This window comes from Pinus tabuliformis, chromosome 6 (assembly GCF_031772625.1).
Source record: "Pinus tabuliformis cultivar Carrire ecotype Pingquan chromosome 6, CPIR1, whole genome shotgun sequence".
Lineage (NCBI taxonomy): Eukaryota > Viridiplantae > Streptophyta > Pinopsida > Pinales > Pinaceae > Pinus > Pinus tabuliformis.
Genome location: NC_142292.1, coordinates 1,130,742,797 through 1,131,031,154, shown reverse-complemented (window position 1 = coordinate 1,131,031,154; position 288,358 = coordinate 1,130,742,797). Strand labels below are relative to the sequence as shown.

General features: G+C 40.0%; 1 protein-coding gene and 1 pseudogene across 5 annotated transcripts; one reads left to right on the top strand and one right to left on the bottom strand.

Moving 5' to 3' along the window:
* Window positions 1-72,531: 72,531 nt before the first annotated feature.
* Window positions 72,532-232,714, top strand: LOC149262861 (peptidyl-tRNA hydrolase, mitochondrial-like). Of its 5 annotated transcripts, none has more exons than XM_089425339.1 (9): window positions 72,532-72,935; window positions 139,309-139,543; window positions 139,705-139,789; window positions 140,039-140,106; window positions 188,807-188,857; window positions 189,007-189,080; window positions 231,770-231,828; window positions 231,931-232,007; window positions 232,213-232,714. In XM_089425339.1, the coding sequence occupies exons 2-9, from the start codon at window positions 139,334-139,336 to the stop codon at window positions 232,333-232,335; spliced, it is 747 nt and encodes a 248-aa protein (XP_089281465.1). In that variant the 5' UTR covers window positions 72,532-72,935; window positions 139,309-139,333; the 3' UTR covers window positions 232,336-232,714. The 5 variants fall into 5 exon arrangements, with proteins under 5 accessions (XP_089281465.1, XP_089281464.1, XP_089281474.1 ...); XM_089425338.1 differs by having other exon boundaries at window positions 72,536-72,931; XM_089425344.1 differs by lacking the exon at window positions 72,532-72,935 and adding an exon at window positions 73,019-73,155 and having other exon boundaries at window positions 232,194-232,387.
* LOC149262862 (cullin-1 pseudogene) lies at window positions 162,492-164,225 on the bottom strand (annotated as a pseudogene).
* Window positions 232,715-288,358: the final 55,644 nt, after the last annotated feature.

Sequence of the window (288,358 nt, the reverse complement as noted above, 5' to 3'; positions counted from 1 at the left end):
TTAACTTCACTCTCTATAGGATATATATGATCAAATGAAATCATAATTGGGTCAACCATTTTCTTGACTAACGGTTGGTTGGGAACAGACTCATGTGATTCACTTGCAAAGAGAGTGGGATTGATCAGATATGCGTTTTGATCAATCATTTGATAACCTAGTGGAGGATCAGGGGAAAGCTTCCAATAATCAGTCAAAAGATGAGGTTGAGAAGCGGTAAAGTTATCCAACACTTTAGAGGCTTCATGCATATAATGACAAATGTGAATAGGATGATTCCCTTCACATAACCTATAGGGAAATTTAAATTCCCCTTTTTCCCATGGATTTTACTATCACTAGTTGAAGGTTTATCACCAACATGATCTCCAAATGCTGATGACAAAGGTCGATGTGAACCTGTGGACCACACTTCTAATATCTTGGGAATACCAGGACATTATCAAAGAAGGTGGTCACCTACCCAAAGCTCTCAAGGGAATTTCACTCTTCAGAGCTGATCGGAAGATTTTTCAACATCAGTAGCAACGACTGCTTGGTTGGCCTTTTTCTTATTTTTCTTCTTCCTAATCTTCTTTTTCTTCTTCTTCTTATCCACCTAGTTACAAGCTTGTAGGATTTCACCAGACGAAGAGGAAGAAGATCGACATGCAAAGAATCTAAAGGTTCAAATTTAAGATCAACCGGAGGCTAATACTGCTCAGGTGGAGTAGAGCTTGGATGAGGAGCAGTTTGGACATTCGAAACCATAGCAGTCGAAAATAACCAAACTGGCAAACCAATGGTAAACCCAGGAAGGGACAATGTTGCCATATAGGGAGCACCAACATTTCCAAAAGAAGTAAAAGGACTAGGATTCCCATTAGATGGGTTCCCTTGGTTGGTAGACTCGGGAACCATTGCCATTAGTCTCAATCTAAGATCTACTAAGGAGTATTTCCACTGGATATTATTACGCTGTCAATTAATTTTAGAAATTAACAACAAATAAATCAAAAAGGGTTAACTAGGAAAAGGGGTTTACCAGGTATCCGTGAACCTCTATATACACCTTGGCGGAAGCAAGGACTTAACATACAACGGCCAATCTCCATGAATGTTATGTTCGGTGTATCATGTCTACAAGGCACCCGACTCGGTTACCTTTGGCTAAAGGATAGAAACCTAGTGGGGTCTCCCAATATATACATGACGGTACGAGGAGCACAAGTCCATGTTAGCGTTGTCTAATGCGTAACCGTTCGATGAGAGCGTTCCCATATACTTTAGATACGTGGAGCGCCTTCGATATACCCGAAAGTAATGGAGAACAATCCTATATACTTCCATACATGGAATGGGATATCACACCTGAGATCCAACGTTAGTAGATAACGACAGCTTCTAGGTTTAACAACACTCGAACACGTCTCTAACCTAGACCTCTAAATGTTTTTGTTAAGTTTCAAATTATCCTTAGGTTAATTGAGGTCAATTTTAAGTTTATCTTAAATTAAGTTTCAGTTTTAAGGCTCAAAATGATGTCATGTGAACTCCTATGATGCAACTATCATGAGAAAAGGATTCTTTCCATTTCGATGGAAGCTAATCTAGTAAGGGAAGAGATTCAAACAATGATGCAACAATGAAGAATGCAACAAACAAAACTTTCCTAACTATATCTTTCACTTTTACTTTCCAAATGCAATGCCAAAAAGTAAAAATGATTTTCACTTTTCCTAAGATGCACTTATATGAATTATGCTTTTATTTTTGTTTTAAATGATTTAATGCAACTAATGCACCATTTAGTTTTCAATTATTGAAAAAATAATCTATTTCGAATAATTAGTTCCAAAAAATAGCTTTTCATGCGAGTGATCTAACGCAATTTTAACAAAAAGTAAATTTTTAGAAATGAAAACTAATTCAATGCAAAATTGATTCCTTTAATCAATGCAAAAGAGCAATCACTATTTAATTAACAAAACAATCAATAATTATCAAGCACACAAGTAGTAAACAAAGATCTCAATTGACTCAAAACTTGAAAAAACTCAATCAAAATCCTATTTTTTAGCACTTCAAGAAAGAGACAATCTTTTGCATTCCACAAAGAAATCAGAAGCATATAGATAGAGACTTATGTAGATAAAACAAAGAAGAGACCTCAGAGACCATGACACACTAGATTTTTTCGTAGGCGCCCTAAAAATTTTCATATTCAAGGACCAACGCTACTTTATATAGAAAAACCTGCGCTGGCAGGGTCATTAATGCTACTTTGCATAGAAAAACATGTGATGGCAGTACTACTTTTCATAGCAAAACTTGTGCTAGTCATCAGCGCAGGTAGACAGTGGAAGACAATGTCTTCAACGCGAATGTATAAGGAAAAACATGCACTTGTTTAGATAATCTTCGGCAAAATCACATAATCAATCGTTTGTCGACGCGTTTCGAACCAACAAGTGTGGTTCATCGTCAGGACAAGATGAAGATCGAATCAGGCTTAGCTCGATTAAATAGGGTGTGCAGAGACTCCAACGGCTATAGGATAACGGCTAGTTTGACCTAATGAACCTGGTCAAACTACTCAAATAACTAATTAATATTTCAAGAAATAGTTAAAATATGTAAATGAAGGATTTTATTTGTTAATTCAAGGATAATATTAATATTTTAATTCTAATGGTCATTATATAATATATATTCAATATTATTCAATTATTATATAAATAAATTAATTTAAAATTAGATATATTAATAACATTACTAAGAGAATATTATAACGGTCATTATATATATTATTTAATTGCTTTATTACTATTATATTACTAAATAATTATTATTAATAATATATTTATTAATAATAAAAGATATATAATTGAATTCATTTGTTAGTTTAATATTATTTCAATTATCTACATGGTTATTATATAATATTGATTTATTATTATTCAATTTCTATCTAATTATTATGTAATAATGCGCTACTATTTATAATTTAGTTACAATGGATAATTGGTAATAATTTCTTAATGGCCCTTAGTAGGTTAGTTTTTTATTATTTAAATATAATGGTCATTAAACCTATAATAAATGCTTATTGAATAATCTATAACTACTCACTAACTAAACAGTTTCTTATCCTAAGTAACAACCAAAATTAAGGATAAGGTCCAAGAGTATTATTCCTTTAATGGCCAAATAATCCATATTAGTTCAATATTTTCTATTCAAAAATAATTACTTATAGGGTTGAATGATTATTCTTAAGAATATAACTAAAATCATTCATCAATCATAATTTAACCTTAAAATCTAAGGTAAGATTATTAATAGTCAATATTTCGAATAGTGAAATAATTAAGCATAATATGATTATTAACGATAGTGAGGAGAGTAACAAAACGGTAATTGATAGTATTAAGGATAAAAATGAAATGATTAAACATAATATTATTAACTATAGTGAGGAAAGTAACAAAGCGGTTTTATTTGAAAGTAATAAGGATGAAGGCGTTGCGCTTAATTGTATTAAAGTACATAATAATAAGAGGTCTCATAATAGTAATGTATTGGATGGGGCTAATAGCCTCTATTGTAAGGGTGAGATTAAAGGTATGTCGGTGGATAAATCAAGGTCCCGGCCTATGGACAATAAGGTGGTGAATATGTCCAGTTTTTCATTTCCACCTGCGGTTTTTAATCTTCTAGGGAAAGGTCTTAATTTTGCCTTAGCTCCTAGAAAAATCCCGATTGAGGACATCATTTGCGATGTGGAATATGGCATTAAGAACCTTCCTGACAAGATTAAAGACACGATTAGGCAAGATTGTGCCGTTACCCTGAGGAGGGCTAAGCCTCCCCGTAGCAATATCAGCAAGGCTGAATTTGAGGCTCTGAAGAGCCTGAACAGGAATCATGAAGTCGTGGTCTTAAAAGCTGATAAGGGTGGGGCTGCCGTTATCATGGATAGAAAAGATTACAGGGATAAGATGCTTGACCATCTTTGTAACAGTGGTAGTTATAAGAAGCTTTCGAAGAATCCCCTCAAAAAGGTTTCCAGAGCGGTCGCTCTTGCGATCAAGTCGTGCAATTCCACGATTCCTCTAGCTCAGAAACTTATTGAGGGTAACCCCATCACTCCTAGAATTTATGGTCTTCCTAAAATCCATAAGGATGGGGTCCCCCTGAGACCAATTGTCAATACCATCGGTGGTCCGACTTACCTCCTCGCCAAGTTCCTCGCTGCAAAGTTGAGACCCTTGGTTGGGAAGACTGAGTCCTTTGTCAAAGACTCAGCTTCGTTTATTGAGGATCTTAAGAAGATCACTCTTGAGCCCGAGGACATTTTGGTAAGTTTCGACGTGGTCTCTCTTTATACTTGCATTCCTATCAATGAGGCCATAAAGGTAATTAATAAGCTAACTGACCCTGATACGGCTAAGTTAGTTGAACTTTGCCTTACCTCTACCTTTTTCAGCTTCGAGGGAGAATTCTATGAGCAGACTTGCGGTGTTGCCATGGGCTCCCCTTTGTCCCCTGTCGTGGCTAATCTCTTCATGGAAGATTTTGAGTCTAAGGCTTTGGCCTCCTCTCGCCTCTTACCAAAGCTTTGGAGAAGATTCGTTGATGACACTGGTGTGGTCTGGTCTCATGGGCCTGAAGAGCTGGATCGTTTCTTCAGTCACCTCAATAGCCAGTCCGCCGCCATTAAATTCACGATGGAAAAAGAAGATAATGGTTGTCTCCCGTTCTTGGATGTTCTCATCTCTAAGAAGGTGGGTGGTTCCTTTTCTCATCAGGTGTATAGAAAGAAGACGCATACTGAGCAATACTTGCATGCTTCTTCGCATCATTTCCCCGCTCAGAAGATAGGGGTTCTTAGCACGCTTGCCACCCGTGCTGTTAGAATTTCGGATGAAGAGAGCTTGGAGTCGGAGAAGGCTCACCTCCTAGAAGTCTTTGAGAAGAATGGTTACAAGAGGCACCTCGGTCAAAAAGCCTTCCTCAGGGCCAAGAAGGAGCCTTCAATCCGAAAGGCTCCTAGTGATCATTTCTTGGGTGTGAATCTTCCTTACATCCAAGGAACCACGGACAGGATTGCGAGGATTCTGAAGAAGTATAATGTTCCCGCAACTTTCAGACCTCTCAATACTATCCGTGGCTCCCTCAGGTCTGTGAAAGACCCGATTGACCCTAAGGATATGAAGGGCGTCTATGTCATTCCTTGTTCATGTGGGACCCCTTATATTGGTGAGACTGGTCGCTCTATCAATCAACGGATCAGCGAGCATTCGGCGGATTTAAGACATGGTAGGACCAAGTCCTCGGCCCTGGCTGAGCATGCTGGGAAGACTATGCATCATGTATGCATAGAGGAGGCTCAAGTCATTGCCAAAGTTACGCAGTTTCACCATCGAAAATTCAAAGAGGCCCTGGAGATCGAGAAAAGGCCAATTAATCTTAATAGGGATGATGGATGGAAGATCAGCAGTTGCTGGGTCCCAGCCTTATCTTCCTAGCCGCCTCATTCCCCTGTCTTTTGGTTTTAGGTTTCTATCTTCCCCTTCCTTTTATTTTCTTTTAGCAAATTTGGTCCGATCATTTTGGAGTTTTATTAGAGTTAGGAATCGGTCTCGGGCTTGTCAATGTATTAACCTTATCCTAATTATGAAGGCATTTATGATTTATTAATTATACCTTGATAATTATCTCTATGATAAATTCCCCTGTTTTAGTATAGTATTATAACAGAATTAACTTTAATATTTTTGAATAATAAAATTTGAATATTGACTATTAATAATCTTACCTTAGATTTTAAGGTTAAATTATGATTGATGAATGATTTTAGTTATATTCTTAAGAATAATCATTCAACCCTATAAGTAATTATTTTTGAATAGAAAATATTGAACTAATATGGATTATTTGGCCATTAAAGGAATAATACTCTTGGACCTTATCCTTAATTTTGGCTGTTACTTAGGATAAGAAACTGTTTAGTTAGTGAGTAGTTATAGATTATTCAATAAGCATTTATTATAGGTTTAATGACCATTATATTTAAATAATAAAAAACTAACCTACTAAGGGCCATTAAGAAATTATTACCAATTATCCATTGTAACTAAATTATAAATAGTAGCGCATTATTACATAATAATTAGATAGAAATTGAATAATAATAAATCAATATTATATAATAACCATGTAGATAATTGAAATAATATTAAACTAACAAATGAATTCAATTATATATCTTTTATTATTAATAAATATATTATTAATAATAATTATTTAGTAATATAATAGTAATAAAGCAATTAAATAATATATATAATGACCGTTATAATATTCTCTTAGTAATGTTATTAATATATCTAATTTTAAATTAATTTATTTATATAATAATTGAATAATATTGAATATATATTATATAATGACCATTAGAATTAAAATATTAATATTATCCTTGAATTAACAAATAAAATCCTTCATTTACATATTTTAACTATTTCTTGAAATATTAATTAGTTATTTGAGTAGTTTGACCAGGTTCATTAGGTCAAACTAGCCGTTATCCTATAGCCGTTGGAGTCTCTGCACACCCTATTTAATCGAGCTAAGCCTGATTCGATCTTCATCTTGTCCTGACAATGAACCACACTTGTTGGTTCGAAACGCGTCGACAAACGATTGATTATGTGATTTTGCCGAAGATTATCTAAACAAGTTATGGATCACAGAAGTCTAAATTCCTTAAAAGCATGCACTGTCAACATGATTGTCAATGATAAAACATGCGTTGAGTGAGGAAATTTTAGGAAAAACAAGAAAGGCTCAAGAATATAATCTAGACCTGATACCCTAAGACACCAACAATTCAGGGTACAGACTGAAAATTAATAATAATACAAAGGGTTGTTCAATGGTTGGCCAAACTTAACAAGAAGGCAAAAAACAAAAGGAGGATGAAAAGGGTGTAGGCTTCCCCAGCAGATTCGCCAATTTGTTAACCCGACAATCCCTTCTACAGATAGAAGCAATCCCTCTAGCCCAATTTGTGGGTCTAGTAACAACCATGACAAAACAAGCAAACTTACCTAACCTAGGTCAGAATGACAAATGAGAAAGGGAGATGGCCTACCTCTCTCTTATGCGTTCAACCTTTAATGATGATCTCCATCCCTTAGCTCCTAGGCTCGCTCCTCACTATTCGTTGTGTATGAATACCTACAAGATATATAAAAATACAACAACAAGAGAGATCATAGCATATGCATTCCAATGTAAGTTATACGATAGATCAAGGAGTGTTGTACTAAGAAAACTATCATAGACAAGCTTATAGGAAGTAAAACATGCTTTGTATAATGATTAAATCAAAGAGGGAAGCATACAAACGGTGCCTTGATGTTGAACGCATCCTTCGGGATGGTTCTAAGTCCAAGCCAAACTTAACAATCTTTCATTTCCTCTCTCACCAAAATGGCAACATCTAAGCACAATTGAGCAGAAGAATGGGAACCAGCAATGTTCCACCCATTGAGGAAAGTGAAGAATGGATTTATAGTGATGGAGAGGAGGTTAGAGATCTACCAAAGGGGGAAGAAGGTACTTATCCCAAAGGTAATATCCCTAAAGGTAGGATAAAGGGCTCTAAATGGGAGTACTCGGCCATATTTTCATCCAACAACTACCAACTCGTTGTTCTCGAGGCTTCTAGTAAGAGAAGCGTCTGCTCCATTTTTGGAGAAACTGCATGAATAGGACCAATGCGAATTTGTTAATTTTGGTATGTTCTATGTTAGAGCAATTTATTTCAATTTTAGTTATATTTTCTTGATCAGCAATCACATCAACATTAAACTAAACTACAGATAGAACATAAATATAAATCGCAGAAGACAAGCCAAGACAAGAGGACACAAGATGTGGCGCTAGCCAGGGACAAACCCCACAATGTTGGGAAACCATTGATCAATTATTATGTTCTTCAAATTTCAGCAAAGAAAGTGAGAGAGATAGTACATTTACAATAAAAGTCAGTCACTTTGACTTTTGATATCGGCATGAGATCAGTTGAAGACATATTGCTTCAACTGAATCTCTAAGGTGACTCGTTCACCTATCATAGTGCTGCATCTCGTCTATTTGCTACACATTACCGTGTGACACCTTGTTGTACTGTCACATGTGTTGAACCTTGATGATTGAGCTGCTCTCATCTTCATGCTGCTCATCATGCTACATCTTACATGGTCTTATTCATCATCAACCTTCCCATTCTCATGATCTGATTCATCATTATGTTGCCCATGCTCATATCATCATGCATCATTATGTTGCCCATGCTCATATCATCATGCTACTTATTATGCTGCCCATGATCTCATGCATCATGTTGCCTTCCTTCGGAGACAGATGCTTTGGCTGTTTCGGCAGTTCCTGGTAGTTCCGGCTTTTCCGGCAGTTCCGGCATTTCTAGTTTTTCCGTCTTTTCTGTCTTTTCCAGTATTTACGGCTTTTTCGATGTTTTCGGCCTTTCCAGATTTTCTGGCAGTTCCAGCTTTTCCAACAGTTTCAACTTTTTCCGATTTTTTATAGTTCTGGCAGTTCCAGTTTTCCAGCTTTTCTGGCAGTTTCCACTTTTCTGACTTTTCCAGCTTTTCTAGCAGTAACAACTTTTCCAGCTATTCCGGCTATTCCAGCTTTTCCAGTAGTTCCGGATTTTCTGGCTTTTCCGGCAATTCCGGCTTTTCCTTAGGATCTCTCCTCCTACTAAAACCGAAAGACAAGTAGAGAGAGAAAGAGATCCAAGTGTGTGTGTAGAAATGACTTGAAGTCCTCTTCTATTTATACTAAAACGTAGAGATTGAATAGACATGACTGTTGGGCTTCTGAGCCTACATAAGTTGTTGGCCGACTTAACAATTTGTCCATAACATAAATAAATTCATAACTTCGTAACTACTTATCGGAATCGGATGATCTTTAGATCAATCCTACACCTCTCAATGAGAGGGATCTAATAAAAATATCAGCTACCATAAATAATATGAACCACATGGAGTTTGCCCCTAGTTTCCAATTTTAACACTCCCCCTCAACTAGGGAGAACTCCATCTACTGATCCATATGTCCAACTGTACTATCTCTACCATCAGTTCCCTGCATTGCTCTGCTCAACTCTACTAGCTCTACTCAGCTCTGTTGAATCTGCTCTGCTATTCTCAGCTCTGCTGGCTCTGTTATGCTCTACTAGCTCTGCTCTGCTCTACTCAGCTCTGCTCTACTCTACTCATCTCTGCTCTGCTCAGCTCTGTTGGCTCTGATCTGCTCTGCTAGCTCTAATCTGTTCTACTCAACTCTGCTGGCTCTGCTCTGCTCAACTTAGCTCTACTGAACCATGAAGAAGAAGAATTGATCGAGAATGTGTCATACCATTCTCCACTGACCCGAAGTCAGTCTCAGAGTGTGTACCACTGGTCCCAGACCAGTCCTCAACCGACCCGAAGTTAGTGTAATAGTGGGTACAACTCCTACCACCGGTCCCAGACCAATACTCTACTGACTTGAAGTCAGTTTCAGAGTATGTACCACTGGTCCCAAACTAGTCCTCAACTGACCCGAAGTCAGTGTCATAGTGGGTACAACTCCTACCACTGGTCCCAGACCAATATCATTGATCCCAGATCAATGAAGGTCATCCTAGCATAGGGAGTATGGTAGATACAGCGATGCGTCCATCAGTACTACTATGGGCCCTATCCTCATTTCCCTGCTCATTGATCAGATGAAAGGTACTTCCCATGAGTTCCAGACTGCATGGGTAGGATGCCTAAACAGGAGAACTTAATCAATCATGTCCTCAATGGAGAACTAATCATCTTGCTACACAATCGCCATGGAGAACACATCATCCAGACCTCACAGGAGAACTAATCATCCTGCTACACAATTGTCATGGAGAACACATCATCCAAACCTCACAGGAAAACTAATCATCCTGCTACACAATCGTCATGGAGAACACATCATCCAGACCTCACAGGAGAATTAATCATCTTGCTACACAATTGTCATGGAGAACACATCATCCAAACCTCACAGGAGAATTAATCATCCCACTACACAATCATCATGGAGAACACATCATCTAGACCTCACATGAGAATTAATCATCCTTCTACACAATTGTCATGGAGAACACATCATCCAGACCTCACAGGAGAATTAATCATCCTGCTACACAATCGTAGTGGAGAACACATCATCCAACCCTCACAGGAGAATTAATCATCCTACTACAGAATCGTCATGGAAAACACATCATCCAGACCTCACAGGAGAATTAATCATCCTGCTACACAATCTTCATGGAGAACACATCATCCAGACCTCATAGGAGAATTAATCATCCTGCTACACAGGAGAGCGAATCATCCTATCCCACAAGAGAGCGAATCATCTTGTCCCACAAGAGAGCGAATCATCTTGTTCCCAGGAGAGCAAATCATCCTCTCCACATGAGAGCGAATCATCTTGTCCCACAAGAGAGCGAATCATCTTGTCCAGCAAGAGAGCGAATCATCTTGTCCATAGGAGAGTGAATCATCTTGTCCACAGGAGAGCGAATCATCCTGTCCCAGTGTGCACCACCAGGGGAGGGTGAGTCACCCTGTGGTTGTATGTTGCTCCAGTAAGAACCGCAAGCCCCCAAAGCTCCCAGAGCTCAATGTATGCAACATGCAGGACCCTTTTACAAGGGTCTCTCGATGACTCCAAGTCGTTTGAGAAAATCACAAATTTTATCTCTCCCTGGGGCTCTAACAAAGTGTAGCAACCTGTACATCATCTCAGTGCGATGGAGCCTCCTTGCTCATCGACTTACCATATCCCAGATAAGGCAGTACCTGATGTCTATCTGCTGGAGCAATCATTGAATACGGGATTCCTCAATAATCGAATTCCACCTCTGGTTGTCACAGAGAATCACAGTGGTATTCATCATGGGTACTCACTGAAGAGTTTCCATAAGCATGCAACTTCATACGAGGTCATACTCATAGTTATGTATCCGATCTCGGTGGTACTTATAACAACTGATTTTTGCTTCCTACTCATCCATGATATCGAAGTAGAATCCAAAGAGAACAAGCATTGAGAAGTGCTCTAGTGATCCTCCACACTGCCTGCCCAATCAGCATTCGAATAATCATGCAGTTTTCATATTTCCAGCAGTGTATCTCAATCCATGAGAGATTGTGCCCTGAAGATATCTCAGAGGATTCTTGGCACCAATCTAGTGAGGCTCAACAAAATATGAGCTCACCATGCTAACTGCAAAACATATGTTCGGGTGGAAGTTCACTAAGAACATCAACGTGATTAAGTTTATGAAACTCAGAGGCATTTCCCAAATCTAGTCCGACATCACTACCATATAGCTTCTGAAACTTAATATCCTCGAAGTAATCACAGGCTTGCAGCTTATCATTCCACATTCAGAATCCAACTCCCTCTTACTTCTACAAATGAGAGGGTTTGTACCTGTGAGAAATAGGTCGTCCTTATAAGGTTCCAATATGAGAGGTCTATCATCCACAACCTTCGGGTAGCGGTTTGGATCGGTTTCACTCCTAGTAAATCTCAGCTTCATCAAACAGCTATCAATCCTCTCATACTACGTCGGGGGCTTTTTGCTTCAATCCATAGAGGGCTTTCTTCCACTTGTATACATGAGATTCCCGTTCATGAATCTCAAACTCCACAGGTTGTTCCAAACCTGTGGACCTGCTACATGAGGGGAATGGTCCCCTTGTAAGATTTTCCTTCGGTACATCTCAGACATGTACCTTCATGCTCTTTTTGAATTTGGGCATCCCGGTCACCATCTGACTCACAGACCTCCAATGCTGATTCAATGGAAATGGTCCCTAGTGGACTTGATAAAACCCTGAACTCTAAAACATCTTTGAAAAATCTGTTTTCAAACATGTACCTTTCCATCGATGAGTGCCACCCTAAAACCTTAAACTTCCATTTCCAATATGGACACCAGGTTCTTCTTACGATTAGGTACATAAAAGAGATTTTGTATATGAATCGAGTTACCCTTGTTCAATTTAGAGGTAACATTCCCTACACCCTTTTTCGAAATAGGTGGCATCGGCTCCAAGTATAATCCTAGGGATCCTTGCTTTCTCTAAAGAGTCGGCCATTTCCTAGATGACCTGCATTATGTGTCATTCTTTGGATCATGAAGATGTCCCTGTTGTTATCATCATCAAGTGATGTGTCCCTTCCATTCGAACACTCCTTCGCATAATGGCCGAACTAGTTATCTGCCTTTCCTTCCACCTTGAGATCCGGTCTTCCAATGAAGTGATCTTTAGGTAGGCCATATTCTACTGCACCATTCTAATAATATTCTCTACTTCAACTTCACCCTTGGTGAATTTGAAGAGGGATGAGGAATCCATTGATCCTTTTTTCCTTTCCCAACTGTCTTCGGTGATTGCTCTTTTGCTATTGCTTGGGCATTGTCTTCACCTCAGCTCTAATACCATGTTAATTTTGGTATGTTCTATGTTAGAGCAATTTATTTCAATTTTAGTTATCTTTCCTTGATCAGCAATCACATCAGCATTAAACTAAACTGCAGATAGAACATAAATATAAATCGCAGAAGACAAGCCAAGACAAGAGGACACAAGATGTGGCGCTAGCCAGGGACAAACCCCACAATGTGGGGAAACCTTGATCAATTATTCTTTTATGTTCTTCAAATTTCAGTAGAGAAAGTGAGAGAGATAGTACAATTACAATAGAAGTCAATCACTTTGACTTTTGATATCAACATGAGATCAGTTGAAGACATATTGCTTTAATTGATTCTCTAAGGTGACTTGTTCACCTATCATAGTGTTGCATCTCGTCTATTTGCTGCACATTACCGTGTGACACCTTGTTGTACTGTCACATGTGTTGAACCTTAATGATTGAGTTGCTCTCATCTTCATGCTGCTCATCATGCTGCATCTTACATGGTCTTATTCATCATCAAGCTACCCATGCTCATGATCTCATTCATCATTATGTTGCCCATGCTCATATCATCATGTTGGTTATTATGTTGCCCATGATCTCATACATCATGCTACGTGCCTTCGGAGACAAATGCTCCAGTTGTTTCCGTAATTCCTAGCAGTTCCAGCTTTTCCAGTAGTTCCGGCTTTTCCAGCAGTTTCGACAGTTCCAGAATTTCCAACTTTTCCGGCTTTTCCGGTATTTCCGGCTTTTCCGGCAGTTTCGGCTTTTCCGGTAGTTCCGGATTTTCTGGCAGTTCCAGCTTTTCCGGTTTCCGGCAGTTCCAGCTTTTTTGAGTATTTCGACTTTTCCGGCAGTTCCAACTTTTCCGCATTTTCTGGCAGTTTCGGTTTTTCTGGCTTTTTCCGCAGTTCCAGCTTTTCTGGCTATTCTGAATTTTCTGGTAGTTCTGGCTTTCCGGCAGTTCTGGCTTTTCCTTAGGATCTCTCCTCCTACTAAAACCCAAAGACAAGTAGAGAGAGGAAGAGATCCAAGCGTGTGTGCAGAAATGAGTTGAAGTCCTCTTCTATTTATACTAAAACGTAGAGGTTGAATAGACATGACTGTTGGGCCTCTGAGCCTACATAAGTTGTTGGTCGACTTAACAATTTGTCCATAACATAAATAAATTCATAACTTCATAAATACTTATCGGAATCAGATGATCTTTAAATCAATCCTATACCTCTCAATGAGAGGGATCCAATAAAAATATCAGCTACCATAAATAATATGACCCACATGGAGTTTGGCCTAGTTGCCAATTTTAACAGGATTTTCCTATCAAAAGTCACGCTTCCAACACTAGTCACTAGTTAGAAAAAAGGTTTCCAGCACGGATCTTCCTACTAAAAGTAGCTTTGGTCTTGCAAATTAGTGTTTTTCACAAGTTTTTTCCAGAATTGCTTGAATACATTAGTTCTCCATCTCTTCATGGATGTATTGAGCATATAATTCATGGTGAATGAGTTTACATATCTTTGGTTGCTTTATGACATTTGTGACAACAATGGCACAAAGGACGACCCTTCAGGTATAGATTTGGGAATGTGACAAAATATTGCGTAAAAAGGTGCTACAAACCTATTTCTTACTAGACATTGGGGCTCCATTAGTAAATGCCAATTCCATTTGTCTATCTATTTCTATGATTTGATGGCACTTATAACCTACTTGAACATATGGACTATTGTGAGGTGCAATGGATAGTGCAGGGTGTTCCAAATCAATAATGGGTGCATGAATTTGTGAACACCATGGAGCCATTGTTGAAGAACTCATATATATGGATAGTAACGCATTATTAGATGCATAATTGGATAAAACAATGATAAAGTTTCTATGAAACGTTTTTACTCTACATGAGGACATACCATTGATTGAAACAATTCAATGCATTCAACGTTTCATGCAAGTGGACCAACCATAGTATATAAATGTAGCTCCATAAAGGGGTATGTTGTAGAAGCAGTCCTTGCAAATGCAAACCCTATAGATGTAGATCTTGCAAATGTACACCCTATAAAAAAACTCTAATGTATGTTATTAGAAGAAACTATAGGTCATTTCATTGTCTAATATATAAAGGATACTATTCATCTGATGACTATTGTTGGTGTCCGAGTGTGAACAACTATTCAACCCTTTTCCACATTTAATTTGTCAATCCGGGTGCATAAATTATTTCAAGGTAATGCACAAAATATATGCAGGTAGTAATGACACAATCCAATCACCAATATTAGATTCAATAACTGAGTTAACTAAAGAACCATTATGATAGTAAATAAGAATAAATTGCAGAACTATAAAAATCATTCACAACAATTAATTAAAGTATTGTAACAGCGATCGAAATAAACCAACACAAATAAAATAACAACACACAGAAATAACGCAACACCCGATCATAAGAGTGAGCCCAACTCGCTGACTAGGGTTGCGGTGGATTCACAGCTTATGGAGAGAACAATAAAATAACTTGTATTCGATTAATTAAACAATATTATGTTACAATATCAATATCTTGCATGGTCCACCCCGATTCACAGCATTGAAACCCTTCTTATACATACTCAGAGAAAATTGTCTCTCAATGTGGCAGCTAATGTCTATCAATATACAATCATTGAAACGGCCAGCTAGTCGCCGAGAGAAAGACAAGAAAGGTCTGGAATAGGCATAGAATCTGTTATGCCATTGCAGTGCTTGTCGATATGGTGCTGGAAGCTTGGAATCGCTTCTATGATTTTCATCTGTGACCTTTGACCACCAGATCTGCGAAAATGTCAAAATTAGTAACTCGCATAAGTAAAATATCCATGACTATTACTTCATTAATTAAATATGTTATGCTCTTAACCTTCAAAATGATACCCAAATACAGAATATGCAAAGAAAAGATACCCAAAACACAGAATAGCAATGATTTTATTATTCAGAGAGTAATGTTCATTTGCCTCTTCGAGGGGGCAACCTCCAATAGAGCAGAGCTCGACTACAAAATAAGACACGATGCTCCTCGCAGGGAGTCTCTATCCTTTATATATGACTCATACATGCAATACCACGGGCCAATACCGTGGGTTTTATTAATACCATCTATCTAATACTACTCCTAACAGAGTTTTACTCCTTCCTGATCAATACTGCAGTCGCCAAATCCTCAAAATGTCAATGCGGCCAAAAGTCCTACGAAAATTATACCCCGGTATAGGAACCCTTCACAAAAACTCTGATCTGGTGGATCTGAGAGATCTGAATGGTGGATCAGATAGCTCTGGGCGGCGGAACAGACTGCTGCTGCGGATCGGCTGGATCTAATAGATCGGAATGACTGATCTGCGAACTCGAGACTGTGGGACTGATGTCTGCTGCTGCTACTGCACTCCTTTGCACAAGCGGATCTGATATAGATGATGTGTGATCCCCCAATAGAAAAGGGAACTATGGTCTTGAGGAGTGTCAGGTGCTACAGATCGCAATATACATGAGGGTCTGGCAGTAGTACTCGGCCCAATGTTTCAGGGCTCTAACTAAGGAGGATCTACCGTACCCTTAGCCGTTCAACCCGACTACCCTATCGTACGGGCGAGTAATCTTTCCGAATGTTGTTCTCGGTGTACTGTAGCCACAAGACGGCCGACGGTTTATCTATGGCGAGGTTTCAAGGGAGCCTAGGGGGCTTCCGATATACACAGAGGGTACGTGGAAGACAGTCCGTGCGCGGTTCTGTCTAATGCGCTACTACTCGAAGGGGTACCCACAGGGGTTACAAGGGAGTCCAACAGACGTGACCACCTCTTGTATTTATTGCGTGCATGCCTCCCCAAATCCGCAGGTTTATGCGCTCAACGACAGATCCCATGGTTTAAAGACGCCAAAACACCTCTCTAGCCGAAAAAAAAAAAAAAAAAAAAAAAAAAAAAAAAAAAAAAAATTGCTAAGAATTGGAGATCCCACCAGCCCTGGAAAGTGCTCTGATACCACTTTTTATGCTCTTAACCTCCAAAATGATACCCAAATACAGAATATACGAAGAAAAGATACCCATAACACAGAATAGCAATGATTTTATTATTCAGAGAGTAATGTTCACTTGCCTCTTCGAGGGGGCAACCTCCAATAAAGCAGAGCTCGACTACAAAATAAGACACGATGCTCCTCGCAGGGAGTCTCTATCCTTTATATATGACTCATACATGCAATACCACGGGCCAATACCGTGGGTTTTATTAATACCATCTATCTAATACTATGGCCCATTTGCAACTAACTGTGGTTCCATCATTAATTTCGGATTAACCACTTACAATTATTAATATGGGCTTTATTGAATCTTGACTATGACGTGATCCCATTACATAAATAAGGGGGTTAGGGTGGGACCCTAACAAAATATTCCAGGAAGACAATGGAAGAGGGTTTAACTTGTGCGTTTAGAGCGATTAGTGAATATAAATGATACAAAGGAGTGAGAGAGAGAGTGAAAATGGAGGGTAAAAGTATGTAGATTTAACACCCAACAACTACCACGAGCAGTTGCAAACAAAGCAAACTAACATTAGGACAAAGGATGAGGAAAAACTTGATGTTATTAGGGATTACTAGGATGAATATATTATCACAAAGATTTTATCTCTACTTTAGTATTATTTGGAACAACTCCCATACAGATTCATAAAAATGAAGGGTGTAGTAGGATAGCTCATTGAGATGAAAAATGAGTTCAGGGCATGTGCTTGATGATTTGAGAAAAGGTCATTTATCAAATGAATCTACACTATACAGAGTAGGTGAAATAGGAAATTAACAAGATTTTGGATGTTAAGTTGATCTTTCTAGTGGATGAGTCATATTGGATTGGTTTGATTATGATGCAAGGTATGAAAATAGGTAGAATCTAAACTTTTATGGGCTTTGTTAGACTCAAAGAAGCTTGCATACATTACCCCTTTTTTACTTCCTTCAATGATGAGATATTAGAAAAAGTTATGGGAAATGAGGTATATTCTTTTAATAATCAATTTTTGGGTTATCACTAAACTTGGATCACTAAGCTGATAAAAGGAAAACCATGTTAATTTGTTATTGAATAGGGGTCATATTCTTACAATTTAATGCCTTTTAGACTAAGGAGTATGCTTGCAGTATTTTAAGAGTGATGTTTTGTTGCATTTAGAGAGCACATTCATAAGTTCTCCAAGGTATGCTTGGATTACTAGAAAATATACGATTTATTAAAGGATTATTTTGCAGAACCCAAGTAAATCCTAGATACATGTCAATATATGCAATTGTGACTAAGTTTTAAAAGATAAATCTTATGTAGCCGCTTCAATGTTCTAATAAGTCATATGGTAGGAAAGGAGATGATTGTTGGTTGACCTATCAAAGGGATCAATGATTATCAATTTTCTTGTGCTTGGGAATGTATCTATGTTATGATCCACATTTGGACACCAAGGTATTATCTTAAATTTATTAGGGGGTGCACCTTGTTGATACCATAAATGGAAGAATGGTTGTGAAAAGTAGTCACATTTGTATGGATAGGGCCCTGCAAAGGAATGTTCACAGAGTCAATATAGAAGATGATAACAACTTTGATTCTATTTTTTTTTTTGGTGTAACATTTTTCATGTACATGTGGATGCATCTAAAATCACACTAGGAAATGTTTTAGCATAGCATTGGGATAACACATTAGATCTAGTCTACTTGGCCCCTTTCCATGGGGAATTGTCACAAATTGAGCATAATTATGCCACTACATAATGTGAAGGATTGGTTAAGGTGTATGCATTGTAAAAGTTCCACAACTACCTTGTCGATTTCCCTTTAAGTTTTTACAAATCACTATACACTTAATAATTTGGTGAGCAATCTAGTTTTAGAAGGTAGTATCTTGTATTGAACATTGTTGTTCTAAGATTTCGATTTTGAAGGGGTGGTTTAGTCAAGGAAAATGTCAGGCCTAATCATCTCTCACATATCTAAAATGGGGAAATCGTAAGGATAGTCAATGAATAGCTTGATGCCAATATCTTTTGTGTGAAAGTATTGTTTGAATTCTTCACTAAGAATGTAGAATTCCTTAGCTCTTGATTTACATCATAAGATAAAGATTAATGGAAATATAGGAAACTAGTTATGCATATTATGGATTAACAATTTATTGCTAGATGATTGTACAAGCTATACATAGACGTAATTATGTGACAATGCATGTAAGATCATGAATGACAAGCAGTGTGTTAGACACTACAATAAGGCCACTAGATATAAGAAACTTAACACAAGGTTGCAGTGCCTTTTGTAGCTTTTTATATCACTTGTTGCACAAGTGTTTCAAGAAATATAGAAACCTCCTAGAGACAACCTCTGGGTTGATTGTAGACCAGTGCCTAGGACATCTTAAGGGATGAGTGGACATATTAAGACTACCGCTCATGTGGGAGTGGTATTTTGCTTCTTCTGCAAATAGGGAAGAGTGTGCACTCCTGGAATCAGTCTAATAGCTTTAGCAAATTGACGGGTGATGGGATAGACAACGCGGATTTTCTAATACAAAATTTCTTGTTCGGGTCTAGGAGGTGAGGAATAACCAACTTCAGAGTTGCACGTAGGGGAGATGGAGTTCATGTTGTTGCCTTGACCAGATGAATGATAAGTGGGTTTAGTAGCACATTCAGCTATAAATTGTTGGCAACCCTCCTTCTAGCACCAAAAATATTAACGGTGTTGGACCCACCAACATTTAGGGGATCTCCCCGGTATAAAGTCCAACTAGACCTCATATTGTTTGGTGTAGGAGTCCCATCCGGTACGATGGCCCGATTGCCATTATCTTAGAGATTTGCCTTAGCTTTTGTTGTTCAACACGTGAGAGTGTTATGATTGTATCTTTAGAAAGCGAGGTGAGTATTCCTAGTGAGTGCATAATGTAACTTATGTCCAGGTTATCTTATTGTAAAGGGAGAGAGTAAAGTGAGCCTCTAAATGAAAGATAATATTACCACCCAGGGAGAGACACACACAAACCAACAAGGGTTTGTCTAGCATCCAATGGAGTAGTCCACAGTGGATGCAACAGTCGTTAAAACCAAAGTGCAAAGGGAAAACATGTACACCATCCAATAGAGCAGTCCACATGGAGGTGATGGTCATTATAACCAGTAAACAAGAATGGTCTCTCTGATGTCCTGCGGAGTATTCCACAAGGACTAGACAACAGTGATAAATAATACAACACATATTCAACAATGTAAGTACTAAAATAACCAAAGTATTTCAACTATCTTAGTGGAGGTTAAGCAAACATGTATTACAAATGTTTAAAGAGTAGTCTTACAAACATCTAAAAAACATGTTTGAAAAACGTGTTGGCCTTAACAGGCTTTTAATTAAGCAAAACTCCCAAGACATATCTATACACCATACATCACTAGTCCCGGTAGTGTGACATTGGAGCCACTCTTCATTCCTCAAAGAACAAATTGCAAAATCTCAAGGCTATGTGGGAGGAGCCAAGGTGAAAAGTCCTTTCTCATACAATGGGAGGGGTATATATATCCAAGGGTGATGCTTAACCCATGTGACACTTGGACTACCCTTGTGACTATTCAAATTCCCATGAATTTTAAAATGACGTGACTCTTTGACTTCTATGTGCGTCCATAGGACTTTAATTTGCATTACATTCAGTTACAACAGATATGGTCCATAATGGTGATGTGGCCGAGACAGCTCATGACACAACTCGACATGACACTGTTGACATCTATTGGCTGACTTTGATGTCCATGTCAAGCTGTCACGTTGCTAAGTGATGGATGTACTCATGGTGTGCTTTGTCTTCTCCTCCGCATGGCATAGTGCTGCGAGGTCTTCGATGGTCTTGGTCTTCCATGATGGTTCAATGCATGTGTTCCTTTTTCTTGTTGCATCATATGCTTGGTACATTTGCCCAGCTACAAGCAAGTCTTCTAGCATGTGTGCTCCTTCTTCATACCGTTCGTCATCTTGCCATGATCTATCAGTGTACCTGTTCCTACAATTCACTCAAGACAGGACGACATCAAATCCAAAACCTCCTAATCTAGCATGATGCATTGTTCTCATGTTCCGGGTGACAAGGAGGGAGGACAACTCTCTGATACAACGTAGAGCGCAGCTTGGGCTAGAATGAGGATTCCGAGAGGACAACCCACACTATCAAGAAAAACTGTGGAGTGATTATTGGGAGGCAAGATTTCACAGTGAAAGTCACCAGTGTCAGCTGCAAGGTGGGACCTTAAGGGGGGACACCTCTATGCAGTTTCTAGAGGGAGGACAAAGTAGGACTACAGAGGGACTGCTAGGTAGTTTTGCACATTCCAAAGGAAAGACATAGCAGGGATGTAGAGGGACTGTTGGTCATGACTGTGCATTTTCCAGAGGGAAGATGGAGAAGGGCTACATAAGGACTGTTGGGCATGGCTGCGAATTTTTGGGAACAGTGCAGGATAGGCTACAGGGGAACTACTAGACATATATGCACAATTTCTGGAGGCAATGTAGAGTAAGGAAACAAAGGACCAGTAGGGCATGTCTGCGCAGTTTTGGGGAGCAGTGCAGACCCAGGTCTCGGAGTAGTGCAGGCTTCTGGCATGCAAGAAGGAGGGTTGATGATTTTTCTTAAGAAATGTGCAATTCATTTGGACATGGAGGTAGTTTCTACGCAATACTGTGAGGCATACACGCTACTCACCTTCGATATTGTACAGTGCAACTGACTTGGAGGACAACCTCAAGCATTGCACAACTCCAGGAAGTAGAGCAGGGTCACTGAGGGCTGAGACTGCGCAGTGCAGCTCAGTCGGGGTACGATGGAAGAGGGTTGTTCAATCGAGCATATTTTCAGGAAAATGGATTAGTGTTGAAAGCAAGTGAACTTGTGCAGACTGTCATTGTGATCATACACTTAGCATACTTGACGATGGGACAACATAGACCACCATGACAACAAGACAAACACATGCCCTGAGTGATATTGTCTTGGAGTTGAGAGCGATAAGCGCGACACTTGTGATAGGCCTTCGGACAATCATGATGACACTTACGCGACAGTGCTTACAACTTTGTGTGTGACTGTGACATGTATTCACATAGAAAAGACAACCCAAACACATAAAGAAAAACCTTCAAACTCACCAGAACTAGATTGCAAGCATGAAAAAGAAATCAACATGTCAAAAGACGATCACTGTTCAAACAAGCAAAAAGGTGAAAAGACTTAACACGGGCTCATGGGGTGAGCTTGAGTGTTTGTAACCATCAAAGGGAAACCAAGGAAGGATCCAAAATTTGGGTGCAAGCCAAAATTTTGGAGGGTGTTGCAACTGCTATAACGACTTCTTATCGAACAAAGATTTCATCTTCTACTAGTAGCTGATTAACCTGTGGTTTAACTTCTCTTTGTTCTCCTAGAGCTCCACTAGTTGATTAATCCTTCGAGTCAGGGAGTTTGGTTCTTCTTCCACATCTTGTAGCATCTTGGAAACTTACATAGCAATTTGTATAGGGATTATGGTTGCTTTCCCATAGACCAATTCAAAAGGACATTTCCCTATGGATGTTGTTGGAGTGACCATGTTAGCCCATAGGGAAAATTTTAGTTGAGAGTCCCAATTTCTCTGGCTTTTTGCAATTGTTTTCTTCAAGATCCTCACTACCATTTTGTTGGAAGACTTAGCTAGTCCATTTCCCTGGGGATAGTAGGTAGTATAGTGGCCAACTGTAATATCAAATTTCTGCCAAAAGTTGATAAATTTTGCATACTTAAAGGCCTGAGCGTTATCAATCACAATTTTCATAGGACACCCAAAACTGGCCAGGACGTTTTCCTCCAAAACCTTTATGACCACATCATTAGTTGCATTTCGGTTTTGGATTGTTTCTGCCCACTTTTTGAAGTAGTTTGTGGTTGTGAGTATACACTTGTGTTGGTTGTTGGAAGGGGGGTGTATCTCTCCGATAATGTTTAGTCCCCACTGTCTGAAAGGATCTTATACATAAACAAGGATTAAGGGGAGTGGGGCTAATTTATGCTTTTCAGTGAACACTTCACGCTGCTGGCAAGCCCAAACATAAGAGCGAACTTCCTCGAATAGTTTAGGCCAATAGAATCCTACTTTCAATATCTTTTGCATGGTGGTATTCTAGTTAAAGTACCCCCCACAAACGCCACTATGGAAATCATCAATCACCATTTGAGTCTCTGTTTCTACCAAACACAAAAGAATAATTCCCACCGGGTCTTTCCAATATAGTTGCCCATTTGATATAATAAAATCATGGGCTTGTAATCTTAATTCTCTATACTTGGATTTATCCATGTTCACTGGGCCCCTCGAGAATAGCAGATTGTGGATGACATCCTTATACCAAGCAGATGTTTCATACTTCATATGAATCTTTTGGATCGATGTCTTGATCAACGGTTGTTGTGTCCCCTCTTAACCTTATTCTATCAACAGATTAATTCCCAAGGCCCAGAAATTGGGCTATGATAAGATTTTGGCCAATCCCTATCCTTTAATGAGTTTAGTGGGTTTGATATCCATTTCAAACTCTTGGATTTTTGCAATCCATTTACCTGTTTTTCTATTACTGTCCCTTGCACCGGGATGTCATTAACAACAATTGTTGGAACATAAGCCATAATGTTAGAATGTAAAACATACACTCTCAAGGCCTTCAAAGCTTTGACCAGGGCATAACCCTGTTTTTCCAAGATGTTATATTTTAGTTCAGCCTCCCATAACACTTGGCTAAAGAATGCTACAAGTTGCTCGTGACCTTCCTTATTCTTTTGTAATAACACAACGACTATAGTATGAGGGGAGGCAAAAGAAAAGATGTAAAATGGCAGTGAATAATCCAGACTGACTAGCACAAGGGTTTCTGCAAAATCTCTATTAATCCTAGAGAAGGATTCCCGTGAATCTGGGCTCCACTTTACTTCGTTCTCCTTCTTCAACATCTCCATGATGCCTTTCACTATCTCTGCATAATTAGGCATAAATCTTCTCAAGGAATTAATCATTCCCAAGAACATGTGGACCTCCTTTTTATTTCTTCGTGACTGATGGCTTCTACGCAGTTAGGATTGATCTTCACCCCCTCTTATGCTACTATATGCCCCAACAGTTTTTCTTCGCTCAGACCGAACTAGGATTTCTTTAGATTTAAGGAAAACCCATACTTCCTACATTTCTCAAAAATGAGTTTCAAATGTTCAATATGCTTCTCATATGTTTTAGAGAAAACAATGATATCATCCAGGTAGACCACTATGAATTTATCCTGCTCTCCCACGAAAGATATATCCATTGCCCTCTGGAAGGTTGCTCCTTCATTTATAAGGCCAAATGGCATTCTTGCATACATGAAGGTCCCCCAAGGTGTAGTGAATGCAGTTTCTTCTGATCATCAGGATGGATTGCTACTTGATTATATCCTGAAAAGTCATCCATCATGGATATTCAAGCTGACCCAACTACCTTCTGTAATATATATAAGCCATTTTCGGTAATGGGTAATTGTATTTCGATGAAGCTCTGTTGAGGTTTCTGAAATCCACACACAACCTTATCTCTCCATTCTTCTTCCTGGCAAGAACCGGGTTTTCCACCCACTCTGAGTAGCTCAATGGTACAATGATCTTGGATTGAAGCAACTTCCTCACTTCCTTCTCGATGAATGGGAGTAAAAGGGGATTGATTTGTCTGAGTTTCTACTTATAAGGCTTCATACCATTCTTTAAGGGAATCTTGTGTTGCATAACATTAATATCAAAGTATTTAAATCTTCATATGACCAAGCAAATACATCTTTATAAGTTTTAAAGAGATTGAAGTACCTTTGTTTATATTGTTGGGGGATCCCTTTTAACAACTTGATCATCCGAAGTTCATTCTCTGATCCAATGTTGCAATCCTCCACTTGTTCTTCAACTCCCTATTCATCAGGTTTTGAAGCCATGTCGTTGGATTTGAATATCCTCTCCAAAGGAACTAGACCATCGGGTATGGCATTTCCCTTTAGCTGCAGAACTTTGTGCCCTGCGATAGTTTCCTCCCGAGCTGCTGGTTGTTCATGTGTTACTTCTTCTTCTTCTTGGTCACTTATCGAATTCGAGAATTCATCAATGACTTCCATGAAACGCATGATCTACTTATCATCTTCGAACAGCTGCCAATGTTTCACATTGTCAGGTAGTGCGGGTCTGTACCTGCATTCAATTTCATATCTGAGGAGTGGATTTTGCGGTGGCTTGAAATTACTGGCAGCTATAGCCAAGGAATAGACCATTCGATTTCCTTCGTTGAGTAAGAATTAGACATTAAAATCTAGGAAGAAGTTGTCAATTAAATCCAAAACCTCATTTCTATAAGCCTCAGGCAAGGGTGCTTAGTTTGACATTGGTCTTTGATCTACTTCACAACCAATTCTGAGTCTCCAAACACAGTCAGGTATTCAATGTTCAAATTATTTGCTGCTTGTAGGCCTAGTAGCAATGCCTCATACTTTGACACATAATTTGTTGCCTCAAATTCCAATTTGTTATTGAGAAAACTAGTGTCCATTCAGAGCTGCTAGTCCCACTAAGACGGGTAGCTATCTTAGAAACAAAAACCTAAAGTCACTTGTGTTTTCCTTTATGAGAGATAGATGAGAGAGAAGCAGACAGTACCAACCTAAGTCTTTCGCTAGTCTCCTTGTTCGTTTCCTCTCTCCCTTGATAGAGCTTTCACCACTCCTTTCTCACTTGTCCCGCTTCAAAGAACACATGTAGAGTCAAAGCAGCAAAATACCATCAAATCATAGAGATCTATAACCATAAACAATGTAGGATCAGATATACATTAACCATATAAATGCATATACAAATACAAGATTCAGATATATACAAACATATGGAGGAAAACTCAAATAGCTTTATTGATAGAAGTAGTAGAAGAGAGGATTACAACCAAGTTGTCTGATCCAGCATCGTCCTCTCAGCATGAAATCCCTCTTCACCTCATACAAAGCAAGATCACCCAACAATGTCTTCAAAGAGAAACCAACAACACTTCCTTGCAAATTACAAAATTCCAGCCTCTGGATCTCTAGGACGAGGGATCCATATATAGATGTTTACAGGAGAGTGAGTCAGCTTCTGGGATTTTTATTAGTGTCATTTCACTGATAATTCTTGGTTCCACTTGGATATTTCAGATCTCTTACTCATCCCTGGGCGAATTCAGAGAGGCAAGTGTCATATGAGCAGTTTCTAGAAGATTCTTTGGGTTTCGACCTAGCAAACGGCTTCTACCATTTGTCTTCTCTCGCTCGTCGCACCCTACAGAAGGGCTTTCCAGTATGCATCGCACCCCCCGTGTGTAATAGGTGAGATGCATCGTACCCTATGCATGGAACAGTCTGTATGGTCCAGTTTTGACTAGTTCTGAGTAGTTTTTCATGGAGAACTTCTGGGAGATGATGTAAGCAGCTGACCTTGTTCCTTTAGGGTATGAAAAAACACTTTTAGGGGTTTAGAAGCCCTTGGTTTATGGACATATGTGATTGGGGTTGTAGTGCCCAAATATGTCTATAACAGTTGCCCCCTAAAGCATGAGGTCGTAAATCTTTTGATGTTGGGTGAAATGCTTTATAATGAGGATCCGAGGTTTTTCGAGCTGGAAGGTGACCTGTAATAAGATACAATACAATACATTGTCTTCACAAATTTTTCATGATATAGCTGAGGTGGGCATTCCCATGCTCAGCTTTATAAATTCATCTTCATGTACATAAGACAGACAATCGTTTGTGTGGCAGACTTGATGACTCTGGTAGAGCCATCATCCTTTAGTTTGGATGATTATTTGTGCAGTTGTGATGTATATTTGATGTGTTATTTTCCTAAATATATCGCAGCCCGGATGGATGAAACTAGATCCGGGGTCATCAAACTTGTTCAATCTTAGCCGAAAGTACAAGTCGATCCATGTGAAAAGATGTTCTGATGTCGAACATGGAAAGACATCGCCCGATTACGAGCTAATGATGTAAGTTGTTAACAGGCACGAGAGGAATCACCGATAATGATGATGACCCTCAAGGTACTGCAGTACAATTCACGTGGTGTGAATACATGAGTTGATGTCGAACACCAAGTAAAATCTTTCGGTCGAAGGCCATTGATGTAAACCTATCGCCGGAAGTGAGAAACTTGCCATTGAGGCATGCAAGCTTCAAAGTACTGAAAGGGTTGTTCCTAAGTCAACTTCTTGGATAATGAGTTGATGTCGACAAGAAGTGACCCGTCACAGGAGGGCCTTAATGAATCCCACATCTACGACATGGAACAGAGCAAATGATTTTGTGGAGGTGAAAACGATCTGATGATATAAGGTTCAGCGTGGCGGTCATGAAAAAATGGAGAGTGAAGGTATTGTAGCGGATGAGACGTTAGCTAGGTTGGTGAATTCTCTAAGCGACTTCTCTTGAACATATCGGCGACACTGAAATGGATTGGTAGCGTTAACCCCAAAAATGGATGGTACAGTGGACTAATGGTGATATGACCAGTGAATGGAATAACCCAACTCGACTCAATCATGGTGACGAAGTGAAAGTGTCATGTTCAAGAGCAACATGCTACTAATGATGCTATTCAAGTTTTCTTCCCTTTTTCCCCAGTCATTTCTAACCAGTACCTCTTTATTTTTGTCAAGCTTGAGGAGGATAACGTATGCTTTTTCTATAATTTGCCCAAACGCTATGTTTTAACGAGCTTAGCGATAGTGAAACTCATTCTTGTCTGCATGGACAAGTTTTTCGCTATTGTTTTAACGGGTTTAAAGACAAAGATAACTCGGTCCTTTTCAATTTTAGAGAGTCTAAAAGGGACAGAAAGGCAACTCCAGTGGTCCTTTTTCGTAATGTAATACCTTAAGCCCGAAAAATTATAAAATAATATGAAAGGGATGACTTTTTTGATAGGTTTAATGAGCCAAACAAGACAAGCGCTCAATCCTTTTATGTATTAATCCCTCAGGTCCAAAAAGATTAAAATCTAGAGAGGGATGGCACTTCCGATCGCTTTAACGAGCTGGAGAGGCCAATTGCTCGACAATCTTTTCATATTTTACGAGTCAAATGAAAAGAGCTTAAAGGAGACTCGTTTTTTGAGGAACGAGTGATGTTTTCGGATAACAACTAGTTCCAGGTAAGGTTTGGAACTTTTAAATCATGACAATGTAAAGAAGGTGGCTATTAGAATCACTCATCGCAACTGTTCCGCAAAAGGGTAAACGATCAAATGGAGGCGTATGATCGGCTAAAAAAGAGTGGAGGTGCTGGTAAGGGCACGACCAAGGTTCAAAAGCTGATAATTATGCGATTGCAAAGATTATTTACCGAAGGTGGGGTTCATTTTTTAATGAGCTTGAACTCTATGGGAACACTTTCTCATTGCTAGGTTTATTTTTTAACGAGCTTGAACTTCACGTAAAACTGCTCATGGCTAGGTTTATTTTTTAACGAGCTTGAAATTCGCGTAAAACTGCTCATGGCTAGGTTTATTTTTTAACAAGCTTGAACTTCGCGTAAAACTGCTCATGGCTAGGTTATTTTTTAACGAGCTTGAACTTCGCGTAAAACTGCTTGTGATAATGGTCAGAGATGTTGATTTCACCATTAACACTATGTTCTTTTGATGGTCGTACTGCCTATTCAATTACTCCATCAAATTTATTAGAAATGTAAACACATGCTTAAAAAATGAGTTAAACAACAATATTTTACTTGAACTACATGAATAGTAACATAAAAATAGTTTTACCTCTCATTTTTACCATTTCATTCAAATTTGGGATTTTTTGAGCTCTGGAGGCGTTTTCCCCTTTGATTTTCACCAGCTGATTCCGAAGATTCTGTGGACTATTTTCGGCACCATCTGGACCAGGTAGGAGCTAACCCTGAGCTCTTCAATTGCATTCTTTCCTTTTCTGATTTTGAGCATGTGTTTCCTATTCTTCTGGGCCTCTAGGGTTTGAAAAATTCGTTCTCTCCCCATCGCACTTGATGTACACTGAAAGGTGTGATGCATACTGAGCTAGCCATTGGCCAATCAGGATGCATCTCACCTAGTACACAGTTGAGGTGCGATGCGCACAAAAGGGAAATTTTATGCACTATTTTTCAATGGAAATTTTACCAGTTTTTGCCTGAATCAAGATCCTAATTCTTCTCTTATTTGTTTTTCAGAGATTCATTGGATCAAGATGGTCGTTACATGGCATGAACGCGAGCATGAAGAAGAGGACATGGTTGCTTTACATGATCCGAGTACAGTGACTGCATTGCGGAACTGTGGCTTGCTCAAATTCTTCTGCATATCCAGTATGAGGCAACAAATCAATTTGTTGCAATATTTTCTCGATGCATGGGATCCTACCAACCAAGTGTTCCAGATTCAAGGTAAATCCATTCCTTTGACAGTTGACGATATCTACTTCTTGACCAATTTATCGAGGCGTGGTGCCCCTCTCTCACTATCAGGATCTGCCCGTGGAGGTGAATCCGTGAGGGATTATATTCGCAGATTCTGTAGAGATGGATCTTAGCCAAGCAGGGATGGTAAGATTAGTATTTGAGATGTCACTGACCAGTCCTTGAGGACTATTTTATTCACCTTCGCTAGATTGGCTCTTAGTGCGGCTCTTCACTTGGCCAATAGGTCTTATATGCAGTATGCTCTGGAATGCCTTGAACCAAAGGTATTCAACTGGTGTGATGCAGTACTTCCGGTTATAAAAGAAAAACTTACCAAGGTGAAGAACGGAAGATCTAAGAACTTTGGTTATGGTTCTATTCTGATTGCTTTCACCTTGGAGAAGATCCCATTGATGCAGCCACAGTACATTTCACTTGAACCACGAGTACCGATGGAACCATGGATGCAGAGATGGATCGATCTTATGACCAGACATGCTGGTCAGTCGCTGATTTCATTCTTTAATGCCTTCTTTGAGTGGTTCGACCGTTAGGATATGGTCTTAGCTGAGTATCCATATGCTGGGATGGATTTCCTGGGGTGACCTAGATTTGGTGCTGCCGGCTGGCGAGCAGTGGGGTGTTATAGGTAAAAGATCTAACCATATCTATGTTTATTGTTTTTATAATGTTCTTATGTCTTTTAAATGTTATCAAGATTAATCAAACTCATATATTCGTGCAGATATTGGACCAGTGCAACCAACAGTGCGCCCGAGGGTAGCAGCTACCGTTCCAGCAAGAGAGGCTGTAGGGACGGTTGTCCTTCGCGATCTGGACGTAGCCAAGACCCTTGCAGTATTGCAGGATCAGATCGAGGGTCTCACCCTTTGTATCTAGGATGTGAGGATGATGAGTTACCTTTGATATTACAACGCCATACTACTGGCGTGCCGAGTCGATGGACTAGGCTCTTACGTATGATCGCACAAGCGGTGACTTGTTATCACTAGCACCATTAGTCTAGGGTGCTTTTCTGCATTTTTGATTTTTTGGGTCATGTGACCAATTTTGTCTTGGACACAGAACATCTTTGATAAACTATAAACAGCTATATATACTTTTGATTTTCGGAGCTTTATTTTGGTTAAGTTATATGATCCTGATGCAAATGTTGATTGAAATGCTTTCTTTTATAAATGCTGCGAATTTCTATCCAACACATAATTTGCTAATGAATCAGTTAATGTGTTTAAGTTTCTGGAAATGTGTTGATATTGAATAGAATCGAACTGCCTTTCCAAAATCTTGACCCTTAGGAACATACGATAGATAGCTAGATTTTGAACAGAATATATGCCAGAAGATGTAGGATGACAAGTTATGAGTCTAGCCTGACAACAAGTCGGTGTATGCCACGTGTGATGGCATCAGAGAGAAGTTCTATCAACACGCTATACTCAGCGATGTTGTTCATTGATCGACCGATACATACTCCTCTAAAACTCACTAATTCACCGCTTGGATAAAAAATGGCCCAGTTCGCAGAAGATAGGTTCCGCGTACTAAGACTAGCTCCGTCGGCATATCCAACAAATGATTCCAATAGGTTCGACATCTGCAACAAATGTAAAATTGGATTACCTAACCAAAATGATCACTCTTGACGAAAACAAAAATGTAACAAAAGCATATGAAGAGGTTACCACACTTAGTCAAGCATAGTAATGCTTAAGGTACAACCCGTTTCGGGGTTGTGCCAATGGAATTCCATCATAGTCTACTAGCTCGTAGGCTCCTTTTTCTAACACGCGTTGAACAATGTAGGGACCCATCCACAAAGATTGGAACTTACCTGCTCCCAATTTATCAGATTCTTGATCATAAAGCAAGACCAGATCATCTTCTGAGAAGACATGGGGTTTGACATTTTTGTCAAACTGCGCCTTAACTCGTTTCTTATGGGCTTCGTTAGCTAAGGCGGCATCACGATGGGTTTAATCCAATTGGATTAGATCTAAGAAATGAGCCTCTTCCTCTGAAGTTTCGGGGAGAAGGTCGATTGCGAGCTTGAGAGATGAAATCTCACATTGAATTGGTAAGACGGCTTCCAGGCCATACACCAGCTGAAAAGGTGTAAACCCGGTCGCATTTCTTACCAAGGTTCTGTATGCCCACAAGGCTAAGTATAGGATTAGGTTCCAGCTCCATTTGTGGACTCCAATCATCCTTTGTAGCATGCACTTTAAGACTTTGTTGATGGCCTCAACTTATCCGTTAGCTTGCGAATAATACGGAGTAGAACTGTCGTGGGACAATCCTAGTTTGGCAGCCAATTCGACCATCATGTGATTGCGAAAATTCGATCCATGATCCGTGACTATAGCCTGTGGAACACCAAACCTAGAGACTACATGATTGAAAAAGAAAATAGGAGTAGTTTCGCTGTTGTTGTTTAATGTAGGCATCGCCTCGGCCCATTTCGTAAAATAATCAACTGAAACTATGATATACCCATGCCCCCTGGCCAACGTGGGGTTACATGTCATGAAATCTATGCCCCATTTGGTGAATGGCCCAACAAAACCTACTGGTTGCAAAGGTGCAGGTGGTATTTTGGTTTTGCGGTCGAATATTTGACAAGCATGGAAACTTCTGACTGTGGTTATGCAATCTTTGAACATTGTTGGCCATAATTAACCTGCTCGTAAAATCTTTTGTGCTGTAGCGTGCCCCCCACACACACCTGAATGACAATCATTCAGGACTTTTTCGGCCTCCTCATGGGTGAGGCACCCTCGCAGAACTATATCGACACCGTGACGGTAAAGCGTATCACCGACGATCATGTAGTCTTTTGCTTGGTATCGAGTACATCGTTGTTCAGAGCGAGAGGTATTAGGCCTGTATGTTTGGGTTTCGAGATAGATGATTATGTCTCCATACCACGGATCACTTGACGATATCAGAAACAAAGATTCATCCACGATTGTTGCTTTGGATGTTGAATCGTTGGACGACGATGGGAAATCGCATAATAACTCTACGAAAACTAGAGATTTCTTTGATTTGGATTTTACGCATTCTGGATCAAATTCTTGCAAAATAGCTATCCATTTCGAATATTTTCCCCCAAGTAACTGACGCGATAGAATGTAAGTCATAGGGTTGCAATTTGACGAAATGGTAGTTTCGCGAAAGAGGATATAGTGTCGAAATCTCGGTACCGCTTGAACAGTTGCAAGAGCCAGCTTTTCAACATAGAAGTACTTGCTTTCTGTGTCATTTAAGTTTCGACTTAAATAATAGACAGGACGTTCTATTCCATTTTATTCTTGAACTAAAACCATTGCGATGGTTGTATCTGCTATAGCTAGATACAGGTTAAAGTCTTTTTGATAATCAGGAGCGTACATTAATGATGCTTTTATTAGGGATTCCTTTACTTTTATTAGGGATTCCTTTAGAGCATCAAAGCAAGCTTGTGCAACTTGATCCCAGTTGAAGGGTACTTTTTTTTTCAAAAGACGCGTATAACCTTTAGCAAGTTCATCGTAATTTGGAATGAACCTCCTCAGAAAGTTTTCTTTCCCTTGGAGTTTCTGAATCTGAAGCAAATTTGAAGGTGGAGGCATATTGATGATTGCGTGAACCTTACATGGGTCGAGTCAAATTCCGTCCTTAGAAACCACGAAGCCAAGTAAATGACCAGAACCGACACAAAACACAGACTTGTGTGGATTGAGTTGTAGCTTGTAGTGTCGACAACGTAGAAATATAGCTCTCAAATGCTCGGATGATTAGTCCACTTTTGGGAATGAGCGGAAGATCGTCGAGATATGGTTGAACGATGTTCTTGATGTCATGGAAGGCATAATTCATAGCCCTGTTAAATATTTCCCCTGTTTTCTTTAATCTGAAAGGTAATTTGCGGTACACGAATGTGCCCCACGGACATATAAATGCAGTTTTTGACTGGTCTGTGGACGGATATTTATTTGATTATACCTGGAAAATCCATCCATAAATGAAAACATTTCGCATCCAGCGCATTCATCAATTATCTGGTCGATGAAGGGTGTAGGGTAGTTTTCCTTTAGACAAGCTTGATTTACATCCCTGTAATCAACCCACACTCTAATCGTTCCTTGATTTTTCATCACAGGAACAATATTCGATACCCAATCAGTTAGAGGAACTGGGTAAATGAAACCAGCATGTAAAAGTTTTTTCAACTTCTGCATTGATGGCAGCGACTTTCTTCGGGTGCACCTGCCGAAGCCATTGTCATACTGATTTGACATCTGGATACATCTTGATTTTGTGTTCAACAATGCTTGAGTCAATGCCTGGAATTTCTTCATATGACCATGCAAAGACATCTCTGAATTCATGAAAGAGAGCGTAATATATTTCCAGTTCTGAAGAAGAACAAGATTTGCTGACATGAATATTCTCTACAACACCAGGTTTGGTCGAGATATTATGGCAATAGTTTCTTCAATATTGGACAGATTTTGCTCAGAATCCACCGTATTTATCATATTCGATAGAAAATAAAAAACTGAAGGATGATCAAGGTCGTTGGAATAATCTTCGTTGTAATCCAAAAGATGGGAACGATGGTGGTAATCTTCCCATCGTGCCTCTCCTATCATCATCAATTGAATAATTCCTTCGTCTGTAGAATGTACATGTGACCAAGGATCTAAATAGGTGCCATATTCCTTTGACATATCTACCCAAACACTCGATGAGCGTTGATTTGGGTTTGCCACCCAAGCCGAGAAAATTGATTGCTACAAAATCTCTATTGGGTTTGGAGGCAATACCTGTTGATGATCCATGCTAACAAAATGTTCGGAAATCTTCTGAGTGGAAGATATCATATTGCAGGTTCCTACTGTTGCCACTTCCGCCAGATTACTCAGAGGCGGTAGGGCAAAAGTACCCATCAAGGCAGGGTCTTTCAGTAGGCCTACTCCGACATTTTGAAGCGAATGAGAGCTTCCATGGATCATTAGAATGCTTCCTGTAACTTGTGAACTGTTGGGGAGAAAGGTTTGTTGATCAACGATTGCAATTCCTCCTTGGAAAGGAAATTCAATCTTTCTAAAGTAAGTCGATACAATAGCAACCATGGCATAAATCCAGGGCCTTCCTAGTAAGATATTGTAATCGAGGTTTCCATCGATAACTTCGACGTCAATTTCTATTGTCTTTCCCCCCAGTTCAACTTGTAAGTTACTTAAAATCTTGTACGGGGTGTATGTTCGTCCATCGAATGCTTTTGATGTCGTTGATGATCTTGATAAGGGTGGTGATCCTAAAGTTTTCCAGCAATTCATTGACATAATGCAAGTAGATGCCCCCTCATCAATATCGATGAACAGTTTTGTTGAGGGCTTTCACTTGGATGAGGAAAGCGAGTTGTGCTGGTAACTAAGGTTCATATCCTTTATGATTAAAGGCCACAAGATTGGAATCTGCTGGGTCAATCCCACCTATTGCTGATAATAGAGCCTGCTTTTGGGAGGGGCAATTTTGCAGTACTTCAAGTGTCGACATAGCGGACAACGATTGGGCCAGATCCTCTACTACATTATAATTTTGTGTTGCTTGGGCATGAGGATTAAATGTCGATTTGTGTACTACTCCCTTTGGCAGCTTTATCGTTAGCTTAGGAATGATGGGTGGCACAATTTCGGTTGAAGTTGTTGTCGAACTACTAGGTTGATCTGCAGCCTTGTTGTTCGACAGTTGTGGATTCATGTAATCTTTATTCCTTGTCGATATCAAAGCATCATTTTGTTGTTTCAAAATGGACAACATAAGCACTTGGGATGGGGAAGCATTGTCGCTAGCAACTAGATTGGTTTCTGGGTTTGGAAACGGATCAGTCAATACCGCTGAGGTTTTTGAATTTTTAAAAAACTTCTTAACCTCAGCTTTATATGGACAATCTCTCGTCCAATGGTCCTCATCGCATATGAGACATGGTTGATTAGGTTTCTTTTGCCCATAAGGGTTTGCAGAAGATTTTTCAGGAGACGAATCATCATGTTTATTCTTTTTGCTTTTCCCTTTCTTCTTGCCCCCTGGCTGCTTCGGTTCTTTGCCTTTGTCGATCGACACGGCATTAACCTTCGAGGCAAGAAGTTCTTCATTTGCATTTTGACCAGAAACCGTACGAGCTTTCTTAGATGTAGCCTTTGTGGTTTTTGTGCTGGTAGTATCTATCACGCCATCACTGGCATGAGAGTCTTTGTTTGATTTAGGAGGAGGAGGAACGGAAAACTCTAGTCTAGGAGCATCAGGGATTTTATCATAGAGCGTGCCAGACTGAGTATAGATCAAGTCTAGATATTGCGCACGAGCAATGACTTGATCTTCAGTGATGACTCCCCCCTTAGCCACATCTTCTGTAATAGAAGGTAACAATGACTTAATAAACCATTCAGCTAGCAGCTGATCAGGAACATATGTTTTTACCATTCGGCGACGACGTCGCCACTCATGAATATGATCAGATATGTGAGTCGTTGTCGTCTACTTAAAATTAGTTAGAAGCTTTGTTCCTGTTTCGTACCTTATGGGTAACTGGAAATGGGTTAAAAAGGTTGTGGCAAGCGCGCTGAAGTTATCGAATGAAGCTCTAGGAAATTCGATGTACCATTTTGTTGCCGGACCAGTTAACATATGTTGAAAGAGGTGAAGCCTAATTGAATCATCATTGAGAATGTTGGACAAACACCATAGATGAAAGGTCATCACATGATTCGATGGATATTCACCTCGATTTCCATTGAATTTAGGAATATCTGACGGAAGTTATGAGGAATCATCGGCCAACAAGGGGCATAAGCAATTGGATCATTTGTTAGCCGATTCAGATCTGGTAATTCTAAAGTTGCAACGAAAGGCAACTGTTGATTCAGGTTTGGCGAAGCATACCCAGGATAAGATGGGATCGCCTGAGCAGTGGTCTTTTCATACAAGCATAATGTATTTGATGCTGATAACTTTGATAAGGTTGATGGGCATAACCATTATGATATGATTGATGGTGACCGTTTTGAATATACAGCTGCCCATTAGCCCCAAATCTTTGTTGCTCAGGTCCTTGGTAAGCTTGCTGGAATTGTGGTTGTTGATATTGCACTAGCCATGGTTGTGAAGCCATTTGTTGTTGTCCAATACTGGATGTTTGACCAAGATGAGGGGTGATAGTACCCGTTTGAGCCTGAGTCGCTTCAGTTAAGGAGCCACTAATTGGCGATTGTGGTTGAGTTGTTGAGAAAAGAGGCTGTTGTATTATGGCCTAAGAGACTTAAGGTTGACATACAACAGGCAGCGCTTGTACTTGCGACACCGTCACAATAACCGGCATAGTGGGAATATTCGACATAGGTAGATTTGGTTGCATTGAATATACAACTCTTGGCTTTTGAGGCAGTATTGGCACCCAACCACTGGATGTAATTCGAGTTTGACCTGAATTCTGTTGTGAACTCTCGTATGGTTGTTCTCCTGAAGGGAACAATGAAAAGGCATACTACCCTCCATATGGCGGCAATCCAGCGTTCAAAGGGAAATTTGGTCTTTGTAGACTGGACTGCCCAAATTGATATTGTTGTGAAGGATCAATTTGTTGAGAATCAACATAAGAAATTCCAAATATTATTCCGGACGAACAAACGGGAACAAACCATACTGTCGAAACAATCCCTGGGTGGACTTCATCTAGCGGTTGAGAGCTAGTTGGAACAGATGGTATACCACCGAACATTATCGGAGTAGTGGTAGGAGGTTCTGCTACTGTTGTATCGGATGACACAGTCCTAGATGTCGATGGTTGTTTAGACATATTGAGTCTATCCAAAAGACTTCCTAGCGATTCTACAGGAACTTGCGATGAAGGGTGATTAACTTCTGAATTAGAAGGATATAGGTGGATCCCAGTTCCAAAATGTAATGGGGTACAGGATGGAAGATCCTCCACAATCTCTTCTATCGCAATCAATCCAGGTGGAAGAGGCAGACTGTTAGGTCCGTAAAATATTTGTGGTGCCGAAGAAGGTACACACTCTGCAGTGACAGATGTTGGAGGGGTGACACCTTCCGAATCAGTCCTAGATGGAGCTAGTTTAGGAATATATGTGTTTATCATTACACTAGGATCAGTTCTAGTGTCCTCTTGTAATTGTGGAACTTCTTCTGTAGAGGCAGGGATATCAGAAATAGTTGGAGTAACTGGAGTCTCTGAGGATTTTGAAACACAAGTTTCAAACAAACTAGGGGACTTTGACCCAGTTAAACAAGATCGCTTGGCCCGTAATGGTTTCGTTTCCGCAGTCAAAGACGGTTGACTCATTAGTCTCCATGAACGACGGGGTTTTGGTTGACTTTCTTCCACGATTGCGAATTACTTGATCAACTCAAAATAAAAAGGGGGAAAAAGTTATTCCAAATTAAATGAATTTTATGATTCTTTGACAAAGCTTACTTTTTTCAATTTTTAAGAGTCGAGAAAAACCTAAAGATGACTCTAGTCGCCTTCGATTTTTAATGAGCCTGAAGTGACAAGTGCTCAGATGGACCTTTTCTTTTAGGGAGTCTAAAAAGGAACAAAAGTGACTACTCTGGAAATCTAGACAGATGGATTACCAAACCAATCGCAAAACTGCAAAATACTTTTTACGGTACGGCAGTTAATCTTCCCGAATGTTGTGTTCAGTACATTGCGATCGATAGGTGGCAGACATGGCTTCCTAAGGATAAAGGACGTAGCCTATTGTGGTCTCCCAATATATACTCGACGGTACGTGGGAGCACAAGTCTGCACTAGCACTTGTTGTCTCAAGGAGGAGGAATCACCCAACCTATGATGAAAGCGATAGTTACCAGGCTTTACGACACCGGAATACGTCTCTAGCCTAGACTTCTAAATGTTGTGCGTTAGGTTCCAAAGCATTTTTATGTTCATTGAAGTTTATTTTACAGTTGATATTTCTTAAGAAGTTTGCCTTTAAGGTTCACCGCGTGATGTAAATATACCATTCCTAAATGTGCAATCTAAGATGATAAACAGTTGTTTACTTTCTTTTTGCAATGAAAATCCTAGCTACTAAGGAAAGAGAGATGAAATTCTTTCAACATAGAGCAGAGAGCACACACTAGATGCACTTTTCCTAAATCAACTTCAGCATGCAGTCGTAATGCAAATGCACATGCATGTGTTGTTTTTTAGTTTCCTTAATGTGAGAATGACAAAAAGAAAACTAAGTATAGATCTGAACTATCTTCTTTCAAAGTGATAGTACTAACAATTTTATTTTCAAAAAACGAAAGTAAGGCCAAAACGACACTTTGCGATTTCGAATTTAAAATTGCTTTCGTCACTTGAAATACTAATGATTCAAATCAAATACAATGGCAAAAGTGTAATCGACTATCTAAAATAGGAATGCTTTGTAGAAATTTTGAATAATATGACACTTATTCAAAGATATTATCTCGATTATACATTATTGCGGAATACATGCATAATACATAACCTCCTCTACGTTGATCATCAATTTAGTGGAATTAAAAACAATGAAACATCAATCGCATGCACACATTAACACAATATGTAACCCGGGGAAAGCATATAGCTGAAAACCCCACACTATCTGTATATTATAATGATTGAGAACATGTAACAATACATAGTACAATACTCTTCACAAGTACTCAGTACTATCTCCACCTGTTACACACAAACTAGTTCAGATCTGAATCAGTCACAGGTTCAAATCTCCTCCGCTGCTTGCCTGCCTCCACTGCGCAATCCTGCATGAGAATGGATGAGAATGGCTGATCCAAACTCGTATTTCCCTTGGTTGAACCACGCAATCCTCATTGGCAATACTCAATCCATTGATTGTGCAAATCTCATGCACAACTATAGTCACAACTAACAGCTGTCTTGCCCTTTCACTCACCTCTAACACCTGTCTCCACTGAACTGTCCATGCACTGAGTTAACTGATGTATTCTTTAATTTATTTATGAGTGTTACGCAGTAATTTGTCACTGTCTCCCTGTCAGTCTCCCTACTGTCTCATGAAATCAAATGCACCATGCTCATGCTCTCTAAACTGGCCAAATGACCCACTTTTCCAAAGTTTACTGCATCAGCGCGTCTGTTATTAAAATAACCGCGCTGAGGGGAGGCTTATAGTGTTACTGGTGCGCTGCCAGTGCGGAAGCACACGGGTTTCCCACGCTGGTCGAATTTTGTGCGCCAGCGCATCCTATGAAAGTATCAAGCCGCACTGACACAACCTCCACTGTTATTGTGATGCGCTGTCAGCGCGTCAATTCAGTGTTGCACCCGCGTTGATCCAGTTTGGGCGAATTTGTTCCAACAGCCAGCCTTCCAGATGGTTCCAGGCCTGGTTGTTAGCCTTGTGAGTATCGCCCTCCCTTCTATGGCATGTTTGTTCGTCATTTGGAACCACCTTCCTTGAAGATAAGCTTGTCCTCCCACCATTTATGGAGACTCCTTCTCTATTTAAACTTCCACCATTACCATGAGCAGCTAGTTTTTTTAGTTTGGAGTTTGGATAGTGTGGAATTCATAGTGCTTAGCTTGCTACTGCTAGTAGGTAGTTGGTGTGACAAGTGTGGTTTTGTTAGAGGAATCTTAAGGAAGGTTGTGAGTATTGCTTGTGTGAGAGAGAGTTTTTTGTGTTGGGAGAATCCACTTCCAAGGGTGAATGCTTAAGAGACTTGCTGGCTGGACCCTCAAGAGAAGGACTCAGCGTCAGAACATTGGTTGTACCTTTCTCTGTTATTAATTTAATAATAGATGACTACTGTTATGGTTCCATTCTCATTCGTCTTGTAATGGTTAATGTGAATTACATCCTTTCTGACTGATGTATAATTGCTTTTATTAGATTTCACGCTTGTGTTTGTCTGTCTCTTCATGTGTGCAGGTATCTATTCACGGAGATCGTGGAAGATCGTGACCAGCCAGAGCGAAGGATTGAGAGCGGCATCTCTTCATCAAACAATAGCGTTGGAATCCAAGTAGGTGTTCTTTACCTCTACTTTAATTGCAATTAGGAACTTGCACAGTAGCATTGATGGATTGTTGCTAGACCCATTCTGGGCTAGTAGGGATCGCCTCTATCCATAGAGGGGATTTACCTCTCCAACAATTTGGCGACCATACTGGGGAGCTGGCCTTTTTGTCTCTTTTGTCCATCTTTGTGTTTGAATTTTATTGTTCTCTCTTTTTGAAATTGGGGATTAGTTCTCTGCTTTTAGCCCTCCTGGTTCAATCTGGGAAGTGTCTTAATTGTTCTGGCCTTGGTTTGGGAGTTTTTGGCTTGATTTTGCCTCTTTTTTAACCTCAGCGCGATTTATATCAAAATAGTTGCGCTGACAGCACATAGCTGTTTCTTTGAACTTGTTGTCATCGCGTTTGTATGTAAAACAGTCGCGACGGTTCTGAAATCGAACCAGCGCGCTTAATCCGTGTCCTTCCGCGCTGACATCGCCAAGTTGCTACGCGTGACCTTTTGTCAGCGCACAGTTGTTGAGCGCTACCCGCGCTGATCCTGTAAAATTGAATTTGTTTCAATTTTACCTCCTGAGCCTGTTGGTTTCACTATCTCCAGCTTTTTCTACTTGGTTTATGATTTGATATTCATTGCTTGAACTGTTACACACTTGCTTGCGAAGTCTTGTTGGACGGATTTCATTTTTGTGTCCCGTGACCTAGTGCCATCATCTCGTTTTCACTGGATTGACCTTGTTTTGCTCACTTGTTCACAAAAGTTCGTTGCTGCTTGCCTTTGCTATTGCGGAAACCTTCCTCTTTTTGCTTTCTTTGCTTGTTTGCTTGAGGTGATTGTTGTCGGACCAATCCTTCGATTGTTTCACTACCCAGGCACAGATCACAGTTGCTAGGGTTCAATCAGCTCTTTTCACGCTTGTTGTGCTTTTCATTGAGTGATTTTACTTCTTTTTGCTCAGTGTTGTTGTCTCTCAAAATTCATTTTAATGTGCATAGTGCCATTGAAAGGAAAATCAAACTAGCATCTTTTGCATCCAATAGTTAATGAAAAGAAGAGCATCTCATTGATTTGTGTTCTCAAAAGGAAATTTTTATTTCTTTGTCATTAGTTGCATTAGATTGTTTGATTGTTTGAGTTCATTTTGTTTGATTGAAAGCTCTTAACCTTCTCATAGTTAGAATTCATTGAACGAAATGATATTCTTTGGAATGTAGTTTGCATTTAGGTAATTGTGAGAGATCACACGGTAAGGCCTGAAACCGAAACTTAATTCAAGATCAACCATAAAATAAGCTGAATAAACCTAAAAACGCATTGGAACTTAACGCAAACATCTAGAGGTCTAGGTTAGAGACGTGTTCCGGCGTCTTTAAACATAGTCACTATTGTTTCACATTTCTGTTGGGTGATTCCTCCTTCTGTGACTCGATAGTGGTCTAACACGAACTGTGCTCCCACGTACCGTCACGTATATAGGGAGACCCCACTAGGATTTTATCCTTGATCCATAGGAAGCCGAGTCTGCCGCCCTGCGAGCCGTAAAGCACCGAACACAGCATTCGGGAAGATTGACTGCAGTACGGAAATTCCTTGGTTCTCATACGATTGCCAAGGTGTATAAGTAGTTTTACGGATTGCTTGGTAAACCCTTTGCCTAGAATCTCCAGAGCAGTCACTTTTGATCCTTTTCGGACTCCCTAAATGAAAAGGTGCCAGTGAGCTTCTTGTCACTTCGTGCTCATTAAACATTCGAAGGAGACTAGAGTCATCTTTTCGTCCTTTTCTCGACTCTTGAAACATGAAAAGGTCAAGTTCAGTTCCTGTGTCTTAAAAATTTATTCGGCCACGATAACATTACCTAGTTAGATCTTGTGTGCGTTAGTTTGAGTAGGTTTCTTTTCATTTGCAATGGCAAATTTTCCAGGGTTCACTAACCCAGGTTCCCCGCCTGATGGGAATCCCGGTCACTTCCCTCCTCTTGGGAATGTTGGTGCTCCGTATATGGCAACGTTGTCCCTACCAGGGTTAACTGTTAGGTTGCCTGTTTGGTTGTTTTCAACCTCTTTGGTCCCTACCGTATCGGCTGTTAGTCCATCAGTCCCTCCACCTGAACAACGTCATGTTGACCTTAAGGTGGATCTCTCCCCTTCGACGCCTACTTCTACGTCTTCCTCTTGTACTTCACCTAGTGAAACTATCGATGTGAGTAACCAGGTGGCTAAGAAGAAGAAGAAGAAGACCAAGAAGAAGAAGTCCCCTAAGGGAGAGCTTACACGCGCCGTCCCCTCCTGAAATCCAGCTACCCCCTCCACTACATCTGAGATAGGGCCACCTCCTGCTCCTCCGCGGAAGGTTAAGTTTCCTTGCCAATTATGCCAGGAAGACCATCTGCTTCGTGATTGTCCTGGCATTCCCAGGGTTTTAGAGGTCTGGTCCCACGATCCGGCCCGCCCTTCATCGTCCGCTGACAATCATAGCGATGCTACCTCATCAGTTGGGAATAGTAAGGAGAAAGGGAAGCTTCGAATCCCCTGCAAACTTTGTGAAGGCAATCATCCCCTTCACCTTTGTCCACTAATGGATGAAGCTTCTGTTGTCTTGGAAAGTTTTACGGCTCCTTCAAACCAATTTCCCGTTGGTTATCAGTGTCTTTCTACAGTTGTTCATCGCGCCCCTGTTGACAAAGAGACTGCTACAGATTCCTCTCCTATCCAGGCCCCTCTTCCCGAACCTGGCTGTCCCCAGCCTGTTCCAGACCCACCGTTGGTCGGAAAAGGTGTTGAGTCGATTTCACCTCCTCTCGAGCACTCTGTTTCGGAAGACCAAAATTCTCATGTTCTTCTCGTCTCGTCAAATTCTCCGGAGCCTGATAATGGTGTTCCTACCCCAACCTCTCTAGAGGATTCAGAGTCGGTTCTTTCCGAGTGGGGGGGCAACCATATGGTTCCCTCACCAAGTAGTTCGGTCATTTCCTTTGATTGGAGTCGTTTGACTGCCCCTCCCCTTCCATCCCATGTGCCTTTCTGGGTCACCGCCTATGCTTGCAATAAGGCGTTGCCTGGCACTGTGTTAGACGAGGGAGCATCGGTTAGTCTCATGCCCGTTACTACTTGGCGAGCTTTGGGTTCCCCATCACTTGTACCTATCGCACCGCATCTAACCAAGTTTGACGGAGGGACAAGTCAGCCATTAGGAATCCTTCCAAAGTTTCCTATTACTTTGGGGGGCAAGACTGTCTATATAGACGTCTCAGTTACCCAAGGTTCTTTAGACTTCAGTCTTCTCCTTGGTCGCGACTATGTGTATGCCATGGGAGCCCTTGTTTCTTCACTTTTCCATGTGGTTTGCTTTCCACATGATGGAAGAATCGTGACGTTCGATCAATTATCGTTCGTTCGTCCACAAGCCCCTCCGGTGCACTCGTCCTTCCCTCCTGGCTTTCATCCACAAGTTGCATCTGCCTCACCGCAAATCAACTACGTGGCCACCTACCTCGTGCCCGTACCCAGTGATGACACCATCGTGCATCGTGTCCTGGGGGCATTAGGTCCTGATTTCCAAGATGTCTTGGAGGCCTCCACTTCCCGTTCATTATGATGAAGTCTGGATGGAGCACAGTTCCTTGTCTTGTGTCAAGCTCGTTAAAAAATGAAACAAGGCGTTCCGAGGATAGTTTTGATCTTGTGGCGACCTCGTTAAAAAATGAAACAAGGGTTATGAGGATAGTTCTTTTACTGTGTCAACCTCATTAAAAAATGAAACAACCCCTTTTCCCAATTGAGTCTTTGATTAAGATCTCATACAATCCAAGTCGAGTCTTTCCAAGATCTCGAAAGTGAACCTTCATTCCATCCACTGTGTTGAATGCAATGAAGCTTGGGGGACATGTACCTCGTTTTGCGTCATTATGTTGGGGGCATGCGAACTTATAACAAGAATAGTTTTTCGTTTCAAGCTTGTGTAAACATGAAATTGAATCCAAGAAAAGTTCTCCATGGTTCAAGCTTGTGTAAAAATGAACCCATACCCGATTTACATCTCATGATTGCCATTTTTATCCGCTGAATTCTGCTAGATGAGCCTTGGTTGTTTCATTCCATTGCTACCATCTCTTTGGCCGATCATATGCTCTCACTTGGTTGTTTATCCTTTCCTGAGGAACCACAGCGATGAGTGGTTTTATTAGCCCGCCTCTTGACCATTACATGTTTTGAGCAGTTCCACCATTGCCGGAACCAATTGATACCCTTTATACCACTCGTTCCTCGAGGACGAGTCACCTTTAAGCTCTTTTCTGACTCGTAAAATATGAAAAGATTGCCGAGTATTTTTCCCTTTTTGACTCGTTAAAGAGAATAAAAATGGAGGTCTGCTTTCAGCTCTTTTATGACCGTTTAAAGACGAAAAGATAGCCGAGTCTCCCTCTCAACTCATTAAAAAAAGCGAGAGGCGGTCGCCTTTAAAGCTCTTTTTTCGACCGTTTAAACTAAAAATATTGCCGGGTGTTTGTCATTTCGCACTCGTTATTGGCTCCAAAACGATGTACTTCTGACCGCTTTTTTACTTTTTCGGGTCGAGGTCACTATTCACGAAAAGTACTCCTCGATCATACTGGTCGGGCGGTTCTTTCGAGCATTGTTTTATACTTTTTCGGGCTCGAGAGACACAACTTTACGAAAAAGGACCCCCCTGGAGTTTTCTTTTCCGCTGTCTTTTCAGACTCTCTAAACAGGAAAAGTCGTCGAGTTCTTCCTTTGTCAGGCTCGTTAAAACTTAATGACATCGGACATCGTCGAAATGACGCTTCCCAAGCATATGCTATCCCCGTCAAGCTTGTCACCCAAAAATAATCGGGGTACCTGCCAGAAATGGTGGGGAAAATGGAACTGTAATAATGGTCGTGTCGGAAGTATGTCGCTCTTGAACATGGCACTCGTCTGCATTCATGTCTGGGTGGGGATTTCTCATCTTGTTTTACACTAGCCTCCATGGGTTTGGGTTATCCTATTTCACCTATCATCTGCTCATTGCCTTGTCACCATGACCTCTGCTCATTTGATGTCAGATACTGCCAAATCCGCTTTTGTGCCGCCGATATGTTCAAGAGAAGTTGGCCTCTGCAAGATTACCACCTCCCTCTGATGTCTCACACAAAATATTTTATCCTTCTCTGTCTCGTGTCGATGATGTGGGAAACATCATGGCCCACCTTCGATCAAGGTTGCTTCCTGTCGACTTCAGCTCATTATCCAGGAAAGTGACCTAGAGACCCCCTTTCAGGTGCCTTAGAGCCTGCATGCCTCAATGGCAGGTTCTTCGTGTTCGACGTGAGGTTTTCATCATTGGCCTCCGATCGGATGATTCTGCGGGTGTTCGACACCATCTCATTGATTCACACGCCGCGGATTGTACCTATAAGTACCTTGAGGACCATTGTCATTATTGGTGGTACCTCTCGCGTCTGTTAACGGTTTTCATCATTGACTGGTAATCAGATGATGTTCATGCATGTTCGACTTCAACTCATGTATTCACATGCTTGGACTTGTACCTTGTTCGGGTTGGGATGGAGCGCAAGACCCTGGTTTTTGTCTGTTATGAACCAGGCTGCGATTTTGTGGATTGTTATTACATGACTCATTGATGGATGGCTGCGCCCATACCTGAGTCTTTGGGATGGCTGCGACCATACCTTATTATCATCATGGTCTCTTTAGCTGGGTGGATGTGTCCATACCACAGACCTTCTTTATATGTCTTTTGGATGGTTGCGCCCATGCCTAGACTACATGTGATCGAGATATCAGTTGTACATTCATGCAGGTCCTTCTTGGTGGTGTTCCAGTTCAGCAGTTTTGTAAAGCATCTCACCCCTCCCACTCTCTCGGGCTTCATGCTTTAGGGGGCATTTGTTACGCAGTAATTTGTCACTGTCTCAGCACGTCTGCTATTAAAATAACCGCGCTGACGGGCGGCTTATAGTGTTACTGGTGCGCTGCCAGCACGGAAGCACACGGGTTTCCCGCGCTGGTCGAATTTTGTGCGCTAGCGCATCCTATGAAAGTATCAAGCCGCGCTGACATAGCCTCCATTGTTATTGTGATGCGCTGTCAGCGCGTCAATTCAGTGTTGCACCCGCGCTGATCCAGTTTGGGCGAATTTGTTCCAACAGCCAGCCTTCCAGATGGTTCCAGGCCTGGTTGTTAGCCTTGTGAGTATCGCCCTCCCTTCTATGGCATGTCTGTTCGTCATTTGGAACCACCTTCCTTGAAGATAAGCTTGTCCTCCCACCATTTATGGAGACTCCTTCTCTATTTAAACTTCCACCATTACCATGAGCAGCGAGTTTTTTTAGTTTGGAGTTTGGATAGTGTGGAATTCATAGTGCTTAGCTTGCTGCTGCTAGTAGGTAGTTGGTGTGACAAGTGTGGTTTTGTTAGAGGAAGATTAAGGAAGGTTGTGAGTATTGCTTGTGTGAGAGAGAGTTTTTTGTGTTGGGAGAATCCACTTCCAAGGGTGAATGCTTAAGAGACTTGCTGGCTGAACCCTCAAGAGAAGGACTCAGCGTCAGAACATTCGTTGTACCTTTCTCTGTTATTGATTTAATAATAGATGACTACTGTTATGGTTCCATTCTCATTCGTCTTGTAATGGTTAATGTGAATTACATCCTTTCTGACTGATGTATAATTTCTTTTATTAGATTTCACGCTTGTGTTTGTCTGTCTCTTCGTGTGTGCAGGTATCTATTCACGGAGATCGTGGAAGATCGTGACCGGCCAGAGCGAAGGAGTGAGAGCGGCATCTCTTCATCAAACAATAGCGTTGGAATCCAAGTAGGTGTTCTTTACCTCTCCTTTAATTGCAATTAGGAACTTGCACAGTAGCATTGATTGATTGTTGCTAGACCCATCCTGGGCTAGTAGGGATCGCCTCTATCCATAGAGGGGATTTACCTCTCCAACAATGAGTTAATAATTAGTGAATTAATTAATAATTAATTCACATCACTCATCACTAGTGTATTTGGCAGTTAGACTAAATACAGCTAGTTCAACTAAGTCAAACTGAACACAACTCCATCAACTCCTCAATCAACTCCACCAAACTCAACCACTTGAGTTCCAACTGAAGTCCATCATGCAATAGCTCAACTGACCCATAAGAAAAGCGTATTTCCTTCTGAGAGCTGCATGTGCCACATCCGTAGCTCGAACTGAAGTGCTCCAAGAGGATAAGATAATGTTTATAGTCCAAATATTATTAAGAGCTAATAATATTCGACTGTTCTATTTTTAGCCTGGCAGTCTAAAAATAGACTCCGCCCATATGTCTAAAAATAGAAGTCCATCTATTTTTACCAACATGACCAATCATCCACAAATAGCATCCTGCAACTCATAGACCATGATCCATATGTCTAAAAATAGACTTTGCGCCAAAAATAGCCTGCAGGCCCACTTAGTGAAGGTGACTCCTTTCCACTAAGCTCCATCATCTTGTTGCATTTTCAACACTCCCTCTCAACAAGATATGGATTATCTGCAACCCCTATCCTGCAACTCTGGAATGTTCTGCATGCAACACATTTTCCTGGTCCACTTGCTCCAACAACACTTGGAACAAAAACACTCCCAACTGACCACTCTGTTGGGCTAGGAACATACTCTGATGTTGAAGCTCTACCTGCTGCTGACAAGTGCTCCCTCTTTGACATCTGCACTACTGCAACATCTCCATGCATCTCGCACCATTGCACACTTCTCTGTGCCACCTAGCACTGTGAAAAACACTTGTGCCTCTCGCATTGCTGCAGCCTACTAGCTATGCGTTGTCCTGGGATTCCCTACCGTGTCACTCTCTCTGCCGCTCCATCCGCATCTGTCTCTACCCAATCAGTCAGTTCCTGCTACTCCACATCGGGTCTTCTGTAGCAAGGTCTCATCCAAGAGGTTGGGTACCTCAAGGATCCTGCCCCTCCTCCTTGGGACGATCAATCCACATCACCCCACCTCCTACCTGGAGGTATGGCGGCATGTGATCCCTCAACCCACCTGGCTCGAATTTTCCCCCTACTGGAGGTCTTTGCATGAGTAGATGTCTCTACTCGATCTCCTCTCAGCTTCCCTTGTTGTGGCTACTCCACAACCTCCTGAAGCTGTTGCACCAATCGTGGCTCCTCCACAATCGTCTGAGACTTCTTCTAGCTCTGCATGTTGAGAGGTAATATACGCTCCCTCTCAACCACCAAGTCTCCATCAGTTGCCTCACTGCTCAAGGCTTTGCATGCATCTTGAACCTCAAGAGCATACAGGTTCTTGACCCGTGAACCAATCTGCTTCACCTGTCTAGTGATGATGTGTCTAAGCAAAACCTTTCCCTTACTGAAGACTACATAATAGCCTCTGTCTTCCAGCATCGCGATCGACACCAAGTTTCTCTTCAGTCCTGGTACATACTTGACATCAGTCAAGGTAAGGCGAGCTCCATGCTCCCTCTGAAAAATAATCGTGCCTACACCTGATACACTATACTTCTCAACATTACCCATCGCTATGAGTATCTGGAGATATTTCTCCTCCAAAGTACTGAACAAACTCTTGTCACCGGTCATGTGGAAAGAAGCTCCACTGTCAAGAAACCAACCACTTCCCACCATGGATGAAACCATGCATGCGAAGAGTGTGAAATCCAACTCAAACTGTGAAGCAAGTGCCTCACCTCCAGATCCTTCCCCGGATCCCTTCTTGGATTTCTTATTTGGGCAATTAGTAGCATAATGGCCCAACTCATGACAATGAAAGCATCTCACTTTCGATTTGTCAACCTTCTTCCCATCATTGGAAGAACTGGATTCGGAAAAAGAACCCTTCTCCTTCCCCTTCTTTTCTTTGGCAGCCAAAGCGCAATTTTCTTTATCAGATGCCTTTGATGAAGATTCGTCCCTGGTATTCCGCCTAATCTCCTCTTGCACAAGATCAGACCAAAGTCTCTCCCATCCTGGCAATTTCTCCCGACCATTGACAGAGTCCTGATAGGAATGCCAACTCTTTGGAAGACCAAGGAGAGCCAAGCTCACCAAGTCCTCATCATCGACAGTCACCCCCACACTTCCCAGCTCATCCCTGCATTGAGTGAACTTCGTGAGATACCTGGGTATACTGTCTCCATTTTCACACTTAATGTTTCTGAGTTTATTCTTGAGCGCCAACTTCCTCTGGTCGCTCTTGCTTTGGAATAGATCTGTCAACGCTTTCCACATCAAGTATGGAGAAGCCTTTCCATGCAGGCTGGACACAATGTGATCCTTCATGCCCTCGACCAGGATCCTTTGACACTTTGCTCTCTTCTTTTGCCAAACCTCAACGTGAGTAGCATCAGTAGGCTTTGGGACCTCAGCCTCTATGAAATCCTTCAACCCATTGTCATCTAACACCGCCTCCATCTTGTCTTTCCATGCAATATAATTTGAGCTGCCTTCAAGAGCATACTCCAATCGCAAACCCTTGAAAGACATTTCAACTTTGACACCAAGAAAACACTGTTGCAAATTCGAATTCCACCAGCTCAAAACTCAACCGCTTCTGATCTAAAATTCATGAGAACAAAGTATTTCTCGTACAGAGATTGACTGTATGGGATTTTACCGGATATCTCACCTTCCAAAAGAAGGATGAATCCGGAGGCTACCTGGCCCGATTACAGACTTTGCCTAAAGAAATAAAACGTGATCACTTTCTGAATAATAGATCTGATGATCAACTCTGCTATGATACCATGTAGAAATTTTGAATAATATGACACTTATTCACAAATATTATCCCGATTATACACTATTGTAGAATACATGCATAATACGTAACCTCCTCTACGTTGATCATCAATTTAGCGGAATTAAAAACAATGAAACATCAATCACATGCACACATTAACACAATATGTAACCCGGGGAAAGCATACAGCTGAAAACCCCACACTATCTGTATATTATAATGATTGAGAACATGTAAGAATACATAGTACAATACTCCTCACAAGTACTCAGTACTATCTCCACCTGTTACACACAAACTAGCTCAGATCTGAATCAATCACAGGTTCAAATCTCCTTCGCTGCTTGCCTGCCTCCACTGTGCAATCCTGCATGAGAATGGATGAGAATGGCTGATCCAAACTCGTATTTTCCTTGGCTAAACCACGAAATCCTCATTGGCAATACTCAATCCATTGATTGTGCAAATCTCATGCACAACTATAGTCACAACTAACAACTGTCTTGCCCTTTCACTCACCTCTAACACCTGTCTCCACTGAATTGTCCATGCACTGAGTTAATTGATGTATTCTTTAGTTGATTTATGAGTTAATAAATAGTGAATTAATTAATAATTAATTCACATCACTCATCACTAGTGTATTTGGTAGTTAGACTAAATACAACTAGTTCAACTAAGTCAAACTAAACACAACTCCATCAACTCCTCAATCAACTCCACCAAACTCAACCACTTGAGTTCTAACTGAAGTCCATCATGCAATAGCTCAACTGACCCATAAGAAAAGCGTATTTCCTTCTAACAGCTGCATGTGCCACATCCGTAGCTCAAACTGAAGTGCTCCAAGAGGATAAGATAATGTTTATAGTGCAAATATTATTAAGAGCTAATAATATTCGACTGTTCTATTTTTAGCCTGGCAGTCTAAAAATAGAATCCGCCCATATGTCTAAAAATAGAAGTCCATCTATTTTTACCAACATGACCAATCATCCACAAATAACATCCTGCAACTCATAGACCATGATCCATATGTCTAAAAATAGACATAGTCTAAAAATAGACTTTGCGCCAAAAATAGCCTGCGGGCTCACTTAGTGAAGGCGACTCCTTTCCACTAAGCTCCATCATCTTGTTGCATTTTCAACATGCTTTGTGACACTCTTTTTCTTGACTAAAAATGACACTTGCGACACTTTCAAATCAAAGGACGACAGTTCGATTAAGCTACTATTTGCAAAGGAGAATTGTAAATGATGAAAAATACATTAAAAAAACATTCACAATTCCTTCTGATGTAGGCTGAATAATGCAAAGGAAGATGGTTTCAACAGAGATATACTGATCATGGACAGAAAAACTATTGAATAAAGCTGAAGACAACGAAGAAAAAACCAAAATCTGGCAGCAAAAACAATCTTAGACAATCATCGCACCTGTAACACAGGGAAACAAGGATGCATCTCACCTGCAACAAACGAGAGGTGCGATGCATCCAGATTGCTAAGAAGAGACAGTGCGATGGTCCAGGGATGAGACTGAGCTTGGTTTTCACTCACAGTTTGCAGCTAAGTTCAGGGATTTAGGCTGAGCTAATGATTGTCAGTAAACACAAAGTATAGGGGCTGATCTAATGAGGTTATTTGAGCTACCACCAGGGCACTTAAGATGTTTGCAAGCTAGATGTTCAGTTCATAAACCAACCCGGATATTGACTGAAGCAACATTGATATACTTTGCAATTTCATAGCAAAAGCAGTTCGAAGGCTAGCTGGCTTAACTTCAGGCTCCGTCTGTGGTTTATAAAGCAAACAACAGTAACAAAACAAACAAACTATTCGTTCCCCAGCGGAGTCGCCATTTTGTTATCGGGAAAACTAGTGTCCATTCAGAGCTGCTAGTCCCACTAAAACGGGTAGCTATCTTAGAAACAAACAAACTAAAGTCACTTGTGTTTTCCTTTATGAGAGATAGATGAGAGAGAAGCATAGAGTACCAACCTCAGTCTTTCGCTAGTCTCCTTGTTCGTTTCCTCTCTCCCTTGATAGAGCTTTCACCACTCCTTTCTCACTTGTCCCGCTTCAAAGAACACATGTAGAGTCAAAGCAACAAAATACCATCAAAGCATAGAGATCTATAACCATAAACAATGTAGGATCAGATATACATTAACCATATAAATGCATATACAAATACAAGATTCAGATATATACAAACATATGGAGGAAAACTCAAATAGCTTTATTGATAGAAGTAGTAGAAGAGAGGATTACAACCAAGCTATCTGATCCAGCATCATCCTCTCAGCATGAAAGCCCTCTTCACCTCATACAAAGCAAGATCACCCAACAATGTCTTCAAAGAGAAACCAACAACACTTCCTTGCAAATTACAAAATTCGAGACTCTGGATCTCTAGGATGAGGGATCCATATATAGATGTTTACAGGAAAGTGAGTCAGCTTCTAGGATTTTGATTAGTGTCATTTCACTGATAATTCTTGGTTCCACTTGGAGATTTCAAATCTCTTACTCATCCCTGGGTGAATTCAGAGAGGTAAGTGTCATATGAGTAGTTTCTAGAAGATTCTCTGGGTTTCCACCTAGAAAACTACTTCTGCCATTTGTCTGCTCTCGCTCATCGCACCCTACAGAAGGGCTTGCCAGTATGCATCGCACCCCCCATGTGTAATAGGTGAGATGCATCGTACCCTATGCATGGAGCAGTCTATATGGTCCAGTTTTGACCAGTTCTGAGTAGTTTTTCATGGAGAACTTCTGGGAGATGGTGTAATCAGCTGACCTTGTTCCTTTAGGGTATGAAACAACACTTTTAGGGGTTTAGAAGCCCTTGGTTTATGGACATATGTGATTGGGGTTGCAATGCCCAAATATGTCTATAACACAAGGGTGCTTAGTTTGACATTGGTCTTTGATCTACTTCACAACCAGTTTTAAGTCTCCAAACGCAGTCAGGTATTCAATGTTCAAATTCTTTACTACTTGCAGTCCTAGTAGCAATGCCTCATACTTTGACACATAATTTTTTGCCTCAAATTCCAATTTGAATGTGAGGGGAATCAAACTACCCTCTAGATATATCAACAATACTCTTGCTCCATTTCCCTATTTAGAATTTGCACCATCGAAATACAACTTCCAGACTTTTCTACAATCTCTGAGTTGCTGATCTAGTCTAGTTGTAGGTTGTACCTGTGTTTCTTCTAAAATGAAATCATTTTCTTATATCATTAAGCAAGAGAGATCCCTCTCGTTCCCATACACTGGAGCATTGTTTGGGAAATCAACTCTCGTGATTGTTTTAACGAATCTCGATTCCCTGTACAGTTGCCTTTATTCTCCACCAAATATAGGGAAGGTAGCATAAGTAAGATCCAGTTTGATGGAACCTCCAATATTTGATCCCCAAGATCGGATAAAAGCATACCGAACCTTGCAAGGATATTGACTACTACAATGTCCATCACTACACTTTTCACTAGGATTTGGGCCAAATTCACCACCAAATCCTTTATCATACCCAAACACCTTACCCTCTCAGAGTCAAAAGTGTAGAGATCTTTATATGGTATGGTTATCTCCAGACCTAGTTGCTCCATTAATGACAATGTCATCAAATTATGAGAAGCACCTGAGTCCAACATAACATTATGGAGAAGGAGGTCATGTACCACTAGAGTAACATAGAAAGGTAGTGTGGAGGGATCTTGTTCTTCGACATGGGGTCCAAAGAATACCATTGGCCTTTCTTTTGGAGCTTTAAACTATTAGAAGGTTGGACTAAAGCAGATGGAAACATGAACTGAGAAACTTTGGCCTTATAGGTGGGTTGTTTCAGAAGTTTAGATAATGGGACAGGGATCTTGACTTTCTCACGTTCTTTTTAAAGATTGAATATGGCATGGCCCATTTCTGTTGTGGTAACTTCTACCGAATCCTTTTATTTTTTCATAGATGGGTTTGGAAGGGGGAGGTGATTTCTCTTCTTGGAAGGCTTCAATCTTATGGCATTTTGGGTCTGAGGACCCTTTCTTCTTTTGAATAATCGGCTCTAAAAGCCCCTTCCCCTTGTTAGTTTGCTTAGGAGGCTCTAGGAAGAAGTACCTTCATTATGGTCTTTCCCTCTCGATCTCCTTCTAGATGATCACAAATCGTATTTCTTGTGCAGCTAAGCCTGCACGAAATCAACGAACTGCTTGCAGTAGTCAGCGATCCCGTCATCGTTTAATGTTGCCTCAAGCTCCTCTTCCTATTCTTCATATGTTATGAGTTCTTGTTCTTCATTGGATAAAAAGGAATACAAGTTCCCCTGAACTTCATTAGAATCTAGTGTCTGTTCCTCTTGCTTCTATATATAGTGGAGGATGAATGTGATATTATTTCTCTTTCCTCTCCCTTTGCAGTATCTGTAGAGGAGGCCTTCTATATTGGGGATTGAAATACCGATTGGCAGCCAAAAAGTTCTGTCGTTGAAGGATTTTATTTTCCAACTCCTTTTTTGTCAGATTATTTGATAAATTCTTTATCAAATTATCCATCTCCTCTATCCTCTATTCTTGGGATTCTCTGTTGGCATTATGATTTCTGGTTTGGCTCTATGGTTCATGTGTTGTACTTGATGGCAACTCATACAGGTGGCAAAACTCTGATCAGGCTCTCAAAATGATAAAAATTAAGAGGTCCGCATGTGCTCAGTGAAAAGCGTGCGTCCCCGCAGGTACGCTGTGCAGGAAATGCAGTCATTCCCGCAGGTTACCTGTTCAGAAGGTGCGGTCCCCCAATTCACTCACTTCAAGGCAGAAAAGCGCACTCATATGGGGTTTCTTATGTATGGCCCGTGGTATTTAGCCCGTCGTTCATGATCCTATGGTTTTGGCCCATGGTATAGGATCTAATTTAGCCCCGGTTTGGATCCCTTGTTTTGGTTATTTGATGGTTTTGTCCCATGGTGTGAATGAGGGCTTGATTATAAATAGGGAAGGAGATCACTTGGCCAAGGTATCTTTTGCAAAATTGAATATCTTAAGATCTGAAATATTGGGTTATCGGTTTAAAAGCTTGATCTATATAAAAGTGAAGTTGAAAGTGAATCTATGAAGTGTGATCTCTCGGGCGCATGATCAGATCTGGGCATCTGGCTATTTGTGGCACACTGGTGGACTACCAATTTGGCCCTAATCAGAGGTTCGCAGGTGATTAACGGTGCAAGTGCGGGGGTACGCATCCCAGAAGAAGGAACAGTGCGTGGGTACGCAGCGTGACAGAAGTCCAGGTGCGGTGGTTCGCAGTGAAGAGAAAGGAGAAGCGCGGAGGTACGCGTGCGACAGAAGCCGCAGGTGCGGAGACACAGTGAAAGTACGTGGCGCAATAGAAACAGTAACTGCAAAGGCACAGTGAAAGTACGCGGCGCGATAGAAGTAGTGGGTGCAGGGGCAAAGTATAGGTATGCGACGCATTTAAGGGCACAGTGCGTGGATACACAGTGCAGTTCAAGGCTCTCTGCGAGGATACACAGAGGCGCAGAAGGTGAAGTGCGTAGCAACGCATGCCAGATAAAGAAAAACTGCAGATCTGTATTAAGGTTATTTGACTGACTTTTCTATGATAAGGTGTTCTGGGTTTAATTTACTGTTACTATTGATCTGGTTACTGCAGTTGACTGGGTGATTTACTTGTACTTGATGATCATTTGATGTTCATGGATCCAGTTTGAAAATTTATGAAAAGTGATCCTTGAAAGAAAAGAAGTAGGGGGTTGTAGCTCCCTTCCAGGAGAGACTGGAAAACGAGAGAGAGTTGTAGCTCTCTGTAGGTTACAGCCTGCGTACTGGTAAAGGACTGCACCAGTACAAAATCATTGTAAAAGGAGTTTCTAATTTGAAAGAAGATAGAGACATATTGCAGCAGGTTGTTTTCACCCACATTGGGTTTCCACCTTATATCTGGTGTTCTTTGGTGTGACTATCTGTTTTTCTTGTTCATGCTCATTATTTTATGGTACTGACATACAAGAATAATTCAAAGTATAAATAAGGAAGGTTTATTAAAAGAACTTGATAATACTGATTCACCCCCCCTCTCAGTATTATTTCCAACATTCTCTTCGTTAACTTGAGGAAGTTTTCTCCTCTTTTCCCTTTTTCTTCTCTCTGGGGTCAGATTTGCCTCTTGACTTCCTAGTTGAGGTAAAATTTGCTTCTACCTCGAGAGCATCAGTTTGAATTTGGTCTAAGGAACGAGACTTCCTCTCTCTGAGTGTGAAGCCAAACTTTGATTCAAAGGCCCCAAAAAAAACTACTCGAGCAGCAGCCTGTGGAGGTTTAATCTCAGTAGGTAGATTATTGTACAATTTATTAAACCTTTTTATAAAAGCCGAGATATCCTCGTCATGCTTCTTCTTCATAGCATTGAACTCAGTAAGAATGTATCCATGGTCTCTCTTCTCTCCCCATTTTTGCAAAAATGAATTCTCCATTTCTTCCCAAGTGGTAATAGAATCATTCAGCAAGGATTTGAACCATTTCCTGACTTCCCCATCCAAAGATTGGATGAAAAGCCTCAACACTATGTCTTGGTGCTCGACATTCAAATTTTCTGCAAAGGCACAAAAAATTTCTATGTGTCTCTGTGCCGATATGTCAACTTCTTCATTAAACCTGGGCAAGAGCTTGAGATAGTCCTGTGGCATAGCATTTAAAGGTTGAGGTAGGTCTAATGGAGCATATTTGTTCAATAAGAAGCTTGGGACAACCATTTGGATCAGAGGGGGTGGTGCTTGATTTATTGGGGGTCTTTGAGGTATGACCAATTGTGAGACAATTGACTGACCATGGAATGAGAAATTGTTCACACTGTGGGTAGGGCTACTCTAGAGTATATTTGTTATGAAACCAGCTCAAGAAAAGATAGAAAAGAAAGATCAACGCCTTAGAATTCAGCCTCTTCGAGGGGGCAACCTCCTTTACATTACATAAATGAACAATTCTTGGATGATACAAATGACAAAACCTCCTCTCTATATATAGGAGTCTAAGGAGTCACAATATAATCCAGCCGACCTAACAATAATAATATAAAGCCACAAAAATAATAATAGAGGGATTCTATGGGGCACAGAAATAACAATATGTGGGTAATAGGGGCACACCAATATAAATAAGGGGTATAACTACAATAGTAATGGGGTAATCACTAGTATTATAGGGACCCAACATGCCCCTCTCCTTCAAAAAAATTGTTGTCCTCAACGCTTGAGCAGTTCTGGATACTTCTGCATAAAATTCTCATCCTCCCATGTGGAATCTTCAGCGGATAAGTTCTTCCACTTGATAAGATACTCTGAAATTCATCGATTTCGTAGCTGCCGAGTTCTTGTTTCTGTGACTGCTTCCGTTTCCAATATAATTTTTCCTTCCTCGTCAAGTTCTGGCAATATTGTTTGAACTGGGAGCTTGTCGCCTATAACCTTCTTTAAACATGAAACATGGAAAACTGGGTGCAATCGAGAAGCTGCAGGAAGCTCCAATTTGTATGCCATAGTACCAATCTTTTCCAACACCTTGTACGGACCATAATACTTTGGTGATAATTTATTATCCTTATTAGCTTGCTTTAGGGACATTTGCTTATATGGTTGTAGCCGTAGGAATACCCAATCACCTACATCAAAACTTCTTTCACTGCGATGTTGATCTGCATGTTGTTTCATTCTATTTTGTGCCAACACGAGGTTATCCTTTAAGAGTTGGAGGACTTGTTGTTGATGTTCGATGTGATGTTCCACTGCTTGAACCTTAGAATTTTCTCTTAAATATGATGTGGTTGATGGTGGTTGGTACCCATAAAGTGCCATAAATGGGGTCATTTTTGTTGCTGTATGGAAGGAAGTGTTATACCACCATTCAGCCAGAGGCAACCATTTGACCCATTGTGTCTGTTTATTAGATACAAAGCAACGAAGATATCCTTCCAAACATTTGTTTACTATCTCAGTTTGCCCATCAGATTGAGGATGATAAGATGAGCTATGAGCTAACTGAGTACCAAGACAAGAAAATAATTATGTCCAAAAATTTCCAGTGAAAATGGGATCTCTGTCACTTACAATAATCTTTGGGTTTCCATGTAGCTTTTGAACTGTTTCCATAAATGCAGTAGAAACTGTACTGGCTTTAAATGGATGTGATAATGCATAAAAGTGTGCATACTTGGTAAGTCTGTCAACTACCACCATGATGACACTCTTTCCCTCAGACTTGGGTAAACCTGTGATAAAATCCATTGAAACCTCCTCCCAATGTTGGCTTGGAATGGATAAAGGTTGTAATAGACCCGGTGTCTTAATTGTTTCAACTTTATTTTGTTGGCAAACCAAACATTCCGCTACAAACTTTTGAATATCTGACTTAAGGCCATTCCAAAAAAATTCCTTCTTAACCCTGTGGTAAGTTTTTAAAAATCCTGAGTGCCCTCCTAAGGGAGAAGTGTGCAATTCCATAAGAATCTTTTGTTTTAGCTGGGAATTCTTACAAAGGTATAAGCGATCTTTGTACCATAACGAATCATTTTTCCAGCTAAATGTATCAGAAGTACTTGAATCTTGTTGTAGCTTTCGAATAAGTGCCCACACTTCTTCGTCATTCTTCCATTCCTCCTTTGCTTCGTTTATCCAATCTGGTTGAATAATAGAAATGGCACACAACAATGCTTCCATATCCTCATCCTTTCTTGAGAGTGCATTTGCCACCACATTTTGCTTCCCTTTTTTGTAGATGATTTCAAAGTCGTAACCCAACATCTTTGTGACCCACTTTTGTTTCTCTTCAGAGGATAATCTTTGTTCTAAAAAGTATTTAAGGCTATCATGATCCGTTTTTACCTTGAAGTGTCTTCCCATTAGGTAGGGTCGCCATTTCTTAAGTGCATGGAGTATTGCCAACATTTCCTTCTCATAAATAGCTTTGCTTAAAAACTTTCCCTTGATTGGACGACTTTCAAAAGCAATGGGTCTTTCATCTTGCATTAGAACAGCACCAATTCCATTTCCTGAAGCATCACATTCCACAATAAAGGTTTTTGTGAAGTCCGGCGTAGCTAAGACTGGTGCTTGGCACATTGCCTCCTTAAGATGTTTAAAGGCCTTTGTTGCTTCCGGAGTCCATGAAAATGAATCTTTCTTCAATAATGTTGTTAGAGGTGCTGCTATTCTCCCATAATTCTTAACAAACTTGCGATAATACCCTGTCAACCCAAGAAATCCTCGCAAATGCTTTATGGATGTGGGGATTTTCCATTCCTTAATGGCTTTAATTTTGCTAGGGTCTACCTTAACTCCTTCATGAGATACAATATGACCCAAATATAACACCTCCTGGACTCCAAAGAAACATTTGGAGCTTTTTGCATATAATTGTTTCTCCTCCAATAGTTGTAGCACCTTGTCAACATGTTCAACATGATCCTTCCAAGACTTGTTGTAGATTAGTATATCATCAAAAAATACTAACACAAATTTTCTAAGGAATGGTTTGAAAATTGAATTCATCAAACCTTGAAATGTTGAAGGTGCATTGGTAAGGCCAAAAGGCATGACCAAAAATTCATAATGACCCTCATGAGTTCTAAATTCCGTTTTCGGAATGTCTTCAATCTTCATTCTGATTTGATGATATCCCGAACGAAGATCCAACTTGGTGAAGTAAATTGATCCATGCAATTCATCCAGTAATTCATCAATGACAGGAATGGGGAACTTATCTTTAATAGTGAGCTTGTTGAGCTCCCTATAATCTGGACACATGCGCCATGATCCATCCTTCTTGTGCACCAATACTACTGGAGCTGAGAAAGAACTTTGACTTGGTTGAATTATACCAGCCTCTAGCATTTCTGCAACCATACGTTCAATTTCACTTTTTTGGACATATGGATATCTGTACGGCCTGATGTTTGGAGGAACACTTCCTGGAATCAGATGAATAGCATGATCATGATCACGCATAGGTGGGAGACCTTTGGGAGTCTCAAATACCTTGGAATGATTGTCCAGGACTTTTTGGAGATCTGGAGAAATAGATGATTCCAATGTGGAAACATCTAGCGAACATAATTGTGCAATTACACCTCTTTGCTCCTTTTTTAGAAGCTTTGTCATGCCATTAGAGTTGATTATCTTTCCTGGTTTCCCTGCAATACCCCTTAATTCAACTTCCTTTCCTTCCACAGAAAATTTCATGAAAAGTTCTTGAAAATTAAAAGCTATTGTACCCAAGGATTGTAGCCATTGGACTCCTAGTACAACATCAGCACCTCCCATTGGAATGGAAAGCATTGGGCTAGTCAATACATATTCTCCCATGGATAGCTTGATATTATGGCACTTTCCAGAACAATTTATTGTTCCTCCATTTGCAATCATCACTTGACACTTTGGTGCTGGATATAGGAAGCAATTCAATTCTTTTGCTACCCTACAATGAATAAAATTGTGGGTGCTTCCTGAATCAATCAACACTATTACCTTTTTCTTCTTGATTTGTCCTTCTATCTTGATGGTTTGAGGAGTGGTAATTCCCGCCAATGCATTACAAGATATGGTCAGATTTATTTGTTCTTCATCTAGGCTTTGTTCCTGGAATATATCCTCTTCTTTTGACCTTTCTTGCTCCTTTTCTTCTTCCTCTTCACAATCTATGTAGAATAATTTCTTCTCAGCACACTTATGACCTTTTGTGTATTTGCTATCACAATTGTAACAAAGCCCTTTTGCTCTTTTTTCTTCCAATTGTTGTGGTGTCAACCTTGTAGGTTGTGGAAGACTATGGGCAACAACACTTCCGTCTTTATAGTTGTGAATGGTATGCTTCCTAGTTGCCATAATTTTGCTTTCCATTTTTCTTGCTAACCTGAATGCCTTCTCTAATGAATCAGGTTCCCAAAGGCGCACATCATGTTGGATATTATCCTTTAAAGACCCTATGAACACATCAATCCTATGCTCCTCTGGAATATCTTTTACCCTTATGTTCAATTTTTGGAACTCCTCAATGTGCTCCATTATTGAACCCTTTTGTTTGAGACTTATCAATTGGCTAAAAAAAGTGTTGCTTTTTGTATCCTCATAATGTGCTATCAATTCTTCCGTAAAAATTGCCCAAGTGATAAACTGTTTACGAGAACAAAGCCATTGATACCATACAAACTGATTTGGTTCCAAATATAAAGTTGCCATACGTACCTTTTGTGTGTTTTGCACATTATTGAGATCGAAGAATTGCTCCATCTGTAATATCCATGTGGCGGGATCCTTGCCATCAAACTTCCTCATATCGATTTTTGGAACATGGTGAGTCTTCGATCCAACATTAGAGTCTATGGAATCATGATTAACATTTCTTTTGTTCTCATCATGAGTTTCCTTTAGTACTCTTTCACCCTTAGTGACCATTTCTTGTAGCAACTTATCCATCTTATCATCCATGCCATCAATTTTAGCGTCCATGCCATTCACCTTAGCTTCTACACCTTTCTTTAAACCGTCCATCTTAGGTTCTACATCTTTCCTTAAACCATCCATTTTAGATTTTGTTGCTTTTTGTGCAAGTGACACTCGTTGCACTTGTTCTTGTAATTTTGATATATCATATAACATTTCTTCTTCTTCTTCATGAGTCATGCTAGAGTTTTCAGGCTCCTTACTAGGTGTTTGCATTTTATTTCCTCGGGGCATCAGTTACCGATAATAATTCTCTAATATGCCCTTTGAATTCCTTCAAAATAAATTTTCAAACCAAGCTTAAGCAAAAATTAAAGAAAATCTACACACCTTTTTTCACTTTGTAGGAGCTCAATATTGCCTCCGATGTATCTCTGTACTTTCTGATTATCTAGTTCTGAAGTTGTGACTTGTAGTAGCCCTCTGTGTCCTCTTTCCAATGCCACAAGTCTGACCCAAATTGGATTCTCCAAGGAAGAGTTATGCGAAATCTCCCACAGTGACTTGATTACAGACTAGTTCAGTAGAGCGAACTTGTACGACGTGCCACGTGTCACTGTTTCAACCTTTGACTCTGAAAAATATATAAAAGAAAACTACAGTCCGTCCTCTTTCTGTAACTTCTTACGAAATTTCAATCCGATGCTCAGAAAGAAAGTTATGACGATTTTCCCCAGGTCACCTGTTTTGAGTGTAATTCAGGAGTCTGCAAAAAGACCAACTTCCTCAGATCATATCTCCGAAAATGTCGCGCGAAAAACTCTGAAATTCGGACCCAAGGTTCAGCAGGATTTCTTCTCAAATGGGTTTTTTTTGCGACTTCTGAAACGTCACAGGAAAAAAGTTATAGTGAAAATGCCACTATGACCTGTTTGGAGCAGCGAAACCCTAGAATCCAAAGCTCTGATACCAAATGTTATGAAACCAACTCAAGAAAAGATAGAAAAGAAAGATCAACGCCTTAGAATTCAGCCTCTTCGAGGGGGCAACCTCCTTTACATTACATAAATGAACAATTATTGGATGATACCAATGACAAAACCTCCTTTCTATATATAGGAGTCTAAGGAGTCACAATATAATCCAGCCGACCTAACAATAATAATATAAAGCCACAAAAATAATAATAGAGGGATTCTATGGGGCACAGAAATAACAATATGTGGGTAATAGGGGCACAACAATATAAATAAGGGGTATAACTACAATAGTAATGGGGTAATCACTAGTATTATAGGGACCCAACAATATCTTTTATCTCCTCAACTTCAAGGAGGAGAGAAAATGAGAGAGAAGGGGTGTCGACTGAAACTTCTTCTTCTTTGACCTCTAGGGAGGCAGTACTGAGTAGCTGACCACTTTCTGAAGGATATACCAGAACTCTAGGAGGAAAATCAGAGCAATGAATTATAACATTCTGTGATCTTGATGAGGATGTTTTCAGGAAATGAAGAAACAGTAGCACCAATATTTGGGATTTTCCCTTCCAAATCCTTCTGAATATGATTCTTTCTGGGTCAGATATAGGTGGTGTTGTTTGCTGAGAGGTATCTGAGCCAGTATGGGGCCTCTTATAAGGCAGAATAATCAGATAAAATAAGGACATGGGAGTCACCAAGGTGTTTATAATGAAATTAAGACAATGGAGGCACCAAGGTGAGTGATTCAGCCCACACTTCCCTTGCTCACCTAATAGAGGGAATGTAAAGATTTGTCGTACCTAGGGGGGAAATTCTCTAATACGTTCCCCAACAACAACGCCAAAAAGATGTTGTAGCTTTTTCTATCACCTGTTGCACAAGTGCTTTAGGAAATATAGAAACCTCCTAGAGACAACCTCTGGGTTGATTGTAGACTAGTGCTTAGGACATCTTAAGAGATGAGTGCATGTGAATATTATGAATAGGGATTTCTGCTGCACTCCAATTGTCATGTAGTTTGAAAAATATAATAAGGGGGGCTTGGTTCAATAGTCTTTCATTAAGGTAGACTCAAGAAAATACATGGATTTGAATACACAGGGGTAGATCTAGTTAATCTCAAAGAGAAATGACTAATTCTGGTGGCCGACACACAACAATAGGTAGCCTTAATATTGGCGTTGTAGTAACATGAAGAGGAGGAATGAAAGAAGGGAATTTGATGCAAAGGGCTGGATACAACACAAAATCCTGAGCATCAAGCTCCAACAGAAGTATGAAAGAATGAGGAGGTGAATTGGCAGAAATTGTGGAGCGCAATTTAAGATCTCATACTCTATACCTCATGGACACACTTGTCACTAATCAACATAAGTAAATCTATGATCATAAAGGTATTGTAAGTTATCAAATAACTCATGTAAATCTTTAATTAACACAGGGACTATTACTCCTCAACAACATACATATAACCATGAGAGAGTGAAACCTGCAACTTCTTTACACAATTTTAGGAGAAGAAAAACATACATGAAGTGAAATACAAAGAGGAAAACATACTGCTTATTGCTCTGATAGGAATCAACAAAATAGTTTCATTAATCCTCCAAGATCGTTCCAAATCACTAGTCCATATACATTCAGCACTTATCGCTCAAATCTCTCATGAACAGGCAAGTAGAACCAATGTGGAACCACGAAATTCGAGCCTCTTGCTTGTAGAATTCAGGAACCTTTCTTAATTGTTTCTTCCCTCTTTTTATAAGGAGAGGGGAAGCTTTGAAAACAGTTACAAAAATATCTTTAACCTGAGCTCCAACTGTTTGATCGACTAGTTGTCTCGGTGTGTTAAGGCTCTTTCGCCCAAATCATTGCAACAAAATGATTCCTTTCTTTAAAATAAAGCATAACATAATAAAAAAACAATAGAATACAAAACATGGGAAAGAACTGAATGATGACTATAGCCAAAATATCTCCACGCCACTTCCTATGATGGCCTTTGATCAAGCCACATATTTGCTACAATGTGCCTCTTTTTATTACTCGGTCGGTTCCCCTGTCGCTTTCCGCTTGAATTTAATGAATTTCCCATTTTCTGGAGTTGGGAGTGATCAATGGTGATGGCCTTTGTGCTGTTCGGGAATCAAAGCTGCTGACTCATCCATCCCTCTAAACTTCCTGTATAACACTCTCAGAGCCTGATATACCCAATAACACTGTCATAATGCTATATCAAAGATTCTTCGTATTGGCACTTTATACTTAAAAACATTACAAAACAAGAGAGTTCCAGGATCCTTTGGCCCCCTTTGTTTTAGCTCCTTTTTGCATTTTCCTCCATAGGATTGAGGGTTGTGACCAAAAGCTTGGCCTTAAGGAGCTAGGGCCATTTATTCATGTCCGGGGGCCTTTTTCCTTTGTAAATAGCTTAGCTCCCTTTTCCTTTAAGTTGCTCTAGCGACCAAGCACTAGTCCAATGTATCAGAGCCCCTTTACCAGTGTTTTTCAAGTGTCCACTTCTGTAAAGTGTTGATATCCATCAACCTCTGATATGAGATTGCCGATGTGACATCATCACTGCCACGTGGCACTTGTTGAGTGGTGACACATGTCACTTGGATATGCCTCCATAACCCCCCTCAAAATGCCAAAACTGCATGACACATGTCCTTCGGTACTACCACGTCATGCTGACATCTGCCACATGTCTTTATAGGAGCCAGAGCCAACCCTGTGGTACCATGCATCACTATTGGAGCCAATCCTATGCCGCCACGTGTAGCTTATTGGGACTAACCAGATGTTGCCATGCGTCCTGCTGGAGGAGAGAGAAAAGGGCCCGTCCGCCCTTGGCTTTGCGAGGAAATCCTTTGTAATTTATTTTGAGGGTCACCCGATGATTTTACACTACCAACACATTTTCAAGGTTCACACATTTAAGGGTTGCGATCCTTCGATCGTCGATGTGCCAATCTTCTTGGCGTTGCGATGTGCCGACCGCCGATCTCCGATACTTCCTGCTCCATTTGTGATTTCTGATATATCAGACTTTTGACATGAGATACACCAATGTGCCACGATTGCATTACCTCTGATATGTGATCTCCAATATCGGACCTCCAATTTTCCTTCTTTCCTTAGGCTTTAATCGATGAACTTCATAAGACCATAACTTTTGAGCGAGGAGTCCATTTTTGGACTTCCGCATATTGTTGGAAAGCTTGTTCATAACACTTTCCAATGGAGAGGGTCTGCTTTAGACTTTGAGTCCTTTTGTGGCTTGGAAGATGACTGCAAACTTCTCTGCTCTTTTGTACTCTTTTGACAATTGCAAGCATATTTTGTATTAGGTGACAACAATGCCCATCTTTAGTTGGAAAAGAAACATTGGATCAATTGCAAGAGTCTTAATCTATTGGGCCACCCAATGATGCAATTGATCTGACTGAAGAGAAGAGGTGTCAAATTCAAGTACCCAAGTTGAGGATGAGGCTACTCCCAAGATTGATAAACTAGCTCAAGAACTACTAAAACTTAGGCTACTAATGAAACTATGGGACATGAAGTGGCTTAAGTATTTGATCCAAACAAGGCATCAAAGAAAGATTAAGCAACAAATAAGGGTAAGGAATATGTGATAGAATAATCTATTGGGCCACCCGATGATGCAATTGATCTGACTCAAGAGAAGAGGTGTCAAATTCAAGTACCCAAGTGGAGGATGAGGCTACTCCCAAGATTGATAAACTAGCTCAAGAACTACTAAAACTTAGGCTACTAATGAAACTATGGGACATGAAGTGGCTTAAGTATTTGATCCGCTACTAATGAAAATATGGGACATGAAGTGGCTTAAGTATTTGATCCAAACAAGGCATCAAAGAAAGATTAAGCAACGAATAAGGGTAAGGAATAAGTGATGGAACATTTCCACACCCCAAGTACTCTAGACAATATTATGTCTCGAGGATATCATCCAATCCCTGAGCTCTTAGATGACATTGTTGATGTGCAATCCATTACTGATGATCATCACGGGCAATTTATTATTAAAATAAAATAGAGGAAACAAAATATTAGTGTGGATAACATTGTAATATGCACCTCTAAGGAACCTTTGATAGAGACCTAGAGGACAAAGTTGAGTGAATTATTGTTTGTTGGAATAACAATCTTACATGTTATATTAACAAAGCTAGGGTAGATGAGAGTGAAGTAGAGAACATGAAGAAAGAGTTGACATCTCTTCAACATCAATTGAGATCTTATAAAGAATCCTCAGAAGTTGTGACCAACTTGCTCAATGACCTTTTAGAAGAACATTAAAAACATGAGTTAGTCAAGGGGAAGTTTATGGAAAAGACATCTGGGCTATAGGAGGAGACATAATAGGTATTCATGGTGCATAAAGAAGTCTTGAGATGGAATAATGAATGCACCAAAATTTAGGATTAGATTGAATTCCTCGAGGAAATTCAAAATTCTTGAGGAGATGGGGATCATGGAATCTAGATGCTAATAAATGAAGACTTAGCCATAATACAAGGAGAAACAATGTATTGGGAAAAGTTGGCTATAGAAACCAGAATCCAAATTCATGAATAATGGATGGTTTATTTAAAATTTTAGAATTTTGTCAATCAATTTATGATAGTTCATCATTTACCTAGTGCTGGCCAACTTGTAGAATTCAAATCTGTTAAACACACATGGACAGCACAAAGAATAGGAAAGATAAATCATTCAATACATTTTTTTATTAACATAAGATACACATTTATAGTACAATACGTGACTCTTGGGATTCAGATCCCAAGGTCTCTTGGACTGCTTTTGTCCATTCGAATTCCACACTAACCCTTTAGGATTAGGTGTCCAACATTCCCCCCCTTAATCCGAAGGGTTATGTATGAGTCCAAGAAGAGAGTTGTAATACAAAATGTGCAAAAAATGCATGGCAACACTAGGCTGAATGTGCTCTATGAAATGTTGGTATAAAGGGCGGTGGTTTAAGGATGACCACCAACACTTGAATGCTTAATGCAGTTCCCGGAACTCTTCCAAAACTGGCAAGAAACTGAAGTTTTCTGCTAGAGGAAGTGTTCTCAATCTGTGATGGTTTAAGGATGACCAACAACTCTGGAATGCTTAATGCAATTCCTGGAACTCTTCCAAAACTGGCAAGAAGCTGATGTCTTCTGCTAGAGGAAGTGCTCTCAATTTTGTTCCTGGAACTCTTCCAAAGCTGGCAAGAAGTTGAAGTCTTCTGCTAGAGGAAGTGTCTCAGATTGCCAACTGAAGGCATGTTCAGGCATCTTTGTCTCTGGCTACAACTCTGAAACTGGTGTGGCAGGTTGTGGCTCAGGCTCGCTTGATGTGACTTTGAAGCTTGTAGATGACCATCTTTTCCCCCCCTGTCAGATACAAGGTGAGAAGATGGAGAAAACTCAACTGCAAGACTGTTCAATATTCTGGAACAAGTTCTGACATGTGTTTGGAATATCTTCTTGGCTGTTGATGCCCATTGCCAAGAAGCGATCCATCCAAGATGAATCTTTGTTCTTGCAGGACGTTTATTTCTGAAGCATCTGTGTGAAGAATGGCTGGTTTTATGACAATGCTTACATGGATGAAGATCAAAACAGTGATCTTTCAAATGGCCAACTCGGTCACAGTGTTGGCATTTCACGATCTGTTGTTTTTGTTGTTGTTGTTGCTGTGGAAGAGGGGCAGAATCTGGAACAGCTGAAACTGAACTGTCATAAGGAGCAGGTGAACTGTCATGAATGAATCCAGCACTTTGAAACTGAATGGGCTTGGCATAGTCTGGAATATGAAAGGACAAGTCCTTGTCATATCCAAGACCAGTTTTGTGCTTGTTGTGGACAAGCTGTTCCCAAGGTCTGATAATGGGCTTGGGAAGTGCAGACTGAGTTTCTGCATCTGCATATACAACTTCTGCTTTATTTGAATGATCTGTACCATTATTGACTTGCTGTTCATGGGAGTCTGTTTCATTGTTCTGAACAGAAACAGGTTCATAATGATGACTCCACTGCTGTAATTCTTCCTGCTGCAGTTGTGATTCAAGCTGCAAAAACTCTATCTTTTCTTGTGCATATTTCAAACAAATTTGAATGTTTGCGACAATGGCTTTATCAATCATAATTGTATTTTCCGTGGTAGAATGTATTAGAGTGTTCAGCAATTCTAATACAACACCCATTCTATCCATTTCACAATAATATCACTGCAAAAAAAAATGATTGGTGTACCACTTTGTCTTCAAAAAATCTTCAAGTATGTAGCTTCTCAATATACTTCCATATACAATGCAATTTCATACCATGAACACATTCTGTGCAAAATTACACAGTAAAAACATCTTAGCCAACAAATTGTAATAAAGAAGTAGCTGGGAAGTAGAGAACCTGGTTCTTCAAAAATCTAGATCAACATACGACAACCCAAACATTTGTAGAAGTCATAACACTTGTCTTGTAACTTGAATATCTATGTATTTCAGCCGCCAAACTTGAATTTCAAAAAAACCTTTCAAATAGGAAGACCAGTGTGAAGCTTTGAGTCTGCTAAAAGCTTGAAGTCAGGAACATAAAATATTTCATTCCATTTCAGTCACCATAGACTTGATATTACACCTTTAATCTTCATCATCATTGTATACATAATTGAAAAACGCTGACAGAGCACCCATTACCGGTGAGAATCGAACGAGAGAAATCACAACACTGAATTAAGTCCTCAATTCGCCTGAGTGGGTAAAAACAATGTGCGCCTTCTCAAGCGAAATTCTGGGGTTATTTCTGTAGAAACTTTGATGATGGACAAATGAATGATAGGCAAGCAGGCATGAATTATGGTCAGAAGAAGCAGCAGCAAGGGAAAAAGAAGCTGAATGATGCAAATTATTAATTAACGATCAATGGGCTTAACCAGTCTTTTTACTAACGCCGCCACTGCTTTCACCACAACAGCCTATTCATCCTGGAAGCGACGAGTCAAAATTGCAAGAACATAACTATATTCCACAGTGATCTGCCATTACAGAAAAAGCTGGCCTTCCTTCCCCATGACACTTCAGACTAGTAGCTGGAATGTGCCATCGGTCTCACGGTCATCATGCCCACTTCTGTTTTGCCCTTCACCAGTCAACTTGAAATGCCAATTCCAATTAATTCAGTTCACCAAAATCCAGCCATGGAATATATAGAAGCAGTGCTGGCCATGTAACAATCTGACGAATATATCATATGACTGCCAGTCATGGATTGCATTTAAGAACAATGAAGGCGCATTAAATACACAGTGATAATTATAAGGGGCATCTTAAAATCTTTTGATGAATAAACGTGTATTGATTGAATGCACACAGGCAGGGACTGCAGATAATATCACTATACACACCGCTATATGTAGCAAGGCAGACAGTCGAGAAAACTGCGGCTTTGGTGGAAGGGCCAAAACAATGCAGCTATCAACTAGTTTGTAGGCAGAGATTCAATGCTTCAGGGATCGACGCAGAAGGAGAGAGCCCCTTTTTTTTTTTTTTTTCGCATACCAAACTCATGTTTACTGCCTTCACAATTATTCAACGCAAGCAAAAAGTGTATGATGGAGACCAAAACACACCACAACGTGCAAAGATAATTACAATATATCGATTCAATGCAGGTTTAGGGAGAAACGCAAGGAGCGACAAAATTCTTGTAATAAGAACACGAACTACACAGCAGCGGACTACACACTCTCCTGAGAAGTATCTCCTCCATCACAACGGGTTTCTACAGACGACGCAGCCTCCGAGCTCTAAGGCGCACCATGTTACGTTGCACCATACCACAGTCTTCAACTCAAAACAGGAGTAACGCAATCGATTACAGGGTCTTTCCCCAGAATTTTAACACTCAAAACAGATTCTATAGCTCGGGATTTTGATCAAAGCACATTCCAAAATTGCACTGGAATGACCATCGCACTATCTGCAAATTCTGTGCCGGATTGTCCCTGGATGCCTTGCTCTGCTCATTAAGTTCTGGTTGTGCTTCTATGGCGGCACGCAGTGAACCCTAGCGGAAATTATACCCACAGTGAAATCTCCTCATTTAAGCAAACAAACGGTATTATCCTAAAGATAGGACAAGATAAACATATATAGCATTTGTAACTAATCTCTAAAAGCCTGTTGACCATTTCTTGCTTTCGCCTGGCTTTCTAATGGCAGAGAGCTATGTTCTTCTATTTTACTGCGTCGAGAGCACTGGGCACATTCTCACATTCTCTGCGGGTGGATATCTCTGTGTGTCTCCAGGGGATTTCACATGTCCGTCCAGAGACGTTGTCGATCATCCGCTTTCTACCGGAGAGCCTATCTGATACCATATGCCATGAACAGGAGCGGCTCTATGACAGACGAAAAGATATTTGAGCTGGTGCCGGCTGTTTCAATGGGTGCGTGATTCCGGGGCATTCTACATGATGAATCCTGATGGCACTGGAGGACCAGAACTCAGCATTTTCTTGCTCAGAATATGAGACTAATTGCAGGTGAGCTACAAGAATCCGTTCATGTGGGCAGAGAAATCATTTTAATGTAATTTGTGGGTCCTTCAAATGCACAACACACCAAGGCAATTCAACGCACAGGTACAACGGCTTCAGCGTTAGGTGCGAGGAAGAAAATGATGGACAGAGACGTTTTATGAATCAGTGAGAGCATGAAACGCTTATGGACAGAGAGCGCAGCTAAAAATATGGCAGAGGGAGCAGCATTTATTTGAAAAACGGCAGCATTCAATACCATTACATTTGAAAAACTGCATTCATTTTTACAAATACTCAAAGCAGCAAACGTATTTCAGGGAGCATCAAAAACATTTATGTTACCGGTGGTATGTCGATTCAACAGAGGCATTCTTCTGCCTTCCGCTCTGGACCAAGTAATCATTCACCAAATTAATCCTTCAGAGGACAGAGGCATTGAGGACAATGCTCAAGTCAGAATGACAAAGGCCAGTGCTCAGACCAGTTGCACAAAATTACACAAGCCACACATCATGGCTCTGATACCATGTTAAACACACATGGACAACACAAATAATAGGAAAGATAAATCATTCAGTACATTTTTTTATTAACATAAGATACACATTTATAGTACAATACGTGACTCTTGGGATTCAGATCCCAAGGTCTCTTGGACTGCTTTTGTCCATTCGAATTCCACACTAACCCTTTAGGATTAGGTGTCCAACAAAATCAATGGAGGATGTGGTGGTAGAAAACACTAATGGCATAAATATATGATGCCGACATTAGAGTAATAACTTTGGCTGAGCGCTGCGACATGCAAAAGTACTTGACTGCTTAACTTAGAACAACTGATAGGATGGAAATTGATTCCAAAAATAGAGAAGTATAATTAGCACTTTTGATTGGTTAAACTTGTCTTCCATGTAAAGAAATAACCCAATGACCAAAGACCTAAAAAACTCGAAGAATCCAAATCAATGGAAGATGTGGTGATAGAATTAATGCTAATGGCATAGAGGTATGAGGCTGACATTATATTAATAACTTGGTTTAGTGCGGGAGCATGCAAAAGTACTTGATTGCTTAAGTTAAAACAATTGAGAGGATGGAATTTGATTCCAAAAAATAAAGAAATATAATCGACACTTTTGATTGGGTAAACTTTTCTTCCGTGTAAAGAAAATAATTAATGACAAAATATGTTTCTAACTTGCCCTAAAAATGTTTCTCTCATCTTCCTCAGACGAAAAGAAACACATTAATGACCCATGACCCAAGACCTTGAAACATTTGGAAAGAGTGAAAACATGCTCCATTACAGACCACCAACCAATTATTACATGTGACATGATTTACCTTGAATAACAATAATAAACAGTGTCCCCCAAATTTCATACACTAAAAACTTAAAAAGTAAAAAATCAGCCACACCTCACCCGCATTTCACTATAGCTACTCCAACTATTTTTTTTTCCCTCTGAGCGACAACCCGTCACACCTCTTGACCACAAATCGAAATCAACCACACCTCACTGCATTTCACTATATCTACTCCAACTAATTTTTTTTTTCTCTAAGCGACAATCCGTCACACCTCTTTGACAACAACCGAAAGTAAGACCGAAACCTTCTTTGGAAAAACAAGACAACAATTTCGATTTCGATCGCGGGAAAGACTACCTCCGGATTTTGTTCCAGACCAAGACCAAGGCCTGGGTAGGCAAAACAATAAATACAACACTAAATCCCCCTAATAACTTGAAAACATTCAGTCCACATGACCCTGGGGGATTTCGTTTATCCTTGTAATAAAGGCTAAATCCATCCTTCACCACACTTATGTAAGTCCTGGTTTCGTTACTTGGCGATCATCACTCCACTGAAGTGGAAAAGGAGAGCGCGTGCTTGCGCTTTGGCAGTGCCATCCACTGGGAAAAAAATCCGAAGCTCGCTGGCAGCTAAGACGAAGGAAAGACAAGGACAGGTACGTACGTGCTCTTCTCCCCGTTCATCTCCTGACCTTGGCATTATGAGTGGGGGGCGGGGCGTATCGTTATGATCTGCATTGTAAAGTAGGAACAAGAAATTGCTTGCTCAGTATTCAAGCTGGCGTGAATTGTACTATATATCTGTTTTGCTAAATCATCAACACCATCACTGGTTGCTACCAATGGAGTCCAGATGCAAGTGCAGTTTGAACCCAACCGGGTACGGGCTCTGCCGATTAATTTTAACAGAGTCGAATAAAACGTTAACAATTAAAATGTTTGAATTTCCCCAAACGTCTATTTTGCGTCCCACTAGCAATTTTCTTGACAGTTTGGTTCTACTTATCTCAGTAGAGTGCAAAAACACACCCAATAAAATATGGGCAAGAAAACTCATTTTATTGTGCGTTACATTTGCAACCTTACTGAGAGCTTATGAGTTCATGAAACAGTAGGAGCAAATGAATCGCTGTTTCCGTCTGTCTTCTTCCCTGTAATGTGGATTCTGCACCGGTGATTATCATTAATTGAGAATTCCGCATCTCTCCTAAGTTCACTTGTTCCAAATAATGGAATTTTGCAGGAAGTAGAATTATCTATTCCAAATCCTCTTGCAATTTGGTGGAAAGAATTTTCCCTTGGGCCCTTTGGTCTTCTGCCTTCCTTGAGTCCGCTGAACTTATTCTGAACGAATGTCCACAACCCAGGTCACAGTTCAGGGTTCAGTCTCATTTCAAAACACTTTAATTCGGATTCGGAAGCACCTGTAAATATTTTTCTTAGGGTGACTTTGCACTCACCAATTAGTTGGGCCAACAGATTAAGCAACTTTTGTAATTGTTGATTAAATAAGTTTCAAGAAATTTCTTAATCTGTGTTGGTAGCTTCTTTAAGATATGGCAACTTGCAAGCATCAGAGCATTTATGATTGTTGTGACCCTCATAGAAAGTGTAACAAATTGCCTTGCGCACTCAAATCAGGTCATCAAGAGGTTTTAATTTTGATGTAAGTACTTGTGAATTTAATGTGTTTGCTAATACCTTTGGCTGTGATAGAGACTGTTGATGAAGGCTTCTGTATATTTAATGAAACAAGTTGAGATAAACATCTTTAATTTTCTATCACTTATTGCCTCATATCAATTGTTAAAGCATTTAACCTAAATGTTATTCTCGTGAAGTTAAATGATGTTTGTGCTTAGCTCATCAATATAACCGACCTGCCTTCTTGGACAGAGATAATGAGCAGTAGCACTTGACACATGCTTGTTGATATACATTCAGTTGAATGGCAAGACGTGGCAATTTATTTTTTTCCTTTCCGGAGAAATACAATTCCCATCATTGTCCTCTGTATTAAAAGTTCAGAGTGAGGAAGCTGGTACCTTGCCAATGTTTTTTGGATTCCCCCCTACCTATTCCACAGAGAAGACAGACATAATGAGCACTTGACACATGCTTGTTGATATACATTCAGTTGAATGGCAGGAGGTGCCAATTTTTTTTTTTTGAATTTCTGGAGAAATAAATTCCCCTCATCGTCCCGTGTATTAAAAGTTCAGACTCTAGAGTGAGGAAGCTGGTACCTTGCCAGTGTTTTGTGGAATCCCCCCTCCCTATTCCACAATTTTCCAGATGGAAGATAGTATTAACAACCAGCTGCAACAGCAGTTGGTAACCCTGCGGGACTTGTGAGCATTGGATCAGACTACTCCCTGAGCATTATGCCTCAGTTGGAATAGTTGAACCAACTGAGATATACATTGGGGGTATGAGATTTTCCAACTTGCCAAGACATTATAGGTTCATATAATAGTCCATTACAAGATCAACATGAACTTCAAATGTCATGTTTCATTGTTATTCATTGGCTGTTATCTCTCAAAGATATAAATAGCTGTAATTTCTCTAGCATTCTCTATTTTTTTGGAAAACTACCTTGGGCATTTTTTTGTAATGACATGTGAATTGAATCATTATTATACGATCTATGCGTCATCCACTTTAACCCTAGGTGATGATGCATTAAGGATGGGTTTACTATCTACCACTATATCAGGGAACCTATTACTAAATCTTGTTCATTGTAGTAAAAAACTGCCATGGTGAAATTCTACATCATTACACCCTTTTATCTACCTTCTGAAGGAGGGTACTCTATCTTGTGTTATTCAGGGACCATATGTTTTTTATTGTTCAAGTACTGAGGTTAGCCTTTCTAGCAATTGGGTTGTTGGTTGTATTGCCAAATAATTGTAGTGACTCTATAAGTATTAAAGTTATCTTGATTTGTGTGTTATTGACAGTCATGAAAAGATAACTTCCTTATATGATAATAGTTGATTGTCGTAACAGTTTAATGACCATAAGGTTGTAAGGGTAGGGAGACATCTTTTTCCTGTTAATTAGGTGAAGTTGTTTCAACTTAGAGCTATTACTAGAAAACCCATAATTGCTACAAAATTTGGGTCTTTATATACCAAACTAACAAAGTTGGGACTGTCTACACCTTTTTTTCTTACACATTACAATTTTTTTCAACCTTGCTAGCCCCACTGTAAAGTCTAAGATTCTGCAAACAAAACAAAATAGAATTGATATATATTTTTTTAAAATACTTTCTTGTGAGGTGGGCAACGATTGCTTGATGTCGTTTTGCTATAGGGTTACTGGAGTGCTCACTATCACCTTCAACCTTGGTGTCCATTGTTATGAACAGAGTTCATAACCGCAACTATATACTCAGAAGATCTGAAATATATAAATATCCATGATAGGACAAATATATTTATACAAAGAATGTTGAATACAAGAGATATGAGATATTGTGTTACAAATGAGGGGGCTCACTTATATACCTAGGCAGGTGCCCTTTCATGATTGGTCACGTCCTTAGAGACATGCCTCTTCAGTAAATAGTTATTGTTTAATTAACTATTATTACATTTATTATTTATTCATATATTTATATTATTTATATATATTTTATTCATAACATTGCCTTCCCCTTTGTTGAGAAAGGTAACTAGTTTCGGTCTTCATAATTGTTGTACTCATCTCCATATGTATCCTATGTAACAAACAAGAAAAGAAAAAGAAAAAGTTATTATATTAAAGCATGGGTTTTATGCTCATTATTGATGGTCTTTTAGAGAACATGCTTTTAGGGTTTGTTAGGTCTTAGGATTTATTGTCATGAGTCAAAGGAGTCAACATCATGTTTATAACACCCTTCCGGGCAAAATGTAATTGTAAAAAGAATTATTTTTGAGTCTAGAAAGTCCTGGAAACTCCAAAAGTACAAGTTAGCCCTGGCAGCATTAAGTCGGCCTAAAGGAGGGAATACGACCCCTTGAGAAGGCTATATAAAGGAGCAGTTTGACCTCATTTGGGACACACTCACTGCACAAATTCGATATATCAAGGAAGAGTTTGATTTGTAGTTGGGAAGCTGGAAGAAGGAGAGCGAAGGTCTAAGAGAAGAAAGGACAAAAATTTATTGTTTTTGGGCTCTATCTCTCTCACATGTGCGAAATTCTAGGGTTTTTGGGCTGCAGGAAGAAGTTGAAGTTGCAGGAGGACGACATGCAGTAACCTGTAGCTGGAGGAGAGAATACTCTATCTAGACCTCGTTGACCTTGGAAAGAGCTGTCTTGCTCTAGGAATGTCTTAGGAGGAGGCTGGATTAGGGTTTTTGAGGAAGCTGCAAGGTCGAAATTGCAGGACGAGTTGTAGTATTGAAGCTAGTAGGTCGAAGTTGTAGTATTGAAGCTGGTTGGTGCATAATCAAGTAAGGACTCGAGGAAGCGCTGACTTGGTAGGAGAAGGACCTGGTCTAGGTTTTAGGTCTTTATATCTCATTTGAAGCAGATTCTACGAAGAGAAGAGTTTTTGGGTTTTCCCCTTGGAGGGGTTTTGCCCTGACTGAGAGCTTAATATCTTTGTCCTTTATTGTTGCTGTTACTGTTCTTGATATTGTTTGATGAAAAGATCTAACTAAAGAACATAAAGAAGATAATTAAGATTCACAAGCAAATATCAAGATTAAAGGAAAATAAGTTTAATAGCTGCCACTTTGCATTTTTCCAACATGGTATCAGAGCTAAGGTGAACAAGGAAGGTAACTGGAAAGACACTAGAAGGAATTATTTGTCAAGGGGAAGAAAAAAAGGAAACTCTTAAGGAAAGTTCAAGAAGGATTGTCTCTTGAAGGATCTAGTTGAAAGGCTCATTGGTAAACCTCTTTAAAGGAAGCATCAAAGGACCTTATCATTCATCACTCTTGGAAGCTGTTATTGGAGGAATCCTAGGGAACATCTTTCAAGGAAGTCTCTTCAAGGATCTTGAAGGCATCAAGAAGGTTGAAGACATCATCAAGGAAGAGGAGCATCTTGATCAGCAAGTAAGTATCATATTATTACATCATCTCTGAATCTACAAATCATATGGGTTCTTTCTGCAAGGAGAGCAACAAGCTCGTAGGAGCATCAAATTATCTGGCATGGAAGAAAAGGGTTGATTTGATTCTCACAGAACAAGAAGTAATGGAGTATGTTACTGGGGAAGTTACTATATCAGAGAAAGACAAGACTCAAGAACTAGAAAAGTACAAGAAAGGGGAAGTTAGGGCACAAAAGATCATAGTGGAATCCATTAAAGATTCTCTTGTTCCATTCATTGGAAATTTGAAGACTTCCAAGGCTATGTATGACAAGCTAGTGAACTTGTATTTCGTAAGTACATCAGGACAAAGGATGTCTTTGTGGAACAGGCTATATATAATGAAGAAATCAAAGGATGAGGATATGGCATCCTTTCTCATGAAAGTCTCTCAACTAAGAGACCATTTATAGGGACTTGGGGAAACAATATATGATTCGGAAGTGACCATATGTGTACTGAATGCATTGCCACGAGAATGGAGTAGTTTTGCAACAAGCATCTACTCCAAGAAAGATTCAACTCCCTTTGATGAGTTGTGGGCTCAATGCATATTGGAGGAATCAAGGATCAAAGTCAAAGATGACAGTAGATCAGATGAGCAATCTCAAGCCTCTATAACCCGAGTCAAGAGGCTGAAGAAAGGGAAATTTGGAAAGTCCAAGAAGAAAGACATGTCCAAGGTTCAATGCTTTAAATGCAATGAGTTTGGACACTTTTAGAGGGACTATCCAAGCCAACAAAACAACAAGAGAAAGGAAAGAAGTGAGGCACACATAGCTGAAGTAATAGGAGAACCGGAGAAGAAGCCAAAGAAGGAATAAGTGAAGGATATTTACTATTGAAGAAGGCCCTTTGGTTATCAGGTTCTCTATGAAGGTTGTTGTTTCGTTTAGGATAATATGCATTATGCAGAACATCATAAAGAGAAGCATATGATAGTGGTCTGTTTAGAATTTACATGATTAAGTTGCTTTATAGAGATCATCTAGATAGATAGATAGACCATTTTTGCATAATGTTCATCCAATTATTATCTAACAATATGTTGGAGGTTGTCTTCTTGCTTAAGTGGATCATCACGATCCTAGGAGAACCATCATCTTGAAAGGTTCTTAGGAGGAGCACTATGACAAGGATAGTATGCATTCCATATAATGTGGAAACAATACTAGTAAAGGGATGAAGGAATGCAATGGGTCAGGTTGTAGGCTCATTTTTAGGGCAGATAGCTAGATGATTGGGTGAACGCATAGGAATGCATGCTTGATGTAAAACTCTGGATAAGATTCATATGTATCGAATCTTGAGTAAAGAAAGTTGGTCATAAAATATGCTTTAGTATATAATACGATGCTTGAAAAAGAAGCTTTAAGACTTTCTCTAGAATATACAACATTGGTTAGCATCCAATATAATCTCCGGAAGAAAAGTTATAACTTGGTAATCAAGTTCGATCTTTGGGCACTCTAATGCAAGAAGGAAGTTTCAAGTGGAGATGGTTGATGAGGATGTTGATGGTACGAGAAGGTCATCATGATGAAGTGAGTTTGATTTGTTTATGATTTGGTTATCTGGTTAACATAAAATTTTGCTACCTGGAATAATGTTGCAGGTATATATAATGACAGTTGAGGCGATTTCAACTGTGTGGATGAAGAATATTGAGGAATTTCAATATTTGGTACCTGGCAACTGTGAAGTCAAGATGTGCACACCTTGGGATTGAAAAGGTAGCAGTGCGAGAAGATAACCTAAAGGTCAAAGGAAGATCACTTTCAAAGGAAGCTATGATCAACTTAAAGTTTGGAAAGGCTCAATACAATGTCTTCATCTATGATAACGAGGATGGAAGTGATAAGCAAGAAGAATGACTTGGAACCTGTCATAAGATTGAAGAGTGAAGATGGCTCCATGATACCATGAAAGGAAGCAAGCTTGAGATGCAAAGGAGAGAGGGAGCCATGCAGCTATGAAGATCAAGTAGTTGGTACTCTTATGAAGACAAGCTATAAGGCTTGTGATGTTGACTTCCCAAATAGAAAGGAAGTTGGGATCTCCTCTAGATTTGAGAGTGAGTAAAAGGAGTCTACTTGAATAGGAGCAAGGGATCTATTCTCTAGTCAAAAAGAGAATAGGGTAGTCCTCTCTGGTTGAGAGGGAGTGATGTTGGACATCACATGTGCATTCTCTTCTTCAGGTGATGAAGAGAGAATGATGGAGGATTGGATAAGCATCTGTGGTTTCCTTGAGGATATAACATCCAAGAAAGGAAAGGTACCAACACTCTTTGAGAATGGGACAACATTCAAGAGAAGAGTGATTGAAGAGGACAAATATTCTTTAAGGACTCAAGATTGGAGATCCAAGATAAGAATAGTCCTAAAAGGACATACCTTGTGGACATTCGGATGGGGTATATACCTTGTAGAGGTAGTGCAGTATCACACATAAAGCCTCCCAACATAATGCTCTTCACATTAATGACAGTGTTGGTCACAGTAATGATGCTTACAGTATGGCTTATCAATCCGACTCTTCTTGTGAGAACTCTTTAGTTGGAGATATGATGTTGTACTAGTTGTACAATTATGAATACCTCCCTCGTTAAGAGGAAATGTTGAGAAATGTAACTAGTTTCGATCTTCATAATTGTTGTATTCATTTCAATATGTATCCTATGTAACAAACAAGAAAAGAAAAAGAAAAAGTTATTATTATTAAAGCATGGGTTTTGTTACCGCTCAATCTAGGAGGGGTCTGGGAGGGACTACTACTAGACTAAGTGACAACAACGGGACAAGGACCCATTGTCACCTTAGTTGATGTTGCCCGCTCTTTACGGACTTTCACCCATGGGGGGAGTCTCGGTATAAAGGAAATCACTAGAAGGGATAAGTCAATGATGAGGTATAAGATGATTTCCAAAGCCCATTCAATGGAGAGGCTCAAATAATAGCTTGCTTGTCCTAAGGGCAAGGTATGGGGCTCTCCAAGAAAGGCTCAAGGGAGGCATAGACCTAGGGAATAGGGATTTTCAATTGTGAAGGGTATCCTAGACCTAAGATTCTCTAAGAAATAAGGAGCCTTAAGTGGCCTTGTGAGATAAGGAATGATGAAGATATGGGATCCCACAAAGGGGTCCTTGGGAGGATCCAAGCTTGACCAAGGGTTTGAGAAATCCTTTAAAGAGTGTTTAAGTTAAGCGAGGATAAGAGAAGGTCACAAGAATAGTTAACTTCATTTGAGTTTTTGGGTAAAGCGATCTTCAAAGTTGCCACTAACAAAAGAAGACCTAGACCAAACAATTTCAGAGTTAGGGCTTTATGTTTCTCACAAACGAACCGTGGGATAGGCCTCCAATTTGGAGGGCTTGTAGGAGACACCCCAGCGCAATTCCTCACCAACTTGCTCTGCAAGATGATGGCTCAAAAGGAATTCACTTGATGCCCTAGCTAAGTCGTCTAGGGTTAGGGCAACAAATTTGTGGAAAAGAGGAAAATGAAGTTTTATGGTGATAACCAAGGATTGAGGTTAGTGCCTAGCCAATTGTGGTCAACGGAGTCAAAGTGAATTTGATTATTGATTTTTTCTTTACCAAGGAATCCCTTTGCAACTTCGCTAGGCTAGAGAAACCCTAGCTAGGTCACAAGAAGGAGTTTATATTTTGATTTGCAGAATTTGATAGATTTTCAATGTCAAAGGTACACAACCTACCCCTAGTGTAATACCCTCACAGTGGAATTTTTAAGTAGACGGTAATTGGGATTTAAAAATTTAAATTTGCTGAAGAATACCTGGGATTGTTTTTGCTGTTGAGGTCGATCTCGGGCTATTGACGCTCCAAATTTGCTTTTGTTACCAAAAGACCAACACCTCCCTACCAAACTAGGCAAAATCTTGGTACCCAGCTCCAAAATACTTCAAATTTGAAGTAATCTGCCCCTCGTGCCCAAAAGCTTCAAGGACAATCAAGGCTGCTCTAACTGTAGTTCTTTACAGTAAGTTCTCCCTTCCTGCACTGCGCTCTCAAGGCAAAAAAAGGATCCCTTCTCCGTCGCACTCCCTTCTCTTTTATTGCTTAGAGCCATCATTCATTCATCCTACACCGCCGTGGCTATGAGGTGAGGATTCTTGTCCCCTGTCCCTTTTCGTGGCTCCTCATAGTGATTTAAGGAGGTAGTCACATTTTGTTTGACACTAATCATTTTATTAATTTACGTAGTCCCTTTTCATCAGGGTTTATTTAATATTATTTTATTTTTATTTTAATGTTTGATATTTAAGTTAAAAATTAATTCCTTTATAACATCATAATTCTCTTTTAACTTTTAACTTTAATAATTTAATTTAGAACCTTTAGGTTTATATATATATATATAATTTCTTTTATTTAATTAAATTCTTTTGTATTAATATATTTGGAATAATGTATTAGTTATTTTATGGTGGTGGTATAACAAGTATTCCATAAATATATATTTATTTGATTCTGGCGAGTTTAGGTATTTACCTTGTATGTCAATAATTCATTCACTGGACTTTTATAAATGGTTTGCATATATACTAATGCAGCATATGCGATACATGCATATGTAGCTATCATATGCATGTCTCGTATGCATGCTAATATTTACGTTTTGTTTGTAAATTGTAGGTGGGTCATTAAATACACCCCTCCTTCAGAAAACTTCGTCCCGAAGTTATACTTTATGTAGTATATCAATAGTTATTTAATGATTAGTATAATTATGTAGGATTTGAATTTTGAACATTTATAGTTTTACAAGCTTAATAGTCATACCTTGCCCTTGCTGGGTTCCCAAGCTATTCTAGAATCACCCTATCCTTCCTAATCTTTTTCGCTCCCATCCTATCCGTCTTTTACTGGAGTATGCCATGGTGTCAGTTATACTGATCTAACCATTCATAGGTTCTAAGGATGACAGCATCGACTATATCGACTTGATTTCCTAGCAAGCATCCGACAGTCATCATCACACGTCTAGGGGAGCGTGACTCGCACAGTCCTCCCATGACTCCAGGTTTTGGAGGATAAACGGTGGGCAATACCTCCACCCCTCCTTTAGGATCAGGGTCAACACCCTATCATGGAATCTTATTGAGCCTTAATTGTCCTTGGAGCTTTTGTCATCACGTGGTCATTTGGTAACGATGCTATCTGCAATGTAAACACTTGTCCATACATTATACATATGCTTCAATATTTTCAAAATAATTCATATTTAAATAATAGTTTCCATGTAATTCATATATGTTGTTGTCTACGATATAACGTACTTGGCCATGTCCAACCCATATATCAGTAAGTTAACTTTCATATTAAAATGTAGTCATCCTTTTATTGCTATCTCATCAATCATGTCGATATGCAGAAATGAAACCAAATTATAGATATCTTCATCCATAACATAATCATGATTTAGATTTCACAGGAAGGTTAATTAAATACTAAACTTCATATTGGTATCCATAAAAACAATGTTAATTAAATAACATATTTCATACGGGTGTCCACATACTGGTAGAGTTAAGCAAATAACATATACGATGTACCAACAGAGTTAAGTAAATAATGTATTTCTTATGGGTATCCATGTACCAACAAAATAAAATTCATTTTACATGTGATAGTTCAAAATGATAGTCTTAAGTATCTAACTAAAATAAGTAGTCATATACAAAATAAGGTTTTAAGTTTGTTAAAATCAACACAAGTTGGGATATCTTCGGCATATGGTCTTTGTATCTTCTGAGGTAGTTGATCCAGGGCTATACTTGTCCCACTGGACCTTAATTTAGTCTACCAGACGGTTCTTGAGCTGTCGAACCCTATGTTCCAGTATACATAATGGTTCGATCGAAATTGTAATATCCCGTTTCAGGGATATCCTTCAAACCCAGTAAACTACAACCCAATACGTGTAAATGATATAGTAACTGGGAAGATCAAAAGAAAATAACAGTGGTGCAACATATAATAATATAAACACAAAATACAAGTAGATACTCAAGAAATGCAGAGAGAAATGCTAAGCCATTTTATTATACTGAGCAATGGAATGAGTACAGGAGGTGATCAGAAAGATGGCACCTCGACTTGCTCAATGCAAGTGAAGAAATACACTCAGAATAGTAAGGAAATGGCTTCTCTTTGAACTGCGTCCAAGCTGCCGGAGAACTGCTGTGCTGCTCCTGGAACCAAATGAGATTTGGGGCCGTTCCCCTCCTCAGAAAATGCTGAAACTCTAGAATCTGCCTCTACTCAATAAACCCAGAAAAGCCCAAAAAGCTTTGCAAAAATGGCTGACCCCCGAAAAACGTCTCCTTGAGGACCTACGCAATCCCTCAAGGCTCTGCGCTGCCACAGAATGGAACCCTCCAAAACTCCACCCGAAACTCTGCCAAAATCCTCCAATATGCAAGGGCTGATCCCTTGCTCAATCTCCCAGCTCAAATCCTCCACAAAACCCTCAAATTTGGAACCCCCACCAAAAGAACTGCGTCCCTCTCTCAAGACTGTGCAGTTATAAAAAATGCTCAGTTCCTCCTCACTCCAAAGGCCAATCCTCCTGCAAAACACTGCTGGAAACTACCTTGCCCGAGCAGGCACTCGAAGTCCCCCGGGGCTAAGGGTGAGATCTCCTAACGGAGAACTCGTTGCACTAAACAGCGCTGCAGACAGGCTAAACAACTAGCGTGCTCTAAGTCGAAGTGACTAGCTCAAATGCACATAATCGAATGCCAAAATGAGGAGGCTCCTCTCTCCTTTATAGCGTTGGCCGTTCTCAACCCTAAGGCCCACCTCTTCCAACGTAGCCTTCCTCTTGCCACGTGTTTTTCTCCATCTGCGCAGTCCCTCCAAGTGTCTACATGGTCCTTTGGCCCCCTTGGCTCTCCTTTAAGTTACAACGTTGTGCTACTAGGGAGTGACTTTATTCTAAAAGTGAGTTATGCCCCCCCTTTCCTCACCTTTTTATTTATAAATAACTATAGAAGGCAAAATTGAGCAAAAATCGAATATTCCAATTAGCCATGGCTAATTAGGAATATTACAGTCTCCCCCAACAAAATGTTGCTTGTCCTCAAGCAACTAAAGTGATGGATGCTTCAAAATTTTCTCACTCTCCCAAGTGGCATCCTCATCCGGTAAATTCTTCCACCTCACCAAGAATTCCTAGACCGTCCTGCTCCGTAGCTGCCTCTCCCTGGTATCAATAATAGCCTCTGGCTGCAACACCAAATGCACCTCATCATCCATGGGCGGTAGCTCATCTGTCACTGTCACATGCTGTCCCAATGCCTTCTTCAGGCATGATACATGAAAGACGTTATGAATCTTGCTGCCTTGGGGCAGTTCCAACTCATACGCAACTTGACCAATCCTGCGTATCACCCTGTATGGTCCATAAAAGCGGGGCTTGAGCTTTTCAGCCCCCTTCTGCTTTAGTGACGACTGTCGGTATCGCTGTAATCATAGGTAGACCAAGTCCCCTACCTCAAACTGTCTCTCCACCCGACCCCTGTTAGCGTACAACTTCTGCTAGTTCTGCGCTGTAGCCATATTATCCTTGAGAGCTCGGAGAATATCCTGACTCTCTTGGATCCAAATCTTGGCCCTCGGAGCCTTGCTAGCACCAAACATCACGTCAGCAAAAGATAAAGGTTGATATCCATACAAAGCATAGAATGGTGACATATCGATGGACATGTGATGTGTAGTGTTGTAGCAGTACTCCCCTAGATGCAGCCACTTCAGCCATGCTCGCTGCTGCCCACTGACATAGTTACGCAAGTAGCCCTCCAGCCACTTGTTAGCTATCTCTGTCTGCCTGTCCGTCTATGGGTGATAACTGGTACTCGGTGTCAACTCCGTTCCCACCAACCGGAAAAGCTCCTGCCAAAATCTGCCCATGAAACGGCTGTCCCTATCACTGGTGATGGTCTTAGGAAGACCATGTAACCTGAAGACCTCTCTAAAGAACAATTCGGCCACCTGCGCTGCTGTGTAGTGCGCGGATATGGCGAAAAAATGTGCGTACTTTGTAAGTCGATCAACAACGACAAAGATGCAATCCTTGCCCTGTACCACGGGCAACCTTGTGATGAAGTCCATCGAAATACACTCCCATTTCCCCTTCGGAATGGGAAGAGGCTGCAATAATCCTGCGGGATGGCTTATCGCCCCCTTGTTCCTCCAGCAAACATCGCACTCCCGGACATGCTGGAGTACGTCCTCCTTGAGGCCCTTCCATGAGAACCTCTCTCTAATGGCCCTGTAGGTTTTGGTAAACCCCTGATGGCTGGCCAATGGTGAATCATGTGATGCCTGAATTATCTTCTTCTTGAGCTGAGATCCCTCAGTCAAGAAGATCCGGTCCGTGTAGTAGATGATCTCATCGACCACCTTGTACCTGTCATCCGCCACCTGCCCATCTAGAACCTCACATGCAAATCTGTCCTTGGAGTACTCCACTAAGAGTCGAGCCCTCCAGTCTGTATCCAAGCTCATAAGAGACGTGGCTGGTCTATGTGAAAGGGCATCTGTTACCACGTTGTTCTTACCTTTGACATACTCAATGTCAAAGTCATATGCTTAGATCTTATTGATCCACTTCTGCTGCCTCTCCTGTAGCTGCTTCTGCTCCAAAAAGAACCTGAGGCTGTTGTGATCAGTCCTCACCCTGAACCTGTTACCCACTAAATACTGCCGAAACTTGGCCAATGCATGCATGATGGCCAACATCTCCTTGTCGTATATAGAATACAACCTCTTGTGTGGAAGGAGCTTCTGGCTCTCAAAGGCTATAGGGTGACCCCCCTACATCAATACTGCGCCGATCCCCTCTCCCGACGCATCACACTCCAAAACAAATGGCTGCGAAAAATCCGGCGATACAAGCACTAGGCAGCTACTCATAACCTCCTTGAGCCTGTCAAAGGCTCGCTGCGCTGTATCCGACCAACTGAATGCCCCCTTCCTCGTCAAATCTGTCAGGGGTGCAGCAAGCTATGAGAAACTCTTGACGAACTTCTGGTGGTAAGTACAAATGCCAATGAATCCCCGAAGTTCTGTCATGTTCCTCGGCTTCGGCCAATCTCTGATGGCCCTAATCTTCTCCTCGTGGACTCTCACTCCGTCCACCCCTATGATGTGTCCCAAGTACAACATCTCCGTCAATCCAAACTCACACTTGGAGAGCTTGGCATAGAACTGTTGCTCCTCCAAGCTGCACAACACTGTCTCAATGTGCTGGAGATGCTCCTCCCAAGTCTTGCTGTAAATGAGTATATCATCAAAGAACACCAACACAAACTTCCTCAAGTGACTGTGGAAGATGTGATTCATGCAAGACTGGAATGTAGCTGGGGCATTAGTTAGCCCGAAGGGCATCACCAAAAACTCAAAGTGCCCATAGTGACACCTGAAGGCGGTCTTGGGAATGTCCTGTTCCCTCACGCAATTCTGATGGTACCCAGATCTCAAATCAATCTTTGAGAAGAATTGTGCTCCTCTCAACTCATCCATCAACTCATCGATCCTGGGTATGGGGTACTTGTTCTTCAGTGTCTTCTTGTTCAGGGCCCTGTAGTTAATGCACATCCTCAATGTGCCGTCCTTCTTCTTCACCAACACCACGGAAGAAGCAAAGGGACTCGTGCTTGGCCGAATGTGTCCAAGAGCCAGAAACTCCTGAATGGCTTGCTCAATCTTATCCCAATAGGCCTTGGGATGCCTATAGGGGGTAGTAATAACTGCCTGTATGCCCTGCTCAAGCTCAATGGTGTGCTCAAACCCCCGGTCCGGTGGCTGTCCTGGCGGATTCTCCCCAAATACTGTGGCATACCGGTCAAGGATGGACTATATCTCTGGGTGCACTGTCTGCCCTGTAGTCCCTGCCTCTGATGCACGCAGCTCCACTGCCCACTCTATGTCTCCCTTCCGGAAGACTGCCTCCATCCGATGAGCCGAAACAGTTTGAAGCAGATATGTGTGCTGTCCCCGTATCTTCTCACGCCTCCTTGTCTTCTCATCATCCCTCTCCATCTCAAGGGCCTTCCAATCTGTCGTGACCTTCCCTAGAGTGATAAGCCACTGAACACTCAGTACTACGTTGGTGTCCGGAATATTGACCACGAAAAAGTGGTCAGTTAGTGTGTAGGTGCCCATCGTCACTAATAACTTTGGGACATAACGAGCACACACCATGGTCTAATCCCCTGGGACCAAAACTGAAAATCCATCGAAGCTCTCTGTCTGTATACCTCTCCGCTCAACCATTTATGTGTCGATGAAGTTATGGGTTGCCCCACTGTCAACCAAAACTGATACTCGCTGGCCACGTACTGTCCCCAGTACGCGCAATGTCAAATACTTGGGAACCCCTCGCAATGCTGCAAGGGCTCCTCTGGTAGGTGCAAAAGCCGCACCACCTGCTGCTGGTGGTGGAGGCAGCAAGGGACCCTGCACGGCATGACCATCTCCTGCCTCCACATCATCCTCCTCATCCTCTTCCCCGCTGCTCTCGGAGAAGACCTCAATAAGGTGTGCTTTGCCTGCAACACATCTATATCCTGGTGCCCACGACTCCTGATAGGTAAAACACAATCGCTTCTTCGTCAACTCCCTCCTGGCGTCATCATCAATCTGTGCTCGTCCTGGATTTCCCTTTGGAGGCGAAATCCTCACGTCCTTCCCCTTAGGCTGGAAAGCCTGTCTCTAGGGGTAAGGTGTCCGGGTCCTGGGTAAGACATCCTGTAAGTCCCGGGTCTTGCTGATAGCATCCTGGAGTGTGGCTGGTCTAGTGGACCTGACTAGACCCCGAAGTGGCTCTGTTAACCCCCTAACAAACATGTAGATCCTCCGTGCGTGGATAGATCTAGTACCATCACTGAAATCCTCAAGAAGTCTGCAATGTAGGTCTTTGGGCTCCCTGTCTGTTTGAGCCTCTTCAACTCAACAAAGTGCTGTTCTGGATCCCTCCGGTCAAACCTCTCTATCAGTCTCCTGGTGAACTCGGCATATGTCGTCACTGTGGAGTGTTCGAGTGTAACTAACCCATGGAACCACCAGTCTTGGGCCTCAACATCCAAATGTAATGTCGCCACCTTGATGGCCTCTGTCTCCGACATCTGGTTAAGTTGGAAATAGATGTCCAGCTTCTCCACCCAAGACTTTGCCGAACTGTTTGATGAGCCATCAAACGTAGGCAAGTAAAATCTACTAGCTGTGCGGTGGGTGTCTCCATCATGATAATGCCGGTATCCTCTGTGATGGTCGCGGGGTCTACTATCCCGCTGGAGCTGAACAAAGTCTCTGAATGAGAGAGCATCCCTGAACTCATGCCCATAGGCTTGGTACTCCGCAAAACAATCGCCCATATGACCGGGCTCTGCCTCCTGCTGTGCTTCGGCCCCCGTATCTGCTCCTAGGAAAGTGGGCATGGTAGAGCGTATAGGGGCATGTGAGGCCATTTGCTGAGTAATATCACGCTGAGTGCACCCTGCTCTGGAAAATGGTGAGATGCACCTGATTTCTCTCCAACCTGGAAAACTCGTGGGCTCTCATGCTGTCTAGCCTCCACCGCCGTGAATCTTTGCCCCATCACCTCGATCTGCCTCGATATATCCTGCACCGATTTGAGGAGCATGTCCGCAAATTTCTTCCCGTCATCATCTGCCATCGGATCCTCCTGCTTTGTGTCCACCACAGGCTCCTCCTGTTCTGCGTTCACCATAGGCTCCTCCTGCTCTGTGTCCACCACTCGAACACAGTCTCCCTCTCCGTAGGTGTTCTCCAACCTACGCCTAGTGTCTGTGTATCTCCTACCTCTGTAACAGATGTAGGGCTTTTCCCTCAGTGTCATAGATTGCTAGCTCCACAGACTAAGCCAGATCTATGCTCTGATACCACTGTAATATCTCGTTTCAGGGATATCCCTCAAACCTAGCAAACTCCAACCCAATACATGCAAATGATATAGTAACCGGGAAGCTCAAAAGAAAATAACAGTGGTGCAACATATAATAATATAAACACAGAATACAAGCAGATACTCAAGAAATGCAGAGAGAAATGCTAAGCCATTTTATTATACTGAGCAATGGAATGAGTACAGGAGGTGATCAGAAAGATGGCACCTCGACTTGCTCAAGGCAAGTGAAGAAATACACTCAAAATAGCAAGGAAATGGCTTCTCTTTGAATTGCGTCCAAGCTACTGGAGAATTGCTGTGCTGTTGCTGGAACCAAATGTGATTTGGGGCTGTTCCCCTCCTCAGAAAATGCTGAAACTCTGGAATTCGCCTCTACTCAATAAACCCAGAAAAGCCCAGAAAGCTTTTCCAAAATGGCTGACCCCCGGAAATCGTCCCCTTGAGGACCTATGCAATCCCTCAAGGCTTTGCGCTGCCACATAATGGAACCCTCCAAAACTCCACCCGAAACTCTGCCAAAATCCTCCAATATGCAAGGGTTGATCCCTTGCTCAATCTCCCAGCTCAAATCCTCCGCAAAACCCTCAATCCGGAACTCCCACCAAAATAACTGCGTCCCTCTCTCAAGATTGCGCAGTTATAAAAAATGCTTAGTTCCTCCTCACTCCAAAGGCCAATCCTCTTGCAAAAGACTGCTGGAAACTACCTTGCCCGAGCAGGCACTCGAAGTCCCTCGGGGCTAAGGGTGAGATCTCCGAACGGAGACACTCGTTGCACTAAACAGTGCTGCAGATAGGCTAAACAGCCAGTGTGCTCTAAGTCGAAGTGACTAGCTCAAATGCACATAATCGAATGCCAAAATGAGGAGGCTCCTCTCTTCTTTATAGTGTTGGCCCTTTTCAACCCTAAGGCCCACCTCTTCCAACGTAGCCTTCCTCTTGCCACGTGTTTTTCTCCATCTGTGCAGTCCCTCCAAGTGTCTACGTGGGCCCCTCCTCTACGTGGTCCTTTGGCCCCCTTGGCTCCCCTTTAAGTTACAACGTTGTGCTACTAGGGAGTGAATTTATTTTAAAAGTGAGTTATGTCCCCCCTTTCCTCACCTTTTTATTTATAAATAACTAAAGAAGGAAAAATTGAGCAAAATTAAATATTCCAATTAGCCATGGCTAATTAGGAATATTACAGAAATGGTTCTTTCGTCTGATACCTGCAATTCCTTCCATTGAAGATTTTGAGATTTGTTAGTTATGTAATGTCTTAATATAAATACATGAAATACATTATGAACTTTATGCAAGTGGGGTGGCAGTGCAAGACGATAGGCGACAGGTCCGTCTTTTTCCAGAACTTTGAATGGCCCAATTAATTGGGGTGATAACTTTGTCCATTTTTCAAATCGGATGGTGCTTTTGTTGGGTTTGATGCAAATGAAAACTTGATCTCTTACTTCATAATTCCTATCTGTCCTATGAGCATCAACATAACTTTTTTGTCTATCTTGTGCCTCTTTCAATCATTGTCTAATTTGTTTTACTTGTTCCTCTATCTCTTGAATTAATTCTGGCCCCACTATCACCAGTCTTCTAACTTGTCCCAACTTAACGGTGTCCGGTAAGGTCTGTCGTACAATGCTTTAAATGGAGGCATTCCAATTGAACTGTGCTAACTGTTATTGTATTCAAATTCAACTAAGGGCAAGTAATTTTCCAGTGTGTTTGCTGGTCCATAATGTACATCCTCAGCCTATCTTCTAGTACTTGGTTCACTCTTTCTGTTTGTCCTTTAGTCTTATGATGGTAAGCTGTACTTAAATTTAGTTGAGTTCCTAAGGTTGATTGCATACACGTCCAAAATCTTGAAGTGAATCGTGAATCTCTATTTGATATGACCTTCTTAGGTACTCCATTAAATCTGATAATTGCATTTATAAATACCCAGGCTATGTCAGCAACTTCGTAAGTATCTCTTACAGAAATGAAATGGGCACTTTTTGTTAATTTATCCACCACGACCAAAATGGCATTATGCTTTTGTGGCATAAGAGGTAGCCCAACGATAAAATCCATAGAAATTATTTCCCATTTGGTCATACAAATGTTGTGAGGTTGCAGGAGATCTGTTGGATGACAATGGTCAACCTTCACTTGTTAACATTCGAGACATTTTGCAACGAATTAGACAATATTGCATTTCATGTCTGCCCAAAAGAAGAGTTTCTTTGTATCAACATGCATTTTCTTTACATCAGGATGTGCATAATATAATGCTCTGTGGGCTTCCTTAAGGATGGTGTTTCGGAGATCCTTGTTGTCCTCTGAGATAATTCTAGGTTAAGTAACTGTGCCAGAGCATCTAAAATGTTTTGTTGTTTTAAATTTTTTTTGGATGACCAATGTAATGAGCAGATTAAGGTAGGTGTTTAAACCTTAATAATACTAAATATTTAGAAAGGGTTGATTCTTTACCTCTGAATAGTAATTTGATTTAAAAGTGTGTGGAAAAGCAGAGATGTAAGAGGCTATGATTTCCTAACTATTCAAACTGAATCTTTAGTTAATCACAAGAAAGAATGCAAGTAAACAATGTTTACAATCCAACAAAATATATTTAATCTCATGAAGATGATTGACAATTTATAAATGTAGAGGAGCTTATAAAGACAAACAGTCGAATAAACTAATCTCTTAAATAGATTATAACTTTAGAAGGGATTTAAGATAGAATGATATTCAGTTTTATCTTACCCAGTGTTCTTCATAAAAAGTTAAATACATGTAAAACAACAAAATGAAGTGAAAACATAAGAAAAACTAAGAAAGTGACAAGCTGTTTGAAGCAAATCCAAAATCCTTTCATTAATATGAAACAATTTTAGTTTGATACAGGGTTACTTGGGAGCGGGAGCGAAAACGGGGAATGAGAGCAAAAATGGGAGCGGGAGTGACATTTTCAGAAGCTCCCGGTTTGGGAGTGAATCCCGGAGCGTTTTTTATATAATATATATATATTTTTTATATTTTGATGCATATATGTCAACAAAAACATGTAGAATGATGAATTAGATATAAAAAACATTAAAAACATAGATTGAACCATATAACAACAATCATCTAGAAGTTATAATCTTTATCAACGACGTCCACAAGTTAGTAACATAGTAACATACAACATATTGAGTCCCATGATTCATCAATCGTGAAGTTTCAAGCTTTCAAAATTCAATATATAACATTTATCATCATTGATCACCAAAGTTGTACTTGTAAGCTAAGTGTAACCATTACAACAAATAATATCTAACATGAGATGAAATGAAATGAAACAACTTTCAACTTTCATGAAGCATCATATTCATAATTCATTACTAATGAGTTATAATTGCCAACTTCAAACTTCAAACTTAAATTGTCATATATTGTTTAAAAAAATATCATAATAAATATGAAAGAGTCAATAGCTATAAAAACTATTAGAAACTAGAAAAGACAAGTAAATCTATTATCTATTGCTTATGCTTGGGCCTCTTGCCACCACGAGAAATGTCTAATTTTTTAGTTTTGTTGGAAAATCAGGATCTTTGTCATTAATATCACCCTCTAAGCATTAATATCCAGAGGTATCTTTGTCATTACCTCTGGATTTGTATAGGGATCTTTGTTATTAATATCACCCTCTAAGCATTAACATAAAATAGAAAAAGCATAGCATGTCAAGTCAAGATTTTGTTTGAGTGATGCGTACATCTTTAGGAGGATCGTGATAAAGGAGTTCCACAACCAATGTCACTAACATCAAGGTACATAGAGGGATTGGTGCTCTTGATTAAATACAAGTTCCATACCCTAATACATGACAAAATTCAATGGAAACATTGCAATCCCCCAATCCTAAAATCCTGAAAAACTGACAAGTCTGTTGGATTTTGAATGAAATAAAAAATTCTACTTTCTCCATATGAAATCCAATGAGGTCGGAACCACTCTCAAACATCCTGAGTCATTTCATGGTAATGTTAAAAATTTAAGTAAAAGGATGAAAATGAAGATTAAGGAGAATGTCACTTTTACTTCCTGGCCAATTCGCTGGCCATCACACACTCCACGCAGCCTTCTCCAGCGTTTTCTGCTCCCGCTACAACTGTGTCTCTCCTCTGCCACCATCGTAGCCTCCTTCATTCTCACGCAGCTCCTAAACCTTCACGTTAACCATCAAATCCGCTGCTCGTTGTCCATTCCATTCCCTTCCTCATCGCTGCACCTACACTCCTCCGCAACCTGCCATCCTCACGCGGCTCCATTCCAGCTCCACGCTGCCCATCCGCTAGCCATACCCTTAGATCTACCTGCGTTTTTCCTTTCCTACGCAGCTTCAACTCCATCTCATCTCTGTTTTGGTCTCTCCATTGCAGAAAACCGTCCCCTCCTTCCTCTGCTATCTCCCTCGACCTGCCATTGAGCTCCTTCAGCCGCCGTCGCCAAGTTTCCTTACACCTGCAGTCAACGAAAGCATTCAATTTTTTATTTTTTTTATTTTGTATGCTATGCGGCTAGGGTTTAGATAGGCCCATTAACATAATTCGATTTTCATTTGACTAGGTGTTGGTTCTTTTTTATGATTAGGACTAGTATATATATATTTCTTTTAGGTTTATTAAAGTGTTTTTAATTTAGGACTCTTAACAAGTTACGATTTAGTCTTTATTTTTTATTTTTTTTACTTAGTTATTTTAGTTTTTCATAATATATATATATATATATATATATATATATATATATTAATTTTTTTTTTTTCTAAAATAAAAATAAAAATACAAAAAAAATAAAAGGGGTTAGATTTAGGTTTGTTGGACACCTAATCCTCAATGGGTTAGTGTGGAAGCTGAATAGACAAAAGGAGTCCAAGAGACCTTGGGATGTGGAACCCAACGGTCACAATATGTACTATAAATGTAAATCATTTGTTAATAAAGATGTACTCTCATGTTTTATTTTTCATATTCTATTGCTGCCCATGTGTGTTTAACATGGTATCAGAGCGGACGAATTCTGGCCCTGCTCATATTTGAGTCACTGTTTTCAATATGAGTCACTGTTTCCTTGTGGCCTTTTGTTGTGTTTCTTTCACTAGACCTATGCATTGACCATTAATGTTATGTGGGTCGTGAATTCTCGGTGCAGTGATATTGCTGGTTGATTAATTCATGCGCTGGTGTTGAAGCTTTACTCGGAATAGAGCATTGAAATAGTGGTACACATTTTGAAGTTTATATGCCTGCTCCTAATCAAAACTCTATATATGTGTTGGTCTAAATATTTATATATGATTGAATTCGTTGTATATATTTGTGCTGGCATATGTATAATTTTTGGTGCGTTGAATGAATACCACAATGTGGTGTATGGAAAGCATTGAAATAGTGTGAGGCAGATGCGTTGGTCTTATTGAGCCAGATGCATTGGTCCATATTTAAATATGCAGCGTATGCCTTGGACTGTGGAATGTGGTTATAAATATGACCTCTGCTATGTGTTGAAGGCCGTGCAAAAACGTTGAGAGTTAAAAGTCCTGGCGCGTTGGCTCATTTCTGTTCAAGCTACCTACTCTGACCATTAATGTTATGTGCGTTGTGAAGTCTGGGTGCAATCATATTGCTCGTTGATTCATGCGTTGGCGTTGAGCTTGAAGTCTGAGCGTAGTTCATGGCATTTGAATGCATATATCTCCATGTGTTGGAATGGACAGTTGATTTTCCCTGTGTTGTGTCTCTGTACGCCGGTCAAAGGAATTCAAAACGTTTTGAACATCCCTGTGCCTGGTGATCTCCATGTGTGTCAGTCATATGAAAAAAAAATGTAGTCGGTTGTTGCAGTTGTATTCTGCGTTGAAGAAAGACCAATTTTAGCCATTATCCTGCCATCCCTGACATTCCTGACCTCTGAAATCCGCAGGTCTCTATTTTTGGTCTCTGACTCACTGTCCATACGTTGAACTGCCATACCAGAGTCCGCTTGCCTGTCTGACATGCTGTGTGCTGAACGCTGCTCATAACATTATCACGCTGCTCATTACATTATAACGCTGGCCTGACATGCGTTGAACTATCCTGATGCTGCTCCTGCTTTCCCGACGGCGGAAACTGAATTCGTGTTAGGGTTTGATTTTTGTATTCCTTTCGCAACTCATCTAAGAATACAAAGAAAGCACTGGGAGGCCTTTTCGAGTTTCGAGTTTTGATGCTGCTCATTGTTCTCTATCCCTCTCTGAGAACTTGCAGCCATTAATTATCTGTAAGCGTGTCTGTGCATGCGTGGAGAATGAATGTCGCTCGTCGAGGTTGAATATGTTGCTATTTTCTACCCACAGTGCTGGTGAAAGCCGAGTTCAATTGCGACTATGTGTCCATTCTTTGTGCTAGTTCATTGAGTTTATATGTACGTTGGTCGATTCGTTGAGTTTATCTGCCATTCACTGTTTAATTCCTGGTTGGTGCATTTACATTGTACGTTTGTTGGAGAACTCGGATTGGCCGCTCAATTTGATTTCAGTGCGGTTTTGCTGAAGATGTATCGACTGTCTTTTGAGTTTCAGTGCGGTTTTGCTGAAGATGTATCGACTGTCTTTTGAGTTTCAGTGTGGTTTTGCTAAAGATGTATCAACAAAGACTGTCTTTCATTGACATTTCAAAACGGAAGGGGTCGGTGCTGGTGGCCAGAGGAACAGTCTAATCGAGGAGTTAATCAAGGTAGCAGAAGGCGTTCGACTCAACAACCAGATTGAATCCCTTTCCCAGATTGTAGATAGGGGAACGAATTTCTAATATCAAGAAGGTAGAATCACACTGAATATCAGTCCCAGAAGATGGACGAAATCTACTTTTTATTGTGGGCGCAAACATTCCTTATAGAATATTTCTCTGAAGAGGTAGAGCTTATGTTAAATTGGCCAAGTTCAGACTACCACCGGAGACTGAATTTTTGAACATGTCTGAATGGACAGGCCATTCTTCAAGTACGTAAATTCTAGAATTTAATCTTTGAAGCATCACTTCCAAAATCGGGTCGTGCTGGACATATCAAACCTTGAAGGCCAACTTAGCTTCCAAACCAAGTTCATATTGCTTTCCTGGTCATCTTTCTCTGCTAGATAAGAGGGATGCATTGTTTCCAGCATAGCATTAAGTGCTATCAACAAGTTTATAAAGATCATTTTTGTCTTCTCTAAAAAGAATTGGAGCGAATCCCAGGAGCCTGCATAGCAGCTATTTGTAGAAAATCATTTAAATTTTGGTAAAGGAATCTACACAGAGCAGAGACACGACCTATCACTATAGCTATAGTTGCTCCAAGTTTCCAGTCCTTCACTGCTACAGGACTTCACTTATAGGCTTGGAATCGCTGGTAACTTTGGGCAAATTGATCAAGATCTCAAGTTGAGGAAAAGAGGACATTGTCTGTCCGTAGTTCATTTGGAGTCAAGGGGATTATTGATAAAGGGACGTGGACTTGTCCTATAGCGAATCATGAACTAGTTGCAGAGTGGCACCTCTGGTAGCAGCGTACATCACTACAAATATCTTCATGCAATTATTACATAAAGTTGAAGTGGACTATTGTTTTCATGCAAATCTGGTATCTCAAATATTGAAGTGGACTATTGTTTTCTTTGAAGAAAGTGGCAAGATCAGAGAATATTGATTCGTACCCCAGTCAAAGCATATGAGCATTCAAGTCCTGTCCATGACATGGTGTTATAATTGTTGAAGTTTTGTTAGCCATCATTTTTGATTCAAAAGGGAAGGAGTATTTGAAGGATTCAAGCAAGTTTGCAGTTGCTACTGCCCCAGTTGTGGTATTAAAACTCATTATAGTCTCTGTCTACATATATATGCATTGATTCCTTGATTCATTTGTTGCACATTTATAAAGGATATTGCTGTGTACTATGAGTGGATATTACTTTTCTGCACTGAGTAGTAGTTGTGATCAGTTTTTAAGGTGTAAATCAGACATTGAAAAAAAAATAAAAAAAAGAAGGCCAGAACCAGTTAAAACTCTGATATTGTCTACTAATCATGATACATTAAAAGTCAGCAAAGTTTCTCTCACAGACATTCAAGTCTGTCTACAAAATGCACAAGAGAAAATTGATTTTTTGCAGCTTGAAACTCAGCTACAGCGAGAAGAATTAAAACAAAGGAGTCATCATTCTGAACATGTTTCTGTTCAGAACATTGAGACTGCAACCCATCAGAAGCAAGTCAATAAAGTTACAGTTGGTTAAGATTTAGTACCCAATAAAGCAGCAATTGTACATGCAGATGCAGAAACTCAGTCTGCACTTCCCAAGCCCATCGTCAGACCTTGCGAACAACTTGTCCACAACAAGCACAAAACCGGTCTTAGATATGACAAGGACTTGTCTTTTCATATTCCAGACTACTCAAAGCCCATTCAGTTTCAGAGTGATGGATTCATTCATGACATTTCACATCCAACTGTTCTAGATTCTGCTCCTCTTCCACAACAACAACAACAACAGATTGTGAAATGCCAACACTGTGACCGAGTTGGCCATTTGGAAGATCACTGTTTTGATCTTCATCCATGTAAGCACTGTCATAAAACCACCCATTCTTCACACAGATGCTTTATAAACAAGCCTCCTGCAAGAACAAAGATTCATCTTGGATGGATTGCTTCTTGGCAATGGGCATCAACAGCCAAGAAGATATTCCAATCACATGTTAGAACTTGTTCCAGAGTATTGAACAGTCTTGTAGTTGAGTTTTCTCCATCATCTCACCTTGTATCTGACAGGGGGAATGATGGTCATCTACAAGCTTCAAAGTCACATCAAGCGAGCCTGAGCCACAACCTACCACACCAGTTTCAGAGTTGTAGCCAGAAACAAAGATGCCCCTAAACATGTCTTCAGTTGGTAATCTGGGACACTTACTCTAGCAGAAGACTTCAGCTTCTTGCCAGTTTTGGAAGAATTCCAGGAACAAAATTGAGAACATTTCCTCTAGCAGAAGATTTCAGCTTCTTGCCAGTTTTGGAAGAGTTCCAGGAATTGCATTAAGCATTCTAGAGTTGTTCGTCATCCTTAAACCATCACAGGTTGAGACTTCCCTTTTCAGGTTGAAGTTCTCCCTTTTATGCGAGGTGAGACTTCCCTCTTGAAAACAATAGGAGCACTTCCTCTAGCAAAAGACTTTAGCTTCTTGCCAATTTTGGAAGAGTTCCGGGAACTGCACTAAGCGTTCTAGTGTTGGTGGTTATCCTTAAACCACCGCCCTTTATACCAACATTTCAGAGAGCACATTCAGCCTAGTGTTGCCATGCATTTTTGCACATTTTGTATTACAACTCTCTTCTTGGACTCATACATAACCCTTCGGATTAAGGAGGGAATGTTGGACACCTAATCCTCAATGGGTTAGTGTGGAAGCCGAATAGACAAAAGGAGTCCAAGAGACCTTGGGATGTGGAACCCAATGGTCACAATATGTACTATAAATGTAAATCATTTGTTAATAAAAATGTACTCTCATGTTTTATCTTTCATATTCTATTGCTGCCCATGTGTGTTTAACAAGGTTTTGATTTATTTCGTTTAGATTTTCATTAACCAAAAATAAAATAAAATTAAGCTTAGCACATATTGAGAAATTCACCTAGGGGATAATTAAGTTGTCAAATTTAAGTCTCCTTCTGGGTGTCTTTTTGTGTTAAAGACTGTTGTGGTATCAGTATCTATCATTTTACTATAGTTAAATGTGCTTAAATTTTTATATCTGAGAATTAACTATTTGAAAGTGGTAAGTTTCCTAGATTTGGGTCATTAAGCATAATCATTTAAATTCTAGGATCTGAACTGGTTAGCTTTTAAATTTCATGGTTGGTTAAAGCATTTGCATTTCTTGAAATTTAATTGCTAAGACATTGTTTATCTATAGAAAATCTGTTGCCCTTGCTTGGATTATTTAATGTTCATTACATGTTAGACATTTTGCTAATATTTTCAAGCTATTGTTAAAAGAGTTTTCATATCCCTGTTTTCTAAGCAACAATACCTAATCAATTACTGGGTTTTCATTTTGCCTAGCAGGATCATTAAAGGCACTAGTATTTGTCATTTAAAATCTAATTAAATCTTAAGCCTTGCTAAGCCTTCATCAAGTATTTGATTACCTCGCTGTGTCTCCCAAGCCGGTTGATTCCCAGTTGGTTCTCCTTCATCCCATTTATCCATAGGGTCTACCCCCCTTAACTTACTGTAGGGAGACAACTTAAACGGAGAGATCAGGGATCAGGGTGACAGCCCCCGTTTTGAGCGTTGTCATGATGTTTAGGCAATTTGTGCGACAACATTTTTTGGCGCTGTTGTCAGGGATTAGAGTTTTTCCTGTCCTTGGTTTCCTCGACATTCATCTAATTCCTTTCTTCCCATCCTTTCATCACTTACCAAGATAAGTTTCTTGTCCTTGGCCCCTTCCTTTCGAGTTTTTCTGAGCTACACTTTTTGTTGGGTGGCGACTCCACTTCATCTATCCTCTGCAAGAGTGTATACTAGAAGACATCCAAGCAGTTTGGTTAATCCCGCTCCTGATCCTGAAAGGGCTCTCAGAGTACGATTACACAAACTCTCTTCTTGTGCACTTCTTGTTAATCTCGGACAAGAAGCCCTCTCTGATATCCACTTGCTTTTTACTAGCCCGGTCGAGCATGACATCATGGACTTATTCGCCCCTTCAGATTTTTCTAACATTCAAGGTTATCCCAATGATATTCCAAAGCATGGGATGGATAAATTGCCTATCTTCTAGGGAAATAATGCAATTAGTGCTAACTCTCATATGAAATCTTTTAGTTCATGGCTGGGTAAGTATGCAAGGGCTGCTGATTTTAATCATGAAGACGTAAAAATGACCCTTTTTGTTCTTACCTTGGAGGGGGATGTTTTAGATTGGTTTACGGAAAAGCCTCAAGATTCATTTGATTCTTTGCAATCGATTGTTAATTCCTTTAAAGAAAAGTATGGAGACAAGAGAGAAGGAAGGCATCTCGTAAAAGCTATCAGTATCATTAAAAAGAGAGAGAATGAGACCGTAGAAGAATTTAACAAGAGGTTTAATGATATTATTAAGGAATTACCTCAAGATTATAAACCTACCGACAAATCTCTTCAAGACTTTTATATTGATGCCTTTAGCCCTGAGCTCTCTTACGAGCTAAGACGTGTTAAACTTCCTAATTATAGGGATTGTCAACCTTTAGCAGTAGAACTTGAGAAAGATAAGGCAGCATCTGGGAAGTCTGAAATCCCAGGTTTTGATAGGCATTCAACGAAATTGAAAGAACCTAAAGGAAAAGAGGTTCAAGAACCTGATAATGACCTTGTTCAGAAATTGCTGCATAAAATTGAAGGCATGGAGATTAACCAAGCAAAATTAACCTCTAACCATGCTAAGGAAATAGTTACTTTGCAAAATAGGTTGGTCCAAATGGAAAGAACTCAAACACAAAATTTCCAGCCTAGAAATAATAATAATAATCGGAATAATAATTGGCAGAAGAAGGGTCAATCTAGTGAGCAGAGACCACCTAATCCGCTTGAACATACTAAGTTGGTTGATGATGCTTTGCCTTACTATCGGGCTTGTGATGCTCTTCATGAGGATACTACTTGCCCCATTGTTAGAAGAATTTTGGATAATGGAATGTTTGGGGCAGGTAATCAAATAAATGTAGTGGGTAAAGAGTTTCTTTTGTCAATGAAAGATTAGATGGAAGTTAAGGAAAATAGCCGATATGTTATGCGTTCTGCATCAGCTTTTAGTATAAATAATTTTGAGAAGGAAGATGAAATCATGGTTAAATTATATGGTGAAAAACCTTCTCTAGAGAAAATCATGGAAATCGCTAAAGATAAGGGTTTAACTTATCAAAGAAGGGATAAAGATCAAAGTGGGAATTAGATTCCCTCTCGAATTTTTAACCCTGTTTCGAACTCTAGATTAGATGTCGATTTGGGAAGTTGGTTTAATAATGCAAAAATCTGGGTTCCTGTCTCCGAGATTGTGAAAATTCCTTTCCAAAGAGCTAAGTTACTAAAAGCTATTGAAGGTCCTCAAGTAAATGTTTCTCAACAGAAAGCCCCGGAGGTTGATTATCAGGATGCTCCTATATATTTGCAAAGTTTAGATTCAGATAACAAGGATCATCAACCATTCTTTATCACTTTGATGGTCAATGGGTATAAATTGAATAATTGCATGCTGGATTCTGGTGCGTCAGCTTGTGTCATGACCAAGAGGGTCATGGAACAACTTAATTTAAGAGTTTCTAGGCCTTACTATAATATATGTGCCATGGATTCTAAGAAGATTGAGGTTCACGGTTTGATCAAGGATTTACAAGTTCATTTATCAGTTTACCCTGACATTATGATTGTGATGGGCATAGTTGTTGTTGATATGCTTGATGCTTGGGGTATGCTCTTATCTAGAAAATGGGCCTCTGATCTAGGAGGGAGTATTCAAATGAATTGGTCATATGCTATGGTTCCTTCTCCTAGAGGTGATGGATTTGTGAGACTTAATAGAGAGCCCGAGAGAAGATTCCATGTTGAAGACCCTAAGAGACCTCATAATGAGATAATTAAAGAACAATCTGACATTGGGAATTATGCTATCATGTCTAATTTCATAGTTCTTCCCGATGATAAGGTTGATAAAAAGATTAGGGATCTCAATGATAAAGTTTGGTACATGTATTTTGATGGTGCATCGTCTAGGCATGGTAAAGGTGCAGGAATAGTGTTAAAATCACCCCTTGGTCATATTTTCAAGTTTGCCTATCGATTGGAATTTGAAGCAACCAACAACGTCGCTGAATATGAAGCTTTGTTGTTGGGTCTTGAGTTGGCAAAGGCTTTAAGAATTAAGTTGCTTAGCATCAAGGGGGATTCTGACTTAATTATCATGCAGCTTAAAAATAAATTTACATGTAAAAATCAAAGGTTAAGGAATTATCGAAATGCTATATGGGATACTATGGAATACTTTGATGCCCACGACTTGGAGGCTATCCCAAGAGAGCAGAATAATTCGACAGATGAGCTTGCTATAGCTGCTTCTACTTTGCAGTTATCTGATAGGCTGATTAAGAATAAGATAAAAATGGAAGTCATATTTAGGCCTTTTGTTCCAGATAACTTAGAGCATTGGCAAGTTTTTCATGATGAGAAACAGGTGATCCGTTTTCTTGACAATTTGGATGAGTTTGAAAATTTTTGGATAGATTCTAAGGAGGATGGATCTGATGATCATGAGGATATCATAAATCCTACTCCTAGGAATGTGGTTTCTTTAGAGCAGCACTTTGATCGGCATGATGACACAAAGTTGAGAGAGGAAAATGAAATGGATCCAGGCGAATACATCGAGGTAAACATTGGTACTTCTAGGGATCCAAAGATTGTTAAAATCTGTAAGGGTACTAATGTTGAAGAAAGAAAAAAGTTAACCAATTTACTTTGTGAATATTGGGATGTTTTAGCATTTTCTTATGATGAATTGAAAGGTTATAGGGAAGATATCATGGAACACACTATCCCCTTGAAAGATGAAAATGCTAAACCTTTTTGTCAAAAGCTTAGGCAGATAAATCCTAAGTTAGCCCCTCTGGTTCAAAAGGAGCTTTCAAAGATGCTTGCAGCAAGGATTATTGCTCAGACGAGGCCTTCAACATGGTGTTCCAACATGGTGATTGTTAGGAAAAAGAATGGTACAATAAGACTTTGTGTTGATTTTCGAAACCTTAATCTAGCATGTAAGAAAGATAATTACCCTTCGCCAAACATGGAGACTATGTTGCAAAGAGTGACTGGTTTTGGAATGATGTCATTGCTAGATGGTTTTTCTGGATATAATCAAGTATGGGTTAAAAAGGACGATTGTCACAAGTCTACATTCACCACACCATGGGGTACTTTCGAATAATATTAGAATGCCGTTTGGATTAACCAATGCTGGGGCTATGTTTCAAAGGGCTATGGATTATGCCTTCAAGGGTTTAATTGGGAAGTTTATCGAAATTTACTAGGATGATCTTACTGTTTTTTCTAAGGATGGTATTAGTCATATGAGTCGTCTTAGGCAAGTTTTTGATAGATGTAGAGAGTACAGGATTTCTTTAAATCCAGCTAAGTCTGTTTTTGGAGTAACCGAAGAGAAATTACTTGGTCACATCATTTCTAAAGATGGAATCAAGATTGATCCTAAAAGAGTTGAGGCAATGCAAAAGATTCCTCTTCCCCATAATCTTAAATTCCTTCAGTCTTTCCTTGGAAAAACAATTTTTCTTAGAAGATTTATTCCAAATTACGCGAAAGTAGCTAAGCCTATTCAAAGTCTTCTGAAAAAAAATGCAAAATTTGTTTAGCAAGAAGATGGCAAAAAGGTTTTTCAGGAAATCAAAGGTGCTATTGCACGAGCCCCTGTTTTAGTTAGTCCTGATTACTCTAAGGATTTCATGATTTTCTCTTTCGCTTCTGAAAATACCATTGTTGGTGTCTTATTGCAGAAAAATAAGGATGGTCATGAGCAGCCTATCGCTTTCATGAGTAGAATGCTTCAAAACTCTGAATTAAAGTACAATACCATGGAAAAGCAAGCCTATGCCTTAGTCAAATCTCTTAAGCATTTCAAGACTTATGCGGGTTATTCCAAAATCATTGCTTTTGTCCCACATTCTGTTGTTAAGGATATATTAACTCAAACTGATTGCTTAGGGACTTGTTCTAGGTGGGTTACTAAAATACAGGAATACGATTTAGAGATTAGACCCACCAAGTTAGTCAAAGGCTAAGGCTTGGCTCAAATGATGATCGAAGGTAATGAAAAAGCCCTTGGTTTGATTTGTCTTAACGATTCATCTTCGCATGAGCTGCAGAGATTAGGAGAGCATGAGTGGTACAAGGACATTGTTTATTACCTGATAAATCTTACATGTCCTAATCATTTAGTCGCTCATAAGAGAAGGGCTCTTAGATTAAAAGCCACTAAGTATTGCCTCGTGAAGGATGGCCTTGGATGGAGAAATCCATAGTTTTAAAACTCCGACTCCGACTCCGACTCGGCCGAGGATCGACTCCGACTCCGACTCCCAAACGGTAATGACTCGGCCGGCTCGATTTCAATGACTCGATCATTGTAAAAAATACATTAAATATTTATTTTTTTTATAAAAAAACATAATTTTAAAGATTTTAAACATAATTTTAAAGATTTTCATTCATGTTTCCAAACACACAACATTATAATATAGATGGAAGACAACATATGATCAAAGTAGGTTCATGAACCAATCCATTATATCAAACTGGTACCCAATGGCAATACATAGTCAATTGTCATACATGATCAAAGACTCAAAACAAAATACACATAACCAAGGAGGCTAGAAATGGCTTCTACAACAAAAGTAAACTGTGACGGTGACCAGACTCCAATACTAGTACTATTGGCTAGTAGCTACTACCAGAGGAGCCAAGATCATGTCGATCAATCTCTGGATCATCATCATCAGAGTCAGACAGGGGGCCCCATGGCTCCTCCTCATCATCATCATCTCCAACTGCAACTGTAGAAGTGGTACCACTAGCAAGCTGTGCAACTGCAGCAGATGCAAGCTGAGATAAAGTAGATATGCGGCTGCGCTTCTGTCGTGGCTGAGCAGAGGAAGCACCTACAACTGGAGTCCTTGCTGGCTGTGAGACTGAGGCTGGTGGATTGGGATTTGCATTCAACTGAACCAGAACAACTTGTTCAGGTTCAATTGATGTCTCAATATCTAAATCTAAATCAACATCCTCATCAGGATCAAACTCTGCTGGACAACTCTCCACTACCCAATCTGATGTTGGATCAATGTCTTCCAACACAATGGGATCTGAATCAGGTCTTTTGTTCAACAAATGGTTTTGTCTGAGCCAGAGGTTGTATTGAACATAAACAAGATCATTTAACCGTTTTTGATCCAAACGGTTTCTCTTCTTTGTGTGAATCCTCTCAAAGATAGACCAATTGCGCTCACACCCAGATGCACTGCAAGTTTGACTCAAAATACAAATTGCAAACCTTTGCAATTCAGGACAATGGTCACCAAAGGCCTCCCACCATTGTGCTGCAAAAAACATAGGAGTGTGATGAGTTAGCTCAACAAAATTACAAATATATCTAACTTTCAAATTATAAACGATTTAACAAACTTTAAAAAAAAGTAAAACTATTAAGAATTTGAAAATTGAAATTTTTGTTTACCTGGCTCTTCTGCTTCTCTTGCAATCTTTGCTAGGTTCTTCCCAAAGGTACCTGATGCATTGCTGAAGGTATTGGCCTGTCGGTGTATCTCTAGCTGATCAGACTCCAATGGGATCATGCGACCAATGCAATCAATTAGTCCATCTCTGACCTCCCCCCTCAAAGCTCCTGACTCCTTAGCTTTATAATGATATCGTGGGTTCAAAAAATACCCAGCTACATGTATAGGGTGATGGAGTTGATTGTTCCATCTTTCATCAATGATTGCCCAAATGGGCCCATACTTTGCCACTCTATCCTTGTATACCGTCTTTATTTGCTCCTTTGCTTGATCCATAGCCTCATAAATGAAGCCCATAGCCAACCTTTCCCCATCCACCAACCGCAACACCTTAACTAGTGGCTCAGCAAGCTTCACAATCTCTGCTGCCTTTCTCCAAAAAGTTTCTTCATAGACTTTCCTTTTCAATTCTTTGCCTTCCGGTTTCTTAGACCAATTGCTTTGATTCCATTCATCACTAGAAAACATCTTTTGCAAGTTTCTATGTTGGGAAAGCATAGATTGCAATGTCAAAAAATGTGTAGCAAATCTAGTGATGGCAGGCCTAATAATATCTTGGCCCCCAGTGTGTTTCCTCATGAGGCTCAAAATCAATGTATGATTGTAGATAAATTTTGTGATGCTTTTGGCATGATCTATAGTGTTTTTGACCCAGTCTATTTTTCCAATATCCTCAAGCATGAGGTCTATGCAATGTGCAGCACATGGGGTCCAAAAGATGGTCTTGTGTTTTTCCTCTAACATTTTACCAGCAAGAACATAGTTAGAGGCATTATCTGTGATGACTTGAACAACATTAGCCACCCCCACCTCCTCAACAACCTGATCCAATAGCTGAAACAACAATTGCCCATCTTTTACCTTATCAGATGCATCAACTGATTTTAAAAACATGGTTCCCCGCGGGTAGAAGACAAGAAAGTTTATGATGATACGGTTTCTTTGATCAGTCCATCCATCTGACATGATGGTACATCCTGTTCTTGCCCATGAGTCCTTGAACTCTTTCAAATACTCATTAATGGATTCAATTTCTCTCTGCAAACGATACCCCCTTAGCTCATGCATAGTAGGGCCTTTGAAGCCTTTTCCAGTAGCATGTATGGCATCAAACATAGGCTCATAATATGGTGAACGAGCAGCATTAAAGGGGATATCAGCATCATACCACCATCTAGCTATGTACTCACAAGTAGTCTCCCTCAATTCTTTCTTCCAGTGGTCATCTAAAGTGGGCTGCATTTGACTTTTACTAACTTCAGGACCATGTGCATCTGATGGAGAGGAGGGAGTGAAATAACTTTTGATAGTCACATCACCCTTTGTCATTCTACCCTTTCCCTTATCTTGAACAGAACCAAAAGAGGGAGGAACATATCGGAAAGGGTTGGATGTATCAGTTTGAGGGATAGAGGAAGAACCATCAAAATCATAATGGGGGTTGGTAGCCATCATTTTTTGTATCTCCCTCTTCCTCCCAATTTCAGCCTGTATGTCTTTTTGCTTAGCCTTATCTTCTTTAAATTTCTCGAAGCTGGCCAACAAATTCTTCCTAATCTCCCCAATTTCTGGTGAGGTACATGGGGTAATTTGGCCTCTAATCCTTGCCAAGTGTTGTTTCAGTCTATTAATGCCCCCAGGACCTTCCTTAATTTTCCTATGGCAAAATTTGCATTGCATTTGACTATCAACCATTTCAACATATGCCCAAGTAGGATCTCTTGCTCTAGGTGCCATTTTTTGACTAGGAAATGAAAGCAAACAATCTGAAAATGAAAAAAAAAAACATTGATTCAATGTTCATTTCTTGGACAAAAAACACTCTCTAAGCTTTCTAAATATGCACCTAAAATTTACTAAGCAAAAACAGATTTATAGAGGTGAAAAAAAATACCTCCAGGCACAAACTGCCTCCTCAAGCTTGCTCCAAGAATCAGCTCCTCAATGCTGCTCCAAATGGCTGCCCAAGAAGCTCCTCACTCCAGCTACAATGCTCCTCCAAGACTCCTCACTGCTGCTCCAAAAACAAGCTCAAGAACTGCTCACTAACTCTCAAAGAAGACTCTCACTCAAATGCACAAGATTGTTGTGAGAGAATGAGAGCACTTGAGTGTGTTAAATAGGGTTTGGGAGGGGGAAATGGACCCCAAATGACATTTAACTTATTCACACAACAGCTTGGAGTCCAAACCAATCAGCATTCACCCAAAAAAATCATTAAAAAAATTAGAAATCGCTGTTTTTTATGTGGTTACGGGCCGATGTTATGACTCGGCCGAGTCAATACGGAAATGGCCGAGTTGGCCGAGTCAGCCATGACTCGGCCGAGTCATTCAATTACTCGGGTCAGTCCGGAGGCCTCCAACTCGGATCAACTTGGCCGTTTCGGTATTGAAACGACCGTTTTCTAAAACTATGGAGAAATCCTGAGGGCATTGTACTTAGGTGTGTTGATGAAATTGAGTCCAAGAAGTTAGTTTCTGAGTTTCATTCAGGATTTTGTGGTGGTCATTATGTTGCTAGAACTACTGCTCACAAAATTCTGAGAGCTGGTTATTATTGGCCTTCGATTTTTTCTGAGGTGCATAAGTTTGTTAGAAGTTGTCAAGCCTGCCAACTGTTCACTGGGAAATAGAAGCTTGCTGCCCTGCGCTTACAACCTGTGGTAGTGGAGGCACCTTTTCAGCATTGGGGTTTGGACTTTATTGGGAAGTTTCATGAAAATTCTAGCAATGGCTACTCATGGATTTTGACTACTACTGATTACTTCACTAAATGGGTTGAAGCCATCCCTGCTAGGAATGCCACTGAAAAGGTCATTATGGATTCATTGAAATAATATCATTACTAGATTTGGTGTCCCTGCTAAGCTCACTACCGATAATGCCAAGCCTTTTTGTTCTTCATAATTTTTGTCTTTTTGTTTTAAGTATGGCATTGTCTTATCTCATTCATCAAATTACTATCCTTAGGGTAATGGTCTTGCCGAATCAAGTAATAAAAATCTCATAACCATTATCAAGAAGATAGTAGGGGATAATAAAAGATATTGGGATAGCAAAATCAAGTATGCTTTATGGGTAGATAGGATTACTAAAAATAAAGCTACTGGTAAAAGTCCTTTTGAATTAGTTGATGGCTTGGATGTAACCTTACCTGTGCACTTGGAATTGCCAGCTTATCAACTCCTTCAACATTTTTCCACTAATAAAGATGTTTTTCAAAATAGAATTGATCAAATTGTCGAGTTGGATGAAGCTCGTAGGACAACTTTTGATAATATATGTAAAAGTCAATCTAACATTAAGAAAAGCTTTGATAAATCATCTCGATCTAGATCTTTGTAGGTTGGAGATATGGTATTTCTTTGGGATCGCAAGAATGAAAAACCAGGAAAACACAAGAAATTTGACAGTTTGTGACTGGGACCATACATCATTCGAGACATTGCTGGACCAAACTCATTCCACTTGAGCAGATTGGATGGCGAACCGCTTGACTTACCTGCAAATGGCCAAATGCTCAACCTATTTTTCAAAGATGACATCTGATGCCATGGGGCATCTTCTGTATTGTATTTCTAACCCTACTCCTTGTCTTTTCAGCATTTCATTTCTATTTTAGGATTAGATTTACCTTTCATGTTACTAGATAGTTAATAAGTGAAGAGCTTATATCTTTCATGTGCTTAATGTTATATGATGATTTTTAGATGGACGCTACTTATGTTTTGTTGTGTATTGCGTGGATGCAGATTTTGGATTCTCACATTCCTACATTGCAACAACGTGTCCCCAAGTAGAGCCAGAGGTTGACCACTACGTGTCGACGACCCATAGCAGTACACCCCCTTTTTTTGCAAAAGGGATAGCGCTTGATCAACATGTCGGTGCCGTTCAGCTATCATCATCAGCCTGATCGTGTTATATTGTAAACCCTTTTTGCGTGTGTAAATTGTAAATAATCTTAGCAGATCTGTGTCATGTATGTAATTGCCTAGGTAAACCTAATTTTCTAGTGATGATCTACATTTCAGAAGGTTTTTTGTCTCACCGATCCATGATCGATAGAGTTTTCCTTCAGCCTTACCCCAAAGCCGGAATGAATTTTGTCACTAGAATGTTAGGGGAGTCCTAGTGTGCTAGATTGAGTCTATGTAAAAGTGATTTGGGAATAATCCTAACTATTTGGTTATGTTATTTTATTACAAATTGCTTGATTTGCTAGATTATATTTGTGTCACAGAACTGGGTAGTCTGTGAGGGTCTATATCAAATGGCTTTTCTTCCTTGAGATGTAAAAATGTAAAAAATCATGTATAAAATGTCTTGAGGATTAGAAAAATAATTTATCCCCTCATAAGTCCTAGGTCCTAGGTAAATTTAAATTTTCGAAAGGCTAAATTCGAGGATCCTTTAAAAAAAGTTTAAGTTTTAAAAGGTCCAGGGACTAAGGTTAAATGATTATTTTTCTAAATTTTATGCTCTTGGCCCCTAGGGTTAAGTCAAAGTCAAAATTTTGAAGAAATTAATTCAAAATTTTAATTTTTGAATTAATTAAAATACATTCAATTGATAATTTCGAATTTCCTCAATAATTTAAAATTTCGACGGATGAAAAGATAGGGCAATGGGTGGAGGATGGGTCTATTACAGAGACGGAAGCAAGGGTTTCTGAAAGTCTAGGGTTATCAGTGACATGTTTGAAAGAGAGGCGGCAACAAAGATAAGGGCAGGAGGTCAAGTCTTCTGCGCGCAGTCGGATCTACGAAATCGTAACAAAGGGAGGAGGGTTAATAAACCAAGAAAGAGCTGAAGGATGCCATGGCAGGGGAATCTGGGGGGGAGAGATCCCCTCCTACAAAAATGTGGTAGCAAGAGAACCGAGTGGAAGTGGAATACAAAGAGACTCAAAGGAAAACAACAAAGACGCGCCAGTCATGGGAAATCGATGGCAAACAAGACTTGGGGGCAGATGTCTACCAAGAGCTCAGAAAAAACCAAGGTTCGTAATACCTAACAACAAACTTGAAGATTATAGATGCTATATGAGAGATCATGCTTTGATATGCAAATTTGTAGGGTTTTGGCCCTCGGAGTTGTCGGGTCCGCATATTATATTGCAATCGACATTTTAACATTACATCCCTTTAAGTCTTGTGATATGAAACTTCCGATACGATGAATGTGATGTTTATTTAGGGCATGTTATAATGGAGTGATCGAGTCTGCACCTTATATCGCAATTGCGGTTTTAATGTGAAAATAGCTTTAAAAGGACTTGCGATTATGTGACGAATGTGATATTGTATAGGGTTGTTACCATAACTTGTTTCGGGTTCACAGTAATATTGCAATCGGGGTTTTACATAGTGACAACCCTTTAAGACTTGCGATATGAAACTTCTGATGCGATATTTCTTTAAGGAGTATTGTAATGCTTCGGCGGGTCCACCATACACATATCGCAATCGACGGATTTGGGGCGGTGATACATAATAAACTTTATAGTTTGCGATTATGCGATGGATGCGATATTCTATTGAGTTGTATTACAATGGTGCAGCGGGTCCGCAATGGTATCGCAATTGTAGGTTTTCAATGTGACACGTAATAAAGCCACCGATATAATATACTGTTGATATGTTAACTCCGATGCACTGTGGACTTTTGTTAAAAAGTTTCCACGGTTTGTTTCTTAGATTGGGTTCTTAGCTCCTTCGATAACACTGTTTATGCTCCTCCGCCGATGTGTTCCTCTTTTGTTAAGTAATGGCATGTTCTATGCTTAGAGTAGTTTACTTATTTTTCTTATTATTATCCACAGATTAGCAATCACATGTACATTAAGTAAAGTGCAGATAGAACATTAAACGGTCGACATAAAACAAGCCAAGACAAGAGACACAAGATGTGGTGGCTAGCCAGGGACAAACCCCAATATGGGGAAACCCTTTGATCAAATCTTCTTTTATCTTCAATAATTCAGCAGAGATAAATAGTACAAAAATCTGATTTATATCAGCAGCAGCAAACCCTAGATGTTAGGGTCCCACCCTAACCCCCTTATTTATGTAGTGGGATCGAGTCATAGTAAAGAGTCAATAAAGCCCATATTAATAATTTAAGTGGTTAACCCGCAATTAATGATGGGACCATAGTTAGTTGCAAATGGGCCATGGTATTAGAAGATGGTATTAATAAAACCCATGGTATTGATCCATGGTATTGCATGTATGAGTCATATATAAAGGATAGAGACTCCCTGTGAGGAGCATCGTGTCTTATTTCTGTATCGAGCTCTGCTCTACTGGAGGTTGCCCCCTCGAAGAGGCCAGTGAACATTGCTTTCTGAATAATAAAATATTTGTTGTTGTCTCTCACTATTCTATGTTTTGGGTATCTTTCTTCGCATATTCTGTATTTAGGTATCTTTTGCAGGTTAAGAGCATAACAAGTGGTATCAGAGCACTTTCCAAGGCCGGTGGGATCTCCATTTCTTAGCAATTTTTTTTTTGGCTAGAGACGTGTTCCGATGTCTTTAAACCACGGGATCTGTCGTTGAGCGCATAAACCTGCGGATTTGGGAGGCATGCACGCAGGAAATACAAGAGGTGGTCACGCTTGTTGGATTCCCTTGTAACCCCTGTGGGTACCCCTTCGAGTAGTAGCGCATTAGACAGAACCGCGTACGGACTGTCTTCCAAGTACCTTCTGGGTATATCGGAAGCCCCTTAGCTCCTCTGCAACCTCGCCATAGATAAACCGTCGGCCGTCTTGCTGCTACAGTACACCGAGAACAACACTCGGAGAGATTACTCGCCCGTACGATAGGGTAGTCGGGTTGTACGGCTAAGGGTACGGTTGATCCTCCTTAGTTAGAGCCCTGAAACATTGGGCCGAGTACTACTGTCAGACCCTTATGTATATTGCGATCTGTAGCACCTGACACTCCTCGAGACCATATTTCCATTTTCTATCTGGGGATCACGCATCATCTTTGCCAGATCCACTCGCGCAAAGGGGTGCAGCAGCAGCAGACATCAGTCCCGCAGTAGCGAGTTAGCAGACTAGCCATTCCGATCTATTAGATCCATCAGATCTGCAGCAGCAATTTGTTCCGCCGCTCAGAGCTATCTGATCCGCCATTCAGATCTCTCAGATCCACCTGATCTGAGTAGTTGTGTGGGGTTCCTATACCGGGGCATGATTTTCGCAGGACTTTTGGTAGCATTGACATTTTGAGGATTCGGCTACTGCAGTATTCCTAAGGAAGGAGTAAAACTCCGTTAGGAGTTTTCAGAATCAGGACGACGAGCTAAGCACGGTGGTACCATTCAATTCTTAGTGAATTTTTTTTTTGGGCAGTCCCAATTTTCAAGAACATCAGGTCGGTGCATGGTAGAAACTAGAGCTCAAGCTATGGCCAATGAGAGGATGGACAAACTTGAAGAATCCTTGCAATCCCTCCAAATTCAGCTTGACCGACTAACTAGCATAATCCCGAAGGGCAAGGAGGAAGCCCATGAGGAGGCGTATATTGGCAATGGACACAGTGAGGGTGAGTCTAGCCACTCTCTTCACCTCGGGGGCCCCCACCAACAATCCCGTCCGCGACCTCCCAAGTTGGATATGCATAAATTTGATGGTTCTCACCCGGCAACATGGATAGCACAAATGGAGCAGTATTTCAATCTGAATAACATCTTAGATAATGAGACTCAGCTTATGGTGGAAAGCATGTACTTGGACAATGAAAGGTGGCAATGGTGGGAATGGCATCAATGTTGCAATGGACCTTTTATGACTTGGACCTCCTTCAAAAAAGCTCTTACAAAACGTTTTCACCAGGAATCTTCTTTTTTGGGTCGTCTTACTAAGCCCCGACAGACTGGCACAATGGATGAATATATTACAGCCTTTGAAGCCTTAGCCTTCCACACTAGGGGTCTCTCAGATGTGTTCTACACGGAATGTTTTATCAGCGGTCTTAAAGAAGCCATAAAAGCCCACGTCTTACTGCACCGCCCTCCCACATGGATGGAGGCTTGTAAGGTAGCTCGTAACGCGGAACGTGTGTTAGCAGCCCAGTACAGTCGCCTAAATTTCACCGCTAAGGGTCGCCCCCCACAGGCTCACAGCACGACTCAGACACTTAAGGTTCAAAAGGTGTCACCTGCAGAAATGGCCGAAAGAAGAAAGTAAGGATTATGTTACTACTGTGATGAAAAATACTCCCCAGGTCATAAATGCAAGGAGCCCAATTTTTTTCAAATTGATGCCACTGATTACAGCTCATCGGAGGAAGATCCACCACTGGAGGAACATGAGGCGGTAGAAGAGGACAACCAAAAGGACAATGTCCTTGATGAACCAGTTATTTCGTTGCATGCTTTGGTAGGGATTTCTTCACCTCAAACTCTCAAAATCAGAGGTTTTATTAAACATCGCCCAGTAGTAGTCTTGATTGATAGTGGAAGTACACATAATTTCATCCATCAAAAAGTCGTGGAAGTAGTGCATTGTTTTGTATGAGCAGTTTCTAACTTCCAAGTCCAAATTGCGGATGGGGGCACAATGAAATGTGAAGGCCGTTGTGAAAATGTCAAACTTCAAATGGGGGATTATCAGTTGAAGACCCACATGTTTGCCATACACATGGGAGGGTACGACATTGTCCTCGGTGTTGAATGGCTTCGCACTCTTGGGCCAATCAGAATGGATTTCTAGGAGTTATATATGAGTTTTAAGCAGAACAACTCCACACATACCCTCCGTGGACTCTCGGTGGGAGCTCCCTCTATCATTAGCTCGCATAGGATGGAAAAATTGCTAAAAAAGGGCCATCATGGAGTTATAGCTCAATTTAATGCCATCCAGGCAGTCGAAACCAAGTCTCTGCCGATTCATCCTAAGATGCAACAGATTTTAAATAACCATCTGCCGGTCTTTGACAAGCCTCATGAGCTTCCACCCTCGAGAGGGGAACATGATCATAGCATCACCTTGGTTCCAGGGGCCCAACCCCCAAATGTGCGCCCATACAGATATCCGTTCACCCAAAAGAATGAAATAGAAAAAATAATCAAGGAACTTTTGGAAGCAGGTGTCATTCGTCCCAGCATTAGTCCTTATTCATCACCGGTGGTCATGGTGCTCAAGAAAGATGGGGAGTGGCGCATGTGTCCAAACTTCAGGGCCCTCAATAAGTTGACAGTCAAAGATAAATTTCCCATCCCGGTGGTTGACGATTTGCTGGATGAACTCAATGGGGCTCAATTCTTCACTAAGCTAGATCTTCGCTCAGGCTACAACCAAATTCGCATGAAGGAAGTTGACATTCCAAAGACTGCTTTCCGAACTCATGAAGGCCATTATGAGTTCCTGGTCATGCCATTCGGTCTTTGTAATGCCCCATCTACTTTTCAGAGCCTTATGAACCACCTTCTCAAACCATACCTCAGGAAATTTGTCCTTGTCTTCTTCGATGACATCCTCATCTATAGTTGCACTTGGGCCGCACATCTTCAGCATGTAGATCTACTATTGCAACTGCTCCGCAAGCATAAATTATTTGTCAAGATGTCCAAGTGTTCGTTTGGCATGGAAGAAGTTGAGTATTTGGGCCACATTGTGGGGCGTGAAGGTGTCAAGGTGGACCCCAAAAAGATCCAGGCAATGCAGGATTGGCCTCAACCTAAGACCTTGAAGAGCCCGAGAGGATTTTTGGGTCTCACAGGCTATTATCGCAAATTTGTCCGCAATTATGGTCGCATAGCGAAGCCCCTCACTCAACTCCTGAAGAAAAATTCATTCTTCTGGAATGAGGACGCACAACAGGCATTTACAGCTCTCAAAAATGCCATGTGTTCCACTCCAGTCTTAGCACTACCTGACTTCACCAAATCTTTTGTCATTGAATGTGATGCTTCGGGTACGGGTATTGGGGTGGTCTTAATGCAGGAAGGGCGACCTTTGGCCTTCACAAGCCAACAACTAAGTGGGAAGAATCTGGGCCAATCTACCTATGAGAAGGAAATGATGGCCATTTTACATGCAGTAGAGACCTGACGACCTTACTTATTGGGGCGACGTTTCCAAATCCGCACAGACCATCACAGTCTTAAATATTTTTTGGAGCAACGCCTATCCTCCCCACAACAAAATAAATGGCTCGCCAAAATGCTGGGATATGATTATGAGATCATTTACAAGAAAGGGCAAGAAAATAGTGTAGCAGATGCATTATCTCGCCAATTTGAGGAGGGAAGTACCCTGCTAGCAATTTCCCTTCCCATTCCAGAATGGATTGAAGAAGCTCGCAGGGAATGGTTTTCACATCCCGGGCTCTCCCAACTCATTTCTCAATTGCAGGCGGATCCAAATTCCACCAAGGGCTACTCGTGGCAGGATGAGATTCTTCGCTACAGGGACAGAGTCGTAATATCACCAACATCCACCCTCAAAAGTCGCATTTTGGCAGAATTGCACTCATCCCCCATTGCAGGACATTCAGGCTTTCAGAAGACGTATGCTCGCACCAGAAGATCATTTTTTTGGACAGGCATGAAAAAGGACATCCTCACTTTTGTAGCAGAATGCGATGTCTGTCAACGCCACAAAGGGGAGACTGTCAAAGCACCAGGCACATTACAACTGTTGCCCATCCCGACAGCAATATGGATGGAGGTTTTTATGGATTTCATTACAGGGCTTCCAAAGTCAGGAAACAAGTCAGTCATCATGGTGGTTGTGGACAGACTTTTGAAGTATGCTCATTTCTGCGCCCTACCCCACCCGTTTACACCGACTTTGGTCGCTCAATCTTTCATGGATCAGATCTTCAAATTGCATGGCATGCCCACTTCTATTGTGTCCGATCGCGACCTGATCTTCACCAGTAATTTTTGGTAGGAACTCTTCAGGCTACAAGGTACCCAACTAAAACTCAGTAATTCTTATCATCCACAAACGGATGGTCAAACGGAAGCCGTCAACAAATGTCTGGAAACCTACCTTAGGTGTTTCACTTCAGAAAAGCAACATCTTTGGGTACAATGGTTACTTCTGGCTGAATGGTGGTATAACACCAACTATCATGCCACCACCAAAATGACTCCCTATGAAGCAGTATATGGTCAACTCCCTCCTTCCCCTACTTCTTATATCAAGGGGGGCTCAAAGGTACAAGCAATGGATCGACTCCTACAAAACCGCGCAACCATGCTCGCCCATCTTAGAGAGAATCTTCATCAAGCTCAAAACCGCATGAAGCAACAGGTAGACCAGCATCGCTCAGAGCGCCAATTTCAAGAAGGGGATTAGGTCTTTTTGAGGCTGCAACCATATAAGCAAACATCACTCAAAGACAAGGGTTGTCAGAAACTATCTCCAAAATTCTACGGACCATATCAAGTACTTCAGCGCATTGGAGAAGTAGCCTACAAGCTGGCTTTGCCGCCTACTGCAAAAATCCATCCAGTTTTCCATGTCTCATGCCTCAAGAAAGTGATTGGGAACAATTGCAGAATTCAAACTAGTCTACCTGAATTGGACGAGGAAGGGTCAATCTGGCTCCAACCTGAACAGGTCCTAGACACACGAGAAAGGCATCTGCGTGGCCGCATGATTAGGGAAGTTCTCGCCAAGTGGAAAGACATCTCTCCGGAAGATGCAACTTGGGAACCAGCCACTATTCTTCAGCAGTTTCCACAGCTTCAGCCTTGAGGACAAGGCTATTCTTAAGGGGGAGGGCATGTTAGGGTCCCACCCTAACCCCCTTATTTATGTAGTGGGATCGAGTCATAGTAAAGAGTCAATAAAGCCCATATTAATAATTGTAAGTGGTTAACCCGCAATTAATGACGGGACCACAGTTAGTTGCAAATGGGCCATGGTATTAGATAGATGGTATTAATAAAACCCATGGTATTGATCCATGGTATTGCATGTACGAGTCATATATAAAGGATAGAGACTCCCTGCGAGGAGCATCGTGTTTTATTTCTGTATCGAGCTCTGCTCTATTGGAGGTTGCCCCCTCGAAGAGGCCAGTGAACATTGCTTTCTAAATAATAAAATATTTGCTGTTGTCTCTCACTATTCTATGTTCTGGGTATCTTTCTTCGCATATTCTGTATTTGGGTATCTTTTGCAGGTTAAGAGCATAACAAGATCAGCCCTAAACTAGGGCAGTCAATATTTGTCAAATCGGCGGTCGGATCACCTTGATTCCTTCACCAAAAAATGCGGCCTTCCAAAGAGAGTCAGCTTCACCTACTGCGCAGTCGAGAGAGAGAGAATGCTGGTCAACGTTGGTCAAAGTTCCTTTCTGCAGTTGCAACCCTAAAATCTGCGTCCTTTTTCCACACGTGTGAGAGATAGAGTCTTTTCTGCGTAGGAGAGAGAAGAGACTCTTTTTCTACGCAGAAGAGAGAGATGTAATGAGAAGTGTGTGTGCAAATGAGGAGGAGACATGCTGTATTTATACGCAAACGTTGATGATGAATAGATACGTCTGTTGGGCTTCTGAGCCTACATAAGTTGCTGGCCGACTTTGACAATTAGTCCATAATCAAAATAAATTCATATCTCCATAAATACTTATCGGAATCGGATGATCTTTAGATCAATTCTACACCTCTCGATGAGAGGAATCCAGTAAAGATATTATCAGCCATGAATAAAGTGACCCACATGAAGTTTGGCCCTAGTTGCCAATTTTAACACTCCCTCTCAACTAGGGAGAACTTCGTCTGCAATTTGTCAGACTGTCACTGCTGCCCATCCATCAAATGCACTGTCCTGTATGGCTTGACCCTTCTTGCTATGCTCTGCTTCGCTCGAATTATGAAGAAGAAGAAATGATCGAGGATGTATCATACCATCCTCCACTGACTCGAAGTCAGTCTCAGAGTGTGTACCACTTTCACTGGTCCCAGACCAGTCTCATTGATCCCAGATCAATGAAGGTCATCCTAGCATAGGGAGTACGGTAGATACAACGATACATCCATTGGTACTACTATGGTCCCTATCCTCATTTCCCTGCTCATTGATCAGATGAGAGATACTTCCCATGAGTCCCAAACTGCATGGGTAGGATGCCTTGACAGGAGAACTAATCATCCTGTCCACAGCAGAGCGAATCATCTTGTCCAGTGGATGCCATGGAGAACTAATCATCCTGACCCACAGGAGAATGAATCATCTTGTTCCACAATCGCCATGGAGAACACATCATCCAGGCCCACAGGAGAACTAATCATCCTGTTCCATAGTCGCCACAGAGAACGAATCATCCTGGCCCACAGGAGAACTAATAAACCTGTTCCATAGTCGCCACGGGGTGTCACAAGGGAAGGTTGAACCTTTTACCTTGTACAAAGTGCACCAACAGGGGATGGTGAGTCACCTTGTGGTCATATGTTGCTCCAAGAAGTACCCCGTGCCCCCCTGGAGCTCCCATAGCTCAGTACATCATACTTGACCCTCATTAGAGGGTCTCTGAATGACACCATGTCGTTCTCAGGAAGTCAGGAATTTGACCTTTCCTAGGGGCTTTGTCAGAATGTCGGCGACCTATTCATCTGTACCGATATGTTGGAGCCTTATTGCTCCTCACTGCACCACATCTTGAATATAGTGGTACCTGATATCGATATGCTTGGAGCGATCATGAAATACGAGATTTTATGGTAAACGGATCCCGCTTTGGTTGTCACATAGAATCATGGTGGTATCCAATGTAAATCCAAATAGCTCACTGAAGAGCTTTTGCAACCAGACTGCCTCACAAGAGGCCATGCTAGTAGCCATATACTCTACCTCGGCGGTGCTCAAAGCCACCGACTTCTGCTTCCTGCTCATCCAGGATATCGAAGCAGATCCTAAGGAGAAACAACACTCGGAAGTGCTCTTACAGTCCACCACACTGCCTGCCAAATCGACATCAGTGTATCCAAGTAGTTTCACATCTCCGATAGTGTATCTTAACCCATAAGTAATTGTGCCACGAAGATATCTCAACAGATTCTTGGCACCAATCCAATGAATGTGGTGAGGTTCAACCATATGTTGACTCAAAGTCTCAACGTGTTGACTGCAAAGCATATATCTGGACGGGAGTTCACTAAGAACATTAATGCTCCGATGAGTTGACGATACTCGGTGGCATTTCGTAAAACAGGTCCAGCAGCACTATTGCTTAACTTTTGAAGTCAAGCTCCATCGGGGTAGTTACGGGCTTGCAGTCCACCATACCGAATCTTTCCAATATCTTCACCACATATTTTCTTTGAGATAGGAAAATTTCCTCTGACTTCTGCCAAACTTCAAGTCCTAGGAAATAGTGCATTAGTCCTAGGTCCTTCATTTCAAATTCAGAAGCCAACTCCCTCTTACATTTGTGAATGAGAGGGTCTGCACCTGTTAGAAAGAGGTCGCCAACATACAACACCAGTATGAGAGGTTTGTCATCTTCAACCTTAAAGTAAAGGTTAGGATCGACTTCACTCCTAGTGAGTTTCAGCTTCATCAAGTAGCTCTTGATCCTCTCATACCATGCTCGGGGTGCTTGCTTCAGCCCATAGAGGGCCTTCTTCAACCTGCACGCATGAGATTTTCGATCATAAATCTCAAATCCTTTGGGTTGCTCCACGTAGACCTCTTCTTTGATCGAACCATGCAAGAACGCGGTCTTAACGTCCATCTGATGTAGGTTCCATCCTTGTGAAGCTGCAAGGGCTATGATCGAGCGGGTGGTGGTATATCTGGCAACAGGTATAAATATCTCGTCATAGTCTATACCTTCCTTCTGGGAGAAGCCACAAGCGACAAAACGAGCCTTATACTTTTCCGTACTTCCATCAGCTGCATGCTTTATCTTGTAAAGCCATTTAGAAGTGACAATTGTCTTGTCCAGGGGTCTGGGAACCACTTCCCAAACATCATTCTCCGTAATAGAATCATATTCTTTGGTCATAGTATCCTTCCATACTTGATGCTTCACTGCATTTGAGAATTATGAAGGCTCATTTTGAATGATCGTGCTCATGATGGTCAGGTATCACTGATACTTGTTTGGTTTCTTACTTTCACAGAAGGTTCCTCGGGGTGCAGTGTGTCCTTCAGCATCATCAAGTGTCCCCCTAATCCATGAAGGCCTCTTCCTAGAAGAGGAAGGCTCAGGTGGAGGAGGATCAATAGGATCCATGGGTTCTTCCACATCGGGCATTATTTCATCATGTTTTTCTTTCAGTTCCCTGGTGTCAGCTTCTTGAGAGCTCCTCACAGTAGGAAGATTGTTCACCTTGCTGAGAGCCATATCTTCGTCAAAGGTGACATCATGACTAATCACGACTTCCCTTTGACCGACTACATAGATTCTATAGTCCTTAGTATTTTCACTATAGCGCACAAAGATTCCTTTCTTTCCAGATGCACCCAATTTATTCCTTTTCTCTTTCGGCACATGAAAATATACAAGGCTTCCAAAAATTCTAAAATGAGATACATCAGGTTTCTTACCGGTGAACATTTCTTCAGGAGTTTTGGAACTCAATGCTTGATGGGGGCATCGATTTTGTACATATACGGCGGTGTTTGCAACTTCGGCCCATAGAAACTTCGAAAGTCTTTGGTCATGGAGCATAGCACAGACAACTTCCACAATCATACGGTTCTTCCTTTCCGCCACACCATTCTGTTCAGGAGTGTATGGTGTAGTAGTCTCCCTCTTAATGCCAGCCTCTTTACAAAAGTCATGAAACTCATTAGATTCATATTCAGTCCCATTATCAGTCCTTAAGATCTTGATCTTCTTTTCGGCTTGATTCTCGATCAAGGCTTTGAAGTGTCGAAACCAGGAGAACACTTCATCTTTCTTTTTCAAGAAGTATATCCAAGTCTTGCGAGAATAGTCATCTGTAAAAGTGAATTAATATGAATATCCTCCCAAGGAGTTCACAGGCATCATATTAGATATGTCTGAGTGAACTAATTGCAATGTATCGGAGGTCTTGCTTTGGCTCGAGGGGAATGGTCCCCTTTTTAGCTTTCCTTCGACACATCCGAGACATACACCTTCTTGCTCTAATCTGAACTCGGGCATCTCGGTCACCATTTTTCTTACATCAGGTAGAGCTTTATAATGAAGGTGAGCAAACCTCCATGCCATAGTTCGGACTGAAGAGATGTGTCACAAGACATGACACCTTGTGGACTTCCTCTGACCTAATATAATGAATCAATTCGAAAACCAAGAGTGAAGGCATCTTTAATATTGTTTTTCCATACACATACCTTGCCATCGCTAAAATCCACCTTGTAGCGTTTGTCTTCCATTGCCGAAATGGACACCAGGTTCTTTTTGAGATCAGGTACATATAATACATCCTGTAGGTGGATTGTATTACCTTGATTCAATTTAAGAGAGACATTGCCTACACCTTTCACGGGATATTTCATATTATCTCCAAGGACAATTTCCAGGTTGGTTTCTTTCTCTATTAGATTATGGAGAACTTCTTTGTAACCAATGAAGTGCCTTGAGGCACCACTATCAATAAGCCAATTTCCCAGCGAGTCCGGAGGAGCAGAGGTAGATAGAGCAGCTGGTAGATAATATTCATCCTGCTTATTGTCAACAGTGTTAGATTCATACCTGGAATTTCTTGCCTTCTTGAATGGTTGTCCTCTTCCTTGATTTCCAACACTCCTTTTACCTCGGCCATTTGACCTGCCATTTCTTTGATTGCCTTGAGACGGATTTTGATCATCAACTCGTTGTGAGATCCTTTTATCAGGACACTCCCTTGCATAATGGCTTGGCTTATTGCAATGATAACATCGGCCTTTTCTTCCATCCTTTGGTCCAACCTTTCCTTTGGATTTAGCCTGGGAATTGTTTCTTCTTTTAGCATGAGAAGAAAAGGCAGTGGGATGACCTTTAAGTGTGGGCATTTCCTGTGCTTCCATCCTTGCTTCTTCTTGAATGCATCTTGCCATTAATTCCTCAAATCCAGGAATTATATTATTGTTGAGGAGAGTAATCCTGAATATATACCATTCAGATGGTAGTCCTCCAAGAGTTGTGAGTGCCATTTCCCTGTCAGGAATTACTTCCCCAATAGATAGGAGATCGTTCTTGATCTCGGTGATTCTTAAGAAATATGCTTGCATATTTTCATCTTTGCCCTTCTTAATTTCCTTCAGCTTATTTCTAAGAAACAGAACTTGATTTGCATCATTAACTTTAAATAAACTCACCAGTCTATTGTAGATTTCCTTGGAGGTGTTCAGCTCAGAAACATAGGCCACCAAGCGCTTGTCGATAGAGTCCCGGATGATCTTTTTTGCTTTGACTTCTCCCTTGGTCCATTTGTTCCTGGCAGCAGCGGATGCATTTGATGGAGGTTCAACAAATCCGCCTCTCACATGGTCCTGCACTTCTTGTTCTTCTAATGTTAGATCGAGAGACATCTTCCATCCGTGGTAGGCAGACTTCTCACGTAGTTTGTCTTCAGCAAGGAAGTGTGTTGAGGACCCCATAGTTCTTTTTAGATAGCCTTGCCAACCTTCTCTTCAGTGATTGCTCTTGCTCTTGCTTGGGCTTTGTCTTCACCTCAGCTCCGATACCATGTTAAGTTATGGTATGTTCTACACGTAGAACAGTTTACTTATTTTTCTTATTATTATCCACAGATTAGCAATCACATGTACATTAAGTAAAGTGCAGATAGAACATTAAACGATCGACAGAAAACAAGCCAAGACAAGGGACACAAGATGTGGCGGCTAGCCAGGGACAAACCCCAATATGGGGAAACCCTTTGATCAAATCTTCTTTTATCTTCAATAATTCAGCAGAGAGAAATAGTACAAAAATCTGATTTATATTAGCAGCAGCAAACCCTAGATCAACGCTAAACTAGGGCAGTCAATATTTGTCAAACTGGCGATCGGATCACCTTGATTCCTTCACCAAAAAATGTAGCCTTCCAAAGAGAGTCAGCTTCACCTACTGCGCAATCTAGAGAGAGAGAATGCTGGTCAACGCTGGTCAAAGTTCCTTTTTGCAGTTGCAGCCCTAGAATTTGCGTCCTTTTTCCACACGTGTGAGAGATAGTCTTATCTGCGCAGGAGAGAGAAGAGACTCTTTTTCTGCGCAAGAGAGAGAGAGATGTGATGAGAAGGGTGTGTGCAAATGAGGAGGAGACTTCCTGTATTTATATGCAAATGTTGATGATGAATAGTTGCGTCTGTTGGGCTTCTGAGCATACATAAGTTGCTGGCCGACTTTGACAATTAGTCCATAATCAAAATAAATTCATATCTCCATAAATACTTATCGGAATCGGATGATCTTTAGATCAATCCTTCACCTCTTGACGAGAGGAATCTAGTAAAAATATTATTAGCCATGAATAAGGTGACCCACATGAAGTTTGGCCTTAGTTGCCAATTTTAATGTCTTTGCTTCTTGATGGCTTCTTGCTCCTGTTGTTTCACAGATCTACTATGCTTGGTTTCACATCATTATTTAGTATCCAAAATATTTCCATATTGACATCAATGACAATCTAGATCAACACAGCCCCTTGCAGCCACCAGATAGCTCGATGTGCCACTTTCTCCGTCACTTGAGCTAGCCATGTGGTCCCTTGTGTTTATTTTTCTCAGGGCGACATTGTTCTTTACTTTGATATCTGCATTTCATCATTAATACTTTAAGTTCACCCCATATCATCATTACATTATTCATATCTACACCATTATACATTAACATATGTAATTACATAGAAAGAAACAACATCACCATCATCATCAATGCAGTGGAACATAAAAGGAACAGTAGAAGAAAGCATGCACACACACATTGAGACACCAGGATTGGTCCGAGACCAGGGCTAAACCCACTATGGGGAAAACCCTTGCAAATCTTCTTCTTAGATCGTCATCAAATTAGGCAGCAAAAGAGAGTACAATGATCCATCACTTTGTCTGTGCAGCAAAACAATAATGATATCTATGAAACAGATCTAATCATGCTAGGAATCAGAACCCTCATATTGATGACTGTAATGTACTATCACACACTGATGTCAACTGCTGTATACTGCTGTCACTATGCCGAACACTATTGAGTACTGCTCTATACTGCTGTCACTGTGCCGAACACTGCTAAATACTGCTGTCACTGTCAATGAGCCCAATACATATGTTTGTAGTAGAAACTAACAAATCGGATCTACAGATCTGTATAACAGTAGAGAGGAACCCAAATCTACCTGATCACTAAAGTCGACTGAAGCCAAGATGTCAAAGCCTAGATCTGAACTCAGGTCGCTCTCATCCAAACTGTCTGTGTGCGACTGAAACTTCAGGGTCACTCTCATGAATACAGTATGCGAGCCACTATGGCCGCAGAGTTGCTCCCAGGAGGTCTCTATGCATGCGACTTTGGCATTGAACTACAAAGACCCAAAATCGTTCCCTTGCCGAGTTGTGCGAGCGATCAACAAGCCAAAGTCGCACCCTTGCCGTGTTGTGCAAGCAACTAAGATGACAGGGTCGCTCCTTGGGCTACCTGGTACGAGCGACCGGGGACCAAAACCTTCTGATCTGCCACTGAACCCAGAGTCGCTCCCATAAGCCTTTGTGACAAAAGAGGAGAAGATGTGTCCAAATGATCTTGAGGTCTCTTCTATTTATAGGATTTCCTGAGGGGTCACTTGGGGTTAAGACTGACCCAAGTAGTTACTCATGTGGTTAGGGCCAACCCATTCCATAATACATGTATGAATAAAATAATTCATAACTCAACTTCCACTTAACCAAATTGGGTGATCTTTAGGTCAATTTTGGTCCTCTCGAAAAGAGGAATCTAATGCAATCATTATCTTGGTCATTTGAGTTGTCCAAGGTGGAATTTTACCGCAGTTGCAAAAATTAACACTCCCTCTCAACTAGGGAGAATTCCACCTGCCAATATTTGTCCATCGAACAATATGCCATTATGGAATCTTCGAGTGTCATCACATATCATCACAGATCATCTTTGTCATGTAGTCGTCGTGCCATGTCCATCTCAAGTGTCTCATCATCACAAATCATCATTGTACATCTCGATCTATCCTTTTCTTATTCCTGTTTATCTCTTGATTGTTCCTGCTCGTATGCTGATCATTCTTGGATCTAGAAGAAGAAGAATTTGTTACTGGAGGGGAGCTCAAGCTACCACCCTCTATCCATTAGGCTGCTACCTAGAATCTTTGTCAGTGGGCTACTACCTGGATCATCATCAAAGAGAATATCATCAGGGAACGCATCTCAACCTGAAATCACAACGGGAGCAATAACTTCCACCCTTACTGAGCTATAGGATAACTCATCACACGGGGGAGTGAACCCTCAACCCTGGATCACATAGGGGAGTACACCTTCGACCTTGTAATTTCAACGCGGAGCTTTACCCTCAACCCAGAATCATATCAGGTCATCTCAACCCACGGGTCATCTCAACCCATCCTATTACCTACTGATTTTCCCATCGATGACCCAGAATAGTCATGTGGTAGAACACCTGCATCATAATCGACTTGGGTTGTACACCCCAAGTACTCTCTCAACTCGTTGGCCAAAACAAGGAGCGATATTCCCATCAAGTTGGTCTGCTTGAGGGTATGATGCCAAATGGGGTATACTCTGCAAAGACCAAGAGGGGAGCAGCGTTCTCCAATGCTATAAAGATAGGGGAGCAACATTCTTCTACCCTGGGTAACAGATAGGGTAACGCCCTATTGTCCAGAGTTCCCTCAACCCCAGGGGCTTTCTATCTCAATTGCTCACCTTGGGAGCTCAAGCAGGGTAGGAAGAGTTTGCTCAGTGTCCTCGATCAACGCTTCTCTCATCATCAGCTTGTCTCAATAACAGTGGTTTCCTGTTCATACAGAACATCAAATCAAATATTATGTCAGATCATATATAATCATATGAATCACAAAAGGATACCATAATCATCCTCCCTCTCATGGAGGTGCCAACCACAAGCCTGAGCTTGTTTTGAACAACTCCACTCTCTCAATATATGAGAGTATCTTGGTCCCAACTATAAATATGGTACATACTGCCAATCAGATCATCACAATGTATTCATGGTATCCAGTCATATCTAGATCATGCTCAAACAACTCTCTAAGGAGCTTCTGTATCTTGCTCACAGCTAACCATGCTAGCAACATCATGATCAACCTTTATCATGCTATGGACCTCTCATCCAAGATATCATGGCAGATCGCATACTAAAGCAGCGTCCAACTGTGCTTATCAACAATAATCTCAAATATCAAGAATGCATCTATGTAGATACATATCATAGGAGAAATATCACATTCTCAAAATAGAACACCTCATGATGATATTTCAAAGCATGCTCGGTGGCAACTCTATGGACGTGAAGCAACCCACTCATGAATTTATTCAAGTTCTATGCACATCATACATATACAGATGGATGTTTAAAACGGAACATCAATGCTTCAACCATCGGATGCCATGTCAAGTTCAACAACATCTTGAACTTCAAATCAGAGTATTCAAGGGTTTGCAATTTTCATTATTCAAAAACATTTTCCAATAGATTTGCAATATGGAATTTCTTTCCCAAATTCCAGAAATCGATTCATCATGCCATGATACATCATTTCGGGCTTCATAAGCCATCTCTCTCTGATTAGATCATCAGAGGCTCATCACCTATCACAAGTAGATCAACAGGATATAAAACCAAAACCATAATAAATATCAAAGCCATACCTTGGAACTCATCATCCCGACTTCATTAGATAATTGTCAAATCTAGACATATCTGGATTGCAATGCTCTAAGCATAATGCCTAGATAAGCCAACATAATCATCCTTACATAACTCAATGTTGTACCATCAACAACAAAGTCAACTCCATAAGAGTTTATAAGCCAAATCACGACCATTATCAAAGTCATGCATTATCAATCTGAACTTTATCAAGTCATTCTCATAATCATAATACAAGTCATCCTGTCACTAGGTGCAAATGCATACACCAAGGATGAGTCACGCAGGGTCCATTTTCATATTGAATCACAACTATCATTATTTCAATCATTGGGCTATGAATAAGGAGACACATCTCCAAATACCCACATAAGTCATAATGCTCACATAGCATCGATATCATGGCAAATCAACAATCGTCAAATGAGATCACTAGACCTCAGGTCAAGTCCAAATTTGCTATTCTCACTTATCTTCAATGAGAAGTGATCCTCTCCCTTTTGAACTAATCTTCAAGAGCCATCAATGTCCATGGTCCATATACCAATGTTGCCTTCAAGTATCCAACTAGATCTGCTAAGGATTATCCCATCTAGGACTTCATCAAATCTCCCACAAGTGCTTGATCTTCATCTAGCAGATTATGTCCTTTCTCTTCCTTCAATGCCTTTTTGAGTCCCTTGGTCCTTGGCTTCTTTTTCCCAACTTGCTTTTCATGTTCCTCATGTTCACCAGGCTCCAACACTACTTTACCTTTGCCTCCTTGCTGCAACACCTTGGATTGCTCTTTCTCCATGATGAGCTGTTTAGCCTTAAGCTGACTGTTTTCTCTCTCAAGGAAGGAAATGATAAAATGAGGGAGTTAGGGAAGGGAGCTGATGATAGGGAAATTTTGGGAGATGGATATGGGTGGTAGAAAACTTAGGAAGTTTGAATGAAGTGAAATGAGAGAAAGAGATGAGTAAGAGAATTTAAAAAAGGTCCTGCTAGGAAAATTGTTCAAAATGATAGGTATGAGCTAGGGTTTGTGTAAAGGTGAGGTATATTGAGGGTAGATGAATTAATTAGTGAATGATAGGGTGATTTATACATGTGCAGAGGTATGAGGTGACAAATTTACAAGTTTGCAATGTCATAACTAACAAAACCCATCATTTACACTAGTCTTGCAGCATGAAATTTCATATAAACCCTAGATGAAGAAAAGTCACATTTGCATTTACTTTGCCCAAGGAAAAAGGTGAGCTAGATGATACTTACTTGTGAATAAGCTTAGAAGAGAAAAAAGTAGGAATGTAAGCTTAAATTTTAAGTTTGGGTGAGTTTTGGCAAGTTTTGGGCCACTCTGTCCCAAGCGCAGTGTCGTTGGCAGAAGCGCATCGTAGTTTATGGAAGTGCAATGCCATCTTCCAACCAACTTTTGGAGGCCTTAAACTGCTCCAAATTGCGAACTTGATAGCTCGTTGGAAAGCTCTTGAAGTCTACTACAAGATGGACACCTCAAGAATGTAATTTGGACACTCCATCAGGGAGAAAAATTGATTTTCCCAAGGTCACTCCAAAAACCCAGGGTGTCTCTGACAAAAGCGCAACGCCAACTTGCAGAGCACTTTTGGATGCCTTCCACTAATCCAAATCACTATCTGAAGGTACCATTGGAAAGCTTAGGATGTCTGCTACATAATAGAGTCCTTAAGCACTGCCAACCCCTGCTCCAAATCATAACACTTGTGCATAAACTGAATGATGTTTTTGTTCCTTAGCCTATCATTGACAAAAATCTCTTTCACTTTTGTAAAATGCTTCTCCATTTGGTCAGAAACATATTTTGAAGCAAAAATGGCCTTATGAGAAATGATGAGACGAGGTAGTGTACTGCAACATTGTCTTATTTGAAATAAAACATTAGCTTTACCTTTATTTTGCTTTCACTAAGCTGCTAACTCCCTTTACTCACTGAATTACATGATGGACATGTTTTTGTTTTGACCTATGGTATCATGATGACACATGGAGTGAAACCCTAGACCATGACCTAAAATGAGGAATTTAACCGTTTCATGACCCAAGACACTTAAATGAAGATATGATACCTTGAAGAAGACAATGACCATGATGAGTGATGAAGACCATGAGTAAGTGAAGGGAGCAGCAGTGACCTAGACATCAAAGCCAAAAACCAAATTTTTATTTGAAGATTCATTGAAATGACGAAAATTTGACTTGACACCCTAACAACAACTTGTAAGAGCATATTTGATCACTAGTGACAGGTTGAACTGACTGACACTAACATAGTGAATGGATGAATAAGTGGAGTCGCCATCCAAATAGGAAACCGACCTAAATGTCCAGGTGCTAAATGTGAGAATGAACAAGATGAGAGGATTAGTGAGAGGAAAAATGATAGGGTGATGAGAAAATGAAAAATGATGAGAGAAGGGTGCCAAAAGGTGTTGTGGCATTGACGGGACAAGGAATGAATCTCCCCGACAACGGCGCCAAAAAATGTTGTCTCCTAGATTGTACAGGCGTTGTGACAACGCTCAGGATGGGGGGTGTCACTCTGATCTCCGCCCACTTCATTTTAGCTATCTTCCAACAACAAGCTATGGGGGGTAGTCCCTATGGAATGAGATGAAGGAAAACAAGTTGGAAACCAACTTTTTTGGGAGACACGGATGAGTGGCCTAGCCACTTGGTTGAATTTAAGCAAGGTTATTAATTTGATTAGATTTTAAAGTATGAGACTAGTGCTTTAATGGACTCATAAATTCTTGCTTATAGTAAATTGGAACCAAATGACCGGATGGACACCCGCTGGTTGAGATGATTGACTAAGCTAAATGATATGCAAACCCTATGACCTATGTGTGATGCAGTGATCTTGGTTATTTTTAGTTATATTCCTAATCTAAATGTAACCTCCCCTTAACTATTTTGAAGTTGGGCTCCAAGGTAGGTTGTGGTAAGGAGGTCAACAGGAAGCAGGGTAGGGCCTAATTAACGACCTTCTGTTGTGCTCCTATCACCCAATTCCTCTGACACTGCAGAGACTGTGGCTTTGAAGACTGCAAAGTCACTGTGTTAACTACCAAAGAGTTGCCGAGGCCCCTCAACCTAGATGAAAAGGGTTTTCCTAGATTTCTATCGACCTAGCTTATGCTAGGGGGTAAATTATTAATGCAATCTATACTTAAAATGCTTAATGCAAGATGATGAGTGAAATTTATCTTGAATTAAGATTGTTTTATGTTACTTAAGTACCTTTTGTGAATTTATCTTAAAGCAAGAGTACTTAACAATATTAAAATACCATCTTAAACAAGATACTAGTGTAAACTGCTATGAATATAATTCATAGCAATTAAATAAAATAAATAAATATAAATATTAAATAATCAAATATTGACTATGTTAAATAGTCATTAAGTTAAGTGAAAAGGCATGTCTAAAAGACATGCCTAGTCACGAAAGGACACCTGCTTAGGCATATAAATGCGGGTCCTCATTGTAACAATCATCATCTTATACAATTTTATATATTAATAAATTGTTATTATTAAGTACCTGTGTGTATTTTTACAAGTAAATCTACAAGCTATTAGTTTTCTTGCTTCAACCATAGTTTTTATGCTTCAGTGGTACCGGAGCATGGCACACGATATAATCATACGGGCCTTTAAACGTTGTGCGCCGCACAATGTGCCCTTATGTTCACATCCTGATTACGTTGTACAATTTAGTAAAATTCAAGAAGTATTTTAGCATTTAGAAAAATCATGTGTAGAAGTTAAAGTACGTCTAAAGGAAATCAATAATAAGGAAGATGATAGCGAAAGTGAGGAAACAGAACAAGGTGGCGCTGATAAAAATCAAGATGAGGACTATCTTGAGGAACCAGAAGATGAACAATATCATAACAATGAGGAAGAATATAGTGATGATGATGAAGATGAAAATGAGGAAGAAGAAAATGATATGAAAATCAAAATTAATGATGAAGTTCCAGTGAAGATGGCTTATGATGAAAGTGCCAAAAAGGAAGGCATGAATTCCATAAAAGGGCACGCTAAGGTCCCACTGATGGAAATGCCCACTAAGAATGTAGAAAACTATAATGTGTTTTGGTTGAATCGAGAAACAAGTTTCATGAACGAAGAAGACCCCTCGGACGATGAGTACACCGATTCTCAAAACCCTTACAATGGCATAGTAACCTTCCACAGAACATCGCAGGCCATTTGGTTTCCACAACTCCGCCTAGAAGAACGTGATATTGAGCCTCGCCTAGAAGAGCGCTTTCTAGAGCAAAGCAGATTCAACATCGCAGGCTATTTCGATTCACTGGTTGACATGATTGGAGTCGATATTCATATCCCTCAAGACTCGAGAGCCCTTCGGAAACGTATAAATGTTCTGCGCCTCCATTGCGAGAACAATCCCGCCAACACATCCCTGTTGCATTCTGTGAATGTATTCGGCATGCTCATGGGAGCGTTGTCCAGGTTTTTTGACATGAGAGGGATCAGAAACTCGCAGGGTGGAGATGAAAGTCGTGCAACCCTAAATTTGTGTCGTGAGATAATTAAACAGGTGGAGATTTTAGGGTTTGGCCCAGACAGACCGTTCCCAATCTTTACCAGACATTCTGTGGCATAGTGCATGTGTTTTACTTCGAGGGTGGAGACTTGAGCGATAGTGTCAATATCGTGCGCATCTTGCATGTTATGCTTTACGGTGCTCTTGGCATTCCTAAATTTGATTGCCTTTGTGGGCCAGATTACCTTGTTCATGACTTCGTGTAGTATTGGACGCAGAGCTTCACTGCTGAGGTGAACGTATCGTCCGTCTATTTCTCGGTGTATTCGCCGGCGACCTGCGGCAATGGCTTCCACCCATCCAGGTTTTCTAGCTAGAAAATGACTGCCGAGGAGCTGACAACTCTGCCGCATGGATTTCTGTGTTCGACGATCTCATTCAAGTTGTACGAAGTGCGAGATTTGATAGATATGCACAGAGGAATAGCTGGTTGTGTTGCCACAGTCAATCGCATCGCTAAATGTCTTCAAGGATGCGTGGCGGTGGCCGTGAAATCCTGCTTTGAAGAGGAAGATAAGTATATTCGTTATTTCCAGGGCGCTATCGGAGTTCCCGTGCTCTCTGTCGGCCCGCTCATGCCCACGTCTAAGCCCAGCCTGGACACCCACAAGGGCTCTGATCTGCTGGATTGGCTGGACCGGCAGAGGCCATCATCTGTGGTGTTTGTGTCGTTTGGCAGCGAGACGTTTCTGTCGAGAGAACAAGCCCACGAACTAGCGCTGGGTTTGGAGGCGAGCGGGCTCCCGTTCCTCTGCTCGCTGCGTGCTCTGCAGTTCTTGGACAACGTAGTTAATGTTGGTCGTTCTGGACGACCCCCTTCCTCGACAGTTGCCGCCATAACAACTGCAATCTTCATTCTGTGGCTCTCCGCCATTGCAGCCGCTAGCTCATTGTCTACATTTCTACCTGCGCACTGTTGTTTGTCTACCCATGCCGCCTATTCTCTTGATCACTCGTTGTTAACCATCTTCCACTGTCAGCTCATTTGCTAGATGCCTGGTCACTGCCGCTGTGTCCCTATCTCTGTTGCTCTGATTTCGACTAACCGACAGACATTTTCTGGCCATCAAAGAGTCGTGTCACACACAGGAACTGTTGTATCTTTTTGATGTTCTCGTTAAATAATTAATCCCTAAGTTACATAACTTATAAAAATAAGTTTTATATTATTTGTTAATTAAAAAAAGGGAGCTATATAATAACAAGCCAAAAGAAAATAATATATATATATATATATATGTATATGTATATGTATATATATATATATAAAATTATACAAGTTGAGCAGTGACATCAAGTTACTTATGCCAAGGTGATAAAATGCAAGTGAAGAAAATTCTTCTGGATTAGGATGAAGGAAACTGCCAACAATACAACTTTGAGGACAAAGCTTTCGAAGGAAAGGGCTATGTTATGAATATAATTCATAACAATTAAATAAAATAAATACATATAAATATTAAATAATCAAATATCGACTATGTTAAATAGTCATTAATTGAAAAGGCATGTCTAAAAGACATGCCTAGTCACTAAAGGACACCTGCTTAGGTATATAAATGCGGGTCCTCATTGTAACAATCATCATCTTATACAATTCTATATATTAATAAATTATTATTATTAAATACCTATTTGTATTTTTACAATTAAATCTACAAGCTATCAGTTTTCTTGCTTTAGCCATAGTTTTTATGCTTCATAAACTTCAACAATATTCCACAAGATGTGTAACCAATTAAACCAACTTTTCCACTTATCAATCAAGATGCTAATCACAGTTAAACAAGATTGTACGTGATCTTATTACTTAATGCCAATATTCCCAAGAGATTTAGTGCTTCAAGTGAGTGTGAAATATGAACTCTTATAGCATGTAAAATCACAAGAGACACAAAATGTTAGTCACTTTCACAATATAAATGCTAGGAACAAAATATGAAAACACTTGGGCACTTTTATTTTCCTATGACCTTTTGATGAGCAACAAGTGACTATTATGACAATAGTAAACAATTAATGACAACAACAAACTCGTTATGACAACAGGAAGTAAATGCTAATCCAACAAAGCCTATGCTAGCCAAAATATGCCCAATTTGGCAAGTAACTGAAAAATTAGATGAATTAGCCTTCTTAAGATGTGTTCTTTAGTAAATGTCCAGATCCGAAATATTTATTACAATAATAAATAACTACAAATCAACAAGCTGATGATATCGGAAATAGATGACCAATAATAGTAAAATTGCACTAGAAATTGAAAAATGCAATTTTTAGTGTTTTAGAGAGTTTGATTAAGCAATTTTCAGGACTGATATGTTTATTACAAGAAGGAAACAATGATAGATCAGTGAGCTAGTCAAGCCTAAGACAATGCCCAATATGTCCAAAAATAGCGAAAATTCACCAAAACTGAATTTTTTAGATTTTTGACCTTAATTAAGTGTGTGATTCAAAAATATTCAGATCTACATTTTTGAGTGATGCAGTAAATTCCTGCAAGCTTAAAAATTAGATCTAGGTCAAATCCAAGATGCCCAAGTGGCTAAAATTTGACCATGTAGCATGTGATTTTAGGGCTTATTTTTTATTGATTTAATTGTTGTAATAAAATAGAGACAAACTAGGGTTTAGAGGTCAAACCCTAGGCCCAAGGCCTTGAAGATCCCTTCGCCAAAATTTGTTGAAATTTTGGGATCAAGTTGCCGCTTCAAAAATAGAATTTTTGAGCTTCAAAACCTGCAAAACCACCAAGTATTAGTCCAAAACTTCAGATCTATGGTTTTTGGGCAAAATAGGCTAAGAAGAGGCAACACTAGGCCAAGGAAGGCCAACGTTTGGGGATAAAGGGGCTATAATGATAGATTGGGGCTCAAGAAAGCTAGATAAGGCCACCAAAGGTCAACGCAGAGGCTTAGAGAGGGGGACGCTGGCAAAGGAGGAGGTTGCAAGGAGGACGCTGAGGGTTTTGGGGGCTGAAAGCCCATGACAAGCCCTCTAGGGTTGTCGTCTAGCCTTCCAGAGGGAAGTCGAGGCCCAAAAAGGCCACAACTAGGCCCAAGAAGGCCTAAAAGGGGCTGTGCACAGGCTAGCGATGGAGGCTTAGGCCTCTAGGCCTCACGGCCTGCCTCAAAGAGGCCGAAAACGCTGAAGCAGGAGGAGAAAAGACTGACGCTAGCCTTGGAGGGTCCAAATCTGGTCCTGGGGAGGCTGAAAAGTAAAACCCTTGTCTTGAATTTTTTTTCCTCAAATCTAAATTTTGCTAAATAATCTTTAGTGGATGGCCTTGAAAAATTATCTAGAGACTAGATCTTACCTTCAAGGGCCTAGATCTAGCTCTTCCTTCACTTGATCCCTTCATCTAACTTGAAAAAAAAATATAATTACAACACCCAAACCCCAAATATATACAAAATAAATCTAAAACCCCAACCCAAGTTAGTAGACTAATTTACAATATAAATTTACAAAATTATTTTACAATTTATATAAGGTTTTCAAAGAGATTTTTGAGAGAATAATTTTTTATATTATTTTCTCTTTTGAAGAATGACTAGAAATGCTTCAAAAAATTTATGTTCACTATAGCCTTAGTGAAGATTTAGTTCACTATATAAAAACTAAGAATCCAAGCAAAATGATCCTTGTCCACAGTCTGTGAACTTGGAGACCAAGGATTGAGTACTTGCAAACACTATATATTATCTCAAAATAATCTCATAAAACACAACATAAGAAACCAGTAGTCAATACATACCATAGATCAAAGAACAAGAATACCTCGAGTTGCACCCCAAAGTCTTTTAGTATAGCAGAAAAAATAGTTCCCAGCAGGAAAATAGTTTACAAAAATGCTTCAGCAACAATATTCTAGCCAGAGATCAAGATGACTAGAGCCTCAACTGACTCTATAATTTATAGATAAATCCTCCAATTGGAAAAATAACGGCTAGTTTCTTTGACCCTTGTCAAATTAATCTTGGCCGTTGATAAACACTTAAAGATCTTTTGATCTTGGTCCTTGATTTTTTACCAGTGTTCCACAGGGACGCGTCCCCCAGGGTCGGGTGCGCGCACCCCTCACACCCCATGCACTCGGGACGGGGGGACGTCTGGGGAAACGTTTCCCCACGTCCCCCTTTTGGGGAGACGCAGGGGGGGACGTTTCCCTAGTGTGGGGGACGCGACTTCCCAAAAGGGGAACTCCTGGGCGTCTCCCCTCAATATGGGCTATGCATCCCCCGTTAAATTTGCTTTGAAACAATGATTTATGACAGGGAAAACCTAGTATTTGACCATATTTCCCTACTAATGCTATGCAATTCATGGTAATGTTAAATTCTTAAAGTAAAAGTGACAATCTCCTTTATTTTTCATTTTCATCATTTTACTTAAATTTTTAACATTAACATGAAATGACTCAGGATGTCTGAGAGTGGTTCCGACCTCATTGAATTTCATATGGAGAAAGTAGAATTTTAGATTTCACTCAAAATCCAGCAGACTTAACAGTTTTTCAGGAATTCAGGATTCGATGGCTTGCAATGTTTCCATTGCATTTTGTCATGTACAAGGTTATGGAATTAGTATTTAATCAAGAGCACCAAGCTCTCTTTGTACTTTAGAGTGACTTTTAGACTCATCACTCCACTGTTTTTGAATTTTAGTTGTATCAATTTACTATTCCAGTATTTAGATTTCAATATCTATTATAGTCTATTTTGCTTAGTACTAATTAGATTCTAGAATGTTGAACGATGAATTCTAATTTTAAATCAATTTAGAATCTAAAATGATGAATGATGAATTTAATTTTTAAATCAATGTAGATTCTAGAATGGTGAATAATGAATAATGAATATGGATTGGAGTATTTCATTATTGAATCTTGTGATCTATGGATGAATCATGTATGTATTAGTAAGGATGATGAGTATGGATCAATGTATTTCATTATTTAATTCAATTATGTATGTATCATTATATTTATGCTTTCATTAATGAATATGTTCGTGGCACAGTCGAGTATTGGTTGAGATATACCCAAGGGGATGACGTTAGACTATGTGGGTTCACATATGCAAATTGGGCAGGCAGTTCAGTAGACAGGAAAAGTGCATTCGGGTATTGGTTCAACGTTGGAATAGGGATGGTTTCGTGGTGCAACATGAATGAGAAGTCAGTAGCATTGAGCTCTGTAAAAGCAAAATACACAGAAGCACCACAACTACGTGCGATGCTAAATGGCCTCTGAAGCTGCTAGTAAGTTTGTTCAGGCAGAAGATGGAGGCGACCAATGTCTACTATGATAACTGGAGTTGCATCAAGCTCTTTGAGAATCCAGTGTTTCATGACAGGTCGAAACACACACACACACACACACATATATATTTGATGTCATTTCATCAGAGATTGTGTACGGAAAGGTGCGATCTAGGCTTCCAGCTACAATATGTTCCCACAAAAGAGAAAGTTGCAGATATACTCACAAAAGATCTAGGGAGAGTTAAGTTCGTGTATTTCAGAGAACAAATGGGTATGGTGGAGAACCCATTTCAGTAGCAGGGACAGATTAATTTTGGATGCTTTTCAGTTGCAGTAGTTGCAGTTGCAACAACAACAACAGATGAGAGGTAGTTGTAGTGAAAATGCAGAGTTGGCAGCAGTGTGGCAGTGTTAGCAGCAACACAGATGCAACATCAAATTTACGCAGTAGTTGGTGGGTAGCAACAACCATACATCAGCAGCATGATAGAGGTGATACAGAGACAACATGTTGTGGCAACACGTGCAACACTAGAGAGAGAACATAATCCGCGCTAAGAGGGAGTGTTAGTTTCTGTAGCATCAAATGTGTTCTAGCCATGAAATTTGGTGGAGAGGCTAGAATACATGAGATCTCCAAAACCCAGAAATTATTTATGGAAATTCCACCTAGAGATGACTTAATTAGATTATTAGCCAATTTTTAAATATTTTGTAAGTCTAAACTTAGGGAATATGGTTAATTAATCATAATTAATTAAGTCAAGGTGCAAATCATCTAGAAACTCACACAGATCGACTCCAAGATGATCCTATCCATTGATTAAGTTTTAATCTTGGCTATTGGTTCTCCAACGGTGGATTATAAGAGGAAGTCGATGGGAACTTGGAGAATGAACCAGTGCAGACACTCAATAATATAGGCAAATCATTTTTCCAGTAGCAGAGTACTTCAGTAAGAAGATTCAAGCCAAAGATCGAGTAGTAGGTGGCAGAGGAGTAAAGCAGTATTCCGGTGGAGGTTATCAGTGCTAGAAGAGTCAGATTGAGGGAGTGCGAGTTTGCCCAGAGGGACTGCACAGACAACAACATCAAAGAAATTCGATCTAGTTGGAGGAGCAGTCGATTCAGTAGTTGGTGGTCGGGGTTTTGATCAAGAGGACTAGTGAATCAGTTCCAAAGCCAGAGAGAAGCAGAGTTGTAGATTTAAGAAGTTTCCAGAGGCAGCAACAACAAGGCTTGCGCAAGCACTACGTAGAGTTTGACGCAGAAGGCAGTACGAATAGCTGAGGGGTCAGTCTTGGGAGCTGAAATCAGCTGTGGGGTGAGGAAAAATCCTCAGAATAATTTTTCTAGTGATTCTCGCAGATTGGATTGTTAGTTTGGCATTCAAATTATTGTCCTCAGATTTGCTACTGAAGAATAATAATAAAACCCTCATCTGCTGCACCAGTTTTCCCAAGTTGGGTTTTTTCTGGGGACAATTGTCCAAAATAATAGTGTCAAAATCCTTGTGTGTGCACTAGAATTTCTCAGTTTCCAGTGTTTTGTTTTCCGCAGTATTGTTATCGTGAAAATTGCAGTTGTGATTTTGTTTGTTGTTTGCCGTAGCAAATAAATTGCATAATTAAATTTACAGTTAAGATAATAATTTCCAGTTACTACAATAGATGAAAGTTTCACACATTGCTTTACCTTAAAACTTTTCATTAGGTTCTTATTCTTTAGAAGTTTCACTGGCTTTAGAGATTTAACAAGATCATTACTTATGCACTTTTAGATTATTAGGAATTTTTTATGTAATTTAGACTAACAATAAATCAGTTGCTTTCTTTTTCAGTTTTGACAAACATTATGTAGTAGTAGGTTGAATCAATAAGCCCTGTACTTGCATATTTGCAGGTTTCAGCAGTTCAAATTTGAGAGAATGTTACTTCATGCAACATACTTTACGGTGTCTTGTATGTCTCCCCAAACTTCGGCAATTGTACGGTACCAGATGATGTCTAGGCCACAAGCACGGTATGCCTGCTCCTTACACGTGAATGGAAGTAGTTCCTTGAATGATAAGGCCACACCATGGCTGTTAATTGGCTTAGGAAACCCAGGGAAGAAGTATGAAGGCACAAGGCATAATGTATGTAGTTGCTCTTTTTGTTTTCATGTTCATTTTATGTTCCATTGAATTTCCTTATGATTGTTGTCCTCTTTTGCATTATCATTTTTACAGCATTGTCATTTGGAATGCAAACTGTGCTATTATTTCATTAATGGCTTTTTACTCTAATATTAAATCAGGTTGGCTTTGAGATGATCGATTCTATTGCTAAAGCAGAAGGCATTTCTCTCAATGCAATTCAATCAAAATCATTAATTGGAAAAGGTAGAATTTATAATTGTGCTAGAAAGAATGTAAAGTTTTTTCAACACCCACAAAATCCTATGCTGCAACTACAGGAGTGAGCCTTTAATTGATAACATGTAACACCTCTTTTAATTTTGTCCAAATCATTGTTTTGGTTTCATAAAATCTAAGCTACACATAAAACAGAGAATATTGATATAGATAACGCAGGGTTTCCCTTTCTTTGATATATTTGGATAACCTTCATTCTTGAATTTGATTATGCAGGCTACATTTGCAATACACCAGTTCTCCTTGCTAAACCCCAAACGTATATAAACTTGAGTGGTGAATCTGTGAGTGCTTGATAGATTTCTTATGAAAGTATTCTTGATTTCTTAGGAGTTTTTTCCTAATTTTTTTTAGATTTTATCTTCTGCCATTTATTGCTAATAAATATATTTCCTTGTAATATTGGATAAATATTAGTCATGAAAATGCAAACAGATTCTCTTTGACAGCAAGCTTGCACACAACAACTCAAGTGTGCTGAGCCTTAGAAACACCCAATACCATTTGGACTCTCTTATAGCAGGAGCAAGAGCGGGAGCACCATTTTCGAAAAAGCCCTGGGAGTGAAGCATCCTGGGAGCATTATTTATATATTATAATGCATATATGTTAACAAAAAACATGCAGAATGCTAAATTAGTTGCAGAAAAGATAAAAACACCTATTTGTGCTACCTGTGGATGAATATTACATTATTATGAAGTTAGAAATGCCATCAGTTATCTCACAGACCTCCACTATCAAATCCATGAAATATCTGAAGCAATTAGCCTATTGTCACTGCTAATTGCTTTTCCGTTTCAACTGGTGCCTTTCCAGTCATAGAGGGTGGCCCTAGTGATGATATGCTGTTGGTAACTAGCAAATCTGCGTAAATAGCACAAGTAATCAGCATGCAAAATACTTGTCCTTGAGATACTTGCGAGCAACAAAGGAAAAGGGCAGACTGTTAATCAACTATGAAATGAGGATTAAGTTCATTAACTGATCACAGCTGAGATTGAAAAGAAGGAAATGAATATGTGCCTTAAGTGAATATAAAATCAATAGAAGAGTGTGAAGGCCAACCCAAATCACTGTAACACAACAAACAATTATTCAACCATAAGATTCGAAGAACTGCAAAAACACGGCAGAATCAAACCCTATTACTCAAAAGATTGTTTGTTTCATGATGTTGAATGTATGCTGGCTGCAAAAAAAGGCAAATTTGACAGTGAGGCCAGCAAAGAAATAGATCTGGAGGTGTGAAGATGGAAGAAGGGTGCACTGTAATCTGCTAAAAATTCTGTCCCCTAATTGTTAATCACCCCCCACCCCACCGTTTTATAGAATGGTATAAAGGGAAAAACATTGAACTCAAATTGCATCCATGCATGGACCATCTAGCATGATTGTCAATAAAGGCATTCAAGTTGCTATTGTCGAAGGCTGACTCACTATACATGGACCAACCCACAGCAGTCTGAAACCACTACTATTCCAGCACTTTATGCCATAAAGTTGTGGCTGTTTACTGGTAGTAGTTCTGGAAATAACGCTGTCAATGCTGAGTTCTGAAATAGACTACTGTATATGAACATTACTCATGTCCAACTCGGTAGTATTATGCTGCTACAGTGCTGGATTTTTCTTGCTATTAATGACATCTGAACAACCTGTGAAAGCCTTATTGAAATTGCCATTCGTTGCTAACAATCTGCATGCAATAGCCTCTAATATTACTCAACTCTCATTCTCAGAAGTTGAACTGCCTTATTTCAGACCTTTGTTGACTTGTGAATGAACAAAATAGCATGCCACCACAATCTACATGAAAATCTTTGTTATCCCGTGGCAAAAGTACTCTCAAACTGCAGCTTAATATAACACAGGGCTACCTCATCCCAAGTCAATTCTCCAGCTGTTGAGCAATATGCAGCCATCAAGCAAGCCGTGAACACATAGCTGTGAGCTTGTTCCTGAAACCCACAGCCATCGAGTGAGTTGCAGCCATTGAGTGTCATCTGGTTGACTCTGTTGAGTCACTCTCCACGACCCTCTGCTTGTCGCGACCTTGGCTCGTGTTCTTCTGCTAGCTGTGACCCTTGCCACCACTTTCTTATCACTTCTAGATTCACTCTTGTCGCCCATCCTGATTCCTTGCTGCAAACCCAGTGAACAGAAAACCCTCAACTGAGTATCTCTGTCGTTGCCTTTGCCATTATCCAACCGCAGTAGGGTTCGAGGTTTTTGGACTTGGACAAGTTTAGAGTAGCAACCAACCCACTTCCACGACCCTCTGTTTGTCGCGAGACTGGGTAAGGCTCTTCTGCTAGCCACAACCCTTGCTACAACTTTCTATCATGACCTCGCCTTCAACCATCCACTACCTCCAGTCGACCATAATTTTTCCTGCGATTTACGGCAACTGCAATCCAGCTGCAATAGGATTTGATGGTTTTTGAAGGTGATTGCAGGGTGTTTCAAATAGGGTGGTTTGAAAGGTTAGCCACGAGGGTTAGCAATGCCGTGGAGTAAGGAATGTAGGATGCCCCACTCTCACCATTGCGGGAAACCTTTTGCAATTGTGATAACAGGCAGGGACTTATAGCCCAACTGATATCGCCTTGGAGTGAGACTTTCTATACTAGTCTTCTTCTCAGGTCAAGAACTTTCTATGAAGGGTGGAATTTCTTGAAAATGAAAACAAACAACCCCATTTAGAGGTAGTTCTAAAATTAAAACACAAGATGTGCTCTAGCCACAACATTTGGTGGAGAGGTTGGGGCACATGAGATCTTCAATACCCAGAAAGGGTTTTGGCAGATTCTAAACAGATTAGGAGATATTAAAATAATTAATATTTTTAATGGAGTCCCTAAGTTTAAACTTAGGGAAAATAAAATATTAATGTGTAATAATATGAATCTGTGTTAGAATGGTCCAAAAGACATGGATCAAGCCAGATCTAATCTTAGCTGTTGATTAGGGACTTAATCTCCGCCGTTGAGATGTCAACAGGAAAAGTATAAGAGGAGGCTTGAGGGTCACATGCAGGATACACCAGAGTGATCAGTCATTCTATTCTCTAGAGCGGGGTTTGCTAAGAGAGATAGAATCAGTGATCGGGAGAGCAGCTGAGAGGCATTGAGTACAGAGAAACAGAGAAGGCAGAGATTGTGCCGGGAGAGCAGCACAGCAACCAAGGAGAGTGACGCAGAGCCAACAAGGGCTTATTCAGGGCCACGTAGAGGCAGCCAAGTGCTGCGCAGAGCACTAGAGAGGCTAGCGTGTTTGACGCAGAGGCCCAGGAGGCTGACGCAGGGCCTCTTAGGGTTGACGCAGGCCAAGAAACGCTGACACAGGGCCAGCGTGAGACAGAGAGGGGCTGACGCAGTCCAGATTGGGCACATGCTGGGGTTGCAGAGCAGTTTTGTGCTGAGGAGCTGCCAAAAGGATTTTTCGGGGTTTCAGCCAGGAGAATTCTCTCAAACTGTGAGGTATAGCTGCTAAGGAAATACTCTGTTGAGTAGGCCAGTTTTGGCACCCAGATTGTACTTTGATATTGCTTAATAAGAAAACCCTCAGATAGCTGCACTGGTTTTCCCGCATTGGGCTTTTTCTAGGACATTGGTCCAAAAATAATGGTGTCATGTGGTGTGTTCTTGTTTCTTTTAGCTGCTGATTTGTAATATGTTGAGCATGCACTCGTGTTTATTTTCAGTATTTACTTTGTAAATAACTTGTTAAAGAAAAATAACAAGTAGGTAGGAATAAATCAGAAAAAGTGCATGAAGGGTTTCTAAACTAAGTAAACTTAGAAACTTCAACATGGTATCAGAGCGAGGTTGCAGATCATGGGAGGACTAAAACACATCAGCCAAGCGGAGCAATAGCAGCAGAAAACAGCTGTCCTAGGGTGATAGAAGCTGTTTCTAGCAGTGCAGAAGCAAAGAAGTGCGAAGCAGAGCCAGCCAGAGCCACACAAAAGCTGGGAGTTGCGTAGAGCCTTAGAGAGGCCAGCGTTGCTGACGCACCGGGCTAGAGGGGTGACGCAAAGCCAACGTGAGGCAGAGAGGGGCTGACGCAATTCACAGAGAGGTAGTTGCTGGAGTCTAGAAGGCTACAGAAATATTGCAGAGTGGAGCTGGTGAGGTACTGTAGTCAGAACAATACCTGACAGAGCAGGGCCAGAGGAGTTGTTACCGAGGGTTTCTAGCCGAGGAACCTGGATCAGCAGTGCAGTTGCACAAGACGATCAGAGTAGGGGGCATCTCGACAAGCGGCAGAAGGATTTCCAGGAGGGAAATCAGGACTCAAAGGGAGTCCAGAAGAGAACTTCCAGATGGGAAGTAGAGACTCAGAGGAGTCGAACAGAGAACTTCCAGGAGGGAAGTAGAGGAGCGTCATGGCACTACATGGGGTAAGAGACCAGGATAGACTGGACGGAGCATCGAACTTTGCAGTCTGGAAGGCCAGAATCTTATCAGTGCTTGACAAGAATCGTGTCAAGAACTTCGCCTTGAAGGTTATATCTATCCCAGTCGACCCCAATGATAACGACAAGTATGAAGAGGCGATGGCGAGGGCCAAGTGCATTATCCTTGACGGGGTCAAGGATCATGTGGTACCACATATAGCTGAGAAGGAAACGACAGTTGAGATGTGGGAGGCTCTCAAGAACTTGTACTAGCATACTTTTGTGCAGAGAAGAATGCTGCTCGAGAACCAAATGAGGTCGTATTAGATGAAGAAGGGCCAATCGTTTGACACCTTCCTTGGAGGACTAGATGAGATCCGAGACTAGTTGACTGCTATAGGAGCGACACCGGATCAGGAGCTTATGGTGAGGACAACCCTAAATGTTGTCTCAGAACACTGGGAAGTGTTTGTCTAGAGTATATTGGGTAGAGGAACACCTCCATCTTGGGACGAGATGTGGGCAACTCTTCGCTAAGAAGAGATCAGACGGCAGTCGAAGACAGGTAGTTGCAGCAAGGGGATCAAAATCAAGCAGGAGGAGGAAGATGTGGCCCTAGCATTTGAGGGAAAGCAAGAAAAGTGGAAGAAAAAGGATCTCTCCAAGATCAAGTGCTTCCACTGTGGGGAGCTAGGTCATTATGCGACCTAGTGTTTAAGGAAGAAGAGTAAGGGAGAGTCTTCCAAGACTAAGGCAACGCCAACACGGGCAGAGAAGGAAGTGTTGACAGACAATGACTGCGCCATGAGTGCACACACGCCACTTGGGCGGAAGTGGGGAGACATCGAGCTGTAGTCAGATGGACTACAAGCAATGAGGGGCAGGATACTTGAGGTACCCAGCCTCTTGGATTAGACCTTGCTATGGGAGCCCTGTCGAGGAGTAGCAGGACTGGTTGAGTGGGTAGAGACGGATGCGGATGGAGCGGCAGAGAGAGCTACAGTGGAGTCCCGAGACAACGCAGAGCTAGCAGGCTGCAACAGTGCGAGAGGCACAAAAGTGTTGCACCAGTGCAGGAAGGCAAAAAGAGGTGTGCAATGGTGCGAGATGCAGGGAGTTGTTGCAGCAACGTAGAGGTCAGAGAGGGATCACTTGTCAGCGACAGAGGGAGCTTCAATATCAGTGCGTGTCTCTAGCTCAACAGGGAGGTCAGTTGGGAGATCAGTTACTTACTTCTCAGTAGCTGAGTTGCAGTGCAGCAGTGGGCAACACGATGAAAGGACGTGCAGTGCGAATGCAGTACTAGGAGAAAGGACCAACAGTAGCAAGGATGCATTGGGAGCTGTCGTATAGATGCAACAGTGGCAGTGGAAGAACCATGGGCAGCAGTACAAGAGGCAGCAGTGCAGAGGATGTTGGGCAGGAAGGCCTAGCATCAGCACATGTACCGATGCCGGATGATCAGAGTAATACTCAATGAGGAGTATTGCTAGAGCACAGTCCTCGCTAAGAGGGAGTGTTGATTTGGGGTAGCATCGGATGTGCTTAAGCCACGAAATTTGGTGGATAGGTTGGGGCACATGAGATCTCCAATACCTAGAAAGGGTTTGGGCAGATTCTAAATAGATCAGGAGATATTAAAATAATTAATATTTTTAATGGAGTCCTTAAGTCTAAACTTAGGGAAAATAAAATATTGTTAAAATTGGCAACTAGGGCCAAACTCCATGTGGGTCATCTTATTTAGGGCAGCTGATATTTTTATTGGATCCCTCTCATCGAGAGGTGTAGGATTGATCTAAAGATCATCCGATTCTGATAAGTATTCATGGAGTTATGAATTTATTTATGTTATAAGACAAATTGTCAAGTCGGATAGCAACTTGAGTAGGCTCAGAAGCCCAATAGTAATGTCTATTCATCATCTACGTTTTTAGTATAAATATAGAGGACTTGAAATCATTTGGTAGACACATCCTCTATGTGTGATCTCCTCTCCACATCTTGGCTTGTCTTTTGCGATTTATATTTATGTTCTATCTGCAGTTTACTTTATGCTGATGTGATTGCTAATCTGGAAAAGAAATTGAAATAAATTGCTCTGGCATAGAAGATACCTAAAATTAACAGGGTATCAGCCCTGAGGTGAAGACAATGCCCAAGCAAGAGTGAAAGAGCAATCACCAAAGACAGTTGGGACAGGACAAAAGGATCAATGGGATCATTATCCCTCTTCTCATTCACTAAGGGTGAAGTGGAAGCAGAGAATATTATTAGAATGGCATAGCGGAAGATCACTTCATTGGGAAGTTCAGATCTAAGGGTGTAAGGAAAGGCAGATGCCTTGGTTGCAATAAGTTCGGCCATCATGCAAAGGAGTGTTCGAATGGTAGAGACACATCTCTTGATGAAGATAAAATTCATTCTAGGGACATCTTCAATGATCAACGGAATGACTGATAATGCAGGTCATCAAGGAAATGGTCGACTCTTCAAAGAAAGCAAGGAATCGCAGAATCTCTTTGATGTACCAGATCACAAAAAGAACCTAGTGTCCATCTCGAATATGGATGTCAAAGGTTTCAGGATGGCACTCATCGATGGAAAGGTACGTGTTTGAAAATGGATTTTTCAAAGATGTTTTTGAGTTCAGGGTTGTATCAAGTTGCAGGAAATCCACTGGGGACCATGTCCATTGACTCAACATTGGAGGCTTGTGAGTCAGATGGTGACAGGGATGCCTGGATTCAAAAAGAGCATGAAGGTACATGTCTGAGATGTACCGAAGGAAAATCTTATAAGGTAACCATTCCCATCATACAACAGGTCCACAAGTTTGGAACAACCCGAGGAGTTTGAGATTGATAATTAGGAATCTCGCATATGCAGGTGGAAGAAAGCCCTTTATGGCTTGAAGCAAAACACTCTGGGCATAGTATGAGAGGATTGATAGTTGTTTGATAAAGCTGAGATTCACTAGGAGTGCAACTATGCAACGAATCCAAACCATCCAAAGGTTGTGGATGATAGACCTCTCATACCAACACCCTATGAGGACGATCTATACAAACCCTCTCACTTGCAGAAGTAAGAGAGAGTTGGATTCCGGATGTGAAATGATAAACTACAAGCCTGTGACTACCTTGAGGATCTTAACTTTTAGAAGTTATACAGTAGTGATGGCGGACCAGACTTGGGAAAGTTCTTGGTGAACTTCCGTCCGGACATATGTTTTGCAGTTAGCACGAGGAGCTCATATTTGGTTGAGCCTCACTAGATTGGTGCCAAGAATCTTCTAAGATGTCTTCAGGGCACAATCTCTCATGTATTGAGATACACTGGTGGAAATATGAAATTTCATGATTATTCGAATGATGATTGGGTAGGCAGTGTGGAGGATCACTAGAGCACTTCTTAGTGATGTTTCTCTTTGGATTCTGCTTCAATATCATGGATGAGCAGGAAGCAGAAGTCGGTTGTTATAAGTACCGCCGAGACCGGATACATAACTACGAGTATGACCTCGTATGAAGTTGCCTGGTTGTGGAAACTCTTCAGTGAGTACACATGATGAATACCATTCTGATTCTCTGTGACAACCAGAGGTGGGATTCGATTATTGAGGAATCCCGTATTCAATGATTGCTCTAGTAGATAGACATTAGACTCTGCCTTATCGGGGATATGGTAAGTCGATGAGCAAGGAGGCTCCATTGCACTGAGATGATGTACAAGTCGCTACACTTTGTCAGAGTCCTGGGGAAAGATCAAATTAGTGATTTTCCTAAAACGACTTGGAGTCGCCGAGAGACCCTTGTAAAAAGAGTCCTGCATGTTGCATACATTGAGCTCTGGGAGCTCTGGGGGCTTGCGGTTCTTACTGGAGCAACATACGACCATAGGGTGACTCACCCTCCCCTGGTGGTGCACGCTGGGACAAGATGATTCGCTCTCTTGTGGGACAGGATGATTCGCTCTCCTGTGGACAGGATGATTCGCTCTCCTATGGACAAGATGATTCACTCTCTTGTAGGACAAGATGATTCGCTCTCTTGTGGGACAGGATGATTCTCTCTCTTGTGTAGCAGGATGATTAGTTCTCCTATGAGGTCTGGATGATGTGTTCTCCATGACGATTGTATAGCAGGATGATTAGTTCTCCTGTGAGGTCTGGATGATGTGTTCTCCATGACGATTGTGTAGCAGGATAACTAGTTCTCCTGTGAGGTCTGGATGATGTGTTCTCCATGACGATTGTGTAGCAGGATGATTAGTTCTCCTGTGAGGACAAGATTGATTAGTTCTCCTGTCGAGGCATCCTACCCATTTAGTTTGGGACTCATGGGAAGTACCTCTCATCTGATCAATGAGCAAGAAAATGAGGATAGGGACCATAGTAGTACTGATGGATGCATTGTTGTATCTACCGTACTCCCTATGCTAGGATGACCTTCATTGATTTGGGATCAATGGTATTGGTTTGGGACCAGTGGTAGGAGTTGTACCTACTATGACACTGACTTCAGGTCGGTTGAGGACTGGTCTGGGACCAGTGGTACACACTCTGAGACTAACTTTGGGTCAGTGGAGAATGGTATGACACATTCTCGATCAATTCTTCTTCTTCATGGTTCAGCAGAGCTGAGCAAAGCAGAGCAGAGCAGAGCCAACAGAGTAGAGCAAAGCCAGCAGAGCTGAGCAGAGCAGAGTAGAGCCAGCAGAGCTAAGCAGAGCCAACAGAGTTGAGCAAAGCAGAGTAGAGCCAACAGAGCTTAGCAGAGTTGAGCTGAGTAGAGTCAACAGAGCTGAGTAGAGTCAGCAGAGCTGAGCAGAGCAGAGCAAAGCCAACAGAGTTGAGCAGAGCATAGCAAAGCTAACAGAGCTGAGCTGAGCAGAGTAGAGCCAATAGAGCTGAGCAAAGCAGAGCAGAGCCAACAGAGCTGAGCAGAACAGAGCCAGCAGAGTTGAGCAGAGCAGAGCCAGCAGAGCCAACAGAGCTGAGCAGAGCAGTATAGGGCACTGATGGTAGAGATAGTATAGTCGGACATATGGATCAACGGATGGAGTTCTCCGTATTTGAGGAGTGTTAAAATTGGCAACTAGGGCCGAACTCCATGTGGGTCATCTTATTTATGGCAGATGATATTTTTATTAGATCCCTCTCATTGAGAGGTGTAGGATTGATATAAAGATCATCCGATTCTGATAAGTATTCATGGAGTTATGAATTTATTTATGTTATAAGACAAATTGTCAAGTCGACCAACAACTTGAGTAGGCTCAGAAGCCCGATAGTCGTGTCTATTCATCATCTACATTTTTAGGATAAATATAGAGGACTTGAAATCATTTGGTAGACACATCCTCTTTATGTGTGATTTCCTCTCCACGTCTTGGCTTGTCTTCTGGGATTTATATTTATGTTCTATCTGCAGTTTATTTTATGCTGATGTGATTGCTAATCTGGAAAAGAAATTGAAATAAATTGCTCTGGCATAGAACATACCTAAAATTAACAAATATTAATGTGTATTAATATGAATCTGTGTTAGAATGGTCCAAAAGACATGGATCAAGCCAGATCTAATCTTAGCCGTTGATTAGAGACTTAATCTCAGCCATTGAAATGTCAACAGGAAAAGTATAAGAGGAGGCTTGAGGGTCACTTGGAGGATACACCAGAGTGATCTGTCATTCTATTCTCTAGAGTGGGGTATGCTAAGAGAGATAGAATCAGTGGTCGGGAGAGCAACTAAGGTGCATTGAGTACAGAGAAACAGAGAAGGTAGAGATTGTGCCGGAGAGCAATGCAACAGCCAAGGAGAGTGACGCAGAGCCAGCAAGGGCTCACGCAGGGCCACGTAAAGAGGCAGCGAAGTGCTGCGCAGAGCACTAGAGAGGCCAGCGTGTCTAACGCAGAGGCCCATGAAGCTGACGTAGGGCCTCCTGGGGTTGACGCAGGCCAAGAAAGGCTGACATATGGCCAATGTGAGACAGAGAGGGGCTGACGCAGTCCAGATTGGGAAAACGTTGGGGTTGTAGAGCAGTTTTGTGCTGAGGAGCTGCTAGAAGGATTTTCCGGGGTTTCAGCCAGGAGATTTCTCTCAAACTGTGAGGTATAGCTGCTAAGGAAATTCTCTGTTGGATAGGCCAATTTCGGCACCCAGATTGTACTATGATATTGCTTAATTGGAAAACCCTTAGATAACTGCATTGGTTTTCCCGCATTAGGTTTTTTCGGGGACATTGGTCTAAAAATAATGGTGTAATGTGGTGTGTTTGTTCTTGTTTCTTTTAGTTGTTGATCTATAATATGTTGAGCATGCACTGGTGTTTATTTTTAGTATTTACTTTGTAAATAACTTGTTAAAGAAAAATAACAAGTAGGTAGGAATAAATCAGAAAAAGTGCATGAAGGGTTTCTAAACTAAGTAAAGGTAGAAATTTCAACACCACCATTAGCTGATGATATTCCATGTGCCTCCACCACTTGCAGTAGCCATGCACTTCTCACCGATTTGACATTAACACTTGGACAAAGGTGGGCTACCATTCAAAAGGTGTTTTGATCATTTTGCTATCGGGTGCTTATCCTTGTTTGTTTTTGGGCATTTAGTATGGATTTTTTGGGGTGATATGGAAGATTGATAGACCTTGACGGTGATCTTGTTCTCTCACCTTACTTGGGGGGTTAATATTTGATCCTAATTCAGTGGGACCTCCCTTAAGGCCCTTTGGGTATAGGAGGGTCGCTACTTGGATGATCGTCGCTTGTGATTATTTTGGCCCTCTTGGAGAATTTCGACCTTCTTGTTTTCTTGTGGAGATGTGACTCTATGGTGTACTTCGCTATTTGGAGCTATTTCGTTGGTCTTGGAGGTGTTGCTTTGGAGCAATAAAGGCTTGTACATTCATACTATCTTGTAAGTGTGTCTTGGATTTTATAATTTTTTATTGTTGTGTCAAATGTATGGAATGGTTAATTATCTAGTGTTTCTATTTCGCTAGTTATTGTTGAAAATTAATGAATGGAATCTAGATGTTAACATTGTATGATGCATTACTCACTAGCAAAATGTGAATGGAAATCCCATTGATTAATCTTTAAACTAGCTCTCCCATTTGTTTTTGCTCCCTCACAAAAGTAATAGCTAAGGTTTTGAGACCTAGGGTTTCATCATTCCCTTACTCCTTGCAAAGATTTAGCATATTTTACACTACCATAGACTCCGTCATCCCAAGAAATAGGCACTGGCTTTGTTACTTTGTTGATCATCCATAAACATCTCCTCAAATATGATTTCTCTCTCTAATTGATTTTTGGCCCCTCAAGGATAAGTTGCTAGCTAGGGCTAGGGAATGAATTGGGCTAGGGTTGAAGTCGTTAGCTTTTGGAAGGATTCAACATTGGAAGGAGTGTTGGTGGCCTAAAAAACAACCTGTTTTAGTGGCTAATTCATCCATTTAAAGGCTAATTCTTTTTACCCTAGGGAAATCTTGCCCTAGAAAAGCCCTAGTTTGCCCTAGGCTTCAACTTGGGGCTTTTAGAGGGCATGTTGTTCCATTGGTTGCTAATATTCATTGTTTGGAAACGTTTTCTTGGCCTTGTGATTCTAGGTTGACCCATCAGAGTTGCTATTCATTAAGCCCTAGATCGTTGGTGCCCTAAATAGGCTATATTGGAGGATGTGAATTGCCTTATCTTGCTTGCTGAACCTTTTCCTTAGGAAGCGTTATCCTCTATAAGCCTATTTTGTCACCTTGTTCCTTGGACTTAGCATATCTCTCATAGGTGACCTACTAAAGGGAAGCTATGAAAATTTCAAGTCCAAAATCCTATTGCAGCAACTGGAAATTATTTTTCTCATTGTTAATTAATTTAATAATTTATTTACTATGACAAATACCAAATAATTTACATTGCTGTTGATTTGGGGTAGCATCGGATGTGCTCTAGCCACGAAATTTGGTGGATAGGTTGGGGCACATGAGATCTCCAATATCTAGAAAAGGTTTGGACAGATTCTAAACAGATCAAGAGATATTAAAATAATTAATATTTTAATGGAATCCCTAAGTCTAAACTTAGGGAAAATAAAATATTAATGTGTATTAATATGAATCTGTGTTAGAATGGTTCAAAAGACATGGATCAAGCCAGATCTAATCTTAGCCGTTGATTAGGGACTTCATCTCGGTCGTTGAATCATCAACAGGAAAAGTATAAGAGGCTTGAGGGTCACTTGGAGGGTACACTAGATGATCAGTCATTCTATTCTCTAGAGCGGGGTTTGCTAAGAGAGATAGAATCGGTGACCGGGAGAGCAGCTGAGGGGCATTGAGTACAGGGAAACAGAGAAGGCAAAGATTATGTCGGGAGAGTAGCGCATCATCCAAGGAGGGTGACGCAGAGCCGGCAAAGTCTCACGCAGGGCCATGTAGAGGTAGTCAAGTGCTGCGCAGAGCACTAGAGGGGCTAGCATAGCTGACGCAGAGGCTCCCAAAGCTGACGTAGGGCCTCCTGGGGCTGACGCAGGGCTAGTGTGAGACAGAGAGGGGTTGATGCAGTCTAGTTTGGGAAGACGCTGGGGTTGCAGAGCAGTTTTGTGCTGAGGAGCTACCGGAAAGATTTTCCGGGGTTTCATCTTGGAGATTTCTCTCAAACTGTGAGGTATAGCTGCTAAAGAAATTCTCTATTCGGTAGGCCAGTTTTGGCACCTAGATTGTACTCTGATATTGCTTAATAAGAAAACCCTTAGATAGTTGCACCAATTTTCATGCATTGGGTTTTTCCGGGGACATTGGTCCAAAAATAATGGTGTCATGTGGTGTGTTTGTTCTTGTTTCTTTTAGTTGCTGATCTGTAATATGTTGAGCATGCACTGGGGTTTATCTTTAGTATTTATTTTGTAATAACTTGTTGAAGAAAAATAACAAGTAGGTAGGAATAAATCAGAAAAAGTGCATGAAGGGTTTCTAAACTAAGTAAACTTAGAAACTTCAACATGGTATTAGAGCATGATTGCAGATCATAGGAGGACTAAAAGACATCAGCTTAGCAGAGCAATAGCAGTAGAAAACAGTTGTCCCGAGGTGATAGAAGCTGTTTCTAGCAGCACAGAAGCCAAAGAAGTGTGACACAAAGCTAGCCAGAGCCATGCAGAAGAAGCCGGGAGCTGCGCAGTGCCTTAGAGAGGCCAACGTTGTTGACGCAGACGGCCAGAGGGCTGACGCAGGGCATCCCAGGGCTGACGCAGACCCATCTGGGGTGACACAGAGCCAACGTGAGGCAGAGAGGTGCTGACGCAGTTCACAGAGAGGCAGTTGCTGGAGTTTAGAAGGCTGCAGAAATATTGCAGAGTGGAGCTGGTGAGGTACTGTAGTCAGAACAATACTTGACAAAGTAGGGCCAAAGGAGTTGTTACCGAGGGTTTCTAGCCGAGGAACCTGGATCAGCAGTGCAGTTGCACAAGACGATCAGAGTAGGGGGCATCTCGACAAGCGGCAAAAGGATTTCTAGGAGGGAAATCAGGACTTAGAGGGAGTCCAAAAGAGAACTTCCAGACGGGAAGTAGAGACTCAGAGGAGTCGAACAGAGAACTTCCAGGAGGGAAGTAGAGGAGCGTCATGGCATTACACAGGGTAAGAGACCAGGATAGACTAGACGGAGCATCGAACTTCGCAGTCTGGAAGGCCGGAATCTTATCAGTGATTGACAAGAATCGTGTTAAGAACTTCACCTTGAAGGTTATATCTATCCCAGTCGAACCCAATGATAACGACAAGTATGAAGAGGCGATGGCGAGGGCTAAGTGCATTATCCTTGACGGGGTCAAGGATCATGTGGTACCACATATAGCCGAGAAGAAAACAATAGTTGAGATGTGGGAGGCTCTCAAGAACCTATACCAGCATACTTCTATGCAGAGAAGAATGTTGCTCGAGAACCAGATGAGGTCGTATCAGATGAAGAAGGGTCAATTGTTTGACACCTTCCTCGGAGGACTGAATGAGATCCGAGACCAGTTGACTGCTATAGGAGTGACACCCGATCAGGATCTTATGGTGAGGACAACCCTGAATGTTGTTTTAGAAGACTGGGAAGTGTTTGTCCAGAGTATACTAGGCAGAGGAACACTTCCACCTTGGGACGAGATGTGGGTAGCTCTTCGCCAGGAAGAGATCAGACGACAGTCGAAGACAGGTAGTTGCAGTAAGGGGATCAAAGTCAAGCAGGAGGAGGAAGATGTGGCCCTAGCATCTGAGGGAAAGCAGGAGAAGTGGAAGAAGAAAGATCCCTCCAAGATCAAGTGCTTCCACTGTGGGGAGATGGGTCATTATGTGACCCAGTGCCCAAGGAAGAAGAGTAAGGGAGAGTGTTCCGAGACTAAGGCAACGCCAACACGGGCAGAGAAGGAAGTTTTGACAAACGATGACTATGCCATGAGTGCACACGCACCACTTGAGCGGAAGTCGGGAGACATCATGCTGTCATCAGGAAGACTACAGGCGATGAAGGGTAGGATCCTTGAGGTACCCAGCCGCTTGGATTAGACCTTGCTACGGGAGCTTCAACGAGGAGTAGCAGGACTGGCTGAGTGGGTAGAGACGGATGCAGATGGAGCGGCAGAGAGAGCTACAGTGCAGGATTCCTGAGATAACGCAGAGCTAGCAGGCTACAGCAGTGCGAGAGGCACAGGAGTGTTGCACCAGTGCAGGAAGGCACAAAGAGGTGTGCAATGGTGTGAGATGCAGGGAGTTGTTGCAGCAGTGCAGAGGTCAGAGAGAGGGAGCACTTGTCAGCGGCAGAGGGAGCTTCATTATCAGTGGTGTTTCTAGCCCAACAGGGAGGTCAGTTTGAGGATCAGTTACTTACTTCTCAGTAACTGAGTTGCAGTTCAGCAGTGGGTAGCACAATGCAACATGATGAGAGGAGGTACAGTGCAGATGTAGTGTTGGGAGAAAGGACTAGTAGCAGCACGGATGCAGAGGGAGATGTCGTACAGATGTAGCAGTAGCAGTGGCAGAACCATGGGCAGCAGTACAAGAGGCAACAATGTAGAGGATGGTGGGCAGGAAGGCCTAGCATCAGCACAGGTACCGATGCCGGATGATCAGAGAAATACTCAGTGAGGAGTATTGCTAGAGCACAATCTTCGCTAAGAGGGAGTGTTGATTTGGGGTAGCATCGGATGTGCTCTAGCCACGAAATTTGGTGGATAGGTTGGGACACATGAGATCTCCAATACCTAGAAAGGGTTTGGACAGATTCTAAACAAATAAGGAGATATTAAAATAATTAATATTTTAATGGAGTCCCTAAGTCTAAACTTAGGGAAAATAAAATATTAATGTGTATTAATATGAATCTGTGTTAGAATGGTCCAAAAGACATGGATCAAGCCAGATCTAATCTTAGCCATTGATTAGGGACTTAATCTCGGTCGTTGAATCGTCAACAAGAAAAGTATAAGAGGAGGCTTGAGGGTCACTTGGAGGGTACACTAGATGATCAGTCATTCTATTCTCTAGAGCAGGGTTTGCTAAGAGAGATAGAATCAGTGATCGGGAGAGCATCTGAGGGCATTGAGTACAAAGAAACAGAGAAGGTAGAGATTGTGCTGGGAGAGCAGCGCAACAGGCAAGGAGGGTGACGCAGAGCCAGCAAGGGCTCACGCAGGGCCACGTAGATGCAGCAAGTGCTGCACAGAGCACCAGAGGGGCCAGCGCAGCTGAGGCAGGGCCTCCTGGGGCTGACGCAGGGCCAACATGAGATAGAGAGGGGTTGACGCAGTCCAGTTTGGGCAGACGCTGGGGTTGCAGAGCAGTTTTGTGCTGAGGAGCTACCAGAAAGATTTTCCGGGGTTTCAGCTTGGAGATTTCTCTCAAACTATGAGGTATAGCTGCAGGAAATTCTCTGTTGGGTAGGCCAGTTTCGGCACCTAGATTGTACTTTGATATTGCTTAATAAGAAAACCCTCAGATAGCTACACCAGTTTTCCTGCATTGGATTTTTCTGGGACATTGGTTCAAAAGTAATGGTGTCATGTGGTGTGTTTGTTCTTGTTTCTTTTAGTTGCTGATCTGTAATACGTTGAGCATGCACTGCTGTTTATCTTCAATATTTTGTTTGTAAATAACTTGTTAAAGAAAAATAATAAGTAGGTAGGAATAAATCAGAAAGAATGCATGAAGGGTTTCTAAACTAAGTAAACTTAGAAACTTCAACAACTGCAACCTTCACAAATAAAATTGCGGAAGAAAATAACATTGGAAGCTGAGAAAATTCTAGCACACACACATAAAAATTAACATAATTATTTTTGGACAAATGTCCCCAGAAAAACCTGACTTGGGAAAATTGGTGGAGCAGCTGAGGGTTTTATTATTATGTAGCAGTTAGAGAAAATTTGAGTACAAATGGATGCCAAATTTGGCAATCCTACAGTGAAAAATACTGGCAAAATTCTAGTGAGGAATTTTCCTTGCTCCACTGGCAAATCCGGGCTTTGACTGCAGCTCCAAGTGAGTCGTCCAAACTGCCTCTGTGCAAACCTGCATCACCCTAGTGCAATCCCTTCCATGCTTAGCCTGAATCCATTGCTCCTCAAGCCTTCTAGTCTGTTGTTGACTCGGAAAATGGTTTTCTGACCTTTGGAACTGAAACTTGATTTTTTGCCAGTAGAATCGAACTGCCTCTAGAGGCTTCTGCGCAACTTCTACGCCAACCTCACTATGGCTATGTCTGTTTCTCTACAATGAAGTGGTCGGATCTGGAAAATATTACTCAAGCCTCACTGCTCCTGCCCCTTTCTGTCTCTGCTTCCCTGTCTCGGCTTCTGGATTTGGAAAATTTTGAGCAAGGGTTCTTCAAGGCCTTGGGCTTAGGTTTTGACCTCTAAACCCTAGTTTTAGCTCTGTTTTATTACAAAACTCAATTCAATAATAATTAAGCCCTAAAATCACATGTTTAATGGTCAAAATAATCTAAAATTGTAAAATCTAACTTTTCATGAGTTTTGGCCATTTGGGCATCTTAGATCTAGCCTAGATCTAATTTTATGCTTGCTGGAATTTAATGTATAATTGAGAATTTCAGGGCTGAAAATTTTGGATCATACACTTAATAAGTGTCAAAAAATTTGAATTTTCAGTCTCCAACAAAATTTTACTTCTTTTGGGCATTTTTGGCATTGTCTTTAGTATTGGTAGCTTGCTGATCTGTATCTATTCACTGCTGTAATAAACATATCAGTTCTGAAATTCACTGAGTCATGCTCCCTAAAAGCCCTACAAATTGAATTTTTTCAAGTTTCTATGCATTTTTGCTATTGTTGGGCATATTGGTCATTTATTCTTGGCATCATTAGCTTGTTGATCTGTGGTTATTTATTACTAATTAAAAAATCAGATCTGAAATATCACTGAATATATCATGATAAAGTGGGCTTAACGAGTTAGTTTTCATTTGCTAGTCATCAGAAAATTTTATGTTTCATGTGTTGGGCAAATTTCATGATTTGAAGTGGTTTCCGTACTGTTGTCATAACATTAACAAAGTCTGAAATTTCTGAAGTGTTATTGCTGATCTAAATTGTTATAAATCTGAAATTGGCTTATCTCATTTTGGTTTCAAAGGTTGTCTAACTTTGCACTCGAAATCTGAAGTTAATCTTGTTGATGAATAGAGTTAACTTGAGCTTCTAAGTTTAAATTGGCATAATATCTTGTGTTGATAATTATTGGTGGAAAAGTTGATTTACTCAAGCATCTTGTGGATTGACCTATAGTTGAATTTTGCACTTGTATCCTTTAGGATTTATCTTGTTTAAGATTGTCATCTCAATATTGTCAAGTACTCTTGTAATAAGATGATTCTCACTAAGTACCAATGTTGCACGACACGTATAGGACACGTCACGACATTGACTCATCGACTTGTATAAGACTCGGGAACGACCCTTATAAAACTCGTATGAGACTCGTCAATATACAAAAAAATGTTAAAATATGGTAAATTTTAAGCACAAAAGGGATTAGAGATTACATTCACAGTGATGAAACTAGGTTGAAGGGACTAGAGATTACATTCTTCACAACTAAATATGAAACTAGGTCGACGAGACTAGAGATTACATCAAAATAAGCACATACAAGGGGCCTTGAAGAAGCAAAAATAAGATGAAGGGCTACCTCGAAAGCCACCACAACAGGGAATGAAATAAGTTCATAAACAGTCAAACTTCACCAAGCAGGAGAAAGATAAAGTAGTGATGAATTTTAGATAGAAGATGTTGATACTAGATAAGGGACATTAAACCTAGTTCAAAGCGTTGAAATTTCTGAATCTAACACATCAGAAATTCTTCTTGCATTATTTGGTTTATTTCACCTACTTGTTTATTCCTTAACAAGTTATTTAACCATATAAATACTGAAAATAAACACAAATGCAGTCTCAACCATCTACAGATCAATAATTGAAGGAAATAGACAAACACACAAAGGACACCGTTATTTTTGGACAATCATCCCTGGAAAGACCCAACTTGGGAAACCAATGCGATAGTTCTTAGGGTTTTATTATTAAGTAGCTTTATTGAGTACAACTGGGTGCCAAACTGGCTCACCCTACAGAGAAATCAATCTGTCAATAATACCTCTCTTTAGAAGTAGATATTCGGTAAGTCTGCTCCACATAAATCTCTCCAACACCTCTCTGAGGCATTGCATCAGCCTAGAACCCTCTGCGTTAGCCTGCTATGCTTTGCGCTAGCTGTCTGGCCCTCTCCATCACCCACGCAGGCCCTCTCACCCTTTGTGCATTCATTTTGGCCCTCTGCGTGGCTCCTGCTGGCTCTGCGTAGCCTTCTTTGCGTCTGCGCTGGTCCTTTGGCACTAGCTCTGCCTCTGTGTTATGCACTCGTTGCCCCTCGTTGCAACTCTGATCACTGGTTCGATTTCTTTAAGGAAACCCCGCTCCAGAAAATCGAACTGACTGATCAACTTTGTGTCTCTCCAACTGACCCTCAAGCCTCCTCTTATACTTTTTCTGTTGAGTCTTCAACGACCGATATTAAATCTGTAATCAACGACTAAGATTAGATTTGGCTTGATCCATGTCATTTAGAACTTTCTCACCCAGTTTTATGTTAATACCCATTAATATTTTTATTTTCCTAAGTTTAGACTTAGGAACCCATTAAAAATATTAATCATTTTAATATCTCTCTAACTGGGTGGAATTTCCCCAAACCATTTCTGCGTCTTGGAGATCTCATGTGCTTTAGCCTCTCCACCAAGTTACATGGCTAGAGCACAACCGATGTTACCCCAAATCAACACTCCCTCTTAGCAAGGAATGTGCTCTAGTAATGTTCCACCACTAAACACCACTTCGATCATTCGACATTGGTACCTGTGTTGATGTTTGGCCCGCTGCCCAACATCCTTTGCGCTGCTTCCTCCTGTACTGTTGCCCATGGCTCTACCACTGCCATTGCTACATTTGTATTGCAGCTCCCTCTGCATTCGTGCTGCTGCTGGTCGTTTCTCCCAACACTACATCTGCACTGCAACTGTAAAAATTGGCAACTAGGGCCAAACTCCATGTGGGTCTACTTATTTATGGCAGCTGATATTTTTCTTGAATGCCTTTTGTCGAGAGGTGTAGGATTGATCTAAAGATCATCCGATTCTGACATGTATACATGGAGATATGAATTTATTGTGTTATGGGACAGTTCGTCAAGGTCGGCCAGCCACCAAATTGCCCCCACTTGTGCTCAACGTTTTAGTATAAAAAGAGGTGGCTTGCTAATCATTTGCACACACTCTTCTTGTGATCTCTTCCTCTCCACTTGTCTTTGGGTTTTGGTGGGAGAAGAGATTGTTAAAATTGGCAACTAGGTTCAAAATCCATGTGGATCATCTTATTTATGGTAGCTGATATTTTTATTGGATCCCTCTCATCGAGAGGTGTAGGATTGATCTAAAGATCATCCGATTCCGATAAGTATTTATGAAGTTATGAATTTATTTGTGTTATAAGACAAATTGTCAAGTCAACCAACAACTTATGCCCAATAGTCATGTCTATTCATCATCTACGTTTTAGTATAAATAGAAGAGGACTTGAAGTCATTTGGACGCATCCTCTTCATGTGATCTCCTCCTCTCCACGTCTTTGGGTTTTTGGTGAAGGAGAGACACAAAAGAGCATATGTTGGTCTAGCATGAAGCCCTAACCGCAGATGATGCCCTAGTTGATCCAACGCAGTTCTTGAAGATACTTATACGATGTTCATGGTGAGACCTTATACGCTGTACATGGAGACCTTATACTCAATACACAGAGACCTTATTCGTTGTTCATATACGTTGTTCTTGACGACATTTGTATGCAGGGTAGAGAGACTCCTTACACGAAGTTCATGAAGACATTCATACGCAGTCATGGTGACATTTTATACGCTGTTCATGTGATACCTTTATACGCTGTTCATATGACACTTTATACGCTGTTCTTAAAGACATTTATACGCAGAGCACAGAGATATTTATACGCAGTCATAACCGCAGTCAAGCATAGCTGCAAACTCAACATACCTGTGTTCTAATGGAAGTATCCTCGGATGAAGAAAGCAGAGAAGAATGTATGTGATCTGGGCACATCTATCTCGGATAGACGAGGCATAAATAACTTTGGATAAGGACAGAGTGAATGAATCATCCTCGGCTTGTCAAGACTCAATAAAGATCACGTTGGTAGCATCATTACAGTAATGTAGATCTATGCTAATTCAGTAAGTCTACATGATAATAGAAACCCTCGGCATACTTGCAGCAGTCTTGATGTGCTATGATCACAACAACTATAAACATTGATTTTGGTTTCGGTTGGATGAAGAAGATCTCGGTATATAGATCTAGGTGACATACATCTTGTATAGCAGTGACTTGAAGTATCAGATGATGTACCTATATGCAGTGATAGTGATCACCTCTGCGAAGAGCGTCAGTTTCATCAAAAGTAAGAGACAAGGATCATAATCTTATAGTACAGTAAGGTGCAGTTATGATCTCAAGGTACAAAGATCATCTCAGCCTCTAGGAATAGTCATGGTGTATAATCCTCTCATCAAAGCAGTGATGAATGATGATGAATGAAGCAACATGATGATGATAGATGCAGCACAATGGGCATGATAAGTAAGGAGCAACATGATGATGAATAGGGCTGCATAATGATAGAAGATGCAGCACAATGGGCATGATAAATAATGAGCAGCATGATGATGAGAGCAGATGAGAGTAGCTCTATCATCAAGGTTCAACACTGTCACATGGTTATGTGCAACAAATGGACGAGAGGCAACATTATGATAGGTGAAGGAGTCACCTTAGAGAATCAGTTGAAGCAATATGTCTTCAACTGATCTCATGCAGATATCAAAAGTCAAAGTGTTGACTTTTATTGTAAATGTACTATCTCTCTCACTTTCTCTACTGAACTTTGAAGAACATAAAAGAAGAATTGATCAAGGGTTTCTGTAGCATAAAAACTACGCTGAAGCACAAAAGACTAATAGCTGGTAGACTTGAATGTAAAAATACACACAGGTATTTAATAATAATAATTTATTAATATATATAAAATGTATAAGAGGATTTGAATGTACAATGAGGCCCTACTTTTATACCTCAGCAGGTGACCTTTCGTGAATGGACATGTCTATTCACTTAATAAATGACTTATTTAATCTAACCAATATTTAATTATTTAATATTTATTTTTATTTTATTTATTTAATTGTTATGAATTATATTCATAACATAGCCTCTTCCTTCAGAAGCTTTGTCGTCAAAGCTTTAATGCTGGGGGTTTTCTTCACTTAGTGTCTGTCATCTCGATTCGTCATGTAGCTTATCAGTACTCTTTCCTTGTATTTATTTATATATTTTTTTAACTCTATATTTATTTATTTTTATAACTCTATAATTTTTTTTTTTTTTTTTTAACTTCAATTTATTTTTATTTTTATTTTCTCTAATATATATATATATTTTAATATAATTTAATTAATTAAAATATATTAATTAATTAAATTATACTTAAATAGTATATATGTTATATAATTATATGATATATAAATAACTATATATATAAATATAATCATATAATTATGTTATATATAATTAACTATAGCGTATATATATATGACCCAAAAACCAAACGTATGACGCATTCACGCTGGCCACCAAAATGACATGACAGACGGCAAGGACCACGCTTCATAGACGTAGGGACACGATTGACCGACGACAGGGGTATGGAAGGGTACAATGGTTGCTTGGACTGTTGGTGAAAAAACGATGACAACTGGGATCGGGCAGAAGTCTAATACGTTTCGTTTCTGGCGTGGATAATGGCGGAGGCTTGTATTACATGTGAATCGATGCCCGACGCCATATACATATCGAGCTGAGTGAATCGACGCAAGACATGCCTGTTGACCCTTGACTGAAGAGACACCGCTTTTGACCCACTGATTAACCCGCAGCGTTTGACGGCTTGACTATTGACAGACGGGGCGTATACCATAGACGAGGGTTTGTTTTTTCATGCTCCAAGTATTCCCTTGTGATCAAATCTTCAATTCGCTTTTTGATTGCTTTAAAATCAGGCTTGAACATTCGTCCAAGTTGCTCAACGCACTCTGTTACTAACTGTGCATGGGCCAAAACTTTCCTACTCTTCATGATTCGAACAATACAAGCATCAATTGCATAACATCTATCTTTGTCCACGTCCTCAATTATCTTCTTCTTCTCATCCACAGGAGGAAGAGGAATCTTAATCTTTCTTGATTTGTCAGTAAAATTTGCATTAAAGTCGAAGTAATCAGACTGTGTGACAGACTTTGTATTTGGCTCCTTAATCAGGATTTTGTGTTTTAAACACACAAGTGAATGTAGCAATCTAATAATATCTTCATCGGACAAATTCAACTGCGATTTGATTTCTAAATAGCTCAATCTCTCTGCATTATTGAAAAGCAATAATGCAGCTCCCTGATACGTTGTCACAATAAGCTCCACCGATCTGGCATTAAAATTGCCAGAAAGATGGCACGTCCCTAAGGAGTATATCCATGTAAGCTTTCGATGTTTAGTTTGTGTCTGGTAGAATTCTTTAAATACCTCTACACATTTTACCATCTCAGCAGGCAAATTGAGATCAAATGACTTGTAGCTGGGCCAAAATCCAGTAGTCAAGACAGTTACAGTCAAATCTATTCCAGGATGTGCATGCACATTATCATCAAGATATTTTTGAAACTTTGGTTGGTTCTCCCGTGCCAAAGTCAAATCAGTAAGCATTCCCTCCATCTTTGATGTAAATTGGCCTCCACATTGTTGCTTCAATTTTGTTAAGATACTTCGTTCATGTTCATCATTTGCACTTTTATCAAAAATAAGCCGCCGTGCTAGTTTTTTCCTATAAAATTCTGAATATAGATCTTTATCACCAATGTATGCAAGAAGCTTTACAACCTTCTCAAGTGTCTCTTCAATATCTTCATCGCTTAATTTTTCACTGCTACCCTTTTTCAATATGTTGTCACAAAAGGTAGCCAATAATTCTGCACTTGTGCTTCCTGCTACTCCTTTGTTGCAAAATACCTCAAATGCTTCTTTTAATGCCTTGTGGAAAAGAGAATGGTTCACAAAGCACGTGCTGACATACTACAAGTACTTGTCATGCAATTCAATAACCTCCCACACAAATGTTTGCTCTAGTGGACCAACAATATCCCTTTTCTCTGACTTCTTATTGCTTGTTGCATCTTCTGCTTGTTTAACAAGTGTTGTTCCCTCATCACTAACATGCTGTTTAAAAAAATGGGCTATCGGTTCCAGACCTTTGGGTATCCTACAAAACAACCTATACATCCTTGAAAGATCATCTTCATTCTTATCATAATCTGAAATTGACATAACCTCTTTCTGATCTTCTGTAGAACGTAGTGATTCTTCATCATCATTAATGTCTTCTTTAGCATCTTCCTCGTTGTTATGATATTGTTCATCTTCTTGTTTTTCGAGATAGTCCTCATCCACATCATCTTCATCCGGATCATTTTCATTGCCATTAAGATCAACATTTTGATCAAATTCTTCTTCTTTTTCTTCTTCCACATTTTTCTCTCGACATGCTTTAACTTCTGCAATTGATTTTTTTAAATGCTGAAATGCTTCTTGAATTTCACTAAAATGTTCAATGTATTCAGGACATGAATGTAATGGCACATTGTGCGGCGAACTACGTTCAAAGGCTTGCATGATTATATTGTGTGCCATGTCTCTGATACCACTGTAGCATAAAAACTATGCTGAAGCACAAAACATTGATAGCTTGTAGACTTGAATGAAAATACACACAGGGATTTAATAATAATAATCTATTAATATATATAAAATGTATAAGATGATATAAGATGATTTGAATGTACAATGAGGCCCTGCTTTTATACCTCAGCAAGTAACCTTTTGTGAATGGGCATGTCTTTTAGACATGCCTGTTCACTTAATTAATGACTTATTTAACTTAACCAATATTTAATTATTTAATATTTATTTTTATTTTATTTATTTAATTATTATGAATTATATTCATAACATACTGTAGCATAAAAACTATGCTGAAGGACAAAAGACTAATAGCTTGTAGACTTGAATGTAAAAATACACACAGGTACTTAATAATAATTTATTAATATATATAAAATGTATAAGATGATATAAGATGATTTGAATGTACAATGAAGCCCTACTTTTATACCTCAGCAAGTGACGTTTCGTGAATGGGCATGTCTTTTAGACATGCTTGTTCATTTAATTAATGATTTATTTAACCTAACCAATATTTAATTATTTAATATTTATTTTTATTTTATTTATTTAATTGTTATGAATTATGTTCATAACAGTTTCCCCACATTGGGGTTTGTCCCTGGCTAGTGCCACATTTTGTGTCCTCTTGTCCTGGCTTGTCTTCTGCGATTTATATTTATGTTCTATCTGCAGTTTACTTTAATACTGATGTGATTGCTAATCTGGAAAAGATATGAAGCTAACTGTGAAAATTGAAATAAATTGCTCTAAGCATAGAACATACCTAAAATTAACATGGTATCAGAGCTGAGGTGAAGACAATGCGTAAGCAAGAGTGAAAGAGCAATCACCAAAGATAGTTGGGACAGGACAAAAGGATCAATGGGATCATCATCCCTCTTCTAATTCACTTAAGGGTGAAGTCAAAGCAGAGAATATTATCAAAATGGCGTAGCAGAAGTTTCTGATGACCTACCTAAAGATCACTTCATTGGGAAGTTCGGATCTAAGGGTGAAAGGAAAGGCGGATGCCTTGGTTGCAATAAGTTCGACCATTATGCGAAGAAGTGTCCGAATGCAGAGACACATCACTTTATGAAGATAAACAATCATTTTGGGAACATCTTCAATGATCAAAGGAATGACAAGCAATACAATTCATCAAGGAAATGGTTGACTCTTCAAAGAAAGCAAGGAACCCCAAGTATGAAGAATCAAATGTTGTTTCTGATAAGATAAAGAAGCGTTATCTTGTATTGGCCCTCTCCTTCAGATTCTTTGGGAATCTGGCTTATTGATTATAGTGCTTCAAGGCACTTCATCGGAGAAATGGGTACACTCTCTAATTTGGTAGAGATGGAAACAATCATGGGATTATACTTGGAATTGATGCCACCTATCCCAGAAAGGGTGTAGGGAATGTTATCCCTCAATTGAATGAGGGTAACTTGATTCATTTACAGAATCTCTTTTATGTACCTGATCGCAAGAAGAACCTAGTGTCCATTCTAGCAATGGAAGTCAAATGTTTTAGGGTGGCACTCATTGATGGAAAGGTACGTGTTTGAAAATAGAATTTTCAAAGATGTTTTTGAGTTTAGGGTTGTATCAATTTGTAGGAAGTCCACTGGGGACCATGTCCACTGACACATAGCACCGGAGGTCTGTGAGTCAGATGGTGATAGGGATGCCTGAATTCAAAAAGAGCCTGAAAGTACATGTCTGAGATGTACCAAAGGAAAATCTTACAAGGGGACCATTCCCCTCATGTAGCAGGTCCACAGGTGTGGAACAAACAAGGGGTTTGAGATTGATGATCAAGAATCTCACGTATGCAGGTGGAAGAAACCCCTCTATGGCTTGAAGCAAAACACCCTGGGCGTAGTATGAGAGGATTGATAGCTGTTGGATGAAGTTGAGATTCACTAGGAGTGAAACCGATCCAAACCATTACCCGAAGGTTGTGGATGATAGACCTCTCATACCGGCACTTTATGAGGATGACCTATTTCTAATAGGTACAGACCCTCTCATTTGCAGAAGTAAGAGGGAGTTGGATTCCGGATGTGGAATGATAAACTGCAAGCTGTAACTACCTCGAGGATATTAACTTTCAGAAGTTATATGGTAATGATGTCGCACCAGATTTGGGAAATGCCTCTGAGTTTCATAAACTCATTCGCGTTGATGTTCTTGGTGAACTTCTGTCAGGACATATGTTTTGCAGTTAGCATGGCGAGCTCATATTTGGTTGAGCCTCACTAGATTGGTGCCAAGAATCCTCTGAGATATCTTCGGGGCACAATCTCTCATGGATTGAGATACACTGTCGGAAACATGAAACTGCATGATTATTCGAATGCTGAGTGGGCAGGCAGTGTGGAGGATCACTAGAGCACTTCTCAGTGCTGGTTTTCTTTGGATTCTGCTTTGATATCATGGATAAGCAGGAAGCAGAAGTCGGTTGCTATAAGCACCGCCGAGATCAAATACATAGTTACGAGTATGATCTCGTGTGAAGCTGCATGGTTGCAGAAGCTCTTAAGTGAGCTGATTGTACATACCACTGTGATTCTCTGTGACAACCAGAGGGGGGATTTGATTATTGAGGAATCCCATATTCGATGATTGCTCTAGCAGATAGACATCAGATACTACCTTATTGGGGATATGGTAAGTCAATGAGCGAGGAAGCTCTAGATGATGTACAAGTCGCTACACTTTGTCTAAGCTCCGGGGGAAAGATCAAACTTTTCCCGAACAACTTGGAGTCGTCAAGAGACCCTTGTAAAAGGGTCCTGCATGTTGCATACACTGAGCTTTGGGAGCTTGCGGTTCTTACTAGAGCAACATACGACCACAGGGTGACTCACCCTCCCCTGGTGTTGTGCACTGAACAGGATGATTCGCTCTCCTATGGACAAGATGATTCGCTCTCTTGTGGAACAGGATGATTTTCTCTTTTGTGGACAGGATGATTCGATCTCTTGTGGACAAGATGATTCTTTCTCTTGTGGAAAAGATGATTCGCTCTCTTGTGGGACAGGACGATTCGCTCTCCTGTGGACAAGATGATTCGCTCTCTTGTGGGACAGGATGATTCGCTCTCCTGTGGACAGGATGATTAGTTCTCCTGTCAAGGCATCCTACCCATGCAGTCCGAGACTCATGGGAAGTACCTCTCATTTGATCAATGAGCAGGGAAATGAGGATAGGGACCATAGTAGTACCGAGGACGCATCATTGTATCTACCGCTCCCTATACTAGGATGACCTTCATTGATCTGGGATCAATGATACTGGTCTGGGACCAGTTGTAGGAGTTGTACCCACTATGACACTGACTTTGGGTCAGTAGAGGACTAGTCTGGGACCAGTGGTACATACTCTGAGACTGACTTCGAGTCAGTAGAGGACTGGTCTGGGACCAGTGAGAATGGTACATACTATGACATTGACTTCGGGTCGGTTGAGGACTGGTCTAGGACCCCAAAATATGTATTTGGATGGATCCGGGCATATTGGCGTCATGGGGTTGCAAGATATAGTTGACTGCAGCAAACCTGTTCCGCAACAACCTTTCCTTGCTTCTTCAAAGTTAGAACACTAAGAGCGAGTGACATAGTATCACTGTATCCAGAATCAGATTCAGAATCACTCTCAGATGTGCTATCCCTACGATTCCTTCTATAATTATGTTTCTTTCTTCTCCTTCGCTCTTCTTCAGAATCGGACTCTGAAGATGTTCCAGAGTTCGACTCTTCAGTAGACATACCACGACTACTTGAAAATACAGATGCCTTGCTTACAACACTATCGCTGCTATCATCAGACTTTCGCTTTCATTTAGTCTTCTTTCTCTGGCTTTTGTTTTTGCTCGTGCTTTTGCTTTTTGTAATATCCCTTATTAGGGATATCCCTCAAACACAAGCAAACTCCAACAGAGATGGACTGGGAGGGCGTTTACCAGATATGTCGCCTCTGAAAAGAGGACGAGATCTGGAGGCTACCTGGCCCTTTCCAGACTCTGTCTAGGAGTATAGGAAAAAAACACACAAGTGGTATAGTAGCCGGGAAGCTCAAAGAGATAAAAATAACAGTAGTGCAACATACAATAATGTATACATGGAATATAAGCAGATACTCGAGAAATGCAGAGAGAAATGCTAAGCTATTTTATTATACTGAGTAAAGGAAAGAGTACAAGAGGTGATCAGAAAGATAGCACCTTGACTTGCACAAGGCAAGTGAAGAAATAAACTCAGAATGGTAAGGAAATGGCCTCTCTCTGAACTGCGTCCAAGCTGCCGGAGAACTGCTGTGCTGCTGCTACTGCTAGAATCAAGTGAGGATTTGAGGCTGTTCCCCTCCTTAGAAAATGCTGAAACTCTAGAATCAACCTCTGCTCAATAAACCCAGAAAAGCCCAGAAAGCTTTTCTAAAATAGCCGACCCCCAAAAATCACCCCCCTTGAGGATCTACGTTATCCCTCAAGGCTCTGCGCTGCTCCTGAAGAGAATCCTCCAAAACTCTACCCGAGACTCTGCCAAAATCCTCCAATATGCAAGGGTTGATTCCCTGCTCAATCTCCAAGCTCAAATCCACCACATAAACCCAATCTGGAGCTCCTACCAAAAGAGATTGCGTCCTCCCCTCTCAAGATTGCGCAATCCTCAGATGCTCAGTTCCTCCTCAACTCCAGAGATCGCTCCTCCTGCAAAATACTGATGAAACTACCTTGCCCGAGCAGGCACTCGAAGTCCCCCGAGGCTAAGGGTGACATCTCCGAACGGAGGCACTTGATGCACTAAACAGTGCTGCAGACAGGCTAAACAGCCAGCGTGCTCTAAGTCAAAGTGACTAGCTCAAATGCAACATAATCCAATGCCCAAATGAGGAGGCTCCTGTTGACACCTAATCCTCACGATTAGGTGAATTTATGTAAATAATTAAATTAGGAATGTGAACAGTCATCAGGAGATGAACTAAGCAGTCACACCCTTTTGTATATAACAATAACATACCTAATGGAATAAATCGAATCAGTTTTACTGCCTATTGGAGTTACTGCCTGGCCTGACATGGTATCAGAGCCAAGTTCTCAAAATAGTTGTAACTCCCTTCATTTTTGCTACTGTGGGCTGTACGCTGGTCTGAGCACTGTCCACTGAGCACTGCCCTCTGTCGTTCTGACCTGAGCACTGTTCTGACTGACCTCTGTCCTCTGCGTTGTGTTTCATTTCCTCAACGCCTCTGTCCTCTGCATTGTGTTTCATTGCCTCAACGCCTCTGTCCTCTGTCCTCTGCGTTGTGTTTCATTGCCTCAATGCCTCTGTCCTCTGCGTTGTGTTTCATTACCTCAATGCCTCTGTCCTCTGCGTTGTGTTTCATTGCCTCAACGCCTCTGTCCTTTGTCCTCTGCGTTGTGTTTCATTGCCTCAACGCCTCTGTCCTTTGTCCTCTGCGTTGTGTTTCATTGCCTCAACGCCTCTGTCCAGAGCAAAAGGCAGACAAATGTTTTTCGGTCAACTGGTACTGCGTTTTATTGCATTTTGTATGCGTTTGACTGCAATTCGTGTTGCGCTGGATTGCCATGGGAAATCGTGATGGGATCAATGGCGCTTGACCGCTCCTCCTTGTTGCTTGGTTAACGTCCAGCTCCCCTTAATAATAAATAATAAATAATAAATAATAAATAATAAATAATAATAAATAATAAATAATAAAAATAATTAATAATAAAATAATAAATAATAAATAAATAAATCACTTAATAATAAATAATAAAAATAATAAATAATAAATGTTAAATAATAAATGATATTAAAAATATATACAAAGAAAATAAATAAAAAAAAAAAAAAAAATTAGTAATAACCATACTAAAACTCTAAATAAGAATAAATAGAAATAAATCTGAAACTCACTCAAGAAAATGTATTTTTATTATGAGATTACGAAGGAATAATCCCTTAAATAATAAAAGAGAATTTTCAAATGAACGTTTAAATACCCCTCCTGAAAATATTAATGAGAGAAAATACAAGGACTAATATAAACTTTAAGAAAATGAATTTCCAGCATATATTCCACTGGCAAGGAACGAAAAGAGGAATAACGCATTCCCGCATTGTGATTAGTAAAACTAATAATCCCACTTTGAAGATAAAAAAAATGGTGTATAATAACTGAAAACGTTGAGTAACTCCAAAATTTAATACCAAAATAGCTTCAGCAAAATAATAGTCAAAATTCACTTGTATTTGGGTTTGGTAAAGTCAAAATAATCTGACTCGACGACAGCTGGACAATCGAGTTAACTCAGTGACAACTCGAGTTATTAAATAATAAAGAAAAATAGACTTCGTCGTTTATGACAAAGCTTGATAACCAAAACTGCTAAGTAGACTGATTGTATTAATTTTAACCATGAGTGAACTAGGCCATGGTGGGCACATGAAACTATATTCGAAGTAACAATTTAAAACAACATGAGCTTTCTCGAAATTTAACTTCCTTCGCAATTGCATCATTTGAGGGGTGGATCACATAAGGATAGAAAACTTGAAAATTAAATTATTTGACTATCTTTCGAAGGACCCAAAATTTAATAATCCATAATTTCGTTCCCTCTGCGTGGAGGCACCCAAAATTTTTTATTGACAGTACCGAAACTTACCATTAAATAAATCTTATTGCATTTCATTCTTTCACGGAAGAGAATCGAGTATTGTAAATTCGTTTTCATTAAAATTCACATAATATATTAGGAGGAAACTCCCTAAGGTAAAAGGAATAATTTATGGGTTATCACGCAAGGGTTTTAATAATCAAGGAAAGAGGGGCTTTACAAGAATAGAGAAAATCTGGGGTTATGGACAACTACTACTTGCATTTTTTTTTTTAATTAAATTATTTCACTTCATTAAAAAAAAATGGATTAATTTAATTAAGGTAAAATAAAAAAATTCTCTTTTAAAACCCCACGTTGTGTACAATTACAAAGCTTTCCATGCCTCCATGGGCTCTACTTGAGAATCCTCAACAATTCCCAAGAAATTTGATTATAAATAATTGGGGTGGTCTCTGGATTAAGAAAATTGGAATAAACAACCAGTAAAGATGCAAGGGACAACAAGAAGGAACCCGGATATGAAAATATGTACATGATAAGATTAGCTGTGGAGATTACTCATAGAAATGACTTTAAAAATGAACACCATCAAAATATAACTATGCAGTAAGTATGCACTGCATAGTTATCTCCAATGAATCATCTTGTCCACAACAGAGTGAATCATCCTGTCCCGCGAAAGAGAGCGAATCATCTTGTCCACAGCAGAGTGAATCATCCTGTCCACAGGAGAGCGAATCATCCTGTCCCGCGAAAGAGCGAATCATCTTGTCCACAGGAGAGCGAATCATCCTGTCCACAGGAGAGCGAATCATCTTGTCCACAGGAGAGCGAATCATCCTGTCCAGTGGATGCCACGAATAACTAATCATCCTGGCCTACAAGAGAACGAATCATCTTGTTCCACAATCTCCATGGAGAACACATCATCCAGGCCCATAGGAGAACTAATCATCCTGTTCCATAGTCGCCACAGAGAACGAATCATCCTAGCCCACAGGAGAACTAATCATCCTGTTCCACAGTCGCCACGGAGAATGAATCATCCTGGCCCATAGGAGAACTAATCATCCTGTTCCACAGTCGCCATGGGGTGTCACAGGGGAAGGTTTAACCTTTACCCTGTACATAGTGCACTACCAGGGGATGGTGAGTCGCCCTGTGGTCACATGTCGCTCTAAGAAGTACCCCGTGCCCCCCTGGAGCTCCCAGAGCACAATACATCATACTCGTCCCTCATAATAGGGTCTCTGAATGACACCAAGTCGTTCTCGGAACGTCAGGAATTTGACCTTTCCTAGGGGCTTTGTCAAAATGTCGGCGACCTGTTCATCTATACCGATATGTTGGAGTCTTATTGCTCCTTGCTGCACCATATCTTGAATATAATGGTACTTGGTATCGATATGCTTGGAGCGATCATGAAATACGGGATTCTCTGATAAATGGATCCCGCTCTGGTTGTCACACAGGATCACGGTGGTATCCAATGCAAACAACTCACTGAAGAGCTTTCGCAACCAGATCGCCTCACAAGAGGCCATGCTAGCAGCAATGTACTCTGCCTTGGCGGTGCTCAAAGCCACTGACTTTTGCTTCCTGCTCATCCAGGATATCGAGGCAGATCCCAAAGAGAAACAACACACGGAAGTGCTCTTTCGGTCCACCACACTGCCTACCCAATCAACATCAGTATACCCAAGTAGTCTCACATCTCTGGCATTGTATCTTAACCCATAAGTAATTATGTCACGAAGATATCTCAACAGATTCTTGGCACCAATTCAATGTATGTGGTGAGGTTCAACCATATGTTGACTCAACGTGTTGACTGCAAAGCATATATCTGGACGGGAGTTCACTAAGAACATTATTGCTCCGACGAGTTGACGATACTCGGTGGCATTTTGTAAAATAGGTGCAGATGCACTACTGCTTAACTTTTTGAAGTCAAACTCCATCGGGGTAGTTATGGGCTTGCAATCCACCATACCGAATCTTTCCAATATTTTCACCACATATTTTCCTTGAGATAGGAAAATTTCTCCTGGCTTTTGCCAAACTTCAAGTCCTAGGAAACAGTGCATCAGTCCTAGGTCCTTCATTTCAAATTCAAAAGCCAACTCCCTCTTACATTTGTGAATGAGAGGGTCTGCACCTGTTAAAAAGAGGTTGTCAACATATAACACCAGTATGAGAGGTTTGTCATCTTCAACCTTAAAGTAAAGGTTGGGATTGACTTCACTCCTATTGAATCCCATTTTCATCAAGTAGCTATCGATCGTCTGATACCATGCTAGGGGTGCTTGCTTCAGCCCATAGAGGGCCTTCTTCAACCTGCACACATGAGATTTTCGATCATAAATATCAAATCCTTCAGGTTGCTCCACGTAGACCTCTTCTTTGATCGAACCATGCAAGAACGCGGTCTTAACATCCATTTGATGTAGTTTCCATCCTTGTGAAGCCGCAAGGGCTATGATCGAGCGGATGGTGGTATATCTGGCAACAGGTGCAAATATCTCGTCATAGTCTATACCTTCCTTCTGGGAGAAGCCACGAGCGACAAAATGAGCATTATACTTTTTTTCCTTCGGTTCCCTGGTGTTAGCTTCTTGAGAGCTCCTCACTGTAGGAAGATTGTTCACCTTGCTGAGAGCCATATCTTCGTCAAAGGTGACATCATGACTAATCACGACTTCCCTTTGACTGGCTACATAGATTCTATAGCCCTTAGTATTTTCACTATAGCCCACAAAGGTTCCTTTCTTTCCAGATGCATCCAATTTATTCCTTTTTTCTTTCGGCACATGAAAATATATAGGGCTTCCAAAAATTCTAAAATGAGATACATCAGGTTTCTTACCGGTGAACATTTCTTTAGGAGTTTTAGAACCCAATGCTTGATGGGGGCATTGGTTTTGTACATATACGACGGTGTTTGCAGCTTCGGCCCATAGAAACTTCAGAAGTCTTTGATCATGGAGCATAGCACGGACAACTTCCACAATCGTACGGTTCTTCCTTTCCGCCACACCATTCTGTTCAGGAGTGTATGGTGTAGTAGTCTCCCTCTTAATGCCAGCCTCTTTACAAAAGTTATGAAACTCATTAGATTCATATTCAGTCCCATTATCAGTCCTTAAGATCTTGATCTTCTTTTCGGTTTGATTCTCGATCAAGGCTTCGAATTGTTGAAACCAGGAGAACACTTCATTCTTCTTTTTCAAGAAATATATCCAAGTCTTGCGAGAATAATCATTTGTAAAAGCGAGGTAATATGAATATCCTCCCAAGGAGTTCACAGGCATCATACCAGATATCTCAGAGTGACTAATTGCAATATATCGGAGGTCTTGCTTTGGCTTGAGGGGTATGGTCCCCTTTTTAGCTTTCCTTCAGCACATCCGGGACATACACCTTCTTGCTCTAATCTGAACTCGGGCATCCCGGTCACCATTTTTCTTACCTCAGGTAGAGCTTTATAATGAAGGTGAGCAAACCTCCGATGCCATAGTTCAAATTGAAGAGATGTGTCACAAGACATGACACCTAGCAGACTTCCTCCGACATGATATAATGAATCAACTCGAAACCCAAGAGTGAAGGCATCTTTAATATTGTTTTTCCATGCATGTACCTTGCCATCACTGAAAGCTACTTGTAGCCTTTGTCTTCCATTGCGGAAATGGATACCAGGTTCCTTTTGAGATGAGGTACATATAATACATCTTGTAGGTGGATTGTATTACCTTGATTCAATTTAAGAGAGACATTGCCTATACCTTTCACAGGATATTTCATATTCTAGCCTTTTCTTGGATATAGCCTCAATTTTTTTTCTTCTTTTAGCATGAGAAGAAAAGGCAATGAGATGACCTTTAAGTGTGGGCATTTCTTGTTCTTCCATCCTTGCTTCTTCTTGAATGCATCTTGCCATTAATTCCTCAAATTCGGGAATTACATTATTGTTGAGAAGAGTAGTCCTAAATATATACCATGCAAATGGTAGTCCTCCAAGAGTTGTAAGTGCCATTTCCCTGTCAGTCTATCGTAGATTTTCTTGGAGGTGTTCAGTTCAGAAACATAGGCCACCAAGCGCTTGTCAATAGAGTCCCGGATGATTTTCTTTGCCTTGCTTTCTCTGGATTTCCATTTGTTCCTGGCAACAACGGATGCATTTGATGGAGGCTCAACAATATTGCCTCTCACATGGTCCAACACTTCCCGATCTTCTAAAGTCAGATCGAGAGACATCTTCCATCCGTGATAGTCAGACTTTTCACGGAGTTTGTCTTCGGCGGGGAAGAGTGTAGAGGACCCCATAGTTCTTTTTAGATAGCCTTGCCAACCTTCTCTTTAGTGATTGCTCTTGCTCTTGCTTGGGCTTTGTATTCACCTCAGCTCTGATACCATGTTAAATTATGGTATGTTCTATGCTTAGAGCAATTTACTTATCTTTCTTATTATTATCCACAGATTAGCAATCTTATGTACATAAGTAAAGTGCAGATAGAACATTAAACAATCAACAAAAAACAAGCCAAGACAAGAAACACAAGATGTGGCGGCTAGCCAGGGACAAACCCCAATATGGGGAAACCCTTTGATCAAATCTTCTTTTATCTTCAATAATTCAGCAGAGAGAAATAGTACAAAAATCTGATTTATATCAGCAGCAGCAAACCCTAGATCAACGGCATCAACATTAGTGGTATCACTATCATCGGCATCAACGACATCAACATCATCGGCATCAACAACATTAGTATCATCGGCATCAACTCTAAACTAGGGCAGTCAATTTCTTCCAAACCGGAGGTCGAATCACCTCAATTCCTGTGCCAAAAATTTCGGATTTCCAAGGAGAGTCAACTTCACCTACTGCGCAGTCAAGAGAGAGAGAATGTTGGTCAATGCTGGTCAAAGTTCCAATCTGCAGTTTGTAAACCCTTAGAAAATTGCGTCCTTCCTTCCCACATGTGAGAGAGAGACCTATCTGCGCAGGAGAGAGAGAGAGACTCTTTTCTGCGCAGAAGAGAGAGCGAGATGGATGAGAAGTGTGTATCCAAATGAGGAGGAGACATTATGTATTTATATGCAAACGTTGATGATGAATAGATGTGTCTGTTGGGCTTCTGAGCCTACATAAGTTGATGGCCGACTTTGGCAATTTGTCCATAATCAAAATAAATTCATATGTCCATAAATACTTATCGGAATTGGATGATCTTTAGATCAATCCTAGACCTCTCGACGAGAAGAATCTAAATAAAATATTATCAGCCATGAATAAGGTGATCCTCATGCAGTTTGGCCCTAGTTGCCAATTTTAACAATACTGCTCAGTGATGGGAGCAGCATAGTAGCTTAGTGATTGGGTGAAGCACAGTGACGGGTGCAACATGATGATGAGATGCAACACAGTGATGGGTGCTGCATGGTGATGGAGTCACCTTGGAGGATCAGTTGAAGTAGTATGCCTTAACTTGAGTTTAGATCAACTGCCTCATGTGCCATCTTCTTAGAGAAGATCTTTGCTCTTATTTAGATAAGTCAAAATGTTGATTTTTGATGTATATGTACTATCTCTCTCTCTGCTGAACTATTGCAGAACATATAAGAAGAATTGATCAAGGGTTTCCCCACATTGGGGTTTGTCCCTGGCTGGCGCCACATCTTGTGTCCTCTTGTCTTGGCTTGTCTTCTACGATTTACGTTTATGTTCTATTTGCATTTTACTATCATGCTAAATGTGATTGCTAATCTAGAATTGATATTGAGCTAATATGGAAATTTGAAGTAAATTTGCTATCAGCATAGAACATACCTAAAATTAACAACAACCCTCTGTCATCATGCTGCCCATAGCACTATCACTGCTACTGCTGCACTGCAACTCAGTTATTGAGACGATGGTAACTGATCTACCCAACTACTGACATCCTTGTTAGGCTAGAAGCCCTCCTGATGCTGAAGTTCTCTCTACTACCTTTGTGCCTTCCTGCACTACTGCAAACTCCTGTCTGCCTCTCGCACTGTTGCAGCCCTCATTGCGCTGGTACAGATCCCTGCACTCTAGTATTGTTCTGCCACGCCATCCCCCTCTTGCTTCTACGACATCTGTCATCCTGTTACTATCTCTCGGGGCTCCCGTAGCTGGATATGATCCAAGAGTTTGGGTACCTCAAGGATCTTGCCCCACATCTCCTGTAGTCCTCCCGACTACAGCTTGATGTCTCCCCACCTCTTCTCTAGAGGTGTATGAGCACTCATGGCACAATCGTCATCAGTTGCCATCTCTGCTCTTCTCTTCGACTCCTTCTGAGTCTCTACTTCCCTCTTGGAAGTTCTCTTCTAGAGTCCCTCTGAGTCTCGATTTCCCTCCTCGAAATCCTCTCCTAGGCTCCCTCTAAGTCTCGATTTCCCTCATAGAAATCCTTTTGCCAATAGTCGAATCGCACCTCTTCGATCCCCTTTGCTCCTACACCACTAATCTAGATTTCTTGGCTAGAAGTCCGCCTAGGTAGCAACTCCCTCTACCTTGGTTCTGTCCCGTTAGGTACTGTTCTACTTCGACAACAACAACACCCCACCAGCTTCACAATCCACAATCTGCTCATAGCTCCCTAGGCCCCAACAGCTGAAGAAACTGAGCCTCTTAGCTCTGCGCAATCCCGACAAGGCTGAATTGCTCCTCTGGCCAACTGCGTCACTCCTACCTGACTGAGTAGGATGGCGTGACTCTTCGTGAGCCTCTTCTGCCTCTCAATACCTCTGTGCTAACCCTTTCTCTGGCTCGGAATGATGACGTAAGCCCTCTGCGTCACTCCTACTCTGCTGCCTTCTGCTTAGGAGCAACTCTGTCTCTTGGGACAACTACTACTGATGCAAATACTTCTGATTATGCTGGTGCCTTCAGTCCTCTTGTGATCTGCAACTTGGCTCTGATACCATGTTGAAATTTTTGAATCTAACACATCAGAAATTCTTCCTGTATTATCTGGTTTATTTCACCGACTTGTTTATTCCTTAACAAGTTATTTAACCATATAAATACTGAAATAAACACAAATGCAGTGTTAACCATCTACAGATCAACAACTGAAAGAAATAGACAAACACACAAGGGACATCGTTATTTTTGGACAATCGTCCCCGGAAAAACCCAACTTGGGAAAACTGGTGCAACAGTCCTGAGGGTTTTATTATTAGGCAACTTTTTTGAGTACAACTGGGTGCCAAACTGGCTCGCTCGACAGAGAAATCAATCTGGCAGTAATACCTCTCTTCAGAAGCAAATATTCGGTAAGTCTGCTCCACTAAAATCTCTCCAACGCCTCTCTGAGGCTCTGAGTTAGCCTAGAACTCTCTGTGTTAGCCTACTGATGCTCTGTGCTAGCTCTTTGGCCCTCTGCGTCACCTACGCAGGTCCTCTGGCCCTCTGCGTGGCTCTTGCTGGCTCTGCATAGCCTTCTCTGCCTCTGCGATTGTTCTTTGGCACTATCCCTGCCTCTTTGCTATGCACTCGCTGCCCCTAGCTGCAACTTTGATCACTGGTTCGATTTCTCTCAGCAAACCTTGCTCCATAAAATTGAACTGACTGATCAATTTGGTGTCTCTCCAACTGACCCTCAAGCCTCCTCTTATACTTTTTCTACTGAGCCTTCATCCGCCGAGATTAAATCTCTAATCAACGATTAAGATTAGATTTGGCTTGATCCATGTCATTTAGAACCTTCTCACCCAATTTTATATTAATACCCATTAATATTTTTATTTTCCTAAGTTTAGACTTAGGAACCCATTAAAAATATTAATTATTTTAATATCTCTCTAACCTGGTGGAATTTCCCCAAACCATTTTTGGGTCTTGGAGATCTCATGTGCTTTAGCCTCTCCACCAATTTTCATGGCTAGAGCACATCGGTGCTACCCGAAATCAACACAAAGGAGGAAGGTTAGATTGACACTTCTCTACAAAACTCAGGAGGGACTTTGAGAAAACTGTATGCAAGCTGTACAAAAGTTGAAATTTGACTAACATCCACAAATGACGAAAATAAGTTAATGTTCATCAACAACTATAAAAGGAATGCAGGAATGCATAATGCATCTACCAACAAAGAGCACCATAAAAGAAAACTCTACTCTAAATCTAAATCAAACTCATGTGTAGCAGCGTGCTAGCAAATAGGACGTGTGACCCCAAAAATGCAAGCTTAAAGGTCACTCAATTGAGTGATGGGTATGGCCAAACTTTCACCATAATAGAAAAGCATGTATACCCACCTCTGAAACTATTTTGAGTGAAAGGATCATTCTTGATCCTTCACTTTATTTTGGAGCATAACTGACATTTAGCAAGCATGTAACTTTCTTCTAAAGAGGTAATTTCCTTTAAGAAGGTGGTGGCGCAGAAAAATAAAGCCCATTGGTTGGTAGATACAAGTGCATTATTGAAATAAATATAACTTAAAGAAATTGAAGATCTTTGGTCAGAATTCAGGAGGGTTTCAAGGACTATGGACATGGATGGCACATACAAGGTGAATAACTATATGCTTTTAGAACAGATACACAGTAAATTTACCCAGTCAATCAGCCATAGAGACCTTGATTCACAAGGGTAGAGCTACAAAGAAGCCATTGGTAGTGGCTGGATGTGTACCTCAAGGAAGTAAAGATTTGAAAGAGCTAGATGGTATATGTCTAATTGGAGTGCAACAGATAGATGACCTCATTTCCAAAAAAGAAGAAAGAAAAAATAAAAAAACTGAACATTTTGTGCCTTTTGAGGCTCGAAGAGTTCTATATGGGTCCTATAGAATACCTATGGGTCTTATACAGGTAGACGAGTTCTATAAAATACTTGCCGAGTCCGTGTCTTAAACGCGGGTTCTATGTGAGTGACCCGACTCGGTATAGAACCCGCCAAGACCCGCAGGTACTCGTGGGTCTAATACGGGTCATGCTTCACTGCTAAGTACTTAAATAACTTAAACAATCTTAACTCAAGATAAATTTCACTCATCATCTTGCATTAAGCATCCTAGATCTAGCTTGCATTAATAATTTACCTCTAGCATAAGCTAGGTTGATAGAAATATAGGGCAACCCTTCTCACCTAGCTTGAGGGGCTTGGCAACTCTTCAGTGGTTAACATGGTGACCTTGCAATCATCATAACCACAGTCTCTGCAGTGTCGTAGGCATTGGGTACAATAGAAGGTACCATTAATCAGGGCCTAGCTTGTTTCCTGTTGGCCTCCTTCCCACAACCTACCTTGGAGCCCAGCTTCAAAATAGTTAAGGGAAGGTTACATTTAGCCTAGGCATATAATCTAAAACTAACCAAGATCCTTGAATTTCACGTAGATTTTAGGACTTTCATTTCATATAAGCTAGTCAAGCATTCAAGTAGCGAGTGTCCGTCCGACCATTTGGTTTCAATTTATAATAAACAAGAATTGTGATTCCATTAAGGCATTGGTCGCATTACTTGAAAATCTAATTTAATCAATAAATCTAGTTGTAATTTAACCAATTTTCTAGGCCACTCATTTGTGTCTCGCAGGTATGTTGGTCCCCAACTTGTGTTCCTTCACTTCATCTCATAGGGACTACCCCCCATCGTTTGGTGTTGGGAGATAGCTAGAACAGAGTGGGTGGGGATCAGAGTGACAACCCTTGCCTTGAGAGGTTGTCACAGGTGCCTGTACATTCCGGGCGACAACAGTCGGTAAGAGGGACTAATCACCTATTGAATTGGTAAAAAAGACCAACGATAATTCTTTCAATGGATGTCCTTTTCAAGGATTAGTCACGGGTAGAAAATACCAGCAACAACTCTCATTTGCACTACTAAAAATACATTTTTTTTTTAACTTTTCGATAACAGCTATGTCCTATTCCTGAGATTAGTTTTCTTTTGAACTGGTTGAAGCAACCAACAACAATGTAATGTTCCTTTTTTGGTATTCCTTATGGCATGGATAGGATGGACTTTAAGAGTTGGGGGCAGACAGGTCACAGGTGTAGGTTGGCATCCTGAGTGCGCTCAGGGGCTTTTGGAGTTTTTATGAGGTCCGATGGGATTCGCTTGTTATATTCCATCACTCGTACAATTTTCCTTTCGTTCTGTGGCATTCCAACAACTTAAAAAAAACAGAGTTATTAGTGGATCTGACTCAATTAATTATGCTCAAGGTGGCATTTCAGGAAGAATACTTGGCATAACAACTTAGTGTAATAACTCATTGGAATCAGAATGAAATGATCTACATGACGAGATGGTTAGAAGTGATTTTCAGTGACTTGAGGAGACATGGTGGCCAATTTACCCTTTTCCCACATTAAAAAGAATATTTAATTGAAATAAAAAAGGGAAAAGTGCTCCATGATTAAAATAATAATAAAATTGGAGGTTCTAAAGGGGTCCATCAGATTTATAAAAGAGGAGGAGGATGCCATTAGGGGACATCCTAGATTATTGATATTTTTTATTGGTGAGGTTTGGAGAACCTAGTTCCCAACTTCTCTAGCCTAGGACAGAAACCCTCGGGTATGCTATTGAGTGTTGGACTAAAACCCAACTCTCTTTGAGGAGACTTCATCCGGGGGTTTCATAGAGCTTTAGGGATATTGGAGTGAGGATCATTCAGGTCCTCAATTGGTGCTTCATCGTCTTTCAGTTGATTCAGTGGCAGTTGTTGTTGGAGGAAGAGTTCAACCGTTGTGGAATTTTGAGGAATCGGGATTAGCATAGCAGAAAAATATTTGGGAGTCCACTCAGCTATCATCTTTCCTATTTTGTCTCAGATATTTCCAGTTGTAATATGCATGATATGCTATAATAAATGTAGCTTTAGTCATTCCTTGTGCTGCATTTTTTGATGTTATTTGAGTTTATGTTTATGGGTTTACTGTGCTTGTATAATTTCTGGGTTGTTATTTACTAGTGCATTTTGGTGTAATCTCGTGGGTTTTTGGCAAAAATGTCAACATAAAATTTTATAATGAAAATTATCAGAAAAATGCCATTAAATTTTTGAATGGAACATTATAGCGATATCAAAGCTTGTTAACTTGCCAGGGGAGGGTTTTGTTACAGAACAATTCGAGGGTTATTTTTGAAGCCAAATTGTTACTTTGGGTAACATTATAAAAAGGGCCAATCTCACGTTTTACGAGGCAAGGAGGTATTATTTTGAAAAGGGCTGTAAAATATTAATTATTTGGAGCATGGATTTAATTGTTGGATAGGCCAAATATTTCTTAATTTTTTTTGTGACAATGGTCCGTACTTGAATAATTCAATCTGCTGTGTGCCTGCACAAAACTGAATTTCGTCTTCTGAGCAAGTTTGAAAGAGATTTCTCTGTCCTCGAGGAGAACAAATTTACGCATCTGTCAGAATCTTCCGAGGCCAACTGAGAACAAGTATCAAAGCCATCCAAATTATTACTATTGGAGATCCAAAATTTTAGTGAGCTGCCTTTATTAAATTTTTTTGAAACCCCAATTTCCAAATCTAAATCCGGAATTCCATTGAAACCTTGAGGGGCTTGATGTGTGTTTTTGAACTAGGTGATGTTGTTGTCTCAGGGTTGCTGAGTGCATTAGTTAATTAGCACACACTAGGAGTCAATCTGGGCCAAGACGTATAGCTGAAGATCAAATCGGCGAAGTTATTCCTGTGGGCCAAAACAATATTAATGGTGGATCGATGACTATCTGTGCGGAGGAGTAAATCATTCAGTGCCAATGACGGTATTCTCTGATAGCAACTACATCCTAATCGAGATACTCATTTGCTACAGGCTGTGAGCATTCCTTTGTGAAAGTCAACCGCTGTTGAAGAAAAAAAACGGGGTTGGGGGACGAGGAGCTTGATTTGATTGGGGGAACTTTGTGAAGGTGAAGGCCTGCCATTGTCTTGTTCGTGGAGGCTGACTCTTTCATTCGGTTGAAAATCAGTTGACTGATTTGCTCCGGGGATTAGTGTGTTGCGCGCTAAGGGAAATGTAAATTCATTTAATATGTGTGTCGGTTGAAGTATTTTTGGGGCCGAATCAAGCTCTTGTAGCGTGTAGTCTATACGTGGGATGGAACGAGAAGGGATGACCAGATGCTAATGTGATGCCTGCGATGAAGAGTCAGTGACATTTTGATCAGCGATTTGGTCGGTCGGTTTTCGTGGTCGGGTTTGAAGGTCAGCTTGGTCTTTTTAGCCGTTGGAGGCTCTGCTCTGTCTATTTAACTTGCTACGCTGGATCTGTTTCTTCAACTTGTCCTGACGATGAACCACACTGGTTGGTTCGAAACGCGTCGACAAATGATGTTTCATGTGATCTTCGCCGAAAAATCTTTTGTAAAAACAAAGTTATTAATGGGCTTGACTCAATTAATTACGCTTAAGGTGGCATTTCAGGAGGAATACTTGTTAGAACACCTTAGTGTAATAGCTCGTTGGAATCGAAACGAGAAGATCTACATGATGGGATGGTTAGAAGTGATTTTTAGTAACTTGAGGAAACATAGTGGCCAATTTACCCTTTTCCCATGTTAAAAAGAATATTTTAATCGAAATAAAAGAGGGAAAAGTGATCCATGATTAAAATAATAATAAAATTGGAGATTTTAGAGGGGTCCATCAGATTTATGAATGAGGAGGAGGCCATTAGGGAACATCATGGATTATTGATATTTTTTATTCGTGAGGTTTGGAGAACCTAGTTCCCAACTTCTCTAGCCCCAGGACGAAACCTTCAGGTATGTTGTTGAGTGTTGGATGAAAACCCAACTCTCTCTGAAGAGGCTTCATCCAGGAGTTTCATAGAGCTTCAGGGATATTGGAGTGAGGATCATTCAGGTCCTCAATTGGTGCTTCATCATCTTTCAGTTGATTCAGTGACAACTCTGTGGAGTTTTGAGGGATCAGGATCAGTATAACAGCAAAATATTTGGAGGTCCACTCAGCTATCATCTTTCCTATTTTGTCTCAGATATTTCCAGTTGTACTCTGCATGATATATTATAATAAATGAAGCTGAGTCATTCCTTTTGCTGCATTTTTTGATGTTATTTGAGTTTATGGGTTTACTGTCCTTGTATAATTTTTGGGTTGTTTTTTACTAGCATTTTGGTGTAATTTCGTGGGTGTTTGGCAAAAATGTCGGCATAAAATTTTATAAAGAAAATTATTAGAAAAATGCCATAAAATTTCCGAATGCAACATTACAAACAACTCTTGCTGAAACTGGCATAAAATGCTTATTGCGTGCAAGGTGTCTGCATTTTGGGAAGATGTTACAAGTACAAGTAATGTGGATATAATTACACTGTTGGAAACAACTTAAACCATTTAGAAGCAAAATGCAAAGCATTTGAGATAGCAATATGTGTACATAACGTTATGCCATTCAATAGAAAAAGTCAAAGTACGTGATTCATGAGACACTTCCATTATGCCATTCAGTAAAAAGTCAAAGTACATGATTCATGAGACACTTCAACTCATTTCTCCTTATCTTTGTGGTATAAACAACCAAATTCCTGTTAATGGAAGTATTTAGTTCTCAGAATACAATGTTTCTACTGTCGACCTACAGGAAAATATTTCTCCATGGAGGCAAACTTTCTTGTCATATGTTCTAAGTACTTGTTATGAATAAATATATAGGAAATAATGTAAAATAAAGTAAATGAGAATAACCATAAATAATTACTAGTTAATTGGTAATTAGGTTGAAGAGTTATGTCTAAATGAGACATGACTGTCCATGAAGAGACACTTGCTTGGTATATAAGCAAGCCTCTCTCTCACATTGTATCATCATTCTTATTCACACATTTAATATATAATATTTGTATCCTCATGGATATCTTTATATTCCAAGTCTTCTGTAGTAATTAATTTGTAGAAGGAACTTTGTTCGCTTCATTTAGTATCAGAGTAGTCGATCCTCTGGCTGCTCCACCGCTGCACAGAGTCATGTTCTTCGATCCAGGTCTTTGACTGTCAAATTCATCAACATTGTTGTTGTTGAAGCGTTTTGCTACAAGAATTTGGAGTTTCTCCATTTCACTATCAACCATTTGGCCATTCAAAAAAAAAAATATAGAGAAAAATCAAATTCAAAAATAGAAAATAAAGAAAATAAAATAAGTACATATAAAGATTAAAAACAAAAAGATTTAAAAATAAATAATTAAATTTTGAAGGAGAACATTCATATATATAAAAAAGGTTCTACATTATTGATAAAAAGTGCATAATAAAGATAAGAGGGAATCTTTCCAAGTATATTTAAAACTTTTTACGTGGAGAAGTCCGTGGTATTTTAAAAGTAAAAGAAAAACAAAAGGAATACAAAATCTCTTTAATTGAATGGTAAGTTATACTTTTTACGTGAATAATAGATATTATTATTTTGATTCTTCATTAAGTGGTGAAGAGTAGATAATATTATTTTGATTCTTCATTAAGTGGTTTACAAGCCCGTGGTTTTAGAAACCCATGGTAATTGCCCATGGTATTTTAAAAGTAAAAAAAAAACAAAAGGAATACAAAATCCCTTTATGTGAATGGTAAGTTTTACTTTTTATGTGGAGAACATTAACCGAGGTTTTAGAAACAACCCATGGTAATTGCCCATGGTATTTTAAAAGTAAAAGAAAAAACAAAAGGGATACAAACTCTCTTTACGTGAAAGGTAAGTTTGACTTATTATTTGGAGAACATTAACCGAGTCAAAAGTACATAAGTGGACATATATTTTATATTATACGCCAAAGATTCACTAGGATTGTAGCTTTTCAAAAAGAAAAAAAAAAGAAATATTATAAATAAAAGATATATAAAGAGAAGTATTATATTATAAAGGGGTATTAAAAAAAAAGTTCAAGTCATAAAATTATTGAAAATATTTACAAGTACAAAGTGGGTATCATTATAAAAGGTTACATAAGGAGAAAATATCAGTTAAGAATTTACGTTAAAGTGAAAAAAAATAAAAAAAATTAATAGTAAGTGAATTTTAATAAAGATAATACACCCTAAGGTTCCATTTGAGGTAATTAGAAATAATAAGGTTCCATTTGTTGTAATTATAAATAATAAGGTGTTAATCTCATCGACGAATACAAAAGTAGTTCATTTCCTTCAAAAAAAAAAATATGGAGTCTAATTCGAAAATAAAAGAAGGAAGATTCTCCTATAAAGGTATTCCAATTGTAAATTATAAATTATTTACATTGAAAGGGTGCATCCAAAGGAAAGATATTAACATTGCCATTAATCCAAACATTGAAGATAATTACATTAATATTAATTTGGAAAATCAACTATTAATTCTAGATCCAAATATAGGCGAAAAGGTTTTTTTTAGCGGAAAAGAATATGAAATTAATGATTTACAAGTGACAATTGATCATTATGATTACATATCTCAATTTTGTGTCGTAACTATGCTTGACAAAGAGGTTGACATAATTCTCGGTCAACCTTGGTTCAAGGAATTAGGTACGTTCATTCTAAACATAGAAAACAAATTCTTGATGTTCCCTTACAAAAAGAAGATGGTCACGTTCCAAGACATGACAACAAAATCAAAACTGATAATGCTTTCAGCAAAAGATCTTAAGGATATTTCGAAACTAATGTTTCAAGAGAATCCGGAAACAGTATCGAAGAAACAGAAAGAGTATGAAGAAGTCATATCCAACAAAAATAAGGAAAATTCATGTTTGAAGGAGCATAATCAAAAGCTACTTACACAAGTAAGAAAATGTAAAGCTAAGAAACGCCAGTTAGAACAAGAAAAGGAAATTTTTGAAAAGAAACTCAATGAAAATCTATTAGGAAAAGAAGAGGAAAGTTTATGCCTACAGAACCTTAACCAAAGGTTATTAGAACAAATCAAGTGTTTAAAAACTGAGAAGCTTGAATACCAAAATAAAGTTGACTCAGAAAATGAGGAACTTTTACGTCTCAGAAACCATAATCGAAGTCTACTCACTCAAATTAAAAAACTTAAGGATGATAGGAAATCATTGGAAAATAAGTTAGAAGAACTTATTACGAAAGAAATGTCGAAGTCGTCAGTCCAAGTCGGAGGTAAAGGAACGAATACCGATCCAGTGAATATCATAACTCAAGAAGAATGCAAACTAGTTGAAGAAAAGACACACTTAGATGTTGTAGTTCAGATGATAAACACCCCAAGTGAAGATTCTGTAACCAACTCAACAACATCGTCACCTAAAGTAAATAATTTTTTTTTCTCACACTTAATAAGGGAAAATCAAACCAAAAAAGTTCCCTATCGGCATCCGAATCATGAGAGTAGACAACTCAACCATGCTACGTATCGGGACCATTCAGAACAGAAACAACAAACTGATGTTCCAGAGAAGAGTAATGTAACCTCAATCCAGTCCTACGATGACAAGTCGTTACAAAATTCCAGTGATCAGAATATTCCACAAAAGATTAATCTAGGATGGTCTGATCCCTTCTTAGTGCGACAATTTTGTTTGTCACTAAGAAGATCATATCAACTTGTATCGACGAAGATGACTATTACGAGATGAGAAGACATTCGAACCCGAAAAAGAGATCAAGCCTTTTTCATCAGCAAGCTTTGAGGACAAAGCTTTTTGAGGAGGAAGACAATGTTATGAATAAATATATAGGAAATAATGTAAAATAAAGTGAATGATAATAACCGTAAATAATTATTAGTTAATTGGTAATTAGGTTGAAGAGCCATGTCTAAATGAGACATGACTCTCCATGAAGAGACACCTGCTTGGTATATAAGCAAGCGTCTCTCTCTCATTGTATCATCATTCTTATTCACACATTTAATATATAATATTTGTATCCGCATGGATATTTTTATATTCCAAGTCTTCTGGAGTAATTAATTTGTAGAAGGAATTTTGTTCGCTTCATTTCGCTTCAGTACTTCATCACAAGGAGTGCTCTGTAAGGATTAATTCATTATTTGGTTTTGTAGAAGGGTCTCTAAAATTCATCCTTTGGGATTAATCCCTTGTAACTTTCCTAGAACAAAAATTAACAGTCTACTTGACAGACTTCAACTGCTAGAAGCATAGTCTTATTGGTCTTAGAGATAGGTCTCAATTTCACATTGGACCAAAAATAATTTTAATAGGATCAGCAGTTTTATACCCGTTATCATCAACCTGTAAGACAAGAAAAATGTCATTTTGGAGGTATTAACCATTTTTCAATTTCTGAGAGCAATTCTTTCATCATTCACCATACCCAAGATGCAGTTTTCTTGCATATCATCCTGAATTATCTCAAATTGTTAGAAATTGCTTTAATTGATTCTCTACAGAACTTGTTATCTTATTTCTTTTTAATTTAGATTGTTGTATCATAATTTTATCTGTTTTAAAAATTGTCTAGATTTGACTTGGTACTAAGTTCATCTATTTATCTTTTTATTCAGCCATGTGGCATTGTTTTTCTTTACTTACAGTAAGTATCTCGTTTCTTTTTGGGTTCATTGCTGAAGGTTGGGCCACTTGCAGTGTATTATCAGATACCTTTTCAGCGCATCGTGCTGGTACATATGCCCTTCAATATTTTGATCTTTTAATATGGATATGTCTTCTGGTAGTTTGTAAAACATTTTGGAAAACTTCAAAATTGTTTGTTCCAGCATTTACTGGTCAGTTTTGTTTGATATAGACTCTGCGCTTCTTTTTATTGTAGATGTTTGATATGATGGAACTGCCATGTGGTATATTGCGGATCCAAGCAAAGGGTGGACATGGACTCCATAATGGGTAACCAACTTTCAGTACTAGATATCTTTTCTCCCCCTTTCCCCAGACTAATTTTTTTGATACAGTTTTACTAGCATAAGATACATGTTTGAGGATTTAAATTTTAAATAGCAATCTGTCAGGTCAGTTTCTGCAAAAAAAACATGAATGATGGGTTTAGGCATTTACATTGAACTCATCTATACAGAAATATGGAGGAAGAGATCCATATTCATTTATGTGCTTAAAATTTAAACCTTTTTCTTGATCATAGTTAGCCATGGTTAAGAACAAGTTAGTAACCTACCTTGGTGCCTGAGACATTTTGGCCAAAGGGTCTGTAGCGTTGAAAATGTAACTAGGTTTGGTCTTCATAATTATCATTTTATTTATATATATTTCATGTAAAAAGGAAAGGAAGAAAAATAATTTTTTATTTATTTTTCAAGCATGGGGTTCATGCTCAAGTCAAATCGTTATTTTATTCAAGCATGTTCTTCATGCTCATTATTATTTGTTTTGGTGAAAGTAAAGGTTTATTCATAGCCTAGAAAAAAGAATTTTTAAAAGATGTAATTTGGCTAAAAAATCACCTCAAGAAGCCAAGTCAGCCCTGCTTGTCAGCTTGGCCCTGCCTAGGAAGAGACACCTATTCGATTTCCTCTGGACAAGTATAAATAGAGGTCAATTTGAGCGCATTTGGTGACACGAATTCATGGCAGCTGTTCATCTATTCTTCTGCGGTAGGACAAGAAAAGGAGCAGAGTTAAGCAGAGAAAAAGGGAGAGGCCAAGGTCATCTTTCTTGAAGCTCACATGTCTCTTGTTGGTATGTTGAAGGTTGTTGCTAGTGTTAAACTTGTTGCTGTACCTGTTAGTATGTTACTATACTTGATGCTGAACTTGCTGATTGAAGGATATCTTGAAGGAGGGTTCGACTGGGCTTCTTGAAGGTTGAAGCCTTGTCTTGGTCTTGAGTCTTGGACATCTCACTTTGATCTAATTCTACAAGAAGAGGGGTTTTTGGGTTTTCCCTGGCTTGGAGCCTAAATTTTGTGTTCTTTGTCTCTTTTGATCTTCATGTTTTTATGCTTTTGGTAATTTCTTGGTGAAGAAGAGAACTTAAATTTTAATAAGAAGCCAACAAACATTCGCATGCAATTATCATGTAAGAGAAATTGGCCCTAATATGCAAGCAAAATGATTTCTCAACATGGTATTAGAGAAAAAGTGAAGGGAAGGCAGATTGAAGGTCACTCCTAGTTGGCTTATTTAAAGAACAATATTGCAACAGTTATCTCTCTTTCAACAAAGGAAAGTCTTGAAGCTCATACTATCATATCGTTGAAGACTCTTGAATTTGCTATAAGATAGCTGTCACTCTAGTCACCGCATCCAAGCTACAAGGCTATTTCAGAAAGTCCGAAAACTTATATTTGTCTCTGTTTGGAATCCGAGCTCAAGAAAGAGGTATGTTGAGTCTTGTTGCAAGAACTATAACCTATGTTATCCATTTGTATTGAAGACCAAAGTTTATTATTGAAGCATTCTAAAGCAAAGTACTTTGAGATACTTGTGACATGTATCATTTTAAGATCATCACTTTGTGAACAGATTGCGAAAATCTGTAGCATGAGTTCTATGATTTTGTGGAAGATATGATCTCTGAAACAATACAAAAATCTCCTTAATATTATGACATGCAAATATATTGCAGTAATCCTAGACAGATTTGAAGATCCGAACCTGTGATAACACTTGGTGATCCGAACTGTATGTAATAAACAAGAGATTGACACTTGATCTAAAAGGTCTAAGGTTGTGGTACATTAATCTGAAAGGCCGAGACTGGGCTGAATAAGAGATATCCGAACCCTGTGTGAGACATTCAAATATTCTACTAAAGATACCTGAATCATCTATGACAGTGGCAATATTCTCTGTGGAGAGTTACTATGATGCAAGATACAAGAAATGCAAGCTACAGAAACAAACCTTCAAACAACTACATTTACTATAGAAAACATCCAAGCCTTCTACATCACTACAGTTTACAATGTTTACAGTGATTTGTGAAAAAATTGAGGCCTCTATCCTAGCTTGCTCTTGCCATAAGTTGAAGAAGATTAAAGATTGTCTAGCAACTAATATAAGCGAAGATCTGAGGGATGCTTCTCCATGGCAGTATCTATATGCGAGATATGAAGTAGCCAAACTTTCGAAACCTCCTCCTATACATAAGGAAGGGAAGTTATGCAAATTCTTCTCTTGGCATCTATACGTCTGTGATGTAGCTAACCATCTCTATGAACAAGCTCATTCACTGTGGCAACACTTACTACAGTAACACGTCTTCCTACAACATTCAATCTTGTTACAACATGCCTCTGGAATATTTGAGTAGACTTGATACTGAAAACTGCATCCCTCCAGGATTTATCTTTATGATCTGTATGAAGAAAAATCCAATTGCAGCATCTCTAACATGTAGGGATTGCATTGAAGACATATTTAAGGATCATCTCTGTGACATGAATAAGGAACAATATAAGTTCATCACTGTGTAATCCATCAGTATGAAGTCCTGAAGTTTGATCTGGAGATTTAGTACAAGAATAGAAGTCTGTCTTCAAGATTCTTAGACTCACAATTGATGCCGACGTTGACCTCGTTACGCATCTTCATGGAGGACAGAACTATAATTGAAATATTGCTTTGTAATGGTATAGTGGAAGGGACTGAAACGAGAATCTGGAATATTTGGAGCACATCTCTGAGGCACGATTGTATGAAGCAGTCATAACTTCCGTCCTATACGTAGTAAAAGGACTAACCACATCAATAAAGCCGACCTGTTTGAAAGGAACTGTTTGAATGGAACCAAGACAAAGCATGCAGCTCAACGAAATTTCTGAGGTTGAAGAGTTGAGGCACCTTTGTTGAAGAATGTTGGCACTTGACAATTGAAAAGGACCGGATCTTTGCAAAGAAAAATTAAGGTAAGATTGTAGAGGTATGTATAAATTCTTATGTGCATTCTATAAGTCGGTTATATTAAGTTCACTAGGTCGTGGTGATAATCATTTTAGTAAAAAGTTTTGCGTAAATATAGATTAGAGGCAGTGACATATAAGAGATTGAAATGTTAGCACACCAGATTGCATATGAAGTCTAGGTCTTGTGATCAAGAAATAAAATGAATAAAAGGCTTATCAATAGTGTTTCTAGGGTTTTGCAACTAACTCTCTAGTGTGTTTGTAGAACTTTGCAATTTTTAAATTGGCACGTCTTGAAGATTTTGGCATCTAGGGTTTGTAAACCCTAGCATAGTTTGGACTAAAAAGAACCCTAGGAACAAAACCCTATCTAATCGTTTCCGTTTTAAAAGGTAGATCTAAACCTTGATGATAATGATATTGTGAGAACAAGGTTGGTGAACAAGTCCAAGATGAAGAGTGAGCTAACCTTCCTCAAAAGATAAGTATTCCACATGTTAGGGTCCTATAATTTTTATAGGGTTGCTTGATTATAGCTGATGATTATTATATTTCGGATGTTGTAAATAACATCCCATGTTGTAAATTGTTTTCAAAAAAGGTCAAAACCTTGAGAAAATAAAAACATATGCTTGCAAGTCAAAATGCAGGATTAGAGAATAATTAAGTGTGTTTAGATTAAATTAGTCACATCATTTAAATGTGATTAAATAAATTGTAATAAAGCCTTGGTACTGTAGCTTTGATTTTATTGTAAAATTGATAACGACATAAGGAGATTTGTCGTATGTGGTTAAACTGCGCACATCTCCCGTGCCCGATCTTCAACACACATTCGATCCGACGACACCCGATATAATTCAGACCCCCTTGCCTATCTCCCTTTATCGGTGGGGGGGAGGGGGGTCCAAAATTAATGGTTGTACCCCTGGGCCCCGCTGCTACATGTCTCCCTCAGAGTATTTCGGAGCCCCCTTCACTAATACCACAATCTGCTTCTACCCCCCTCCGAAAGTGGTATCCACTCCTTGCCACAAACAGCCTTCCCGGTTACGTCATTCCCCACTTCCACTCTACTGCCACGTATCCTCTGTCTATTACTCCCGTGCCAATGTCCACCCGCCATGTCCCTCCTCATCTTCCACTCTTATTCTGCCACCTAATCATATTTCTGCCAACCATGTACCTCCACATTATCCCCCACCTCCATGTAACCTCCCGCCTCCACGTTGTATGTCTGTCTCATGGTCAAGTAAAACTATGTTTTTCCCTATACAACACAATAATTGCAAAAGTGGTTTACAGACAACTGAGAATGCATTTTCAAAAATTGAAAGAGGTTTTTGTGGCTAATATCCTCATGCACAAAAACCTTTCTCAGTTTTGTAACAACTATTATGGTTTGGGAGTTTCGGATGAATCTTTGTAGGTATATTTTCCCAAATTTTTCTGTTTTCAGTCAGTGTTTTCAAATGTAGTTTCCGAGCAGGTGGAAATGAATTTTCAAAAACTGAAAGAGGTTTTTGTTGCCAACATCATCATTTACAAAAACCTCTCTCATTTTTCTAACAACTATTATGGTTTGGGATATACAAAAGTATTACAGGATCTTATTTTTCAGAATTTCAGGAGGAAAAATCTCAAAGACAGTTAGTGACTTGGATGCCACCTCATCAAATAAGAGTTGCTATCAAATTTGAATTGCTCTTCTTTATCACCAACAATTCACAAAGATAGTGCCATGTAGATTCATTAGTTTTGAATGTCCTATATTTTAGTTCTATTTGTGTAAGACAGTTTGAGATATTTGTAACAAATCTTGATATTTTTTCAAGATATTTTAGTTTAGGATTTGTATAAATACTTCATAGTTTAAAGTAATAGAGGTTGATTGTTGAATATAATTGCCTCCGCAAATTGTAATTTTCTAGTTGCTGGAAGCATCAATAATACAAGGACATTCTTCATTGGATTCATGTGGTGTACGAATTGGTGATGTTTTTCTCCTGTTCATGTGTTTAATCATTGTCTCTTTTCTCTCATTTCTGAAAAGCTTAATTACATAACAAAAACTGTGATGAATAGGATATGTTATACAGAACACCCTATTCTAGCTGTTAGTGATTTATATGTTTTATGCCAAATTCAAATTAAGGAATCCTTCATTGCTCCCTAGTTTTTACTGAATCTTACATTTCTTTTATTTCATAATACGTTTAAAATTCTGAAAGATCCAACTAGTTAAACCTAGCTTGCCCTGTGAAACTCTTTTAAAGTTTGATGCAGATCCAATTAATCTTTAGACTCCATAGCCCAATGGAATTATAACAATTTAATCAACCAAGCAATCCAATAAAAAACAATGAGTACAGTGATAACTAGCCTAAAATCCACACCAAACATAGCTAAATTTTATAGAGAGATCCCTCTCTGAAGCTGGCAAGGCTAGATCCCAGCGTCCAAAGTGGTTTTGATGCTGTCCTATGTGTTTACTCCCTCAACCTCAAAAATATAGAATGACAACACAATGGCGACTCCACTAGGGACGAACCTTTCAGATTCCCTGGAAAAGTGTATTAAGTTCTAGATCTGATTACTGACAGTGGACAGTGATCAGACACAAGAAGGTTGTATCATTCACTTGGCGACTCCACGTTCAAAGTATCAATAACTTCAAAGTTTTTAGTGTGACTCCACTGTCAAAGAATCCCAATTTGTATAAAACTCATGGCGACTCCACTGCAAGTTGATCAGATTTCTTGCTAAACAATATGATAGGTTATGTGGGAAATCCTCTGTCTTGTGAAGTTTTAAAAGAAGTCAGGGCTGAATTAGCCGATTTTCAAATTGATGGAGATTTTTTAATGACTCTGTTTCGTTGTTTGAAATTAAGCAAATTTTATCCTGAAAGTAAAGTTTGTTTTCTTGAGTTAGTTGTTGAAAGAATCGAGAAGAATATTGAACTTTTGGATTATCAGATTCAATCCTATGATTTCCGACATCCTAAACAATTCTTGGAAAATCTTCCTTCTCCAAAACAAGAGGAGATTGTATTGCCTTTTGATTTGCAGATTGCTGAGAATTATGTTTTCGAGTACAGGACTGACACTGAACAGTGGGAATCATGGTTTAACCTTGAGAATACAACGGATGAAATCTTCCATGCTCAATCGGTCTGTTGACCACCATGTGTCAACTACCTGTAGTAGTACACCCCCTTTTTTCGCAAAGGGGATATCGCTTAATCAATGTGTCCGTGCCATTTGATTATCATCATCAGCCTATTCATGTTATTTTGTAAACCTAGTCTGCATGTGTAAATTGTAAATAATCTTAGCAGATCTGTGTCATGTATGTAATTGCCTAGGTAAACCTAATCTTCTAGTGATGATCTACGTTCCGGAAGGTTTTTTGTCTCACCGACCCATGGTCGGCAGAGTTTTCCTTCAGCCTAACCCCAAAGCCGGAATGGATTTTGTCATTAGAATCTTAGGGGAGTCCTAGTGTGCTAGGTCGAGTCTATGTAAAAGTGATTTGGGAATAATCCTAACTATTTGGTTAGGTTATTTTATTACAAATTGCTTGATCTGCTAGATTATGTTTGTGTCGCAAAACTGGGTAGTTTGTGAGGGTCTATATCAAATGGGTTTTCCCCCTTAAGATGTAAAATTGTCCAAGTCATGATGTAAAGTGTTTTGAGGGTTAGAAAAATATTTTATCCCCTCATAAGTCCTAGGTCCTAGGTATTTTTAAATTTTCCAAAGGCTAAATTCAATGGTCCTTTAAAAAATTAAATTTTAAAGGGTCCAGGGACTAAGGTTAAATGATTATTTTGCTAAATTTTATGCCCTTGGTCCCTAGGGTTAAGTCAAAGTCAAAATTTTGAGGAAATTAATTCAAAAATTAAAATTTTGAATTAATTAAATTGCATTTAATTGATAATTTCGAATTTCCTCATTATTTTAATTTCGATGGATGAGATTAAAAGATTTTTTGATCCTCATCAACGGTTGAGATCGCTTTGACAAGGATCGCTCGAACTAGATGTTGGGAAATTTTTCTTTAAATAGGACGTCAGTTGTCATTTGAGATCATTTGACTTGGGAGTCATGTGCTGAGTGAAAGCTCTCTTGTAATCGTTTTTCATGTGAAAATAAAGAAAGACTTTGGGGTTAATCCCTGTTGGTGTTATTTTTCGGAAAAATGTTGTAAGATGTTTTATTTTCTTGCATAAGATTTATTTTCAGCCATTGATGTTAGCTTATTGAAGATTGATTTAAACACAGGTATCTTGTTTGATCACTAGGGTTTGAATGATAGTTTAATTTCTGAATATAATGGCAGGTATCTCTATTAGATCTGAATTTCACTATTGTTTTTACTCTCTCTATGTTTATGGTTGAATTAAGCTGTGCAGGAAATCCTTGATTTTGAGTTTACCGGGCGTTCGGAGAAGTTCTTGGCTAAACCAGCCAACTCCCAGATTGCATTTTCTAAAGAGCCCAGCTGGTTTATCCCGGGTTTATCATTATAATTCCGGTTGTGGATGCATGAAGGGTTTTCTGAAGCACCTCATATTAAATTTAAAATTTTGAAAATATTTCTATGGGCATAACGATAAATCTGTTTGCTTAGAGCCCTCAGTTTGTAATTACTGTAATTATTTAGCTGGTTTTTGGGTTTCTAATTTCGTCATTGCATATATTGTTTTTGGGTGTTTGTTTTTGTCATTGCAGGTTGCAGATCTGAAGGTGAGATTCAATCTTGAAGCCAAATCTAGGCTCTGGAGGGTAAGATCTTGCCTCAGAATCAGCTCTTGTAGGGGTATTTACCCCAAATTTGGAAATTTCTTGCAGGGTTTTCATCAGGAGCAAAAGGATTTAATTTTTTTTAAGGTTTCTGAAGAATTTGGAGGTTTTTTTAGGCCACCTGTCTGCTGCTGCCTGGGGTTTCATTTTTGCAGGAAAATTTTTTCGAAATAAAAAAAATTTGTTGCCAAACCCCTTCTCGGCAATCTGCCAAATCAACGCAGCTACACACTGCCCATGCCTCTGCCCTCAGCGATCCTCACGCAGCTGCCATTCGCTTTTTTCCCGTACGCATTGAATTTCTCATCAGCGTGCTACCCATCTTTCTCGCGTATTATCTCTAGCCTTATAACCCGCATTCTCTGTCAACTTGCCCACAACAAAACCCCACCGATTTCTTCAGCCTGCTCCCTCAAACGCAACTTCATTTCACTACATTATTCCATACACCTCCCCTCTCTACATGCTAGCATTTCTTGTAGCTCCTTGCAACTCCTTACTCCACCCATGTTTCTTCTCGCTGCTTGTCCTGCTATCCACGCAACCCTCTCCGTTGCTCTCCTCGACTGCTGCCATTCACTACACGCAGTCTTCACTACTAAGCTCCCAACAGCCATCCACTTCTCCCATTGTTTCTCCTCTTTTCTCTTGCGTATTCTTCACGTAGCTATATTCCCTCTGTTTGCAGCTCTCCCATCGAGCCACGCATCTCCTAAACCTGTGTATCACCTCACCCGCAACTCCTTCTCTTGCCGCGACTCTGCTTCGTGGTCCTCCAGATGCTCGTTCTCCCTCCATTCCTCACGCAGTCACCTCTTCTTTGCCCACGTACTCCTCTAGCATCCTCCACGCATTTCACTTCCACACCAGCCCACTGCTAGCCTCTCGCATAGTTCCTCCCTTTCATCATTGCTCCTTTGCACTCCATACCCCGCTGCCTACCTGCACAAGGAAACCCAAAGCCGTCGAACTCTCCTCCTCCGTCGACCTGTATGCACATCAATAAAACAAGTTTTCTATTTTTTCTGATTTACATACTTTTACGTTTAGAGTTTAGCTTTCATTTCGATTTTTTATATATGCGTTATAAGTTAGGGTTTGTAGAGTTTATTTTCATGATGTATATAACTTGGTAACTTAGGACTTCAACGAAAATCAATTTTTGATTTGGTTTATTTTTTGTTTTTATTTTATTTACTTTTATTTTTTCATAAAAAAAATTGATAAAAGGCATTAAAAAGTTCCTTTTAGGTTTTTGATTAGGTCTTAGTTTAGTTTAGATTTTAATTTTATTTAGGTTTTAGTTTTAGATACTTTAGATTTTAGCTTTGTTCTATTTTGATTTTAAATTTAGAATTTTATAATCATCAAAAAATATAAAAAGATAAAAATCTATAAAAAAAAAAACATAAAAAGTTAATTTTAGGGTTTGATTTATTTTTGTTTAGATTTTCATTTAATCTAAAAAAAAAAATAAAAAATAAAAAATAAAAAATATATATAAAAATTATTATTATTAATTTTGTTTGAAAAAAGACTAATTAAAAATTGAAAATTCCTTTTGATGTCTTTGTTCTTTTGTGGTATCAATGTTTCACTTCTCTATAGTTAAATGCGCTTAAATGTTTATTTAAAGATTAGCTATCTAAAAGTGGTGATTCATTTTATGAACTGGTTAGCATTTTGTGGTCATTCAAAGTATTCTATCTTTTGAAAATCTAATTGTTGGAGCTTTGCTAAGTTATTAAAGTTGATCGTGGTTGCTTGAATGTTTAAATGCTCATCGTATGCTAGACATTTCAGTAAATATTTTCAAGCTATTGTTGAAGGGTTTGTATTTCCTAAGCATCAAATCAATTATTTGATTTTCACTTCATCTGACGAGGGCACTGGTCTTAAGTATTTAAAGGGTTAATCAATTTTTAAAGTCTCTAGGTGCTTGTTTGCCTCGCTGTGTCTCCCAACCCAGCTGGTTCCCAGTTGGTCTTCCTTATCCCATAGGGTCTACCCCCCTTAGCCTAGGGAGACGGCTTAAAAGGAGAGATCGGGGATCAAGGTGACAGCCCCCGGTCTGAGCATTGTCACAGTGCCTAGACACTCTGCGCGACAACACGGTCAATGATGACCTGCAAGGTAAACTAATTAATCATGTCTTTACTGATCCTATATCAAACTACATGGAGGTTCTTTTCAGCTCAAGTGTTCAATCATGTTTTCATGACCAGATCCAACAGCAATTGCCATTGCACTCTACGCTTTGATTTTATGGACAAAAAGTCAAGTTGTCCTTTTGATTGTGCTAACAAATAGTCAAGTGGTCCATTTGTTTCAGTAGCTACTTCACTGGGTACATTGGCATTTTTGTATTATTTGATTTAGCATAATTTTCAGCAATGTAGAGTAGGTAGCAGTGTGCAAATAAGCTCAACACTCTGAGCATCTTTTTCAAGCATTATTGTCAGTTTCAGTTTTAGATAGCAGTACAACTTTCAGTTTAGTGTGTATTTCAGATTTCAGTGTGCAGAATGGTTTTGATTCTAGTTTGAAGATTTTTAGTCACAAATATTTTTATGACAAAGCAGGTTGCAGATTTGGGATCGGCCCAATGGATCAGGCTACTAGTCTACGATGTTCTTGACACTTCACCAAGAAGTGCCATCCCTAGCTGGAGCCACTGTTAGGGTCCTATAATTTTTATAGGATTGCTTGATTATAGCTGATGATTATTATATTTTAGATGTTGTAAATAATATTCCATGTTGTAAATTATTTTCAAAAAAGGTCAAAACCTTGAGAAAATAAAAAAATATGCTTGCAAGTCGAAATGCAGCATTAGAGAATAATTAAGTGTGTTTAGATTAAATTAATCACATCATTTAAATGTGATTAAATAAATTGTAATAAGGCCTTGGTACTATAGCTTTGATTTTATTGTAAAATTCATAACGACATAAGGAGATTTGTCGTATGTGGTTAAACTGTGCACATCTTCTACGCCCGATCTTCAGTAGACATCCGATCCAACGACACCTGATCTAATTCGGACCCCCTCGCCTTATCTCCCTTTATCGGTTTGGGGGGTCCGAAATTAGTGGTTTTACCCTCGAGCCCCGCTGCTATGTGTCTCCCTCAGAGTATTTCGGAGCCCCCTTCACTAATACCACAATCCGCCTCTACCCCCTTCCGAAAGTGGTATCCACTCCTTGCTGCAAACCGCCTTCCCGGTTACGTCATTCCCCACTTCCACTCTACCGCCATGTATCCTCCGCATATTACTCCCACGCCAATGTTCTCCCATCATGTCCCTCCTCATCTTCCACTCTTATTCTGCCATCTAATCATATTTCCGCTAACAATGTGCCTCCACATTATCCCCCACTTCCATGTCACCTCTCTCCTCCACGTCATATGTCTGTTTCATGGTCAAGTAAAACTATGTTTTCCCTATACAACATAGTAATTTCAAACGTGGTTTACAGACAACTGAGAATGCATTTTCAAAAACTGAAAAAGGTCTTTGTTGCTAACATCCTCATGCACAAAATCCTCTCTTAGTTTTGTAATAGTTGTTATGGTTTGGGAGATACGGATGAATATTTGCAGGTATATTTGCCCGAATTTTTTTGTTTTCAGCCAATGTTTTCGAATGCAGTTTCCGAGCAGGTGGAAATGAATTTTCAAAAACTGAAAGAGGTTTTTGTTGCCAACATCATCATTTACATAAACCTCTCTCAGTTTTCTAACAACTATTGTGGTTTGGGATATACAAAGGTATTACAGGAACATATTTTTCAGAATTTCGAGAGGAAAATGCTCAAAGACAGTTAGTGACTTGGATGCCACCTTATCAAATAAGAGTTGCTATCAAATTCGAATTGCTCTTCCTTTTCACCAACAATTCACAAAGATAGTGCCATGTAGATTCATTAGTTTTGAATGTCCTATATTTTAGTACTATTTGTGTAAAACAATTTGAGATATTTGTAACAAATCTTGATTTTTTTCCAAATATTTTAGTTTAGAACTTGTATAAATACTTCATAGTTTGAAGGAATAGAGGTTGATTGTTGAATATAATTTCCTCTGTGAATTGTAATTTTCTAGTTGCTGGAAGCATCAATAATACAAGGACATTCTTCACAGGATTCATGTGGTGTACAAAATGGTGATGTTTTTCTTCTGTTCATGTGTAAAATTATTGTCTCTTTTCTCTGCCATTTCCGAAAAGCTTAATTACATAACAAAAATTGTGACGAATAGGATATGTTATATAGAACACCCTATTCTCGCTGTTAGTGATTTAGATGTTTTCTGCCGAAGTCAAATTAAGGAATCCTTCATTGCTCCTTAGTTTCTACCGAATCTTACATTTCTTCTATTTCATGATACATTTAAAATTCTGAAAGATCCAACTAGTGCAACCTAGCTTGCCCTGTGGAACTCCTTCAAAGTTTGATGCAGATCCATTTAATCTTTAGACTCCATAGCCCAATGGAATTATAACAATTTAATCAACCAAGCAGTCCAATAAAAAACAATTAGTACAATAATAACTGGCCTAAAATTCACACCAAACATAGCTAAATTTTACATAGAGATCCCTCTCTGAAGCTGCCAGGTCTAGATCCCAACTTCCAAAGTGGTTTTGATGCTGTCTATGTGTTTACTCCCTCAACCTCAAAAATATAGAACGACAACACTACATCTCATTAAATACTACTAATATTATTGTCTTTGTACTTCGTCCTTTTTGATCTTTCATAATCTTCTAACGCAGGTCAAAAAAAGAATTATCTAAGGTTGACTAACAATTAGAAGATTTGGAAGAACATGGGAAAGTATGAAGATTAAGGAGGAAAAATAAGTCAATTAAATGGAAAGGTCACTTACCTCAGCGAGAAAGAAGGAGAAGTTAGATCTTGAATGGATACAATGCTACTTGAAGATTGGCAAGAAAAACTCTAAGAAGGTTGTGATCAAGAGAAGATTACAATACCTGTTAGCAAGAAGTTGAAGATACCGTTGTACAAAGAGCTGATTGGTTCGATCATTGATAGTAATGATGTTGATATAAATACCACCGATGATTGGTCGCTGACATAATTTATTGGAAAAACGTGAAAGACAAATTCTGTTACAAAGAAAGAAGATGTGAATGCGTGTGTAATTAGCTATAAATAAGTTTGGCTCCATAAGATGACTAATGAACCACTTGATGACATGTTGAAGCTACGTAAATGTTAGCAAAGATCCAAGAAGGTCAAAGCTCATTATGGTGTGATGTAGATGGGAGCCGAGCAGCTACAATGAGATTTCCATACAAGAACATGTAGCTGATGCTTTCATGAGTATTTTTTAGACAACTTAGGCTTGTGGTTGTTCCTTCCTGTTTGAGAGGGAGTGAAGATTTCCTCCTTGGTTAAGAGGGAGTGAGGATGGACACCTTATTCTCCATGTGTCATGTACTATGTCCAGGACTAATAGCCGTAAGCCTAGTGAAGGCACTGGTAGGGAGAATGGAGGATTGGATAAGCATCTAGGACCAATAATCCTTGAGGAATGAAACCCAAGATGGCAGTAGTCTTGAGGATCGATACTCTTTGAGGATAGGGTATCCAAGATAAGGGTGGTCCTAAGGACCAATATTCTTTGAGGATAGGGTATCCAAGATAAGAATAGTCCTGTGAGGGCATACTTGGTGAACTTCTGGATGGGGTATGCTCCTCGAGAGAGGCAGTGTTGGTGTCCAAATTTATGCCTCCTAGCATTGTGTTCTAACCTAGTGGAGAGACAAAGCTTGTTAGTGAAGGCCTTGCTATGTTTGACAATGCTTGTTATGATTATGAAAATGCTTATCAATCTGAACTCTTCTTATGAGAATATTTCAATTTGAGAGTATCTTGGTATCTTGTTGTGTCAATATGAATATCTCCCTAGTTAAGAGGGAGTGTTGAAAATCTAACTAGGTTCAGTTTTCATAATTATCATTGTACTTACATATATTTCATATAAAAACAAAAAGAAGAAAAATAATTATTTATTTATTTTTCAAGCATGGGTTTCATGCTCAAGTCAAATTATTATTTTATTCAAGCATGCTTTTCATGCTCATTATTATTTGTTTTGGTCAACATCAAAGGCTTATTCATAGCCTAGAAAAAGAATTTTCAAAAGATGTAATTTGGGTAAAAAATCACCTCAAGAAGCCAAGTCAACCCTACCCAGGAAGAGACACCTATTCGACTCCCTCTGGACAAGTATAAATAGAGGTCAATTTGAGCGCATTTGGTGACAAGAATTCATGGCATCTGCTCATCTATTCTTCAGCGGTAGGACAAGAAAAGAAGCGAAGTTAAGCAAGGAAAAAGGGAGAGGCCGAAGTCTGATTTTTCTTGAAGCTCGCATATCTCTTGTTGGTATGTTGAAGGTTGTTGCTAGCGTTAAACTTGTTGTACCTATTACTATACTTGATGCTGGACTTGTTGATGGAAGGGTATCTTGAAAGAGGGTTCGAATGGGCTTTTTGAAGGATATCTTGAAGGTCTGGTCTTGAGTCTTGGATATCTCACTTTGATCTAATTCCATAAGAAGAGGAGTTTTTGGGTTTTCCCCCTTGTGGGGTTTTTCTTGGCTTGGAGCCTAACTTTTGTGTTCTTTGTCTTTTGTGATCTTCATGTTTTTATGTTTTTGGTAATTGGTTGATGAAGAAGAGAACATAAATTTTAATAAGAAGCGAACAAACATTCACAAATAATTATCATGTAAGAGAAATCCACCCTAATATGCAAGCAAAATGATTTCTCAACAAGTAGTTGACTTGTCTAAGAGTCGACAAATAAAAAATATAAAAAGCACCCTAATTTTTAAATTAAGAACAAGTTACTAGCCTAGCTTGGCGCTTGATCCATTTTGGACAAAAGGGTAGTAGTTGACCTAAGAAAGAGTTGACAAATAAAAAAATAAAAATTACCCGTATATGTGTGTGTGTGTGTGTGTGTGGGGTTCACGAACCCCGGAGATTGGTGACTGCTATGTCTACAAAATATTTGTACCAAGCAAATCCACCTGATGGGATCACTTCTTATTGGCACAACCACATAGCGTGATCTCGACGGTGTCGAGAGAATTGAACCCGAGACCTCTCAATAGCAATGTGCTTTAACGACAGGGACTTGACCAATTGAGCTAGCCCTCGGGGCTATATATATATATATAGATATATATTTGAGAATGATCAAGGCTTTTGTGGAATACACTGTTGTAATCTCTAGTACTCAACAAAAGACAATGGAATAAGAGTAAACAATTGTAATCTTGAGAAGATTAATCATTATTTTATGAGACTACTAACCATGCGAGTTACATAGAGTACTTGTTTTATGAATTATGGGGGACTACTTTCTTGATTTTTTGTCCTCAACATTATTGGTTATGTGTTATTCTTTGCATGATTGGCCCCATGCTTTATGGGGGTTGGTAGCCCACATTTATTCTGGGGTCTAGGGGTGGAGACCTTGTTTTTTCTCTTTTTGTATGTGCATTTTTTAGGGTCCATTTTTGGTAGTTTTGGGCACATGATTTTTTGGCCCGTGGTTTCCTAATTCCAATTAAGGAATTAAAGTTGTAATTTGATTTGGGTCTACGGATTAGGGTATTGGATGCTATGGGATCCTATCTATTGTATTGTAAATGGTGAAGTTAATGCAATGAGAGTTGGTGGTGCAACTCTAAACTTTTATTGGCTTTCTTGGTTAAGAGTTTGCAGGGTAAATTTCGAAGTATTGAGTGTGATTGCTATTGTTTACTCTTCTGTTTTATAAAGAATGTGATTGCTATTGTTTACTTTTTTGTTTTATAAAGAATCTGTGTGTGCATTATTTTACTATAAATGTTTAAAACTTATATTGTTATCATGAGAATTATTGGCTTTAGGGGGATACCTTTGTTGCTAAGGGTTTGGCAATCATGGGTCTTTGATAAAGCTAGTTTTTGTAGGAGATTTGTGGTGGGGATTCTTTTGGTGAAAGAGAATGGCGAGCAATTCAAAAATTGAGATTAAGAAATTTTATGGCTAAAGCTTTGAGCCAAGAAATCTCAAGATTGAGGATCTTTTGGTAGACAAAGAATAGTGGGTTGTTACAGATCTTGGTATTGCATCTATGGGTATGGTAGTGGATGACTAGAAGAATTTGGAGAGGGAGGCAAAGAACACAATCCGGTTGTGTATTTCAGATTCAGTGTTATTGAATGTCTTAGAAGGACTTGTAGCCAAGGTTTTATGTTGGGTCCCTATAATACTAGTAATTACCCCATTACTATTGTAGTTATACCCCTTATTTATATTGTTGTGCCCCTATTACGCCCATATTGTTATTTCTGTGCCCCATAGAATCCCTCTATTGTTATTTTTGTGGCTTTATATTATTATTGTTAGGTCGGCTGGATTATATTGTGACTCCTTATACTCCTATATATAGAAAGGAGGTTTTGTCATTTGTATCATCAAAGAATTGTTCATTTATGTAATGTAAAGGAGGTTGCCCCCTCGAAGACGCTGAATTCAAAGGCGTTGATCTATCTTTTCTATCTTTTCTTGAGCTGGTTTCATAACATTTGGTATCAGAGCTTTGGATTCTAGGGTTTCGCTGCTCCAAACAGGTCATCGTGGCATTTTCGCTATAACTTTTTTTCTGTGATGTTTCAGAAGTCGCAAAAAAAACCCATTTGAGAAGAAATCTTGCTGAACCTTGGATCCGAATTTCAGAGCTTTTCGCACGATATTTGCGGAGATATGATCTGAGGAAGTTGGTCTTTTTGCAGACTCCTGAATTACATTCAAAACAGGTGACCTTGGGAAAATCGTCATAACTTTCTCTCTGGGGATCGTATTGAAATTTCGTAAGAAGGTACAGAAAGAGGACGGACTGCAGTTTCTTGTATGCGTGTTTCAGATTTAAAGGTTGAAATAGTGACTCGTGGCACGTCGTACAGGTTCACTCTACTGAACTAGTCTAAAAGCAAGTCACTGTGGGAGATTTCACATAACTCTTCCTTGGATAATCCAATTTGGGTCAGACTTGTGGCATTGGAAAGAGGACGCAGAAGACTACTACAGGTCACAATTTCAGAACTAGCTGATATGAAATTACAGAGATACATCATATTCAATATCAGGCTTCTATAAAGTGAAAAAAAGTGTGTAGTTTTTTTTTAAATTTTTGTGTAAGCTTGGTTTAACGGAATTCAAAGGGCATAGTAAAGCATTATTATCGGTAACTGATGCCCTGAGGAAAGAAAATGCAAACACCTAGTAAGGAACCTGAAAGCTCTAGCATGATTCATGAAGAAATTACAAAAACAAGTGCAACAAATGTCACGCTCACAAAAGCTAACAGAAGCTAAGATAAGTGGCGTGGAATCTAAGATAAATGGTGTGGAATCTAAGATGAATGGCATGGAAGCTAAGATGGACAATTTGAAGATAGATTTGAACACAAATTTGAAGACAGGCATGGCAGATTTGAAGACAGATTTGACAAATTTTCTACATGAAATACTTACTAATGGTGAAAAGGTAGTAAAGGAAACTCATGATGAAAACAAAAGAAATGTTAATCATGATTCCATAGACGCTAATGTTGGATTGAAGAATCACCATATTCCAAAAATCGATATGAGGAAGTTTGATGGCAAGGATCCCGCCACATGGATATTACAGATGGAGCAATTCTTCGATCTCAATAATGTGCAAAACGCACAAAAGGTACGTATGGCAACTGTATATTTGGAACCAAATCAGTTTGTATGGTATCAATGGCTTTGTTCTCGTAAACAATTTATCACTTGGGGCAATTTTTACGCAAGAATTGATAGCACATTATGAGGATACAAAAAGTAACACTTTTTTTAGCCAATTGGTAAGTCTCAAACAAAAGGGTTCAATAATGGAACACATTGAGGAGTTCCAAAAATTGATCATAAGGGTAAAAGATATTCCAGAGGAGCATAGGATTGATGTGTTCATAGGGTCTTTAAAGGATAATATCCAACATGATGTTCGCCTTTGGGAACCTGATTCATTAGAGAAGGCATTCAGGTTAGCAAGAAAAATGGAAAGCAAAATTATGGCAACTAGGAAGCATACCATTCACAACTATAAAGACGAAAGTGTTGTTGCCCCTAGTCTTCCACAACCTACAAGGTTGACACCACAACAATTGGAAGAAAAAAGAGCAAAAGGGCTTTCTTACAATTGTGATAGAAAATACACAAAAGGTCATAAGTGTGCTGAGAAGAAATTATTCTAATAGATTGTGAAGAGGAAGAAGAAAAGGAGCAAGAAAGGTCAAAAGAAGAGGATATACTCCAGGAACAAAGCCTAGATGAAGAACAAATAAATCCGACCATATCTTGTAATGCATTGGCGGGAATTACCACTCCTCAAACCATCAAGATAGAAGGACAAATCAAGAAGAAAAAAGTAATAGTGTTGATTGATTCAGGAAGCACCCACAATTTTATTCCTTGTAGGGTAGCAAAAGAATTGAATTGCTTCCTATATCCAACACCAGAGTGTCAAGTGATGATTGCAAATGGAGGAACAATAAATTGCTCTGGAAAGTGCCATAATATTAAGCTATCCATGGGAGAATATGTATTGACTAGCCCAATGCTTTCCATTCCAATGGGAGGTGCTGATGTTGTACTAGGAGTCCAATGGCTACATCCTTGGGTACAATGTCTTTTAATTTTCAAGAACTTTTCATGAAATTTTATGCGGAAGGAAAGGAAGTTGAATTAAGGGGTATTGCAGGGAAACCAAGAAAGATAATCAGCTCTAATGGCATGACAAAGCTTCTAAAAAAGGAGCAAAGAGGTGTAATTACACAATTATGTTCGCTAGATGTTTCCACATTGGAATCATCTATTTCTCCAGATCTCCAAAAAGTCCCGGACAATCATTCCAAGGTATTTGAGACTCCCAAAGGTCTCCCACCTATGCATGATCATGATCATGCTATTCATCTGATTCCAGGAAGTGTTCCTCCAAACATCAGGCTGTACAGATATCCCTATTTCCAAAAAAGTGAAATTGAACGTATGGTTGCAGAAATGCTAGAGGCTGGTATAATTCAACCGAGTCAAAGTTCTTTCTTAGCTCCAGTAGTATTGGTGCACAAGAAGGATGGATCATGGCGCATGTGTTCGGATTATAGGGAGCTCAACAAGCTCACTAGTAAAGATAAGTTCCCCATTCCTGTCATTGATGAATTACTAGATGAATTGCATGGATCAATTTACTTCACCAAGTTGGATCTTCATTCAGGATATCATCAAATCAGAATGAAGATTGAAGACATTCCGAAAACGACATTTAGAACTCATGAGGGTCATTATGAATTTTTGGTCATGCCTTTTGGCCTTACCAATGCACCTTCAACATTTCAAGGTTTGATGAATTCAATTTTCAAACCATTCCTTAGAAAATTTGTGTTAGTATTTTTTGATGATATACTAATCTACAACAAGTCTTGGAAGGATCATGTTGAACATGTTGACAAGGTGCTACAACTATTGGAGGAGAAACAATTATATGCAAAAAGATCCAAATGTTTCTTTGGAGTCCAGGAGGTGGAATATTTGGGTCATATTGTATCTCATGAAGGAGTTAAGGTAGACCCTAGCAAAATTAAAGCCATTAAGGAATGGAAAATCCCCACATCCATAAAGCATCTGCGAGGATTTCTTGGGTTGGCAGGGTATTATCACAAGTTTGTTAAGAATTATGGGAGAATAGCAGCACCTCTAACAACATTATTGAAGAAAGATTCATTTTCATGGACTCCGGAAGCAACAAAGGCCTTTGAACATCTTAAAGAGGCAATGTGCCAAGCACCGGTCTTAGCTACACCGGACTTCACAAAAACCTTTATTGTGGAATGTGATGCTTCAGGAAATGGAATTGGCGCTGTTCTAATGCAAGATGAAAGACCCATTGCTTTTGAAAGTCGTCCAATCAAGGGAAAGTTTTTAAGAAAAGCTATTTATGAGAAGGAAATGTTGGCAATACTCCATGCACTTAAGAAATGGCGACCCTACCTAATGGGAAGACACTTCAAGGTAAAAACGGATCATGATAGCCTTAAATACTTTTTAGAACAAAGATTATCCTCTGAAGAGCAACAAAAGTGGGTCACAAAGATGTTGGGTTATGACATTGAAATCATCTACAAAAAAGGGAAGCAAAATGTGGTGGCAGATGCACTCTCAAGAAAGGATGAGGATGTGGAAGCATTGTTGTGTGCCATTTCTATTATCCAACCAGATTGGATAAACGAAGCAAGGGAGGAATGGAAGAATGACGAAGAAGTGTGGGCACTTATTCAAAAGATACAACAAGATTCCAGTACTTCTGATACATTTAGCTGGCAAAATGATTCGTTATGGTACAAAGATCGCTTATACCTCTGTAAGAATTCCCAGCTAAAACAAAAGATTCTTATGGAATTGCACACTTCTCCCTTAGGAGGGCACTCAGGATTTTTAAAAACTTACCACAGGGTTAAGAAGGCATTTTTTTGGGATGGCCTTAAATCAGATATTCAAAAGTTTGTGGCGGAATGTTTGGTTTGCCAACAAAATAAAGTTGAAACAATTAAGACACCGGGTCTATTACAACCTTTATCCATTCCAAGCCAACGTTAGGAGGAGGTTTCAATGGATTTTATCATAGGTTTACCCAAGTCAAAGGGAAAGAGTGTCATCATGGTGGTAGTTGACAGACTTACCAAGTATGCACACTTTTGTGCATTATCACATCCATTTAAAGCCAGTACAGTTTCTACTGCATTTATGGAAACAGTTCAAAAGCTACATGGAAACCCAAAGATTATTGTAAGTGACAGAGATCCCATTTTCACTGGAAATTTTTGGACAAAATTATTTTCTTGTCTTGGTACTCAGTTAGCTCATAGCTCATCATATCATCCTCAATCTGATGGGCAAACTGAGATAGTAAACAAATGTTTGGAAGGATATCTTCGTTGCTTTGTATCTGATATACAAACACAATGGGTCAAATGGCTGCCTCTGGCTGAATGGTGGTATAACACTTCCTTCCATACAACAACAAAAATGACCCCATTTATGGCACTTTATGGGTATCAACCACCATCCATCACATCATATTTAAGAGAAAATTCTAATGTTCAGGCAGTGGAACATCACATCGAACATCAACAACAAGTCCTCCAACTCTTAAAGGATAACCTCGTGTTGGCACAAAATAGAATGAAACAACAGGCAGATCAACATCGTAGTGAAATAAGTTTTGATGTAGGTGATTGGGTATTCCTACGGCTACAACCATATAAGCAAATGTCCCTAAAACAAGCTAAGAAGGATAATAAATTATCACCAAATTATTATGGTCCGTACAAAGTGTTGCAAAAGATTGGTACTATGGCATATAAATTGGAGCTTCCTCCAGCTTCTCGATTGCACCCAGTTTTCCATGTTTCATGTTTAAAGAAGGTTATAGGCGACAAGCTCCCAATTCAAACAATATTGCCAGAACTTGACGAGGAAGGAAAAATTATATTGGAACCGGAAGCAGTCACAGAAACAAGAACTCGACAGCTACGAAATCGATCAATTTCAGAGTATCTTATCAAGTGGAAGAACTTATCCGCTGAAGATTCCACATGGGAGGATGAGAATTTTATGCAGAAGTATCTAGAACTACTCAAGCATTGAGGACAACACTTTTTTGATGGAGAGGGGCATGTTGGGTCCCTATAATACTAGTGATTACCCCATTACTATTGTAGTTATACCCCTTATTTATATTGTTGTGCCCTATTACCCCCATATTGTTATTTATGTGCCCCATAGAATCCCTCTATTGTTATTTTTGTGGCTTTATATTATTATTGTTAGGTCGGCTGGATTATATTGTGACTCCTTAGACTCCTATATATAGAAAGGAGGTTTTGTCATTTGTATCATCAAAGAATTGTTCATTCATGTAATGTAAAGGAGGTTGCCCCCTCGAAGAGGCTGAATTCTAAGGCGTTGATCTATCTTTTCTATCTTTTTTTGAGCTGGTTTCATAACATTTTATGGGATAAGTTAAGGACTTTATATTAGACAAAGTCCCTGGTAAACAATCTTTTCCTTTGAAAGAAGTCATACCTCGTGCTACCATATATATATATATATATACACACTTCTGCAGTGTTACCTCACTCAATGATGTAGGCCAGATTGATGATATTGATTTTCTTGGGCATTTTGGAGGCTGATTTGGGCATGCCACATTCAATCTTGTCAAAGAATGTTATCTCCAGGATGGAAATCTTCTCCAAAGAAGGCCGAGTCCATTCTTATAGTGGCCATTTATGGTTGAAGTGGTCAAAGAAAAATGTTGAAAGGATAAATATTGCATCTTTTAGGAAATTCGATCCACCTTCCAAACTAGATGATGGAGATGGCCATTTGGTCGTTTGTTGACTATTCAAAGCACATTCATCCATGGGTTAAATTCATTCAAAGAAGATTCAAGCGAACATTTCCTTTATTAAGGGGGTCAACTCCATTTTGAGGAGAACATTGAGTCTTTTGCACATTTCAAGGAGGTGTTAGACTTTTCTATTTTTGTAGTTGGTTGTTCAAATTAAGGAGGTTGACTTGTTCAAAGGAGCTTTTGGAAATTATTCTTCTAGTAATCAAGGATTTTGACAATTCAAGGTACATTTTTCATGGTGTGGACTATTCAAGGCATTTTTCAAGCACACATTTTTCATGGTGTGGACTATTCAAAGCATTTTTCAAGCGAACGTTGTGTTTGTTAAGGGGGTCGATTCATTCAAAGGACCATCAAGACATGTTTTTCCATTAATCAAGGAGTCTGTCTTCTTCAAAGGGAATGTTGGACCTTTTCATGATGCTGGGCACTATCTCCAAAGAATAAAATATTTGTTGACCATTTCTCTCTTGGTTGGGTGGATCAAACCCCTCTCGTAGGGGATTTAATCATTTCTTCCTTGCACATGTGGCATTGACTGCATTTGTTTTATTTGTGATAGTTATCTATGTTCTAGAAATTAGTTGCATCCAGAATTTTCTTGCTAGATCTAAGGAAATTCCTTGATAATATTATTTTAATATAAAGAAAGTTCCTTATCTTCTCTATATAAAGGAGGGAATTTCTCATTTGTAATCATGGTTGGACAGTGGGAGTATTCCTCTCCTTGGATTTTAATACATATATCTTTCTTGGGGTATTTTGTTTTAGCCTAGGAGTAGTTGGGTTATCTAATCCCTAAGATCTACTGGGGAAGCCTCTCGTGTGTGGATAGTATCCAACCACATAATAGCAAGGGAACAATTTTAAGGTTGCAGTGGCGATTGATCCCATTTGTGGTCTTAATCTAGAGTGCTTAGCGAGCCATTGCACTAAGGTACTAGATTCTGCAGTAATAATATCCGGTCCTATCCAACTGGTTGGTTGGACCAGTCTTGGTTTGAACTAGGCCAGGTTTTAAAACTATCATATGGTCACCACTATCGGCTAAGCAACCTATCCTCTTTGCTTTAGGCCATCTCTCCTTCAGATCAAGGGCTTTATCCCTATTAGGATTACTAATGCTAAGTAATGAGGCACAAGGCGAGGGAGAGTAGCTTTAGTAAAATAATATTTTGGGATTTTGAAAAAGGTTATGTAAGGAACTAGAGTTAGTATCAAATCTAACAAGGGTAATGGAATCTAGGTGAATGAAAGGGGCTTATGCAATCATGAAGAAAACCCCTCCTAATATTGGACTATTTCATTCAAGGATCAATGACAAGAGATTAAAACCAAGGAGGAGGATAATCTCTTGCCTAATCAAGATTAGCAATGAAGATCAAGGCCCTGAAGGGGTCCTCAAGTGAGCGATCTTTGCCAACAAGATCAATTATAACTTGATAAACACACTCAATACTTCTTGCTAGGGTTCCAAGACTGATAGACAAATCAAGGCACCGAATAATTATCAAACTGTTGAAGGAATAAGTAGAGGAGCTACTAGAAAACATCTTCCCTCCAGTGGTAGATAAGGTAATCTAAGATAAGGTTGTTAATGTCCAACAGGTGACCACAAAAGTAGGTCAATGGGATTGTTGGGGTACAATATGTTGATACAAAGTGGGAGAGCTAAAGCGGCTCCTATAAAAATAGAATGCAAAAGGTAAAAGATGTGAATCATATCTAAAATCCCTTCTATTGATCGATGTAGTTTACTTGTAGAAGATGAGAAGATTTTAACATCAATCATTATGCACTAAATAAGAACCAAGATAGAGAAGCTTCAATAATTGACAGCAACAACTGCAAAGCTTCGATTATTGGTAGCATCGAATGTGCTCTAGCCTTGAAATTTGGAGGAGAGGCTAAGGCACATGAGATCTCCAAGACCCATAAATCGTTTTGAGAAATTCCACCCGGATGAGGAGTTATTAAAATAATTTATATTTCTAATGGGTTCCTAAGTCTAAACTTAGGAAAATAAAAATATTAATGGGTATTAATAAAGATAAGGGTGAGAAGCTTCTAAGAGACGAGGATCAAGTCTGTTTTGATCTTAGCTGTTGATTAGGGACTTAATCTCAGCCGTTGATTCCTAAATAGGAAAAGTATAAGAGAAGACTTGAGGATCATTTGGAGACACACCGACAAATACTCAGTATCTCTAGGAAAATCAATTGTCAAGTAAAGGAGATCGATTTCAGAGGGAGAGTTGCAGGGTGGAGGAAGAGGAGGGCATCAACAGCAGGCAATGATTGAGGAAGAGGTGACGCAGGGACAGTGGGAGATAGTGTAGAGAGAGATGCAGTCTAGAGGAGAGATGCAACCCTCACGCAGGTTGACGCAGAGGGATGCAAAGCCACTCAGGGCCATGCTGAGCCACACAGAGTGACACAAAGGTGACGCAGGAGTGGGAGCAAGGTCTCCAAAGTGTCAGAAAGTCTCAAAGGGAAAGTCTTAGGTGTTTTCTTTCAGTTTCTCTGTAAAAACCATTCCTTGTAACAACAATTGCTGCTGAAGGTTAATAAAGCCCTCATCTGCTGCACCGGTTTTCCCACATTGGGTTTTGCCGGGACAATTGTCCAAAAATAACTGTGTTGATATGATTGGTTCTTGTGCATGTATTTTTCTTTGGGTAATTGTGTGTTAACAATAATAGAATTTATTTTAATATTTGCTGAAGGGATTTCGTAAATAACTACTTGTGAATAATAAGTAGGTGAAATAAATTAGTTGTTGCAGTAGAATTTCAGTTTAGAAATTTTCACATGGTATCAGAGCAAAGATCTAACAACAGGAGAGGGAAATCGACTATGGGTCAAGAGCATGATGCAAAGGCAGCCACTCAAGGGGACTCGCGTAGATTTCTAGAAGCATGCACAAGGGACATGAATTACGATTATTTTATGTTAGCTTCCTGATTGGAAAAAGAAGTCGCTTGCTTAGCAAGCTCTGCCTCCTCTGAGGTTTGGTATATAGACAGTGGAGTTTCCTGGCATATGACAGGAATCTGAGAATGCTTTCAGATGATCAGGAAGAAAGAATGAATTTTCAGATCACCATGGGAAATAAGGCAAAGTGTACTCCAGTAGGAAGAGGTACTGTGGTCTTTCAAACCGAAGCAAGAGAGCGGCTTCGAGCAACCAATGTGCTGCATGTGCCAGGATTGGGGATGAACTTACTCTCCGTATCTCAACTTCAAAACAAGGGCTATGACGTTTTCTTCATTAAGGAGAAAGTATATGTCAAACACCCGAGTTGGAAAAAGAAGGCCCAGATTGGAATAGGAAGTAACAGGCTGTACAGGTTGTAGCTAGAATCACCAATGGCACTGATAGGCAGTAATGGAGACAAAGATTTGAATGAACTATGGCACAGGAGGATGGGACACTTACACCATGGGGCTCTGAGAATTTTCAGGAAAACAGTTTCAGGAGTTCCAGAACTAAGTACTGAACGAGATGATGTATGCAGAGGGTGCGCTTGTGGCAAGTATGCCAAAGCAACGTTTTCCAGAAGTAATAATAGGGCTAAGAGTGTGCTAGGATTAATACACTTAGATCTCAGCAGACTGATGTCCACAAAAGCTCTTAGTGGTGCCGAATACTTCGCCACCTTCATCGATGATCATTCCAAAAAGACTTGGATCTACTTTTTGAAAACTAAGGATGAGGTTTTTGGTTTATTCAAAGAGTTCAAGGCTCTAGTGGAGAATCTGACATGAAAGAAGATAAAAGTGTTGCACTCAGACAATGGTGGAGAGTATGTTGACAAGGACTTCACCGATTTTTGTGCTAAGGAAGGCATCAAAAGAGAGTGGAGAACTCTCTACAATCCGGAGCAGAAAGAAAAAACAAGACTATTGTGGAAGCAACCAGGGCAATGCTATATGATCAGGATATGCCTAAATTTCTGTGGGCAGAAGCGTGCAACATGACAATTTATGTCCAAAATAGGACTCCACATAAGGCATTGGGAAAAATCACTCCAAAGAAGGTCTTCACAGGGAAGACACCTGAAGTCAGTCATTTCAGGATATTTGGGAGTTTAGCGTATTGCCGTATACCCGAAGAAAAGAGAAAGAAATTAGATCAAATTGCTGAGAAATGATATCTTGTGGGATATAGCGAGAATGCTAAGACATATAGAGTCTATCTTCCAGGGAGTTGGAAGGTAGTAGTTTGGCGGGATGTAAAGTTCATGGAGGGCAGAGCTTTAAGGAATTCCCGAGAAATGCCTTCCGAGGAGCAGTCGAAAGACAAGCCATTGGTCAAACCACTTCGACCAGCGAAAACTAGTACCAGAAATTCTCCTGAAGACAAAGCTTCAGAACATGAGGAATCTCAGGAAGAGGAAGAGCTGATAAATGTGCCTACTACCAGTGGAAGAACGAGCCGAGAACTGCGACAGATTCTACGGGATGCAAAGGACTTCATTGGTGCACCCAGGAACAATAAAAGGGAGCGAAGACAACCAGATAAATACCAGGCCTTAGTAGCTTAGGTTAGGGAACCTTTTAGTTTTCAGGAGGCCGTTTAGCATCAAGTATGAGTAGATGCTATGGTGGAGGAATACAACTCTATAATGGTCAATGATGTTTGGGAAGTGGTACCTAGAGCTCAGGACAGATCAGTGGTAGGTTCGAGATGGATATACAAGGTCAAATATGCTGCAGACGGTAGTGTGGAGAAATACAAAGCCAGGTTTGTGGCTAAGGGGTATGCTCAGAAGGAATGGATAGACTACGAAGAAACCTTCGCCCTAGTAGCCAGGTATGCTTCTATTAGAACCATGATGGCTACTTGCAGAAGATGGGGTTCGTCAAGAGTGACGCAGACCGTAATCTCTACTATCTGGTCATAGAGAATGAGCCTCTAATCCTAGTTTTATATGTGGATGATCTCTTCTTGACAGGATCATCCAGGCTCATCAAAGACTGCAAGAAGAACCTAGCCACAAAATTCGACATGAAGGATTTGGGATAGATGCCTTATTTCTTGGGGTTGGAAGTCTGGCAACAAAAGGGTGAGATCTTCCTTGGACAAGGGAGATATGCTACATAAATCTTGAAGAGGTTCAGGATGCAGGACTGTAGATCTATGGCTACTCCAATGATCACCAATTGGAAGAAGATTGATGCATCAGAAGATAAAGACATTGATCCCACCTTGTACAGGCAGCTTATAGGGTCCCTAATGTATCTGGTCAATACCTAGCCAGACATTTGTTACGCTGTCAACATCCTCAGTCAGTTCATGGTGGAACCTAAGAGGGCGCACTAGGCAACAACCAAACATGTTCTTAGGTACACACAAGGAACAGTCGAGCATGGACTATTGTACACCAGAGACAATGACATCAGGCTGAGTGGGTTCACTGACGCAGATTGCGCTAGAATTTCAGTAGATCGGAAAAGTACAACTAGGTACTGTTTCAACTTATGATCAGGAATGACCTCTTGGTGTAGTAGGAAACAAAAATCTGTGGCTTTGAGTTTAGCTGAAGCAGAATATATGGCAACTAGCACAGCTTTGTGCGAAGTCATATGGCTTAGGAAATTGCTTGTGAATCTATTCAAGAGAAGGATGGAAGCGACCAGGATCATGTGCGATAATTAGAGTTGCATTAAGCTCTCTGAGAATCCAGTATTTCATGATAGGTCGAAGCACATTGATATCAAGTGTCACTTTGTTAGAGATTGTGTTCAACGAGGAGAAATACAGTTGAGGTACACTCCTACAGGAGAACAGGTGGCAGACATCCTCACCAAGGCTCTAGGAAGAACAAAGTTTGTTTATTTCAGGGAGAAGATGGGGATGGTAGAGAATCCATTTTAATAGCAGAAATGGATAAGTGTTAGGAGTTGCAGTGTAGAAGTTAGCAGTGGCAGTGCTATGGGTAGCATGATGCAACATGTTGAAAGGGCGCTGTAGTACAGGTGCAACAATGGCAGTGGCAGTTTCATGGGCAACAGTACAGGAAGCAACAGTTTAGGGCATGTGAGGCAACAAGCCAAGCATCAGCATAGGTACCGATGCGGAAGACCAATGTGATGTTTCTATAGTGAAGCATTGCTAGAGCACATTCCTCCCTAAGAAGGAGTGTTGATTTTTGGTAGCATCGGATGTGCTCTAGCCTTGAAATTTGGAGGAGAGGCTGAGGCACATGAGATCTCCAAGACCCAGAAATCGTTTTCAGAAATTCCACCAGGATGAGGAGTTATTAAAATAATAAATATTTTTAATGGGTTCCTAAGTCTAAACTTATGAAAATAAAAATATTAATGGGTATTAATAAATATAAGGGTGAGAAACTTCTAAGAGACGAGGATCAAGTTTGTTTTAATCTTATCCGTTGATTAGGGACTTAATCTCGGCCGTTGATTCGTCAACAGGAAAAGTATAAGAGAAGACATGAGGATCATTTGTAGAAACACCGACTACTCAGTATCTCTAAGAAAATCGATTCTCAAGTAAATGAGGTTGATTTTAGAGGGAGAGTTGCAGGGTGGAGGAAGAGGAGGGCATCAACAACAGGCAATGATTGAGGAAGAGGTGATGCAGGGACAATGGGAGACATCGTAGAGAGAGATGCAGTCCAGAGGAGAGACACAACCCATCACGCAGGCTGACGCAGAGGGACGCAGAGCCACTCAGGGCCACGCTGAGCCACTCAGAGTGACGCAGGAGTGGTTGCAGGGTCTCCGAAGTGTCAGAAATTCTCAAAGGGAAAGTCTCAAGTGTTTTCTTTTAGTTTCTCTATAAAAATCATGCTTTGTAAAAGCAATTGCTGCTGAAGATTAATAAAGCCCTCATCCGTTGCACCGATTTTCCCACATTGGGTTTTTCTGGGGACAATTGTCCAAAAATAACCGTGTTGATGTGATTGGTTCTTGTGCATGCATTTTTCTTTGGGTAATTGTGTGTTAACTCTAGTACAATTTATTTTAATATTTGCTGAAGGGATTTCTTAAATAACTTATTGTGAATAATAAGTAGGTGAAATAAATCAATTGCTGCAGTAGAATTTCAGTTTAGAAAATTGCACACAGGTTATACAAGTTGTAACTTGAGTCTCCTATGGCATCGATAAGCAGTAATGTCAGTGGAGAAAAAGAATTAAATGAACTGTGGCATAGAAGGATGGGACACTTACATCATGGGGTGTTAAGGATGCTCAAGGAAACTGTTACGGGGGTTCCGGTGCTGACTACCAAGCATGATGATACATGCAGAGGCTGTGTACTAGGCAAGTATGCCAAATCAACTTATTCTAGAATCAACAATAGAGCTAAGAGTGTATTAGGCTTAATACACTCAGACATTTGCAGTCTAATGTCTACAAGAGCCATCAATGGTGTTGAGTAATTTATCACCTTCATAGATGACTATTCTAGGAAAACTTGGATCTATTTTTTGAGAACCAAGGATGAGGTCTTTGATCGGTTTAAGGAGTTTAAGGCTCTAGTGGAAAACTTGATAGGAAGGAAGATCAAGATATTGCGCTCAGACAATGGTGAAGAATACACAGATAAGGACTTCACTGACTTTTGGGCAACAGAACGGATCCGAAGAGAATGGAAAACACCTTATAATCCAGAGCAGAATGGAGTCATAGAAAGGAAGAACAAAACTCTTGTTGGAGCAGCAAAGGCGATATTATATGATCAAAATCTACCCAAGTTTTTATGGGCAGAATCATGCAGCACGATTCTATACATTTAGAACAAGACTTCTCACAGGGCTTTAGGAAAGAAGACTCTAGAGGCTTTTTTCATGGAAAAGAAGCCAGAGGTTAGTCATCTCAAGATATTCCGAAGTGTGGCTTATTGCCATATTCCAGAAGAGAAGCGGAGCAAGTTAGAGTAGACTACTGAAGTTGGGTATCTCGTGGGTTACAATAAGACTTCAAAGGCATATCAAATCTACATCCCGAGCAATAGGAAGATTGTAATAAGGTGAGATGCGAAGTTCATGGAAGATAGAGCCTTCAGGAAATCTCGAGAGATGTCGTTTGAAGAACAGGTTGAGGATGCTCAGCTGGTCCAGCAATAGGGATCAAATTTGGCAGGAAGACAAGTATCCGATTCAAGCACGGTAACCAATACTAGCATCTCCTTAAGAGAAGAGGAGCCAAGAATCCCACACTAGGGACAACAACAGGAAGAGGAACAGATGGAACCTCCTACTAGTGGAAGGACTAGCCGAGAAGTACGACAGACTCTGAGGGATGTAGAGGAATTCGTTGGAACTCCTAGAGCCAAGAAAAGGTAGCGTAGACAACTTGACAGGTACCAAGCATTTGTAGCTCAGGCCGAAGAACCTTCTAGGTTTCAAGAAGCCATACAACACTAGGTATGATTGGACGCCATGGTAGAAGAGTACAGTTCCATCATGACAATTGTTGTCTGGGAATTGTACCAAGACTAGAGAACAGACCAATTGTGGGTTCGAGATGGATCTACAAGATCAAATATGTTGCAGATGGCAGTGTAGACAAGTACAAGGCTAGGTTCGTGGCAAAAGGATATGCTCAAAAGGATGGAATATACTACGAGGAAACCTTTGCCCCAGTAGATCGATATACCTCTATTAGATCCATTATATCCCTTGCAGCACAGATGGGATGGGAGATTCACCAAATGGATGTCAAGACAACGTTCTTGAATGGGGTGATAGAAGAAGAGGCATATATCGAACAACCATAAGGTTTCGAAACACATGAAAAGAGAACTCATGTGTGTATGTTGAAGAAAACCCTGTATGGGCTGAAACAAGCACCTAGAGCTTGGTATGGTTTAATTGACAACTACTTATAGCAATTGGGATTCATCAAGAGCGATGCTGATCCCAATCTTTATTATCTGTTGGTAGAAGGTGAGCCTCTAATTCTGGTATTGTATGTGGATGATCTATTTTTGACAGGATCATCCAGACTCATAGAGGATTGCAAGAAGAATTTGGAAACAGAATTTGACATGAAGGATTTGGGGCTAATGCACTATTTTCTGGGATTGGAAGTTTGGCAGTAGAATGGTGAGATCTTCCTTGGCCAAGGTAGATATGCATCAGAAATTCTGAAAAGATTCAGAATGCAGGATTGTCGACCTATGGCTATGCCTATGATTAAGATCCCCAGTACTTCTCAGGTATAGTGCTCAGTAAGTTGATATCTTCCTCTCCTATTCTAGCATTTAGTAGTTATTAGTCTTACTTTCATCATTGCTCTCCATAATAATTTTTCAACAATAAAAATAAAATAAAATTTCAATACTATTAAGTATGAATTATAACATTTACAATAATAATGATGATATTAGCTATTAATATTATCATTAATTATTATTATGAAATGTTATTATTTATTATTTATTAAGGCCTATGAATAATTCTAATAATTAATTAATCTATTAATAAAATTAATAAAAATTAATTATTTAGTAGTAATTATTAGGATTTGGTATTATTATGAACTATCAACATTAAATATTAATTAGTTATTAATGATTATTATTTACTTTAACTCACTACATTAACATTATTATTATTATTATTAATCATAATATTATTAATTATAATATTATTATTAATATTAATATATTTTAGTATTTAATATTTACTATTATTAATATTATTATTAATCATAATATTATTAATTATAATATTATTATTAATATTAATATATTTTAGTATTTAATATTTAATATTATTAATTATAATATTATTATTAATATTTAATATTTAATATTTAATACTTAATATTTAATATCTAATATTAATATCAATATCACTTTTTAGTGTCATAATAATTTAAATATACATTTTTATGTATTCACATACTAATATATATTGAATATTAATACAAATAATTAAAAATGAAAATAAATATTTAATATAATAATTTTGATAATAACTATTACTATTATTTTATGAATTGTTAGTATTATTAATTATCATTTAAGATTAAAAAAAAATTAAAAAATAAAAAAATTAAAAATTAAACATTCAATAATAAATATTGATGTTAAAGATTAAATAATCAAAGTATTTATTCATTTTTACATTAATAATTGTATTAAATAATAGTTATTAAAAATTATTTATTATGATTAAAATAAATGAAAAGATTAAAACAGCCGACATCCTCTTAAATCTTCTCTCCTCAAAACTATTTAAACCCTAATTCAAGCTCTTCTTCTATCTACATTCATGAAGTCCTGATGATGGATCCCTGTTGGGATTTGAAACGTTGATGAAAAATGGTTTTTACTGTGGGTTCTCCGGTTACTAAGTTATGCCTATGATTACCAATTGAAAGAAAATATATGCTTCTGGAGACAAGGAAGTGGACCCCACCTTATACAAACAACTCATTGGGTTGCTTATGTATCTGGTCAACACCAGCCCAGACATATGTTATGCTGTCAAGATCCTTAGTCAATTCATGGTGGAACCAAAAAGGGCGCACTGGGCAACATCAAAGCACATTCTCAGGTATGTGCGGGGAACAATCAACTTTGGATTAAGATACACCAAGGGTGATGATATCGAATTGAGTGGATTCACTGATGCAGATTTGGCAGGAAGTTCAATAGACAGGAAAAGTACCACTGGGTATTGCTTTGGCATTGGATCTTGGATGACCTCCTAGTTAGTAAGAAGCAAAAATCTGTAGCACTAAGCTTTGCTAAAGGTGAGTATATGGCAGCTAGCAAAGCAACATGTGAAGCTATATGGCTTAGGAAACTGCTTGTAAATCTATTCAAGAAAAGGATGGAAGTGACAAAGATCTTCTGTGATAATCAGAGTTGTATTAAGCTCTCTAAAAATCTAGTGTTTCATGATCGCTCCAAACACATCGATATTTGGTGTCGCTTTATCAGGGACTGTGTTCAACGTGGGGCTGTATGGTTGGAGTATACTCCCACAGGAAATCAGGTAGTAGATGTACTCGCCAAGGCTCTAGGAAGAACAAAGTTTGTTCAATTTCAGGAATAAATGGGTATATTGGAAAATCCCTTTCAATAGCGTGATGCAACATTTGAGAGGGAGTTGTAGTACATATGCAATAGTGGAAGTAGCAGTGTCATGGGCAGTAGTATAGTAGCAACAACAACACAGTGTTGGTGGCAGCAACATTGCGGAAAGGAGGTGTCTCAAAAGCAAAGCAGCATGCAGTTGGACATTGTTGCTAGAGCACTTTCCTTGCTAAGAGGGAGTGTTGGTTTTTGGTATCATCGGATGTGCTCTAGCTTTGAAAATTGGTGGAGAGGCTAAGGTGCATGAGTTCTAAAGAACCCATAAACCGTTTGGTGAAATTCCACCCAGATTGTATTTTATTAAAATAATTATTATTTTTAATGGGGTTCCTAAGTCTAAACTTAGGAAAATTAAAATATTAATGGGTAGTAATCAAAATATGGGTGAGAATGATCTAGAAGGCTGATCAAGTCATGTTTTAATCTTAGCCGTTGATTAGAGACTTAATCTCAACTGTTGAAGTCTCAACGAGAAAAGTATAAGGAGGCTTGGGGTTCAGTTAGAGACACACAAAGAGTTGATCAATTAGTTCGATTTTCCTAGGGCAGGGTTTGCTAAGGAATTCGAACCAGTGATCAAGCAGTGAGGATCAAAGGCAATACTGGAAGGAAGTGATTTCCAGTTCCAGTGAATATACGTCAGAGAAGATTGTGAAGAGTAATAGAGTCAGCGTTGAGCCAAGAAGGGACAACATAACAGCTGGAGGAGATTGACGCAGAGGGACAACGCAAAAACTGCGGGAGGTTGACACAGAAGTGCTGGGAGATAAGAAGATATCAGTGCCAGGAATCACTATGGGTGATTGACAGGAGAAATCTCGATTTCTCAGCAGCAGAAGCAACAACAACCTAGGTTGACACAGTCAGAGGGAGTCTAGACGCAGAAGTCACATAGAGGCTGCGCAGGCTCATGCAGAGATTGCGCAGTGGGTCATCTAAGAGTCGGGGACAGGATAAAATCTCTAGAATAAGTGTGAGGAAATTCTCAGTTATCTTCTCTGAGAGGATTGCCATTTTCTCTGGGGCATCCAGATTGTATTCAGATATTTACTGTCAATAATAGAAACCCCCTGATCTTCTACACCGATTTTTCCACTTTGGCTTTTCATGGGGATGATTGTCCAAAAACAAGTGTGTCAATGTGATTGTTCATATGCTGATGTTTCTCTTGCATTTTAATTTTCAGTTCTTAATTTGTGAAGTCTGCAGCTGAATTTATTTTGATGTTTATTGAAGCACCGGTGAATAACTTATTGTAACTAAGTAGGAGAAATAAATCAATTACTTCAAATTTTTCACAATGCTCGTGTGAGTGAACTTATTGAATTGCAAAATTGGAAACTATGAAACTCACAATAAACCACAAGTGTTAGTGCTCATAGCATGTGCAGAACTTCTCCAAATGTTAAACAACTTTAGGAAAGACAATGTAAACAATGCCTACAATTACTATGAACCAATGAAAGCACTTATGCTACTTATGTTCCAACTTTATCCAAATGAGCAATAATCCAACTTTTATGACAGCAGTAGATTACTCGATGAATTATTCAATGCCAAATATATCAAACAAGCCCAAATTACTCAATTTCTTAGGAGTACTTAAAATGCAAAATGTCCTTAATGTACTTAGCCTTCTTATGATGCTAAAATTCACTGTTATAGATCAGATTTATTATGCAGAGATGACAGTCACTTATTTTTCATGAATTAAGCCAAAATATGAGTGCCCAACCAATGCAATATGTTACTTAATGAATTAGGCAACTTATGGATTAGTTTTATGCCAATTTAGTGTGTTTCTTGTCACTGATGTGAAACGATTACCTTGCTGTGGCAAACAATGAGGAAAGAAGGGTTTAGAGATCAAACCCTTAGGCCTTATGGCCTTGAAGAAACTAGTCCACTTTCTCTGCAAAACACACCAGTGATTAGCTTCAGAAATCAAGATAGTCCACAACGATCGAAATGAGGCAAATGGGGGCTAGGAAGAGGGCTAAAAGATCAACAATGAGCGAAGGAAAGGTTGCGGTTGAGAGAAAGAAGGCCCTTTAGGTCTATAGAGAGGAGAAAGGCCCCACAAGATGCTGCTGTAGACCCTAGAGGGATGGCGGCCAAGTAGAAGGCCTCAAAGAAGCCTGCGATAGAGGAGTGGCCTTAGAGAAGCCACGACAAGGGAGGAACAACCCTCCAAGGGCTGCGGCAGAGGGCTAGAAGCCCTAAAGGCTTTACAGTAGGGGTAAGGAGGGCTACCAAGGAGTAGCGAAGGGAATAGGAGGGCTCTGGAGGAGGACGAAGGAATAAGGAGGCTGAGCAAAGGGTAGACTGATGGCTGGGTGGTCACGACAGGCAAGGAAGAGGCATCTAGGGCTCGCGGTTAGGCTTAGAAGGCCTAAGGAAGGTGATGACATCCCTTAAAAGGGCCACGTTGGGGCTTCAAAGACTAAAATAGTTTTGTGGCCTAGTGCTCGATGGCACAAAGGAGCTACGTCTAGGCTAGGGAGGCAAGACGATGGGCCTGAAAGCCCAAAAAATTTACAAACCCTCGCCAAAAGGTGAATTAGCTTCAGATCTTCAATTTCACTGCAAAATTCCTCGATGCTGGCTTTGCAAAATTTCTAGAGACTAGATATTACCCTCAAGGGCCTAGATCTAGCTCAAAACCCCAACACTTCTTGAGTGGCTTGGATTTCACATGCACAAATAAAAATAAAAATACCCAAAACCCCAATATATACAAAATTTGCAAATAAATTCCCAAACCACAATTCGCTGCAAAACGAGGGTTAGAAAAATTATCTACAAAAAAGTAATTTACAAACTACATACAAATATACAATGCTTGAAAAGATTTTTGTAGTATAATTTTTTATGATAATGACAATAGCTTGATGTATTTCGAAAGATAGATGCTAAAAACAACCTTAGCAAAGAAAATCACATAAATTTCCTTAAGTCCAAACAAGATCAGCCTGTGCCCACAATCTGTGAACTTGTAGCCCAAGGGTCAAGGAACCTGCAAACTCTATATATTTTTTAAGAGAAAATTATCAGATCATACAATGAATCAAATCACCTAAGATAAACCCAAAACTTACCAATAGAATGTTACTATCATCTACAAATGAAATAACAATTCATATAATATTGAAGCACAATATAGGAAAGAAAATACCCAACACATACCACAAATCAATAAGACAAAGACACCATGAACTGTACCCCAAAGTCTTGTATTGTGAATTTCAAACGTTCCCAATAGAACAATGGCTTCACACCAAGATTACAAAATTACACTTAGGCTAGAGTCACCATCATCATGACTTGAGAAGCAATTGGCTTCTAATTTATAGATAAATCTTCCAAGTGGAAAATAATGGCTAATTGGCTTGATCCCTGTCAAAATAATCTCGATCGTTGATAAATACTTGATCAACTTTTAATCTCTGCTATAGAAAATATTTATTTTTGAGGAATTTTCGAATTTCACATTATAACCATTTTTTATTAATCCAAAAATAATTGTTTTGGATTAGTTTCTTAAAAAAATGACTTTGACTTAACCACCAAAGTCCAAGGGCTTAATTTTTCTTAAAAAATCAATTTTTGCCTTTGTGGTGGCTCTCCAAAAATTGACTTCTTCATGACCCAAGATTTTTTTTGGTCATTTTCCACTTGGAGAAATTAATTTCTCTAATTTTAATTTTTTGACTCTAAATTAATTAATTTTTTGGCTTAGGATTTAAATTTTATTTTGCCAGAAACATTAATTAATTTACAATTGAGGGGATTTATTATTTTTCCACCCTCAAATAATTTAGCCACGGTGTCTAATCGCGAGGGACCATGCACTAAAATATTTTTACATTAGATAATTACACATTCAACCCTCAAAGGGGGAATACCCGTTCGTTATAGACCCTCATGGGGGAATTCTGCATGTGTTCTAGGAGGAATTTCTAGAAACTATTTCTGGGTTTTGGAGGTCTCATGTATTCTAGCCTCTCCACCAAATTTTGTGGTTAGAACACATTCGATGCTACACAAACTAACACTCCCTCTTAGCGAGGAATGTGTTCTAGTGTTGCACACCTTGCAACAACACTCTGTCTTTGTTTCATCTCTTGTCACGTTGCTGATGTCTGGCTGTTGTTGCCCACCAACCACTGCCCAACTCTGATATACGCTGCATCTGTGCTGCTGTTGACATTTCCATACTGGTTCCAACATTGCATCTGCATTGCAACCCTCTCTCATCTGTTGTTGCGGCAACTGCAGCATCTGCAATATAAAAGCATCCAAAATACTGAATCAATTGCGTTCAGTATGATGTATCTGTCTCTCGAGTCTCTGACTTCTACTAGCATTTGCACTGCCATTGAAGGATCCGCGCTACTGCTGACTTTGCACTATGCCAACTACACTGCTGCCAACTCTGCACTGCGCTCCCCAACATCTCACTGCTACTAGTCTCTACAACTATCACTCGGTCTCTGACTCCATCAACTGCCATTGATCCATCCTGCTACTGAATACTGTAGGCCCCTGTAGCAAGGTATTGATCCATGAGGTGGACTCCTCAAGGATTCTGCCCATTTGTAGTGCTTTGGGGTTACAGGACCAAATCTCCCCACCTTACTCCTGGAGGTATATCTGCAAACATTGCGAAGTCTTGCTTCAACATGGAGGACAACCGATCGATCTCTGTTGAGGCTGCCAGCTGGTCCTGCTTCTCCTCCTTGTCCTTCTTCCTGAGAGGACACTAGGTAATGTAGTTACCAAGCTCACCACATCTGAAGCATTTGAATTTTGACAGGTCCTTCTTCTTCTTCCTTTGCTCCCTGCCCCTGATTGGGATCCTTTGAAGTGAGGGTCACATTCTCCTCCTCCTTCACCACCTTAAATCCACTGCTGTTGCTGCCACTGATGGAGCTCTTTAACAAAGTTCATCTCAACTCCTCCTGCTGCAAATCAAACCACATCCTGTACCATTGTGGTAGCCTATCTCTGCCCAATATGCTTTGGACAAAGACTTGCCACTCCTCTGAGACATTGTTCAGTGCCAATCACACTAGCTCCATGGGTTGAGGCGCTGCCCCAACAGTTGACAGCTGGTCTCAAACCTCCTGAATCCTGGTAATGAAGGATCTATGCCTTCCCCCTTTTGCATCTGAATGCATCTCAACTTCTCCTCAAGAAACAACTTCCACTGCTTGGAAGTTCCCTGGTATAATGTGGAGAGAGCATCTCACATCTGTTTGGTAGTATCTTTGCCAGCTATATGTGAGACTATATGATCCCGGACTCCATCCAGGATCAACTGCTTTGCCTGTGCCATATCCTTGTATTCTTTTTGCTGATCTGCATGCTGGGGAACTGCCACTACATTATTAATGTAGGCTTTTAGGCCATATTCATTTAGAAGGAAGGACATCCTAGCCTTCCAGATGACATAGTTGGAAGCTCCATCCAACCTTTCTTGATCACGAAGCCCTGTAGTGGTCATCTCAATGAACTATCAAAAACTCCCTCTTTCCTACTGCTTGGCTGCTGCTCTGCTATCCGCACTCCCTTCTGGAGTGAGAAGATCTACTCACAACTACTGCCAATCTGCAAGGAAATCAAACTTCTGAGACTAGAGGTTCCTTGAGGAAAATTTTCCCTCAGCTATGTGTGCTTCTCTCTTTTCCACCTGGCATTGGCTCTGCTCTAGCAAACTACTGCAAAACCTTCTGCGTCCAGCTAGAGATCTTCCCAACAGAAAAATTTTGAGTTGCTCCCTCTGCCTTCGGTATTACTCGATTCGGAAAATCGAATTTTTTTGCTCTGAAAAATCGAGTTTCCTCAAGTAACTCGGCCTCCTGGAAGAAGACTGTGTTGCCCCTGGGACTTTCGACCTGTTTCTCTTACTGAACAACGAAATCCCTTCTTTTGCTTTTGAGCTCTTCGACTGATCAACTGCACTTTGATACCATGTGAAAATTCCAATATGGAATCCTATTGCAACAACTTGTATTATTTCTCCTAATTGTTAGTTAATTTAACAATTTATCTTCTACGACAAATATTGAAATAAACACACTGCAACCTTCACAAATAAAATACTGCGGAAAAATAATGCATTGAAAACTGAGAAATGCTAACACACACACATAAAATATGAGAGAGTTATTTTTGGACAAATGTCCTCGGAAAAATCCAACTTGGGAAAACCGGTGTAGTAGTGAGGGTTTTTATTACTATGCAATAGTGACAATCTGAGTGCAATCTGCATGCCTGAAACTGGCAATCCACAACAAGAAAAGATTGGCAAAATTATTGAAGGGAATTTACCCTTCCTCCACAAGTAATCTCGACATAACTTTCCTACAAAAATCTCGGCCTCTTGAAGCTTCTGCGTCACCCTCTGCGCTGGACTACGCAGTCACTATGTGTCTAGCCTCTGACTAGTCTCTAATGAAGTCGTTTTGCCTTCTGTTACTGAGAAATTCGTTTCTCTGGCCCTCTGGAACCTCTGCCCGACCTCTGGATCTGAGAATGATTTTCTCTCCAGCGATTCAAACTACCCTCTTTGAAGCTACTGCACAGAGCTCTGCGCTGCCTCACTGGGATAACTCGGCCCTCTTGCTGTTGCCTCCCTAGATCTGGAAAACTTCCTCCGGATCACTGCCCCTGCCCCTCACTCATTGCTTCGATCTCTTACTCTCTCTGACAACTGAATGCTACTACTCTGGAAATTGATTTGCTAAGAAATCGATCTGCTTAAGTGTCTTCTCCATCACCACATCGATCTCTTCTTATAGTCCACCGTTGGACCACCAACGACCCAGATTAAAACATAATTGATGGCTAGGATCATCTCTAGATCGATCCGTGTGAGTTTCTAGATCATTCTCGCCTTATATTAATTAATATTGATTAATTAACCATATTCCCTAAGTTTAGACTTAGGAAATATCCAAAAATCAGTTAATAATCTAATTGAGACACTTTTAGGCAGAATTTCCAGAAACGATTTTTGGGTTTTGGAGATCTCATGTATTCTAGTTTGTCCACCAAATTTCGTGGCTAGAACACATCCGATGCTACAAAAAATAACATAATTGGCACTGGAAGAAAGGAAATATCTTTACAGACTCAAAGATGCATGCTACAACAGATCTGACGAGGGGTCTTTTCTACTTGATGGGTAGAGTTGACATTCAAGAACGGTAGAAGTGACAGGTCAGATACTAGAAACATTTTTGTGTGGGAAATGGGTTCAACTAGCTCTAATACTGCTGTTAGACTCACCAAATTGAAAGACAGATTCAGGTAAGGCATGAGATGCATATTATTCACATGATATTATACATACATGTCTTTATGACCCTTGGTTTCATATTCAAACAGGTCTCTTGGACTTCTCATGATTCTTCCACATTCACTTGTGGCTTTTCACCTTCCACAAAAGTGAATGTTGCAATTTACATAACCCTAAGGATTACATTTCCAACAATAATCAATCTCAACCACCATAATTCATGGAAGTAGTATCATTTTATGATATTGGCATTATATATATGAGATTAGAAATCCGAGACCAATTAAGAACCTTTCACATCGATTTTGTTGAAAACGAAATTGAATTAGTAAAATCATTTGATAACAGTCTAACTAGATCTAACTAGTTCCGCAAATACATAAGGTGATAACTTCATCACAAGTGACATTGGCAATTCTACAAGTCAATGAATTCAAGAGTGTTGAAAACATAAATGATGTTGACCCAACATCATCAAAAGATCCTACAACATCTTTAGATGCCGAGAAATTGTTTCCTTAGAGAATCTTTATTTCCAATATGTACAATGGCTTTTTTCCATGCAGTTTGTCTATGTCCTAATCCTTTCACTAATACTCAAGATTTTGAAGATAAGTTTTCCTTGGATTATAATGATCAAATTAGGAATCTTTGTCCTTTTAGTCTATGTACAATTTCAAATAAATTTTTGAATTCCTTTCCTCTTGACAAATGGTGTTTGTATGACGCACTTTTGATTTTTCATGGAAATTATTTTCTACTCGTGATTACTAACAATTGTTTAACAAAGTGTACAATAGTTTGTTAACTAGTGGCAAAGTCTTTAATTTAGCTTCTAGGAGGAACATTACCATGGAGGGAGGTGTACTATATACCTTGATATCATATTGAAGATATTGTTATTGTTCAGCTATCAATGATTGTGTAGTAGTTATGTCTATTTGAGAGGCACTTTATCATTTTTTTTATGGGGTCTCATTCTATACATTGAACATTGTATCATCTCATATATTCATTCCGTGTGTTCATTCATATGGATACATTTATTTTCACATTATGATCATTGCTATTCCTCACTGCTAGGTGACCTTTTGAGGTCTCCTACACAGCCATGAGAGTAAAGTGCCATGCACAAATAGTAAGTTTCCATGAGAAAAATGTTTAACAAAAGAAGAGACTAAAATTGCATCCTCCTAGCATTGCTCTAGACTATGGGATGAAGTGCAATCAATGACTTCCAAAGGATAAGACAAATCAAGAAGGCAGTGGCTAAGGCATCCACTTCAATTGTGTAGGTACCTCATATGGGTTCGACCTTAATCATTGGCTTCCATCAGAAAAAACTGGATGTCGATTGTTGGGATCTATCACTCCTGGATGCAACTTCAAAGTTACATTAGGCTAGCGATAATTACAACCATCTATGACCAGCTAGTATGGTTGTTGTGGATAACTAATTCTCCATTCCTCCTGTTGTAATGACCCTTGTTATGATATGCTTTCAGCCAAAAGGTCGTTAATTGCTATATCTTTGATATTTATGGTATTATTTCTGGAAATGTGGGGACAGTGACTAACACCTCTTGTCATTGCTTCCATTTTTTACTGTAATGCCATTTTGCATGTATTACCACCATACCATTTGATGGTTGTGATAGTGGTGGCCTGCTTCATGCACCCCTTTTCCTTGTGAAATAGCCTTGCCCGAACTGCAAATTATTTTGTGAAATTGATGAAAGCAAATTTCAATTAAAGAAGAAGAAGAACATAGACATGTCTCTAGCTCATTCTCTGTGCATGTTCTTCACGATCTTTTGCATGTAGTATGATCCCTTCCCTCTTACTGGAGCATGTTGAAGCTAACAAAGAACAATTTTGGGGGAAGTGTGGCTGTTTTTTGTTGCTGTCCTTAGTTTATCTTTTGATTTTTTGCAATACATGAATAGTTTTCTTTAAATTTTGCAAGGATTAATTTCTTCATTGTTTCTAAATGTCTGCAGAGTAAAAAGTGTGATCAATCATTTGAAAGGGAATCGGAACTTTCCTAGGCTATGTATTGGTTAGCTCTTAACTCAAGCAACATATGAATCATTACCTATAATATTTTATCCTCTTGTAGCAAATGAAATTCCTCAAAGAAGCAATCATACATTATTCTCAGGTATAGGAAACCCACCTGGAAGCATGGATCCTAAAGCTTATGTGCTCCAACAGTTCAGTACAATGGAGCATGAAAAGGTCTATGCTGTCAACCTGCAATCTAACTTGTTTCTAAAATCTAAATATGAAGTATTTTTTTTGTAGTAGCCAATTATAGAAGTAGATTTGACAACTAATATAAAAAGTAAATACTGAAGAAACTGGTCATATTTCCTTTCCTATATCTGCAAGGACATCCAGTGGTCAAACAATTTTGGTTGACAGGATTTTTGATTGGTAGCAGATGGACATTTCCTTGAAAGAAGGTGTGGATGCCACAAGGATCCTTATTTCCGAAGGCTTCTCCCAAAGTATCAACCACTTCAATAAAAGACAAAAGTATAAGTATCATAACTATAAGGTTTGAGAATTTCACCTGCAGTACAGTGTTCAAAAGTTTATGCACAATCTTCAGTGTAGGGTATGGTGCTCAGATCTGCACCTTTCTTTTGTGCTCTTTGAACATTTTCTTTAGTCATAAAAGAAAAGAGTGGAGTACTAATCATTACAGAAGATATAAATTTTGTACAGTCAACTTTTTTCTTGTTATATTCTACTGTCAGCAATTTGCGTAGGGGCATCTTCTCTTCTTTTTTAATGTAGACATGATTACATTGACATATATGGATTTTTGGCAGCTCTCAATGCTAGTTTTCGAAATGTGCTTGCCACTGAGATGCAGTAACTGATATTGATGTTTCAAGAGTTACTTTTTTAAAAAATGCAGATAGTCTGTATTATTCTAACCTCTGTATTTATCCATATTTTACGTGGTTATAAGCAGGATGATCAACAGCACATGGACACATTGGCATGTTAGATGCATGGTTCTGTACATATCAATATGTTCTTCATTATGTCAATGCATGAAAATAAAAGCAGATGAAAAATAGAAGAGGTTTTCAGATATAATTGCAAAAGGTTTTTTGTCACAGAACAGTTTATTTGTTTATATTTTACTTGAGCTATGATGTCCCTTTCAAATACATAGCAGCAGGGAGTTCGGCTTAATAACCTGTCATGATCCCCATAGGTTATAGTCGAGAAAAAAGGGGGTCAGCCAGCTAATTATCAGATATTAATTTAATAATTAAATAAAAGGTGGTAAGTCACTTTAGAAAATAAAGTGACCCATGTTATTGATAACCACCCATGGTAGTTTTAGGAGGAAAAATGTTATAAAAGAAAGAGGAGGCTTGAGGAAAGGGTATGTGTGAGATTTGATTTGTGAATTTACTTGGTGTTCACATAGGTTATTGAGTGAAGGGAAACCATTGTGCAATGCCTAGCTTCGGTGTCGAAACTATACACCCTAGCTGTTAGCGATTAGCTTTGGTGGTGAAATATCCACCCTAGCTACTCTAGGGAATTATCATTTCAAGAGAAAGCTGAATTGCTAATTCGGGGAGGCCGAATCATCATTTTTAGGAGGAGACCAAATTGCTTATTCAGGGAAGCCAAACTATCATCTGTCGGAAGAGGTCGAATCATTGTCTTCAGGGGAGGCTAAATTATGAAATCAGGAGGCCGAATTGCTATTTTATCAGAGGAGGTCGAGTTGATAAATCAAGGAATCAGATTGCTATTTTTTAGAGGAGATCAAATTGATAATTTCAGGAGGGTGAGTTGTTATTTCACATAAGTGGGCGAATTGATCGAATTAGAAGGTCAAATTACCAGCTTCTAGAGGCTGAATTTATAATTTCAGGAGGGTTGAATTATTAATCTCAAGAGGGCTGAATTGCTATTCGAGGAGGGGCTGAATTGACAATTCTAAGAGGGTTGAACTTAGATTCTCAGACGGGCCAACAAGAGGGTCGAATTGTTACTTCCAGGTGGGCCGTGTTACCACAAAATCTAGCAGGGCTTGGAGAGGGAAACCCTACAAGACGAGAGCTAGACAAAGTGTTAATAATGGGGTAGAGGCCTAATGTCACGTTAGCCAAAACCCCCTGCTCCTTATGGGTTTTCACCAATGGGAGGAGTCTCAGTAATGAGAGAGATCACTTAAAATAGATTTGCTAGGTATATGACATAGAGTGATCAAGCTAGGGTTCATTCAAGAGAGAGGCTCAATAATGGTACAAGGCTTCGAAGAAGAAAAATGCTTTCAAAGAAAAGCGCAAGAAAAGAAGGCTCAAGACCTAGGGTTATGAGATTTTCGATAGTGATAGGTATTCACAAGGTCAAGGCCAGAGAAAAAAGGCTTCTTGAGATATACTTCAACTAATATTTAGCTCATACAACCTTCAAGGAAGTCCTCAAGTTGAGAAGAAAAGAGACTAAGGTTTCCCTCTTAGAGCAACACCTAGGGCAAGAGATTTTATGGATGAAATTTGAGTGGATGCCCACCAAATTGATAGGTTAGGTAGCCTAGACCTATCTGTTGATGTTTAGGTTCTCAAATCTCCAAAAATCCTCTTGCCTAAAATTTCGCTCCAAGCCCTAGATTTTCACCCTACCTTTAAAGGACCGAGTTTGAGGGGAGAAAATTGTGGAGAAAGTTTAAGATTGATCACCAAAGACTTGGGCTGGTGCCTTTTCCTTTGGGCATATGGAGTCAAGGATGCTCTAAATAAGCCAAATTTGTTGCTAAGGAAGCCGAAATTTGATGCCCTAGGTATCAAAATTCCAACATTTACCCACTCAATGATAAATGGAGTTTGATGGAGAGTTATAAGAATTCCTCCACTAGGAACATTCATTACATGTTATACAATGAGTAATATATGCAATTATCAACTAGATAGCCTTTAAAATTAATTTTCAACAAATTATGGCACAAATTAGTATAATCTAGAAGCAACAATTCCATACATTAGACAATCTCAAAATTCAACAATAAGAACTTACAAGATAACATGCAATATATCCATCCATTCATCAAAGAAATAGCTCCAAAGACAATCCAAAATAACTTCCACACATTGAAATGCATCCAAAATACTCCAATAGCCAAGAAGGAAACAAGTGTGAATTTTTTTAGAGGTATGAATTCTCCAAATGATGATGATGAGAGAAAAGAAATGGTCTCTCTCCAATTTATAAATGTCTAATGATCTCTAAGTTTAGCCTAAAGCCCCTCAATTTGTAAAATAATGGGCTTGATACTAGGTAAGGTTATAAGCCAACCTCATAGCCATTGTAAAACATAAGAAATAACCCACAAAAGGGTTGAAATGCTGATGTCATGCATGTGTAAGCCCTTCTAGGGCATGTGTTGGGCTCCTCGAGTGCCAAGTTGAGTGTGGAGGGCTCCAAAAATTTGGATCTAGGGGATGACCTCTAAATCTCCATGTTAATCACCTTGTGGACCCCAATTTTGTGCTTGGGGCACAAAATGGGTCTCATGGGTCTCCTGGTGATAGAATAGGTTGGTTCTACTCCAACATTGAGGGCTATGAGGATGGTGCTAGCCCTACCATGTCTGAAGGGGTGAGACAAACCTTATCTGGGCCTCAGATTAGCTGCCAAAACACATATATAATACTAAGTTGGTCCAAGTGCATCATCTCGTGAATAATGTGGGGAAAAGCACAAATTGCTAGGGTGATGAAGGTGCCCATGGAATTAGAATGATGCTCTGCAAGTGACAGAAGTCCCATGGCTCTCAACTCTTCACTTGGAGGGTGTCATAATGCTCCTCTAGTGGATCTGGGCCCCAGTTAATGTGCCCAACGTATAATGAAAACCACCTGCCAATCACACGCAATGTCCAGTGTTGCATCTTCACCATTAGTTACAATTAATTATTAGTGCATCTAAGAAAACCAAGCTTGTTAATCAGGGGCAAATTGAGACTTCATATGGGGCTTCTGTTCCAAATTTTTGGGCTTTGATCATGTAATAATGTTACCCCTGTTAGAAAATCAGAAAGGCAGAAAGGTTTTCTTATATAGATAATTACTTGTAATTATTTTATCTTTATGTTCTTTTTTTTATCTTGTAGTTCATTAAGCAATTACCATAACAATAGCACAAAGATCACGAACACTAGGTATAGGCAGACAACCAGGGGAAAACCCCTATCTAGGGGAAAACCCAGTCAACAACTCTTCTTTAATAACTCCTTGAGATAATCCAAGGCTCTTGACCTAGACCCAGACTTCCTCCACACCAAGTCAGCCCTTTCTTCCTTCTTGTAGATGATGACCCTTCAATAGCAACTTCGACCTAGCAGCAACAACTTGTAGCAGCAACTTCAACCCAGCGATTGGCAGTAGCAACAACAACTTCAACTTGACAAGAGAGAGTTCGATCTCCTAGGGGAATCCACATGAGAGAGAGATAGATAGCCCAAAATTTTGTTGAAATTTGGTACTAGAGGACAGGTGGTTCCCTTAGGCTTTGATCTTTGGCCTAGGGAAAAGTGTCCAAAAGAATTTAATTTTTCTCCTAAAGTGACTTTATAATTTTATAAAGTTAAATCTAATTTAAAAGTGACTTTAAGAGATAAAGTTACTAAGTCTAATTTTAAAATGACTTTTATAAAGTCAATGAAAAATTAGAAAGGAAAAGTGACTTTGGAAATAAATGACTAAGTGGGTCTTTATTAAAGTGGGGTGAATTAAAAAATAAAAAGTGAGATTTAAATGAGCATTTAATCTCAGCCATTGATCTAAATCTATTTCAGCCATTGGATTTAGAGATCACCCAAAAGTCACTTGGATCACCCAAGAGTCACTTGGAGTTATATTAAGGGAGGAAAAGGAGGAAAAGATCACACATTCGATTCAATTCTTTCATGAGCAGATTGAGAGAAGGAGAGCAAGAAAGCAAGGGAGATTTCTGGGCGGTGTATCAGCAACAGCAGCGGTGTATCAGCAACTGTGTATCAGCAATAGCAGCGGTGTATCAGCAACAACAGCGGTGTATCAGCAAGGGAGATTTCTGGGCGGTGTATCAGCAACAACAGCGGTGTATCAGCAGCTGTGTATCAGCAATAGCAGCGGTGTATCAGCAACAGCAGCGGTGTATCAGCAACAATAGCGGTATATCAAAAACGTGTATCAGTAGCTGTGTATCAGCAACAACAACGGTGTATCAACAACAGTAGCGGTGTATCAGCAGCGGTGTAACAGCTGCGGAGTATCAGCAGCGGTGTATCGGCAAGGTTGAGTTTCAACAAGGCTGAGATAAGTTGTAAAAGTCTGTTTGCTGATTTTTTTGCTGAACATTTCTCCTACTGTAAAAAGGCATTTTCCAGAAATAAAGAAGAGCTCTCAAATTGGTTTTCCCCAAGAGTTGTAGGGGGTTTTTCCAGGGTCACATTGACCAAAAATCTCAGTGTTTAAATGTGTTTTAATGGCTGTTTATTACTGCTGATTTTTATTTCTGCAATTTCCAACATTCTGTAAAATTTCCAGAATTTGTGTTTTCAGCAAATTTATTTTTTCCAGCTTGTTAAATGTATGGTTATGGGAAAGGGCATTTAACTATATGGGAGAAATAAGGAGAAACTGAAAACCGGGGTGGGAAATGAGAAATTTCTACAAATTTCGATTCTCTTTTTCGTCCTCTTTCTCCAACTTCACACTACTTTAGCCCTCCTTCATTTCTTTGCTCTTTTCCAGTGCTTTCTTCTGGATATCAAACTTGTGTGTGCGAGAGAGAATGCTCCAAATGAATTTGATCTACTTGTATATATAGGCTTCTGGTGAGGTCGAATTACCCAGATTGAGGCCGACTTGGTGTGGAGGGGACAAACAACCTATTTGACTCAATATTTATTCTTTTTACATGATTCAAAAGCTCAATAAGGGTGTCTTGAAATGGACAATGACTTTAATGACTCAGAATAAATCTTAGAAGTCCTCAATGGGGACTTTGACCTAAAACATGATGACCCAAGCATGCAACCCATGCTTTAATAAGTCATAATAACAAATATAAAATTCTTTTTCATGAGTACATTTCATTGTGACTCAAATACAATTATGAAGACCAAACCTAGTTACATTCTTCAACACTGCCTCTTAACTAGGGAGGTATTCATAATAACAAGTATAAGGAAGATCTCAAAACATATGAACTATGAAGAGTTTAGGCACCACAATGCCATGGACTAGATTCCTGACCAGGACAATCTATCCAAGGTCCTTCAACAGTTTAGGCACTCACGGTGCCATAGACTAGATTCTTGATCAGGGCAATCTATCTATAAGTGGGACTAAGATGGACTAAAACTTTCAGCCTTTCTAGGTACCATCATGCTTACTTGCTATCCATCAACCCAGGGATCTAGGTGCGTATCCAAAGTTAGAGCTCTGTGACCAATGCTACCCTCCCTGCTTCAGGATCCAGACATCAACACAAAGTGTCAACAATGTGTCTTACACACAAAACCTCAACCCCATCAAATCTCTCTCAAACATATCGATAACATCAAGCATACTTCCAAAACATCGAGAGATTTACCTAAACAATCACAACCCCCATTAGTAACAATCTTTCAAATGCTCATGAGTAAACACAAATCTTTGGGGTTCCTTGACATCTTGATGCTGCCTCACAATTCATCATAGTAGGACTTCGAGGCTTTCCAAAAAAATCTTATCAAGTTTTCCTCAATCATTCAACTTCCTTTCCTTATTATGCATTCTCCAATTTTTCAAGGTATCCCTCATGACTATAGTATGCCCTCCCTCTCAACTTCAGAGATACACTACTTTCTTTATGTAGGCTCCCTCTTAACTTAGGGAGATCAACTTCTTTTCTACAACATCAAAGAATATTTCATGGCTTCCATCCTTCTTGATCATCATCATTCATATAAATTTCTTCATCACGTTTGATCAAATTTGTGAAAATTCCTTAAACCCGAGAATTCCTACTGTAGCATTGATGATATTTCTCCTACTTGTTAGATTTACATGAACAAGTTATTTGCAGTTTCCTACAACAAACATTGAAATACGTACACTGCAGCCTACACCCAAAAATAATATGCTGAAACAAGAAACTGAACAATAGAGAAAAATACAACACAAATGACACATGTTTTTGGATAAATGTCCCCGGAAAAACCCAATGCGGGAAAAACTGGTGTAGTAGATCTGAGGGTTTTATTATTATGCAGTAGTAAAATCTGAATACATCTCTGGAAACCTTCCCGACAATCCAGTTATAGAGAATAATCTTGACAGAGAGATTTGTGAGGTTACCTCACACTATCATTGGGAATCCTGACTGATCCAACACCATAAAGATTGCCCTAGGCTTTTTTGGCTGCCTCTGTGCTACCTTTGTGCGGTGTCTGCGTTAGCCCAATGTTAAGCTCACTGGAGACAATGTCAATCCTCTGGTAGATTTGCTGGCCAGGTGATTCGATTTCTGCCTCTCAGTCTGACATCCCGACTCTCTGCTTCTGAAACTTGAATTCCCTCTGCAAATTTCGAGCTCCTTCTTGGCTTCTGTACTGGCTCTGCGTCATCCTCTCTGGCTCAGCGCTGGCACTGCTGGATCTCCCTCTGCCTTCTCTGCTAAGTATCCTCCGACCGAGAAAGATTTCCCTTTGGATACTATCTCTGCCTCTCACTGCAAAAGCTCACTTCAAATTTCTCCTCCGAAAGTTGTTTTGTTTCAGAAATTCGATCTTTTGAACTCTCTGTGTGTCCTCCAAATGACTCTAAAGCTTTCTTAAATATTCTCCTCGTTGACATTCAATGGCCCATATTAGAAGCTAATCAATGGCTAAGATAATTTCTGCTTGATCCTCGTCTTCTTCTAGAAGTTTTACCCACAGTTAGATTAATACCCATTCATTATTTTAATTTCCTCCGTTTAGACTTAGGAACCCATTAAAAATAATTAATTATTTTAATAAAATTGTTTTTGGGTGGAATTTCCCAGAACACTTTCTGTGTTCTTTGGAATACATGTGCCTAAGCCTTCCTGCAAAATTTGAGACTTAGAGCACACCTGATGCTACCAGAAATCAACACTCCCTCTTAGCCAAGAATGTGCTCTAGTAATGCCTCCCACTATAACATCACCCTAACTTCATAACATCGTCCTCTGTTCTGCTAATGTCTGACATGCTTTCCACCAACTATTGCACAAATGCTGCATTTGTACTTATGCTAAGCCTGCCACTGTCATCACTGCATTCGTACTGCAACTTCCTTCGAAATTCTACATCTGTGTTGCTATTGACACTGCCACTGCGAACTACCTTTGCACCGCAACTAAAAAAAACATCCCAAAATCTGAACAAGTGTTCAGCATAGATGCATCTCGATGCTGAGGATATGACTGCTGCTAGTCCCACGCCATCCCTCTAAAGTCACTGCGCTGCTGTTACTACTGCACCGTGCCTCCTTGCACTGTTACAACTCTGCACTATGTTGCTCAGACTTGGCGTTCTAGGCACTGCATCTGTTGCTCCAACACTCCTCTGCACCAACTGACACAGGTCCATCCGGCTACTTTTGATCCGGGCTTACATAGCAAGGAATTGATCCGAGAGGTGGGCTTCTCAAGGATCATGCCTATCTGTATCTCTTTCGAACTACAACGTCAAATTAGCCCACCTTGTTCCTGGAGGTATCTTGGCTGTCGTGGCAAACTCCTCCTTCTCGATCTTCGTGGGTGCAGCGTTTGGATCGTGCTTCTTATCTTTGTCCGTCTTCTTGAGAGGACATTGTGTTGCGTGGTGACCCATCTCCCCGCACCTGAAGCGCTTTATCTTCGAGACGTCCTTCTTCGGCCTCTGCTGCTCTTGCTGCCCCTTCTATGCAAGGGCTACATTCTCATCCTCCTCCTTCGACTTCGACCCACTGCTGCTGCTTCCGTCAAGCTTACACTTGACCAAGTCTCTCCTCAACTCCTCTTGCTTGAGAGCTGCCCACATCTCATCCCAATTCGGCAAATTCGCCCTACCCAAGATACTCTGGACAAAGACTTGCCACTCATCTGAGACAGAATTGAGGGCTAGTCTAACCAACTCAAAATCTTGAGCTGTAGATTGCACAACTGATAACTCATCTTGGGTCTCCTGAAGCTTCGTGAGGAATGGATCTACGCTCTTTCCCTTCTGCATCTTGTGCAGATCTCAGTTTCTGTTGTAAGTACATCTTCCTCTGCTCAGAGGATCCCTGATACAACGTAGACGTCACATCCCACATCTCCTTAGCGGTCCCTCTATTAGCGATGTGATAGACTGCATGATCCTTCACTCTGTCGAGGATCATTCTCTTTGCCTTCTCCATTTATGTCTTGTACTTCTTCAATGGACCCTGATTTGCGGGTACATCCACCATGCTGTCAACATATATCTTGAGAGCATGCTCATCTAGAAATAATGACATCCTTGCCTTCCAGATGACTTAGTTGGATGACCCATCCAATTTGTAATGATCTCTCAAACCACTGGTTTGTGAAAATTTCTGAATCTAACAAATCATAAATCCTATTGCAGTAAGCTGATTTGCATTACCTACTTGTGTTATTCATTTTAACAAGTTATTTTCAGAATTATTTAGAAAATATTAATGCAAAGACACTACAGCCTACCCCAATATACATATCAAGTACTGAAAAATAAATGAGACAACCACACAAAGGACACATTTATTTTTGGACTAAACGTCCCCAAAAAACCCAATGTGGGAAAACTGGTGCAACAGATATGAGGGTTTTATTATTATGCAGATTTTTGAATACAACTAGGGTGCCAAATCCGCCTCACCCAACAGAGAATAAACTTGATAGAAGTACCTCTATCAAGAGACAAATATTTTGGCGGATCCAACAACAGGATGAACAAACCCCACATGGAACTGCGCTATCCCAGTGCTGTGCAGTGATGGCTACTCCCAGCTCTGTGCTGGGACTGCGTCACCCTCTCGGTGAGCCTTCCTAGCTCAGAAATCGATATGCTGAATTGATGCCAAATCTGCCTCACAGAAACCCCAACGCTGCCTCTGCATGACTGCATCAACCCTCTAGCATCGGCGTCACCCTCCTGGAGCTGCACTGTCTCTCCCTGGTGCTGCATTGCCTCTCTGCTATTTATTCTTGGCCTTGGACGAAAGTCTCGCTGCCAAACTGCCCCTCTCTGCACAAGAAGCTTACATCGAAATTCTCAGCGAACCACGCTCCATAATTTCGATCTAGCTCAAGCGCTGCTCTGTGTGCGTGTGTTCTCCAACTGACCCCAAGCCTTCCTTTATACTTTTCCTGTTGAGAAATCAATGGCCGTGATCTAATCTCTAATCAACGGTTAAGATTAAATTAGACTTGATCCTCGTCTCTTAGAAGTTTCTCACCCATATTTTCATGAATACCCATTAATATTTTAATTTTCCTAAGTTTAGACTGAGGAACCCCATTAAAAATATTAATTATTTTAATAAAATACAATCCAGGTGGAATTTCACCAAACGATTTCCAGGTCTTGGAGATCTCATGTGTTCTAGTCTCTCCACAAAATTTTGGAGCTAGAGCACATCTGTTGCTACCCAGCAAATCAACATGGTTGCCATTTTTGCCACAAAAGAACTGTCGAACTGCTCCTCTCTACTTCTTACTATTGTTGCTCAGCTAATAAGAAAACAAACTTCTTGGTGGGAAGTCTTCTGAGGAAAAATTCCCTCATAGTGTTTCTCTTCTCTTCTTACGTCTTTTTGCCCAGCAAAACGACCTGCAGAAAAACTGTGTCCCACCAGCTCCTCCTCACGCTGAGGCTTCAACGTTGCTCCCTCTTCCACAACAAAATTTCAATCTCGAAGCCCTTCCTCTTTGTCGACTCACTCAAAGAGAGACTACCTCAAAGATTCAGTCCTCCTGGCTTGGAATATGCAAACCTCTCTGGAGATTCGAACCACTGCCTCTTGCAGCTTTTTCGACCTCCTTTTCTGCCCAACGTTCGGTTCTATGGCACGGTTCTTCTTGTCTCACTTGCACTCGCTCCGATACCATTTCCTTAAACCCAGGAATTCCTACTGCAACACTGATGATATTTCTCCTACTTGTTAGATTTATATGAACAAGTTATTTGCAGTTTCCTACAACAAACATTGAAATACATACACTGCAGCTTACAACCAAAAATAATATGTCGAAACAAGAAACTGAGCAATAGAGAAAAATACAACACAAATGACAGTTGTTTTTGGACAAACGTCCTCGGAAAAACCCAATGCGGGAAAAGCTAGTGCAACAGATCTGAGGGTTTTATTATTATGTAGTAATAAAATTTGGATATATCTCTGGAAGCCTTCTCGACAATCTAGTTACAGAGAATAATCCTCATAGAGATTTGTGAGGTTACCTCACACTATCATTGGGAATCTTGATTGATCCAACCCTAGAAAGATTGCCCCAGGATTTTCTCGCTGCCTCTGCGTTGCCTCTATGCAGTGTCTACGTCAATCCTCTGGCTAATCGATTCGTTGCACAGGCGATTCGATTTTGTTGATTTGGGGTATCATCGGATGTGCTCTAGCCATGAAAATTGGTGGAGAGGCTAAAGCACATGAGATCTCCAAGACCCAGAAATGGTTTGCGCAGATTCTACCAGGTTAAGAAGATATTAAAATAATTAATGTTTTTAATGGAGTTCCTAAGTCTAAACTTAGGAATTTTTTTTATATTAATGGGTATTAATATAAAACTGGGTTAGAAGGTTCTAAAAGACATGTATCAAGCCAAATCTAATCTTAGCCGTTGATTAGAGATGTAATGTTGTCCGTTGAAGGACCAACAAGAAAAGTATAAGAGGAGGCTTGAGGGTCAGTTGGAGAACACACCAGAGTGATTAGTCATTCAATTTTCTAGAGTGGGGTTTGCTAAGAGGAATCGATTCAATGATCAGTTGCAGTGAGTACGAGACAAAGAGGCAGAGATAGTGTAGAGAGACTAGCACAGAAGTAGAGAGAGGTAGACGCTGAGCTAGGGGAGCCACATAGAGCTAGTAGGGATTGCACAGAGGCCAGAAGGGCCTGCGTGATCCACGCAGAGGCTGCAAGAGTGACGCAAAAGGCCGTAGAGGCTGCGTAGTGCCTCAGAGGGCTGACGCAGAGGGTTCTGGGTTGACGCTGAGGCTAGGTGGGCTAACATTGAGCTTCAGTTGTGCTGGAGAGGGTTTTGTGGGGTAGATTTTCTGAATATCCGCTTCCGAATAGAGAGTTATTACTGCTGGATTATTTTCTCTGTCGAATGAGTCGGTTTGGCACCTAGCTGTACTCAAGGAAAGGCTACATAGTAAAATAACCCTCAGAATTGTTGCACCGATTTTCCCAGTTGGGTTTTTCCGGGGACGAGTTGTCCAAAAATAACGGTGTCACTTGTGTGTTTGCTATTTTTTTCAGCTGTTGATCTGTAGATGGTTGAGACTGTATTATGTTTATTTCGATGTTTATATGTTAAAATAACTTGTTCGTAATTAACAAGTAGGAGAAATAAACCAGAGAATACAAATAAAATTTCTAACGAGTAATACCTAGAAATTTCAACATGGTATCAAAGCGTGGTTGCAGATCACAAGAGAGCTGAAGGCACTAGCTAACGCAGAGCATTTGCAGTGGAAACAATTGTCCTGATTGACAGAAGCTGTTCCTAGCAGAAAGCAACGAAGAAGGTTTGACACAAAGGGATTGCATCATCAGTTTGGGCCAGAGAGAGGCCAGCACAGAGGCTAAGGAGGGTAGAAAAGGCTCACGCAGATCCACACAAAGACTAGGAGGGTTGACACAGTTGGCTAAGGGAGCATTTCAGCAAATGCCGGGATTGTGTAGAGGTTAGAGGCTCAGTCCTTCAGTTGCTGGGGCATAGGAGGCTGTGGCCAGATTGTGGGGAGTGAAGCTGGTGGGGTGTTGTTGCTGCCAAGTCAGAACAGTACCTAACGGGAGAAACCAAGGTAGAGGGAGTTGCCATCGAGGCAGATTTCTAGCCAAGGAATACAAATCACTGTTGTAGGTGCATAGGAGATCAGAGAGGTGTGACTCGACAGCTGGAAGGAGGATTTCTAGGAGGGAAATCGAGATTCAGAGAGAGTCTAGCAGAGATCTTCCAGACAAGAAGTAGCGACTGAGAGGGAGTCGAAAAGAGAACTTCTAGAGGGAAGTGGAGACTTGGAGGAGTCGAAAGGAAGAGCAAAGAGATGACCATGAATGGACTGAGGGATTAGGACAGGCTGGACGGGGTGTCCAACTTTGTGGTCTGGAAGGCCAGGATCCTATCCATTCTAGATAGACATCGCATCAAGTCCTTCGCCTTGAGAACAATGGATATCACAATTGACTTGGGTGATAATGAGAAGTACGAGGAGGCAACGACCAAGAAAAATGCATCATCCTTGATGGGGTCAAGGATCATGTGGTCCAACATATTGCCGAGAAGGAGACGAAAAAGGAAATGTGGGACACCTTGAAGACGTTGTACCAACATACTTTCGTGCAGAGGAAGATGTTACTTGAGAATCAGCTGTGGTCATACCAGATGCAGAAGGGGGAGCAGATAGATCACTTCCTCGGGAGGTTGAAGGAGATTTGGGACCAATTGACTTCCATAGGGGCCATGCTGGATCAAGAGTTGATGGTGAGGACTGCACTAAACGTAGTCTCCGAGGAGTGGGAGACATTTGTCCAGAGCATACTGGGCAGGGCGAATCTTCGAGATTGAGAGGAATTGTGGGCGACTCTTCGCCAAGAAGAGATCAAACGATTGTCCAAAGCGGCAAAGGAGTTCAAATCAAGAAGGAAGAGGAAGAGGATGTAGCTCTGGCATCCACGGGGAAGGAGGAGAAGAGGAAGAAAAAATACCTCTCCAAGGTTAAGTGCTTCAACTGTGGGGAACTAGGTTATTATGCGAACCAGTGTTTGAGGAAGAAGAACAAAGGAGAGGCCTCTGACTTCAAGGCATCGCCGACGAAGGTAGAGGAGGATGACGATTGTGCCATGAGTGCCCATGTACCTCTAGAGAAGAGATGGGGAGACATCGAGATGTAGTTGGGGAGACTACATGCGATGAGGGGCAAGATCCTTGAGGTACCCAAACTGTTGGATTATACCTTGCTATGGGAGCCCTAAAGTGAGAAGTAGCAGGACTAGCAGATGTTAGGAAAAACGGATGCGGATGCAACGACATAGAGTGCTACAGTGCAAGAGTCCCGGGCAGCGCAGAGCTAGCAGGCTGCATCAGTGCGAGAGGCACAAAGGAGGTTGCAACAATGTAGGATGGCACAGAGAGGTTTGGAACGGTGTGAGAGGCAGGGAGTTGTTGTAGCAACACAAAGGCAGTAGAGGGAGCACGTGATAACGACAGAGAGAGCTTGAGCATCGGGAGTGTTTCTAGCTTGATAGGGATGTTAGTAGTTGGGTGGATCAGTTACTTACTTCTCAGTAACTGAGTTGCAGTGCAGTAGCAGTTGGCAGTAGCACGATGCAACATGATGAGAGTGGGTTGTAGTGCAGATGTAGTGTTGGGAGAATGGACCAGCAGCAGCACAAATGCAGAGGGAGGTGCCGTACGGATGCAACAGTGGCAGTGGCAGAGTCATGGGCAGCAATACAAGATGCAACAATGTAGAGGATGTTGGGTGGGGAGGCTTAGCATCAACACAGGTACTGGTGCCGTATAATCAGAGTGATGCTCAATGTGGAGTATTACTAGTGCACAATGCTCACTAAGAGGGAGTGTTGATTTGGGGTAGCATTAGATGTGCTCTAGCCATGAAAATTGGTGGAGAGGCTAAAGCACATGAAATCTCCAAGACCAGAAATGGTTTGGGCAGATTCTACCTGGTTAAGGAGATACTAAAATAATTAATATTTTTAATGGAGTTCCTAAGTCTAAACTTAGGAAAAATAAAATATTAATGGGTATTAATATAAAATTGGGTTAGATGGTTCCAAAGGACATGGATCAAGCCAAATATAATCTTAGCTGTTGATTAGAGATGCAATCTCGGCCGTTGAAGGACCAACAGGAAAAGTTTAAGAGGAGGCTTGAGGGTCAGTTGGAGAAGGCAGCAGAGTGATCAGTCATTTGATTTTCTAGAGCGGGGTTTGCTAAGAGAAATCGAATCAGTGATTAGTTGCAACGAGGGGCAATGAGTATGAGACGGAGAGGCAGAGATGGTGCTGAGAGACCAACGCAGAAGCAGAGAAAGGCAGATGGTGAGCCAGAGGAAGCGACATAGAGCTAGCAGGGACTGCGCAAAGGCCAGAAGGGCTTGCGTCATCCACGCGGAGGCTGCAGGAGTGACGTAGAAGGCCGTAGAGGCTGCGCAGTGCCTCAGAGCGCTGACGTAGAGGATTCTGCGCTAACGCTGAGGCTAGGTGGGTTGACGTTGAGGTTCAATTGTGCTGGAGAGAATTTCGTGGCAGATTTTCTGAATATCTGCTTCCGAATAGAGAGGTATTACTGTCGGATTATTTTCTTTGTCAGGTGAGCTGGTTTGGCACCCAGTTGTACCCAAGGAAAGACTGCATGATAAAATAACCCTCCGAATTGCTGCACTGGTTTTCCTAGTTGGGTTTTCCGGGGACGAGTTGTCCAAAAATAACGGTGTCACTTGTGTGTTTTCTATTTCTTTCAGCTGTTGATTTGTAAATGGTTGAGACTGTATTGTGTTTATTTCTATTTTTATATGTTAAAATAATTTGTTCATAATTAACGAGTAGGAGAAATGAACCTGAGAATGCAGATAAAATTTCTAATGAGTAATACTTAGAAATTTCAACAGATTTCTGTGTCTCGGTCTCACACCCCGTCTCCTGGCTTTTGAAACTCGAATTCCCTCTGCCAATTTCAGACTCCCTCTTGGCTTTAGCGCTGCCTTTACATCAGCCCCTCTGGCTCAGCGCTGCCATTGCTCGATCTCCCTCTGCCTTCTCTGCTGAGTATCCTTCAACCAGGAAAGATTTTCCTGTGGATACTATCCCTGCCCCTCACTACAAAAGCGCACTTCGAATTTGTCCTCTGGCAGCTGCTTTGCTTCAGAAATTCGATCTTTTGAACTCTCTGTGTGTCCTCCAAATGACCCTCAAGCTTCCTTATATAATCTCCTCGTTGACATTCAACGACCTAGATTAGAAGCTAATCAATGGCTAAGATCATTTCTGCTTGATCCTCGTCTTCTTCTAGAAGTTACACCCACAGTTAGATTAATACCCATTAATTATTTTAATTTCCTAAGTTTAGACTTAGGGACCCATTAAAAATAATTAATTATTTTAATAAAACTATTTCTGGGTGGAATTTCCCAAAACGCTTTCTGGCTTCTTTGGAATACATGTGCGTAAGCCTTCCTGCAAAATTTAAGACTTAGAGCACATTCGATGCTATCAGATATCAACAAAATCAACTTTACTTACGAACATCTTCACCATCTTGAAGATTATGTACCTGCACAACTTAGATAACAAGTACAACCAAATACATATAGAAGCATGAAGTTAATTATATCAGAATCATATAATAATTGAAGCATTAGACATTAGACATCAAATGCCTAAACTTACTTAGGTTCACAAACAAAAAACACATACTTTTATACTTCAACTACATGCCAAGATTTTGTCATAAACCTTAGATTTCATCATCAAGACTTCTAGCACCTCAATCAAGATGGCAACCTTCATTATATCTAGGGCTTCAATGTTTCTTCCCGAGTTATGACATACCCTATTACAATATATTGCAAACCTTAGAAGCAATTCAAACGAATATAGTTCTTTAATGCATCCAACAACTATATAACTCATATGTTAGACTTCCGCTAGGATTCAGTGCAAGGTCCTAGATTTCATACATGAGTCATTAAGCTTCAATAATCAAAACCAATCACAATACAATTTCAGATTTCAACAATCTTTTATAAATCTTAGATTATCACATTGTCATCATATATTAGAGAATTAAACTTCTACTAAGGTTTAGTTACAAAACCCTAGAATTCACAAACACTATCATCCTAGAGAATCAAACTTCGACTAGGGCTTAGTTGCACACCCTAGGACTTATGACCATCAACAATTAGGTCAACACATATATCTAGGATTCCATCATCATGCATAAGCATACCATAACAACATATGTTAGTCAAACCCAATGACATAAACATAATTAGACATCTAACATATTTGATTAGATGGACAAACATATACCTAGGGCTTCATTCCTAGGACATTATCTAAAATAAGGGTCTTGATCATAAACCCTACTAAACCTTAATGATTTATGGTTTTAACAACAAACACTAATTTATCCAAAACTTCAAAGGTTTGAGATTTCAGTCATCACCATTCAACCCTAAAATGTTAGGGTTTTCATATCCATACCAAAACCCCAAACATGAAATCATCAAAGCATCAAACATTTTCTTTAGACTTCATCAATAACCCTGGGTAGGCTAGGGTTTCACACATTATCATCGACATACCCTTAAGTTAGGGTTTTACAAAGAATTTGTTATGTTCCTATACCAATAGGTGTTATAATTTATGATTAACTTAGTTTATCTCTGTAATATGTACATACCCTTTGCTTTCTGCAAATGTTTTTCATATTTAAAAAATAAAAAAATAAAAAAATGTAAAGAGGGTATGTCCTAAAAGAAAAATCAAAGAACAAAAGGAATAAAGAAAAGGTCAAAAAAGAAATGAAAGAAAATGAACCCCAAGAAAAAAGAAAAAGGCCATAAAAGTGTGCAAGTTTAAATGCCACTACCATTTACTTTGATGAAAAATAAAAGGTTGTGTGCAACTTGTCACTTATGACACAATCCATGCATAATAAAACCATTTAATCTTGGTTATCCCATGTTTTGAATTTCATGTTTATAGATATAGAGAATGAAAATCTGACCAAACAGTGTAATCTTGGTAGATAATTAGATTAGGTAGAGTGAATAAAATGAGCTCAACTGTTTAATCTGAGCCGTTGGATGTAATAAGGTTAGACTTAGTTAGAATACCATTGTAAAAGAAAATGAAAATTTGATAAGGGTTTTATAGTTTAAGTGCACCCTAATAAAGAGTAGAAAAATGGTAGGATGTGTAGGTGGGTAAGTAGATGAATGGTTGCAGGATTCTGATGAATGATTAGCTAAGATCACATCATTTACTTTCATCATCAAGTTGCTAAAGTATGAATAACAAGGAGACAATTACAAAGTCAAGTGTTTAATTCCCTCATTCATTTTACCCCTTATTTCACTAATTTCCCACAAATAACAATCAAAGTACCTAAAACCTTAAGTTAAAGGGGCTTAGAGCATTTCTCTGACTTGTCGAGGGACTGGACTCTCGGCCCAATAACTTATAAAGTTTAAATACTAAAATCCCCTTATCAACCTTCACCCCCTCTATCATTTATTCATTTTCCCTAAAAAACCCCCTTTTCCCAAGGTAAAATCACTATTTGCCAAAAATAATTACCCCCATATAAAAACCCACAAATACACTTAAGCCTAAGTTATGATGTTCAAATGCGGAAATGTCAATATATTTCAAAATCATTTTACTTAGCGCGTTTCCATTTTCATTTTCATATTACCATCTAGTTTTATTTATGTATTTAAATCCCGAAAATACACCCCTTTCCCATATATATTATTAAAATTCCATATATTAATACCCCGTCCTGATGGTTTGAAATATAAACCATAATAAAATAATTACATGGATTAATTAATTGATCTGCAATTAATTAAGAACCGTAACCCCTCGTCGTTTTAAAAGGGATTAATTAGTCAAATTGTGATTAATTAATAACCGTCCTCCAATCAAATCATTCTCGACATCATTAAATATCCTTAATCCGCAATTATTATCCCGTTGGGCCCCTCCATTAACTCCCGATCAAATCATTGCCCCGATCACTGTACGATTTGACCCCTTTAGATCTAACGGCTCACGCTCATATCGGGCAGCCTCCGATGCCGAACTTTACCTGCCCGATGTGAGTGGTTTTATTGTTCACCCCACCGCTATGTGTCGCCCGATGAATGGCATCGGGCGAACCTCTCCCAATACTGCCAAACCCTCAAAAGCGGTGCGATAGATTCCGCTTACCGCCTCCACTTACGACCCTTGCTAAACAACAAAACGCCACCTTCGTTAGTTGGTGCCAACTGTCGCTTTCCCATTATACCCACCAAATTCATTGACTTTGCAAATAAAACAAAAAATACTCATTATTTTTGTTTTACCAAGAAAAGAACCTCCTGTTCCCCATGCACACGTAAAGTATGTTCGAACTGTCAACTAATTTCCAACCGTCAACCTCCAGAAGCGGCTGAACTCCAGATTACCAGTGCGAAACCGTGCTCTCCCTGCGACATTGCACCAGTGCCATTAGTCCATTTTTACAACCAACACCAGGTATTTACCCCGTTTTCAATTGAGAAACCCTGTTTTCATACTGAACCTGAGCTGAATTGCTTTATAAATTAAGTAATTTAGTGAAATTAAGCTGTTTGACAGTCTTGAGACTCTTTAAGACAACCCAATTTTCCATAATTCCCTGAAACCCTCTGCTATCGTCCTTGAATCCACAAGAACCAAGGATGGACGCCCCATTTTCCTTAAACCCCACAGAGATTTAGACCATCTCCCCCTGGTTGACAAAGATTTTCAAATAAAAGACCTCACCTTTGAAGAATCCCCTCTGAAATTGCATTGCAGACACCAAGACAACTATTTGAACCATGCAGATAAGATAGGCCTCTGGGAATCAAACCTGCCCAAGTATCAATTTCCCAATGTTCATGTCTTCCCGGAGATTATTCACTATTGTCATGCAAATTATGACCCTATCACGAGAGTTGTAATGTCCCCAGACCAGAAAGTCCTGTTCACTATCACTACTGAATCCATAAATGAAATGTTACAGTTACAACCTGGTCAAGACCTCACCCCCCTTACCATTGCTGATTTGCTTGAAAGATTCTCTAAGCTATCTAGTTCCAGAAGTACCCAAATCCTCTAGACTTTCATTGTTGAAGAAAAGTACATGCCAAAAGACCCCCCTCCTTACGTGTCAGTCATCTTTTCTAATCTGGGCAAAGATATCACAACAATGATATCATGCATTTTAGGTTTTACCACTAATGAATATGTAGATGAGATTATTTTTGCCTACGTGTCTATTTTTACCCCTGGTCAACCTCCTGCAGTCAAGTTTGATTATGCAAAATTCATTGCAGATAAAATGCATGATCAGTTTATGAGTTTAGAAAATGAGAGTGTTCAAATATTCATCAGTCCTGTATCATTTGTTTCTCTACTACCAAACTGATAAGTTTTCCTTCTCTGACCAAAAGCTTGATACTAGAGGGAATCCTAGATCTATCATCTTCTGGACCTCTCTATTCCATAGGTCTAGTTCTTCTCCCTATCCATATACAGATTTTATTGACCTATTTGTACATCCAGTGACTACAATGTTATTAGGAAGTCCCCCTCCCAGAATCAGTGCAGACATTAAGAGGGTTCTCCAGCTGTCCAAACAATACAAAGTAGGGGATTGGTACTTGTACCAAAACCATACTGAAATCAGGATTTATGGGTGTGAGCTGCCTCCTTACAAATTACCTAGATATCTCCCCATGTGATTATTTGCTCTGGAGTACTACAGGCAAATGATCAATTCTGATGAGATTCACTTTGTCAAAACCAAGAAGAAGGCCCAGCTAAGAATAAAAGATCATCTAGGCCCATTTATTTGCAATAATAGAGAAGCAGGAAATGAGGTAGATGAGATCCTCCAAACACTGAGATTAAAACAGGGTTTCATCTGGGCCTATGACCCCCACAACTTTATTTGTAACATAAGGCAGAAAAATAAGCTATCTCCCTATATCCACCATAGGATTCTAGAAATTGAACAATATGCCAACCAATCTGAATGGGTGGAAGGCATTCTGGTAGATCAAGATAGCACACAAGTTGCAGTTGATAATGTATTGGTGGATTTAGAAAGAAGGCTTGATGAAGATTCGTTTGTACAGGTGCCTGGAGAAACTTCATCACAACAACAGTCACAGGAACACAGCACACAGCCATCAGAGCAACAAAAGTCATCAGAACAGGCAGAAGATTCAGAGCAACCAGAAATTTCGGAGGAGCTAGACCAAACAGAACTAAACATGAGCAACCCTCCCATTTTGCAGACTCCTCTGAATGAGGAGAAGAATCCAAAGAGAAGCCGAGATGAGGCCACTCCTTCTACTATGCCTATTGATCAAACTTTTGCTAAAAGGCAAAGGTTAAACCCATATGCAGAAGAAGAGTACAGTGAGGAAACAACAGGCAACACAATAGCCGAAAGGAGTGATAGCAGGCCAACCATTCCAACAGGAGGGACACCATCTACTTCACAGATACAAGCATTGGAAAGACAATAGAGCACAGAGGTGTCTTCATTCAGAGCTCTTTCAGGACAAAGCCAGGACATAAAAGAAAAATATAAAGAAATTAAAGCAAGGAATGAGAAATTGAAAGTTCAGACCTATGCTCATTATCTCAAAATGGCTCCAACCAACCAAACAAGGCTAATGTCAGCCTTTGACATAAAGGAATGAAAGATGCAGATGAGCTTCCTCAAGCCAATTATTTAACAACCAAGATCCATGACTGATTATTTAAAGACTAATTTTGAAGTTTTGGCAAAGGATATTGTTAAATTGGCAACTAGGGCCAAACTCCATGTGGGTCGGCTTATTTATGGCAGCTGATTTTTTTATTGGATCCCTCTCATCAAGAGGTGTAGGATTGATCCAAAGATCATCCAATTCCGATAAGTATTTATGGAGATATGAATTTATTTTGTTTATGTAATTATTATCAAGCCGACCAGCGCTTATGTAGGCTCTAGAAGCCCAAACGTCATGTCTATTCAACCTCCACGTTTTAGTAATAAATAGAAGAAGACTTTAAGTCATTTGACACACTCGCTCTCTTGTGATCTTTCTTCATCTTGTTTCGGGTTTGATAAAGAAGAGATCTAAAAGGAGTGCCCTAATATCTACGATGCCCTAATGGAGAATGCAATCATGAATCAACAGGCAATGGAGATGTACTCATCTACGAATAAAGGCGCACGGATATAAGTACACGCAGGACATAAATCAACCAACACAGTCTTGAAGACTAATCCCACGTAGTCAACACATTGTTATGAAGACTCATTTTCAAGTCATACGTAGATACGTTTGAAGACCTTATACATTGCAATACGCAACAATGTATGGAATCCGCTGTCTATACACTATCAGGTATAGAAATACACACAACAGTGAAGAAATGTAATACGCTATTCTTGGAAGACCTAGCCGCAGTTCATGAAGAGATACATGGAGACATATATGCTGTCTAGAAGACATACATCCATGCAGTTTACGCTGTGATGAAGTCAATATACGCTCATGTATGGAAGCCCTATACGTTGGGCAGGCAATGAAGAAATCCACGATGGATCCGTTGTCATAACACGCTGATCATTCAACGTGATGCCTGGAACAGTCGCAACCCTAATTTGAATCCGTTGTCATATGGAATCATTACACGCAGCCAACGTGATCCCTGGAACAGCTGCAGTCATAAATTCATAACATGCAGTTAATAAAGGGTCCATACACAGTCATGAAGATACCCTTACACACAGTTCATATATACGATGTTCAACGTTGTTCATGTTATTACATGCTGTTCATATGTCATATATATACGATGTTCATATATACAATGTTCAACGCTGTTCATGTTATTTCACACTGTTCATATGTCATATATATACACTGTTCATATATACATTACACGCTGTTCATATGTCATATATATACGCTGTTCATGATATGCACAGAGATATCCATATGCAGTCATAACAACAATCAAGGTATGGAGAATGTTATTATATATGGAGAGCGGAGCTGCACGGATGGATCGCACGCGTAAGGGTTTGGGCTAGGGTTACCTACGCGCATCTTCTGCGGACCATCGATCTAGGGCACGATAACCTCTTAGCTTAGCTCCCTTCCGCTGCGGTTACGAGCCTGGAACCTACTGCTGCAGCAATCCCGTTGTTACCACTACTGTCTTTTTCGGTGCGGTCATCGTGTCAGACATGGATGTCTCGGAGCTGGATTCGGTGGATTATTCGGCGGATCCATCGCCGGATAAGGTTATTTTTGGGCGGCCCTGTTTCGGACCCCGTTCGCAGTTCATGCCCTCCTCATCGTCATCGGGTCCTGGGCTCCCTCCTTACCATTCCTCCGAAGCGCCCATTGTTTACCGCAACAACCCTTCAACTGCTGGAGCTTATTCATCTGAGTCGCTGCCCTTCGAGGTACCTCCTCTCTCGCCTGGTTCTTTACAGTTTCTGGCCTCTCATACCCCTCCATCGCCCTCTTTCGACCCTCAAGCTCCGCCACTTCTATCGGTGCCTATCCCTCCGCCGATCGTTAACCCTGCATCTTACCCATCTGCATCTGGATTACGCCCTTCTGGTTGTTTTGAAACCCCTGCGGTCACTACCCGACCTGCTCCGCCCCCTCCCAGGGAAGGTATCACCAATCCTCTGGTCGATCACCCATCGGCCCCTCGATCCGGCAAAAGGAAGGTTCACTGTGTGCGAGCTACATCGAGGGATATATCCATTAAATTTGACGAATCGAAGCCGCTTGGGGAATATATGGACATTGCTAACACAGTCCTGGTAGGGCACGTCAGGGGCCGAACATACTCGCGACAGAGACTCATTTTATGGGTCAAGGAGATTTGGGGCGGAGTATTATTTGATCTACCTGAGGTTCACGTTCTTCCCAGAGGCTGGTTCTCACTCAAATTCTCCAAGGAGAGTCAGACCGATCTGGTGCTGGGGCGTTACTGGCATATTGAAATGGCCCCGGTACTCCTTAAGCGCTGGAGCCCCCTTTTTGAACCGGAGCGGGAACAACTTGGTGCAGGGCCGATCTGGGTTCGCCTCCCGGGTCTTCCATTACCATTCTGGGCCGAAGAAGTGTTTATTCAGGTCGGCAATGCCCTCGGGACCTATTTAGACTTCGATCGCACATTTGTGGAATCAGGAAGCCGAACACTTGCTCGGATTTTGGTACATCTGGACACCCGGGAAGGACTCGAGGAGCAAGTCACACTTCAATGGGGCAGATGCATCAGGGTTCAGCTCTTGGACTACGAAGGAGTCCCCTTCCGCTGCAGACGATGTCATAAAGTAGGACATCTCGCTAAAGATTGCCCTCTCAACAAGAAAGCGGAAGACACTCCGAAGCACACCCCGACCTCATCCAGGATGGCATCTCCAAACACTTCTCGGCCACCTTCTGCTGGTCCTTCCCCTTCGGCTTCAGCATACATGGACGCGACTGGACTCCGGCGTCCCTCGCCTCCTATCACTCGGGCACGCTCGGCGGCTGAAGCGGGTATGTCCTCTGATCCCCCTTACTCTCATGTTCATTCATCGGTTGATGTCATTGAATCCGCATCTCCTTCTTCTATGGTTCAATGCCCCCTCAGTTCTGCTCCCTCCACTTGCGCGGATCCTATCATATCCTCTCACCCCCATAAGGATTGCTCCATCCCGCATCCGTCCTCCCCTCCTCACCCATATTTTCTTCGATCTCGAAACCCTGCCAAGGATTCCCCTATTAAGCTCTCCGGGCTGGGCATTGTTGTTTCTGAAGGGGGGGTTACGAGTACCAGAGGGAGAAAATCCCACCTCTCTAAAGCCATTAAGATTGCTGGGGCAGAGGTGGTCTCTGGAAGGCAATCGACCATTGATGGGGTCCTTAGAGCAGGGCACACCCCGAGAGGTGTTCCCCCATGAAGAGTCTTTCATTTAATTGTAGAGGGCTGGCTAGTTCCTCCAAGAAACTAGCCTTGAAGAGGCTCATTGAATCTGAGCCCTGTGATATTATCATGTTACAAGAAACTCTCTGCACAGCTGATCAGTGTTCACATGTCCTGCTCTCTTTGGTTCCTGGTTGGATTATCTCTGCAAATGATGCTATTGGTCGATCCGGGGGGCTAGCTATTGGGATAAACCCCCGTACCATTAAACTGAATGCCAGTTGGGGGGGGGGCTGGATTTATTGGATTGGATATTTTCTCGGCCGACCTCGGCATGGATCTTAGAATTGTCAATATTTATGCTCCTTGCTCCCAGCGAGAAGCTTTCTGGCAGAACATCCTTCATCTCCCTCTACTGAATGAAGAACATGTCATTATCGGAGGTGACCTAAACTTCTCGCTAGGCTTCAGGGAATCCTGGGGCTCGGATGCTCAAATTGACCCCATTACCGACTTCATGCACAACCTGCTAGAGCAATCTAACTTTATAGATATCCCTATGCAGCGTCCCCTTCCTACCTGGAGGAATAGAAGAGTTGGGGAAGCTGCCCTGGCCCGCAGACTTGACAGATTCCTTCTTAAAGGGCCTCTCCTCCAGCGTGTGCATCTGTATCGTCAATGGGTTGGCTCGGGGGGGCAATCGGACCATAACCCCATTTATCTTGAGATTCAGGGGCCTACCAAGAAACCCAAAGCTCCCTTCAAATTCAACCACACCTGGCTGAAGGATCCCTCATACATCAAGTTGGTTCAGGATTACTGGACAGCCCATCCTATCAATGACATTGAATCATATGCTAAGAGTTTCTGCAGGAACCTTGCAGAACTAAAGCATATTTCCATTCAGTGGGCCAAGGCAAAACTGGAGAGGGAATCAACACAGCTCACTCAAATTGAGGCTGATATTTGTACCCTTACAGACGATCGGGGCTTGGGATTCATCTCCGTGGCCGACAAGAGCAGGCTAATTGAATTGGAAAGTCAAAAAGCCAGGATCCTCAAAGAGAGGGAGGAATCTATCCGATTAAGAAGTAGAGCATTATGGATACAAGCTGGGGACGACAACACAAAGTTTTTCCATAGCTATGCTAAGAGCAGGAAGGTATCTAATACAATCTGGAAGCTCCCCTCTCCGGATGGTGAGATTGCAGACAATTTTCAAAAACTTGCTCACCTGGGTACCACCCACTTCAGGAATTTGTACAAGAGTCCACGGGAAGTCAGCCTCCTGGACATCATCAATGTGGCAAATCACTTCCCTAGATTCGTGGAGGAAGATGATGTGGCGGATCTCACCGGCCCTGTTACAGCTGAAGAACTTGAAGGGGTATTGAAGTGGTTCAAGAAAGACAAAAGCCCCGGCCCAGATGGTTGGACCATTGAATTCTATCTTGCCTTTTATGAGGTCCTGGGGCAGGATCTGCTGAGGGTGGTGGAGGAGAGCCGCACTACTGGATCTATTTATCATGCTATCAACTCCACTTTCATTGCCCTCATCCCCAAATCTGATACTCCGGAATCATTTGATGAATATCGTCCCATATCTCTGTGCAACTGCTTGTACAAGATCATCTCCAAGACCATTGCAAATCGACTCAGACCTATCCTCTCCAGGTCCATTGCTCCACAACAATTTGCTTTCCTAGACTCTAGACAGATTCATGAGGCCATAGGGCTTGCTCAAGAGGCCCTACACTCCATCTGGTCCAAAAATCTGAAAGCCATCCTCCTCAAAATCGACCTCTCCAAAGCCTTCGATCGTGTCAGCTGGCTTTATCTTAAGATGATTCTGATTCATCTGGGGTTCCCTCACTCCTATATCACCTGGATAATGGCTTGTATCACCTCCCCCTCGTTCAGTGTCCTCATCAATGGCTCGGCATCTACATTTTTTCACTCAGAAAGAGGTCTGCGACAGGGATGCCCTCTATCACCTCTCCTTTTTCTCTTAGTCATGGAAGGTCTCAGTCGACTCATGGAAGCTGCAAAGAGGGACGGTGATATTGGTGGGCTTGGCATATCTGATTTGTGCTACCTTACACATCTACTATTTGTAGATGATGTACTTATTCTACTTGATGGCAGTGTCAGAGACTCCCGGAATTTCTTGAAAATCCTGCAAAGATTTTCTGCTGCCACAGGTATGATGCCTAACCAGACGAAATCCACCATCACATGTGCTCGCACTACTGTACAGGAGACCCGGACTGCTCTACAGGCTTTTCCATATTCGGTGCACTCACTGGATAGAGGCCTTAAATACCTGGGATTCAATCTGAAGCCTACCTGCCAAAGGATTGCTGATTGGGTCTGGTTGGTTGCCAAACTGGAAAAGAGGCTTTTGGGTTGGAGCCACAGATACCTATCTAGGGCTGGCAGACTGGTGCTCATCAAATCCGTGCTAGAAGCTACTCCGGTCTTCTGGATGGCACTAGCCTGGATACCAAGGAACATCCTGGGGAGGATGCAGCAGCTTTGCAACCGCTACCTTTGGAATGGGAGTCAGGAGAAAAGAATTTTTTCTTGGATTAGCTGGAAGAAAATCTCACTACCTAAGAAATGGGGAGGATGGGGTCTAAAAGACCTCCCAGATTTTGCCAAAGCATTAGCAGCCAAGATGGGATGGACCCTGCTCACTAGGCAAAATCTGTGGACACATGTTACCTATCACAAATACATTTGGCCACGAAATATTATGGATTGGGCCCGACTTCCATCCTGGTCTTCGAAGGGAGGCTCATCTGTCTGGAAGGCCTTGATTGATTCCCTTCCCCTCATTCGAGACAACCTGGCTTGGCGAATAAATGATGGTATGACAGGCAGGATTGGCATGGACCCTTGGAGCAATAGTGGGGGCAGACATATATTGAATCAGGAGATTATCAATTATCTACAAGACCGGGGGATTCGGCATTTTGCTCAGATTGCTGATCCGCTTCACACAGACATCTTTTCTCAAGCGTGGAAATCTGCCCAATCTTTGGATCTCCCTATACATTGGCACCAGGAATGGGATCAATATATCATGGCATTATCTGAATCCCACATCCGCATCAAGCAAGGGCCCGATGAACTTATTTGGTGCCCAGCAGACCATGGTATATATGTCCCAAAGCACGGTTACAGTGCTCTTATTACACACAGATCTCCGGAACAGATCCACCCATGGTGGCATACCATATGGAAGATAAAAGCCTCTCCCCGATCCAAACTATTTTTCTGGTGTGCGCTTCATGGTATCGTTCCCACGGGAGAACAGCTGACCCGCAGAGCCATTCACGGCCCCTCATGGTGTACCTTCTGTAAAAATGCGTCTGAATTCACAGATCACATTTTCTTGCTTTGTCCGACCATCCAAATCATATGGAGGAATATTTGTCAGCAACTGGGAATTACGGGACTTTGGAGCGGTTCTGACTTACAGGACGCATGGAGCAATTGGTCTCGTAATCACCCGGAATCCAAACTAATCAATCTCCCTCCTGTGGCCACTTGGTATATATGGCTTGCTCGAAACAGGGCCATTTTTGAGGATAAACAAATTTCGGGATGCCTGATAGAAATCGCGGTTATAGCAGCATATCAGGAGCTACCAGACCCGACTCCAACCAGACCCAGAGCCATACAGCCCATGCCTGAGATTGACAGATCCATCCCTTGGGCATTTTTCGATGGAGCATCGAATCAAACCGGGTGTGGTGGAGGTTTTGTCCTGCACATTAACGATCAACATAGATATCTTGCTAAATTGGGTTTCGGAATTGGATCTAACAATTTTGCTGAGCTCTCTGCATTACATAATCTTCTTCACTTTGCTTTATCTCATCAGATCTCACAGATCAATATATTTGGGGACTCAATGGTGGTTGTAAATTGGATCAATAATGTGACTAATTGCCATGTTCACACTCTCAGTAATTTATTACACAATACTCTCACTCTCAAAGCAGCATTTGATCATTTCACTTGTGTGCATATTTACAGAGAACACAATAGCGAGGCTGACAAACTATCCAAAGAGGCCTCGACACTTCCCCGAGGCAATGGACAAATAGTGGAGCAGAACGGGTCAGATGAACATCAGTTTTACCACCGACCATATATAGATCAGAGGCAACAGAGGGACAATAGTCCCAACAGCTGACAGAGAATGGAGACCAATATGACAAACTGCTGATATATTTATAAATAGAATCATTTTGTACTAGCGAATAGGCTGTAAAGCCAGAACAATGGAATGTAACTAGCACCTATTTTGTTTATGACACTGAAAAACACCTGAAAAGGTGAATTTTGTATGAACAATGACATTAATGCCACGGCATCTGCTTATGTAATTTTCAAATATTAATGAAAGTTACTGATTTTCCCAGGGGAAAAAAAAAACAATCAAGGTATGGAGCCGTTGTAAATACCTGTAGCCGCAGTCATGCACTCACAATGACAAGGATCATGAGCATTGATGGTTATAGTATCAACATAATGAGAATGATAAGAATGATCAGTCTCAGATCATGATGGGCATGGGTAGCAAAATGATGATAAGAGTAGATGAGAGTAGCTTAGTCATAGGGCTACATGATGATGGAAGATGCGAAATAAAAGGCAGCAAGATGATGAATAAGATCATGGACATGGGCAACATGATGATAATCATGATTAGTGCAGCATGGTAACATAGATAGCTTCACGCTAAAATATGGCATTTTGAGAGAGAAAGGCTTTCCTAGTCCACTAGTTATACATGACAAATTAATGACACAGGAAGACTACATTGACAGGTTGCACAAACAGTCCAAGAGCCAAGCAAGTTCTTCAGGAGTAAAAGCATTACCTATAGGAAAGGTACTGTATGATGGCTTGGAGAATCTATTTTACATAGAACATGAAGTAAAACATCTATTCACCAGCAAACCCAATTTTGCTAAGTACACAGAAGCTGATGAAGTTTACAGGAAGATGATCAGGATGAAATTACCAAATAACAAATGGTGGACTAGTTTGACTGATTTACTATAAGTTTACTATAGTAAATCTGTGGAGTAAAAGATGTTTACCATGGTAAATTTTGGTAATACAGGATGAAAGGATGAAACAACACAGGTAAAGAGTATCAGTAGGTAAAGAGTATCAGTAGGTGAAGATAAGAGTGAAGTCCAGCACATAAATACCAAGGCAACTGCAAGAGCCAAATCCGAGTTCCAGTATCCAGCACATTCACAAATAAAGGGACAACAAACAATCTGTTTTCCATCTGTCTCTATCTTCGTGTGGAAGATAACTTTTGTTTCCTAGAATAAATCTCATATAGTTATGAGATATTTTGTATTAATTTTTGTATAAATACTTCACAAATTGAAGTAATTAGGGTGGATTAAAAAGCATTTCTGTAGACTTTTTGTTTTGAGCTAAAGGAGCTATTGTAATCAAGGCTGGACTGGTTTACTGGATTAAATAAAGCTGAGGACATTTCACTCGATTCATGTGCATTGTGTGAAACAAATAAGTATCACTTCTCTGAGTTTGATTATTGTTTTCCTTTATGTTATTAAACATCATGTGTTTCTTATAATTTTTAAAAGCAAACAAGGAGTAATATTATCAGAATTAGCTTAAGTGCTCTCTGTTTTAACTGTTTTCTTATTCAATTTTTTCTACTAAATTGCTTAAGTTTGGGAATTCTTAGTTGCTCCAATACTTTTATAATTCATTCCCTCTATTGGCCCCTAGTACAGGATTCTTAATTGCCCTTGCTATTTGCCAAACCACCCTTCTTCATCTTAATCCCTGTTAAGGATTCTTCATTGACCTTGGCCCTGGTTAAGATTTTCATCCATTTAAACCTTCAGATTTGTCCTTGCTGTGCTAGCTTGCCTTGTGAACTCTTACCTCAGTGATTAATCAAATCATGATAAACCTTTTGTTGGCATTATAATACAAGTTTTGTCCTTGATGGCAACTCACTCAGAAGCAGGTACAAGTGATGGCAACTTAATCAGAGGACAGATCTTAGTACAACAGGACAAGAAAGAGATATATGCAGGTTCATTAAGGAAAATCAGCGTATACACGCAGGTTGGCTTCAGTAAAAGCGCGTACATGTGAAAACGTACCTTTGGTCCGTGGTGGTTAGTCCTTGGAAGTTGTGCCTATGGTTTTGGACCATGGTGTCTCGACGGGCGTGTCGATCCCTAGTTTTGAAGTTGATGGTATTGTGTTACTATGGTTTTGGACCGTGGTATTGTGAAGTGCCTAAGGCTATATAAGGAGAAGATCATTAGGCAAAGATGTGTAAGCAATGTGTGTCTGATGAAGTGAGAAGATCTGGTATTTCTGGTTATCTGTTCGGGACGCTTGGCAAGGGTCGGATCTAACAGCGAAGGTATAAGTAATTATTTCTAGATCTGCAAGCGGGTTGCCTTTGGAGAAAGTGCGTATACACGCGGTTTTGGTATAGCGAAGTAGCGTATGCATAATAAGATTTGATATTTCAGGTTGCTGTTGATTCTGGTGATTGTTGCAGAGTTCTGGGCTCTGGTTTGTGTTCCGTGTTCTTGATGACAGGGTTTCAGTGATTCAGTATTGGGTGATTATGATGCAAGTATAAGTTGATGATTGTATTGAAGCAGTGTTTGTTTTGTACTCATGGATCCAGTTTGAAAATTGATGAAACGTGGTCCCTGAAGGAAAGAAGGTTGTAGCCTTCTGTAGGGTCAGCACCTACGTACTAGTAAATGGATCGGCTAGTACAAGAGCTGAGGGGGTTGTAGCTCCCTTCCAGAAGTAGCTGGAAAACGAGAGAGGGTTGTAGCCCTCTACAGGTTGTAGCCTGCGTACTGGTATAAGGCTGCACCAGTACAAAAGATTGTAAACTAAAGTTTCTTATTAAAGAAAGAAAGAGACGACTTGCAGCAGGTGGTTTTCACCCACATTGGGTTTCCACCTTATATCATGGTGTTCATGTGTGTGGCTTTTGTGTGATGATCTGTTCTGTTACACTACACTTGTTTACTATTAATATGGTTAATAATGTCCTGATGCATTTACTGAAGATAAGCTAACTGAATCATAAGATTTCTGGTTATACGCTGGTTGCTTTAGACACAGTAGCGTGTACACGCTGGTTCACTTAACTGAAGTAGCGTATATGTTTCTGAGTATGAAATTGGAAAGGTTTTACTGATCTGATAATACTGATTCACCCCCCCCTCTAAGTATTATTTCCAACAATTGGTATCGAAGCAGGTCCTTCAGAGGAAGCTTGATCGCTTGAAGGAAAAGATCCATCAGAATGGCTAATCCAGAAAGAGAGGCACATATCAGGCCACCAGTCTTTGACGGGAACAATTTTACCCACTGGAAGATAAGAACCACTACATATCTACAATCACTTGGAGCAGAAGTTTGGGGAATCGTAGAAGGAGGATATAAATTCCCATCAGCAACTCCTACAGATCCAGCAGAGAAAAAGCAATATGAGCTCAATGCCAAAGCTGTTACTATCTTATTGAGTAGTTTGACACAATCAGAATTTATGAAGGTCATGCATTTCAAATCAGCTAAGGAAATATGGGACAAAATCGTTACAAGCTACGAAGGAGATGATCAGGTAAAAAGAGCAAAGCTTCAAATTCTCAGAATCCGGTATGAAAATCTTAAGATGCATAGTAATGAAAGCATAGCTAATTATTTCTTGCGTATGGATGAGATTGTAAATTGTATGAGGGATCTGGGTGAAGAATTTAAGGAAGTTGTCTTAGTTGAAAAGGTTTTGAGATCTCTGTCTTCTAAATTTGATTCCAAAGTGTCTGCCATAGAAGAAAAAGAGAACGTGCAGAAAATCACCATGTCACAGCTTCACGGGATCTTAACTGCTTTTGAAATGCGAATAGAGGTACCATCGGAAGTCGCATTCGAAGCGTCAGAGGAAGAAGATGAGGTAAATTTTGTCAAGAATCTTGAACGGGGAATTGGATGGTTCAAAGGTAAGCTACCTTTCAAATGTTTTCTATGTGGTAGAGTTGGTCACTATGCTGCTAGATGCCCTCATAACAAAGGAAAGATGTCTGAAGAAGATGGTAGAAGCTATTATACCCATGTTAAAGGTAATGATTCATTCAATGATAGTGAAGATATTAGAAGTCTCATGGCACATGAAAAGAAGAATGTTTCATCCAATAATAGTGAAGATATTAGAAGTCTCATGGCACATGAAAAGAAGAATGCAGAAACTGAAGAAGTTACCAAATTAAACGAACAATTGGAGACAGAAACCAGGGTAAGGGAGCAATTGCAAGATATAGTAAAGGATCGGAGCATAACTATTCAGAGACTTGAATCAAAGATCCTCTCTCTAAAAGAAGATCTTAAAAAATCAAGAGAACAAAACAGAGAAGCTCTTGAAGATCAAGAACATGAAGTAATCAAACTAAAGCGACAAGTGGAAGAAGGAAGAAAAGCTGAAGAAGACCTAAGGAATCAGTATCTGAAAAAGGAAGAACAACATCAAGTTGAGGTAAATATTGTGAAAGGTAAATTAGAAGAAAAGGATAAGCTTTTACGATTTCAAGATAGTACTAAAGTCTTGGATGATATTCTTAATAGTCAAAGGTCTCCTGCTATCAAAACTGGTCTTGGTTTTCATGAATATGTTGAAGGTGAATCTAGTTCACAAGGTGAGGCAAGAAACTCTAATGAGAAATCTGAAATGCTCAACAAGGAACAACCAAGGAAAGAAATTCCTCAAGGAAGATCCTTTACTCCTAACTATTGACGTGATAGATGATTATTTCCTCCACTGAATAATGTTGAATGTTATGTATGTCATAATCTTGGACATGTTGCAGCCAGATGTAGAAGTAGAATGGTTCAAGACCATTACAAAAGATCATCGCATCCCAGGTATTTCAGAGGATATTTCTTTGCCTGCAATGCATATGGACACAAAGCAATTGATTGCGATAGAAGGAACATGAAATATGTAAGATGTTATACATGCAACAAATATGGGCATAAAGCAAGGGAATGCAGGCGCAGATTTCAAAATTCAAAACAAGAGGACCATACATCATCACAGTTCTAGGAATTGAAGAAGACAAAATTAGAGACAGAAAGTTGTGGCATAACTCAGTCAGCTGACACAACAGACACATGGGAATCTGAAAGTGATGAATTTCAGTATTCCATCTTGCATACGCTGATATAATGAAGACAAGTCGCGTATATACGCGAGTTACAGGCTGCAAAGTCGCGTATATGTAGAAAGGGCAGTAGAACAGACCCAGGAAATGTTTCAGTCATGGTTGGCTCAGGCTCAGGGGGAGCATAAAGGGCAGCAGAACAGACTCAGGAAATGGTCGTGGTTGGCTCACGCTCAGGGGGAGCATATACTTCAAATAATTCATTGTTGGCATTATGGTTAGAAGTTGCTGATGAAACTAAATGACACATCTTGTTGTTTGATCAAAGGAATGGTATTGCAGGCTTATGCGTATGGTACAAATCATATATGATAAATGATAGTTATTGCTTGTCTTAGAACCTGCATCTGCTCAGGGGGAGCATGGATGGATTGATACAACTTGGCATATACAAAGGGGAGCCAAATCAGAAACTTCAGCATGTACTCAGGGGGAGTATGAACAGCAGAAGGTATACCAAAGAAGAGAATATCTTGGTCCGCCCTTTGCCCTTGATGTCAAAGGGGGAGAGTGACTTGGTGTGGTGGTTTCCATCAAGTCCAAAGGGGGAGATTGTTGGCATTATAATACAAGTGTTGTCCTTGATGGCAACTCACTCAGAAGCAGGTACAAGTGATGGCAACTTAATCAGAGGACAGATCTTAGTACAACAGGACAAGAAAGAGATATACGCAGGTTCATTAAGGAAAATCAGCGTATACACGCAGGTTGGCTTTAGTAAAAGCGCGTACATGTGAAAACGTACCTTTGGTCCGTGGCGGTTAGTCCTTGGAAGTTGTGCCTATGGTTTTGGACCATGGTGTCTTGACAGGCGTGTCGATCCCTAGTTTTGAAGTTGATGGTATTGTGTTACTATGGTTTTGGACCGTGGTATTGTGAAGTGCCTAAGGCTATATAAGGAGAAGATCATTAGGCAAAGATGTGTAAGCAATGTGTGTTGAGAAGATCTGGTATTGCTGGTTATCTGTTCGGGACGCTTGGCAAGGGTCGGATCTGACAACGAAGGTATACGTAATTATTTCTAGATCTGCACGTGGGTTGCCTTTGGAGAAAGTGCGTATACACGCGGTTTTGGTATAGCGAAGTAGTGTATGCATAATAAGATTTGATATTTCAGGTTGCTGTTGATTCTGGTGATTGTTGCAGAGTTCTGGGCTCTGGTTTGTGTTCTGTGTTCTTGATGACAGGGTTTCAGTGATTCAGTATTGGGTGATTATGATGCAAGTATAAGTTGATGATTGTATTGAAGCAGTGTTTGTTTTGTACTCATGGATCCAGTCTGAAAATTGATGAAACGTGGTCCCTGAAGGAAAGAAGGTTGTAGCCTTCTGTAGGGTCAGCACCTACGTACTAGTAAATGGATCGGCTAGTACAAGAGCTGAGGGGGTTGTAGCTCCCTTCCAGAAGTAGCTGGAAAACGAGAGAGGGTTGTAGCCCTCTGCAGGTTGTAGCATGCGTACTGGTATAAGGCTGCACCAGTACAAAAGATTGTAAACTGAAGTTTCTTATTAAAGAAAGAAAGAGACGACTTGTAGCAGGTGGTTTTCACCCACATTGGGTTTCCACCTTATATCATGGTGTTCATGTGTGTGGCTTTTGTGTGATGATCTGTTCTGTTATACTGCACCTGTTTACTATTAATATGGTTAATAATGTCATGATGCATTTATTGAAGATAAGCTAACTGAATCATAAGATTTCTGGTTATACGCTGGTTGCTTTAGACACAGTAGCGTGTACACGCTGGTTCACTTAACTGAAGTAGCGTATATGTTTCTGAGTATGAAATTGGAAAGGTTTTACTGATCTGATAATACTGATTCACCCCCCCCCCCTCTCAGTATTATTTCCAACACCTTTCCTACTTGACTCCATAGCCCAATGGCCTAAATACCTACTCTGCTGATCTGTTTCCTTAATTCCACCAAACAAATCAAAACAAATTCCTTAAGCATTAATAACTAGCCTAATATCATATCAAAACAATCCTAAATTATAAAGAGAGAGCCCTCTCTGAGTGTAGATCGGCTAGGATCTGTACTTAAAAGATTGGTTTGTAGTTACCTTGGACACTTTCCTTTTTTTAAATAACTTCTAAGGAAAATCTAAGTGATAATAGAACCTTTTTAGGGTTTCACAAGAATAATCAAAGATACGAGAAGGGTAGATTTATCTAATGATGAATCATCCAATCAAGAATCTTTATGATTCAAGAGAGCTAGACACAATAATGCTAGTAATGTAGAATAGTTTATCAAGAATGAACATACCTTTATCATGAAGAGAGCAAAACTTATAGTTTAAGGCATACCTTTTGTTTAACAAACCTTCTAACTCCAATGCTTTGTCTTGAGAGACCTTCTTCCATAATTCTTGAGTATTCAACAAGCTTTTCGTAAACAAGGAAAATATGAATATAAATGTGATTAGTATTTAATGCAAACAAACTTAGATAAGTAAAGGAAACCAAAAAAAGAAAAAGTAATACAAGGAGTAAGATACTTATCTTTGAAAGTCGGTGAGGGCTCTTTCCAAACTCGAGGGATACCTATAACCTTATAAAGCAATTCAAAAATGTTTTTCCAAAATATGTTAAACCTACAAATACTAGAAATCAAGAATGAAACAACTAAAGTTTAGAGCAAAGGACTTAGTAGTGTAAGTCCTTTATATCCAGTTCTTCGACTTTATTCTTCTTTGGATATCCTTCTTCAATAACATTAGCTTGGTTCCCATTCGTTTTCTTATTCTTCAGATTGTGAGGATAGTTTCTTTTATAGTGAACCATTTTATGACATTGGTAGCATTCTATTTTGGACATGTCTACCTTTCTTCTTGGCCCTTTTGACTTCTTGAAGTTTCCTTTCTTGTGATAAGCAGAATATGCATTTGAAACTTTCTCTTCTTCATTGTTGGTTACTAATGAGATTCTCATCTCTTCTTGGCTGCAGGCATTCCATAATTATTTAAATGATGGAGTTTCTTTCTAGCTGTTGAGTCTTGAAGCAAAAGCACTCCATGTAGGTGGCAATCCCAATAATGCAGTAGTCACCAACTCTTTTTTCGGTACAATCTTGTCTATGGCTAGAAGGTCATCTCTAATTCTAGCTATCCTTACAAAGAAGGAAACCATAGTGTCATCTTTTGTCATTTTTGTGGTTCTGAATTCATTCTTCAGACTTGCTACTTGACTGATGTTCTTGATAGTGAACAATTTGATAAGGCTTCATACATTTCTTGAGCATGGTCTATGTTGGAAATATATGGGACAAGATTGTCCTTTATACTTTCGAACATTAGTGTCATAGCCAATATTTCTGACTCTCTAAACTTCTCTTTATCTGCATCATTAGATCCTCCAGTAGGTTTCTTCACTTTTCCTTTGACCAAATCCAAGGCTTTGTTCTTTTCATGAATGAGATCAATTCTTTTCTTCCATTACCTGTAATTTGATGCTCCTTCTAATTTGTTCTCTCCCTTTATTGTGTTAGACATTGTCCTTGAAGGTAGTAAGCTTCTTTCCTTATAAGGTCTCCTTATATGATCTCCTACTTAATCCTTTTGAGGTTTCTTAAACTCTTTTCAGTAGATCCTTAATCTACCTTTTTCCTTCTTCACCTTAGCATCGATACCATGTTAGAAAATAAAAAAGGAAGAAATATTTTCTTATATAGATAATTACTTGTGATTCTTTTATCTTTATGTTCCTTTTTTATCTTTTAGTTCATCAAGCAATTACCAAAATAATAACACAAAGATCACAAACCCCAGATATAGGTAGACAACCAGGTCAAAAATACTATCTAGGGGAAAACCTAGTCAACAACTCTTTCTTAATAGCTCCTTGAGATAATCCAAGACTCTTGACCTAGACCTAGACTTCCTCCACACCAAGTCAACCCTTTCTTCCTCCTTGCAGATGATAACCCTTCAATGACAACTTCGACCCAGCAACAACAACTTGTAGCAGCAGCTTCGACTCAACGAATGGCAACAGCGACAACAACAACAACAACAACAACTTCGACTTGACAAGAGAGAGTTTGGTCTCCTAGGGGAATCCACATGAGAGAGAGTTATATAGCCCAAAATTTCGATTTTCTCTTTTTTCTTCCTCTTTCTCCAACTTCGCACTCCTTTAGCGCTACTTCCTTACTTCACTCTTTTCCAACTCTTTCTTCTGGATATCAAACTTGTGTGTGTGAGAGAGAATGCTCCAAATGAATTCGACTTTCATGTATATATAGGCTTCTGGTGAGGTCGAATTACCCAGATTGAGGCCGACATGATCTCCTTGAGGCCGACTTGGTGTGGAGGGGACAAATAGCCTATTTGACTTAATATTAATTCTTTTTACATGATTCAAAAGCCCAAGAAGGGTGTCGTTAAATGGACAATGACTCTAATGACTTAGAATAAATCCTAGAAGTCCTCAATGGGGACTTTGACCTAAAACATGATGACCCAAGCATGAAACCCATGCTTTAATAAGTCATAATAATAAATATAAAATTCTTTCTCATAAGTACATTTCATTGTGACTCAAATACAATTATGAAGACCAAACCTAGTTACATTCTTCAACAATCTCCTTAGGTAGGAGTGGCTAATAAACGACCCTATTAGGTGTTCCCAGCCCCCAAGGGGAAAGACGTGTCCTTGGTACATCCTTCAACTAATAGGTGGCATATGAATAATGATGGTGCAAAATGGGGATGAAGGGGTCTCAGGGCCAAATGCCATGGGAAAAGGGATTGCAATGATGAGGAAGTCCACATATTGTGTGTACAAATGTGAGGAGGGAGCAATTGTGATTCCATGAGTTACCCCAACCTTTTTTTTTTCACCCCTCTTTATTTTCCTTTTGCTTTTTCTTGCTTCTTCTTTGTATTACTGCTCGAAGGTCTAGGAAATGAGAGCGCTTTGTGAATGATGTCTAACAATTATTCCCCCCCTAAAGGTCGAGTAATTCATCGCCACTATGGGTTGGTATATGCATGGGTTCCTTTTATGATGTGACATGGAAATCACTGGCCCTAGGAACCAGGGTGATGACCATAATGATAGGGCTAGAGCTCATGCTTGGATTTTTCCCATGTGTTATATTTAATGTCCCAACCAACTTTTGCATTTTATAATTTTCTTTTTCTTTTGTTTCTTTCTTGTGGCCATGATATGCTTTTAACTTTCTTTTAGCTGCATTAACTTTTGGGGCAACATTTCCAGGCCCAACCTAAATATGTGGTCAAAGGGAGGGGGTGAGCCAATGCCCTATGGACCATTACCGTGGACCCAATGGTCATGTGGAGCCAGAGAAGGGAAATAGTGAATATGTCTTGTAATGTGCGGAGGGAAGTGATAAATATGGAATGGGAAAACGGGACCATGCTACCAAATCATGGTTTCCCAAGTAGTGTGCTTCCTAAAGCCATAGGTCAATAGGGGAGTTCTCAAGGGACTAGGGTTGAAGATTAACCCCCTATTTAAGGTGAGGGAACAAGACCCTAGTCAAAACCCTTCCTTCTTCCAAGTTACCCAATAATCCGTACTAGAATGCCCAAATAAAAAAAACCATAAGCACCCATTACACAATGAAAAACATACCTTTTGGGTTGGATTGCCCACCTTCTAACATGTTCTCTTGACAAATGTGCAAGGAAACATACAACTGATGCAGGTAGCAGAGATAAGGTGGCACATCACATCAGCTACAAGATGGCTGACAGGGGCTGCTAGTTGCCGATTGGAAGAAGATGATTAGGAAAAATGCTCTCCTAGGGGTACCCACTTTTGTTGGGTAACATCTAGTTCCAATGGGGACATGAGCTCACTGTAGAGCACATGATCCATGTACTCGAACATGGAGGTCATAAAAACTCCAACAGTTTCTTGGGACGCAGACCTATATCTTGCACATCAAAATACATGTACTGGAAGCATATGCATTGGGCATACTTGTATCACCCATGTTTTTGATGAACTGACATATCACCAATGTGACCAACATATCATTAGATCAATATAAAAACACTTGCCCCCTATCAGTGATCAAGAGGTAGAATAACCAAATATCAAATTCCCTTTTGCAAGATTGGGATGATGAGTCATATGGGTGGGAGGTGGGAAAATAAGAGAGCCATATATCATGGAAGGGAGTCATGGATAAGGGAATGAATCCAACTTACACTCTCAAACCCTTTCTTACAAACAGAGAATGGAGGATCCAATGATTAAGCTCATGAACTCGTTTTCAAGATCCTCATTAATGGTAACATGCTTCATGGTGGCCTTGGGAGTAGACGGGGAAACATGAGGGGGTGGTGGGCATGGAAGATCCCGATAAGTGGCTTGTTCATAGTCACTACAAGGATCATATTGAAAAAGGGCAACCAACACAGACTCATTAGTGACATGAGGGCTCAATGATGACTCCTTTTGATCACGAGGGAGATAAGGATAAACAAGGTCTCTACTAACATCATCATCAGTATCATAGATGCGATCTTTGTCAAAATGATGACTATTAACCTCCCATTTTCTTCGTCAATATGTATGTAGTCTTCAATGCCAACTCCTTGGGAATGTTGGACATTAGGTTCAGTTCTCCCCATGTGTTTCATGACATGGACTAACCGACTCTCATGGATCCTAACTCTGGGGATTGTAGCAGAGACTAATGCTTGTGGGTTTTGTTCTAATTGCAATCGTGATTCTAGCAAGTGGTATTAGAGCTGTTGAAAAGTGTAACTAGGTTCGGTCTTCATAATGACATGTAATTGTGATCTTTGTAAATGATGAAAAGAAGAGAATAAAATTATTATTGTAAGACTTGCTTCATGGGTTTCATGAGCAAGAGATTTTATTTAGATGGCTCCCATTGAGAGCCTTAGGATTTGTCATTAAAGTCAAAGAGTCAATGTCATGTATGAAGAACCCTTCTTGGGTATATAAAAATGCATATGAGTCTATGAAAATGTCTAGAAGCCCTCCAACGACAAGCACTAGTCGTTCTCTCGAAGTCGGCCTCAAAACAGAGAGTAAACTCATGTCGACTCACCTCAAATAGGCACACCTATTTGGATAAACATAGGTCGACTTATTTATGGGACAAACCACTATAAATACGTGGGCAAACTCTTCGCATTTACACAGTACAATGATTCAAATATCTCTCTCTGAAGTTCAGATGAGGTTACAGTCATCAAGTTCGGATCTTTGAATTCGGGTGGACAGAGGCAAAGTGAAGTTCAGATACATCTCTGTAATTTCGGATGGGCAGTAGCAAGATATCTCTGTGGAAACTACAATATGGTGCTGTCTCACAGTCAAGGGAATTTGGATCCCTCTGAGATTCGGATCACAGAAAAGGAGAATAGTTCGGATGGGTTAGCAAGGAGTGATGAAGGGACAACGAAGTTTTGTCTAGTGAAGGAGCTATTGTTCAGTGTTGTATCACTGTGTTTCAGTGTTGCTGCAGAGGTCACATTTTGGTGACATTACTTTGACATGTTTCAGTGCCATGACTAGTATATCTATAGTTCGTTGAAGAGATGATCTCAGTGTGAAGAAGGTCGAAGAGGAAGAGGAGTCAAGAAGAAGAACAAAGAACTAGTGTCTTGGTCTTGGAGTGGCTAATAGGTCAAGGGTCTTGGTCTTGGTATTCGTCAATTGGAATATCTATAAGAAGAATTTGTGTGGGTTTTCCTCACAAAGAGTGAGAGGTTTTGGCCCTGGCTCATAGCCTACATCTCGTGTCTCTTTTCTATTTATGTTCATGCATTGGTAGCTATTTGATGAAGAAGAACACTAATAACTTAAGTAAGAGAAGGTCCTAATCTAATGAAGTAAAAGATACTCACAAGTAGTTACTAATCAAGAGAAATCACCTAACTATTGATGCCCTAGATTTCTCAACATGGCATCAGAGCTAAGGTGTCAAAGTCAAGAAAAGGGCATGCAATCAAGGGACACTCAAGAATCGAATCTCGAGAAAGGCATCAAAGTGAAAGTTGAACTATATCAAAGCAAGTTGAAGGATCTACATTGTAGAATCAAACCCTAGATTAAAGAAGGAAGTCTACTTAAGAAATCTTGGGATCATCAAATAGTCAAGGCCAAAGCCTTATTTCTGCTCAAGGCAAATAACTCTACAAATCAAGTCTACACCAACAAGAGTATTGGATCCTATAGTCCTTAGCAAAAGACCACAAAGACCCTCATCAAGGTGAAGAGATCTACAAAGAAAGGCAACCTAAGTATAGACATCCAAGAGAAGCATTTCTAGGACTAAGATCACATCATCTTGGAGACCCTAGAAGCATTTATGATCTGCACTCATTCACCACCAAGAAGACGAATTATCTTGAAGACAAAGAAGGCTAGAAGGCATTTTCATCATCTTCAAAAGCTACAAGACAAGTTCCCTCTCATTGAAGCAATTATCCCCTCCTTGTCCTTGAAGAAGATCATCTGAGGCAACATCAAAACATCCTCATCAATCATCATCATAAAAGGAGCAATCTCCTTTTGTTGAAGAAGGGATTTTCATTTGGAAGAAGATCATCCAAAAGGCGCACTAACACATCTTCAACCACCATCAAAGTGATCAAGTTGGAGATTCCATCTTCATTTATCAAGTATCTTTTATCCTATAATCTAAATCTGATAAAAATGACTTCGTTTTGCAAGGAGATCTATAAGCTGGTTGGGTCGTCGAACTTCCTTGCATGGAAAAAGGGGGATAGACATATTCCTCGAAGAAAGTGAAGTCAATAAACATATTATTGGAAGGGTCTCCTCTAAATACATGGAAAGGGATCAAAGGGCTGAAGGGATTCTTATGAAATCAGTCAAAGATCCCTCATCCCTATATGGCAGGATTGGAGACATCAAAGAGATATATGATAATCTGGTAGAACTATTCTCTGAAGATGCGATAAAGAAGGTCACATCACTTAGATTTGATCTACACAAATTGAAGGTATCAAAGGATAAATGGTTATCTTCATAAGATCTCAATTGCAAGATCTAGGAGAGTTGATAAGGAGATAATCATCATTGTTATAAATGCACTAATTGATGAACAAGGTAACAAATGTCTATGAGGATAAGAAGGCAGGTTGAGGGAAAAAGTATTCAGAGATTTGTCAAAAGGAAGATAGAAAGGAAGTCCATTTCATCGAAGAAGTGGAGAAAGCTGAAATAAGGAAGTCCAAGGAAAAGGAAAAGCATTAGAAGTAAGAGCTCATGATATCAGCATAAGAAACATGAAGGATGTCTGATAGTAAACTATGAAGGATATAACTCTTGAGAATCTCATTGAAAACTAAAGGAAAGGATGAATTCATCCAGGACAAGGATCATCATACATCAAAAGGTAACATCTGTTGGATAAGGATATGCAAGATCCTCAAGACTCGATGGAATCTTCTTCGAAAGGTTCACCAATCGAAAGTAGAAGCAACTGTTTCATCAGGAACTCCAACTTGTGGAATTCATGGGATGATGACATAAGAGATGAAGCAAATCAAGGGATTGAAGCTCTTTTCAAGGAGAGCTGTCTAGACCTCTTCCCCGCGAACCGAAACACCTAATCCAATTAGCTGGAAGAAGGGGATCGACCCGTGCGAGTAGCAGCGAGCGGAGGAGTTTTCACGTGTACGAGATAGTAGGAAATGTCGGGTCCCGCGGCCCCTAAGAGCTTATAGTAGGGAATGTCGATGGGCAATTGTCCTCTCCTAGTGGTCGAGCCATGCTTCGAATCTCCTTGTTGCCATTTGAAAGCTGTGAAACCTCCGCCTCCTCTCCTCTCCTTATCAGTCGAGCCCCCTAAAGGGTCCTCTCCTTAACAGTCGAGCCTGCTTACGCATCCTTATCAGTCGAGCCCCCTAAAGGGTCCTGAAAATGCTATAATAGGAGGGGAATCTTGGAAAAACCTCCGCCACCCCCCCACCCAATAAGTAAATTCAATCAATTTTTAGGGATATATATGGGAGCTAGAGGTCCACGATATAGGTCCACGATATGGAAGGCTTCATGGGGAATGACATATATAATATATGCTCGGAATCTGAAAGAAGCCTAGATGACCTAAAGGTGAATGAGGTATGTATGCTTGTATTTGATATTATAAATTCATGTTGTATGGTTGCAGGTAACATGGATCACTACTCGATCTTAAGAAGCATGATCAAAAGAAAGGAATCTCCTCCTATGAAAGGTTGCAGGAAGGCATGGGTTACACTAGAGGAAAATCAACATAATATGTTCTCATATGAAGTATGAGGTGGTTGACTACAATTGAGGAACTCTGAATGGAAGCTCCTAGGAATGGAATGTGTGAGGAAAGGAAGGAAGAGATTGTGAGATATGCAACCATGGTAAAGGCAATCAACATACGAAAGACCAAGAAGATTTGACTAAGAAATCTCCCAGAAAGATATGAAGACTCTGATGGAAGTCCGAAAAAGGTGGAGACCCTTGACAATGGATATCTTTGGAGATGTGTCAACATGTATACATGATGCTAATACCTATAGGAAGATGTCATGATGAAAGAACATCACAAAGGCAAGTCTGATTTAAGTGTTCATTTCTTATTTTGAACAAATATTTGGATGGGCTTATGCAGAACTGCCAAAGGAAAGAACTGTGAATGTCTTCCAAGAGGACCATGTAGAAGGATGTAAGATCCTTCAGAAGAAAGTATGGCATAAAGAAGGCAGAATGACATGAAGCAAGGCCAGATGTAGATTGATGGATTGCTTTCTGATGAAAGGAATGAAGACATGACTGTCTCATGAATGAAAGTGATGGATGGTCTGTGCCCTATGAAGAAGCCCCAAAAGATGAAAACTCCTTAATAGAGAAATTCATGACATTGAAGGAAGGAGCTCTTCAAGCAGCTGGTTGAAGAGCTACTGTAGGTCCCTAATTAAGAGGGAGCTTGAAAACAAGTTTCTTATTTGGAAAAAAACCTTGGAGATTCCTAAGCCAAGAGGGAGCTTAAGTACATTCCTTCCGTAGGATTGAGTACATTCCATTATTGGAATTGATATGTCCTCCCTAATTGAGAGGGAGAGATAGACACATCATTCTGGCCTTCACCTGGGAAGACAGAATGGAGCATTGGGTAATCATCTGGCATTCGATACTCTTTGAGGATGAGATAGGGCATCCAAGATAAGAGTAGTCATGGACCGATATTCTTTGAGGACTGGCTATCGAAGATAAGAATATTTCAAAGTAGGTCATACTCATGAACACCCGGGTGGAGTATGTAACTTGAGAGACAATGATTATGGTGTTTATGAATCATTGGTCTCGCTAGCATTGTGCTCTGATCATGTGGATAGAGCTGTTAGTCAAGGCCTTTCTATGTGACAATGCTAGTTGATATGATGCTAGGAAGATGGGTTATCAATTCGATTCTTCTTATGAGAAATTCTTCAGATTGAGAATGACCAAGTACCGTTATGAATACATCTTTAGTTAAGAGGGAGTGTTGAAAAGTGTAACTAGGTTCAGTCTTCATAATGACATGTAATTATGATCTTTGTAAATGATGAAAAGAAGAGAATACAATTATTATTTTAAGACTTGCTTCATGGGTAAGAGATTTTATTTCGATGGCTCCCATTGAGAGCCTTAGGATTTGTCATTAAAGTCAAAGAGCCAATGTCATGTATGAAAATCCCTTCTTGGGTATATAACAATGTGTATGAGCGTATGAAAGTGTCTAGAATCCCTCCAACAATAAGCACTAGTCGTTCTCTTGAAGTTGGCCTGAAAACAAAGAGTAAACTCATGTCATCTCACCTCAAATAGACACACCTATTCAGATAAACATAAGTCAGCTTATTTATGGGGAAAACCACTATAAATACGTGGGCAGACTCTTCACATTTACACAGTATAGTAATTCAGATATCTCTCTTTTAAGTTCAGATGAGGTTACAGTCATCAAGTTCGGATCTTTGAATTCTGGTGGACTGAGGCAGAGTGAAGTTCAGATACATCTCTGTAATTTTTGATGGGTAGTAGCAAGATATCTCTGTGGAAACTACAGTATAGTGCTATCTCACAGTCAAGGGAATTTGGATCCCCTAAGATTCGGATGACAAAAAAGGAGAATAGTTCGGAGGGGTCAGCGAGGAGTGATTAAGGGACAACGAAGTTCTGTCTTGTGAAGGAGCTATTGTTTAATGGTTTCGGTGCTGCTGCAGAGGTCACATTTTGGTGACATTACTTTGACATGTTTCGGTTCCATGACTAGTATATCTACAATTCGTTGGAGAGATGATCTCAGTGTGAAGAAGGTTGAAGAGGAAGAGGAGTCAAGAAGAAGAACAAAGAACTAGTGTCTAGCTCTTGGAGTGGCTAATAGTTCAAGGGTCTTGGTCTTGGTATTCGCCAATTGGAATCTCTATAAAGAAGAATTTTTGTGGGTTTTCCTCTCAAAGAGTGAGAGCTTTTGGCCTTGGCTCATAGCTTATATCTTGTGTCGCTTGTCTATTTATGTTCATGCATTGGTAGTTTTTTGATGAAGAAGAACACTAATAACTTAAGCAAAGAGAAGATCTTAATCTATTGAAGTAAAATATATTCACAAGCAGTTACTAATCAATATAATTCACCTAACTATTGATACCCTAGATTTCTCAACAAAAGCGATAGGTCTCGAGTTCGAAACTCACCTGACTCGCGCTGGGGGGAGATTGTTAAACATTGTGTTTAGTTCTCCCCGCGTGTTTTGCGACATGGACTAACCACGTCCCATGGATCCTAACTCTGGCAATTGTAGCAGAGACTAATTCTTGCGAGTTTTGGTCTAATGGCAATTAGGAGAAGATCAGAAGTATGAAGTCAGGGGGAGTATGTGTGTTGCCATCAATGACAAAGGGGGAGGTTGTTGAATGGTGGTTGTTGTGAAAATTTGTAGATATAACAATCCCTGGAATACTACTGTAACCAACTGAATCTACTTCACCTAGAATGTAAATTACATTACAAACTTATTTCAAATTTCTTCTTGAAATATTGAAGTAATTACTGAAGCAACGTACACCAAATTAAATATGATTTTGAAACATAAAAACTGAGCAAGAAAATACAAACACATAGGACACAGTGATTTTCTGACAAATGTCCCAAGAAAAACCCAATGCGGGAAAACCAATGCAACAACTTTGAAGGTTTTATTATTATTTAGGAGAAAATCTGAGTGCAATTCTAGGATGCTCAACTAGAAATCCGATATAGAGAGAATACCAGACAAAAGAATGGTGAAATGATCTCACCCTGTCATTGGGAGAATCAGTGACTAATCCTACTGAACTGGAGCCTCTGCGTAGAACTATGTCACTCCTGCAGTTTTTGCGTCACCCCTACTGGGTATTACGTTGCCCCTCTTCTGGATCCTTTGCTCGTTGAAAAAATCGATCTTCTGCCTCACGGACTCACACCTCGGCTCTCGGCAACTGAAGCTTGACTTCCCTTAACAGGAAACTCGACTTCCCCTCAAGGACTGCGCTGCCATTGCGTCAGCACTGTGTGGGCCAACGTCAACCTCTCTCTGGATGTCTTTCTGTCCTCCCTCTGCCTTGTACTCTTTGAAAATTCCTTCTTCTAGATTCTCATTGCTCCTCTACTGTAAGAAATCTCCTTAATCGATTTCACCACCTGAGAACTTGTCACTTCAAAAAATTGATTTCTTGATTTCTCTTGGTGTGTTTTCCAAATGACCCTCAAGCCCCTTATATCTTTCTGTTGGACAACCAACGACCTAGATTAACTCCTAGTCAAAGGCTCAGATCATTTTGACTTGATCTCTGTCTTTAGTTAGAAGATTCACCCACAATTAAATTAATACCCATTAATATTTTAATTTTCCTAAGTTTAGACTTAAGAACTCCATTAAAAATATCAATTATTTTAATAAAATCATTTTTGGGTGGAATTTCCCAAAACAGTTTCTGGGTTCTTTGGAATGCTTGTGCCCAAGCCTCCTTGCAAATTATGAGGCCTAGAGCACATCCGATGCTACCCCGAATCAACGCTCCCTCTTAGCGAGGAATGTGCTCTAGCAATATACTCCTGCTACATACTGCTCTGACTTTGAAGCATCGTCCTCTGCATTGCTGATATCGATATGCTGTCCACCAACTTCTGTGCTGCTTCTGCGACTGTAATGTTGCCTTTGACACTACCCCTATCAATGCTACATCTGTACTACAACTCCCTCTCAAATGATGCATCTACTATGTTGCTAACGCTGCCACTGCTAACACTACATCCGTACTGCAACTCAATTGCTGAGAGAAGCAACTCAAAACACCCAAAACTAGACAAGTATCTAGTGGATACACTTCAGTGCTGAAATCCTGATTGTTGCTAGTTCTACGTTATCTTCTGAAGCCACTGCGTTGCTGTAGCTCTGCACTGTGCCTCCACACATCGCTGCCTCTCTGCTCTGCGCTGCTCCAGTTCAGGCGCTGCTAACTCCTGCATCTGTCACTCCAACACTCCATGGCACCAACTAAAAACTCCATCCTGCTACTATTGATCATGGGCTCCCATAGCAAGGTGATGATCCAAGAGGTGGGCTCCTCAAGGATCCTGCCCATCTATAGTTCTATCAAATTACAGTTCTAAATCAGCCCACCTCCCTTCTGGTGGTATCTTGGCTGTCATGACGAACTCCTCTTCCTGTTCGATTTTTGCGGCTACAACCTTAGGATCTTGCTTCTCATCCTTGTCATTTTTCTTCAAGGGACACTGAGATGCATAGTGGCCCATCTCGCCACATCTGAAACAGTTCACCTTGGAGACTGTTAGGTCCCTATAATACTAGTGATTCCCTCATTACTATTGTCATTGTAGCCCTTATTGTTATTGTTTTGCCCCTATTGTCCCCATATTGTTATTATTGTTCCCCATAGAAACCCACTATTGTTATTCTTATTATTGTTCCCCATAGAAACCCACTATTGTTATTCATCCAAGAATTGTTCATTTGTGTAATGTAAAGGAGGTTGCCCGTTCGAAGAAGCTGGTTTTGAAGGCATTGATCTATCTTTTATTTTATTTTGTGAGCTGGTTGCATAACATTTGGAATCAGAGCTTAGGATTCTAGGGTTTCGCTGCTCCAAATAGGTCATCGTGGCATTTTTGCTATAACTTTTATTTTCTGCGATGTTTTGGAAGCTAAAAAAAAACCCATTTGAGCCGAAATCTTGTTGAACCTCGGGTCTAAATTTCAGATCTTGTCTCTATATATTTTCAGAAATATGATATAAGGAATTTAGGGTTTTTGCAGGATCCCAAATTATATCTCAAACATGTGATCTGGGGAAAATTGTCATAACTTTCTTTTTGAGCATCAGATTGAAATTTCAAAAACAATTACAGAAAGAGGATGGGTTGTAGTTTTCTATGTATCAGTTTTAGATCCTAAGGTAAAAAAAATGATACGTGGCACTTCATACAAGTTCGCTCTACTGAACCAGTCTATAATCAGGTCATCGAGGGAGATTTGGAATAACTCTTCCCTGAAGAATCCAATCTTGATCAGACTTGCGGGGATGGAAAGAGGACTCAGAGGGATACCATAGGACACAATTTCAGACCTTGAAGATCTGAAATTACAGAGATACAACAGATTCAATATCAAGCTCCAACAAAGTGAAAAATGTGTGTAGTTTTTTTTTTTTTTTTTTTTTAATTTTGCATAAGTTTGGTTTGAAAAATTAGTTTGAAGGAATTCAAAGGGCATAATGAAGCATTATTATTATTAATTGATGCCCTGAAGAAAGAAAATGGAAACACCTAGTAAGCAACCTGACATCTCTAGCATGACTCATGAAGAAAAGAAAGAAATGCAACATGATATATCAAAATTATGAGACCAAGTGCATCAAAATTCACTCTCACAAAAAGTAATGGAAGCTAGGATGGATGGTTTAAAGAAAGGCATGGAAGCTAAGATGGATGGTATAAAGGAAAAACTTAAAGGCAACATGGAAGATTTGAAGACAGACGTGGAAGCTAAGATGGATGGTATAGAAGAAAAACTTAAAGGCAACATGGAAGATTTGAAGACAAATTTGAAGACAATTTTGACAAATTTGCTGCAAGAAATGCTTACTAATGGTGAAAGGGTAATAAAGGAAACTCATGAGAACAAAAGAAATTTTAATCATGATTTCATAGACTCTAACGTGGATTGAAGACCCACCATGTTCCAAAGATTGATATGAGGAAGTTTGATGACAAGGATCTCGTAACATGGATACTACAGATGGAGAAATATTTCAATCTCCATAATGTGCAAAACACAGAAAATGTGCACATTGCAACTTTATATTTGGAAGCAAATTAGTTTGTATGGTATCAATGTCTTTGCTCTCGTAAACAAATTCTCATTTGGGAAATTTTTACGGAAAAAATGATAGCACATTATGAGGATACAAAAAAAAAACACTTTTTTTAGTCAATTGATAAATCTCAAACATAAGGGTTCAATGATGGAGCACATTGAGGACTTCCAAAAATTGAATATAAGGGTAAAAGATATTCTAGAGGAGCATATGATTGATGTGTTCATAGGTTCTTTAAAAGATAACATCCAACATGAGGTTTGCCTTTGGGAACCTGATTGATTAGAGAAAGCATTCAGGTTGGCAAGAAAAATGGAAAACAAAATTATGGCCACAAGAAGCCTACCACTCACAACTATAAAGATGGAAGTGTTGTTGCCCCTAGCCTTCCACAACCTATAAAGTTGACGCCACAACAATTGGAAGAAAAAAGAACAAAAGAGCTTTGTTACAGTTGTGATAGCAAATACACTAAAGGTCATAAGTGTTCTGAGAAGAAATTGTTTTACATTGATCGTAAAGAGGAGGAAGAAAAGGAACAAGAAACATCAAACGAAGAGGATATACACCAGGAACAAACCTTAGAGGAAGAAGAAATGAATACAACCATATCTTGTAATGCATTGGCCATAATTACCACTACTCAAACTATTAAGATAGAAGGACATATCAAGAAGAAAAGGGTAATAGTGTTGATTGATTCGAGAAGTACCCATAATTTTATTCATTGTAAGATAGCCAAGGAATTGAATTGCTCCCTATATCCAGTACCAGAGTGTCAAGTGATGGTTGCAAGTGGAGGAACCATAAATTTCTCTGGAAAGTGCCATAATAAATAGCCCAATGCTTTCCATTCCAATGGGTGGTGCTGATGTTGTACTAGGAGTCGAATGGCTACAATCCTTGGGTACAATAGCTTTTAATTTTCAAGAACTTTTCATGAAATTTTCTTTGGAAGGAAAGAAAGTTGAATTAAGGGGTATCACAGGGAAACTAGGAAAGATAATCAGCTCTAATGAAATGTCAAAGCTTCTAAAGAAAGAACAACGATGCGTAATTATATGCTTATGTTCGCTAGAGGTTCCCACATTGAAATCATTTATTTCTCTAGATCTTCAAAATCCTTGGACAATCATTCCAAGGTATTTGAGACTCCCAAAGGCCTCCCACCTATTTGTGATCACGATCAAGCTATTCATTTGATTCCAGGAAGTGTTCCTCCAAACATTAGGCCTTACATATGTCCCTATGCCCAAAAGAGTGAAATTGAACATATGGTTGCAGAAAGGCTAGAGGCTGGTTTAATTCAACCTAGTCAAAGTTCTTTCTCTGCTCCAGTAGTATTGGTGCACAAGAAGGATGGGTCATGGCGCATGTGTCTAGATTATAGGGAGCTCAACAAGCTCACTTATTAAAGATAAATTTCCCATTCCCATCATTGATGAATTATTAGATGAATTGCATGGATCAATTTACTTCACCAAGTTGGATCTTTGTTCAGGATATCATCAAATCAGAATGAAGACTGAAGACTTTCCAAAACAACATTTAGAACTCCCAAGGGTCATTATGAATTTTTGGTCATGCCTTTTGGCCTTACCAATGCACCTTCTACATTTCAAGGTTTGATGAATTCCATTTTCAAACCCTTCCTCAGAAAAATTGTGTTAGTATTTTTTGATGATATACTAATCTACAACAAGTCTTGGAAGGATCATATTCAACATGTTGACACGGTGCTCAAACTATTGGAGGAGAAACAATTATATCTAAAAAGCTCCAAATGTTTCTTTGGAGTACAAGAGGTGGAATATCTGGGTCGTATTGTATCTCATGAAGGTGTGAAGGTAGACCCTAGCAAAATTAAAGCCATTAAGGAATGGAAAATCCCCACATGAATAAAGCATCTGCGAGGATTTCTCAGGTTGATGGGGTATTATCGCAAGTTTGTTAATAATTATGGGTGAATAACAACGCCTCTAACAACATTATTGAAGAAAGATGCATTTTCATGGACTCTAGAAGCAACGAAGGCCTTTTAACATCTTAAAGTGGCAACGTGCCATGCATCGGTCTTACTTATGCCAGACTTCACAAAAACATTTATTGTGGAATGTGATGCCTTAGGAGATGGAATTGGTGTTGTTTTAATGTAAAGTATTTACACAAAGCTATTTATGAGAAGGAAATGTTGGCAATACTACATGCACTTAAGAAATGACGACCCTACCTAATGGGAAGACACTAAAAGGTAAAAATGGATCATGATAGTCTTAAATACTTTTTAGAACAAAGATTATCTTCAGAAGAGCAACAAAAATGGATCACAAATGTCCTTGGAAACACCTACATGAAAACTCGTGCAACAACTTTGAGGGTTTTATTATTATGCAGGAGAAAATTTGAGTACAATTCGAGGATGCTCAACTAGCATTCGATATAGAGAGAATACGAGACAAAAGAATGTTGAAATGATCACCCTGTCACTGGGAGAATCAATGACTGATCCTGCTGAACTGGAGCCTCTATGCAGAAATTTGTCACTCCTGACAGTTTCTGCCACCCCTACTGGGTATTACGCCGCCCCTCTTCTGGATCCTTTGTTGGCTGAGAAAATTGATCGTCTGCCTCCCGGACTCACACCTCAGCGACCGACAACTGAAACTCGACTTTCCTTAGTAGGAAACTCGATTTACCCTCAAGGATTGCGCTGCCACTACATCAACATTTCGTGGGCCAGTGTCAGCCTCTTTTTGGACGTCTTTCTGTCCTCTCTTTGCCTCGTACTCTTTGGAAATTCCTTCTTTCGGATTCTCACTACCCCTTTACTGCAAGAAATCTCCTTAATCGATTTTTCCTCTCAAGAACTTTACTTCAAAAAATCGATATCTTGATCTCTCTTGGTGTGTTTTCCAAATGACTCTCAAGCCCCTTCTTATATCTTTATGTTGGACAACTTGTGGCCTAGATCAACTCCTAATCAAAGGCTCAAATCATTTTGACTTGATCTCCATCTTTATCTAGAAGATTAACCCACAGTTAAATTAATACGCATTAATATTTTAATTTTCCTAAGTTTAGACTTAGGAACCCCATTAAAAATATTAATTGTTTTAATAAAATCGTTTCTGGGTGGAATTTCCCAAATCGGTTTCTGGGTTCTTTGGAATGCATGTGTCCAAGCCTCCCTGCAAAACATGAGGCCTAGAACACATCTGAAGCTGCCCCAAATCAACAGTTGTCATTGATGTGTCATTGAATATACGTTGTGGATCACATTAGTTGGAAACTCCAATGGACAAGAAGTCCTAGAAGGATGCTCCCGTGCCTTGTGCAGGCTCCAGCCTAGGGTTGCGAGGGAGCCCCCCCGAGGAACCTGCTTCCAATTCACGCTTTGCTCAGGAGCTACTTAGGAGCGCGCTCCTGAAATTGCTCTCGAAGGGGGGGAAATTTTAGGAGCGTGCTCCCTTTAAAAAAAATACTCACTGGTTTTTAGGGAGCGATTAGGGGAGCTCCCTAGTCTTTTTTGCAATAACATTCCAAATGCAATTTGTTTCAAAGAAACAAATAATTTTTGAGTGGGGCAGCCTAATTATCAAGCCTATGGCCCTAGTATTAATATGCGATTCATGGTAACGTTTAAGAAATGACATTCTCCTTAATCTTTATTTTCTTATTTTTACTTAAGTTTTTAACATACCATGAAATGACTCCAGATGTTTGAGAGTGGTTTTGACCTCATTGGATTTCATATGGAGAAAGTAGAATTTTAGATCTCATTTAAAATCCAGCAGACTTACTAGTTTTTTCAGGATTGGGGGGATTGTAATGTTTCCATTGGACATTTTGATGTATTAAGGTATGGAACTCGTATTTAATCAAGAGCACCAATCTCTCTTTGTACCTTGATGTTAGTGACATTGGTTGTCGAACTCCTCTATCATAACCCTACAAAAAATGTACCCATCACTCGAACAAAATCTTGACTTGACATGTTATGTTTTTTCTATCTTATGTTAATGCGTAGAGGGTGATATTAATGACAAATATCCTTGTACAGATCCAAAGGTGATGAAAAATATACCTCTGAATACTAATGCTTAGAGGGTGATATTAATGACAAAGATCCTGATTTTCCAGCAAGACTAAAAAATTATACATTTCTCGTTGCGGCAAGAGGCGCACGCATTAGCAATAGATAATAGATTTACTTGTCTTTTCCAGTTTCTAGTGGTTTTTATAATTGTTGACTCTTTCATATTTATTATGACTTTTTTTGTAAACAATATATGACAATTTAAGTTTGAAGTCGGCAATTATAACCCATTGGTAATGAATTATGAATATGATGCTTCGTGAAAGTTGAAAGTTGTTTCATTTCATTTCATTTTATAAAAATTTAATTTCATGTTAGATATTATTTGTTGTAATAGTCATACTTAGCTTACAAGTACAACTTTGGTGATCAATGATGATAAATGTTATATGTTGAATTTTTAAAGCTTGAAACTTTAAGATTGATGAATCATGAGACTCAATACATTGTATGTTACTATGTTACTAACTTGTGGATGTGGTTGATGACGATAATAACTTCTAGATGATTGTTGTTATATGGTTCAAACTTCAAATCTATGTTTTTTATGCTTTTTATATCTAATTCATCATTCTACATGCTTTTGTTGACATATATGCATCAAAATATAAAAAATATATATTATATAAAAATTCTCTCCCCAAATCGGTCCCAAACTAGGAGCTTCTGAAAGTGTCGCTCTCGTTCCCCATTTTTGCTCTCGCTCCCAAGTATGCCCCAACACCACCTCACCGCCCTGAAGTGTTCTCAGGCTCCAACTTGAAGGAGACTCCACTCTCTTGCGTTACACCACCCTGCAACCCTATTCAACAAGCGGACCATGATTTCATCTCATTTCGAAACTGGATCCACCTATGCTCAATATCAATACAAAGAAAATTGCAATATAATCTCTACTGCTTCTGCTCAATATGTATATCATTAGCAAACTCTACCAACTTACATCAATAACCAATTCACTGCTAAATGGTCATCAACATTCATATTAGCCAAGTACACTGTCCTCTCAGCAAATGCCTTCACATATACATCAACCTATGCATAAATCTCTACTCAATAAATCTTTACATCATAAACCTTTCTGCTCATGAAAAACCCTATCCATGTACTCTGTTCAGTGCACAGCCATAAGACTGCAGGTCAAGCTACGTCAATCTGCAGTAATATCATCAAATCCTAGCTCTATCATACACTGTCAAACACTGGAAGCAAACATGCACTCAATGGTTCTGACCAACTCTGAATCAATTAATCATTCTGCCTTTTCTCAACTTCTAACCATTTTCAAGACAATGAAAAGCCCTCACACTCTGCTGTCTCACCACATACTAATCCCACACTGATATTTATGGTGTCATTTCTACGAAACCATACTCCTGAGTCCTATGAAATGGAACGTGAACTTCAAGTATACAATGAAAGACAAAATTTTTCAAAATTGTTGTTAGAATATGTCATTGAGCATTAATCAATCTAAGACTCTTGTACCAAAAGACCTTCTATCATTCACTGCTTGAAGATGTTGATGGTTGCCTCAGACATACAATTTGGGCTCAACAACATCACCGCCCCTTATAAATTGTCAATTGACATACTTCAAAACTTGTCAACATACAATTTGATCATGCCTCTGAAGCAAGGATGTCCTTAGATCTTCTAATTAGAATTATTCAGGTTTGATCCAAAGTTTCCTTGAATATAGCCAACTTGCAATGCTTTGGCATATCAAGGAATTCATTTTGTCGATGCATGATACATACTCTTTTGCTACAGGAAGACAAATGGCTTGCAAGTATTTTGATCCCACAGGAGCTTGGTCCTGTTGACCTTGCCGGCTACACCTACCTACAAGTCAATGAGAAAAGCTTTCAACCCCACAAAGTGTGGTTGGTGGCAGGGAACTCAG

What these genes read in the sequence shown, in the direction of transcription:
- LOC149262861 (XM_089425334.1), top strand. Translation starts at nt 73,118, where the DNA reads ATGGAGTCCAGATGCAAGTGCAGTTTGAACCCAACCGG. An exon ending in CTTTTCAGCGCATCGTGCTG is followed by an intron (nt 188,858 to 189,006) that starts GTACATATGCCC and finishes TTTTTATTGTAG; the next exon opens with ATGTTTGATATGATGGAACT. An exon ending in GGACATGGACTCCATAATGG is followed by an intron (nt 189,081 to 231,769) that starts GTAACCAACTTT and finishes AAATGTCTGCAG; the next exon opens with AGTAAAAAGTGTGATCAATC.